Source organism: Sinohyriopsis cumingii, chromosome 19 (assembly GCF_028554795.1).
Source record: "Sinohyriopsis cumingii isolate HCF-2022 chromosome 19, ASM2855479v2, whole genome shotgun sequence".
Taxonomy (NCBI): Eukaryota; Metazoa; Mollusca; class Bivalvia; order Unionida; family Unionidae; genus Sinohyriopsis; species Sinohyriopsis cumingii.
In genome coordinates, this window is record NC_142979.1 from 35,052,827 (window position 1) to 35,311,398 (window position 258,572).

The following is a 258,572-nucleotide window of genomic DNA, read 5'->3' on the forward strand; positions in this document are numbered from 1 at the left end:
AAACTAAAAAGCAGCAATATCAAATGGAATGATATAATTCGACGAGTACTTGGTGCAGTTACGGATAATATACCCGTGTTTACTGACAGCGGCAGAATCAGGGATTCAAGTATATCGTTTACAACCATCAGAAATCAAATTACGGCAGCTGCTGCTAATCGCGTAAAAAATACCGGTGACACAATGACAGGTGAACTTAGCATAAACGGAAATAAAATAGTAGTTTTAGGAATTCCAACATCCGGCGAAGATGCTGCAACGAAAAATTATGTTGACACCGTAGATAATAAATTATCCACGTTGCGAGCCGAGTATGATGTTCACGTAGGTGCTTTTGGAAGATTTCGAAGAAATTTTCAAAAAACCGACGAATCCATAGATAAATTCTTCGGTACTCCGCACGCCGTTGACATGAAACTCGTTGATATCAAAACTAACCTAGACACGATCAAACAAACACAGCAAAACATCGTAGCGGGAATTCCTGAAATCGTTAATAAAACCAGTCTGATTAAAATTCCAGCCGGAATAACTTCCGGGCATATTACCAACATCGTATGCACGGTATCATCGGGATTTGCAACATGGTCGCAGCAAAATAATACTATCAAATATACTGCAACAGTCACTGGCTTGTACAGGCTGTCTGTGTTTAGTGCTGCAAAATTTGAAATATTTACAACGTTTCCATGGCGTCATTCAACTGATAGGTTTTCCGGGGTTGTATCTGTTATATTAAATAGCGGAACCGAAGAAATATTTATTCTGGAAGCAGCTGATAAGAAATTAACAGCAACATCCTTCTGGTGGTGTTTGGAATTTGTAGCTGAAACACCTCAATTGGTTACGGCATAAAATATAATGAGTGCTATCGACGTTCAAGGATTTAGGTACAATCAAGCGCGTGAATGGCAGGCAGCGTTGAAAGATCGAGTCGAACAATATACAGTAAAAATAAAAAAGTATCAACGACGATTAGTTATCATCGACGTTGTTGTTTATTCGGTATCCACTGTTGTTGCCGGAAGCGGAATAATATTATCCGCGGTAACAATGATGGCACCAGTAGCTGTGACTATTTGTGTTTGTGCAACTACGACAATTGCAGGTTTGCTTAATATCGTTGCAAAAAAAATATGTACTTGCACGAATGAAAAATTATCCGATTACAACATAAAATTACACATAGCAACTGTCGCATACACGAGGTTATCCTCGTTGTTATCAGCGAGTCTCAATGATGGAATTATATCCGATTTTGAGTTTTCAATGATGATCAGCGTATACAATTGCGCTGGTATTAAAGGTACGAGTATCAATAATGACGGAATTACTGCAGCAGATCGTGACGAACACAACCCCGCACAAGACCACGATGATCTCACTAAGCTCGATTAATCCTGAATTTAACATCAATTTTCCAACAGCAATTCGCGCGAATGAAATTGCACTAGCACAATTACGAGTATATTACAGCTGGCCAAACATCAGATCGAGATCATTTAATGGTACACCAGCAAATAATTCGCTTGTATTTGCTGATAAAAACAAACCCGATGGAACACCTGACTGGGTTGTTGTTGGAATACCAACTGGTAGTTATGAGGTCGAACAAATCATTGATGAATTTGCTCGTAGAATAAAATCAATAACAGGAAAAGAAGCAAAAATATCGATTAATGTTCATGAGCCGACCCTGTCCTCGACGATTGAAATAAACTCGCCTGATTACGTCGTTGATATTTATCAGTCCACGATAAGATCCGTACTAGGTTGGCCTGATATTGCGCCAGCGTATGAAGGACCACCAGAACCAAAATTAATTGATTTTATCACTGACGAAGCCGGGTTTATAACAATTCCAAAATACCGAGATTTGTATCCATGGACTGATAGGGATTTTCGTATTATTCGTGGTGATGGAAAATATTATCCTATGACACCGTTTTCTATCATTGATTTTGATGCAAAAACATCAACTAATATCGTTTTTGAAAGACATTTCAGATTATATGCTAACAGAATTAGAACTGAATACACAACTACATTAACGACACTAGCACAGTTGTTTAAAAACTATATCCTGGAATATCCTAATGACGATCTAAGACATCAGATCATTGCAACGATACAACATTTAAATCAAATTGTATTGGATCTTAAATATTTTAATCAGACCATTATTGAGATAATAAATGCTAATAATTATATAGATTCAGGAGGAAAAAGTATCAAACAAACATACATTGATCATTATAAAATAACTGAAGCAGATTTATTAAATTTTACACTACCAGGATTTGAAACTGACGAATTGATAGGATCACTCAATGATCTTGTCGTGAAAAACGTTTCTGAAATACTAGCTGTGTGGAGAAAAATAGCCCCACCAGCAACTGTTCTCAGACATAATAATGATCCACTCAGCGGAGGTAGACACATATCTCCGGGAATCGTTAATATAACGTCGACGATCGCGGTTAATCTAGTTTGTGACGTAATCGAAGGCAGTTATCAAATAGATCTTGGAAAATCAAATCAGGCTCAACAAGGATACATCCTATACACGTTCTCACCACAAGTTCCCCCTGGCGATTTGATCGTGCAAGTACCAACCAATCCTGTTTATCTACGCACACATAATCAGTATTTGTCACGAATAAATTTCAAACTCACAGACCACCTTAATCGCTTAATTGACCTACGTGGAGAAGTGCTTGTAATAAATCTGTATGTGAAATCGTAGAAAGATCCAGCACGTGAGGGTTTTTATACACTTGAAAACGCGCGTTTTCACAAAACATAGAACAATTTAGCCATTGATGAACACGGAAACGAGAATTTCTTATTAACACAAGAACAATTAGATGAACTCCGTCGAGAGAGATCATTTGTAGCAGAGATCAGGCACATTCCTGCATAAAAGTCGATCAACTTAAAAAAATAATATTCCAGAATGAATAAAATAAGGAACGGATTAAGAAATATTTTATTTTATTTTATTTCATCAGAAATATTTTATTTTATCATAAATATTTTTTTTCTGAATTTCAGTGAAAAATCAACAAATTTCGTGTTTTTGATGGGTATTTTAGTCGATTTGTCAGGGAAAATTTGTCAAATTACAGTTTTTCGTCAGGTCAAACCTCAAGCGGTTCTCTAATTGATTTATCGATAAATCGTCAAAAACCCTCATTTTTTCGAAAACTACCAGAAAAATTAACAAAAATCGCATGAAAAATCTCATTTTTTGAGCTAATTTTACTGATTTTTGACGATTTATCGATAAATCAATTAGAGAACCGCTTGAGGTTTGACCCGAATGATAATGGAAAATTCATCAATTTTCACTGACAAATGTTGAAATATTTTATTTTTTTTCTGAAAATTTGATCATTTTACATAAATCTGAGTACCAACTAACCCATCAATTTCAGAAATAAATAATAATTCAGAATAAATAATAATAATTCAGAAAAAATAAATAATAATTCAGAATAAATAAAATAATTCAGAAAAAATAAAATAAATAATAAATCTGACTACCAACTAACCCATCAAAATTACGAAATTGATCATTTTACATAAATCCAAGTACCAACTAACCCATCAAAATTACAAAATTGATTGGTTTGCATGATTCTGAGTACCAACCAACCCATCAATTTCAGAATAAACATAATAATTCAGAATAAATAAAATAATAATTGAGAAATAAAATAATAATTCAGAAATAAAATAATAATTCAGAAATAAATAATAAATCTGAGTACCAACTCACCCATCAGAGTCATAAATTGCATAAATCTAAGCACCAACTCACCCATCAAAATTGCATAAATCTAAGTACCAACTAACCCATCAAAGATCTCAGTCATCTTCATCGGAATTACTACTTTGGACTAGGTTACTCGCTAACATAATTTTTCTTAATAGTCTTATGCGAGTACTAATTGTTTTCTTTTCCTCGTACTCGTGGGATAACAGCGATCTAATTTTTTCCACTGCGGCAGAGAGAGGAACGAATTCCTTCACCTGATTATCTTCTACGGTAGCTAGCGACTGAAACATTGCCGCCTGAATCCGTTTTATGAGCTTATATTCAGATGATAGTGTGTGTATTCCTTGGTTTTTATGTTCTTGTAAAATCTCAAAATCGGAAACTATTTTTTCAGGATTTAGTTCATTAGATATATTAATTCCATCTTTGTCCAATTTTTTAATAGCAGAAATAATGTCTTCGATATTTTCATGGTTCATTATTTAGTATATAAATCTTTAAAATAAAAAAAAATTATCCCTACAGAACCCCTATCGAGTGTTTAGCGAGTTCGTCGGGATGTTTCAAGGACAGCACAAACATATATTATGAAATGTGAACCTCTATTCGAGTCTTTTAGCAGGTTTAAGTATGCAATGAATGAAAGACAGTACAGCCAAGAACTCGTAGATTGCCATCGCATTCTACCAAGTTCACCAGGCACACGAAATATTCCTTCTACGAGAGCTTCTAACCCGTCAAACAACGGTCTAGAGGCCCAAGAAGGGGGACGGCACAAACATATATTATGAATGAAGAGCCCCTATCGAGTCTTTAGCGAGCTCAGATCATGCAATGAATGACGACACAAACATATATTATGAATGAACCTCTATTCGAGTCTTTTAGCAGGTTCAGTAAATATGTAATGAGATGTAATGAATGAATGAATGTAATGAATGAAATGAGGCCATTTTCTCCGCTGTCAGAACACCCACCCACCAAATAATCAACTCGTGGGAAATACAAAAACATGTATCTACCACGTTTGACATGGTAGGATGGTGTTCTGACAGCGGAGAGAGGGCTGGCGGTGCCCCAATTAATTATAAAAATCGCTAATATGCGTAACCACCGACCAATTGTCAGTCATGGGATTCGATCCTGGACCGCGAGCGTCACAGTCCAATTCAATACGGATTGAGCTATCAAATCTTATTACAAACATATTTTTCGGAAGTTAATATATAGCTACAGCATTTCTGAATTAAAACAGCGGAATAGTTTCTACATTTAAATAACTGTTTCTACATTAAAATAACGGTTTCTGAATATATCTGTATTATAACAACGGTTTCTGAATATAACAGCGTTTTTCGTAACAGACTGTAGATACAAACCTGCGTGCGGTATGAATACACCTGCATATCGATTTGTGCATAACAACGGTTTCTAAGCAGATTGTAAATGCAGCATATACAGCTACTTGCGGATCAATAACAACGGTCAAGTTACCTCAGTTTCTCGCTATGTTGTATGATGGGAAATTTCTATTTTGTAAGTTAGAAACCATAAATATACTTCTACGAGTAATTAATTTCGACGTAAATGGTTAATCTGACCATAAAAATCGGAAATTTTACGAAGAAAACTATATATTACAAAGTAATCTCCCTTTTGCATAATTAAAAATTCAGTAGTATAAGGGGGACATACAGCGACTAATATAATTCAATGTGGTGATGATACTGAAAGGTGATTTTCTGCTTATATTTCTTTGAGAAAGTAGATTTGGTTATATTTTCTGCGACGTATTTTACCACACGCGAGTTAATATCAAAATATTTCGCAGCCGCGTTCATAGACTGAAATATAATTTCTTTGCCAGTTTCTGTGTTTGTAGCCTTGATCACCCTTCTAGAAACTGTCTTACATCTTCCAGTATTACCACGCGCAGAGTTCACGCTTTGCGTGACAACACGAAGGTTGGATAAGGAGTTGTTCTGAGGATTCCCGTCAATATGATCAATAACAAAACCATCTTCGATCAATCCGTTATGACACTCATACGTAAATCTATGACACAGATAATGTTTCTTTCCAGCAGTAAACATTAGATAACCAGTATTAATGACAAAACCAACCGGTCTTTTAAGCATACAATTTCTGATCTTACCATAAATATTTGATTCGTAGTTTGTCATGACAGGATGTGGGATAAATATATTTTGCTCCATATATGATAATATTATTTGTTTAAATCATTGTTTGTCTGAAAACTTAGTTAGATAATCCTCCACGGATTTTATAGCATTTTCATTATTATTATTTTTTTTGTCATAATATCTTTTAAGCTCTCTGAACCGTTTTCCCCCGCACTTTCCACATAATTTTGTTTTTCCTCGCACTCCAGTACCACATCGCAGACATGGTATTGGTCCTAAGCTTCCACGGTTAACGCACTGCATGTGTTTCCGCAGAACTCCTTTTTACAGGATTTATTACAACGAGTTAATGAACCCACCATGAGCCATCTGCATTGAGACATTGTATACATAATATTTTAATTTAAATACTTGTCTGAAATATAGTATGAACGAATTCGATAGATTATCCCGAATAAAGCCCTGGAGCGTGGATAAATTCAACCTCGACAGAATATCTCCAGACTTACCAGTACGAGATCTGGTTGATCCGAAAAATAAAAGTTTGATTAATAAAATTCACGATGCCAAGAAAGAATTTCACACAGATGGTGCATCTCATGTCTGGTCAACGTTCAAGATTATACGCAACGGCGCCATTAACGCTATGATGAACGACAAACGAGCAGCAATTATCATTAACTATCTTGATAATCGCAAGTATCTTTTCAGAATAAAATTCGTCGTGTTGACAGAAACAAATGATTGGATTATCCGTGACAAATATGATCCTGTCCACGGTAATAAAAAAAAACTGTCGTACTAAGTAAAGATTCCAAACCAGGTCTATTGACAGGTATTGATAAACCGTATTATGAACGAGCATATCCTGTGACCGTGGTTATTTATGGAATCTATGTGATGAATGAAAATCCTAGCGTTGATAAACTAGCGCCGATGAAATTTTCAAAAATAAATTGTGTAGCTGAACGAGTAACAGAACATTTTACCGTTTCGACTCGTGGAAACGGTCTAACGGATAAGAGACGTAAAATAATAAACACGTGGGGAGAAATGGTTAAAGATACTGGTGCGTCTATGAAAGATGTCGCTGAGTTAGGAAAAAGATTAAAATTTCCAATAACCGTAGCGACGATAACAGGAGAAATTTTGTATGAATCAAAATATAGATCAAAAGGAGCTTCGATCGAAATTATTGATCATAACGCACACGCGTGGACTAACGCAGTAACAATATTTCCACGAGATCGAACTATTAAATGTTATCCCGGAGGCATGTTTGATTTTATTAACGAAATAAGTAAAAACGATCCTGTGTCAGTATGGTTATTTCAGTCTTGTGTGGAAGAAAATAATCAATTTGATCAGTTTGTGAGACCAAATGGCGTTATTTATCGAACAAATCCTCTTCACGAGAAAATGAAAAATCTTCAACTGCAATATACTGATGACACTGACGAATTACTGACCAGCTGCTTTACTGTTCCGTCAGTTGCGGCTCATTTTGCTAGAAAGAAAAATTCGTGGAAACCAACTCGGTTTGATTTTCTCAATGACATAGTATCCAGTTGTGTCGAATATGGACACGGCGGACTATGGAATACTAAATACGATCACAGAGATGTTATTTCAGTTGATACGGTTGCGTGTTATCCGGGAAGTTTTCTTGGATACGGAGATTGTTCTGTGTATTTTGAGCGATTCGGTCATCCCACGCACGAAATGACGCGAGTATCGATAAATTGACCATTACCGGATTTTGACCTGACTGGATTTGCTCGTATCGAGTCATTCGAAATGTCTAAAGGACTCCATGCAATTTGTTATGTTTGGTTTGGAAAACATTTTTCAGAAAAAATGTGGACACCAATAGTACTATTACGGTATATGCTTGATTGCACGATGTTAATATCGCTGACGATCAGCGAAGCAATTATATCATATCGAAAACAAACCGAAGTTTGGTTACCACATTCGGATGAAACCGATTAGAAGGATCTTGGTAGAAAAATAATTGGCAAATTTACCCAAGGAGCAGCATATGATCACAGACAACATTGTACAAGATTGATCATGGACGACGCTGAGTTAGATTTTATAATCGCTGATACAACGAACAAGAACACGTTTGTAAGTCGAGAAACAGCTTTCTTGTCAAATGGAAATAAACTAGGTACCATTGTGAAGTACATGGACGGTGAGTCACCTCAGTATACTCATTTAAGATCATCGATGCTCGCGTATGTTTCAATAAATCTATTATCGATGATAAATAAGGTTTCTACGCATGCCGTCAGAGTTGCCACGGATTCGTTTTATATAAGTAAAAAACATTCAATACAGTTAGAAAAATTAAACATAGGCATTTATGCTTCGTGGGGTTCTTGGAGAATAAAAAAGGAATATATGCTCGATTATTCCGAATCCGCCGATGTTGCGGTTAAAGATATTTACTGTAAAAAAATATCAAACATTGACAACTTCGTTGTTACCATCGGTATACGATCCAATAACTAGACACAAAACGGTTTATCTAAAAGGACCTGGCGGCAGTGGTAAAACCACTCGAGCTATCAAACTATTGCAGAACTCGGATATGATCGTGCTAACACCCACACATAGACTCTCGCGAGAGATGAAACAACGCGGTGTTAATTCCTGTACTTATCACAGCTTTTTTCGATGGAAGGGTGATACATGGACATCTTTAAGGATGGGCGAGAAATACATTCCAAGGATTATAATATGGGATGAAATATGCACTGTACCGCTAGAAACATTAAAAACATTTCTTGATTGGTTGTTAACAAGAAATACTGCTGTGATAATGTGCGCCGATCACGGTCAACCACCACCTGTAGCTGGACCGTCTCCACATGATTGTCTGAAAAGTTTCGTTGATCACGCTGAAGAAATAACTGATGATCATAGAGCACTTGATGCAGCGTTGAAGGAATTTAAAAAATTAATCAGACTACAACCGAATAAAATACAGTGTGAAATAATGCGCGAGATAATTTCAGAAACACCCATAAAGACTTTCTGCAAACGTGGCGACCAAACGATGTGATAGTTGCAAGTAGAAAGATAGTTCGTGATACACTTCAGCGGGAGTTGTTTCAGTTACAACGAGAAAAGTTTCCAACGTTGTCAGTTCCACTATGTTATCGACCAGCAGATACGCGACGGCAAAATATCGCGTTGATATACCAGGAGAGTCAAAGAGGAAACAGAATCTTGTATTGAATGATATTGTTGCCGTCGACGTTGATGTTGTTGAAGATGCTCTACGTGCTGATAAATCCCCGTGGACGCTCGGATACGCGATGACGATTCATTCATCTCAGGGATTAACTATTACTGATACAGTTGTTTGGATCGTTGATGACCACATCGAATGGTCGAACTTGGTTTATCTTGCAGTGTCTCGAGTTAGAAAAATATCTCAATTGAGACGGATCGTCATGGACTCGTCAGTGATCAGTGATGATGATGTTGACGGTGATATAATAAGAAAAAAATTATCTGGTTATAAACAGTGTGATAAAAAAAATAAATGCAATTTTGATCTTGATGTTGATTTTATTAATGCGCTAAAACAACAACAGAATAATCATTGTGCAAGTTGTAATTGTATAATGTTATGGCGGTATCTGAAAAATGATACAAGACAATTTACCGTAGATAGAAAAAATAACAATCTTGGTCATACACGAGAAAATATCATGTTGACCTGTCTTGAATGTAATCGACGTAGAGGCGCCAGCGCCTTGGGTGCTAGTTAAGTGATTTGGGTGGTAATTGTGTATCCGTGGGGATTACTTGTAATTGTTCACGTACAAATCCGCGTTGAGGAGCAGCCGAATCTAGTCTGTAGATTGCGGGTCTACCTGGCGATCTTGTCACGGTGGATATCTTATGCGTGGTAACACTCCAAATAGGATCAGTCGCTCTTTTTTTACCGCCTTCAAGTTCGCCGGGCTCATATAAATACCTTACAGTAATATTACCTAATAATGGTTGTGCTAAATCACGTCGTTGTGTAGGTATGTGCGCGCTTGCAATTGCATTAATAGGTTTCATGTTGGTCGTTCGAGTTACTTCATTATTTAACGCTGCTATCACATTTGATAATCTTGCCACCCATTCACGAGATCTTTTATCCTGAATCAATTCCTTCGCGTATTGATATCCAAATAACCGCTCAGCGAGTGTTCGATTAAATCGCTCAACAATTGCCTGATCACGATGAATTGCAGTATGTCCTCGTCGTATTTTGGTATTATGTTGTTTCATCAACGATGATACTGGACCAAGAAATTCCTTGCCAGGATCAACCTGTAGCAGCTGTGGCCATCGTAATGGTCCTCGTTGATAAATTCGTTTAAATGCGTCGGCTACTTCAGCAGCTGTTTTAGTCGTCAACGGTTCTGCTTCTTTATATCTACTTGCAACATCAACAACAGTTAGCGCGTATTTGTACGTTTTTCTACGTACAGTATCATATGGTAAAAATAAAATATCAGCTTGATGAACTTCATTAGGAACACTGACACCGAAATACGCGTACTGAATTTGTTTAGGACGTGGTAGATAAATTTGCCATATTGCCTGCCTGGACAACCACGTTTTAGCGGCAGAATGTTTAACCGCTGCTGCATCAGCGAGTTTACTAATTGCTGCTTTACCCTTCCAGTATCCAATTGGTGAATAATAAATCGATTCCATTATATATTACCAGCCCCTAGCGCTAATTTACTTTTCATCGCGGATCTTACTAACCAATTAGCTAATGATTCTCTGATATTTTTATTTTTTATGGAATTTAATGCATGAATTAATTTCACATCTGCAATATGCCTATCTTGTAGATTTTTACTCTTATAAGCTACATCATGAACATGACAAGCTCGATCAATAGCGTTTACTGGTTCCTCGCCCGGTTTTGGTTGATCCTGATTATCAAGCCTGATATCGAGTCGAGTACCAGGACCGCAATAATTATATCCTGGTAGATGTTTTTCTCCGCTGTATTTAGCCCATGGAGCACCTGGAAACTTTGACATCAAATTAGCAATATCACCACCGCGCCTATTAGGTAAAAACGAAAATTTCTTTCTACCGCATACAGAACATTTTCCACCATACGCTATTTTTTTATTTTTTGTTATAACCGTAGCTAAATCAGTGGTTGGAGTTTTAACTTTACAGCGTAAACAATATAAATTCATGTTATAATATATATGGATATAATTAATTTCTCAGCAACTCGGCAGCGAGAGCCAGTTAAACACCATCCTGCACTAACGAATTCCATCAGAATGATTATCGTGGGACCATCTGGATCGGGTAAGACGCAATTATTACTTAATCTGATAATGAGATGGTTGAAATGGGATAAGTTGTATTTGGTAGCACCATCCGCCGATGATCAACGATGTTATGATGTACTTAAAGATTTTAACGAAAACGCGCGATTACTGGACGAAAATAATGATGTTATAGAGTTTATAACAGATATTGATGAAGCACCGTCCGTTGATGTTTTAAACGGATTTATTAATAATTTAGTTGTGTATGATGATGTGATGCTAGATAAACAGTCAAATCCAGCTAGGATTTTTTCCCGTGGTAGACATAAAAATACCGATGTTATTTATGTTACTCAACGATACACACAAATACCAAAAGTGATCAGAGATAACTGTAATATTTTAGTTGTGTTTAATGGCGTAGACACACACACGTTGCGAAATATTCATCAAACCTGGTGCAGCGGTGACATGGATATAATTAAATTCAAAAACTTCTTTTCACGAGCGCAAACTACTCCGCACGGGTTTATAACAATAAATTTGCACGATCCTAGAACAAGATATCGTATTGGACTTGATAAAATATTTGGATAACAGGGTGATGATAAAATTAAACTGATATCATTAATATAATGAACAATTGTGCGTGGCTGCGTCAAGGAACCACTAACAAATGTGATAAAAAATGTCGTGGAGAATATTGCAAAAAACATAATTATCTTATAAAGAAAAACCCTCATGCTGGTCCACGAAGATGTGTTGAATGTAACAACGGCGTTAGAGGATTATATCAGATTTGCAAAAATTGCAGTGGAGATCGATACAGAAGTTTAATGATATATTACAGAAAAAGAAAAAACATAAATCCAAAAATAGAAAAACCACCATCAGAACTTGAATATTACTTGAAACATAGAACAAATTCCCTGGATTCAGATGAAGATTTCCCAGATTATTCAGAATAACATAGCAGCAGAGGGACCTTGTCTACAATTATGTTGGGGACAAACAATAATCGTAGACGTGGTATTTGACCTCTATGAAGGGTCACTATTTTTTTTTGTATAACAAGGGTGACCCTTCCCTAAAGTGGTCTGTTCACCCCCTCTGCTGCTTAATGTGATCGCAAAGTATACATTGCTCGACAAGCTAGCTTTCTTCAGGTACAATACACACACGCACTTCTATTCAATTAGGCTTATTTTAACTGCTACAGCTGCAACTACAGGAAATATATCCTTCGGGAATATTTAAGCCTCCAGCGATTGTGCTTGCTGGGTGCCTGGCAAAACGTTCACTTATACCCATATCGATTGTGGCATTGAATGGTGTCGGAAACTATCGTTCGCGTTTTCTCTCAAGAATTGTTACAAGGACAATTGCGCCCTTTGTCGAATATTAGATTAGATTTTTCTTTTTAGTTGTATCACATGTTGGAGGGGAACGTAACCGTGGTGTCTTTGTCGTAGAAACAACGGATAAGTACTTTCACGCTTGGCGGTACACTATTTGCGTGCTACTGTAATGATTCTAAGTTGGCTTCTAGTTGATACTGACACACTAGGATGGTCATAACGGCCAATTTTTGACTGGTCCTTTGCAAGATTATATTTCAGTTTATACGATTTTTGAATTAAACCTCTCTGAAGCAGATATTTGTCAAACAAGAAGCACAAAATCATTAGAAGTGTTAGCATTCCCTGTCAACTGATCCAACACATCATCTGTAAATTCAACAAGATCATCATCGCGTGGCAGTGAATAATCCAGCACGAATATTCAGTGATAAAGGTAATCTTAAAAACAAACGCCATCAACGGTTACGCATCCACGTGGAACGACTTTGAGTCCATAGAACTGAATTTCATCTCCGAAGACTAATATAATTTTAACATTATTTCCTGAAATTGTGCTTAGTATAAATGGTCCATCGCGCTGGCAATTACAAGGTCTTTCTTTTCTTGGTCGAGTCAATGTTGGTTCAACATACTTAAAAGGGAATGCAACCGGGATGGATTTGTCGGTGAACTCCACTTCATCAGTGTAGAACAATCTCAGAGTGCTTTCACGCCTGACGGTGTAGTCTGCGATCGGGAGTTTTCGCGTGCTAGTACAATGATTCCAAGCTGGCTTCTGGTATGTATTGGTACATCATGATAGTGTAGTAGGGACTTTTTAATTGATTTAACTGTGTCCAATTTTCTAGTCTTGTACATAGTCATGCTGAACAGAATCCACATCTTCCAAAACAATACAAGCATAATTTTTACAGCACACTCACCCCATGGCCTTATGGACATTAATCATTTGGTTTAACAGGTCTAGCTCTATGGTCTATGTAAGTGAGAACAGGCATTTGTGTTTATGTAAATTAATTAAATAATTATTTACAGGACTCACAATTAGTTTAAGATTTTGAAAATGCTGATGATATTAGAGACAAGATAGCAGATTAAGTTTCTCTAATTAGCACGAGTATCTTCTATATATATATATATATATATATATATATATATATATATATATATATATATATATATATATATATATATATATATATAATAGAAATATATATTTTATACTTGAACTCTGACAATCTTTGCCAACCTTTACACTTAAACTACATTTATTTAACATTTATATTTTGAGGAAGATGTTGAAAGTGAGTGTGAGTCTGATCAGATATATTATAATCATTTATGTTTCCAAATCAACTTCTAGACGATTTATTCGTGAGATATCAAATGTTTAGTTTAATGTAGGAAACACAGGTCTGTGTACCGGAAACAATCAATCCAGTTATATAAATATGATATCAGGATGCCTCCCGTGAAGTCCACCAGGCTGATATATATACAGAGGCAGAAATGGTTAGAGAGAGCTTTTTGAATTTAAATTAAATAACTATGTAACCTAGACATTTGTTTGTTTGCTCTATCAGCAAATTCCCCAATGTAGCTGTCGCCCACCCCACACAGCTACAACAGTAGCCTCAGTTGCTGATGTCTATCTGACTAATTATTACGACTCTATGGCTATAAATTAAACAACAGAAAGAAGCAAATCCAGCACGTTTTGTAAAACTGAACAAATAATTTAATTATCAGATCTATCGAATAAAAATGTGAGGGGAACATACAGTATCATGAACTGATTCCAAAAATAATTATAAGAAAGTTCTATCGAAATCCCAAAAAATCGAATGTACCGAATTAATTTCAGATCTTTAATACAAAATGCATCTGTGATCAGGTTGACTCTTCTCCTGATGTGCCTAATGTCAATGTTGTATTCTTTCAACATCAAACTCGACCTCAGTAATTTCTGATATTTGCTTTTTTAATTTGCTGATTACTGTAAGTGGCTTGTGATCACTGAAATAAATAATCGTTGAAGGAGCTCAATTAATATACACTTCAAAGTGCTGAAAAGCCAAAATGTATGCCCAGCACTCATTCTCGATAGTGGAAAAAAATTATCTGGTACTCGTGTAATATTTTAGATAAATAGCAAACTGGGTGATTCACACCATTTGTGTCTTCTTGAAATAATTCGGCACCAACTTCTACATCACCTGCATCAACATACATCTTAAGCGATTGGTTGAAATCTGGAGCTGAAAGTACTGGTGCACTTTTAAGTATGACCATTAATTTACCGAACTTTTGTCAGACCAATACAAATCGGCTTCGCAGTTATGGAAACATTTGAACGAAATTTTCGATAATATCCAGCCATGCCCAAAACTCTATCAGTTTCTTATTACTGCCAGGTATAGTGAATTCCGAGATAGCTTTAACCTTAACTTCTAAAGACTTAAATTGACCATGTGCCCCAATATGCCCTAAAAATGTAACACAAGTTCGGAAAAACTAACTTTTACTTAAATTGTCAAATTTGCCTCACTCAACTGAACAAATAATTTTTTATACTATCCAGCTGATTTTGCAATGTGTTGTTGTATATAACGAAGTCTTCGATGTACGCATTACATCTATCCATACCAAACGTTACCAAGTTCATTAAACGCTGGAAAGTTGAGGGAGAATTTTTTATACTAAATATAGTTACTGGGTCCATCTGCAGTTGGAAACACTGAAATTTATTTTGAAATCGCCATAAGTGGAATCTGACAGAACTTGGTCACATATATTGCATTTCCAGTTTGGTTCATCAATTCTTGGTATTTGATATGAATCTGTTTTGATGACACTTTTCTGTAGTAAGAGCACATAGAGCATGTATTATTTGGTTTCGGTACAATAATACACGGTGAACTCCACATATGTTTGCTTGGTTCAATAAAATCATTCTCTAAGAAATATTCAATTTTCTTTTTCAAACATTCTTTCTTGAGATGATTCATCGTGTAAGTATACTGTTTTACATGTGTAGAATCTACAATTTCAACATCATGGTAGCTTTTGTTTGTTCCGGTTGGAACATCTCAAAGCAATTGCTCATATTTCATATTACTGCTTTAATTTATTCTTTTCTTGTAGCTGTAGATGTGAAAGTTTCTTGTCCAGATTCTTGAATATTTCTGAGTTTTGATGACTGGTCAAACCAGTCAATGCAATCTTATTTAAATCTGCATTGTGTGGTACAGGTACAACTAAATTAACTGAATGATTAAAAAGATGTCACTGTCAAGATGCTCCTTTAAAATATTTATTTGACATAGTTATTTCGTTCCGCCTCCCAGGAGTGCCGATATACTTTTAGTCACCTACTTTCTTCTTCACTGTATAAGAATCATAACACCTAGCCTGATGAGGACTTTGAAATATGTGTGGGAGAGCCAGAACTTTATTACCAGTCTTAAAAGTCCCTTCCTTTGTAGTTTTGTCATACATTAATTTAATTTTTGATTGAGTCGAAAGAAGACTGTTTTGGCTATTTCACGGGACTTTGACAATTTATTTTTAAAATCAGAGATATAACCAAGAGGATTAATTACTGGATCCTCTGCGGAAAGAAGTTTCTCTTTCAATAACCTCAGTGGTTATACAGTATATCCAAAAACAAGGTCAATAGGAAAAAAATCCTATGGAATTTTGAACTACCTCCCTTATAGCAAAAAACCAGTAAAGGAACACCATCATCACACTCATTTCTGTATTAAAGCCATATGGCAGAACCATCTTCTTTAAAGTCTGATGGAATCGTTCCAATTCCCACTGACTTTCAGCTGCTGGATATCTAATTCATACATAATTAGTTGGAAGATCCCTGACATGAAATTAGAACCGTAATCAGACTGGACGGATATCATTTCGCAAATTCAAAAAGTGTAAAGAATTTCCGTAAAACTTTAATATGGTTTTAGTTTTAATATTCCATAAAGGAATTGCCTCTGAAAATCTTGTCGAGGCACATATTCTGATCAACAAGTATTGCTTGCCTGACTTGGTCTTAGGTAAGGTACCTAAACAGTCTTTCATTAATTTGTTATATGGCTTGTCACATACAGTAATATGTTGCAAAAATGAGCCTTATGAATCTTCTGATTGGGTTTTATTACCATTTGGCAAGTGTGACAAGATACAGAGTATTCGCAAACACCACTTTCAATTTTCGGCCAATAAAAATGACTCAAGATCTTGTGATACGTCTTATGTTTCCTAAATAAACAGCCAAGGGAGTTTCATGGGCTAACCTAAGAATGTCATGTCTATACGACATAGGAACAACACTTTAAAAGCTCACTGACCACTCATCACCAACAGATACATCAGGCGGTCTCCATGTTGTCATAAGGTACCAATTTTTCACAAATTAGCAAGTTTTACCTCTGCTGCCTCAGTTTCGCTAATAGCTCTCTTAAACAGGAGGTCTCGTGATCTTTTTCTGTTCGACGAAAAATGATTGTCATTTCTCACCCTGATTAGAAATGAGAATGAGTGGTTAAAAGAGAATCGCAATGATCAATACGTTTCGGTTGATCAGTAACAGGAGCAAAAGTGACTTCATCAAAAGTCTTAACAATACATGTGTCACCCAAATGAATAACTTCCTGTTCAATTTCATCCTCAAGAGCTCTCTTGGCCATAGCACTTGTAGCTGCACAAACAGGGTATAAATCGGGGATTTCATTCTCAATGGGATCAATTTCTTGATCCAAACAAGGCTTGTCATTTACAAGTGCATTAACAACAATCTTATCTCCAGCTAAGTCATTTCCTAGCAATAAACAAAACCACTCAATGGGCAAGGAATTCCACAGCGCCAATAGTCATTGGTCCTGAAACAAAACTAATTCTTATGAAAAATTAACATTGTGGAGTGAAATTGGAATAAAGCAGCAACATAATGTTCATAATTCTCAATAATAAAATCAGACTGGGGCTTATTTGACCCAACAAATGTATTGTTTCCAATATATGACCATGATCTTGACCTCTGAAAAACAAGAGCATTTGGAACAGCTCTATATTTATAATGTTGCTTATTTTGTCTAACTTAAAAGCAATCAGAAATAATGTGCCCTATTTTCTTGCAATAAGTACATGTAGGATGAGGTAAGGATTTCTGATCAGTCTGTTAGAGGTTTGATTCTTATAAGTTGTACCACATTGAAATTTGTAAGTATTCATGCAACTTTGTGAGTCAAGAAATAGGCTTCAGCTGTACAGGCAGTGTTTTCTAAAGTGTCTACATGGTGTTCATCAAAATAAATCTTAATGTCAGTATGAACACAGTTCTTGAACTCTTGAGTGACAAGAGATGTCTAAGCTTGTCATACTCTTTATCAGTATTTTTAGATGTACACCACCTGTCAAATAGTTGTTCTTTATCCCTAGAAAGTTTGACATGGGTCTGGCTATTTTCTTTTTTACACTTCTGAAACCTGTCAATATGCCTCAGGTACCAACTCATAACCCTTCAAGATACATTCCTTGACCAAATCATAATCATCATTGCTTCTACTAATTGTGAAATACAAACTAAATGAGCTTTACCAGTACGTACACTCTGTAGTAACAAAGTAGTGTTCACCTGGCCTGTTTAAATTGTCATCTATTTTTTGCCACATTTGGAAAAAATACATCTTTTTTCTTTAAAAGGAACTTTTGTGAGGAATGCTTTCTGCTTGCCAGTTCTAATTATTTTAATTTCAGTTGCATTTCCATCCATAATTTCTCTTTTTTGTATTTGCAATTTCATTTGCATTTCTCTTTCTTCTTTCTGCATTTGTATCTTCATTTTCTGCTCTTCCCACTCCCTTCCTTCTTAATTTTAAATTCATTCCTGTTCTTCATTTGCATTTGAATTTCCATTTCTTTTTTTATTCTTCTTTTCCTAGCTGAAGTTTTCTTAATTCTATTTCTGTCTGCTTTTCTAATTTTAATTCTTTTAATTTCATTCCAGATCTAGGTAGAGACACACTAATTAACCTTAAAGCACTTGTATAAAAACGTCCTTTTCCTCCAAACACTTCGCCAAAATATTTCTAATTTGTTGCTTTAACAAAGACAGTTTTATGCCAGAGGGAGAACTGCATTTCATTCATTTATTTATAAATTTGAATCTGATTGTCGCATGAGGGTCCAAACTTCTTGAGGTTTTGAATCATAAGGGAGTTTCTTTAGCAACACGGTCACCATATATGCTTGGGCCAGTCTGTTTTCAAGCAACAGATGTGATGTAGATCAGTCTTTGAACATTTTAATAATTCTATAAAATTTGGATTTGCATCTCTTTGAACATAAGTATGCAAGGATTCCTCCTATTTATTTGTTTGATTTGTTTTAGAAATATTAAAAGCAGATCGTGTAAATATTGGACACAGTTTTTAGTGACATAGAATATTCTAGTAACCAGAAATGGACAGTGAGCAGTATACTTGTCTACATTGGGAGCTTCTGATTACATTAAAACTCCACAAATTGGTGACAATCAAGTTAGGAATTATGAATCATTGAATGAAATGACTAAGTTGTGTGCATTTTCCTTATATCCTTGATGCTTTTGGTTTATAAAATTGGTAGGGGGTACAAACAAATGGGAGGGTATGTGAATACCATCGATATGTGGCACAATAAACTTTTACTTTTCACATCTACCTCACTTTAGTTAAAAGCATTGAAAAAGTGTCAAAAAAGGGGAGTATTTTGAATTGGAATAAGTTCTGTAATCACTTCTCAACTGTTGATGAAGAAGTATTACAAAGAATCATTGTTTTCTAAATAAAAGTTTGATTCAGATGCACAAAAAGATCTCACTTGTTTTCCTATGCCTCAATTTTGGGTAATTTTCATGAAATAATTGTCTTAAAAACGGTATTTTTGTATGTCAGGTATTATGTATATTTGATTTAATTATATCTGATTTAATATTTCAGTTTTAAATTTTTAATATTTTTCATTACATGATATTGTAATGTAAATTTATTCATTAGAGATATTTTTTTAGAAAATAGTTTGACCTTGACTGTTAGTTTATAAACACCATGTGTTGATCTAAATCCTGACCTTATTTCAGAATTTATAGCAACCTTCATAAACAAGTTCTATTTTATTTTAAAACGATTGGTTGTTTCCAAGGTCATGATGGGATTTTGTCTTTAAGATGTAAACAATGTTTTTATTTTTTATTTCATAAGAGTAAAAACGATTGGTTTTCGGCACAGGCACACGGGGTAAACGTGATCTGTAACAAGTACTTGGTTCTATAACTTTCCAGTGACCCCTTGTTTACGTTTAGAAAGACCATATAACCCATGTTTTGGAGAATTAATCTCAGTAGAAGCTGGGCTGTTAAACTGTTAGTTTAATGTTGTGATGTTTGGAGTTATTTCAAATTACTTGGATTCAAAAGGATTAATTCTGTTATTTTTCTGGAAAATATGTGTGCTCACATAATATCATGGAACAAGGACAGTTTAAAAAAAAAAAAATATTCAGCTATCAGAAACCGGACAGATAATTCTTGTTTCTACAAGGAACTGTAAACTTCAACACTACAGATTACAGCATACGTCATCGTCTTCAATCTTGGATTCTTCGTTGGGATCCAAATATGAAATCAGTAGAACATTTTGTTATTAGGACTACTAAAGTTTTATTCTTAGATTATTCTTAGATTAGTTTCGGATTTGATTCTAATAAACCATAAGTTCATATTTTTTCATTTTTACAGAAATTTTGCTGGGAAATAAATTATTGTATTTTTTCAAAGTTTCTTGTTTTCACTCTTTCTTGTGTTACTGTTTATTTGAGTCTAAACAAGTCACATAAGAAATTGGGGAGCTCGTCCTAAGGATTAGTTTGGATTTTGGATAGAATATTTCAGAAAACTTAGTTTTTTTTAAAATTTGAATTCCCCCTAGTTTTTTTAAATTTTAGTGAAATCTGCAAGCTTTTTCTAAAATGTCACAAATCCTACCCAGGAACAATTAGATCTTTTCAAAAAAGATGATTTGATTCAACTTGCCAGAAAATACGATCTTTCTGAAATAAAGGCTTCCTTAACGAAACAGGAAATAAGAAATATTTTGGTTCAGTATTTGGTAGAAAAGAATGATTTGGATAAAAGTGCTTTGGTTTCAGTCAGCAAGTCTGTATCAGACTCTGACACAAAAATGAAGGAATTAGAATTAAAATGCAAATTGGAATTGGAGTTGAGGAAGCCGGAACTTCAGAAAGATAAACAAGAAAAACAAATGCAAATGCAGTTACAGTAGGAAAAACAAAAGAACAAATGAAATTACAATTTGAGAAAGAAGAGGGAGAGACAGGAAAGAGAGAGAAAAAACCCAAATGCATTTACAAGCAGAAGAAAAAGAGAAAGAAAGACAAGGTTACAAAAAGACCAAATGCAAATGGAAGAGAGAAAGAGAAGGAATACCAATGTAAAATGAAGGAAATAGAACTGGCGAATGAACAGCACATTCATACTTCAAATCCAAATTTAAGTTTTGACCTTCAAAATAATATTAGATTAGTGCCCCCTTTCAGAGAAAAAGAAGTAGACAAATATCTTACTCTTTTGAAAAAGTTGCTGAAAATTTGAAATGGCCAAGGGAGCATTGGAGGCAGTTCACCAAAGTGGTAGCTATGATGTAGTTAAAGAATGCATCTTAAGGGGTTATGAGTTAGTCCCTGAATCTTATCGGCAAAAATTCAGAAACTATAGAAAAGCTGGACAAACTCATTCAAATTTGCTAGAGAAAAAGAGCAGGTATTTTGATAGATGGTGCTTAGCCAAGAAAGTTGAACAATATTATGAAAGTCTCAAACAACTTTTGTTACTTGAAGTTTTTTAATAACTGTGTCCATAGTGAGATTAAATCTTATCTTGACGAGCATCAGACTGAAACCTTGGAAAATGCGGCTCATGCTGCTGATGAGTATTCTTTAGCTCATAATGTTCCTTTTGTAAATAAGACTTCTACTCAACAGTCTTTTGGCAGAAATGTATTTCAGCCTAATACAAGCCCTTCTAAAACTCAAACTGGCACAACTTCTAAAAATCAAACTTCAGAGACGCTTAATTCAAGATCCTTGTCTCTTCCTACATGTACCTATTGCAAGAAATAATGACACGTTATTTCTGATTGCTACAAATTGAAAAATAGGCATCAGAACAGACCTATTCCAAATGCTCTTCTTTCTAAGAGGTCAAGGTCATGTATTGAAAGCAATACATTTGTTGGGTCTAATAAACCCCAGTCTGATTTGATTATGGAGAATTATGAACCATTCATATTGAAGGGTTCTATATCACTCTTGGTTGATTCAGCCAATCCTATCCGTATTACAATTTTAAGGGACACAGGAGCTTCTCAGAGTCTTTCATTGTCAGGTACTTTGCCTTTTTCTGAGAAGTCTTTTTCTAATGAGAGTGTTGTTAATGTTCCTCTCCATTGTGTAAATTTGTCATCAGACTTAGTCTATGAACCCTTCACAGTCAGAACGGTATCTGTTTTACCCGTTGAGTCTCAGCATTCATTTATTATTAGGCAATGACCTAACTGGAGACAATTGTGGTTAATCCACTTGTAACTGACAAGCCTCGCTTGGATCAGAAAGTCAATCCAATTGAAAAAGAATTCCCTGATGTATTTCCAGCTTGTGCAGTTACCAGGGCTATGGCAAAGAAAGCTTGTGAGAATGATGTTGATAAGGAAAGTATTCCTTTAGCTGACACATGTATTGGTCAGGTTTTTAATGAGGTCACTTTCACTCCTTGTTTGGATCAGTCAGAAGGTATTAATCACAGTGATCCTTGTTTAATGACTCATTCTCTTTGTTCTAATCAAGGTGATAAACGACAATCATATGTCATTGAACAGGAAAAGATCCTGAGATCTCCTGTTTGTTTCAGAAGGCCATTAGTGAAACTGAAGCTACTGAAGTTCCTGTCTGTTATTTCATTACAAATAGAATTCTTATGAGAAAGTGGAGACCTCCCAAGGTACCTGCTGATAACGAATGGTCAGTGAACTATCAAACGTTAGTTCAGAAACCTTACAGACAGGAAATACTTAGTCTGGCCTGTGAAACTCCATTGGCTGGTCATTTAGGGATCAATAAAACTTATCACAAAATCTTAACTCATTTCTATTGGCCAAAAATCAAAAGTGATGCTGGTAAACACTGTAGATCTTGTCATACCTGTCCAATGGTAGGAAAACCAAATCAGAAAATTCCCAAGGCTCATCTACAACCTATTCCTGCCTTTGATGAACCATTCACTAGAATTATGGTAGATGGTGTTGGTCCATTACCTGTTGACCATTACGTGTGCGTCAACAAGGTTTCCAGAGGCAATTGCCTTGAGGAATATAAAATCTAAAACAATAGCAAAAGCTTTGATAAATTTTTCTTTTTATACTGAATTTGGCCTACCCAAGTCCCTACAGTCTGATCAAGGCTCACATTTCATGTCTGGAATTTTCCAGCAAGTTATGTATGAATTAGGCATTCAACAATTCAAATCTTCTGCCTATCACCTTGAGAGGCTTTAGAAAGATTCCATCAGACTCTGAAAAATGATTCAATCATATTGTTTTGATACAGGTAAAGATTGGGATGAAGGCATTCGTTTACTATTGTTTGCTGTTAGGGAATCAGTTCAAGAATCTTTAGGTTTCAGTTCCTTTGAACTGGTTTTTGGGCACACTGTGTGTGGACCGTTGAAGTTATTGAAAGAGAAACTTCTTTCTAATGAAGATTCTGAAATTAATCTTCTTGATTATGTTTCAAATTTTAAATAGAAGTTGTCAAAGGATTGTGAGGTCACAAGAGCAAATCTGCACTCAACTCAATCCAAAATGAAGTCAAGATATGATAAAAACTCGAAGGAAAGAAGCTTTCAGCCTGATGATAGAGTCCTGACTCTCTTGCCAATACAACAAAATCCTCTTCAGGCCAATTATTATGGTCACTACACTGTTGACAGGAACATAGATGCTGTAAATTACATCATAAATACTGCTGGTAGGTGTAAACAAAAACAACTCTGTCACATTAACATGCTAAAAGAGTATATTAAAAGAGATAGCCAAGTTAAACATGCAATTAATTTAGCTGTACCTGTCTCAGTGAAGATTTAAGTGAAGGAATATCATCGGATTCTACTGACATTGGAGTGAAAAATCTTTGGAAATCAGAAATTATGAAAGATCTGAACCAGAATCTTTCACATTTGCAAGAGCAAGAAAGAAATGAACTTAAACAGTTAATATTTGAATATGATCACTTATTTCCAGATGTTCCTACAACGACAAACAAAATATTCCATGACGTTGAAATTGTAAAGTCCAAACCTGTCAAACAACACCCGTACAGGTTGAACACTCTCAAACAGGAATTCTTGAAAAAAGAAATTCAATATTTGCTGGAGAATGATTTTATAGAGCCCAGTAAAAGTGTTTAAAGTTCACTATGCATACTTATTCCAAAACCAGATAAAACTTTCCATATGTGTACTGATTATAGAAAGGTGAGTAGTGTGACAAAAAAGATTCATTCCCATTACCAAGAATCGATGACTGTATTGATAAGATCAAGAATGCCAAGTATGTCACCAAATTTGATCTTCTGAAAGGATTTTGGCAGATTCCACTAACAGAAAGAGCAAATTAAAGTTTGGTATTCGTGACTCCAGATGGACTTTACCAACATAATGCCGTATGGGATGAAAGGGTCGTCAAGTACATTTCAACACCTTATGAATATGGTTACCTCTGGTCTAGACAATTGTGATGCTTACATCAATAATGTAATAATCTACAATGACACCTGGATAAAACATTTAGCAACAATTCGGAAATTCTTTGACAGACTCACAAATGCATGTTTTACAATTAATTTATCTAAGAAGTGAGTTATGCCGTGCTAGTGTTACATTTCTCGGACACATTGTGGGACATGGACAAGTTAAACCTATAGATGTGAGTATCCATGAAGTTGCCCACTATAATAAATACTTGAAAAAGGGTGCTTGTGGCCTGTACAGGTAGGAAATTAGAGCATCACAATTAATATTTAGAAAGTGAATGCTAAATAATCAATTATAGTCACAAATAACCTGCTAGAAGGTCAATCTGACTGCCTATACAGGTAGAATCACTGAAGCGTTGCTTATAGTAATTACATCTAAGAAGTGGATGGCAACTAAGCGATTCTAGTAACAGATGACCTCTAGAAAGTACCAATTTTTTGACTGCCTATACAGGTAAAATCACTGACACATTTATAGTATTTACATGTACGAAGTGGAAGACAATTAGCGTAACACACGAGCTGGACACTACTGAGTAAACATTGTATAAAAACTTACCTGTATTTATCTGACCACAGCAGAAGCTATACAGTATTATAAACGAGTTTTCTATATTACACAAAAAAAATCTGCACATGAAAGAAGGAACTGAAGCATCATTATTATGACTTACAAAGTAAGCACTACAATATCCATTATGAAACAATTTTACCAGTAGGAAAAGGCCCAAAGACCTACTATACAGGTAAAATCAGCAAAAGTGTCAGGTATATGAAATTATACAGCAATATTAAATGAGTTTTCTATATCAAACACAAGACATGCACTTATTAATACAGTTATAGCAATGTGAGGGGATATCATTGCAACCTGTGCAGGTATGCATGAAAGGTGCCTAACTGTGTTTAGGTGGCAAAGTGATAAGAAGTTAGGAGACTTTATTGTTAGCAGAAGGAAGAAAAGTTGGAAATTTATAGATAGAGTATACTTGCCTTTGACATAGAAACTACTTCTAACTTGTTTTTGAGGTAGAAAACTTCAACACTCCTTCATTGGATTTTGCAAGGCCTCTGCCTGTAGAAAGCATGCTACTCAGCACCAGCAGAAATATTAACTAGCGATTTCAGTGTATTTGGTACCAATACCAGTATCAAGGGGAGATCACTCTGCCACCTAAGTGGGCACATAACTTTTAGCCTCTTAGCCAAAAGTTTTTAGCCTGGGCAGGCTAGGTTTGCGAGGTAGTAGTTCTCCTAGGGTATGTATAGGGTAATGTACTTCGAAGGAGAAGCAACTGTGCCAGTGGTTGATGAGATGACTGTTGATGGTCAAGCTCTTCTTGCCTATGACCAGTAGAACCAAAAACTGGTGCTTGGTTAATGAAAAACATTGTGCATGGGTTAACATCTCTGCTCATATTAATTTATTCATGCTAGAAGTTATATTACTGGGTTAAACCAAATGTGAATGGCTGTATAACGTATCATTTATTTCAACACACATCTTTTTCAAATATCCTGTAATATATAAAGATAATGATGTGTTTATTCCAATCTATAAGTGAAAAAAAATGATAAAATGTAAATTTTTTTTATTTAAAGACAATATTTCACAGCAAATCTCTCCTTAAAGCAGTCAGTCTGGTATGGTGAAAGAAAGTCCAAAAGCCTTGTAACCAAAGTTTGTACACACATCAATTGTGGCACTGGATCCTGCCACACACAGTACCTGTAATAATAATAATAATAATAATAACAGAGGCTCATCTGGGTATAAAATAGCTCACATGGCAGATATTAGCCTAAAAAAACAAATGCAAGTGCAGATGACCAAGTAATGTTCAATTCTTCAGAGTGGTATATTGAGACAAAATAATATAAAGCTTGTATCGATTGTTCTAACAGTATAGTGGTATTTTTAAAGTTTTTGTCCTTTGGACTAATTCAGGCTGATTTTTAGGGAACGTGGGAGCAGCCATTTAAGTCAGATGTTGCTTAGATCTTGTAAAATTTCCACAAGTATAATATGTAAAGAAATTTCTGCCACAGTACATGAAAGTAACATAGAGGTATGCCAACATTCTCTCCATTGTGGATGTTGCAAATGCAAACAACTTCACCTTACATCTGTCACTCTCTCAGAAGTATGTAACATCTGTAGAGTGCAACTGAAAGCTTTAATCTAACAGCAGCTTTTTCTGAATATGTTTCCATGTCATTTGTAATCATTTAGAGGCACTGATGCCAAAAACAACTTTCTGTCAAGTGTGATGATTATCAGCAGAAGTTGTTTTAAAAAATTGTTAACGTGGAGCCCTTTTATTACTATTAATAGAACAACTAATAACACCAGCGATATTTACAACAACCGCAAAATTTAATAATTCTTCAATTACCAAAACACAATACATATGGACCCTAATATTGAAAAATCTGTTGAAAACCCAAGATTTCAGGTGAAGATCTCAAATATCTTATAATACCTTGCCAATAACCTTTAGCTATACCTTTTGAAAAAAAATCGCTGCAGATGACAGATGATTCTCTACCAGATCTTCCAACTCTGGAGAAGGTCTATTTTTTCTGTAACTTGTACCAGTTTTCAGTAAGGTGAAATTAAATATCATTCACTGCTATTGTCAAGGTGGAAAATATGCATTTTAAAGTCTAAAAACAAGTTGCAAGACTGAGGCAGTGATAGTAAACACTGTGTTGAACTCAAAAGTTTGTAAAGTTAACTTGAACCTTCATTACCTCCAGTAGTTTCACAAGCAGTAGTTCCAAACTCTATGGAGCTCAATGGCTTCTTGATATCTCTCAAATATCAATCATCTTTCCTGCCATGTGACATATCCACTAAACATCAATGTTGCCATGTTTGCTTTTTTCCCCCAAGTATCTAAATATTCCCTTTTATTCTTTGGCACTATTAACACTTTTATCAGGTCTATTGTCCCTTTTGTCCTGATATGTTGTTTTCTGGAAACCATTTCAAATAAATTAGCAACAGCTTGATCATGCTGACATTTTGCATCAGAAAATACACACAGCCTAAAGCATCTGAGATACTCCAGTAAATTCACCCTGGTTCCTGAACCAATTCCACTGAATCCAAACATGAACAAGCCAGTAATTGTATTTCCATAATTTGTGTTTTTATTTAATAAGTCTGTATTTATAAGGTCATTTTTTCTGTATGACTTATGGAAAAGTCATAAGAGTTGGCAGGTCTGTTCTACCAACATCAAGTTAGTTGCCTGAATACATTTTTGCATCTTTATACCAGTGTATTTTGAGTACATATACAAAGACATGCATATATGGCCTAAATTGAGATGGTATCCTGTATGCAGTTACAGCTGTAGTACATACGACTTTATAAGACATGAACCTTGCTTATTTGGAAGAATGGATAAGATACACTTGCATGTATATTTTGGATTTAAAACTATTCACAGAATGTTAACATTTAAGCATGTTATCATTGGAAATGCATAAACAGAATCTATTTTTAGTACCAGTGACCTTGACTTTGAAGTAAATGACCCTTAATATAAAAAAATAGAGTTATTTCTGGTGCTAAAGAAATAAATGCACTGTTTTGTTTGAGTTCTGTTATCTACAACTTAATTTATCATTCAGAAATGAAATTCAATGTTAAAATCTAGTTTTCACTACTGATGTCACGACCTTAAGATACTGACCCCTAAATCAAAAGGGTTCTTCCTTGGGATAAGAGGAAACATACAAAGTTGCATTGCACTGAAATCTGTTTACTAGAACTTAAGTTTCATCAAGCACTAAAATGAACTGATATCTGCCCATGCAGACAATGCTAAATTACAATACCCCACAACTTTCACTGGTTAAAAAACACATCTAGTAAAAATCATACCCTGTTATTTTCTGACTCTCTGTTGATGGCTACACTGAAAACACTTGTTGGAGTACAGGGTACCCTGGACTTGCAGTCACCATTCATGTACCAGTGATTTACAAAGGCCTCTGTGCCTGCTGATATCACCTGTAATCAAAAACAAAGCAAACAGATATACATTTAGTCATGGACATACATATTCCCACATTTAAGGATTGTTTCTTTGAACATGTTTTTATTATATAACAAACAACATACTTTCCATCTGTCTCAAAGAAAAATCAGAATGTTTCCTGTACATTTGTGAATGTCAGGCAGTAATACTACATACAGCTGAACAAATACTAAATGAACAAACAGAATTCTCAAAATTCCTCATTCCTTCAACAATTTTCAAGAAATGTTTCCCAAAATAAGCCTAAAGAAAAAAGTTAAACCTCACTGCACATAACCAACTATATACAGAGTGACCCTGCTATAGCACGCTTCATTATCACATGGATTCAGATAAAAGACGATTGTGGTAAGGCTCCTGAAATTTCATCATGTATTTTTTCATACAAAAAACAAACTTTTCTTTCTGAAAAGTACGAAGAATAATGAGCACAAAGGTTATTATCATTTTGGGGGAAATTATGGTGGCAGATTTGTGGTGCTTATTATGCAGAGAAAGTACAGAAAGTGTAGATAAAGTTCCAACACAGATAACAAATGGCCACTCGATGAGAATGTCAAAGTGTGCCCTTTGCAGCAGAAAGAAATCTATATTTGTTAAAATGGATGGAGGAAACTCGGGTTACAACAATGCAGAGTGTCCTCAACATACCAATATAGTCTTATACATGTAAACCAGAAATGGCAGGCTGTGCCAGTATTCTATTTTATATTTTACTGGTATATATGCATGCTAGTGCTGATGATGTTGATATTCAGGGCAATGAAACTGTTGGCACCATCTGTAAACATCACAAAATTTACATTGGCACCTTTGATCTTCATAAGCAGATTGGATGGCATCCTAAACTCAAATTCATCTGGACCTTGCCAAGACGTAAGTATATCGGTCCTTCTAATCATCTGCATGTGGAACTTGACACAAATAATCAAACATGGCCTTGTCAAGAACCCCATAATCAAGTAGATGCAACAGCTATCTGGCATAACATTCACTCCAGAGACTTTCCAGAGCAAAAAACCCACTGTGGCAAAATTATGTTGGATGAATTAGCCATGCTAAAACCAAAAGGACTTTGAGAATGCACTGACATAGCTTTTGTCAGAGGTGCCATGGAACCCCAACTGTAAACTTAGCATTGTCACAATGGATACTGCAGACAAAAATGCTGCTCAAGAATTACAAAGACATGCAAGAAAATGTTCTCCCAGATGCAGAGTTGTTGCCCATGGCATCGATGATGTTTGGTTCACCGATTTGACAGACCTAAAATAATATTCCCGAAGCAATAGTGGCATCATGTAGTTGTTGAATATCAATGAAATTTTTAGAAAGTATGCATGGAGTTTGCCATTGAAAAACAGAACTGAGGATGCTAACCCAGATGCTTTTGAAATGGCCACAAGATCGCATAAGTCCACAAAACTCTGAGTTGACCATTGCAGAAAGATTTTTTGAACACTGGCTTGAAAAATTCAAAAATATTATAAGTTTCAAACAGGAAAAGCAGTTATCATTCAAAGATTTAATCGTACATTTAAAAATGCAATGTGGTGGTAAGTATTTGCAGTGCAGTCACAGTCACTGGTGGGCAAGAACAACAATGCCAAAAATAAAGGCAATGGAATGACATCTGCACCAGTGAGTGACAAACAAAATCATGAGGATGTTGCCAGCAAATTATTTTTTTGACAGAAATTTAATGTGGGTGACAAAGTGAGATATTCTAGAATTTAAGAAGATTGAGAATGACTACACTGCAAAATGTGGACTAAAGAAATGTTCATGTTGATAAAACAGTACAAACAATTACTGTAATGTAGAGGATTGCTGAACATACTGTGGAACATATTTCTAGATCTTTTTATTAACAAGATTTCCAGAAGACAACATTGGACAGATGGAATGCACCTGCTGTTGGGTAAAGGTTGTACTACAAGCATAAAGAGAGACAGGACAATTTATAAACAATGCCTAGAGAAACACAGGCAGGAAAAACTTGGCATACAAGTCCAATAAACTGGAGGCAATTATGTAACTTTGCATATATCTTCTGTGTGGTGTGTCATATCTTTTATTCCAATTCATACATAATACCTATTTTTCCCATACAAAGTATGTACTTTCATACATGTAAAAGACTAGAAGGACTACTGTCAATTCAGATTTATTTTAGTTAAATTTTACATCATGCTAAATAATCATTTTGAAGAAATGTCATAGTACGTGCTAATAATAAAAGTTATTGTATGTTACTTCTCTTTCCCATTCACAGTTCAACATCCATTCAAGATATGATTGAAGATGCACGTGACTTCTTGTTCATGCAATCGTACACTTGATTCCACTAGCGATTGATAGTTTTTGTCTGGAACTTTTGTTATGACAATTATTGTATAGATCACTAAAAAATCACGACTGAATAAACTTTGTTATAACTATATTATGATTAAATTTTAAAATTATAATTATTTTTTAAACTTATATCAGTAAATGCACTTACATGACCCATGTGACTTGTACTATACAGTTTTGCAAAGGGCAAAGGTGGGTTGTTTGGAGGTTATATCAAAATATTCCCAGGCCAGTGGTTAGCAAGTTTTTACCACTGAAAGATAAGACTTCAAATACTTTACAAAAACATAATCATCCAAATTAAGTCTATAATTAAAAGGTCTCTAAATTGAGAGTTTGACTTACAGTGTCCTCATTGAACATAATAAACTGTTGGCATGCTCCTGGTGTGTCAAAGGTTGTTGACATGGTGAGTGACCTCAGGTACCAGGCAGACATTCTTGGGCCACCTCCACAAATCTAAGAATCAAAATAACAAGTTAAAAGCACATTATTTTTCAGACTTCTGTATTTAAGTATCATACTAGAAGGTATCTTTTCATACATCTTGTCACTCTATATAAAATAAACATAAACATTTATATGCATTTATTAATGAACCTTACCTGGTCACTTAAGTCATAAAGAAATGCATACTATTAGTAACATTAGGACCTTTACTCACTAAAATTTGTTTCAAAGGGCTTTAAAGAGAAGTTAGGAGAAAATGGGCATTATAAATGATGATCTGGCATGCTAAAAACTCAACTCATTTTATGATGTCATCAACACAAGCAACATCCCAATGAAAGGATGAAGCAGACCGACAAGGGTCATAACAAAATGATGTAGACAAGACAGACTGGCATAGAGAACAATGTTCACATCAAATTTCATTAGAAATATGTTGACAGTTTCTTGTGCCATGCTGACTACAAGCAATATTCCATCTGAAGATAAAAAGTTGATTGCCTGAATCACCTCCTAGCAATAAAGATTTACAAGCAACATTCCATATGAAGAGGTGAAGTTACCATATATACTCGTGTATAAGCCGAATAATTTAAGAAAAATTAAAAGCCTGGAAGAAGGGGTGTGTCGGCTTATCTGCGGGTTAATGTCTAAACTTGACAGTTTTTAGATATTTTTGTTGACTACTGTAATGGCTGTAAATCTTGGGACACGAAATGGTAATTTTTTCCATGTCCTATGACATAGTCATTAAAAAAATAACTTTCAGTAACCCAACATTTATTAAACTGTTATAAAGTACTATGACTGATTTTGCTATTATTTTGCAAGTGCATATTTTCTGATTTCTCCAAGATGAAATTAAAAAAAGGTAAATACAGACTTCATAATTCACGGACCAGTTCAGTTTATATGGGAGACCAAGCTGAACTATAATGTACAGTACTTACACACTGCAAAGCGTGCATAGCATCACTTAAATCCTTACTTATTCCTAATCATATTAGATGCAGATTTTGCTTTATTCATTGTTTCGACCAAATTGCATTCTTCCAGATAACATTTGGGCTAGTCCTTAATAGCTGTTTCATTTACACTGAATCATGCGCTCATGAGTTACTCATTTTCAAACATATAAGTGATCCTACAAACTGAGGTACTATTTTAAAAAAGGTATGCACATTTAATTGTACAAGGCAGATAACCAGCATAATGTACATGTTCAGGAGGAATGGTAATAATAATAATGGCTAAAATTCTCATATAGATCAAATAAGATCAACATCAATCAATTTTAGTTTTGTATTTTGACTGAACAGACATCATAACTTTACACACAATAGAAAGCTTGATATTTTGGCGTCTCCTATGTTGATAGTTGGCAAATTTGTCTTTCATTTTGCGACAGCAGTACAGGCCAGTAACTATACCAGTACATTGATGTGTAGTTGCCTTTCATTCCATAATATTAGCATGATTACCATAATTTTGTAAAACGGGGTGTAAGGCATACTTATGAACTTTTCAAAAGCCAAGTAGGGAGACAGAATTAAAAAAAAGAGATTGGGACCTAAAATCCGGAGGTTTTTCGTGGCATTTTTAATGTCTTGTTTTCACTAAATATTGATTGATCTTCCTGGTCCAATATGCGTGAAATTCGCAAAAAGACTCGCCATTTCTCCCTGTGATGTACCATATTTTACCCCAGGTCGTGCCCTAGTTTCATATTCTGGTCAGCTGTGGTCAAACTGCACAATAGCTAAAGATTAGTCTTAAACAAGCAAGAAAACAAGTGTGACTAATTACAAGTTAATCCTTATCGATGCAACTATGTTGTGAAAATGACTGGTCATCCGTTGTAATTCAAAGAAACCATGTTCTGCACTACTGTGTGTTATGCAATCACCAGCAAATGATTGGCAAATAAAGGATTCCCAATTTTGTTCAACTAAAGGTACCAAAATAGCCAGCTCATGGTGCCTTACATGTGGCAACTATTTTCCGCTCTTTGTATATCCGACCTTATTCCCTTATTATCAACTTGTAAAGCATTTAGTATTGTTTATTATAAAACATGTATTATGAATTAGTTTTTTGATGACACATTTGCTGGGTGGTATGTATTTTCATTCCTTCTTTTAATTTAACTATGGTAATTAACATTGGTATATACGGTATAAAAATGCTAGGTGTTCGCTTGTGTAAGTTTCTTTTGTGGGAATGGTGCTATAGCATATGGAGTTACAGCATTCATAGTGATCACTCTTGGGACTGAAATTAATTGTGGATGAAATTTTTTGTTCTAGTTTATTTCTTTTTTTGTATTGTTGTAGAATTTTAACAAAAATCATTAATTTACATGAATACTGTTTAAACTTAACATTCTATTTAGTGAAGAAGCGAATTCTTTCTAGTACAGTAATTATTTTGTCACAACAATAATTGTCAGGTGATACAACAGAACATGTAGGACTTTTCTTGTTTAGAAGAAATGAAAGTTGAAGACATAATGTAATAATCAGGAGTTCTTTGCAAAATTCAGAAAATATGAAATCGAGAGGTAGGCGTGGAGTGACCCCAGAAATCGGGAGTTTTTTTTCCTCCTGGTGTGAAAGTTGACAGGTACGGTGTAAGGTCGCTTACATCAAAGCAAACTACAACTCAACTTTTGCAGTAATTTTTGAAGCATTATTTCTGAAACTTTATTATTGTATTTTGGAAATATCATGAAAGTTTAGCGTAATGGTGCCCATGATTTGACTCCATGGGATGTGCTTAATTCAGCACGCAATAAAATCTACAATGTACATGTGGTGAAACCATTATATAAATACGTACAGTAGCCTAACTGCGAGCATTGAATCAAACTGTATTGTCATCCATTGTGTTGTCATACTGGGATTACATCTTAATGAGTTAGATATTTACAATTTCAAAGCAAAGTAAAAACGTAATTATCGGTACACTGATATAAAATGTCCAATGCAATAATGCATAAACAAAAAATAATCAAGTCAAAAGAGAGAGGTAGAGTTACAGCAAATTGCGATTGCCAAATTCTTGTCATCGTTGAATTAGATTATACACAAATATAAATTACGCAGAAACAATAAGAAAACAGAAAATTAAATAAATTACTTAAGTATACATGTAATTTTTATTAAATATAAATTTGCTAAATAAACGCATTTAGAACTTACCTCGTGCATCTTGAGATGTCTCGAATTTGTGGGTCAGCTTATATGCGGGTCTTGCACTTTTTAGTGTTTATACCTGTTCAGTTTGGGGGGTCGGCTTATATGTGAGCATATACAGTAACTCTAAAGGGGCAATAACTCTGTCTAAAATCATGCAGATGAGACAAAACCAATACAGTGCACATCCAGGTCTAACAGAAAATGTTCTTACATACTTCTACCTGAATATCTGAATGGTCCTTGAGCTATGCTGACTACAAGCTGGATTAAAATTGTATGTAGAGGTGACTTCTCTCTCTTGCCAGAACAGCAAGATGTGGCAAGAAAACAAGAAGTGCGAGTAGAGAGGTGAAATTTACAATGTTCAAAACATTCAATTAATACAGCTATTTTACAAGCCAAACCAAATAACACAAAAATAAAATAAATATTCATGAAAGTATTAAAAATATTCTGAGGATGATTCAGCAAAAATGGGCAACATATATTGAGGCTAAAACAACAATGTGGCCTCCTAATATATTCAGTGTAATAACACTACATGCTTAAACAATCTCACACTCCCTTTTTATTTTTAATTAAAATACATATGAATATTCCTTATAATGAGCATGTGTCTCTAACTCCGCATGCCTTGTTGGAACTTAATACCATGAATGTCTTGTGCCTCATTACTTTTGTCGGGTAAATCAGATACAAAAATGGATTTCACATACATTTTATTCAGTGAAACCATAACAGAAAAGAGACCTAACCTTCAAAACGGACAGCCCATGACATATGCAAGGGAGCTAACTCTTCAAGAAATTCACCACAAAAGGTTTAAAGTAAAGATTAGTCGAGTTCCCTGAGAATTCTGTTTCTACAGTCTTTTTATTATTTTAACAGCCAAGCACTGAAACCATCTCAGAGGTTCTTGAAAAAATCCAGAATATAAAATTGGTTGAAAAAAATATTATCTTATATGTCTGAGTTAAAATGATCACAAAATAAGTGTAGTAAATCGTGTATCTCATGGCCTATTGTTGTAAACCTGACATCATTATACTCATCTCAGATCCAGTGTCAAGAAATATATACATAACAAGTCTGGTTTAATCCATAATTAACATTTCAGTTTTCAAACAAGAGACCCCTTTTTGTGCTGACCATCTAATCAGTAGATGTAGATAGTGAAAATCCCATACTGACCATCTGACCAGCTAAAAATCATGTAACTAGCATGAACATCTAATAAGGTTATGATGTATGCATTACAAATCAGAATGTGAGTCCAATCTATAAGTCTTGGTGTAAGCATCTCATCTGGTAGGTTTCCTGATAACTTTGTGCCATTTTACACCTGGTCACTAACAAACCATGCAACAAATCTTGCACCTTTAATTAGCTTAACTACCTCTTTCTGAATGATCGTCATGCAAAGACAGACAGAGAAATGGAGACCAATATCATGATGGAACACATCATTTGTTATGGCACATTTTGACCAAGAAAATGCAAAACATCTGTTAGAAGTGGGGTGGTGTTTTAATTTCTAATTATTTTCTTCTGTCTAATTCCTATGTTTAGGTATCATTATATGCTTTGGATTCATACTTATTTTCATTGCATGTGCCATTTGGTACTACCTTGGTCTTTATCCTTCATCACTATAGTCAAGAAAGTGCAATTCTGAGGGAAGGGTAGGCAGGCAACCTTTTCATCTTGACAGAGAAATACTAAACTGCATATTCTTAAGTTCTGATGCGGCAACAGTAGTTATTTTTCCAATGTAATGGCCTTCAAAACATTTATGGCTAAATGATACGTCTTTCTTGAAGTAGTACTTTCTGAAATGTGACATTTGCATCCTACTTGAACTTGACTCTGGTCATTTCTTGGCAACTTAAATACAACTACTCATGTAATTAAATTGAAGGCACTACCCAGGTAATTAAATTGATAGCACTATCCAGGTAATTAAATTAATACCAATACCCAGGTAAATAAATTGATGGCACTACCCAGGTAATTAAATTGGTAGCACTACCCAGGTAATTAAATTAATACCAATACCCGGGTATATAAATTGATGGCACTACCAAGGTAATTAAATTGGTAGCACTACCCAGGTAATCAAATTAATACCAATACCCAGGTAATTAAACTGGTAACAATACCCAGGTAATTACATTAATATCAATACCCAGGTAATTAAATTCATAGTTTCAGAATACTAGAGAACCTTTTTAACCAGATTAGTAAAATAGGACTGGCCAATGAGGCAACATGAAATTTATATGTATAGGAAACATAAACTGTATTTTTTTTGTTTAATTTAAATTTTAAAAATGCATCATCAGATTTCACTCCTTGAAAGTTAATGAGTCTGATGGCAGAGACTGGGATTTTGGACAGAATGGACAAGATATGTAGGATGAAGATGTCCCCATTCCTCCTGCAAAAGTGGCATCATAGAAGAAGAATCAACTTACCAGCCAATCATTCCCAGCATCCACTCCCACACATCCAACCCACTTGCCAAACTCCGGCCTGGCACATGCCTGAAAAGCAATTCATAGAGAAATTACTAAGTGGATCAATGGTTGAGATGGGAATTATTCATGAAGAAAGAGGTTTAAAATAATTTTCAAAAATATTATTTACTGTACATATTTTGATGATAGTTATTAGTTCTTTTAAATTTGCAACATGTGGTCACAAAGCCTAACAAAAGCATTTAATTCTTATAAAAATTAATTTTACTGCGACTTAAATGAAATGTGATCCATGATTATACCAGCCTTATAAATAGGAACTCATGTTCTAATGAAATGTGATCCAGGACTATACTAGCCTTATAATGGGAACTCATGTTCTAATAAAATGTGATCCATGACTATACTAGTCTTATAATAGTAACTCATGATCTAATGAAATGTGATCAATGACTATACCAGCCTTATAAATAGGAACTAATGTTCTAATGAAATGTGATCAATGACTATACCAACCTTATAATAGGAACTCATGTTCTAATGAAATGTGATCCAGGACTATACCAGCCTTATAACAGGAACTCATGTTCTGATGAAACGTGATCCATGACTATACCAGCCTTATAATAGGAACTCATGTTCTACTGAAATGTGATCCATGACTATACCAGCCTTATAATAGGAACTCATGTTCTAATGAAATGTGATCCATGACTATACCAGCCTTATAATAGGAACTCATGTTCTGATGAAATGTGATCCATGACTATACCAGCCTTATAAATAGGAACTCATGTTCTAATGAAATGTGATCCATGACTATACCAGCCTTATAATGGGAACTCATGTTCTAATGAAATGTGATCAATGACTATACCAGCCATAGGAACTCATGTTCTGATGAAATGTGATCCATGACTATACTAGCCATATAATAGGAACTCATGTTCTGATGAAATGTGATCAATGACTATACCAGCCTTATAAATAGGAACTAATGTTCTACTGAAATGTGATCCAGGACTATACCAGCCTTATAACAGGAACTCAATGTGAACCATGACTATACCAGCCTTATAATAGGAACTCATGTTCTAATGAAATGTGATCAATGACTATACCAGCCTTATAATAGGAACTCATGTTCTGATGAAATGTGATCAATGACTATACCAGCCTTATAAATAGGAACTCATGTTCTACTGAAATGTGATCCAGGACTATACCAGCCTTATAACAGGAACTCAATGTGAACCATGACTATACCAGCCTTATAATAGGAACTCATGTTCTAATGAAATGTGATCAATGACTATACCAGCCTTATAATTGGAACTCATGTTCTGATGAAATGTGATCCAGGACTATACCAGCCTTATAATGGGAACTCATGTTCTAATGAAATGTGATCAATGACTATACCAGCCTTATAACAGGAACTCACGTTCTGATGAAATGTGATCAATGACTATACCAGCCTTATAATGGGAACTCATGTTCTAATGAAATGTGATCAATGACTATACCAGCCTTATAAATAGGAACTCATGTTCTAATGAAATGTGATCAATGACTATACCAACCTTATAATAGGAACTCATGTTCTAATGAAATGTGATCCAGGACTATACCAGCCTTATAAATAGGAACTCATGTTCTAATGAAATGTGATCCAGGACTATACTAGCCTTATAATGGGAACTCATGTTCTAATGAAATGTGATCCATGACTATACTAGTCTTATAATAGTAACTCATGATCTAATGAAATGTGATCCATGACTATACCAGCCTTATAAATAGGAACTCATGTTCTAATGAAATGTGATCCATGACTATACCAGCCTTATAAATAGGAACTCATGTTCTAATGAAATGTGATCCATGACTATACCAGCCTTATAATGGGAACTCATGTTCTAATGAAATGTGATCAATGACTATACCAGCCTTATAATAGGAACTCATGTTCTGATGAAATGTGATCCATGACTATACCAGCCTTATAATGGGAACTCATGTTCTAATGAAATGTAATCAATGACTATACCAGGCTTATAATAGGAACTCATGTTCTAATGAAATGTGATCAATGACTATACCAGCCTTATAATGGGAACTCATGTTCTAATGAAATGTGATCAATGACTATACCAGCCTTATAATAGGAACTCATGTTCTGATGAAATGTGATCCATGACTATACTAGCCATATAATAGGAACTCATGTTCTGATGAAATGTGATCAATGACTATACCAGCCTTATAAATAGGAACTAATGTTCTACTGAAATGTGATCCAGGACTATACCAGCTTTATAACAGGAACTCAGTGTGAACCATGACTATACCAGCCTTATAATAGGAACTCATGTTCTAATGAAATGTGATCAATGACTATACCAGCCTTATAATAGGAACTCATGTTCTGATGAAATGTGATCCATGACTATACTAGCCATATAATAGGAACTCATGTTCTAATGAAATGTGATCAATGACTATACCAGCCTTATAAATAGGAACTCATGTTCTAATGAAATGTGATCAATGACTATACCAGCCTTATAATAGGAACTCAAGTTCTGATGAAATGTGATCCATGACTATACCAGCCTTATAATAGGAACTCATGTTCTAATGCAATAGGATTCATGATCATGCTGGCATTATAATAGGAACTGGTGTTCTAATGAAGTATGAGCCAAGGCTATAGCAGCCTAAAAAAAAGAAATCATTCTGTAATGAAATCTGATCCACAACTATACATGCCTAATAATACAAATCATTCTGTAATGAAATCTGATCCACAACTTACCTGCCTAATAATAAAAATCATTCTGTAATGAAATGAGATTCATGGACATACTGGACTTAAAACAGAAATCATGTGATTCATGGACATACTAGCCTCACAATAGAAATTACATGATTCATGGCCTTACTGGACTTACAATAGAATTCATGTGATTCATGGACATACCAATCTTATAATAGAAATCATGTGATTCATGGACATACTGGCCTTATAATAGAAATCATGTGATTCATGGACAAATGGCTTTATAAAGGGAATGATTTTTAAGGAAAGGCATTATACTGAGGGATTGGTGTATTTAACATATAAACATAATCTTCACTATTTATTTTCTATATATTTCTGTAAGAAAATTCTACAATTCAGACCAAAAAGCAGACATAAGTTCCTAAAACTGTTTAGAGAACAAAAGCTACTCACTAAATGGTGGCATTTTTCAGAATAAATTTTATTGTGAGCCTGTAGACATGTTTTCTTACCTCATGCTTGTAGGGTTGCAAAACAAGAGTTGCCTCCCCTGCAGATCTACAGTCTAAAAAGTAAAATTATATCATATTTTTTATTTTAGAAGTCAAATAGCTATGGTCTTATACTATAAATTCATTATTACAGTTCACACAGAGTGTAATGATATTTTTTTATTTGTGTTTTTAAGGTATTCACTTAAGTACACCACACTACAGAGAAATACATGAGAAAATAATTAGGTCCTGAGTTAGTTTTCTACACTCAGAGCAAATAATCCATCATGAATAGGATGAAACAGCCCGAGTTGAGATACTGAACTTTCCTTCTTTCAACGGTAGAAACAGATCAGATCTCCCTCATGCTCGGTTCATTTCAAGTACCATTTCTGAGCCCTCACTGGGTCCTGGAGATGAACCTAAGACAAAAGGATCTAACATGGAAAGAGGCAAAGGGTTGATTGCCCATGCATGAAAACTTGTTTTATGCAATGAAAGCCACCACAGTACCATCATAACAGAATTGTAGATAGTTCAGATCACTTACAAGGCATGTATTTCAGTGATTCTGTCTGCTTTAGTGACATGGAAGCAGGGTTAAAAAGAGAGATGTGACGAAGATTAAGGCTGCAACATGTACATGGTTAACAATAATCAAAACAATACTGCCAAACTGAAATGATTAAAATACCAACCTTTCCCCTGTCTAATGGTTATTCTTACAGAATAGCTGATTGCTGTAAATAAGACGTGTATGCTGTACCTTGCTCAACATGATTTTTAAAAATTTGCTGCATGTTTTTGGCTCATTTTTTTGTAGAATTCAGTATCAAAGATATGACTTTGTTGAATGTATATAAAAACCCTTTTGATCATTGTGATATTGTTTCTCACTTTATGTACATAATGATGTTGTCGTTGTTCTAGGGTTTAACGCCATTTTTCAGCACAAAATAGGCTATACATGGCGGCCAGTATAACTGGCGGAGGAAGAGCCCTGGAAAATCCAAGGAAGAACCACTGACCCACGAGAAGCTACTGGCAGGCTTTCCCATGTACCCACACTAGCTGAGCCTTGGACTCGAACCCACGCAGACAGAGGTGAGATGGCAGTGATCCAGAATGGTGTCATGTTGTGTAATGTGTGCAATGCTCATAAACTCTAAACTTTTTCTTGAGATTTGATGTGAAAAGAATCACCATAAAAATCCTGTAAAACAGTCCCCTTAAGCAGAGATGCAGGAAAATATATTTAGAATGGGTAGTTCCTGCATCATTGACATATACATATATATTCATTGTCATTTTTACCTATGTTACCAATTTCTACCAGCAGTAAACTAATCTATTTACATATGTAGCTGCTGCGGAGTGACCACTGAAGCTTCAGGCTGTGGCTCATAAGGTACTGTATTCAGCCAGGTCAGAGACCAAAGTAGATTCCTCTTCAGGCAGTGCCCAAGCCTTCAGTCATTCAAGTTTGAAAGATGGTTGGAGAAATCTTTGTTTTGTCCTATATCCTTCCTCTCATGATGACAAAATGCATCAGAGATTGTGGAATGGTAGCATTTTATAGTGATGGGTCCTAAATTTTAAAGCTCAAAATAACTACATGCGAAAGTAAGTTATCTGGGGTATTGATGCTTTAAGTGGAGTGAGGTGTTCTTGCTTGCACCATCAGAAGAAAACTCTCCATTTCCTCTCTTAAACTTTCAGAGTGGTATGTTATCTTGTCCAGGTGATTTTGTCCACCACTTGTTCTAAAAACCGTTTGTCTCGGAGGGGTTGCTTGATATAATCCAGATAAAGAGGTTCATCAGATCTGGGTATGGGTGAAATACAAGAATCAAGGTTGTTTGAGCACATCAGGAAAAACATTTTCTGTGGAATTTTAACTGCTAAGTTTTAAAAAACTGCTTATCCATGATTTTTCACACTTGATGGGAGCAATCAGGATAAGACATCACTCTGATTCCCTCACTTTTGCAAGATGTTTGGGGTCAGAATGGATGGAGGGAAAGCAAATGCATCCAGACTGTTATAATCTATGTAAAGTGCACTGGCTGATGGCATCCATCATATCTGGGACTGGAAAGACCAAGGTAGGGGGCTTCACATTCCCCCTGGATGCAAACAGGTCTATAAGTGGTGGGCCCTAGTGGGCACACATTCAAATGAATACCAAGGGGTGAATCAACCATTCAGTTTGGACTGGCTGATTCAATCAGAATGTGTGTGCCGGTACAACAAGCTTACCCTACATGGAATGGACCTTAACAGGGATTTGTTGCTTTCATCACCTACAAAAAATTCCAAACCAGAAGGCAAAGATCTCAAAATGTACCTCCTCCTTTCTGAGATAATTTACCACAGTGGAGTTGTCGGATTAAAAAAATGTGATGCTCTTTCATGACGGTGTCTCCTGCCACTAATTAAATGCATTTAACATGGCCTTCATCTCTAAGACATTGATGTGCAATGGTTGGTCCTAAAGAGTCCACAATCCACAGATTTTCCAAATTGATGGCATCTGTACATTCAAATATTATTTATGGACACTGAAGCTAAAACACTGAATGTAAGCTCATTTTCTGAGATGCAACCTCTTGGATTCCAAAATTGGAACTATTTGTTTCAGTGGTCAATGCTTCATTCACAACAGGAAAAACTGGATAATATGCAATGATTTTATGAATTGATGATCCAGGACAGTGAGCTCCACTGCTGCACTGATGAGACCCAACATGCAGTGGATTCTGAGACATGATTCCTTGACAGGAATGAAGACACTGCAGAGATTGTTTGCAAGGCATGTTCCTGAAGGAGACTGACCCTGTTCACATGCATTTTAATCTATGTACTCATGTATGCTGAGATCGTATGAAATCAGATTTGCCCTTGCTGACAAGGAATACTAGGTGCAGCAGAAGTGAACTAAGGGAATTTATGTCATGACATGGAATAAAACTCACCTGGTGTTTTTGTTGTATGTTGTCCAAGCAGCTGGAGGTCACAGACATAGAGATGACCCGGAAGTGAGGTACTTTTATGTCAATAATTCTCATGAACATCCAAGGACTGACGATGAGATCAAATGAATCAAATGAATGTGTCCTGAACTGGTGCACTGCATCCTTTAAGGTGAAATCCTCCTCCTGAAAATGTCATTTTGAACCAGTCTTGATATCTCCATTCTGAAGCATGGTGTCTGTATTTAAAGGTTGACTGAGTTCAAGTCTATGCCTGGCTGAACTGTATTGGACTTTGGTACCAAGAACAGTCTTTACTGCCTTTTGTGAGAAGATTGTCTATTTCCTACCCAAGCCTTCTCCTCAGTTGGATGTATGACAAGGGTGGCATTAACTTGGCTACCTTTTGGATGGGTGGGTGGTGCTGCCCTTTTCAGAACACAAACCATATGTGAAAATTATTCCAAAGTGGGTGAAATTAACTTATTGTAAGCCTGCTGCAGTATTGCCATAAATTGCGGGTCCGGACCATGTCAAGAAAGTGCTTCTGTTCCATCCACACTGCTGAATGGTTTTACATCCACAGGTCCACTACACTTCTTTCAATGACTGGGACCTCTGAATGAAACACAGATATGTCTGTGTCTTAATAGTAAACTTTTTAAAATTTAAATGGCAGTTGATGCTGCTAAAAGAAATGCCTGTTGACACTTTGGTCATGTAGTTGCCTCCCTACACAATGCAATAACTTGAACAGACTGTGGTAACTGTTTGAACATCGGCTGGTCTTTCTTTGCTATGAGATCAACATATGCTGGGTGTTTGTGACTTGCTGCTGATGAAGTAGGAGGAAATGGTGATGTACACAGTTATCCTCAGCTAGCTTAAAGTGCTTGCACACAGAGCACTTCTACCAACCCACTGTGTTGACCTTAACAGATGAACTTACTGTGAAGTGGATGCAATTGAACAACCCATCTGTTCCCCCCAAAATTAATGCAACTTTAGACAATAAGTAAAAGAATTTATATAACAGGATAAGTACACAAGATTTTAATAATTATACTACTGATCTGGGCAGGTGTGTGATGAAATTATATTCTAATAAAATTAGAAACTTCATCTCAGATATAAATGAGCAAACAATTGATATAAATATAGATAATATTCTCCCCTTGTGTGAGAAAACTCCTCAGTCTGGCTTCCTATGTGAAAAAGGACCACTTGAAAAGTTTTCTAGCTCTATAAAAAATTCCAAGCACAAGCTGTAGCTGTAACTGGAGTGTTCGTGGATGTGTGGTAATCCTTTGGTCAAAGAAGAGAGCATTCTTGTCTGACTCCCACCTAAATGGGAACACAAGTTTAATATTTTTTCCCCTCTGTATTTATGAGGCAGTGGACATACTCATAAGATTTTATAATTAGCTGCTGTAATTGCTATGTCTCAACTGTTCTCCTATATCAGTGTCCAGAAATCTTGAAAAATTATTACAGCAAGAAAAATGTCACTCTGACCTACTTTTGTCCATGGTGAGTAGTACTATCCAATATAAATATAACCATAACATTTTGTGACTGTACAAAACGAACAATAGTTTCAGAGAAACTGAGCTAAATGCAGAAAACCTGTGTAATTACTGGAGCATAAGTAGGTCATTGTCACCTATTTTTGCCCCATGGTATGTAGTGTGTTCTTGGAAATGTGTCAGATACAGCTGCTATAAATGGAAAATAAGATAAGCACATGGTGGTCTAGGATGGACAAATGTACTCTTACATTATTCTTTATGCAGCAGTTCTTTTTTATATAGAATATTCTCAAATTTGTAATATGTGTAGGATTAAATAATGACAAAATACAAATAAAAACTAAGAACTGTTTATTGCTTTGTTTATTAATATTTTTAATGAACCAAAAGATCACATACCATAGACAGACTAGAGTAAGACTTACTTAGGTGAAGAGAGCATAGTGGTTGGCATGTATGTATAATGCACCCAATCTAAAGCAAACCTTGCCTTAATCACAGTACAGTTTTGACTCATCCGAACAGTGTTATACAGAGAAACAGCAGTATGTAGTAATTAAAGCATACATGTGACACTACCAACTGTAGACATAAAATACCGTTGAAAGTTGGTCTACCACACATACCATTTTATAGTTGAAATCTACTGCTTTTCAAAATAAAAGAATTTAAAAAAGAAAGATATAAAATACCCCAAATATGTTCTATTTACATGTTCTATCAACACAGTTGAGAAAATAGCCAGAACCAGTATATGGGGACTGGAAATGTTGTTGTTGTAGGGTTTAATGCCATTTTTCAGCATGAGATAGGCTATACATGTCGGCCAGTATTAATGGTGGAGGAAGAACCCGGTAAAACCCCGGAAAAAAAACACTGACCCACGAGAAGCTACTGGCAAGCTTTCTCACATACCCACACTGGCTGAATCCGAGACTCGAACCCATGCAGACAAGGTGAGATGGCAGTAATCGGTAACGGAGAGCGCTTTAGACCACTCAGCCACTCGGGGCCCCCGGACTGGAAATGATTCATCAGTACAATGACCAGTGCAATGATGTACGGCAGAGCAATAGGATTAAAATTGTTAAATAATGGTTGACAAATGTACACAACATGCTGTTAATTGATATTCTTATGATAATTTGGGGAGTTTAAGGCCAAATGTGGGATGTTTTTTGAGGAGATACAAGCAATAAAGAAGTAAAAGGTAATGATGTCTTGTGATCCTTTGATGAAAATCAGCAGACCTTTGGTGGAGGGGATTTAAGAGGGAGACCAATAAGAATAAAAGATTTTGGCAGACAATATAGTAAGCAATTTCTGTTGTCATGTATAATAATTATTGCATTGTTCAAGATGTTTTATGAGAAATATTTAAGGACAGCTCTTACATATTTTGTTCAGTTTATGGCAAAATGCCAAAACACGTGCTTTCAACCAATGCTAAGAAATATTATAAGTTTAAGAATTCTTGAATATCAGAATTTAAGCATGTGCAGGTGAGTATTAAAGACCCTGAGTTTCCATTATGTTTCAGAGGTCTTTTGTATTTCATAAATTTTCTGAATTCATCATGCACTTAAGTTCAAACACTAGATAAAATATATGAATTAACAGTGGATTACAAGACATTTGAGATGAAATTATTCCTAAAATCAGATACGTAATTTGTCACTGTTTATTTTAAGTCTAAATCAATCTTCTTTTCTTTATATATTTACAGCAGTGGAACAAGCGAGCAGAATTCTGGATCTGAGCCATGAAGTGAAAGAAGCCCTTGAGGATAAGACTCCAGAATACATCTCAAGTCCAAGTCAGGAAATTCCACTCTGGGGTGAACATAATGTGGACGAGCATTAGGGAGAAGTCAGCAACCTTATAAACCCAGTAACAGGAAAATTGAAGCTAGAACCTTTTTTCAGGACGAGCATAGTTGTCTGGCCATTAAATATTTTAATGCTGATAGAGAGGACATTCTCCATTTACACAAAATACAAAAAGATTCAGCAGGAAATATGGATAAAAACAATATTGAGAACCTGTTAAGTGTGAAATTTAATAACCACAGTAGATGTCATCAGTGGTCACCACACTGTGATCTTGTAAAGAAAACTAAAATTGCTAATGGATGTTACTGAAAAATCTTTACAATGAACTACATTATAAAGAAATCTTCCTTTTTCATCAATCAACTATATACTGATACCTATTAATCATTACTGTCACATTTTCCATCAGAATCTGTTTCATGTTTTGGGACCCAGAGTGGCAGAGTGGTCTAAAGTGCTCTCCGTTACGGAGCACTGCCATCTCACCTCTGTTCGCGTGGGTTCGAGTCTCAGATTCGACTAATATGGGAATGTGAGAAAGCTTGCCAGTAGCTTCTCGTGGGTTGGTGGTTCTTTCTGTAGGTTTTACGGGTTCTTCCTCCACCATTAATACTGGCCGCCATTTATAGCCTATTCATGTTCAAAATTGGCTTTTTCAAGTGAATACAAACGGCAAAAATATGCAGCTGTTTTGTGTGTAATTCTCATGATGAATATAAAATTTATGCCAATAAAAAAAATTGAATGGCTTAGAAGTAAATCTATTGATCAAATCTTGCAAATCTACTGGTTAGAAATACTGGTTCTGTCATATGGATGAAAAACTAACTAACATAATACCACCATTGTATCAGTGTCGCGAGTACTGAACACTGTCATAATACAACTGGCCACAGTTCCCCCCACCCCACATTTGCCACATGAGAAAAGTTGAAACTTACCCCATATCCTAACCGTGCCATCTTCTGAGGCAGAAGCACATTCATTGTCACTTTTCTTGGTAATTGCATGTACATAGTCTGTATGACCCTGCAGACAGTGCTGTAATAAAAAATGGAAATGTTAGTTTTACTGGAGGTCATACAGGTATATGAGAACTGTGGGTTGTTGTTCATCTTTTTTAAAGTATTTAACTAGTATGTTGATTGACTTCTGAGGAGAACCCATTAACCACTCAACTATAAGTGAATACAAAACAAAAATAAAACAAATTTGGTACTGTAAACGTGGCCAGAGCTGCAGCATGGCATGTGTGTATTTTAAACTTGTTACATCATGACTGTACAAATTGTTCTAACCACTTATATAAAAAAACAAGCAACATATTAACTTCAAGGTGAATGAGAATCCAGAGGAAAATACCAACCTTTAATGTTAAGCATTAACCTTTGTTTGTGTGAGTTTAAGGAATCAAACTCAGGTCTGCAGAGTTGCAATTCAAGTGTGCTACTATTGTGATATCTGATTCTAGCCTTGTAACTGATAAAAAAAGTAATATAGCAATGCTGAATTGTCTTTCAATAAATAATTCACTTTTCATTCCCAACTTTTTGTATCACTTTTCTTTTATATGGAATGGTTTGCCAACTTGTCAGTTAATCTGTTTTGCTTAACGGAGTTTGTTTTGCATAAATCACTTTAAAAGAAATTGCCAATTAATTAGTTTCTGTGCTTGATGTCAGTCAATATCAAGTTCAATGCTATTCCTGCCTTAACCTACATGAAAATCATCTGGACAAATTAATCCACCATTAATTAATTAAACAGTACACACAAAGACTATTGACCAATTTCCACTCATGCTGTATAGTATGCACTGAACAGCTCCAGGAGAAATTGCCATGTTAAGAGGTAGAGTTAGCCCTGTGTTACATTGAGCTGTAGTGTAAATGACATAGCTGATTTTCAACCCATTACATCACTACGTGCAGTAAGACCTAACGGTAGATAATGGTAATTTACAACATGACACATAGAATCCACTTACAAATTTTGATCAGAAGACTGACTTCTAAACCAGTAGATTTGTTATCAGCATAAATTTTATGTTCATTATGGGGACTGAAAACAAAACAAGTAAAAAATATATCTGGTGAATGAAGTACAGTTAGAGACAGGAGATTTTGCAGGCAAAGTTTACTGAACTACACTCAGTGGCACCCTCTACCAGCTTATATAGAAATATGGTCAATATATTATGTGCATACTGTACATTGGTAAACTGAAACTGAGGACTGATCATCAAATTTCAACAAATTTCAAACTTTAATTTTCAAACACTGCATCTTACAATCGATTTATCTAACATAAATTTTTTTCTTTCACTTGTTACATTTTTCCAAATTTCTGATTTGCAAACAATTTCTTTATGTACCTTTCAAGATTAAAAAGTTGTTATGTCCCTGCTGTATCAAAGGAGGGACCACATAATGAAACCCATGTCTACTTATTACATAACAGGGTTTACTGCCACATTGGTAAATCTGTATGTTTGTATGTATGTATGTATGTTAAAAAATTTCATTGCCTTGTAACATGTGACAATTTAAAATGAAATCAGGGCAACCATGCGACTTGATGACAAAGGAATTGCCACGATGTAAAGAAAAACATGGCTTGTCTACATGAAATGAATGATGTGAACATAAATTTTCACTCCTTTTCAGTTCTCATTGGTTAATTCACAGAACGATGTTCTTTACACTAAGAGTTCAATGTAACACAGAATACAATGCAGTAGGACTAATTTCACAAAATTTTTAAACAATTCTTTTCTTTTTTGCTATAACAGAACAGTTTCTAAAACAACTTGTAAGTTGATAATTGTAACTATGGACCGTTCCATTAAAACATACATGGTACCCAGGAAAGGCAGTTTTTTTAAACTATATGCCAGGGTACTTTGATTCACAGAGTTCATAGTAAATTAATAAGAAAATTCTAAATTGCATCTATGGGTGAGTATCCTACTTTAAAAGTGCCTTCCCATGTATGTTTTAATGGAACAGCCCAATGCCACATAGTAATTGTAATGTAAAAGTAGTTAGAACCCAGCAATACTTTACCAGAATTTGTAATCAATTATAATTACTAATGACCTTTTTGGCTAGGAACTGATTACAATTATAATTTTATTTCAAGTACTTAATTACTTTAATAATTCTTTACTGTACAACACTGGCTATAAGGACCCATCAACCTTTGTACATCAAGTGTCTGTCCCCAAGTTTTGTTAGTACATTCACACCTTGTACTGACTTCAAACATGTACAGCGCAAAACAATTGGTGTATTGTATTTACAGTACTACAAGCGTCACTAGCATGTACTTATTTATACTGACCACTTCCTGTCCTGTCTCTATGTCCCAGACATAAATGTTGTTGTCTCCACACCCTGCAAACAAATGGCTGGCCATATCTGCCTGCAAAACAGAAATTTTGATTTAACTACCACAAATCACCATTTCTGAACAATAAAGAAATTAGATTGAACTATCTACTGGTCAATCCGTTCATTCTTTAAGTGAATGAATTAAAACCTACAATAACAAATTTTTAAGATCAAAGTTCATAACCCCAAATATAATTAGAATAATAAAAAAAATGGAAAAATACATAGACACAAGTGTAACCTTGGTCTTACTGGTCAAAACAAAAACACTTAAGAACAATTATGCAACATTTGTATCTCTAATTAAGATCATTTTGCACAGCATGTAGTGCTTATTAAAGAAGCAGCCTTGATTCCAAATGGTTCCCTGGGGTCCTGATCCCAAACCATTCATGAAACTAATTTTTTCGAGAGAAATATGTTTCATCTAGCAAAACCAGCCCTCCCGGATAACTTTTATCTAAAAAGATCTGTAAGTTATCTGTCCTCCTAGGTGGCAGTTGGGCAGAGTGATCTCCCCATGATATCGGGATTAGCAGCACTACCCATAAATATCTCAACTACTACTAAAGCATAAGAGATGCTCTCTATATGGATGAAACTTGAAGGGGGGTGGGAAGATGGGAGGGTATATGTGTATTATGATTGGGTAAGTATTTGCGAAAAAACATATTTTACTAAACAGTTAGTGTCTTCTTTAAATATGCTACCTAATCAGAATACCTTAGGTAAGAGGTGGAGGCAGGTACGTTCCCTTACCCTGCAGATGTCATCTCCAGTCCCCATAACAGAGACAAGCTTGACTGTAAATATTTACCTGTGAGTTGATGTAGATGGAGTTCACCTCTGGAGTGAAGAAAGGCTGTCTAAATGAAAAAGAATAATTCAGGCAAATAATTTAAAAAAATACTACAATCATCTTGTACAGGCCTGCTACAAAACTAAAGGGTCTTCTTTTGTCAAGTTTTAGGTCTCAAAATTTTTCTCAAATCTGAACAGGGTTTCTGTTGTTCAAATTATAGGGTTGAAGACCAGTTCTGTGTCCTGTAATAGTGTGTGTATGTGTGTGTGTATGTGCTTGCAGGCCTGGTTGGTGTTCTGCAATTGGGTGTGTATGTAAGGACCTGTCATGTGTCCTGTAATTGGGTGTGTTTGTCCAGAAATGTAAATGCAACACTCAGTTAATGCATTCCATCAATGGTTATTAATGCATGATGTACACTCAAGTAGAATTGCATGGTCTGTATACATTGGCCATAAGTTGTCAGTTGACCTGTTGCAATCTTATAGCACTCTCATTCATGCATATGAGAATACTAACATATTTTAGCAAAGACACCTGGTGGTAATTTATCTAGTCAGAATGCAACAAAACTTTGAAGTCATATAATAATAATAATAATAATATGCAATTACCAGCTTTGACTTCAGTTCATAAATTGATTTATCAATCACAATTAAAATCAATATTCAAAGAGGGCCAAGGATGTGAAAGTCTTTTGCCTTAATGATAGTAAATCAGCACATGCTAAATCTAAAATAATTAGGAACATCCCCAACACAAAACTCATGAAAAAGTGCAACAAAAGATGTCCTTTTCTCTGCACTAGGTAAAATACTGATATAAATGGTATTTTTCCCTGCAACAGTATTCTTTATAATTTCATTTAAAGAGAAATTATGGACAGAAGAAAGGAGAGAATGTGGAAGGTAAATCTACAAACAGACTGATGGAAAATTCAACCATTAAAGATTAGTAATATATATATATATATATATATATATATATATATATATATATATATATATATATAAAAATCTGATTTACCTTTTAGGTATTGTTATTGTCCAGAGCACTTTACCAGCCTGAAATAGGGACCAAAATCAGCATGGCATGCAAGTGATGAATAGCATTTATTCTATGCCAGTCCATAAATTATTTAATTTTCAAATAGAAATATTTCTGATAATGAATTATCAATAATTTTCACTCCAGACAACAGGCATCAAAAACATTATGATGAAAGAATTTCATCCACATTGTTGTTGATTACTTGGTCTTGTGTGCATGTTTTGGAATTTTAACATAGCTTTAAAAAAAATTAAGTCATATCACTACAATGTCTGTAATGTGGCAGTTTATAGTGATGTCTAGCAATGTGGCATCATGCTGCAGACATGTAGCATCATGTCCCACCCAGATACATTATCCTGACGCCAGGCTGACCAGTTCTAACACTAACCTCCTAATGCTGAGTGCTTAGCGAGGCAACTGTTAGTAAAATGTTTGTAAGTCTATGGTATGACTCGACCAGGGTTCAAACCCATGACTTCCCATATCCGAGGCGGATGATCTAACCACGAGGCCACTAGCATAACAACCTGTCATGCAGAACCAGGTTTCAATCGCACAATATACTCATACTTTCTTTGTGAATATAATCAAAACACAGTGGAACATAAGCGATAAACAGCTGACATTACAATAGGAAATCTGCTGTGTGATTACTTTAAATAAAACAAGGTGTGATACTTGAATGTTTAAATTATTCTAAGTTTTATCAAGCTTGTCTGAACAGTAATGTCATAATATAGAAAAGAAAATTCAGATCTACCCGCATCTTACCTAACTGTCTATCTATCCTCCAATGCATCTTACCTACCTGTCTATCTATCCCTCAATGCATCTTACCTACCTGTCTATCTATCCACCAATGCATCTAACCCACCTGTCTATCTATCCACCAATGCATCTAACCTACCTGTCTATCTATCCACCAATGCATCTTACCTACCTGTTTATCCACCGATGCATCTTATCTACCATTATATCTATCCACCAATGGTATGCATGCCAATGTTTTATTACTTAGTGTACTAACAAATGGTGCTAAATGGAATTTTCTGCTCTTAATTTAGTGTTAGTTTTCACCCAATATCCTTTGGTTTTTTTCTGTAAAATAATCCCTTTTTCTCCCAAAATTAAATATAAATGAAACAAACAAAATAATTAACATTTTTATTTTATGCTAAACTGTACATTTAGCACTTGCTTTTATTAGAAATCAAGTCTCTTTTAACATCAGTGTAAGCTAATAAAAGCATTGCACAAGTGGTTGACAATAATTTTGCATGAACAGAAACCAACTTTTGGGGAATAAAATGTTTCTTTGACAATACTTACTGGATAATAATATGTTAGAAGTACATCAGCCACCAAATCAATCCAGCCCTTTCAGGCCTGTTTTGGAAAAATAAGTACTACAAGGTCATTTGAAGCATGTTGTCAGGATTAGAGGTCATTCCAGTTCCACTGCTTCTCGTAAGACTTTGGGTAACAGAAGGGTTATGTTAGTGTACTAACATAAAGATATTTTGGTACACTATTTATGAGAATGCCCAATGCTCTTTTCCGGACAGTTTCTACTGTGATGATTGAATGGTGTGTACCATGGCCCTGATCTCCAAGAGATTAATGTAATAAGCGATCCTGAATAGGCAAACCCCACTAAGATGGAAGGATTTGGGCACCTTAGCTGTCATGCTGGCATTTGTGCAGATCATGATTTCCAGCAGCTGCAATGAGATGGCTACTATAAACTATGTAAGGTCATCCCATTTGCTGTGATGGGACCTCATAAAGCTTGAAACTTGATCATTTGGTCAAAATCAGCCAATATCGGGATAGAATATATGCATAGGTCTCATGAACAAGACATCCAAGACATTAGGACATGTCACTTTCAGAAGACCAATACACTAATGAATGGTACATGACATCAAGATGATTTCAAGAGCTGTTTCTGACAAAAGTTGACATAGTCCAAAGGGTTCTGAACTCCATATCCAAATTAATAAAATGCTTGGATAGGATGAGGTCAAATTTGCCTTTGTTGACAAGGAATGCAAAACTAAGCAGCAGCGCCACCAATATTTCAATATTTTCATGTCTTGGTACAAAAGAGGATGATCTTGTTCTTTTGAGGAATGTCAATCAGGTAGACTGATCTCACAAAAGTTAAGATGGTTTAGTCTCTGCCCACAGTTCTCATGATGCCCCAGTAGTGCATGCATATGGGGTTGGACTATCCAGATTGCCATCTGTAACTTGCCCCAAAAAATCAACCCTGAATCATGTGAAAAAATTACACATATATCCATTTAGTGAATATTGCATATGTGAAGATAAATACACAAAATATATGCATTACAATGTTTCACAATGTATTTTCTAGTTTAACGACATTTTCTTGAAATAAAAATGTCAAGGTGCTAATTAGCTGACTCACAGTTGTAATAAAATGCTCTAAAAAAATCATTTAATAAAATAATGCAAAAGACATTTGAGAGACTATCTGTACATTGAATGGATTTCAAATGCAAGTTTGTTATTCATCCCAGGCCAACCCCTGACAAAGAATAATGAAAAATGGCCTTGAATTTTTTAAAAAATTAATGAAATAATTTTATGTCAGTCTTTACTTTGCTACTGTATATAACACAAACTTGAATTGCAAGTTAATATAACTTGTTAAATAACAATATTAGACAACATAGTGGTTTACCCTGCTCAGTACATCTGACCACTTCCAAGCACTTATGGTTCCATTTGAGGCACTGAAATTATATAAAAAAATAAAGAAAAAACAAGATTAAGTTAAGTAAATTTTGTTACAAGTGCTGTTGTACATTTTTAAGATCATGGAAGACAACAATGATCTAAGTGAATGCCGATCCAATACTGTCATACACTGACAATAAATTCAAGTACAATGGTTTAATTTTGGTCATACAATCCATAATGGTACTGAATTCTATCTGGAATAGTGTCACAATGTAGATGGTTTACAATGATGGTGAGCTGTACCAGTATGTATTCATATTATACTACAACATAAAAATAATGAAACTATAACTATTGAATGGTAACTTTACAATAATGCAACATTCTCTCAACAGCTCAGACTTTGCTATAATGTTGCCTGCAGTCTGTAATGTGGAGGGAATTTTAAAAATAAGTGAAAAAAATTAGTGACCTGGAATGGTTGCCTACATACCCTTGTGCATGTTGGAATTGAGAACTCAAACCCTGAACTGCCAAAATGTTTCAAGTGATTATTGCTGTGCTATGCCCTTTCATGAATATGGATGCTCCAGCTATCTATTTAATTCTACATAATACCCACTCATGCCTTAATAAGTGTACACCCAATCTCTGTGTCAATACTTGAAAAACATCCCTTCCTGGGAATGTTGCTTGACTGGGACATGCCCTAGGAGCTGCTAAAACCTATTTTGAACATAATGATTTTACTTATCATAACCCATTACTGAGGTCCTGTTAATATAGAATTTAAAATCAGTTTTGAAAGAGGATCTTACATATACTTTGCTCTACAGAACTTCTGCGAGGGTTACATGTGTAAGGTTGTTGCTGCTGTTGGTGTAGGGTTTAATGCCATTTTTCAGCACAAGATAAGCTATAGATGGCAGCCAGTATAAATGGTGGAGGAAGAACCCAAGAAAACCCTGGAAAGAACCACTAATCCATCAGAAGCTACTGGCAAGCTGTCTCACACACCCACATTGGCCAAACCTGAGACTCATGCAGGCAGAGGTGAGATTGCAGTGATCTATAATGGTAAGCACTTTAGATCACTCGGCCACTCAGGGCCCCCACATGTGTAAGGTAAGTTGTTTGCATTTGCACCATGCACAATGGACATAATGTTGCACTTTCAAAGAAGGTGCCCAAGTAGCCAAGTGGTCTCACCTCTGTCTGTGTGGGTTCGAGTCTTGGATTCAGCCAATGTGGGTATGTGAGAAAGCTTGCCAGTAGCTTCTCACAGGTCGGTGGTTCTTTCCGGGGTTTTCCCAGGTTCTTCCTCCACCATTAATACTGGCTGCCATGTATAAATGGTGGAGGAAGAACCCAAGAAAACCCTGGAAAGAACCATGTGGGTATGTGAGAAAGCTTGCCAGTAGCTTCTCACGGGTCGGTGGTTCTTTCCGGGGTTTTCCCAGGTTCTTCCTCCACCATTAATACTGGCTGCCATGTATAAATGGTGGAGGAAGAACCCAAGAAAACCCTGGAAAGAACCACTAACCCATCAGAAGCTACTGGCAAGCTGTCTCACACACCCACATTGGCCAAACCTGAGACTCAAACCCATGCAGGCAGAGATGAGATTGCAGTGATCTATAATGGTAAGCACTTTAGATCACTCGGCCACTCAGGGCCCCCACATGTGTAAGGTGAAGTTGTTTGCATTTGCACCATGCACAATGGACATAATGTTGCTACCTCTATTTTTCATGTACTGTGGCTGAAATGTCTTTGGATATTGCAATTATAGAAACTGTACCTGATCTAAGCACACAGCTAATTAAAATGACTGCTCCCATGTGCTAGAAAAATCAGTCTCAATTAGTCAAAAGTACACTATCTTTAGCAGGTATTAAAACAGGGAAAATGAATTTTATCAGACTAGACAATACCAGCTTCTGAAAGAGCAATGAATGTAATACCAAAAATATAAAATGTAAAAAAGTTATCAGCACCCTAGATACATCAATGCAGTACAACCAGTAAGGAAAACCTGGGAAATTCTGGCTTTTCTTTTCCAAATCTAACCCTGTGCCAAATACAAAACAAATACAACCATACAGAGACTATGCACTTTCAAAGAAGGTGCCCGAGTAGCCGAGTGGTCTCACCTCTGTCTGTGTGGGTTCGAGTCTTGGATTCAGCCAATGTGGGTATGTGAGAAAGCTTGCCAGTAGCTTCTGATGGGTCGGTGGTTCTTTCTGGGGTTTTCCCGGGTTCTTCCTCCACCATTAATACTGGCTGCCATGTATAACCTATCATGTGCTGAAAAATGGTGTTAAACCCTACAGCAGCAACAACAACAGCACTTCCAAAGAAAAGAACTCTCAATACAAAGGGAGATAACTCTTTTAGTCAATTGTCAGCTATAAAGATGAACCTAAAACTTCACAAAACCAATTCAGATAGCAGTTTCTAAAGTGCATAGTGCACCAATAAATTATTCAAGCATCAAATGACCTAGTGCTATATATATTGATGATACTACCAAACTAAATTAACTTTCTTGGGATGAATCCAGATTTAATCATGCAATATCTGCATCAAATTATTGAGACTTTATTGTATACATATAAAGTCCACCACAATAGCACTGCAGTTTTATGACAATCATGCTAAAGAAACTTTAAAAAATAGACTCTTTCCTTTAAACTAAACTTTACCTTATTACTATAACCACCTGGTAATAAGATGCCTTTTCTCAAATCCTTTGGGTGGTCTTATTAGTGGGATAGTATAGTATTGTTTAATCTGGCACGAATAAAATAATGACAATGAAACTGCATCTTCTAATGAAAACTAGTAAATACATTTTTGAAAGAGATAAATTAAATTTAATACATGGGGTCTTTACCTGATTATGAGAGTGTCTGTGGAAATGAGGCAATAAATGGAACCATTTTCAGAGGCTGAAAGTATGTGGGAGAATACATGCTATAGTGAATATCGATACATAATCAAAAGTAAAATGACTGCTGGATATATTAAACAGAAACTGGATTAGAGATTACACTAAATCAATTGGTTTAACATCTACTCTTATTTACCTAACCTCTCTTTATTTTCCCCGATTATCATCTCTAAGTAGGAATGTGCAAAAGGTCTTGAGTAAATCATGTGACAAACTAAAGTGAGGCAAACAAATTTGCTTTATCAGTCAAACAACAAACATTTCAACTATAGTCCACATATACAATTTATTATGACTACATTGTAAGAATTACAAGCACCCACAAAATGTGCTGGTTAGCTGTAAGCATCTGGATGAAGGCATGACACCTCAAATCATGTCATATCAGGGCACAAACTTTAGGCATATACAGTTGTTTTACAAATTTTCATGGGGTTCCAATCGACATTGATTTTGTTGTCGCCCTAAACCATGAATTTAAAGCACCACCCAAAAATTAGCCACATGATGAACACATCCTCCTTTTCTGATTGTGTTTCATTTTTATAGATCCACAAGACTACTTGACAAATCAACTTCATTTCTGTAATATGGTAATAAAATATTAGTTTTTGCATGTGTCTGTTTATTAAACCTTTAAAAAAAAGAATGATAAAGCATTTTATATTGCTTAAATGCACACATCTCTACATGGTACCAGGGAGCAAAAGATACTCAATCACTTGCAATAGAGAAAATGAAAGAAATAAATTAAAAAAATGATACTAGTATATGAAATTAGACGTAATACTTATTCAAACCGATTCTTCATTCAAGTGAAACTGTCGTCAAAATAATTTAAATGCATAATTTGGACAAAAAAGGTGTAATCTGTTACATGCCATAATGACAGCACAATGTATAAAACAGATATGTTTATGTTTGCTACTAACCTGGTTCTGCAGGGCAAAATCCATGCGGATTAGGAACAGATTACAAAAACAGAATAAACTGACAAATTATTTATGTTCATCACTCACTCTGATTAGTCGACATGCTGAATGATCATGAACTTAAGTTGTGAATTCTGCAATGAGCATGACGATGATGTGGTCAATCTGAGTGCTTTGTTATATTACTTTTATATTATCCTTTCAAAGTTTGTAAATTGGTATTGATTTGTCATTTTTTCTGATGTGACATGTTAAGCTTGAAAAGGTCCATCTGGTCTAACATTTTCAATCATATTATATCCACAAGTCACACCATACAGCTTGTTTCACTTAAAGTCTGGCACCATGTTCTTTAAAAGTATAGAAAGGTCCACCACTTAACTACCTTTTCAATATAAAGAATCTGTGAAGCAAATTTTTGAACGTTATTAATGTGGGAAACTTTGCCATCACTGTGGACTTAGACAGTGCATACCTTCATGTCTTTTATTAACAAGCTTCACAGGACATTCCTGCTATTCGCCTACAATGCTGGTCCCTGGGTCTTCACCTGTCTGATGAATCGAGTAATGTCTGGCAACATCAAGTCACCTGGGCGACACCCTGCAGCAATATTAGTGAGTAAGCTCTGACAAGATATGATAACCCATTTCCAATCTGGACTTCTTATCAACAAGGAAAAGTCTGACCTAGTACCATCTCAACAATTTGTAAAACATACAGGCAACATATTTGGTCACCGTCAGGATTGGGCATTGAAACAACCCATGGTAGCCCATTACTTTTGAGGAAATTCTATCTACACAGGAATCCCTTTGCCTACTAGGTTTGCTCAATGTGGCAGCGGACCTCATGGACCTAGGTCGCCTTCTACAGCATTGCTACTGTTTCCTCTGCATGAATGGAGTTCTCAAGTTTGCCCACTGGATCATCCTCCCACTGCTGACACCCAGCTGAGGCACCATCTGCAGAACTGGGAGCAACCTAACTTGGCTCATGGCTGGTAAACATCTACATGTCCACCCGCTCAAGATCAGTCCATACTGATGCAAGTATGGAAGGCTGGGGAGCCAGTCTACTACCATCCTTTTGGGAAACCAGTGGTGCATGCACTCCCCCAGGAATGACATCTTTATATCAATAATTCTTCAGAGGACAGCCACTGTGCAAGTCCTTTACCCATGGCAGGAATATTTGCTTGGCATGGGAGTTCTCCTGTCTGACATCTCTACAGTAGTGACTTATCTCAAACAAAATGAAGGAACTGAATCCTACAATGGCAATTAATCTCCAACAACAAGGAAGACCCCAGTCCCCAGACCTTTGTGTCATGGTATGAGACTTTCTGAAGTGGTTTGTCATCAACAAAGCTACATGCATGTTTGCCATATCCTGGGATGCTTCAATGTACTGGCCTGCTCTTTGTCATGGAACAATCAACTAGTACAGAAGAAATGGTTTCTTCATCCTTCGGTTCTCACTCAGATATGTACCCAATGGGATTCACCATTGGTGGCATGTCTGTGACAAGATGGAATGCCAAACTCCCAGCCTTTGTCTTTCCTGTCTCAGACCCAACAGCTTGGGCAGTCAACACCCTACCATGAGATTGGAACAACCTCAATGCATACACCTACCCTCCTACACATCTGATTCCGTAAGTGATCAAGAAAGAAAGCGAATCAGCGACTTCATCAATCTTACATCGGAAACCCAGCAGATAATTTGCGTTTTCCTTCATCTACTCAAATAACTATGATGACAGTTGTTTCATCATTGTTCAGAGCTCCTGAACCTGCATGTCCGGCCCTCAAAATTAAATGATGTTTGCAACCAGTCATGGAGAGAATCACTCAGGTGCGACAGCTCTCCACACTGAAGCATATGAAATCAAATGGCAGTTTCATCCAATGGTGTGCAAATGAACATATCTTGCCTCCCCAGGCAATACCTTAATTAATGCAAATAGCTAATTTCCTCCTCTGGCTCTTTGAAGAGAGTAAGTTAGCAACGAGTACGATCAAAGGTTAACGATCCATGATTGCCGACACCTTTCATCATCATGAAACAGAGGAAATACTTTGTGTAGACACAGCCAAAAAAGTTAACCCTATGCTCATTGAAATTATTATGCACTTTGGCTCAAGAGGTTCGAGCAGTTGCCACCAACCTGGCATCAGACCAGAACTGTTTGCTAACTGACATCATTCAGGCTGTAGGATAGAGATTGGAGTCCACATTCTCTAGCTTTTATGTCTGAAATCTGTCATCCAAGAGGTTTCCATTTGATCTGGTAGGACCTATATTAACGGCTCAATAGGTCACCCTTTCAGATCGATCAACAGCTTCAGAAGACAAGACTTCCGCTGGATTTGCAGTGGTACATTTTTCCATTTTGAAGCCGATTGATGGAATCCCCACCAGTCAGGTTACAAAATGCTGTCTCAGATACCTTAGGGAACCAGAGATGGTATCTCCAGGGTAAGGGGATGTACCTCCCTCCATCTCTTACATATTCTCCAAAGGAATGATGATTGGGTATAGTATCTGAAGAAGAAACCAATTTTTCCTAGTAAAATATTTCTTTGAGAATACTTACCCAATCATAATATACATACACTGTCCCAGCCTTGCCCAGGAGATCATGCCTTCCACTCCAGTAGTAAGTGATGTATTCTTAGACTTTGCCACTAAGTCTTATATATAAGGGGAGATCACTCTTCTCAACCACCACTTAGGTTGGCAGACAACTTTTAGCTCCTTTAGCCAAAGTAGTAGCTGGGAGGGCTTGATTTGCGAGGTAGTAGTTGTTCTCCTAAGGTATTATGATTGGGTAAGCATTCTTAGAGAAACATTTACAAGGAAAAATTGTATTGTTATCCAAACCATTGGAGATCTAAGTTGGATTTTAAAACTCACAAGTCACTGTATTAATGTTTTCGTCATCAGAACGTTTTTATGGTGCAGCTTCATGGACAGTGTTTTAAGGAAGAGATCATTAACATGTGTTTAAATAATAAATTAGCTTAGTGTTGCTGACTGTTGCTTCCCTCTGATGTTGACTGAAAGTGATTATCTTGACAGGTGTCTGATTTGTGCTGATACAGGTGGCAGTGTTGTAACCATTGAAGTGACTGCCATTGTTGTTGGCACAGTTTTGTTCTTTTGTATTCTTTATTTTGGGGATTTGTAGTGGTCAATCCATGAAATTATGCACCCACAAATGATGCAAAATTTGACAAGCAAAACTAAAAATTTAAGTAATATTCAAAATTTCTTATTTTTTAAAACAAAACCATGAAAACTGAGACCCACAGAAATAATTGATATCACTGTAGTTATATTTTTACTATTGTTTAAACTGAATAACTGAAGAATATAATTGACTTTCAAAAACCTTAATATTAAAACCTCAACACTTGATAATGCCACTGCCGCTGCCAGGAAAGTGGTGTGGTTTTCCATATTTCAGTCACATTTCTCTCACCTACAGAGCTCGATGAGACAAAGGTATCACTTTCCTAGTAGTGTTTGATTTTGGTTTATTGTCTTACTGCACTTAAACACAAGTAAGTTATTTAGCAATGAAGTAACTGGAGGAAATCACCTTGCCCAAGCATACACCATTGTAGCCAAGCTGTGCTGATCATATGGTAGGATTTGAATCTTCTAACCAACGAAACTAGAGCTACTCTGGAAAGAATACCTGAGACAAAATTAAAGATCTACAACTATCAATTTATATCATCCAGTAAAATATGGTATAATCTAATAATGCAACATGCCAACCTTTAAATGTGTAGATGGGATTCTTTGAAATATCTGTGGCCGCAGGAGCCAAAGCTGCTTCGAGGCTGTAAAGTATTAAAATGAATTTAGAAAGCAGACAGATAAGTTAATAAACAGATCAGCTGAAAGTTTTAGGGAGACTGGATATGTCTGTATACAAAAGAAGCTTATCATTTCCTATTGCTATAATAAAAAATATTAATCATTAAGCGTCAAAGATAAAAAATATAAGCAGATGACAGACACATCAAACATCATTTTGGTTTTCACAACAATAATTTTATAAAAACTATGTCACCATATCATGTTGCAAAAAAGACATTTTATTTCTTGTGGTACACTAGAGCATTATTATCACAATATGAACTTTCTCATAACAAGGTGTTCAAAAACATGCTGTATCTCACCAGAGAAGTGAGCTGTGATGTTATGTATGTTGGTGAGGCAGATATAACATTATCATCATGGTGGCTTCAAAACTACAGAATATTAAGCCCATCACAGGGATGGTCCTGGCTTTTAAAAAGCTGTCGCCAAAAAAATCGCCAACCTCAATATTTTGTCGCTAATTTTCAAAAAGTGTCGCCAGAACAAGTAGTGTACATTTTTTGAAGTGTTAATTTAGTCTATTAATGTAAAAGGCAATGAAAATTACAAAAGATGGGTTAGTTAATACTCTAATTACAATAAGCATTAACAAAATGTTACAAAGTGTTATATGAAGATCCGTCACAATTTTAGGGCTGCCAACTTGTTGAATGCAGTTTCAAAGTCTAATTTTTCACATCTGTACATGCTGATTCTCATTAAATTCTCGAGAGATGAGATGCAGAGTTTATTTCTGATGTCAGTTTTTATGAGGTTCATCTTACTGAATCCACATTCACAGTCTACAGTGCTGACAGGTGACACCAGTAGTCTCTCAGCAGCCCCCCCCCCCCTTATGGCTAGCTTCACAAAGCTTGTAGTGAATTGCTTCCTAAATCCCAAGAATGATCACTGAATGCTGTAAAAATTTTCTCGACAAGCAAACTAGGATCTCCATTCCCACGAATGAAACTTACACGAGTCAACACCTGGCAATATTGGACCGTATATATAAGCATAAATTCACACCCAATTTAGGGATTCTTCACTCCTGTATTTTGAGAAATAAATAATTATTGTTAATTATGCAAAACTGTTTTTTTTTTTTTTTTTGCTATTTCTTGTTGCAGAGTTTAAGTCTCTGCAGCCATAACACGGATTGATGGCAAAAGAAAAAGATCAATGAGTAAAATGCTGCACTGGCGACAGATATAATTGTGATTGAGATTTTTTCCATTTGCTTTGTATTTATACTCAATAGTCGGTACTTCAAAGGTTATCAGTTTTCTATGAAGGTTCAGCAAAACTATTGTATTGGTATATGTAAAAAAAAACAAAAAAAAAAAACAACAACAGAAGGATTAGCCATTCAATTAATTGTATCTGTTCTATTTGCGTCTTCAGAAGTCGGTCAGTTGTAGGTATAGTTCAGTAGCATGATTGACTGTATCACAGTATACAGTACTCAGCCCAGATGTCAGCATAAGCAGATTATGATGTAACAATGCACTTTAAAGATGGGGTTGTCAATACGAACTAAGGATCGTTTGTGTAACAGATTGCATTGCTTAGTCAAGTTTGTGGCTTCCTTTCATTCTCCCTTTTAATTTATCCAGTCAAAATCCATGATTGTATGTACAAATTAAATAACCAAAAAGTCTGTCGCCAAAAAAATCGCCAGATGGGATATTTTTGTCGCCAAAAAGGAAAAAAAATCGCAATTTGCGACATTGGCGAAGCCCAGGACGATCCCTGCCACCATGATACAGACTTCAAGACTGTATCAATCTTATGCCCATCATGATACAGACTTCAAGATGGAATCAATCTTATGCCAATCATGATACAGACTTCAAGACAGAATCGATCTTATGCCTATCATGGTACAGACTTCAAGACTACATCAATCTTATGCCAATCATGATACAGACTTCAAGATGGAATCAACTGTATGCATATCATGGTACAGACTTCAAGACTACATCAATCTTATGCCCATCACGATACAGACTTCAAGACTATATCAATCTTATGCCAATCATGATACAGACTTCCAGACAGAATCAATCTTATGTCAATCATGATACAGACTTCCAGACGGAATCAATCTTATGCCCATCATGATACAGACTTCAAGATGGAATCAATCTTATGCCTATCATGGTATAGACTTGAAGACTACATCAGTCTTATGCCAATCATGATACAGACTTCAAGACTACACCAATCTTATGCCAGTCATGATACAGACTTCAAGATGGAATCGATCTTATGAAAATCATGACACAGACTTCAAGACTACATCAATCTTATGCCCATCATGATACAGACTTCAAGACAGAATCGATCTTATGCCAATAATGATACAGACTTCAAGATGGAATCGATCTTATGAAAATCATGACACAGACTTCAAGACTACATCAATCTTATGCCAATCATGATACAGACTTCAAGACTACATCAATCTTATGTCCACCATGATACAGACTTCAAGACTGCATCAATCTTATGCCCATCATGATACAGACTTCAAGACTACATCAATCTTATGCCCACCATGATACAGACTTCAAGACTACATCAATCTTATGCCCACCATGATACAGACTTCAAGACTACATCAATCTTATGCCCACCATGATACAGACTTCAAGACTACATCAATCTTATGTCCACCATGATACAGACTTCAAGACTGCATCAATCTTATGCCCATCATGATACAGACTTCAAGATGGAATCAATCTTATGCCCATCAAGATACAGACTTCAAGACTACATCAATCTTATGCCCATCATGATACAGACTTCAAGACTACATCAATCTTATGCCCACCATGATACAGACTTCAAGACTACATCAATCTTATGTCCACCATGATACAGACTTCAAGACTGCATCAATCTTATGCCCATCATGATACAGACTTCAAGACTACATCAATCTTATGCCCATCATGATACAGACTTCAAGACTACATCAATCTTATGCCCATCATGATACAGACTTCAAGACTACATCAATCTTATGCCCACCATGATACAGACTTCAAGACTACATCAATCTTATGCCCACCATGATACAGACTTCAAGACTACATCAATCTTATGTCCACCATGATACAGACTTCAAGACTGCATCAATCTTATGCCCATCATGATACAGACTTCAAGATGGAATCAATCTTATGCCCATCAAGATACAGACTTCAAGACTACATCAATCTTATGCCCATCATGATACAGACTTCAAGACTACATCAATCTTATGCCCACCATGATACAGACTTCAAGACTACATCAATCTTATGTCCACCATGATACAGACTTCAAGACTGCATCAATCTTATGCCCATCATGATACAGACTTCAAGACTACATCAATCTTATGCCCATCATGATACAGACTTCAAGACTACATCAATCTTATGCCCATCATGATACAGACTTCAAGACTACATCAATCTTATGCCCACCATGATACAGACTTCAAGACTACATCAATCTTATGCCCACCATGATACAGACTTCAAGACTACATCAATCTTATGCCCATCATGATACAGACTTCCAGATGGAATCGTTCTTATGCAAATCATGACACAGACTTCAAGATGGAATCAATCTTATGTCCACCATGATACAGACTTCAAGACTACATCAATCAGCAGCAGGGGGGGCGAATCGGACATTTTGTCCAATCGTTATTTTGCTTAATTATTACTTTCTGCACTCAACGATCTAGTGTCGTCAGCGCCTGGTAAAAAAAAAACGACGAAGTCGTTGGGGGATCGTCGCGTCGTCATTTGGTTTAATTAACACCTTCTGCGCGCTGATCCCCAGCGTCGTCAGCGTCCGGTAAGCACATCGACGACCGCGTCGATGTCATTGCCCCCCCCTGCTGCTAAGTGGTTATTTACAATGAAAATTATTTACAACTAACCGAATATTTGGTCAAGTCCGATACGATATCGTGTCCGAGGATCATGTAAATTTATCGTTACGAATCCATGTGGGGTCGACTGAGCATGACTAAAAAAGTTTCGAAAAACATTAAAGTCCATGTCACCGCCGCACCATGTCTGCCAAATATTTCGTAGCGTGTGTGTATCAACGCCGTTGAACACAGCAAGAATATTACAGTTATCTCTGATTACTTTTGGAATCTGAGTGTATCGTTGAGTGACATATATCACGTCAGTGTTTTTATGCCTGCCTCTGGAAAATATCCTAGCTGGGTTTTTTTGATTGTCTAACATAACATCATCGTACACGACTAGATTGTTAACGTCGCCATCAATATCATCGATACCTGGTGCATCATTGATATCTGTAATAAACTCAATAACATTTTTTTCAGCGATCGCTGATGCATTCTCGTTGAAATCTTTCAACACCTCGTAGCATCGTTGATCATCTACGCTAGGGGCGATTAAATACAACTTATCCCACTTCATCCATCTCATTATTAAATTGAGTAACAATTGCGTCTTGCCGGATCCAGATGGTCCGATGATAATCATCCGGATCGAGTTTGGTAACGCTGCAACATGCTTAACTGGTTCTCTTGTTTTAGTCGCCGAAAAATCAATTATATTCATATCTCTATACATAAATTATGGATCTATATTGTGTGAAGTGTAGAGTGCGTACTGGCACAAATGATATGACAACCGTTACAACAAGAAATAATAGATCGGCACTTACTGGTAAGTGTGTACAATGCGGTATAAAGAAATTTAGATTTATTTCTATCAAACCCGGGGATGTTTTAAAAAAAAGCGAGGAGGTGATATTGCAGCCAAGTTATCAAAACTCCCCGGAACACCGTGGGCAAAGTATCCAGGAGAAAAGCACCTCCCAGGATATAGCTACTGTGGCCCCGGAACACGATTAGATATTAGACTCGATGATCAAAATCAGCCCAAACCCGGTGAGTATCCAATAAACGCTATCGATAAGGCGTGTCATGCTCATGATGTTGCTTACAAAAGTAGCGATCTGCAACAGCGTCATATCGCGGATGTAAAATTAATTCACGCATTAAATGCTATTCCCGATAAATCCGTCAAAGAAAAATTGGCCTCATGGTTGGTAAAATCGGCTATGAAAGGTAAATTAATGATTGGAAGCGGAGCTTCTGGCGCTGGTAATTGAAAACGATAGCGTTTATAATAACAACATGGAATCCATCTATTATTCTCCGAGAGGATACTGGAAGGGGAAGGCCGCAATTGGTAAGCTTGCAAGCGCTGCAAAGGTAACAAAGGCCACTGCGGCTAATTGGTTATCCAAACAGGCTATATGGCAAATCTATCTACCACCGCCTAAACAAATCAACTTCTCGCGCTTTGATGTCAGCGTACCTAATGAAGTTCATCAGGCTGATATACTATTTTTGCCGCATGACAACGGTTACAAATACGCGCTAACCGTAGTTGATGTTGCGAGTCGATACAAACAAGCGGAGCCGTTAAAAACAAAGTCGGCAACTGAAGTAGCCGCTGCGTTTGAAAGAATTTATCGAAGAGGCCCTCTGCGCTGGCCAAATCTATTACAAGTTGATCCCGGTAGTGAATTTCGCGGCGCTGTTTTATCAACGCTGAAACATCATAGCGTCGCGATACGACGAGGTCATACTGCGCTACATCGTGATCAGGCAATTGTTGAACGATTCAATCGGACTCTCGCTGAACGGTTATTTGGATATCAATACGCGAAGGAATTCATCCAAGAAAAACGATCTCGTGAATGGGTCAAAAGGTTGCCAGGCGTAATTGTAGCGTTAAATAACGAGATTACCCGAGTAATCAACATGAAGCCCAGCGACGCGATTAAATACGAGTATATACCCGGAAAATCACAAATAAATAGCGTTTCCAAGCCGATTCTTGGCGATGTCACTGTTAGATATCTATATGAACCAGGAGAGCTTGAAGGCGGTAAAAAAAGAGCTACTGATCCTATTTGGAGTGTTACCACACATAACATATCAACGATAACACGATCAACTGGTAGACCACCGATCTATAGACTGGATTCAACTGCTCCTCAGCGCGGATTTACACGCGAGCAACTACAAGTGATACCTAACGATACTCAATTGCCCCCACGTGGTCTTAACTAGCGCCGTTGCGTCTATTGCACTCAAGACAGGTCAACCTCACATTGTTTTTGACATGACCGAGACTGTTATCGATCCTATCCACGGTAAATTGGCGAGTGTCTTTATCCGAATAACGCCAACTCATTATACAATTGCAACTCGCGCAGTGATTATTCTGTTGTTGTCGTAGCGAGATTATTAATTCGGCATCAATATCAAAACGCCGCTGTTTTTTTTTATCCTGTTGGCGGTAACCCGAGAGTTTTCTATCAATGACGCTTGCATCGATGGTGACTTTGTCGTTGGTGACTCCGTCACTGACCTCGTCAACAACAATTCTTCGAAGCTGATTTATCCTTCGTACTCTGGACACTGCAAGATAGACTAGATTCGACCATTCGATGCGATTATCAACTATCCAAACAATTGTGTCCGTGATGGTTAGTCCCTGCGAGGAATGTATTGTTGTTGCGTATCCTAGCGTCCACGGGGATTTATCAGCACGTAGCGCGTCCTCGACGACGCTGATATCAACGAGCACGATATCATTCAGCACGAGAATTTGTTTTTTTGTCCCCGACGCTGTCGGGGCTGGAATTTCAACTTCAATGTTCTGCCGCCGTGTGTCCGCGGGTCTATAACATAACGGCACTGGACGCGTTGGAAACTTTTCCTTATGCAACGTAAACAACTTCCGCTGAAGTGTGTCTCTGACTATCTTTCTACTCGCTACAATCAAATCGTTTGGTCTCCATGTTTCCCAGAATTCATTCAACGGCGTTTCCGGAATCACCTCGCGGATTATTTCACACTGAACTCTATCCGGCTGTAATCTGATTAGTTTTTTAACCTCGCGCAGTTGTTCATCAAGTGCTCGGTAATCAGTATCGGTTTCTTCATAATAGTCCACAAAACCCCTTAACCAATCATGTGGACCCTCGCCGACAAATGGTGGTGGTTGGCCATGGTCCCCACACATGATTACCGCTGTATTCGCGCGCAGCAACCACTCAAGAAACATTTGTAAAGTATCTAACGAAACAGTACATATCTCATCCCAGATGATAACTTCAGGAATAAATTTTTCACCCATTCGATCAGGAGTCCACTCACCGCCGCTGTATCGAAAAAAGCTGTGATAAGTAACGGCGTCAACATTTCGTTGTTTTATCTCTCGCGCTAGTCTATGGGTCGGTGTAAGCACGATTATACTTGCCCGCGTTCGAAATAATTCAATTGCCCGAGTCGTCTTTCCTGACCCGCCACAGCCGCTTAAATAAACCGTCTTGTGTCTACAAATTGGATCAGAACACGATGGTGCATTAGACCATTCTGACAATTTATCACCGCGTAAGTAGTTGTTCTCAACGGTGACATCTGCTGACGGGGAATAATCGCGTCGTATTTCATTTTTAATTCTCCATGTACCCCAACTCTCGTCCGGACTAGTAAACTCGGCTACGTTTCCCTTATACGCTACGTCAATATAAAACGAATCAACTGCTACTCTAACCGCGGTATCGGGGAATCTATTTATCATCGAGAATAAATTGATAGCGGCATAACCCAGCATAGACGCCCTCAAATGCGGGTATGCTGGGCTGTCTCCATCGCTGTAGGTAACAACTGTACCCAACCTCGTTCCATTGGACAAGAAAGCTGTTTTGCAGTTCACGTATCTATTTTTTGCCACTGCGTCCTTGATTACGAAATCATATTCTGCGTCATCTATAATCAGCCGTGAGCAATATCGTTTGTAGTCGCAGTTTTTTCCACCTTGTGTGAACTTACCGATTATTCTTCTACCGAGATCTTTTGCCTCGCGGTTTCGTTGGTTAAATATCCTCCTGGACCATTCGATGATATATTCCTCGTCGGCATCAATGTTTTTTCTGGACTCGTCAATTATGCTATCTAGACGCTCCGGTTCTGGTAACCAGACTTCAGTCTGTGCCCGGTATGATATAATCGCGTCACTGACAATCAACGAAACTAGCATGCTACAATCAATCATATACCGTAGCAGCACTATTGGCAGCCACTTCTTTTCAGCCATGTGTCTACCGATCCAAATATAGCAACAGCGATGGAGTCCTGCCGCGAATTCAAATGATACTATGCGAGCGAATCCGGTTAAATCAAAATCAGGCAGTGGTCCATTAATAGCAACACGAGTCATTTCATGACTGGGGTGTCCAAATCGTCTAAAGTACTCGGCGGCGGATCCATACCCGAGAAAACTCGCTGGATAACAGGCAACCATATCAACCGAGATCATAGCGTCGCGGTTGTATTCAGTGTTCCATAATCCACCGTGATAATACTCCAAACAACTGGATTGTACATCCGGCAGAAATTCCTTGCACGTTGGTCTCCACGCATTTTTCCTTGCTGCAACATGAGCCGCAACCGATGGAATCGTAAAACAATTTGTTAGCAGTTGTTCATCATGCTCCTCAAATTCTATGGCGGTTTTTTTCATCCTGTTGTGAAATGCTTCAGTGCGGTATAATTCACCGTTTGGTCTTACAAACTGATCAAAGGTATCCGCATCGTTTTCAGCGCTGCGAAGTAACCACACTGATACGGGGTCGTTTTTACACAAACAAGCAATAGCATCAAATAGTTTCCTCTCCGCGAGAAAACCGTCCTTGGAGAATTGTTCTCCCAGGATTTCTTCGGGTATATACTTTACTGTTCTATTCCGTGGAAATATTGTGATCACGGGCGTCCATGCGTGTTCGTTATGATCGATAATTTTGATTGGGGCTCCCTTTGATTTGTACTTTGATTCGTGTAATACTTCACCGGTTATCGTTGTAACGGTTATTGGAAATCTCAGCGATGTTTCTAATCTCGCTATGTCGCTGATGGTCGCTCCACGCTCTTTTACGGTTAGTTCCCACTGGTTGATTTTGCTACGTCGTAAATCAGTCAATTTGTTTCCTCGACATGCATTTGTAAAATGCTCTATTATTCGTTCTGCTACACAATTTATCCCCGTTGACTGTTTCATTGGTTTCAGTTTTCCGATATCAGGTTTCTTATTTAACGGGTATATTCCATAAACAACTGCTGTTTCAGGATACGCTCGTTCATAGTATGGTCTGTCAATTCCGGTTAACAGCCCCGGCTTGGAGTCGCGGCTAACAATGACTGTTTTCATGTCGCTGAGAACTGGTTCAAATTTATCACGTATGATCCAATCGCCTGATTCCACCCGGACAATGAATTTTACTCTGAAGAAATACTTTTTACCGTCAAGTTGTGATATTATCGTTGCTGCGCGGTTGTCGTTCATGGTAGCATCAACAACACCATCAATTCGAAATGTTGACCAACTATGAGATGCACCATCACGTTTGAATTCATTGATACAATCGCGTATTTTATTCAACAGGGTTCTATCGTTTATTAACGCTTTTGGTGCGTCCTTGAGGACTCTATCGAGATTGAACTTAATATTTTTCCAGGGCTTAATTGCTGCTAATCTCTCGAACTCATCCATATAATTAAAACAAGTATTTAAATGAAAGAATATAGTATAATGAATCACTGCAAATGGTTGATGATTGGGTCGATAACCCCGTGCAATAAATCATGTAGAGGTGAATTCTGCGGGTATCATTTACAAAGCGTTCGTAATGGTTCTCTTGGCCCCCTCCCGTGCTTGGTTTGCCACGTTGGTGTAAGAGGAAAATCGCAGTTGTGTATCAATTGTGGCGGAAAGCGATACAGGGAACTAAAACGCTATTATGACAAGCGAATTAAAAACGCCGTCATTGACCCCACCGCCGACTTCGTCATCAAAACCCCCCAAGACTACGTTGAAAGATTTATAATTAAACCAAATACTAAATTAGACAAATAGTATTATTATACAAATGGACCAAGAATTTCAGCCGCATCCTGTGCTCGTCAATTACGAGGCATCTCGCGACGGTATTGTTAGAAACCGCAGACTGAAGAAGCCGGTTGGATGGAAAAATAATCACGGATACTTGATGTTTGGTGCCGGAAAGAAGAAGTATTATGTTCATAGGGTGGTATTTGAAGCATTTAACGGATTAATCGAGAATGGGCTTGTTATTGATCATATTAATAATAATAAGACTGATAATTCTCTTACAAACTTGCAAGCCATCTCTCAGAGTGAAAATAGTAAAAAAGGCCAAACTGGTAAATGCTCAAAAAAAGCAAAAAGCGTAAAATCATTTGATACAACAACTCACGAGGAAAAAATATTTCAGTCGATGAATGAGGCAGGAAAATATTTCGATATTTGTAGAGCCTCAATACAATTTGTTGCAGAACGAGTATATCAAACAGCGATCTCAAAAAAGACCGGGCATAGAATTCGATTTTCATATATAACAGAAATTAGCGAGTGACGAAGTCACCGTGACAAGGCCACCATGACAGTGTGAAACGTTATTGTCTGCTCCGGAAGAAAACAAAGTATGAACACCTCGGAATTGATACACGGGGTTTTCATTTTTTTTTATTTAAAAACAAGATGTTTTATAAGAATAATGAATATCAAAGACATCAATAATATATTAGCCGAGATTTCAAAATTAAAAAATCAAGGAATTGAATTATCTGATGGTCTCGACAGTGAAAAAATATTATCCGATTATGAGATTATTAACGAACAGTCGAAACGGGGACGTTTTACCCTGGCCCGCGAGTACTTTTTTATAAAACGATTACAACATACGATCAATGAAAACTTGTACCACAATGACGCAAATGCATTCATTGGACTATTCACTGCCGTTGAAATAATACGAAAAAAACTCGGACGTGTTTATGAACGACGCCGGGAGATTTCTAGTAAAATCAAAAACATTAGAAGGATTATAGACGGAGCCTCCGGCGAGAAATTAGAAATTGCTTCGCAATTGCAATAATGGTAGGCGAATCACTTACTACTCGGCTAGCCAGAGAGCGGCTAGCAGCGCTTAAAAAGTTCATACCGTTACGAGACAGGGTCCGAGAACAACTTCAAACGCGGCAGCAAATGCAAACTGATTTTGCTGTTGGAAGCGAACAACTCTTTGCCCCGGTAACTAAAGCGACCAAAGATGTTACGGCGGCAACTGTGCCCGTCCTCGATGCGCTTGAAAAGATAGCGGCAGAGACAAAACAAACAAAAAAGTCTTTAGAAACACTCCCTGCGAAAATAGCGGCTGCTACAACACGGAGGCCACCACCACTCGCTATAACCGAACCACAAGAACCTTATGTTACAATGGCCGATGAAGAAGAACTAGGCGCCACCGCAAGAGAACCAGAAGAAGAAATACCAGAAGAAGAAATACCGGAAGAAGAAATACCGGAAGAAGAAATACCGGAAGAAAAAAAGGGAAATATACCCCGTATTGTGCTCAAGAAGAGCACAATAGATCAAATTAGAGGCTTCAGCAACAGGGAAGAATTAATTAATTTTGCTGCCAACAATTTTGCTAAGAGCATACGAGATAAGAAGCATATCAATAGCGGTTATGAGAAAAATATAAAGTCGTTAAAGGACTGGGCAAGAATAGTGTATTTAGCAAGTAAACATAAAGATGCATTACCACATCGTAGTAAATCCGATTACGACGCATTCCACAAGGAAGTTAAGAGTATAACACCAAAAAAAGGAAAAGGATACTCTGTTGGTAAAGAATCCTACGGCGTTACCTGTCCTGGTAGTGTTCTCAGTGATATATCACGGCTAGAGGTACTAATCGGAGGAAAACGAGCCGGAAATAACTCTCCGGAAATAATCAATGAGGCCGCTGATATTTGCAAGCGGTTATTTGCAGGCGGTATTATGGACATTAATGCATATCGAACGCTCATAGACGAACTCGTGGATGATTAATTGGAAAACTGGTGTTTTTAATAAGGATGATCATACACTACAACCATGATAAACCAGTACTCGTCTACGTGGTAAACTCGCGATTGCCTATTTACCGCGCGTACTATGGAGATGGTCTCGGTAGCACCATTGCGGGGTTATTTACAAGAATGGCTCCAAAAGTAGCGCCGTTAGCCAAACAATTAGGAATGAAGGCTATTGATGTTATTCGTGATAAGGGTATTAGTGCTATTGGAGACGTTGCCGGAAAGGCGCTTTCAGCCGCGCGGGACAAACTAATGTCGTTGGTGAAATCTAGGGGATTTTCAAGAAAAAAACAAAAACCACCGGTGATGCCATCAACGACAGTGATGCCTGCAAATGTCAGTAAAGTAATAAATAACGCCGTGGAAGAAAAACTAGAGTCGTTGGCGACGACTCAGTCGTTGGCGACTTCGCCATCCGCCGATGCGGCAACCAACGCGCTCATGAACGCGATAGCGGGGAGTGGTTTAAATTCAAAGAATTTACGACGAAAACGACGTTGATGGATTTCAATTGAAAACATCAACATGATAAATAATAGAATGTTTGCGCGAACCGCTGATCCCGCGTTTGATATGGACGCCCCAGTGCGCAGGGATGATTCTGTCCGTGATTATCAATTTTATTCTTATTATGCAGCGCAACCCGACCTACGATCGCGAATTGAACTTCAAGTCCAAGATACCAGTAAATATTTTTTGCCGTGTGAAGCGTTTATCGAAATCGAGGGAGAACTCGTGACAAATGCCGCCGATAATGCACCATACGCAGATGACCATCGTGTTCGAGTTGGCTTCGTCAACAACGGTATCATGGCGTTATTTGAGAGCGCCAGATATCTTATTGACGGGCGAGAAATTGAATCAATAGAACGCGAGGTTGATGTTGCAACAACGATAATTGGGTTGGCGAGATACTCGGATGATTATACAAGATCGGCGGGCCCATCTATGATGTTTTCGAAGGACACCACCAATAACGCTGACCATCTTCAGTACGTTAACGTGCTGGCGGAAAGAGATACCGCAGTTGACCCACAGGCTGAAGCAGCCAATCCAGACCGCAGAGCAAGACCAGGCGCTAATTTCAATATTATAAAAAGCACCAACAATGATTACAATCTAGGATTCGCAGCACGAGTAGGAATGTTGCAAGGACCACGCCGACAGTTTTCATGCGCGATTCCACTCCATCACATATTTGGATTCTGCAGAAATGTCAGAAAAGTTGTCTATGGGGCTAAGCATACAATCGCGCTGACGCGAAGGGGCGATGATAACAATGCAATATGGCGTGCTGCTGGCGTCGCTGCCGGTAAAGTCGTTTTAACTAAAATGGCATTGTGGATGCCGGTGCTGACTCCATCAGTTACCACGGAAGCACGATTGTTAGCATTTATGGAACAGGGAGGGAAATCGTTGTTGAGTTGGCTAGCGGTAACAACTGATGCTAAAGAGGATAACGTCGCCGATACGTTTACATGGCACCTGGCGTCAAAACAGGGTGTTTCAGCCCCGCGTCATATATTCATAGCGCTGCAGAATAGGGAACGATTGGGTAGTCAAGAACGCAGCCATATGATATTTGATCAATTAGGAGTCAGGGATGTTTCGCTGAGAATAAACGGACAACAGGAACCATCCGAGGATATACAGCTTAATTACGGCGACAACCATATCGCACGTGTGTATCATCGATTGCTGTCGTATATGGGTCGTGATCAAAACGTCGACACTGGTTTGCAAATATCACAACTTGATTTTAAAAACCTGTATCCGATTTATTATTTTTCGCTGGAACATCTTGATTTAACGAGACAATCCGTCGTTGATATACACTTCCGAGCTCGTATAGCCCCGGGTGGTGTTAATTATAGAGCGGTTGCTGTCATTCTCAGCGATAAATCAATGCTGCTAGAAGGCGTTGGTGGACGAATGAGAATCGTTGATGCGCCAGTGGAAAACATGTAATTGAAAGCACAAAACGCATTTACAATAAATGTCGTATAGTGTCGTCAGTGTAGAGTTGACTGATGGTCAAGTCAAGAAATTACGATCAAAGTCGGCTAAACAATGCGGAACCACAATAACGCTGAAGCCGTCACAGATGGCAGGTGGTAATCATAAGATATCGTTGACGGTGCGTCAAATAAAACATTTCAATGATGCGATGAAGAATAAAAAGGGTGTTCAAATAGATTTTTCAGCCGCAGCAATTAAAAACATGGAAAGGACCGGTGGGATATTTCCACTGTTAGCTGCGATTCCAGCGTTGATTGCCGCGGCCGCACCAGCAGTGGCTAAGGCGGCGGCGTTAGGAGCCGTTGGTACCGCGGCGGGGATGGCATTGAAGAAGGCAACCGGGAAAGGCTACAAAAAAAAACGACCCGTAGCCGGAAAGGGTCTAAGACTACCGGGAACCCCGTATTCATGGTACTCGGGAAAGGGTCTAAGACTACCAGGAACCGTTTATTGACTCGGGAGTCAATGACTCCTGAGTCAATGACTCCCATGTCTAATTTTGATTTAATAGGCGCCGCAAACGCGCTAGCGATAAAAAACTTCAGAGGTGTTTTTATGAGGGATCAATTACCGGCGGCCCCAAGGAATACTGAAACAGGCATAATTAACCTCGATGGGTCCTCCGGAGCGGGAACTCATTGGGTTGCGTACGCGATTGATCCGCGTGCAATCGTCTATTTTGATTCATACGGGTTAGCCCCGCCGAAAGAGTTCATGCGGTATGTCCGGGCGTGTTCAGCCCGGGCGTGTTCAGCCCGGGCGTGTTCAGCCCGGGTTTTTTATTCCACGCTGCCAACACAGCGATTAAGTGACCCACCGATATGTGGCCGTGAGGTATTGAACGTACTCGCGGCGATTTCATCATCGCGGAAACCACCTCATGTGGTTGTAAACGAATACACTAGTGGGGTTGTAGAAGCTCAACGGATTTTAGAGAATAACATTTACAATAATAATGATTGATATCTGGGGGCGACCGGTTTCGGCGCTGAAACAATCCGCGGAAACGACCGCCGCCGACATAAAAAAACTAATTGAGGATGAAATCGCTGATATGTTGAATCTAACAAGTGTTGACCCGGGCGAAATAGTTGTATTTCAAGACCGCCAGGGTAAATTGAAATCCGGTAATATGTCACTGAATGACGTTTTAATACGACAGCGTGATGCCGCCGAGAACGCTATCGCGCTGTATACCAGCGACGGACGACTCAGACCAGGTAAACATATAGTGGAGATAGAGAGAATAATAGAATTAATCCGAGACGGTACTATAAGGTTGAATGAATCCGTGATCGAACTTGACGCGCATGTGAAAAAATCTGCCACCGAGGTGAAAAAATCTGTCACCGATATACAACTCACTACCGCTAGTTTTTTTGGAACCCCGACGGTAACCGAACCGAATCTTGCAACAATAAAAAATACTATTTTGGAGTTTACGACGCTGTCGGGCCAATTTACCTCGTTACGAAAAAATGTTAACAGGATCGATGACAACTTTGATAAATTCCTTGGTAAAAAAAATGCCAAACCGGATGAAATCACAATAACTATAAATGATATCACTGCGTATGGACAGGAAATAGAAACAATCAAAACTGATGTTACAACGATCATAAATAATATGGACACGCATGAACGGGAAATAGAAATAATCGGCGCTAATGTTGCAACGATCATAAATAATGTAGACTCGCATGGACGGAAAATAGAAACAATCAAAACTGATGTTACAACGATCATAAATAATATGGACACGCATACACAGGAAATAGGAACAATCAAAACTGATATTGAAGCGAACAAAAAAAATGTAGACGCATATTGGCGGGGAATAGGATTAATTAAAACTGATGTTGCAGCGAACAAAAAAGGCATAGACGTGCATACATATGAAATAGAAACAATCAAACTTGATGTTGCAGCGAACAAAAAAAGTATAACCGAGAATACACGGGAAATAGAAACAATCAAAACTAATGTTGCAGCGAACAAAAAAGATGTGGACACGCATATACAGGAAATAGGAACGATTAAAACTGATGTTGAAGCGATTAAAGACGGACTACCGAGAGTAGCAGAGCAATTCGAAAAAATAAAAATCCCTCATGAGAACATCATCAACACAGTATACACAATTCGGCATGGATCATTCGATTGGACTCCTACACAGAATACAGTAAATATCACCGCAACTGTTAAGGGCATTTATCGATTGACACTGGTTTCAATGATGCAGTTTAATATATTATCGTCGAGTTCATCCGGGTTTAACAATACAATATCAACAATTATAGACAAGAACGCAACTGAACAGTTTACAATTTATGCCGTTGATAGAAATCTAGCCCGGGCAAACATTACATGGTATGTGGAATTTGCAGCGAATCTAAGTAATTAAAAACACTAGCTCTTTTAAAATAAAAATGACCACCAAGGAAGTTGAATCAGAGGTATCACCGACGTCACATCAATATCGATTCGATACCGCAAAAGAATTTTCCGCGAACTTGAAAACGCTTTCCGAACAATACCGTGTAAAAATAAAAAAATACCGTCGTAAAATAACCGCCATCGACGCGGTCGTGTACTCGGTGTCGGGTATAGTAGCTGGCGCCGGTGTTATTTTATCCACGGTGACCACGATAACCCCGATCGCTGTTCCAATCGCTGTCTCCGCAATGACAACAGTTGCTGGAGTTGCCAACGCAATCACTAGGAAGATATCATCGTGTTTTCAGAAAAAACTCAACGAGTATACAGTAAAACATCAAATAGTATCCGACGCATACTCGAAATTATCCGGGTTGATCTCGTTATCGATTGATAATTTGTTCGTATCCGATGTTGAATTCTCCACGATGGTCCAGTTATATAGCTCCGCGATGTCAAAAATCGAGGATTTTCAACTGGAAGCCGAAACCACCTGGTTGTTAAAATTAGACACTAAAAACAACGAATAATAATAATGTCGCTGAACCCCGAAGGGTCTCAATTACTTCAGCGGATTGCGGAGAACACCACTCCGGTACAAACAAGTATGATATCGATAACATCAACGAAACCCGAATTCAGTGTGAACTTCCCATCACCGGTTCCAGTAAAGGAAATAGCGCTGGCAAAATTGCGAGTATATCACAGTTGGCCTAATATCCGAGCGGACGCATTTAACGGACAACAACCTAATAACTCGCTGGTTTTTGCACGGACAAATAAACCCGATGGGACCCCAAACTGGGAGGAGGTTACAATACCAACTGGGTCATACCAAATAGAGCAAATCAATAAAGAATTTCAACGCAGGATAAAATCGATCACAGGAAAGGAATCAAAAATCGCTATTACGGTTCATGAACCGACGTTATCGTCGACGATTGAAATAAGCACACCGGGGTATATGGTTGATATTTATAACAGTTCAATAAGAACCATACTAGGATGGCCTGAGAATCCACCCGCGGACACCCCCCCATCAACTATCCTCAGACACGATAACGGAGATGGTGGTAGGCATATTGCTCCATACAACGTAAATATCGCATCAGTGATAGCGATCAATCTAGTGTGTGATGTTATCGAAGGGAGTTATCAGGTGGATACCAAGCAATCAAATCAAGCTCAACAGGGGTATATCCTTTATTCGTTTTCACCAACAGCCCCTCCGGGATTTTTGATCATTGAGAGTCCGATTAATCCGGTCTATATGCGATGCCATGATCGGTTTTTAACGAGAATTAATTTCAGACTTACCGATCAGTCAAATAACCTAATTGATCTGCAAGAGGAGGAGTTAGTGATCACTCTGTTTGTAAGATCATAGCAGCAGAGGGGGCAATGACATCGACGCGGTCGTCGATGTGCTTACCGGACGCTGACGACGCTGGGGATCAGCGCGCAGAAGGTGTTAATTAAACCAAATGACGACGCGACGATCCCCCAACGACTTCGTCGTTTTTTTTTTACCAGGCGCTGACTACACCGGATCCGCTGAGTGCAGAAGTAATAATTAAGCAAAATAACGATTGGACAAAATGTCCGATTCGCCCCCCCTGCTGCTCAATCTTATTCCCATCATGATACAGACTTCAAGATGGAATCAATCTTATGCCTATCATGGTACAGACTTCCAGATGGAATCGTTCTTATGAAAATCATGACACAGACTTCAAGATGGAATCAATCTTATGTCCACCATGATACAGACTTCAAGACTGCATCAATCTTATTCCCATCATGATACAGACTTCAAGATGGAATCAATCTTATGCCCACTATGATACAGACTTCAAGACTACATCAATCTTATGCCCATCATGATACAGACTTCAAGACTATATCAATCTTATGCCCATCATGATACAGACTTCAAGACTATATCAATCTTATGCCCACCATGATACAGACTTCAAGACTACATCAATCTTATGCCCATCATGATACAGACTTCAAGATGGAATCAATCTTATGCCCACCATGATACAGACTTCAAGACTACATCAATCTTATGTCCACCATGATACAGACTTCAAGACTGCATCAATCTTATGCCCATCATGATACAGACTTCAAGATGGAATCAATCTTATGCCCATCATGATACAGACTTCAAGACTACATCAATCTTATGCCCATCATGAGACAGACTTCAAGACTACATCAATCTTATGCCCACCATGATACAGACTTCAAGACTACATCAATCTTATGTCCATCATGATACAGACTTCAAGACTGCATCAATCTTATGCCCATCATGATACAGACTTCAAGACTACATCAATCTTATGCCCATCATGATACAGACTTCAAGACTACATCAATCTTATGCCCATCATGATACAGACTTCAAGACTACATCAATCTTATGCCCACCATGATACAGACTTCAAGACTACATCAATCTTATGCCCATCATGATACAGACTTCCAGATGTAATCGTTCTTATGCAAATCATGACACAGACTTCAAGATGGAATCAATCTTATGTCCACCATGATACAGACTTCAAGACTGCATCAATCTTATTCCCATCATGATACAGACTTCAAGATGGAATCAATCTTATGCCTATCATGGTACAGACTTCCAGATGGAATCGTTCTTATGAAAATCATGACACAGACTTCAAGATGGAATCAATCTTATGTCCACCATGATACAGACTTCAAGACTGCATCAATCTTATTCCCATCATGATACAGACTTCAAGATGGAATCAATCTTATGCCCACTATGATACAGACTTCAAGACTACATCAATCTTATGCCCATCATGATACAGACTTCAAGACTATATCAATCTTATGCCCATCATGATACAGACTTCAAGACTACATCAATCTTATGCCCATCATGATACAGACTTCAAGACTGCATCAATCTTATGCCCATCATGATACAGACTTCAAGATGGAATCAATCTTATGCCCACTATGATACAGACTTCAAGACTACATCAATCTTATGCCCATCATGATACAGACTTCAAGATGGAATCAATCTTATGCCCATCATGATACAGACTTCAAGACTACATCAATCTTATGCCCATCATGATACAGACTTCAAGACTACATCAATCTGATGCCAATCATGATAAAGATGACAAGTAATTTTATGTCATTCATTATATAGACTTCAAGACTATAGCAACAATGTTTATCATGATAAAGACTTCAAGACTATAATAAAATTGTGCCCTTCATGATACAGACTTCAAGACTACAGTAACATGACTATACAAGCTAGATATTTTTGCTTTTAATTCTAAAAACTCAACCTGATCAATCAACTAAAAGCATGAAAACTGCACATAGTATTTTAAAACTTAAACAGAGCTAAACAACTAGGATAGCTTGATGCACCTCTAAATCAACATAGGACATCTCTTTTACTCTTAGTGAGTTGCTCTTTGGTTTGACAAAAGGAAGTCTTATTTAATTTGAAACCTTGAGCATGCTGACAAAATAAAACAATTCCATTTTTTAAGTTTACATACCGGTACATTTATTTATTAATATTCACTCCCCTGCTGGGGATCAATTTGTAAGTTCCCATCTTATTTATAGTGTCTGCTTAATTGCATCCACAATCATACAATATGTGTACAAAGCAAATCATGTAACTGATAAATGCGATATAGTACTGTATCTGTTATTTGTATATCATTGATTACACAGTGATCAAAGAAATTTTTTTAATCACTGGCCCTGGGATGGTGACTTAAATAAACTCACAAGCCCTGACTAAAATTCCACAAGCCTGGACTTCAATTTCCACATGCCCAAAATTTCCCCTTTTTTAATACTGTCACCATATATTGCAATAACTAGGGTTCAAAGAGGTTTGAAGGTAAAGCAAGTATCAATAGTGTTCATCGTTACACTGGCCTGCTTCACTAAGTAAAACTCCATCAACCAAATTTATTTTTGTTGGGCTTTGCTGATAAGTAATTGCTTACATCAGTTTAAAAAATGAATTACACCTGCACCCTATTCCAACAACTGAACTGATCATGATTTGAATTCTATATATGCAGTAAAATTGTATTTCAAAGAAACGTTGCTGTTCACAAACTTGTCAAAAATATAATACATATGGCTTAAGCATTCTCATTCAAGGCAATAATATGAAATAACTTTTGTTCTTGTATATGTATCTAGCAGCTCTTTTGATTTACCTATAATGGGTTGTTCCACTTCCTGATCCTACCTATGCAAATTAGCACAATGGGCTCACCCACTGCAACTATTTGAACTGCCCAAGTGATAGTTTTACATCAGCTTTAATCATGACTGTTTTCTGTTTATATGTGATACATGTAATAGGCATATACTGAAAGTGGTGTTTTTTTATACATATATATTGTTATTGTTGAAGATTACTGAACATTGTGCTTTCTGGAAACATGACCGTGTCAGGAGTACAAAAATGTATTTTTGGCATGACATGCCATTCTTCAAATTGATTAGAATCAGATCTAAATTTCATGTTGGGCATTGGTGATCTGATTTAGATTGTGTCGTGTTATGGCAGGTATGTCAACATTTTGCAAATACATTTACACATTTCATGAACGCAATCACAATTTCCTAAGGCAAATTAAAACTAAATTTTTTTTGACAAGCCCGATGGGTACCTCACTTAGAATACAGGACGGGCTTGATCTAAACTTCGAGGAGCCCCAGGCGTTGGGCTATCATATATTTTAAGCACGGTTACCTACAATTACCCATCACTTGTCATGTATGAATAAGAATTAGCTATTCCTTGCTCATGCTGACTTTTTCACCCTAAAATATCCAAGACAACGACAACGTAGTTTAATCTGTCTAGTTCAAAGATCTGGTAAGTGCTGGTTCTATGGAAACATGGCATATATTTTGACAGTTTAAAGCTTTTAATGTTTTTTTTTAATTTACAGTAAATCAGTTTTAGCACAGCATCAAAATATTAGTTAAAAAGTAATGACCCTACTGGGCAAGTGGATTTTGTGTCAGGATAAGTGATTTGTTTTAAAAAGCTACTTGGCCTATGTCTGAAAACATTCTTTTACCATTACCCTTTTTTCATTTTTCATGAAATCCCTTGTGTATAAAGAAATTTCACATGTTTTTCAAATGGAGGCAAGAATTCACCTTTCTTGTTGTCTGTTATAGATTAGACCATACACAAATTCATAACACACAATTGAGGATATTGGCATTTAGTTATTTAACTTCTGTTTCAAATATCTGCATTCCCCCCACCACCAATTGTACATTACTTAAATGTACTAAGCACTTTCTGGCAACATTGTCTGAATAAGGGACCTGCAGAAATGCATAATTTCTTAAAGCTATTTTTAGCTACCCAAGAATCCCCATCTCTAAATTCACAGATCAATTACTGAGATAAGCACAATGCCACTGTAAATGTACTATCTATGTGTCAACTCTCACTGCAGATTAAACTAATGAACTGTACTAATCAAAACCTGAACACAGCAATGTAACCAAAATTGTTGGCTGCAGCCAAAAATTTTCCACATGGTGAAAAGCACTGTGCAAACACTGTTGTGTGAAGTAATTTCCTTGCCGCAAGTCCTCTTTCCTGAAAAGCAGAAAACAAAGTACATTATTTACACTCACTGCCAGAATGTACACTAAAAATATGCAAATTAAGTTCAGAGCTCTCTGTAGCTCTTGAACTCCACAAGTGTACTATCACTTATTGTAGAAATTTGCCCATTCAGTGGTCCGTCAGTGAAAACCTGGAATCTGGGTGAGTAAAGACTCAGAAGTGGGTTAAAAATATTATATTCAAAACCGAGTTTACAAAAATAAACTTAACACCGCACAAATGAGAAAATACGGGTTGTAATAACCAAGGTATCTATATATAAAGAGTAGGTTCCCTTTACTTGAAGTGTAGTGACAGAAAATGTCAGCAACCTGATCAATTAAAATGTTTCATTCCATAATAGTTTGTTATAATAAGGAGATTGTACAGGACCACTGTTTAATTGTGTAAATATCAAATAAAATGACCACTGTGACTTAATACAGCATTTTGGGCCTTTAACATAATAATCACATTAAAACTAGAGAGGGGTTGTGGGTATTCAGACAGTTGTGTGGAACCAGACACTTTCTAACTTATTATCATACAAATATATCATGCCAAGATACCATAAAAGTAAAAGAGACTATGTCTTTTGACATCCGGTACTATTTCAATGATTTATCTCATTATATGGTTGAATGTAAAACATGTAATGCATATACTTTTGTAACATAATCCCTAGATGGAGAGTGGGAGTTATCAATAGTGTTCCTTTTTTAACTGATAGTAATTTATGTGATTGCAAAGTAAGTTTTAGATCTCTGAAAGTATAAATTAGCTAATCTTATTATCAAATGTTTAAATAATACTACATATGTCGCATGAGACCTGAAAACTTGTCCGAATTAATCTAAAATTGTCTGATCAGACACAATCAAGTATCAATCCAGCATGTGTGTGTGTGTGTGATTTGGATTTTTAATGTAGCTTTAATAATTTTTCAGTGATATCACTAAGATGTCTGCAGTGTGGCAGTTTATGGTGATAGCACTGGGGCATCATGCCAAGACATGTAGCATGATGTCCCACCCAGTCACATTATCCTGACACCAGGCCGGCCAGCCCTAACACTAACCTCTTAATGCTGAGCACCAAGTGAGGTAGCTGTTAGTACCATTTTTGTAAGTCTTTGGTATGACTTGGCCAGGTATCGAACTCACGACCTCCATCTGGGGCAGACGCTCTAGCCACATGACTACCAGAGCCGTTAGTATCAATCCAGTGGAATGAAATATCATGTGCTAAATGGTCTATATATATATCACAACAACTTCCAATTAGGAAAAAAAATGATGTGTGTTTCAGCAAACCATTCCTGTATTTTGTTGCCCACCCTAGCACTTTTCTTCCCCTTTGAAAAAAATACTAATTATTATAATATGCATAAATATTACAAAACAACAATACACCTCCCTACTGTAATTTTAAAATCAGTGCAATAGGAAACACAGTTTTGTTTCTCCATATGTAAATGAGATACTAACAAAACGCAAGAACACAACAATACAAAGAAATGAAAGGTACGTAAAGAAATACCATAACTTCATCTTTAATGATGGCAAAGAGCTCATTATTAGAGCTTATGCTGATTTGTTTTAAATTATGCTGACATTAAATATATCTTAAGTGTCAGAATATCCCCAACTTTGTCCTACAACCATGATATGTTCTTATTGCCTAAATAATGGCATTATGTAGCGTGTTCCAGGATCAACTGACAGGGGAACAAGAGGTCAAATTTAAAGGAATATTTCGCAAACTTGGCAGCCCGTATTAATGCTTTTCTACAAATTAAAGTCATATTACTATAGATGGATTTTACTTACTCTCTTTTTTCTAATCCATTAATCTTGAACGGACCCCCTGACCAGCGGCCAAACTGCTTCTTACGGCCAGAATCCCTTGGCACCAATGAGTTTGTGTTCAAAAGTACCCCTCAAGAACAGACACCCCTCTAACATGACCAGCAGCCAGCATATTAGTACAAAAATGTAAAATGTTCCCCTCACAAGTGGCCACTTTTTATTTCAAATGTATTTAGAACCAATAATAAGATATCATACCATGAAGTAAGGTAAGTAATCAGATTATCTCTATTGTCGATACATGTCTCCCAATGTCAATTCCGTGTTTCTGAGAGAAGCATTGACTAAAGTACATGTAACACTAAGATTAATATTAAAACATTGTCTATCAAAGCCACCGTTTACAGGAAATGGGCTCAACAATGTTAGGATCGAATTTTGGGCTTTACACATCTGTCGAGTTCTTCTCTTTGATGATTACAACCGGATGTAACTGTCAAGATCATAACAAGGTCAGCATAGGCTACAAATAGATTTGTGCAATAACTCACACACAAAGAAACTGAATAAACAGGGTACCAGACAAAGACCGAAAAATCATGTAACACATTTATTGCTTCCATTATGAAGGCATTTCGTCCACTCTACAAAAGTTTTGTCTACATAATTAAATCACATAAAGTTAGCAACATCTGAATAAATCATTGCCAAACATTAAAATGTCATCACGTAAATGGAGATGTATTAATATAGAAGAAAGTCAATTATTCTACTTGACATTGAGTGAGGTCATGAGGGGGGACTTGCCGAACAATTTTATGTAGAAAAGACTTGAATAAAGCAATTTTGTGTTGAAAAGACTCGAATAAACAACGTCATAACTGATAAGGAGGTTATTCAGCAGCAGTGGGAAAATGGAGCAAATGTTAAGAGAATTATGTAGGTACCAAGATTTGAATGATGTTTTTGAATGGATTTGCAATGTGCATGACAATAATACCTGCTCGCATATTACACTTACACCAAGAATAAGAATGAATAATGTATTTTCAGTTGAAATAAGTCTATTATTATAACAAAAAGAACCTTTTAATGTTACTTTTAAATGAAGACATTAAATGAAAATATTAAATGCTTTGAAGTATGTAGCGTTCTTACTATGTACATTACACATACTTCTCACCAAAAATTAAGTCCCCCTCTGGAAAGGCCACCCATCTTATAAGGCCAATTTACCGGTGCAGAAGGGGTGGCCGTACAAGAGGGGGGCCCACTGTAAATTAAAATTCTGACAGAAGCAAATGGACTTATTGTCAAGTTCCGTTGACTGACATTTTAGTTGGCTGGAATGCATTGGAAACTGGGAATGCCAAAATCAGGTTGTTGTTGTTGTTGTTGTTATAGAGTTCAATGCCATTTTTCAGCACTTGATAGGCTATACATTGTGGCCTGCAAAAATGGTGGAGGAAGAACTGGGAAAACCCCAGAAAGCCAAAATCAGGTAAAAGGATGAGAGGTACATGTATATTGAAGAAAGAAAAAAAAGCTGTCACAACATTTTCTTTGTATACCTATATTATTTTCATTAAAGAAAAATACTTCAACTTAGTCAATTTGGCTTCTAATTCCCGTCAGTTGACCAGGGAACATGCTATACAATGTTATTATTTAGTCAGTAAGACGGCGATTCCCAAACATAAATATCAGGGTTAATGGCTTAAACTGTAGGACTAACCCCCTCCCCATGCTGTTGTGGGAAACAAATCATTAACATATTATAAAGAGGCTCAAAACTTTGTATTACCCTTCCGTCTTTAAAAATTAAAATCGATTAAAAACGAAAGCGTTTCTGAAAACAACTCATTACTACCTTGAACATAAAATATGGTTTATATCAGTCCTACAATGTAATACCTCGACCCCCAAAACATAAATATCAAGGTCCAGACATCTCGGAAATGGTTACTCATGCGTATTTCAATGCCAATTTTTTATGTGAGACACAGAAAATCACTGAGACAGGAGTCCTCTGTATGCATGTAATTGGTGTGCGGCAAAATTCAAAGACTTGCCAGTCCTGCTTCAGCCACCTGCTTTGTGGGAAAATGTGTTGATCAATTAGCTGTGCTGATATTTGCAATGACAGAAATCAGTGGCTGAAAGACTCCTTGATGTACATGTTGCCATTATAAGAGTACATCAAAAGAGCATGATGCAATAGCTGGGTGGCAAGTTTACAGTGATTGAATTCAGAGGCAGAAAGACCCAGAGATGAACATGTGGTCATTTATAAGAGTACATCAAATAAACAACTTTAGCTTTCATTATTGTATTTATTGCCGAATATGGCGGAATAAGTAGTGCATGTGACCTAAGAATCAAGACATGTTGAGACTTAGACAAAATGCCATTAGCAAATTTGGATAAGTATTTTGGGGTTAAACGGCAAACTTATGAAGATTGTAACGAGATTCATAAGAGTTCTAAAGCTGTTAGAATTGATAGTTCGGATGGGACAGTAGCTAACTGTAAGAAATTGTGTGATGCCTGGCTTAGTGTTTGGAATAAGTTCTTACTTGGATTGACAAAATTCAGTCTCACTCTGATGGACAAACAAGGGCTATGTCTGCATTATAAAGACTGTAGAAATTAAACTCAATGGCAACCAATTGTTCTTCTAATTTTCATAGTTTATTTGAGGGCCAGGGGTCACACTACCAGGAGAAATGGGCGATTAAGTCGCCTAAAAAATGTAAACTTTACCTTCTTCTGTTAGGAAAGTGAAAACGACTTTGCCCTGTGATTTTTTTAAGAGGTACATTGACTGACCATACTTTTTGAGATGCCCCCTTGCCTTAGCCCGGTTAGTTCTATTGTTGTAGCGAAATGTATTCATCAAGACATCAGTAGCTAGGTCTAGTTTTGATATCAACTACGTTGGCAAACAAACTCTTGCCCATTCACAAGCATATATTTTAATAGCTGATTGACCATTAACCCTTTTCCGAGTAAGGTAGCAACTATCACTGCCCAATTTCCGTATGCTATCCTTTGATGATAAAAACATACAAACTTGTGTTTCGAAACTTTAACAATAGTGTGTAAATAGCAATTTGTGTTTTAAGATCAGAATCGGTGATCTGGATATATATTAACTGCATCTTGTACACTATTTCGTCATAAAATTAATTTGAAACTGTAAGTGAACAAGTAGGCCTAACAGGAAACAATGGCGGACATTGCTAAGCCTGGGATGCACCAGTTTTTTAGATTGTCTGTTTTTGTAAATCACTGGGCAAATATATTCAGAAAAATATACAATTCATTAGAAGCAAAGGCTAGGTATTATTTTATTAAAGACGTAACTTTAAAATGCAAATTATGTAGGTCAGAAACGTGTGGGACAATGCTATGTTGTGGAATTCACGAGATGCTTTGTAAGGTGTAAGTTGTTTTCTGACATGACACATATTTGTGAAAATATGGAAAAAAGCAGAAAAGCAGATACTATTTAACCATTGCCTAAAATTACTACAAGTATTTAGACAAATACAAAAACCATACATTTGCAATCCTGTCAATGAACTATTATAATAAAGCTATACTAAAGTGAGCGATTACATTATGAAAACATCTTCTAAAAATAGATGCACTCATGTCTGTGCACAGGGGCTCATATCATTGCTTATGACTGACCTGTCATACAATTAGAAATCTTTAAAAGTGCCATTATTGTGAACTTTTAGAAAGTATAAATAAATAAAAGATATTTAAAAAATTGATTAAGGTTAGTCCATTAAGCATTTTTACTAACTTGAAATTACAGTAATATAATCTGGTTACTCGGTTTAAATTTGTTACAATGTAGTTTCTGTTATTCTCTTTTAGAGTCACATGGCCAAAATAATGTCTACTTGAAAAAAAAAGTATTGCTTAAATCCAAAGTTAAATGCAAATATGAATACTGGAGAATAATTCAACTAAGAACATATACGCGAAACGTGTATATATATATATAATTTCTTGTTTCGCGTCCACTTCTCGCTGTTGAGGTCTTGTTTCTCCGTGTTCTGTCCAAAAGAAGTCACTTATCCCTAAAATTTAAGTCTAGCTTGACCCCTGGAGGGTTCTGTAACTTTTGCTGGTGGGACTCCTATTTTTACCAAAATAGGAGTCAGGGACTTCTAGTTTCAAAATCTTATCGAGACCACTGAAGGTCGATTTCTTACACTGTAGGAATAGGTTTATACATACAGATTTTTTCCCCAAATAATTTTTGTAGCATTACACCTAGTCCTACAATGTAAGACATATCACGTGTTGTTTTTGTTTTAGAGCTTAACGCCCACAACATAAATATCAGCGTCGAGGTCTTACATGTCGGACTAGCATTACGCCGAGATTCATATATACCACTGATTAGATTTATAAGACAAATCAACGACTCTAATTTCTATTACAGAAAAAAACCACAGAAATGGAATTTAAGTAACTGCATAACATCGTCTGAGAGGCCATATTTTTTTTTTTTGTTACAAGGTCTTAGCGTAGATCACTATGGATGATTGATTCTTCCCATCGAAATTAGGGTACTCGTTGGAGACGGCCCTACACAAGTACATGATATTTAATTAATAGATGCTGTTTTGATCATGCAAACAATACACGTATTACTATAAATGCTACAAAATATTCGAGTGCGAATGCGTACCCTAGATTCTTTCATATTTCGTTATCGATAATTTTGAACTCCCGCGATAGGCCAACTCGGTTCTTACTCAATTTTTGTACTCTTTAAAAACATCGCTAGATATGAATGCTATTTTGTCTACTTGCAGACGCATTATAAATGGAATGTCGTTAATCAGGCATTGAAATGTTTATTTAATTGAAATTGTTAAAAGAAAGTTTTCTAAAATTTCTCAAAGTGCGAAATTATAAATGAATATTGTTCATTTGTGATAACATTTTACTTTGTCACCGCATTATTGCAGAGTTATATCCCATTTGTTTTGTAGCTGAGTGTAAGAGTGCATAACCGTCCTTACATTGTCGGCAAAATATTCGTAATGACATAATGGATCCAGAACTCAGTGACAGTGACTCTGATGAAGACAGGAAGACATATATAAAGGACATATCAGAACTAAGCAAATGTGGATGGGGTGGTATGATTTTAGAAGAATATCTTATTTGTTAAAAATTGTCTCAACCTTAATTCTGCTCAGTAGTAGCCTACAGCTTAGAACCTGGTTCTACTATAATAAAATAATATAGGCTAAAGACCGCAAGACATCCGAAGACTACCCGAAATAACCGCAAGAATACCCCAAAATACCTGTAGCTACCTATGATACACGAATACAATAAAATAAAATACCCCCAACCCCATTAGTTTTTCGAGACAAAATTCGTAAAATTCTGCTCTGTAATTATCGAGTAAGTTCGGTAGTTTTATTTTCCCCGATTACTAGAAATTCCGAAATACGCTAAAAAACCGAAATACTCGGTTGAATTTGTTTTTATTCAATTGGACAAGTATGATAAATCGTGAATCGGTCAGAACTTAAAATATAAGAGTGATAATATGATTGTGAGAATACAGAATGTGTACTTACATACTTTGGTGGAAATATCATATACTTATGTGTTTTAAAGTAAGTAAAGGCATAACAGAAATTCAAAATGAGGTTAAAGCTGTCCAATCAAGTATGACCAAGTGATTTCATTACACGAATGGAGCAATACATAGAAAATTGTAAATAGTTCCTATAAAACTCACAAAAATCACATTTTATATTTCTTTTATATCATTATTCAAACAGATACAAATCATGCTACAGTTATCTTCATGAGAATTATGGTAAAAAATATGCTAATTTTAGTTTTTGAGTGTATTTCCCTGTTTCTAGTAACCCATTTTTCTCTTGTCGGTAATTGCCATTGGAAAGAAGTCTTCTTTTCTAAATACAGACCTAGCAAGAGACATGAAAAATGTAATGCTTTAAATTTTTTAAAATATAAATACAATTAATGTTCATGTCTCATGTCTGATAAATTTATGATAATGAAATGTTCAAGTTTTGCAGAGTTCTTTCTCTTTCTCTCTTGGATGGAAAATAATGACACTAGCATTCTAGAAAATTAAGACTAAACAAAGTGTCAACCATATAGTATGTATGTATGTATGTATGTATGTATGTATGTATGTATGTGTCTGTGTGTATGTATGTGTTTGTGTAATAAAAAAGGAAGAAAAATAGAGAAAAGAAGACACAAGAAAGAACGTAAATAAAAATGGTAATATAAAGACCACCTCCTCATGGATTCATATGGATAAATGAAAAAAGTATTTATTCTTTTAGTACTAATATTAGTACCCTTACTCGTACCTTGTGGACAGGGTACTAACATGAGCATATATGTGTTAATGGAGCAAGCCGGGTGTGATTCACACCCGGTGCTCTTTTAGCCTAAAAATAACACTTTAAACAAATTCCTTACATAGAATCCCATCAATTGAGTAGTCCTCTTATTTAATACTGGAAGTATCGAAAATCATTGTAGAAATAGTTGTAAAATCTCGTTTACCTTTTTTAGCCGATATTTTTGTTTAGTTTATCTGCCATATTATTTCAAATAATGATTACTTCCGTTCTCAGCCTTGTTTGTTTGTGTGACATATAAGGACATTGACGCTTTATTTGGAAATGTAAACAAATCGTAGTAAAAATTAGGCGCCGATTGCGTCATAAATTCTGAGCATTAAAAGTAAATATGGTTTATCGGCAACTTTGAAATTCCACCAAGAAGCGATTATTCGCACTTGATTGATAATAATATAGCGTAGAATATCCAAAATATGGTCTGGCAAACCTTACATAGAAAAGGGGGCACGGCGAGAGTCTCGTGTTATCTGTCATGGTGGACAGGATAAGGTTAGAGTAACCATGCCAATTTATTTTATCGTGTAAGGACTTAATAAATTCAAAATAAGCCAAACTTCTTTCACAACATGATTATACTTATGTAGTTGATTTCTACACGGTTTGTTTTCTGACTTTAGTGATGATTTTTTTTGCTCCATTACATGATATGGGATCAGTTCTTAGCCTCAACCACAACAAATCAAGTTGAGGCTACGAACTCGTAGCTATTTATTCTTTATACTTTGCAGCGCATTTAGTATTCATTTATCCATATGATACAGAACACTCTTTTATCCAGTACTTACTGTGAGATGCACAAACAATAACTCTTTCTTCACTGTGTGGGACTGTCACTATGTAGTCAGCTTAAAAATGCTTACTGGATTTTTAAGTTTCTATATTTGGGTATTTAAGATTAAATTAAATGATTTATGCTCAATTGAGAAAAAGAATTTCAATAGTATAACATAATTTGAGGTGTCTGGGTGTTTTAAAGAAACTTGAGGTGTCTTGGGGTAATTAGTCGCTCTAATATAGGCCCTGCAGTTTAGAAATAATGTTTTCTAATTAGAATTAAATGCCAATGCTATTCACTTGAAATATATATTATTAAGTACCATAAATTAAACCAAGAGATTAAGAAAGATGTAATTTGTAATTTGGGATGAATGACCTGATGTTGTTGTTGTTGTTGTTGTTGTTGTGGGGTTTAACGCCATTTTTCAGCACGATAGGCTATACATGGCGGCCAGTAATAATGGTGGAGGAAGAACCCGGAAAACCCGGAAAGAACCACCGACCCACGAGAAGCTACTGGCAAGCTTTCTCACATGCCCACATTGGCTGAATCTTAGACTCGAACCGCCGCAGACAGAGGTGAGATGGCAGTGATCCGTAACGAAGAGCGCTTTAGACCACTCGGCCACTCGGGGCCCCATGACCTGATGTTCCTGTCTGCAGAACTACTGAGGTTTAGTGAAGAACCCAGCTGTCATAGTAGAAGTACTCCATTAAAAAGGAAGAAAGAGATGAATATAAAGAAATGAAGATCAAAAATGCTTGTCAGATATATGTGTACTGATTGACATGGTATGTGAGGACTTATGCATCACCTTATAGCTTGTCGACATTTCTAACCTTTATGAAGTGGGATTTTTTAAAGTTTCTTTTTAAATTGAGGCAGACTATTGATAAAAATTTTGATGAGATTAGATAACATTTAAATATTTTTAGAATTGAGAAGTTTTAGTGAAAACAGTTAGTCTTTGGCTTGGTTTAATTTTATTGTTCTGCAGTTCAGCTGAAATACTTCTCTGCAGTTATAATAAATCATGAAAATCTGGTACGGGAAAGAAATACAGATATTTAAGTTGGTCTTTTGGAGATTTTACATGTTGTCATAAGAGCTAAAATTGTGCCAAAGCACCACTTTGTGTTGCACTCACTTTAAACTTAAAACCTCTTTTGAATATAAGAATGTAAAATCTTATCTTTTCTGTCTTTCTCTTTGTTTTCCCAATGTATGCAAGTTCTTGAACTGTACTTATTTGTTTTAAAAAGCAAAATGAAACCAATGATGTTGAGAGAAGTTCATATGTTGTCAATAACTTCAAAGCACATTATATTTTTGCTTAAGGTTTAAGCTTGCGGACATATCAGTTAGCTGGCACTAACTGGTTGATCAGCTGTTATTATCAAGAGCATGGTTGTATTCTGGGAGATGAGATGGGACTTGGGAAAACATGCCAGGTATGTATATCTTCAAAGCATATGAGAAAATATGATCAAAACATACATAATTTTCAACATTATTTAACTTTAGTTTTATGGTTCCATCTGCCCATGGTTGAAATTCAAACCTAAAATAGCTCCATCTCCTTAGACAGAAGTCTTTATATCACTCTCAAGGTCACATCATATTAACCCCATGTTCCCATTATATATACTGTCAAGTTACAGTTGTACAGATCACTTTGTTAATGGATCACCTTCTTGAAAGACCTGAATCTCAGTGTATTCATTAATTGATTACATGACAGCTGGTTGATTGATTAATAATGCCCCAGGAGGAGGATTGCAAAAAAATGGTCTCGAAATCAGTTGTTCTTTTTTCTATGTGAAAATTAGGTAACCTACATGAAAAATGTCATCAGAGCTATATGACATACAAAATTATTTGTCCCAAAAATGTAAGGTTTAAATAAATTTAACTGTACTAAAATTGCTAAAATTAAATGTATGGCAAGGACCGTGATCTGCCATTCATTTTACAATTATGGTATTTTATCTTTCAGACCATTGCTTTAATTGTTTACCTCCATCACCATGAGAAATCTAGCAAGCCCAGTCTGGTGGTGTGCCCTCGCTCAGTGTTGGAAAACTGGGAACAGGAGTTCAGAAGGTGTGTTGTCCACTTAAACCATTCTATAAATAACAATGAAGGGACCACAAAATTGTGTCCTTTATGGACAAGTGTCAGTGATAAAAAGTTAAACATGTAAATAAACTTTAGACATTTTGTTAATTTTTACTTGATAAGAACGCATCCTATAAATGGAAATGTTCACTCTGGAATGGTTTACTAAAATGTGATTATATTTTAGGTCTTTCTTTGTATGAAAGTCTTGGTACATTCTGTTGTTATTTGACTAATTATACTCTGCACTAATGCAGCAAGGAATTATTATTGTGTCATTGTATATTCATATAGAGTATTTACCATAGAGACAATGGTATCCCTAAAAAAATTGTAATGCTTTAACATAGTTCTTTTTTGTTAATTGAAAACTTAAAATGACATATTCAGTGTGTTATAACATTGTCAGTGTGACATCACTTTTAAACTAGTTGGCATAATAAAATAAAGTCTGGGAGAGATTAGATGCAAGTTACAACTTTTGTCTCTTATTCAATAAGAAAAAGATAAATTCTTTTACAGTCGTTGTATCTGTAATAGCAGTTTGGTGAACAAAATGTCATGGCCAATGAATAGTGTTTGAGACTGCTGGAAATCTTTAGTGATTTATCACTTGCTATAAATCAACCATGTGTTTTTTGTTGCAGAAAACTTGTGTGATGAGTAATTGTGTCATTCTGAATTTTAGGAAAAAAATCACTAATATTCCCTTTTCTTTATGTATTTGGTTATAGATATTCAACTTATAAAACATTTTTTACCGTGTAAAATACTCAATCTAGATACACCACTCCCTCGATAACTCGTGCCCTGATAAATTGTGCACCTGCGTATAATATGGGGTCCGGAATGGATCCCATTTTTTAAAACCCCAAAATACCCCAAAAGTGATCTCTCTTTGTTTGAACTTGAAGAAAATTGCGATCAAATATGGTAATGGAAACTTCATTGTATCGCTCGTTTTGACATTGAAAACGGTAGATAGTACCCAGAAATTGTAATCAACACTATGAAATATCAAATATAAAAATAGGTTTTACAATGTTTTACATTTTCTTTCCAAAAGACATTCCTAGTACACTGCAATTAGCGATATGTAAGGAAATTTCAATCAATGAAAATGTCACTTATGCAGAGTGGAGGCAGTACTTTAATAAATAAATACAAATTGATTATTTTTGTTATCAATTGAATCACGTGTACTGTTTCTATCATTTTGTTCCTTTTAAGTGCAATTGTCATAAATGCAATTTGTCTTCTTGTAATTAAACATAAAATGCGTCAATCTACTGTAACAGCTATGGCCGCAAGTGTTTCTCTGAGAGCCTAATTAAGTGCCAACTTCTGGAAGTATTTATTGTATTGTGTCTTTTGAATCAAATAAAGGAGGTGGAATATAAGGAAAGTTAAAGAGCATAAAACTACATCAAACTTAAAATCTAGCAGCCCTGGTCGTATGTCAGGTGAACTCACTTCATTTGATCAATCGAACGCTTATAAATGTTGTTGTGTATGTAACATAAACTATCTTAAATTAACCGACTGTTTCATAAATGATCAAAGATAAAAAGGCAGCCAAGCGAAATGAATACTTTGTAAAATAAAGAGCTTGATTTCACAGATATGGACCATTGTGGGCAAGCGAGTTTCAGAAAATTATTGAACCGGAACTTAGAGATATCATCAACGATGATAAGAAGTTTCATTATTACTTTCAATGAAATCATGACATCAGTATTGTACTAATTGAACAATACAAAAATTGAGTTTCGACATAGATGATTTTCTAACGAAATAAATGTCGCTTATTTTTTTAATTAAAAAAATGAATCTTGTTTGGTGCAGTATCAATAGTTAGTCTAGTTCCCTGCTCTGTGGACTCCCGATTTGGCAGGATGCTATTAAACACCACTACGGGAACCATACTCATCAAGAAAACAAAAAAAGCAGTGACGTAATACACAGATTTTGTTGTTTATAAGTGATAGTTGTTGAAACCAGTTTGAACAATATTTTCTTTGTTGGATCTTTTGAAAATATTGTTTAAAAAGAGTAACAAACAACTTCATTAGAAAAAGCACGTTATTAAAAATTATTATCGACATGATTGTAAAATGAGAATTCAGTCAATAAACAGCCCAGATCCCCCATGCTTTTCTTGATGTCAAAACACCTTTCTTTTCAATTTTTTGAGGTCCCTCAATAACTCGCACCTTGCTTATAGTGCAGTCTATGTTTGTGGACCCCTCTGCACGAGTTATCGAGGTGCATTTAGTAATGTCAGGCACTTTTCTCATATTTGTAATTGCTACATGTCTGCGGCATGATGCCCAGTGCTAGACGTCACTATAAACTGTCACATTGCAGACATCGTAGTGATATGACTAATTTTTTTTTTAAAGCTATGTTAAAAATACAACTCACAACCACAACAACTCATATTTGTAATAACCCTTTCTAAGAGTAGCACAAAAAAGAGCATGGTAGCCTACAGATTCTTTAGTGATTTTAGATTGCTTGATTCATTTTCTTAGTTAAATACTGTAGAGTTTCACAATTAATCATCCTCAAGTTTTCACTATTGTACAGGTTTTTCTAATTTGGCTTATTCATAATGTAATATCAGTCTGATTGATACTTATGTCAGCAATTTTCATGCAAGTATAACAACACCAGAGCTTCTGAGATCAAAGCCCAGTGCAGCCTTGTGCCATATTGGTCTGTGGATAACTCTGGATTGGCTAGTTGCATGCTTCGTTACTTTGATAGCCAGGCCTGACCTCAAACTAGTACAAGCCACAGTGACTGGTTTTAATAAACTATCTTTAATTTCTCGTTTCAGATTTGCTCCTGGTCTGAAGGTTAAGTGCTACATTGGAGATAAAGACAAAAGGACAGAAATTGCTATGGGCATCAAGGCAGACAGATCTAAAGGAATCAAACCATTTGAAGTTCTTCTCACAACATATGAGGTCTAAACTTATCACATTGTATCAAGCCTATAATTATGAAACTATTTTTCCCACCTTTGTAATGCAAGGTCTTAACTTATGTCAATGTATCCAGTCAGTAGTTATGAAACTATTTGTCCCCTGGGGCCTTGATTGGTCAAGTGGTCAAAAGCACTCACCGTTACAGATCACTGCCATCTCTCCTCTGTCAGCGTGGTTCAAGTCTTGGGTTCGGCCTATGTTGGTATGTGAGAAAACTTGCCAGTAGCTTTTCGTGGGTCGGTGGTTCTTTCCTGGGTTTTCCTGGGTTCTTCCTCCGCCATTAATACTGGCCGCCATGTATAGCCTATCTTGTGCTGAAAAATGGTGTTACCCCCCCCCCCCCAACAACAACAACTATTTGTCCCATCTGTGAAGGGCAAGTTATGAACTTATCCTGTTAATGAAGTTCATAATTATGAAACTGTTTATCTCACCTGTGAATGGCAAGTTCTGAACTTGTCCCAATGTATCACGCCCATAATTATGAAACTATCTGTCTCATGTGGATGGCTCAATGTCGGTATAATTTTTTATGGCATTAATAATGATGTGATTATTTCTGTATTTAAAATTTTGGGAATCATATATTTTCCACATCAGTTGCTGTATATAACTGAAACTTTTGTATAATATTACTATATTTCAGTGGTTCAAAACTGACAACCCTTGGGACTAAATTAAACTTTAGTTTTGAGAGGATTTAAGATTACCAAGTTAAAGGATAAGGGGACATAGGGATAAGGAAACTATTTCAGTTTAAAGGGGATTTTGGTTTCCTGACATTTCAGTCTTGAAGGGGCATCAGTGTATATAATGAACATTTGCACCCAGACAAAGTAGGTTTTCCTGATTAACCTGCAACAGCAGCTTTGATGGTGTCAACATTAAGATTCCTTGTTAAAGTTTTTGAAAGTCATATGGCCGCTACAACAGTTGCTGTATCTATTTATAGCATCTAATATTACTGCATGAGAACACTGCAATAACAGTTTATAAAAATTGATACGCTGCCTTTGATGATTATACCTTTTTAATATCATTTATATTTTGTGTGGATTAGAAATGCTATGAATGCCTTGAAATTGTATTGGCTACATTTAAGATTAAGTGAAGGTTTTAAAATAAAAATTATGAATTTGAGGATTAAGGTATACCCCTACAATCATTTTACTAGCAACCCCAGTCAAAATTAGAAAGTCTTCATATTTGCATTTTAATGATTGATTCTTATGGAGCTCATTCAGACCTTTTCAGAACAGTTTTAGCTTCTGAAATATTTTGATTAGTTCAGAAGTTATGACTATTTGAATCTTGGCAAAAATTGTCTTGTCAGTGAATTTTTGCCTTCTTTAAATGCATGTTTCATTCATTTAAGTCGCGGACCCAACACGTTTAATACGATAAGTATTTACATCATAACTTTTGATCTAAAAAAGATATCTCCATGAAACGTGTCAGACTTATTGCATTGTTCCTGTAGAATTCAAATATTTACAATAAATTATACCTATGTCCACTAGATTTCAATGTAGGGAAAAAAATAAGGGGTTAAAAAAATTTTTTTTTCTTCATCCAGACAATTCAGATACTATAAAACATATTTCTTAACAAGTCATTTAATTACGAAGAAAACATTGGCATACATTGTAAACAGTTCATCAATATTTCTATGATCTGAAAATGCCCACTGACGTCCAGAATTTAGACAAATCGCTATGACAAATTTAGGCTTAACTTCCTGAACATTGTCTCTGCTGGGCCATTTAAAAACTCCAGCTTTCCTACATGGTGCCATGAATTTAACTATTAAATTTTTATTATTGTTGCTTTTAATTTCATGAACACATCCAGGGTACCAAGCATCCTGGTATGCAACGATAACATAATCATTTTCCTTAAGCTGGTCTAGAACAGGCAGCTGTTGACATACTGTATTGAGTTCATCTATTTCACTTTCATAAAGTTCATCATTGCCATTCAGATTTCGTTTTCCCTTCTTTGGTGGCGGTTCATTCATTTGGTCCAATATTTCACTGTACACACGTTTCTGGTGTTCTTTATGTTTAAGATGCAAGTCTTTTCCACCATGGCGTGCACTCTTCCACAATGACTCTTTTTCTGTGGGAGTCGTACTCTCATTCCACTCTTTCATTCTGATACGGTTTCTCTTGAGTAGTTGAATGGAGGAGTGGTGGTGCAAGGAGGCATTTGGTCTATGCTTCTGACTGTTATCAAGGTCTCCAAAGTGGTGTTCACAGCCAAGATTGGTCACTTGCGTGAACTGTGTCCTCATCATTGTCTTTGGATCTGCTGCTTCACTGAACTGCCCACCAGGCAAGAAATCAGAGAGTTGTTTTTCAATAGTTACTACCACTGACTTACACATAGAAGTAATAACTTGATTCAGTAATTTTCTGTCAATCTTTATAGATTTTATGACTTCATAGAAGCGTTGCTCAATTGCAATGTCATAAACCTCGCCCAACCAATGTTCATCACTTTCAGTCAGTTTGGGTTTCTCCACACAATCTTTTAAATACTTCTGCAAGTTTTGAATGTATACATACAATTCTAAGTATAGCACTTTCCCCGATGTAATGAGTTCCCAGTATGGGCCAGTCACTTTAACATACACAAACCCTAGAGCTAGCAACATAGTCACAATATGGTCAGAGTTTAAATCTGCATCGACAGGTAGAATTTTTTTGTTTGGTACATGTACAATTCTGATGAATGTCCGGAAATCCAGGTGATGTACTAGAATCTCAGCTGCTGTTTGGAATAAACCATTAAACCTATTGTCGCGATAGTTCCCAACTGTCGACTTGATTTCTGGAATAAAATATTTGTATCTTTAAATAAAACATGAACTGAAGTAAAAAAATAAAAGATTTAAAAGCAGTTATACCGATTATTCCCAGCATGTCAATTTTCGATGTTGCATTTCCACAAAAGTTGCAAAATATATAATAATCACCATTCAAATGACTGAATTAAAAGAAAAAAGTTAAAATGCACTGCAACTCCAAGGTTTTGGTACGTTTAAGCATAATATGGTCACAGTGGTCTGTGGATTATAGCTTAAAATGAAAAATTCTCTCCAACTCCGATCAGTAAACAATATACCTTTTTCAGTACAGTAGGCTTCCCATCGATCGCGCAGTCCAAGGTGGTCGCCGGCCGGCCCAAAAGTGTCTGATGTCGTATGGACAACTTGCTCAATGATGATACCTGCCTTGGACCAGAATTTAAAGATTGGCGGGCTGTCTCATCCTATTGGGCCATACTGGTCTACCAAAGATTTTTCCAGTACTTTAATGTCATTACATATATATCCATGAAAACCCAACAAGACATGGGCCGTACAATGAAAGTTTTTTAACAGACTGTTTGTCAAAGTCATTCTCACAACTTTTTAACATTTCATCCCTCCACTCATTTATAAGTTTGTCAGCCAGCTTCTCATTACTAGCACGATCACTCATTGTGAATGCAAGCTTAGCAACGGAATTAACAATAAAATCCTCATTAGGTTGTTTTCTGAATGATTTGCTTCTTATGTCGGCTATTTCAGTGAGGTGATTTTTTGTAACATCTGTAATGATTTTGGCGGTTTCTCTTGAAACGTGGGTAAATCCCAGACTGGCAATCTCACCATTGTCTAGTGTTACCACTGTGTCAATTATTTTCTGTTTACGCCTGGTAGTCCCATCCCGATTAAGACCCCAATTTTTACAATTGTCTATTTTTTTAGCAATTTATGCCTTCGCAATGAAATGTCCTTCGTCTATAACTGTTTGTACTGTTGTGCTATTTAGTAACTCATTTTTGTCAAGCTTTTTTTCAAAAGTATTTCTGATACAACTTCAGTGACAGGTGTCACTTTCTCCGTGGCAACTTCCAGACCTGCCAGCTGGATTACACACAACCTTAGTTTATGACTGTAAGTTCCATCTGTTTGGTTTGTTTTGATTTGATTTTCTTTCATTTCCTGTAAGTCTTCAATTTTATCCTGTAACTCGCACACCATTAGGTCTTTTTCTGATAACTTATGAGTCAATGTAGCTAGTTTCAAATTGGTGTCTCTTTTTGTTGATGTCATAGTTTTCATTGTGTTGTCATATTTCATTTTAGATATAGACTATTTCAGTAGAGACACTTTGCTTCTGAGCTTACTGTTTGATTTTTGAGCAGTTACTTTTCTTGACTTTTCAGTGACGATTTTTTGGGTGAGCAGTTGATGCTGCTCTTGAAGTTCCTCATGGTCTCTTCTTAACAATTCCAATTCCTCAATGTGTTTGCGACAGGCACCTTCTGCTTTGTGAAGCTTTGATGTTGTTTTTTTGTTAAGCTGCTGAAGTTCATGAAAACAATGATTATTGATTTTTTATGTGCAATCTCTTTTGTTGACATTTTTTACAGAATAGTGACCGATTCGAATATTAATTGAGTCTAATTTTTGTCTGTATTGAGCTTCCTGGTTTTTTAATACATGCAGTTTTTTTGATTGTTTGCTGCACAAATACTTTTTCATGTTTCACTGTTTTGTGAAGTTGTTTTCTGTTTCATTTTCAGTTTGCATGCCAATATTTTTAGAGCTGTAAGTAATATCTGGCAACTGAACTTCATTGCTTTGACACGCTGTGTCTGACTCTTTTTCATTGCAGCAACTGTTTTCTGTCACATGATATGAATTTTTTATTGGCACTGATGTCAGTAGCAACAATTTTGCCATTGGTTATTTTGCATTAAAATCAAAAAAAAATCTCCAAAATTTGTTTAAACAGGAATAACATCATTTTTGTATCCTGTATAAGTATTGTGGTTGTAAATGAGGCACCTGGATATTATTTCAGTAAATTTCTCCTGAAACTGAGATTTTAAATTTATATATCTTGTTTGCTAGACTTAAGACAGTGTGATTATTTCTTTACAAAGGCAGAGATCATAGTGGAAAAGGTGAAAAACTATGAGATTTTAGATTGGCACAGCTAGAAGTTCTTTTATTGTTTAGAACATATTTGATGAATTCCTCAAGTTTGAAGAAATCCTTAGGTGCTCCTGAGAAATATAATAAAACTATTGTAAAAGAAAGATAAATTTATTAACTAAAAACTGTTTTAAAAATCAATTTAATTCTTGATGACTGCTGAATCATCAGTCAATAAAACTATAAACTACTATTGCCTACCAAGTAGTAAGTAAGAGAGGGCAGAAACTCAACTGAAGTTTTTTAGCTGTGAATTGAAACTGACACTCTGAAAGGAATGACTTCTAATATTTCAGTTTGTGTGATACACTTTGAAAAAGATAAATCATGCAGAAAATTATGAGAAAAATAAAATGTCTTGCATTCAGAAATTAAACTTTTAAGTGGTTTTAATCTTAAATTGACATAAAATGGATATAATAAAGCCAATCACATGCTTACTTAAACAATCTGACTAAAATCAGATCTCCATGTGGAGATCAGACAGACACTGATAATATTTAAAGTTTTGGTGTCCTTTGGAATTGCCAGTGTTTCTTTGTGCAAATTGCATACACCAGTTACACCACATAATGTTTCTTTCCTCATCATAATTCAGCCCTTCCCCATCTTTTGTCCATTTCTTCTGAAACTTTCCATTATACTTTTCCCTATCATAAGAATTATTCTTCATCATTTTCATTCAACTTTTGCTTTTTTTCCGGTGGCTGAACACCTTCTATCAAATGCCACATGTCTTACAAGGAGGGAATTGTGCCTTGTTTTGAAATATGAGATGTTATAGTATAGCTGATGTGAATTATTTAAAGCAAGAAAAGGAATGGCACAGTGTCCTTGATATAAGAAAGTCAGAGCAAGAAACACTTTTCAAAACAAGTGTCTTTGCCCCAGCCCACAGTTAAATGGCCTCTCCCTAACAAAGACTTAACTTCAGCTATGTTCTCCTTGATCAAAGCAGTGGCTATTGTAAACACTGTTATAAAAATTAGTATCAGAAGATAGTGTTAGTTTCAGCTTGGAAAAGGTGTGTTCCCATCAAATGAAGCCATCTGACACTCGGCACATTGTATTTAAAAGCTCCAATTAAGTTTGGTAATTGTTCCTAATTAATCGAACCTCAGTGTATTGTTGAAATTAATAATAAGGCAGAAAATTTTTAAATCTTAGATGTCCATGCTCAGAAATTTTAATTCCCAACAAATGTACGGCATTTTAATTCCCAACAAATGTACGGCATTCTGCTTGGATATCTCCATGTTTATTCAATTATTTGTTCATTTTTGTAAGGGAAAAATATATAAAATATTCTAATCATCATAGAAAAAGTAATTGTATGGAAAGGATGTGTCAGTAATGTAATCATAATAAATTGATCTAATTCTTATAATTATTTCGATGGAAATGTAAAATATGGTTTCCTGTTTGTGACTGTTGGAGCGTTTGGGTAGCGAGCAAAAAAGAACAACCTTAAATAAAAAAAAGTGTGAAAGTGGGAACTAATTTCTTTGAATAGTTTTTGTCGTGTTCTTTTGTGTTGTATACCGCTTAATAGTTTGTTACTGTGGTCGAGTGAATAAAGTGTGATACCACATCATTTTTTCATTTAATTCGTTATCAGATTAAATAGGATCAATTACCAAACTTCTGTTGTTAATGACGGGACCATAATTTGCGCTGTTAAGTGAAATGCACAAAATCAGATGGATTCTTGTTACAGAAGCGCACCTTCCCGAGGCAGAAATTGACTTCATCTTCTCATGCTAATATTTTATGACTGTGTTTACAATGGCCACTGCTTTGATTCTACAGAACATCTGCTAAGTCAAGTCATTATTAGGGAATGGCGTAAACAAACACTGACTATTGATAACCGAAACTTACTAGACCATCGGACTATTAACATTATGAAAGTTACTAGTCTGACAGGAAATCTGCTAGCCTTGGGCTAGCGGACTACCGCTAATTTCGAGCCTTGTAATGAACTAATGTGTAAATGTGTTAAAAGTTGTAATAATACACAGTCTCTCTAATAATGTGTTTGCAGTCTTGTTTTATAGGGTGTATCCATCTGGCCACATCAGTATGTCAGTATTAGGTTTCATGATATATTTATGCAGCAGTGTGTTATACTTTTCCATGCCGTTCCCATGACAAATGACTCTACATTCCTCATTTTGTGTTGGCTGAAAACACGCAGTTCAGTTACATTGTCCAGTCATACAGTAGCAAAAGATCTTCTGAGTAGAGAAATAAGATGTGTTGTCTTGCCCTGATGCAGCTTGCTCCCTCTGAGCAGTATAAATAATAATATACAGTAAGGGGATTTTCATTTCATCTGCTCAACAGTAAGTGGTATATATTCATACTTGCATATTAAATATGGTAAATATTCTGTGTAATTGCCTGTATTTACCTACCAAATATCTGGTAGTTGCTTTATGCCTCAGAAATGACAGAATATTATACTGAACAATGCACCAAAGTGGTTATTTCTCAGTAGATCTTTGAAATTGGCTTTCTTGCAAAATACTCATGTACATGTACCTTTTTATCAGTCAGTCAGAAGCACTTGCCACCCCAAAGAAGGATAAAGAGAAAAATGATTAAGTAAAACCAATGTACCTGATAGTGCCATCACTAGTGGAACTTAAATTTCTTTTATGTAAAATAGTAATCATACATATTGTATCTGGTATTAACATTTACCAATTTTTGAGTGGTTGTTGTCTGGTTCAGCACACTCTTATTTGGTGAGCATTGATACCAGTAAAAGAGTATAGTTCCTATATTGATAGTTAAATTTTTTTCCATTAGAAGTTGTACTTTTGCTGCTGAGAATTACTACATAATTTTTTTTTCTTCATTTTTTCCCCTCTCTTTTGTAGATTTGTCTCAAAGATTACCTGTTCCTGGGCAAAATTCCATGGCATGTTTTGGCAGTAGATGAAGCTCACAGACTTAAAAACCAGGATTCTCAGCTATTCCAGGCCCTGAGTTTGGTAATTATTGTACAGATTAATATGAGAGGGTTCACACATAGTTTATGCAGCGAAATGTTTGCTGGAACTTGAGGCAAGAGTTTTTAAATACAAAATCAGAGCCTTCTGGTTCTGAGTCTTTCCTAAGTGCTCTAAAGTTGAATCATATGTTTTCAAATTTTCTGATATGTTTGATCACTTTTGATTTGCATATACCATAACCATTAATCTCAAAATAGCATAGTCTATACTTTGCCCGATTTGATTAATGGAAGTAAAAAAAGCACAGACACCACCGAAACTTGCATTTCTTGCTTTAATGACAATGTTGTTTTTAACTCATTGTTAGTAAGGTCACCTGAGCTTATAGTATTGTAATTCATCTATCATTTGTTATCTGTCCTATGTTCACAGTTGTGATTGACAAATATCTGGTGAAATACTACTTGACCAATTTACGCATGATTTGACAAAGCATTCTGGCAGCATTTGAAAAATGTTTTGGAACTTCTTTTCAGGTAGCACTGGACAGAATTTGTCCACTTTGACAGAAAGCATCCTGTCTTAAAGTCCTTTTAGATTTGTGCAAATGATGCTGATGAGCCACTAAATATGGCAACTGTTACTAACAATGGCCTATGTGGGATTGTGAGAAAGCTTGCTAGTAGCTTCTCGTGGGTCGGTGGTTCTTTCCGAGGTTCTTCCTCCACCATTAATACTGGTCACCATGCATAGCCTATCGTGTGCTGAAAAATGGTGTTAAACCCCACAACAACAACAACTAACAATGGAAAAACCTATAAACAATTTTTGTCTTAAAAATAGCTGAACAGAATTTGACAGAAAGCATTCAGGATGAAGGGGTTTCAGTTTTATTAAAATGATGCCAATTGGCAATTAAATATGGCCACAATTACAAAAAATAAAAAAAAAACTATTAAATGACTTCTCAGAAACTGTTAAGTAGAATTTGACCAAATTTATCAATAAAAAGCTTTCTGGAACAAATGACTTTAAAAGTTTTGGAATCCATACTGATCTGCACCATTACCAAAAGCAGAACATCTTCAAATGACCCAATAGTATTCTAAAAACCACTCAACATAATTTGAACTAACTTGATAGTAGGCATTCTGGTTTGGAGAGCTTTTAATTTTATAGAAATGCAATCTATCATCAAATATTATAAACATTATTAATAATAGAAAACCTGGCATCAAGGTCTTTCAAATTTAATAATAAAAAACTTGAAATGACTTCTTCAAAACTGCTGAACAGAATTAGATTACACTTAAAAGAAACCAGGTATGCAAGTCTTTCAGATTTGTGTAAATTAGTAAGATTCACCATAAAATATGATTATCATTACTAAGGAGAGAATTTTTTTTTGAAAGACTTATGAGAAAATGAACATTAACACTTTACCAGATTTAAGAAAAACAGAAAAAAATTGACATGATTTTTTTTTCTTTCAAAAACTGTTTAGCAGATTGTGAAACAAATTTGACAGAAAGTATTCTGGTTTTGAAATTTTTACAGATGATTCCAATTCATCAGACATGGCTGTCATTGCTAAAAATAGAGAATCCTTTTAAACTTCTCATAAAGCACTTAACATATTTGTCCAAGTCTGAAAGCATTCTAGAACTTTTAAGTTTGTACAAATGAAACCAATTGGTGGCCAAATATGGTTGCTGTTAGTAAAACAGAAAACTTCTTATAGTCTCTTTAAAAAGACAGTTAACAGAATTTTGACCATATTTGAAAAGAAAAGACTTAGCTTGAAGGTCTTTAAAATTTATACACATGATGCTTTTCTACCTTGATATGCCATTAAAAAGGAATGTAGATATGAAAACAAGAGTAACACTGAAATAAATGTTGTCATAATGTATGCAATCAACAGTGTTGAACACAATTTCCATATAAGATTCATACTGACCCTCATTTCTTGGCCAACTGCTCTTACATTGGCTGTTGGGCATAAGTCTACATTGTGAGTGATATCAGGTCCACCTTGGCCTTTTGTTTATCTTATTTACACTTGAATTAATTTCAGAAAAGTTGATTGAACACATTTTGTTTGGACAGATCACGTAGTTATGGGGGACAAATTTTGTTTGGAAAGATCACGTATTTATGGGGGACAAATTTTGTTTGGACAGATCATGTAGTTATGGGGGACACATTTTGTTTGGACAGATCACGTAGTTGTGGGGGACAAATTTTGTTTGGACAGATCATGTAGTTATGGGGGACACATTTTGTTTCAAGAGTATGGACTAAGTAAAGCATTTGTTTGTCTTTTTCAGGCATCATTTACATATGAGTCATGAAACTTAGTAAAGGCATTTACCTCTATCCATTTCAGACGATAACTTTGGAGTGTGACCTACATTTCAAGTTCTGTACTTGATATCTCAGTCATTATACACTGTTCACGGTGGGGTATAGAACTTGATGAAGTTTCATCAAATTAGGTCATCACGTTAATACCTGATTGACTAACCTGTTTAGTGAATCTTTTAAGTTAGTTTCTGAGTCACCCTGATAATGATGTTGGCCCTAGCATTGGCATCCCACGTAGTTCAAGTTTTGGGGCAAGTTTTGATGCTTGCTGTATCTCAATCATTTCATGACCGATTGCTTATCTATCATATTTACCTTATTATTGTCATTTGAAGGCACAAGAACAGCAGTTGCATCAGGTGCTTGTTTTGCAAATGTTTTTCATTTATGTAATTTTCTTAAACCCTCCATAGATGTTCATCATACTTGGCATGAATCATTCTGTAGCTATGCCATGTGCATTTACCCCTTTTACCTTGTGGTCAAGTTCTTAGAAAATTTGCATTATGGTTTTGGTTAAAGTATTTTCATTTGCTAATATTTCTTAAAATCCCTCATAGATTCTCATCACACTTGGCATTAATCATTATGAAGTGAGGACAATTCATACAGTCATACTCTTGCTTGCTTCTGTGGCCCTTGGATTGAGGTCACAGTAAAATAAAATTACATTAAGGTTTCGATCAAACTTATTTCTTTTGCTTATATTTCATAAATCCTTGATGAATTTTATTATACTTGTGCTTAATCATCAAAAAGTAGAGATAAAGTTGTATGATGAGAAGCATGCTTGGCCCATTGTCTTTGAGACAAGGTTATGGTTTAGAAATTTACTTTTTAAGGTTTGGGTTCAAGTTATTCAGTTTTTTTATATTTGCTTAACCCCATGATGAATGTTGTTCATTCATCAGATGAATCATTATGTAGGTAATAAATTTACTACATGACATGCTGGTTCTGCTTTTTGACAGTAAAGGTCAATGTTTCATATTTTGCAGCAATGTTTAGATAATGGGCTCAGCATGCAGGCCGGGCCATTTTGTTATCCTAAAGAGCTGAGATCCATGAGTAGTGTATTCATTTAAGGAATATGAAGAAATATTTTCTGACAAACCACTCAGATAATGATCTGGGAAGTTTTCTGTCAAAAGCTTAAACTAAGTTAGCTGTTTAGCTGTCTTAGAGTTTCTCTGGCATTGTTTTTGGTAGAGTCAAGAAACTTGGTTAAGGTATTAATTTTATATATTGCATATAAAAAATTTTGAACGTATACCTGACTAAATTTGATAAATCACTGACTATTGTTCATTTTTGCATGTATGTTTAATTTCTCAGATACTACACATGGTAGGGTCATAAACTTAACGAAGGGATGCATGTGTAGGATTACAGCACAGATGTATGAAAAAAGTTAACTGTTTTCTACATCAAGAATCTTGGGGTGACTGGTTCATTATTTTCTTTCATTAATTTCTCATCAATTATGTTGGTTTTGTCATTAGTTCGAGTGTCCCATTTTTATTCTATTTGTCCTCTACTGGAACAGTGCAAACCATTTTATACAGATATTGTACAAGGCAGACTGGTTGGCTCCATGATAGCATGTATTTTTCTTTTTAAATTTCCAGTGGAAGTTCAGAGAACCAGTTTTGCTGACTGGTACTCCAGTCCAGAACAATTTAGATGAACTTTATTCCCTTTTGAGTTTTGTCCATTCTGAAAAATTTCCTGCCTGGAAGAGGGAGAAGTTCTTAAATAAATACAGCAATGTTGATGAAGAGGAAGGTAAATTACTAAATTTGTGCCCCTTTGTAGTTTTCCCATCTGTATCTTAAAATTAATAACATTACTTAAAATGTTATAAATGAGTCACTTGCTTTAAATAATGATTTTAAGTTGACATTATTATGTTATTTCAATAAGATTTTTATTATACATGTAAATATGTGTTTAATTAGAAGTAGTTTTTTTCCAAATAGACTGTTTTTGTGACATTTTTATGGGTTATAGCTTCTACATTTAAAAATGATAACAAGGTTTCATTTGATATAGCAAGAGGAGTATACTGGTGAAACTGTTTGTGTTGGAACTATTTATGGTGTCTATTGATGACGACATTTAGCAGGTGATGATCATATGCAAGATATTTATGTAGCAAAATATTATGGGGATTTAGTAAATGCTGCCATGCCGACCTTTATACCTAGGTGAGAGCTTACATAAATGTAACGATAACTACAAGAGTTGTACCATCTTTTGTTCACTAAGGCTGTAGTAATAGATATATGGATATCATGTACAATGAAACCTGACTATAAAGGACACCCACGGTATCACATCTTTCTGTGTAAGTAAACTTAACAGTTTCATAATTGTGTTGTTCTTAATGAGCATTTATCCTTTAAATGGATGTGTCCATTAGGACGGGTTTTATTTGTTTCTTTGTAATATTAGTATGCTATTCTTACTATGTGTTGGGAGCAAAACATGCTGGGGTTTTTTCTCACAATAAATCCTAAAAGCTAGAGACATTATAATGACAGCTTTGATTTTGAATTGTTCTATAATCCTAGTTACTAATGCTAACTACCATAATTTCAGCCTACATTTCCAGCAGCTTGTACCCCCCCCATGCCATTTTTAAAAATAAAAAGAATCAAGGATAAAACAGATTGCTCAGAAATTACTGATTTATTTCACTGATTTTTAATTTATAACTTGATTGGCACCAAGTGGCCCCTTACACTGTCACCTCTTTTGCTTTTCTGACCTAAAAAAACTTCAACACCAACACCGCTTCCATATTTACATATTCCTGTTCACACAACAGGAGTGATGTAGTTTATAAGGTTCTGTCAGCTCGAGATAATTCCATTAATTTATGTGATGTTGAGATTTATGGATGCAGATGACAAACGTTTTGCCTACTATATGTGTAGGCCTTGTATCTGCCCCATTACTGAAAATGGTCTCTTTCAGAAATCAGAAAATGAGTGGGCAGGTTCCTTGTTAACATTGAAAACTTTTGTTGGGTTTGAAACACAAAGATGCCGGCAGTGTTTGGGACCACTTATTGATATTCAAGTTCAAAATTATAATTCAGTGAAATAAATGATGTAAGTTTTGAAAATATATATCCTTAAGGCATTTCATTTTCAAAAATTGGCAGGATGGTAGGCTGCACCTAAATCTTTTTCTGTGATGTTAAGCCCATACTTGATGGTAAGCTTATCACAAACCATTGTAAAATTACCTTGTTGTTTTTATTAGAAAGCTTTGTCCAATGATAATTCCATTGCCAAGTTTTACCACATTTTTAACGCGTGGACCCTGGGACTATCATGAGAGAAATATTATTACCCTATGACAAACTGTCCATTGTTCCCTTGGAGGAATTTAAATTCTTTCTTTTTTATGGCATAATATTCATTTTCTTTTATTTTACAAAATATATGTTTGTGTTACTAATAACAGTTACAAACTGTAGGGTTTTACTAAAGTGTAGGGGGCCCCGAGTGGCCAAGTGGTCTAAAGCGCTCTCCACCATGGATCACTGCCATCTCACCTGTCTGCGTGGGTTTGAGTCTCAGGCTTGGCCAGTGTGGTTATTTGAGAAAGCTTGCTGGTGGCTTCTTGTGGGATGGTGGTTCTTTCCAGGGTTTTCCCGGGTTCTTCCTCCACCATTAATACTGGCCGCCATGTATAGCCTATCTTGTGCTGGAAAATGTTGTTAAACCTATAATAATAATAACAACAACAACAACTAAAGTGTAGATCCACTGTCATTTATATGTCAAGGAAGGCAACTCATATTTGAGTAAATGATTAGACCTAGTAATTTTCCCCCTTTGATATTGTCCACTGCTGAAAATTGAAACCGTAGTAGAAAATGCTTTTAAAGGTAAATTACCACAATAATTGCTTGAATGACTTTTATAATGTTGATATAGACTCTTTAATCACATATTAGGAAAATAAAATTTTGAAGATTATTATAACATTATTTAGAGAGTCTGTTTATAGGGGTAAAAAAGACCATCACTAGAAATATCTCAGGTGTTGTGTTGTTCCATCTGATCTTATATAAATAAATATCACTTCAACCCTTCAAGTGAGTATTTTCAGTACTTTGATTTTTGTGTTACATTTGTTCAGTTTCAGCTGAAGAGGTTACATGTTAATTATTCTGACATGATTTAAATGATGCAAGAACTAATTACATATTTAACCTTTATTGACAGATGTGTCAAAATTACATAAGCTGCTAAAGCCATACTTACTAAGAAGGACCAAGTCAGCTGTACTGAAGGATTTGCCAAAGAAATCAGAAATTGTGATATATCATGGAATAACAAAGCTACAAAGAGACCTCTACAAAGCTATCCTCACAAAAGACATTGGTAGGCAAAATCTTCCTTTCTTTTTATTTTCTTGTTTATATTTGATTTTGGATATAGTTTGTTATGTCAAGAATACTAATGACCATTTTTAGCCCACATAATAACTGATTTTCTTTCAACAGTCAAATGACTTCATTTTGTACAAGTTTTAACCTCTCTCCTGACATTTAAAATGGGTGCTAAAAATGCATGTTTGGTCAGACCTGTGATGCTCTGAATATTTGTAACAGGTATTTTAATTAAGAACTAACTTGATTTTTCAATCTGATTTGTATCATGTCTGTATGTTCAATATGATTTGTATCATGTCTGTATGTTCAATATGATTTGTATCATGTCTGGATGTTCAATATGATTTGTATCATGTCTGTATATTCAATATGATTTGTATCATATCTGTATATTCAATATGATTTGTATCATGTCTGTATATTCAATATGATTTGTATCATGTCTGTATATTCAATATGATTTGTATCATGTCTGTATATTCAATATGGTTTGTATCATGTCTGTATATTCAATATGATTTGTATCATGTCTATATGTTCAGTATGATTTATATCATGTCTATGTGTTCAGTATGATTTGTATCATGTCTATATTCAGTATGATTTGTATCATGTCTGTATGTTCAGTATGATTTGTGTCATGTCTGTATGTTCAGTATGATTTGTATCATGTCTTTATATTCAGTATGATTTGTATCATGTCTTTATATTCAGTATGATTTGTATCATGTCTATATGTTCAATATATATCCAATAATCTTTATGTTCTAGATTATGTTCTATGTGTATCCAATAATCGTTATGTTCTAGATGGAATGATTTATCAAAATAGAACAAGTTGTATTTTTTGAATATAGATAATATAGATAAGCAGCATAATGTTTATATGTTGGCTTGAAAATTCCTTGTGTTCTGGTTCATTTACATAACTTTCAGTCTTCCCTTGTTGATTTACATCACATTCATTCTTCTCTTTTTTTTATTCACATCAGTTTCATTCTTACCTTGGTTATTTACATTGCTTTCAATTTTCCTTTGTTGATTTACATCAATTTCATTCTTCCCATTTTGATTTACATCACTTTCTTTACTTCTTCTTCAAATATGTTACTCAATCATAATACCTTTGGAAAACTACCATTATCTTGCAAGTCCAGCCCTCCTAGATACTACTTTTAGCTAAAGGAAGTTAAAAGTTGTCTGCCAACCTATTTAGTGGTTTAGTAGAATGATCTCCCCTTACATATAAGTCTTGGTGGCACAGTGTAAGAATATCCCAGATATTACTTCCGCTTGTGCCAAGAAGCACATTCTATTCACCACAAGACCTTGCAAAAGCCAGAAGCTACGTGGAAGGTGTGCAATTACAAGTTGGAGGAGTTTTTCACTTCTAAGAAAAGTATACTCCATCTACATTTCCAACTTTTTTCTCTCTATCACAACAAAGTTTTGCCTTTACAAGTTGGCACACTTTGTCGTCGTCACAAACTTGCACATCTGGGTCATCTCAAACAAGCCCTCAAAATTCAACAATTTAGCAACCAGGCATGGAAAGAATCGCTCAGGTGCAACAGACCTCCACTACATGAGCATATGTTGTTGTTGTTGTTGTAGGGTTTAACGCCATTTTTCAGCACACGATAGGCTATACATGGCGGCCAGTATTAATTGTGGAGGAAGAACCTGGGAAATCCCCGGAAAGAACCACTGACCCTCGAGAAGCTACTGGCAAGCTTTCTCACATAACCACATTGGTCGAATCCGAGACTCGAACCCACGCAGACAGAGGTGAGATGGCAGTGATCCGTAACGGAGAGCGCTTTAGACCACTCGGCCACTCCGGGCCCCCATGAGCATATGAAGTCAATGGCACAGTTTCAGATGGACAGATAGAGTCAGTTCCAGTTTCGTTACATAGAAGCTGTCTCAATACCTTAGCAGACTGGATGTGGTATCTCTGGAGTAAGGGGATATGCCTCCCTCCACCTCTTACCTATTCTCCTAAGGTATTATGATTGGGTAACATATTCAAAGAAGAAACCAATTTTTTCTAGTAAAAAAAGTTTCTTCAAAAATTCTTACCCAATCATAATAGACATACACTCTCCTAGCCTCCCTGCAGTTATGTCCATAGAGAGCATGCTCTCTGCTCCAGTAATAATTGGGATATTCTCAGCCCAACCGCAAAATAGGTAGGCAGACAACTTTTAGCTCCCTTTAGCTAAAATAGTATCTGGGAATGCTAGATTTGTGAGGCAGTGGTAGTTCTCCAAAGATATTATGACTGGGTAATTGGGTAAGTATTTTTAAAGAAACATATTTTACTAGGAAAAATTGGTTTAAATTCCTTGTTGATTTACATTACTTACATTCTTCTTTTGTTCATTAACATCACTTTCATTCTTTCCTTCTTCATTTGCATCATTCTTCCCTTTTCTTCTTTATACTGTATGAGATTGCATTTATTTGTGGATGATGATTATTATCTGGTGAATAAAACTTGAACTGACTTTTTAAAGACCTTTTAGTGTCCTCAGTTACAGAGTATTGAATAGAATTTGTACAGTCAGTGAAAGGTCACTGTACATCAGAAATTATTAGTAAGAATACAGTTTTATCCAATTAGTGAGTGAACTAATTTTTCTCAAAAATTTCAAGGGATGATAATGTATTTGTTGTAAATGCCAAATAGAGGCCAGATAGACAAACAGTACCAGAACAAAGGAAACATTTTAATAACCACTATCTTGTAAGTCCTTTATGATACAAAGGAACAATATCAGACTGTGTCAATGGATGGGTGGATTGTAGTTTTAAAAAATGTTTGATATATTATTTTAGAACTTTCCTTACTGTCAGCAACACTTCATGTTACTTGCAGTTTTATAATCCTGTGGTGTTGGAATAAGCAATCACATTTTGTGTGAGTTTACATATCATAACATGCAAGTAGACATCGTATCTCTTTTCATAATATTAAACCATTGCCACTAGAAATTTACATTTTTGCACATTGGTAATTAGCTAAAATTTACTGTCAAGTAATATGTTGAAATCAAAGATTTGCTAAAGTTATATGTCACTGATTTTACAATGTTTTTATGCAAAGTGACTGTAATTGACTCCTTTAACCATTACAAGAAGCCTTTCTCCATAAACAAATCATTTAACTTCTGAATGATCATGATATTTGTATAAACAATTTTGTAAGCCATATTTTACTCTGATTATTAAATATGTATGGGTTTAAATCTTCATTGTAGATGCGTTTGATAGCGGCAGCAGTAGCTATTCAGGTGGTACCAGAAGTCTGATGAACATTTTGATGCAGCTGCGGAAATGTGTCAACCATCCTTACCTCTTTGATGGTGTGTAAAATATACTGCAGTTGAAATTTATGTCAGCTGTTTGATAAATCATGTTTTTTTCTTCAGTGACTATTAGAGTCTTTTACTAAGCAATGAACCTTTTTCAAATAATTAAGGTTTGACTTGATGGGCACAGATCAGAATACTTCTCAATTTGAAACCGGAAAGAAGATTGATGCTGCACACATATTGAATCCATCTTCCCAATGGTAGTGGTTATGTATGTGTTCAGTAGGCAACACAATCTTTTAGTATAGATATGGTCACAGATTGTTGTCTCCTTCACTTTTTTTCTGCACAATAGCTCTGTGGGGATGCAGCTTTGTGATCATGGCATCTTAGGTTAACATGATTTTTCACAAGTGTCACCTTGCAATGTATTTGACAACTCTACACACCACATCTTCCAGAGAAAAGTGGGGAGTATCAGTTCCTGGAATCTGTCTGCTTTATGTCTGAATGAAGGACTTTTCCAATAATAATTATGAAATGTGTGGAAATATTTGATTCTCGTTACTGTGATTGTAATAAAAAGTGGTATTTAATGTTTGTTCATGGTAACACTTATCTGTCAGCTGCTATTCATAATCTGTTGGTAATGACTTTTCTGACTTAATTCAGTTCTGTTTATTTTTTGGGCCTATGTTGGTTTCAATCTAATGTCATAAACACCACACAAATAATGTCATTGGGTTTTAGTTCAATTTGGAGTTACTTTTTATCTCATGTGATTGATGCAGTTTTTGTTCCATGATTAGCCCAAGGAATCTGCTTCATACTTTTTTGAGAATTTGGTAAATAGTATTATAAAAAAATCCCCCTCCATCTGCCTCTCCCCTCCCCAAAAACAAATTGTAAATTCTTTTTAAGTGGGGGTAGGCTTATCATTCTGTGGGGATTTGTAATGGGAAAGGTTTTGATATCAAACAATTCTGTATCATTATCAGAATATTTTAGAGTTATCATAGCCCTGCTTGTTTGAGTTAAGTTTTGACAGAAAATGATCTTCACTTATGTTCATTTTTTGTGGTTTATTTGTGCTGAGATGTTAATGCATCAATAAGGAGTTAGTCTGATAAATCAGCCCCCCAACGTGTTTGCATGTTGGTGATTTGGGATCTGATTTCACACATTAATAAAACGTGCAAATTATTTCAGACAGATTTTCCTTCTGAACAAATGGTTTTTATCTCGTATAGATTAATTTTATAATGTAACCCAAATTTCTTAGGGTACTGTCATTTAATCCATTCATTTTCTAATCTGGCATGTTGTTGAACCATGATAATGGTCACATGACAAATCAGCAGACACTTTTAGTAACCTGACAAAAATGACCATTTTGAATAAGAAAAGTTGCTTTGGATTAGTTGTTTGATATATAAACAGGAGGTAAGGTATTGTGATTCATTGAGTATTTACAAGTTGTCATGGAAATATTCTGTTCAGATCACTGACCATAACTCAAGACCTTCATGAATTACTAATACCAAAAACAATGTGTGAACTTATCAGTTGTGGAAAATTCTGTCAGCAATAATTGCAGTGTTTTTTGAATAGGTGAGATCAGATCCCAACCACCACAATAAAATACAAGTTTGGATGCTCATTAATTGGACTAATATAGATTATAAACATTTGTACTCAATCTGAGAATTAACTCAACTGGAGTAAAACATAGTACAAACAGATATCATTAGTTATTGGCTAGTTCATAATGGATCTAGATAATTGATGAATTATAATACGTACATTTTGGTAGGAATATAGCAAATTGCCGTAACAACAAAGTCGTTTTCCAGAAGGGTTCATTAAAAATACGTTTTAGTGTACTCCATGCCCATGGTGTAATGGAAAATCCCATGTGATCTTTGTGTATTATAGTTTATGGTCTGAGGAATGACAGTTAATACTAATATACAGTGCATGATTAAGGCCTTCCAGTGCCCTAAGCACTGAAAATATTATGCCCCCCCTCCCCCCGCTACAAAATGTGAAACTGAAAAAGATAATATTAATTGCTAAAATGGTTGGGAAAATACCAGTGTTGCCTTCATTCCAAACCAAAATACTTGTACATGCAGATTGAAATGGTCATATGTAATTCATTCAATTTTATCAACAAGTAATTTGAATTTTTTCTGGTGTCCTAAGCATGTGCTTAATGTGTTTAATCTGACACTGCTGATACAGTTAATTTCTCTGTTTATATGTTTAATCAAATCTCTTATAACCAATTTAGGTGTTGAGCCTGAGCCATTTGAACTTGGAGAACATCTGGTGGAAAGTAGTGGGAAACTGATACTCATTGACTGTCTCCTGAAATACCTAAAGTCCACTGGCCACAAGGTCCTGATGTTCTCACAGATGACACACATGCTTGATGTTCTTCAAGATTATATGGGATACAGAGGTAATGCCTTGGGTATTTATTTGAGTTGTCTTCCTTTTTTAGCATTTAAGATGCCTACACTCTGTTGAAACCTTTTTCTCTTTCTATCAGTGTATCCTCACTGCCATGACTATATGGAATATAAAGACAGAGTAGCAAGCGACTGGAGTTACTTTGCTGCATCCGTTCATGTATGAGTTGCCCATTTTTGAATCAGCTATATTTTGGCTGTGACTAAGTGCAGTTGTGTTTAGCTTTTTACAGGGTATAAGGTCTTCAGATTCTGTTTAAAAATCTGTTCTTTTTGAATGTTTAAGAAATTGCAGACAAAAGTATATGTTTTGGCAAAATTGTGGTAAATGTTCGCACCTTTCGAATTTATGAGTACACAATTAAAAAAGGTTTTGTTTAATTTCTTTTTGGAAAATCTATGTATTTTTCAGTCCTTCGATTGGTCATTTCTGAATAAAAATCATTATATTACAGAATGACCACATTATAAATCCTAAGCTATATTATTATTTTGATCCTCCAGAAATTATTTTCTTGACTTTAATGGTAAATTTTTTAAGTGAAACCATTGCTATAAGATTTATTGCAGAAAGCTACCTCTTATGTCGAGTAGCTTTTGTTACCTTAAAGTACCCCACCCTCTGCCTAGTTGAGCCAGTAACTTATTGTTTCAAATTCCCCATGAAAGTTTTCATTTTTGTAATGTAACCCTGGTTCTGTTGCTATACCCTCACTTCATTTTCAAGACAGAATTTCATGCTTTCATTTATCTATCTGTGATAGAAGAATGTATGAATATCCAAACATGATCACTGTATTTAAGATTTTAACTTCAGTGTTACATTCCTTAGGAGACACTGCCATATAGGAGATGCCTGTTCATAATGGACACTTTAGGGGCTCCTATGAAAATCCTTCAGTATTTGTCCTTAATACAACAGACACTGTTTGTTGTCAGCAAAGTTTCCCATAACTAACAGTGTGAACTAATATATGCATGGACTTGCCTTCCTAGCAGCTCACAACATGTGATATCAAATGTACACATATTTGGGAAGTCCAGCTTATTTTGACAGTTAAATACTCAGTGGACAAAGGCTCATTCAGGCCGAAGAGGGTAGATCATGGTGATGGGTACCCTACTTATGAACAAAATGGCAGAAGGATAGAAACTAGGTCTTGATAAAGTATAATAATGACAGTGCTCTCAGTTAAAATTCTTACATGTCAATGTATGACATGTTCTCAATTAAATCTTATATGTCAAGGTATGAAATATGATGCTAACTGAAGTATTAATGATAATGTTGATGGTGTTCTCAGTTAAAATACTTACATGTCAGTGATATATAATACTGACTTTAGTGTTCATTATAATGTTGATAGTGTTTTCAGTTAAAATACTTACATGTCAGTGATATATAATACTGACTTTAGTGTTCATTATAATGTTGATAGTGTTTTCAGTTAAAATACTTACATGTCAGTGATATATAATACTGACTTTAGTGTTCATTATAATGTTGATTGTTCTCTCAGTTAAACTACTTACATGTCAGTGATATATGATACTGACTTTAGTGTTCATTATAATATTGATTGTGCTTTCAGTTAAAATAGTTACATGTCAGTGATATATAATACTGACTTTAGTGTTCATAATAATGTTGATTGTTCTCTCAGTTAAAATACTTACATGTCATTGATATATAATACTGACTTTAGTGTTCATAATAATGTTGATTGTGCTCTAAGTTAAAATACTTACATGTCAGTGATATATAATACTGACTTTAGTGTTCATTATAATGTTGATTGTTCTCTCAGTTAAACTACTTACATGTCAGTGATATATGATACTGACTTTAGTGTTCATTATAATGTTGATAGTTTCTCAGTTACAATACTTACATGTCAAGGTATAATATATATAATGCTGATTTTTGTGGAGAAAATTGATTTAATGGTCAGTAACACACTTATCTACTCATAATGATTGACATTACAAGGTTCATATTTTTCTTGTGATCATGAAGCTGTTGCTTTAAAAATAATGTGGGTTACAAAAAAAGAACAGACAATATAATTTATGACAATTTTCTAAAATCACTGTTTGTGATACTTCCATGTGTTAGAATCAAGTAATATCATGTGGTTCTTTAAAAAAAAATCCTAATTTTAATTAAAAAATTATTTTTTGATGATCAGGATTAAAAGTCAGAGTTAATCCAGTAACATTTTGTTGCATTGCATTTTTTGGTTTTGCTTCTTCTGGATTTTGACATTTTCAGTGCTTGATTTCATTATTGAATGCTATGGTGCATTACACTGTTTAGGAGAAGTTTGTTAATCCACAAGAATTTCTATTTTGTTCACATTTTATTCAGCACTTAGTCATAACTGTAAAACACATGGAGAGTACTGCCCCTGTACATAAAAGACACCTGTGTATAAGAACAATTTTGTCATGTCATGGACTGTCCATAATATACAGGTTTTTGCAGTATTATGATACTTGTGATACAACTGTAACACATTACCTCATGAAGAAATCAGTCCTGTTATAATAATCCATATTACTGTATATACTTGCATGTAAGTTTAGTCAACTACAGACAACTTTGATCCTGACCTGCATTTGCATAATGTGCTGGCAGATCAGGGTTTGTCTTGCTTGTTCTGCTGTTTACTCCTAAAGAATGCTCACCCACCAGACCTCATAGCACATTATGATCTGGGTCTTGGCAGGTTGCAGTTGGATTCAACTTAGATGCAAGTCATTTCTGATAAAACTCATTGTAGGCTACACCTATGAGAGACTGGACGGTTCAGTCAGAGGAGAGGAGAGATTTCTGGCTGTTCAGAATTTTAACCAGAATGAGGAAACTTTTGTTTTCCTACTGAGCACAAAAGCAGGTAGGGTGTTTAAAAATATTATGCAGAATAAGACATTCTTAATAGTATTATTGGTCATGTAAAAGCTATTGAGAGGATTGAGTCATTTAATTAATATAATCATTCATTGGAATTGCAGTGCTTTAAGATTCATTTAAACACTATTTTGATATAGAATAGCTGTTCAGAATTACTGTCAATTCATTCAAAGACATTTGGATTAATAGCTGAATTGGAATTACTATGTATTCATTTAAAGACATTTTGGGATTATATCAGTGATTTCTTCTGTACTGTTGACAATTCAGAACCTTAGTGATATCATTTGAAATGCCATTGGAACTTTTTATTTGGATTACTCAGAACTATTGGAATTGATAGAAATTTTATGATTTTAGGAATTCATACACAATAAGTTATTTTTAATTCTTTCACTTTGTATTTTAGTGAAATAAATTAATAGTTTTCAGTTTTATTAAACATGTTGGTTTTACTTTTTCTTGTTATCTAGTTTAAGACCCTAGAATAATAACATAGGACATCTGCTATCTCCTAAAATGTAGATTTTCTGAAACATTTTTTTGTGCTGTCACCCTTAGCAAATTTAAAACTGTTCATAGTAGCCCATTTTTTTTTTTGTTATTGACAGACACTCATTTAAATTCTAATTTTAGGAGGACAGGGTCTTAACTTGACAGGAGCTGACACTGTAATATTTGTAGACAGTGATTTCAACCCACAGAATGATCTACAGGCTGCAGCTAGAGCCCATAGGATAGGTCAGACAAGGTCAGGGGAGTCTTCTTTATTCTTATCTGCTTGAGTTTACACATACAGAATTTTTTTAATTGACTCAAAATGATTAATTTGTTTCAGAATTTAAAACTCCAGACCATTGTTTCAGCATAAGTCATAATACTATTATCTCAAAACCATTCTCCAAGTGAATACTAAAGTGTAATGCTAAATCTGAGCTGAAACTTTTTGACAATTTAACAGATCTTTTCTGATTGATCTGGTTTATTGAATACCATAGCATACATCTGTTAAACACTTTCAGATGATCTGTTCTAAGACCACCTTTCTATTTATTAATCTCTTCATAAAATAGACCCCATTATCTTTCAGGAGAGATTACTCTTATAACATTATGATCAGGGCAGACAGTGATTGGTGCTAAGCGATTGGAAGCCAGGATAGAATTACAAGTGTACATAATATTATCATGTTTAATCTACTGCCATTTTACTTCTGAAGTAACAAGACCGATTGTTTACTCTTGTTTAGGTACTTTGCTTTTGTAAAATCAGCACACATGACAGAAAGTTTACTCCTGTTTAGGTATTCTGATTTCATAAAATCAGCACAGGTTGAAATGAAATGATTATTACGTTATGGACATCATCAGTACAATGTCATACCTTACCTAGAAGTATCGCAGCACTTGGAACCTAAGGATAGATTGGGCCTAAATTAGCTTCACTGAAACTTCTGTTTCTTTTTTAAGAATGCAGAAGACAAATTTGTATACAATTATAATTTTTTCCAAAACATTCCTGTGGAAGAAATGATAAAATGGAGGCCTTTGAAAATTGTTAGCAAGATATGACTTGTCATAAATCAGCCATACCGGCTTTCTGTTGTAGAAAATCTGATGTGATGTAATTAATTGTGTCATACTGAAAATATTAAATCCCAATCATCTCCTTTTTCCTGCATTTAATAATAGGAATCTATGATCTTAACCTGTGTAAATTTTATGAAGTTTTAAATGTTTATTTAGCTATTATTTTACAGACAGTTGGTCACAGTGTACTTAATACTGATACTATTATTGTACAGACACTTGTTCACAGCAGTGTATTTGTTCTCATACTATTATTGTAAAGACAACTGGCCACAGCTTACATTTTCTCATACTATTATTGTAAAGACACTTCATCAAAGTTTACTTTTTTCTCATACTATTATCATAAGGACATTTGGTCACAGTGTACTTTTTCTCATACTATTATCATGCGGACATCTGGTCACAGTATACTTTTTCTCACACTATTATCATACGCACATCTGGTCACAGTATAACCTTTCTCATACTATTATCATACAGATATTTGGTCACAGTGTACTTTTCCTCATTCTGTTATCGTAAGGACATGTGATCACAGTGTACTTTTTCATATACTATTATCCTAAGGACATTTGGTCACAGTGTAATTTTTTCATACTGTTGTTGTATGGACAGTTGGTCACAGTGTATTGTTTCTCATACTATTACTGCACAGACAGTTATACTGTTATTGTGTGGACACTTGGTCACAGTGTACTTTTTCTCCTACCATTCAATGTAGTGACCCTTATTTGGGGATAGATTATCAGCTTAGAATTGCCAAGGAAAATGCACACAACCTATAAATGTTTAAGTGATTTTGAAATGCTTCAATCTGTAGCTATGTAAATATTTAAAGTATTGAACCAGTAAAGTGCTTAAACGTTCCACAAGCAGTGATCCTTAACGGTGTTATCACCATAATTTTTGTCTTGCCTCATAAGTAAATGGTAAGACAGAAGTCTTATTTTTCTGTTGATGATGGTGTTACTGTCAGTAATGTTGGTAATGGGCACAACGTAATGAAATTTTAGTACTGATGGTGGCATTGTCAGTACTGTTAGCAAATAACATGACATAGGTATCTTTTTTGGTAGTGATGGTGGCAGTGGCAGAAATGTTAGTGGAAAGACAGTAACTTTTTTGGTGGTGATGGTGTCAGTGTCAGTAATGTTAGTGGCAGAATATAGGCAACACTTTTTTCATGGTGATGGTATCAGTGCCAATAATGTTAGGAAGTGGCAAATCATAGGTAACACTTTTCTGATAGTGTTGGTGGCAATGTCAGTAACATTAGTACATGGGAATACATAGGTAACACTTTTCAGGTGGTGATGGTAGCAGTGCCAGTAATGATAGTAAATGGTGATACATTGGCATTACTTTTCTAAACTGAAGCAGCTGTAAGGAAGAATCTTTTGTGTGATTCTTACACTTTCACCCTTTACTTCTTTCTGAATTGATGATAGTGCAAGTTGACAACCAAAATTTCCGTAATCATTGCATCTCAGTAAAATCTTGAAGTCATATTTGGACCAAAAGGCTGTCTGTGTGGTCATTTCTACTCATTCATTTAAGTTTCTGATTGATGGTCAATCATTTGAAAATCCAAGTGAAAGTTTGGTCAGAATTGTCCTGTTTTATCATCATAGGTCCCAAACTCTTATTGTATAAGGACTGAACCAAAAAGAAACACTGAATTTTAAAATGCATTCACTCCTGTTGTGCATCTGCTCTTTTTGTCAAATATGGCCACAATTCTTCTGTTTGGTTGTCCTTCGAATCCGATGATGATGCTAGTTGTGCAGCCCATGGTGACTATGCATGTGGCTCCTGAGTCCACAGTTGGATCTGAGTCCACAGTTGGATGCACACAGGATATTACGGGTTAGGCATGGGAAGTCTGCAAAGTTGATGGTCTGGGATGCTGTGATGTGCCATTTTTTTTTTGCTCATGTCTGTGAGACATTTTCAGTGATCATCCTCCACTCGTTCAACAGCCTTTGTGATGAGCACATGCCAGGTAGACTGATCCATGGCCGAGGACTCATTGGGTTGGATTCCATACCATTTCAGGTTACACTTACTTTTGTTTTTGTACCTTTTCCTGGGTAGCTCTCGTTTCTGCTTTCCCTGCTTGAGCTCACCATAGAAGAGCTGTCTTGGTATTCTGATCTCCTCCATCTGAACAACATGGCCAGACCATCTGAGCTGGGCTTTCAGCAGTAGTGCCTCAATGCCCTGTTGAGGACTTATAAGTTGGACACCCTGTTTTGCCATGAGATTTGTATGATTCGTTGTAGTAAGCACACATGGAATTGCTTGAGCTGTTTACATGCCTGTGGTATACAGTCCAGGTTTCACAGCCATAGATCACAGAGGTACTGATGACAGCTTTATAGACCTTGATGATGGTGGTCATCCAGATGTCTTTTTGCTGCAGCCCTTTAACAGATAGTCTTCCTTGGACTTGGCTTGCTTTCCAGATTCTGGCTGTAATTTCATTTGTCTAGTGACCCATCTGAAGACATTGGGCTTCCCAGGTATGTAAAGCTCACCACATTCTTCAACTCGACCTTGATGGTGGGTTGTGGTGGGTTTTGTGTAAGGAGCTGGCTGAAGGAGTACCTCAGTTTTATCTGGGTTTATTATCAAACCAAACAGCTTGGATGCCTCAGAGAACTTATTCACAATGGCCTGTAGGGGTTTTCCTTGTGTACCTTAAGTGCACAGTCATCTGCAAACAGAGCTTCAAGAAGTAGTCTGTCCAGTATCTTTGTTCTTGCGGAGAGCTGATGCAAGTCTAACAGTTAAAAATAAAAAAACCTGTAAATGACGTTTTCTCAAAGACTACTCAAACAAATGCATAGAATGCATAGCTATAGCAAGGGCTTTTAGGTTTTGTACACAATGATGCCTATGTGTAATCAAATATGGCTGCAATTAAAATCATGTGCCTTATTGGGCCTCTTGCTTGTTTGAGAAACTTTTTACTGGTGCTTGAAAAATGTTAGTCAAAACATGTGTTCATTTTATAGTATGTTTATTGGAACCAAAATTGCTAATTTTATGATGCAGATAACTAGGGAAGAAATGTTCATCCCATGCATTACATCCATATGGTTTGGGCTTCTGTGGTTTTGAATCAAGATACTGTACAGTTTTTGATGCAGATTGCAAGGATATGTGAAATTCATGAAAACAATACTATTTTGCTCATTATTAAAGCTGAACTGTTCTAATTTCATGCTTTGTAGACATCTCATATGTTGATATTTTAAAAACTTGTTTTCTTTGAAAAATTTATTTACAATGAAAATTATTTGTGTAACAATGGTTACATCTTTACTTTAAAGGCCTGTGAAGATCATCCGTCTAATTGGCCAGAATACTGTTGAAGAGATCATATTGAAGAGGGCAGAGATGAAGCTCAAACTGTCAGAGAAGGTGATTGAAGAAGGGGAGTTCTCACTGGGCATGTCCAAACAGGGCAGGCAGGAGCTGATAACTGATGATAAAGTTAAGGTTAGTTGCAAAGTTCAGTCATGATAAGTAACCAGTTGTATTGAATGTCAAGGTCACTGTAGGCAGGGTATTTCTTACAGCACTAAACCAAATATTAATAATAATACTAATAATGATAATAGTGATAATAATAATAATAAATAATAACAATGATAATAATAATAATAATGACATCAATTCATATTTGCAGCTGCAAGATATTCTGAAGTTTGGAGTGAATGAGTTGCTGAATGAAGAGAGTTCATGCAGTGCAGACGTAGACTTTGTGAAGATTTTAGGTCCATCTGTTGATGGAGAGTGGCAGCTCAGTGAGGCAACAGTTGCAGAGCCAAGCACATCAGAGGTATTGTTTATTAAGAATTACAGTGGTAATTTTCCGTAATGAATGATTAAATATCTCTACAAGGTGTTTGTAATGGTAAGGCATTCATAATTTTTATATACTGTTGAATGGTACCATTCATTATTTTTACATACTGTTGAATCTAACCAGTTTTCTTGTCATGATGAAGTGTTTGTTATTTTGACCTACTGTTGAAAGGTACCATTCATTATTTTGACATACTTTTGAATGGTATCATTCATTATTTTGATATACTGTTGAATGGTATTATTCGCTCTTTTGACCTACTGTTGAATCATACCAGTTTTCTTGTAGTGATGAAGTGTTCATTATTTTGAATGACTTCATTTTTCATGGATATAGTGATTGCTACATGCCACAAATTAGACTCAACAAAGAAATGATCTGGCTGTATAGACAGTTATCTCCCTTTCCATACATGAATTTATGTACCTATAAAAACTGAATTTTTTAGATGCTGACAAAAAAGAATGTGTACAAATGTAGATTAATTCATGTTATTCTGTCATTAGATTCTTTTAGAATCTTGAGTGGGTGTTTGCTACATTGACAGTGTCAAAGATTTGTGTAATGGCTGTTACAGTAAAACATATCCCCCCAGGGATGGCACTTCAGAAAAACTTCTGTAAGAGGTTGTGTTTCAAACTATTTTGATTCTGTAAGTGGAAGGAGGGTTAGGAAAATCACTTCTGTTGTGGGTTGTGTTAACAAAATGAGAAATTACAGGTGGGGTTGTCAGAAAATAAAACGAATATATATTTAAAATTGCATCTAACCCCCTCCTAGTGGTCTAACGTGAATAAAACATTGGGTCAGAAAATGATGCCAGTATGCGTAATTTGTATGAATTCACTTACTTTTAAAGCAGTGATACGTGTTCCAGAAAAATACATCAATGGCTCAGATATAAAACATGCTTTGCACCGTATGCGATTTTTATTAAACTTTTAACTTTAAAAGTACATTTCGCGACATAATTCGTGCTGCCAGTAGTGGTCTCGCAGTGCTTGATGTGACATACAGATAGCTATATACTTCAGTTTGACATGAATGGCTCTTAAACTATATTTGATTGGTTCATTGGGCCCTGGAACAAGCATTTTATGGTAGTTTTAACCTTATTTTCGTCATGGAAGTTTTACAAATATGTGTTTCGAATAAGGGCCACACAGAAAACCAATATGGCTGAATCACAACAGGATTTGTCTTCAGATGAACTTTTCAGTCAGCAAATACTGGCTGGTGATAGCTATGATGAAAATGAATTTCATGTATATTGGTCTGTTGGATACTGGGAAAATGTCACTGAAAATACCATTTTGTGATTTTGAGCCCACAATTGAAGTATGTGTTGGATGGACAAAATGCCAATTATATTTATTCAAGATACCCATGTCTGAACAAGCAGACTATGGGAATGTTGGACTTTAAACCCTAATGCAGCGTTATGGAAGAGAGAAAATCTGGCATAAGAGGCAGCAAAGGGCAGATTCAAGGAAGTGAATCTTTGGCAGAGTTCATGTTAGTGAAAACTCAGAAGTCTCAGAAATGCTTAATCACACGTATTTGGATGCCAATTTTTTATTGGGGACGCAGAAAATCACTTAGGCAAGAGTCCTTCATACACATGTAATATGTGGGTGGCAAAATTCAAAGACTTGCAGGTCATGCTTCAGCCACCTGCTTAGTGGGAAAATGTGTTGATCAGTTAGTTGTGCTGATATTTACAATTACAGAATTTAGTGGCTGAAAGCCTCCCCCCATACAGTTCACCATTATAAGAGTACATCAAAAGAACATGCTGCAATAACTGGGCAGCAAGATCAAAGGCTTTGACTGGCAGCTGGGTGGGAAAATCGACTGATATTTACAGTGTTTGAATTCAGAGGCAGAAAGACCCAGAGATGTACATGTGGTCATTTATAACAGTACAGTAGTCCCCCTCTTATAAGACCACCCCTATTGCAGCAGGAAAGTGGCCTTATAATGAGGGTGGCCTTTCTAGAGGGGGATGACAATGCGAATAGTAAATACATATGAAGAAAGTCACAAGTACATTTAATTCTAAAACATTTAATATTTTCATTAAAAAATCACATGCATGTTGTGAAATAAATGTAAAACAAACTGTTTCATCATTTTCAAAAGAATGTTATGAATAATCATTGATATAGTTTTAAAACTGTCTTTATAATTATGTTAAAGATCACATCATCTGTCACTTTGTTGGTAACAGTCTAAAAAACAAACCAGTCTCATCACAATTAAAAATATCCTTGCTGTCATATCTTTTGCATATATTGTTTAGTCTTTTGTTCCAATCTTCAACAATTACATTATTAACATCAGCTGATTCTCCACTAAGGACAGAATACTTAATATTGTGTCGCACTTGAAATCTGTGCAACCATCCGTTACTTGCGGTAAAGTCGTCATATCCCAATTCAACTGACAAAATTGTTGCTTTTTCTTGTCATTTAGATCAGAATACAAACATCTCCTGGCTCAAACAATCTTCCTTTCTCCATCCATTTCGCCTTCCCACTTCTGCAGAATTGTTTTTCTCTTTCATGATATTGTTTATATGCATCTTTCCGACATTAGTTTTCTGCAAGGATCCTTGACCCCCCCCCCCACCTCTCGGTTAGTTTAATTACTTTCACTTTCTCTTCTACACTGAGAATTTTTCTTTTCCTCGATGACATGTTGATCTTTTTGCAGTAAGTTATTCATGTTGCCAATTACAATACTGATAAAACAATTTTTTATGCATGTAAACAAATTGCCGTGTTTTTAAAGGAAGTGATCTTGTCATGTGATTCGTTAGTCGCAGTCTGGTACCCTATTGTTTTTATACATTTCTTTACAGTAAGTGGGAGAAGCCAAAACGCATTCGATATGTACCATTAAAATCATGCAGATTTGACCTCGCGGCCGTTAGGATTTGTAATTTTGACAATTATTGTCAGTAGTAATAGCCACTAATTATCAAAGTGAACAAGCTCAACATCTTACTAAGGGAAGCCATAAAGGCTATCAATCCATTTTCCTGCTGACTTGTGTATTGTACATCGATGCTGCCACTTCTAAGCTGTTTCACATTGATATGCATATTCACAGTTAATTAGTATAGTAGTAGGAAAAGTAAGTGACAAATTTAGATACATATTATGACAAGACAGACAGTATGTAGAGGGACAAGATCATAAGAACAGACTGGAATGGAGAAGTATAATAAAAACAATAATAGTAGAAGTGTGCCTCTTTTTTATGTGTGCAACATTATTTTCTCAGCTTCAGTAAGAAATTACTTCATAAGGAAGACAAAGGGTGTACAGTTAACTAAATCAATGTGAATTTAGCTACTTAAAAGATGTGTCAAATTGATTTTAACCTTCTGGTTATATCTGTTCTGGTCTGTTTCTATCCATTCTGGTGATTATGTCCACTGAATCAGTATGGTTGGAAAAAGGTTTGGCAAATTTGGTAGATTATGATTGCCAGTATACACTGTACTTCTGCCTGAGAGATGCGAATAATTTTATTTCTTGGTTTGTTGATTCTGGTTGTTGCTCAATTCAAATGCATCATTGAAAAACATTGATGCATTCTCATACTTTGTTACAAATATTTATTACAGATGCATATTTCCAGATATCGGTGAATATAGCTTGAATAAGTTATAACAGTTCTAGTTGGAACAATGGACATTGTTAGAGAAACTTTAAGTGAGCTAAAATGTAAACTTTTTGGCAGCATGTGATGCAGGATTACTTAAGACTTCTTCATCTCATATGCTCACCATTAGAAATCCATTTGTACCAACTGATGATGACTTTTTGGTAGCTGTCAGAAAGGCATAATTGACGATATTCAAAGGTCTACAAAAATTACTAGAGTCAAAATGTATAAACTCAGACAGCTGTGGCAAAAATGATGGACTAGTACCTCTGCTGTTGTTGCCACAGTTGATTAGTTGGTTGATTTAGTTTGTTTTGGTTTTTTGGTTGTTTTTTTTAACAATATACAGTGGAACCCCGCTATAACGCGATGGTCGGGGTCCATAAAATCGGATCGCGTTAAAAGCGGGGTCGCGTTAATGCGGGGTTTTACAATATTTAACTTTTTTTCTGAGAACATATACGTGTATACATGTACAATGATCAAAAGTCGGCTTATCATCAGATGAATATTAACTGGAATGCATTAATTAAGATATATTCAAAATAATCGAAGGCTAATATATTTATAGGTTATTACTGTGCATTAAAAACATTTACTAATTTTTATTTGTTTGAACGATAATACAGATTGACCGATAATACCAGACTATCGCTATATCATGAAAAGTGTATCAACACCGTATGCTACCGTGCCGTCGTGGCATGCAGTTCATCCATAATGGATGTAATTTCATTGAAAATCGTACAGATTTAAAATATTCAATAATTTTGTAATAGTCTGAATTCGTCGTGTAAAATATAGGATGAACAAAATATTGAAACCATTTACTTGCCGTCTGATATCGTACGGTCATTGCATGCAGCTATTCCCGGGTCTACATACGGTGTCTGTACAAATTTCATACCGCTAAAATTTTATCATATGCGAAAACTGCAAGAATAATTAACAATCAACGCATGATTTCAGCGTGCAAATAACTTTTATTTCAGATTTTGTGAACATCAAAAGAAACATGTGAAAACTGCTAAATTAATACTTCTTTTAAGTTGAGTAATGCCAATGATGTGTCGACGGATGCGTTATTATCTGCTACCATTCCCTTTATCATTTCACGGCGATAATTTTGTTTAAATACGGAAATTATGCCTTGGTCAAGTGGCTGGATTTCTGACGTAGTGTTTTTCGGGAGGTACGAAACTTTGATCTTGCCATCACTGCTGACAAGATTTACCGCTGGGGGGTGGGCAGGGCAATTATCCAGCAGGAGGAGAGCTTTTTCCTCCAGCTTGAGTTTTCGTAAATGAGCCCGAACATCTGGAACGAATGTTTTGTGAAACCAGTCGTCAAATATGGAGCTATTCATCCAAGCATTCTTGCTGTTAGTGTACTGAAATGGAAGTGCCTTCATATTTACATGATGAAAACATCTGGGAGCTTTCGATTTTCCAATCATCAGAGGTCTGACTTTGTGGCTGCCAGACTTGTTAACACAAAATAAGAGAGTCACTCTGTCCTTCCTCTTCTTGAAACCTTCTCGTTTGTGACTGTCAGTCTTGGTTGCAAGGGTGCGATCGGGTAACATTTTATAACATAAACCAGTCTCATCGCAGTTGTAAACTTGGTCGGCTGTGTAGCAACTGTCCTCCAGCAACTTTTTAAGCCCAATCGGGTAGGAATTGGCAGCCTCTTTGTCAGCGGAGCGGATTTCCCCAGACACAAGAACTTGGCTGATAGCGTGCCTTTTCTTGAATCTGTCTAGCCAGCCATTATTCGCCTTAAATTTGGAATCATCTCCATTGATACGGCGATCAAATTTCTCTGCTTGGGCTTTCAGAATTGGGCCAGAAATTGGAACACCTTCTGAGCGAGCTTGTACAAACCATTGGTACAAAGCTGAATCTAGGACATTGTCATTAGCTAACTTAACCCTTTTACGCTGTAAACCAGTTTCCTCTTCAAGAATGTTGGGTAGACTACGGAGCTTTCCTTCATCTGTTTTCCACCCTCGCAAAGTGGACTTGCTGATTCCTAGATCTCTGGCAAGCTGAGTTTGTTGTTTGCCCTTCTTTAGTTGATCTAGGGCATACAGTTTCTCTTTAGCAGAAAACGACTTGCGTTTTTGAACTTGCTTTTCCATAACAGTAAAATATTTTTTTATATAAGCAAACAACGTACACAGATAAAGCTCAATAACTAAGTAATGAAGGCCTGCAATGGTTACGAATCACTTTTTATATAAAACAAAATTAAGCTGAACGGATGTACAATTTCATACCCTTTTAATTTACAGATAATAAAGTGGATATTATTTACTTTCAACTGTTTGTTGTTTGATCACACCGCCAAGCACAGCATACATGTTGGCGGCTTTCGTCCTTTGATGTTTATTAAATTGTGCGACTCTTGTATCAACCACAACTTTGTCTGCTGCTTGGCTGTGATTGCAGTTAAATAAGAAGCCCATGTCGGCTATTGTTTGAGCAACGACTGTATACAGAATTCATGGAAGACAATCACAAAGACGATTTACTGGCTTTACTCATGGATCCGTAATAAGTAACACTTCCGATAATGTTTACTTCAGCTTAACAATTCAAAAACCTAATGAAACCAGTTTTCTCTTCTAGAGTAGAATACGGAACTTCACCACAACCTGTTCAAATTGATAAATTTCAGAAGCCAAGCGTTGTACACACTATTTCTCGTACGTTATATATATCGTATTATTTTAGAATTCATACACGATCACTTCTCCAAAGTCACTTAAAGAACCAGGATAAATTGTTAAGTTCCGATCGTTTATTATTAAAAGTCGTACGCGAATTCTTCCACCAAATTATAATAAACGTTTTACACACTATTTATCGTACGTTAAACAAATATTTTCACGGTCCGATAAAAGTACACGTAAATGAATTTCAAATTTCAGGAACCATGCCACGATCATATTATTTTAAAAGTCACAACTAATCTCATGCCCAAAATGAAGTTAATTTCTTGTTTTTTTTTTTTTTTTTTTGCTTTTCTCCAAATTTTTTTTCTCCATGTGTGAATGAATATACGAAATTTCGGGAGCCATGCTACGACCGCGTTATATCCGAATTCGCGTTATGGCAGGGCGCGTTATAGCGGGGTTCCACTGTATTAGGTGCATGAAGAACCACGAAAGTCCACTAACCCAAATTGGTTGATCTGTGACAAAAACTCACACTGTGAGATATTTAAGTGATGTAAAAGCAAGCACCTTAGTACACTTAGGAACATGAAGCCTCTGTTGATTTGATGTTTATCTCCAACAGCTGAAGTCATTTAGACATAAGATCTCGGGTTTTGGTAGATCATTATGGCCTTTACACCATTTTCAGATGAAGAGAATCTATATCTGGCAACCAGTTTTACTGCTGAAGAAAATCCAAGTACTTTTGAGACACCAAACACCACTTATATAGAACCACTGATCTTCCAAAAGTAACTGACAACATTGTCATTTACACATTGGAGGCAAGTAATCACATGACAAGCATCTTGTACCACTGCCATGGAAGCCCCTCAGATCTGTATCACAAGACAAGCATCTTATACCACTCTGCCATGAAAGCTCCTCAGGCCATAGGTATAAGTCTCATATGAAAGACTAGAAGTGGGAGATAGAACCTGTGACAACTGGATTGAAAGTGCAGAATGTTACTGCTAGGTCATCAGTGATGATGATGATGCTGTTGACAATACAGTTAACTGCAATGACATTGATTTTATGAGAGCTCTGGGGAAAATGATTCCTTGACATTCATCCATTTTTTAAAATCTAACTTATGATATAAAAATGTTTGACTTGCTATATTTCTTTTGTTTTTTTAAACTTTATATTAGTCTTGCAACAAGCATAAAAATAAGACATCGGTAACTGAAATATGTTGTTACAAGAAATGATATAGTGTAAAAATAGGCAGAAGTAATGCAACATCACTTCCACAGGCATTATTGGTTTTTTCTTCTTCTGACAAATCATGTATTGTAAGTTTACCAAAACATTTATTGAAAAATCATGTATTCTAAGTTTACCAAAACATTTATTGAAAAAAATAATAACAAGGAATTATAGTGACTGACCACACATTTAAAGTAATACAAGATTTTACTATTGTTCTAATCAAAATCAGCATGCCTGAGAACATAGAAAAATAGCAAGACATAGTGATCCCTTTTTATAAACACAGTTTAATAAGGATACAAATTCATTTCTGTATTTGAATAGAAATCCCTATTATAAAATCTGTATACATGGACGTTAAATTAGTAGGTATTAAGGGACTGATCAATAACATATACTTTAAATTAGTAGGTATTAAGGGACTGATCAATGACATCTACAATAAATTTGTAGGTATTTAAGGGTCTCATCAATATCTGCTATAAATTAATAGGTATTAAGGGACTGATCAATGATGTATACCAATAATAAGCCACCATGAAAATTTGTGATTTCACAATATCAGAGACTTACATGGCTGACAGACAAACAACCAAAAGGACAAAAGATTGATTATAATGAATAAATACAAATAAAAATATGCAGTAGATTATGTGTTCTATAAGAATTCAGTAGATTACCTCCAGCCAGCTGTCATTTAAATCGCTTCTGCACCCAACCCAATATTAAAATAGCTTCTGCTGCCCAAAACCCATAGCCAGAAATTATGTTTAAAAAAATATGCTTCTGTAGTGGGCAGTGTTTATTTGATTAAAACATATCTGACAGTGGATCATAATATTTTTTTAATTGCTTCTGTTGTGGGTTGGGTGAATTTGAAAGTGCCTTCCCCCGGGGGGTATATGTTTTACTGGAACAGCCCTAACAAGACACCACTGCAATCCTCTCACTTGTAAAACTGATCAGTTAACATTTTTCACTAGCTGCGTGTGGACTCTGTACATACGGTCCTTAATTAAAAATGTTTTAAAGAGACTAATTCAAATAATTGACTGATACAAAAAGACACACACTGTGTGTTACCTTGGTTATGCTGTGGAAATAGGCAGGGGTAAGGGCAATGTAGAGATCATGAGGATTCATCAGAGGCAGGGGTAAGGGCAATTTAGAGGTTGTCAGGAGGATTCATCAGGAGCAGGGGTAAGGGCAATGTAGAGGTTGTCATGAGGATTCATCAGAGGCATGGGTAAGGGCAATGTAGAGGTTGTCAGGGGGATTCATCAGAGGCAGGGGTAAGGGCAATGTAGAGGTTGTCAGGAGGATCCATCAGAGGCAGAGGGTATTAGCAGCAATGATATATGTAGAATCTAGATGACCTCTCTTTAGTGGAGTGTTCTAAAGCAGTACTCTAATACTCTAATTTCAGCTGATGGATAAGGAGGAAAAGGATGAAGATGAGGAGGAGGGGGAAATTGAACCACCTCATAGTATGTATGTGTTTGAAGGCACAGATTACTCTAAGGAGCCCACAGCTGCAGATATCAGGGCATTTGAGGAGCTTGTAGCAGGTTAGTGGTACATATTTGTATAGGAATATAGTTGTGTAAAATAAATGAGGCGTTTAGTTGTGTAAAATAAATGAGGCGTATTTTGGAACCAGAAAATAAGATTTACCCTTAATCTTGCTCTATGTCTTTTTGACCACAAGTCCATTTTTTCTCATCATAGCCAAGGTCTCTAATACATCAGAACAATATTAGAGGTGAAACAACACTTTTCTGGCTACAACAACCATAGCTTAAAAGATGGGAGAATATAATGTTCTGAATAAATTCCAAGTCTTCGGTGTGCTGATGTACCAATATCCTTGAATGTGCTGATATATCAATGGCCTACAGTGTGATTGAATGCCAAGAGTCTTGTTGTATAACAGTGGCATTGGAACATATTTTAAATGAATTCTTTATAATTCCAAAATAATGTTTAGTCCAAGCAGTCTTATGTGCACTTGTAATTCCAATAAATAATTTAAATAAATTATTCATCTCAAACTTAAGCACAACAGTATATACTTCTGCAGACTGAAAATAAAATAGAACAGGAATAGGAATAACAATGAATAATTGTTCATATCTTCCTCTTTATATAAATCGCCACAACTCTATTGCGACTCTATATCGTATTACATTCATCTTGCTCTATATCACAGTACTCATGTATTACATTCATCTTGCTCTATATCACAGTACTCATGTATTACATTCATCTTGCTCTATATCACAGTACTCATGTCATACCTCATATTACAAACAGATCCATTATCAAGGCTGTATTTAGAACTAAAATCCACCCTAAGTTCTTGCTGAAATATTTCTACAGATCAACAAAGCTGTTTGATAAATCCACTTCAGTAGTCTGGTATTAAAATATAAGCTAATGTGTATATATATATATATATATATATATATATATATATATAGAATGTGTTAATTGCTTTGATTATAGATTGTAAGAAGCATTTAGTAAAAAGCATATTAAATAGCTAAATTTGTCCATTATTGGTTTGTACCTCAGGATGAGGCAATATCATTTGGTAAACATGTTTACTTGGGAATTCTATTGTTGCCTTGAATTCTGATTGATTGGATGCTGGAATTTCAGTGAATGACTTGACCTTGTTTATGAATTAGAATGACCTGCAACTGAACGTTTGATATTCTTTCTGTTTTTGAAATTGTGTCTTAGATTTTCTTATAAGGGATGTTTTCATGGGAATTGATTATACCTTTATTAAACATCAGTCTTAGTAGAATCAACTTTAATTTTGTTCAGTTATGATTGAGAGGATCTATTTATTGGAATTTCAAGGTGCTCATAAACTTTAGGACTTAGTAATTATTTTGGAATTACTGTAATGTCATTTAAAGACATTTTGGATTAAATCATTGTGATACATCAAGACTGTTAGGACATTAGAATATTCCAGACTTGGCATATCAGCACAATAGGTTGAACTTCATTTGGAACACCACTGGAACTCATTTGGAATACGTGATACTTTTGGACTTGTGATATTTAGGTTTTCATTTGCTGTACTGTGTTAAGAGTCATAATATGTATGCATGTGTTTGTTTTATTTTAACCCTTCAACAAATGATTATAAAACATTTTCTATTGTTTGATTGCATATGAATGTTTTATGATATCTGCTAGCTGTAGCTTCTGGTTACTACCTGTAGTCAATTTTTTGTGTGGTAAGTAAAAAGCATATTAAATAGCCAAATTTGTCAGAAGAAATAAAGAAATAAAAAACAGAAAGTATTCATGCAATTGAGAATGAAAGAAAGAATAATGATACTAGTATACGGAATTTAGATTTAATACTTATTCAGATCTTGGGTTTTGACCTCGAGTTTGAGCTTGAGCTTTAAGAATAACGGTTGCAAACAGCTTAACTTTTGTATCATTTTTTTTATATTGGCAGATGGTAAAATTCAAATTCAGACTTCAGACTAGAATGAGATCATTGAGACCTACTTATAATGGGCTTATTTCACATAGCTTGAGAATCATGTCTGTGGTATAATGCAGCACACTGTCACTATAAGGCCCTTCTTATAAAACATAAAGCAGGGACAGTCATGATCTCATTTCATTAGGTAAAATTATATATATCATGTACTTCATTATAGGTATTAGACAGTGGACTCAGTGATTCCCATGGATTGCATTATAATGAGGAAATACTGTACAAATGTATCTTTCACCTTTTAAAACCAAACTTGCGGCATGGCTTCTCCTTGAAATGAAGGCATGTTTGCACTTGAATTGAGACACAACTCTTTACTCTTTAACCTTGATTTAAAAAAAATCCTATTACAGGAGTTGTGTCAGTGTTATTTACTTTATTGCTAAAAAATAATGTCACAGGCTCCAGTTACAATATCAGTCAAATTTAACCCATTTAGGCAAACTGCCTTTTTGTGCTTATTTTCAGCTGAGTTGGAATGTTGTTGCATCTTCTATTAAATATATGTCAAGCATCAAAATTAGCTCATTGTAATCTGTTTCTAGGATCTATTCACTGTTGCTTTGAAAAATCATTGACATATTCCACAGAAGTGAGTGTATCTTTTTCACTGACAAGTCTGGTTTTGCAGCTGAAAGGGCAGCCTTAGAATTAAAAGCCACTGCAGAAAAAGGCCTTAGGAAAAGGCAGACTACAGTGTTGATGGGACCACTTCCAGAAATTATTAGAAAACCCAGGAAAAAGTTGACAGCAGAAGAACTTGAGGAAAGAAGAAAGAAGGTTAGTTGATTTATTTTTTCAGATCAGATACAGTGCATCATAATTATCTTGTCAATTGTTAATATTCCTCATATATTTATCATCATGAAGTAATTTGCTCTGAAGATATTTAAGGTTAATTTAAATTAGAATTTGTATCTTCTGACAAGAATGTATTTTCTTTGTGTTGTTTATAATAATTAACAATAATAATAATAATAATAATAATAATAGAAATAATAGTAGTAATAATAATAATAAATTAATAATAATAATAATAATATTAGTACAGAAAATAATATTTCTGGTGACTCAGATATTTTACTTATGTACCAAGTTTACAGTAATTTAAAATGCTGCAAGGAAAGAAAAAAAAAAGAATTTATACTAAAAAGAAATATTGTTGATGCATGAAAATTGACTCAGATAGAATAATAGATAAAACATAATTCCAATGAATGATTGAATTAAATAAATGAATCCCCCAAGCAAACACAACTCATTATTCAAAGATTGATAATAACACTACAAATGAATATTTCTCCAGTGAACATCTCATACGTATACAAAACTAAGACATATTCTTTCTAGAATGATCAGAAATAGGAAACAAATATCAGATGTTAACCAATCAGAAATTAGGTCAGCCTGACCTTTCAGAACTCATGTCCTGATATCAGATCACATGAAGTTTACCTGGATTAATAGTACAACTAAACCATGGAACTTTAAGAATGACTTATCTTTTCAGTGTAACTTTACAACCAATAAGAAAATTAGTATTTAAAATTTTATTAACTAAATGATCCTTACAACCTATGATTATTAAAAAATATACATAACACAGATGTGCATAACAGTTTGGCCTTGAAGTTCATATATATATAAGGATCGGCGTTGGTATTGTTACGCCGGTACATCTGGCTCAGGTCACAACGTCATCTTTAGTATGTTTACAGCATAGCACTTCCTGTTCATGGCACCATTGTAACTTGTATTCTGTTCATGAAGTGAGCTGTTTCATACAGCTATGAATGACCCTATTAGTTATATGTAATTGTTACTATTAAAATGTCCCAGATTTAATTCACAGATATGTAGACTTATTTTGGCAGATGTGATTTGAGCAGAGCACATGTTGTTTTATTACTGTTACACTGTGTTGTTGATAGATGCTGTAAGAGACATATTTGTAACTGATCTGATCTGCTTGATTTTGATTGGTCTGTAATTCTTTCTTGCCCGATGATCGCAAGTGCTAACTTCTGATTGGTCAATAATAATAGTATAAAAAGAGGTCAGCGTTCATGACCTTTGTCACTTTCCAGCCTTTGTCGAATGTGCGAAGTCCAAAATCTTGCACTAATGTCTCTATACATTACTGTCTCTATACACTACTGTCTCTATACACTACTGTCTCGATATGCTATGGCTCAACCAACCTTAAAGTCAGATGTGGCTATGGTAAAAACGCTAAAGTTATCTAACTATTTCCATTGCATAAAATAACACTAGAAGAGTGTTATTTTGTGACCATAGTAAAATTATATACTTTTGGACTTCTTTCTTTTGGGAATCTAAATATAATGGGAATAGCCTACATCTGCATCTAACAACTCTATTTATATTCAGTGCACCTATAATTTGTTATTCTAAATTCACTATAGTTTTATTGATACTTTATTCCTTTATTGGAATCCACACTTTTTGTTGAAATTCATATAAAACAACTTTGTCTTGTGTTTGTGACCAAACCATTGCACCAAGATGGGTAAATCATAGAGGCAGTGAACCAGACATGTATGGTGCACTCTTGCACCCAAATCTTAAACTGAACCAGAATCATAGGCATTATAAGAACCTTAAGCACCAAAGACTATGGTGCACCAGCAATAGTTAGCCTTGAACCCAGACTAGGTTCTTTAATTTTTTTTATCTGCCTCCCCTTTTATGAATGAATATAGAGTAAATGAAAACATGCTGAAGATTAATAGCTTATATGACGCAGTACTAACCTTATCAACCCTGTATATAAGAAATAACAGGATATACATGAGTATTTTAGTCTTTATTGTGTGTTAGTTGCTTGACACACTGCATTCTCATGAAATTGAATGCTTCAGCTTTGTACATCTGTATTTAAAAGTACTTTTCATTTATAAAGCATATGTAATTCCTTGCTGTTTTTCAGTTGGTCATAACTTTTGTTAACAAGCTTTATAAATGAATTTTTGTGCTACTAACTGATTCAGCTTAAACTATCAATGCTTTGGATGATAATGTACAGTATTGCATTTCATAATGCGAACTACACATTAGTCATGCTGTCATTTCATGAACATTTCATGTAAGTCACTTGATTTGTTTGGCTCACCTTTTCTGTTATTGAATACTGTTACCTTTATCGGACACTTCATATATAAGGATCAGTGTTGGTATGGCCTTGAAATTCATATATACGGATCAGGTTGGTACAGCCTTGAAATAAATGTATAAGGATCAGTGTTGGTACGGCCTTGAAATTCATATATAAGGATCAGCGTTGGTACGGCCTTGAAATTCATATATAGGGAGCATTGCTGGAATGGCCATGAAATAAATATCAGGATCAGTATTGGTATGGCCTTGAAATAAATGTATAAGGATCAGTGTTGGTATGACCTTGAAATTAATATATAAGGATCAATGTTGGTACGGCCTTGAAATTCATATATAGGGAGCATTGCTGGAATGGCCATGAAATAAATATCAGGATCAGTATTGGTATGGTCTTGAAATAAATGTATAAGGATCAGTGTTGGTATGACCTTGAAATTGATATATAAGGATCAGTGTTGGTATGACCTTGAAATTCATATATAAGGATCAGTGTTGGTATGGCCTTGAAATTCATCATTTGTTGCAAGTACTAAATCTATGACAATGGATACCATTCCATATGGAGAATTTACAGTTGACATATTGGACAAGCTCAATCCAACCTCATTTCACATACCTGTTGTATCTCCAGTATTTTCAAGGGTCCCCTGCATTTTCAACCTATATCCAGCACTCCTGTATAAAAAAAGCCATTATTGTTATATTTGTAAAGAGATTACTTTGGATTACATTTGTTTTCACTTCATTGGATCAGCATGGAGATTTTATCTAATGTCAGAAATGCCATATGCCAGACCTATCTAGAAGCAAGTACGTGGATTTTTAGGCTTGTACTTTATTGTTGTGCTATAACTTTTCATTTATTTTTTCTCATTGTTTACAGTCTTTGAAGATATTATATAAATAAAGGTAATACTAATCCATGTCCCTTTTCTGAGGGCAAAAGTGTTCAACATTTTCAGTCATGTATCGATATCATTGATTGTATTGACCTATGAGATTTTGATTCCTAGGTCCTAACAGCAATGTTCTTGTATCTTAACAGAGACAAGAAAATGCAGAAAGGAGAGCTAAAGAGGAAGAAGATATAGAAAGGAAGAGAAAGTAAGATTTTTTGACAGTTTGTGATGAAGCCTGTGGTAGAAGGTTGTGAGGCATATTGGTATCAGTTTTCTGTTGTGATGATGATGATGATGATGATGATGATGATGAATACAATGATGATGATGATGGCAAAGGCATCAGTATTATTATGTTCGTCCTATGTTAAGTTTTGCATTAAATGAAAATGAACTGCTTGTGGTAAACTAGTTTATTAAATGTAAAATAGTAGAAAAACTGCTATTTACCAAGTTTAATATCATTATAAGAGATAATTTCTAGTTCATATTTCTATAATCAGTGTTGCATAGACTGTTGCCATATTTGTAAACACTTCTTCTGTTAAAGTAGTAATAGTCTGTACTGAGACATTACTTGATCCATTCCAGTTATGCAGTAACTTAAAACTTGATAGCTGTTAGTAAGTTTGAATTTAATTTTGTTGTAATTTGGTTTATTATTTTTCTTAAAGTGTACAGCTTAGTGGCATCTTGGGTTATTTTGATAAAATTTGGAGTTTATATAAAGAGTCAGTAAGTTATCTTGCCATATTGTAGGTTCTTTAGTATGTTGCACAGATGATGTCCTTATATATTGGCATATCTCCTTAACCTGAATTCATCTTTATTTTTTGCTATGTTGTTTAGCATCATTGTTCTTTGTGATATTTGTTGTCAAAAGTTACACAATTTCCTTCTTTTCAATGACCGATCAATCCACCAATATACGGGCAATAGGCCAGATGTTATCATGACTATATCCTTCATGGCAGTTCAAAGCCTGGACTATCATTGTGAAATTAATTGGCCCTATCTTTTGAACTGCAGAGTTGATTTCAGTCTGTTTTCCTTTAGAGTGTTTGTATGTCATTTAGAGTGTTTGCTTGTCATTTGGAGTGGTCCCAGCTTAGATATTGGATTCTTGTTCCTGTCAGAGTGTTTTGAATATTCTATTATATTTAATGAGCTATTTCTATGATGGCAGTATGGCAGTTCACTTTGGAAACCACTGGTGATTCTAGTATTCTTTTTTAAATATGCCTCTTTTGTTTGGTCTCTTTAGTTTTCTTACATGGGAACTATATAACAGCTATATTTTGTCTATTTCATAAGAATTCACACTTTATTTGCGTGACTTTATCTTATGTTATACATGTCACTATCACAGTATCATTTTAATTTACTGTCCAAGAGTCTATAGTACTTCAGCATATCTCAGTACTTGATCTGGTGTATGAAAATTTTGTCTGGTATTTATCTTGTATTAGGTTAAATGTATTTATATATATATGTATATATATATATACACACACACACACACACACACACACACACACACACACATAGGGCTGTAAGCTTTGTTAGGGGAGGTCTCAATGCTTTAATTGATTGCCAGTGATTAGTATGGATTCCTTATTTTTGAGGTATTATTGTTTTTGTAGCTAGAAGAGAAAAAAGCATACACAAGAGTCATGAAAATAGGAATCACATGAATATATGTGAATTCACTGGATAATTTGACTGATATTCACAAATATTAGTGGGTTTTTAGGTACTTGGACAAAAACTTTTCAAGACATGCAATCACGTGATAGGAAGGTTTCTTTAAAAAAATTATCACTTTTGGATTGCTTTTTTACTCATTATTTTGAATTTTTATATGCTCACCATATGACATATCCATCCATTCATCTGTTACCAATTTTTTTCGGCAAAATAATTTATGTTGTGTTGTCCACCATCTACAGTAACCAAATTTTATGGATGGCTTACAATTGGGGTACGGAAGAACTTTGCGATTTCAGCTCACACAGGTCAAGGTCAATATGACTGAAAGAAGGAAATGGTTCCAGCACAATAACTCATTGCATTGGATAGTGGAAAGATTACAGTCCTCACCCTCCTTGATTTGTCTGCAGCATTTGACACAATAGACCATGATATATTACTTCTCCGTCTCCAGCATGTATTTGGCATTCATGATACAGCCTTACTGTGGTTCAAGTCCTACTTGGTCAACAGGACACAAATTCTATCTGCAAATGAAATACACTCCAGCCCAGTTGATCTATGTTGTGGTGTTCCACAGGGGTCTGTTCTTGGACCTGTTCTCTTCATTCTGTACACTCAGTCGCTCTCAAGTGTCATAGATCATCATCCAGTGTCTCACCAGTTGTGAGGCCCCGAGTGGCCGAGTGGTCTAAAGCGCTCTCCGTTACGGATCACTGCCATCTCATCTCTGTCTGCGTGGGTTCAAGTCTAGGATTTGGCCAATGTGGGTATGTGAGAAAGCTTGCCAGTAGCTTCTTGTGGGTCGGTGGTTTTTCTTGGGGTTTTCCTGGGTTCTTCCTCCACCATTAATACTGGCTGCCATGCATAGCATATCGTGTGCTGAAAAATGGCGTTAAACCCCACAACAACAACAACAACAACTCACCAATTGTACACTGATGACACCAAATATACACATCTAGCCACCCAGCTGAAGATGATGCTACCATCCAAGGTGTAGAGAGGTGCATTTCTGATGTGAAATCATGCATGACATGTAACAAGCTGCAGATGAATGATGATAAAACTGAGGCCATTCTGATCACAACACAAAGACTTTCTCATTCACATCCTTTACCTCAAACAATAAATATCAGCAGCACCAACATTAAATCACACAATCAGTACGAAACCTAGGTGTTACTCTGGACAGTACTCTCACATTGCACCAACATGTCATGAACATATGCAAGGCTGCATATCTTGAGCTGAGACACATCAGCTCAATTTGCAAATATCTTTCAGTTGATGCCACTAAAACTCTTGTGTGTTCATTAGTACTTTCAAGACTGGGCTATTGTAACTCAATTCAGTCTGGTTCATCTCAATATCTACTCCAGAAACTTCAAAAGGTTCAAAACACAGCTGCTCGGATCATACTTAGAGTACCACGATCAGAGCACACCTCCCCGTTGCTCTGTACCCTACACTGGCTATCCATTTGATCCAGAATCAAACACAGAATTTGTTCTCTGTTCTACGTTTCACTGTCGGACTCTAGTCCAACATACCTATCCGACCTCACACATGTGTACACACCAGCAAGATACTTACGCTCCTCTTCTGACAATCGTATACTCATTATTCCAACTATGAAAACAAAGTCATATGGACAGCGTTCTTTTGCATGCTAGGGCCCAGCAACGTGGAATGAATTGCCCACTGAACTTAGACACAAAGACACAGTGATCACATTCAAGAGGGCTCTCAAAACTCACGTATTTCGACTGCAAGAACAAACTTAAAGACCTAATAATGTTTCCTACCTTAAATATTCTCAGCATGTTTTTTAATGTTTTCTAATTTCATGGTGTTGGTTTTTGTAATTATATCATTAATTGTTTTTTTATCTTATAGGTGTTGTCTAATGTTGTAAAGCACTTAGAGCTTGTAAAGATTAGGCGCTATACAAAGTCCTCATTATTATTATTATTGTTATTATTTTATCCACCATATACATTTACTAAACTTTGTAGATGGATTGCACATGTAATATGGAAGAACCCATTCAGTTTTGGTTGTGAAAAGGTCAAAAGTCAAGGTCACTCTCATGGAAAGAATAAGAGAAATGTTTTCTTGACAGTTACATTAGTTTGACATGATATACCTTGACCAGACTTTGTGGATGGCTTGAGCTTGGGATAAGGAGGGGGATGATTTTAAGATCAAAGATCAGAGGTCAGAGTCAGTGACTTAAAGAAGTAAAATGGTTTCCACACAATAACATTAGTTCTAAATCACAGGCCTGGCCCAAACCTTGTAGATGGCTTGAACTTAAGGCAAGGGAGGAATCTATTTATTTCAGATCCAAAATGTCACACTGACTGAAGTAAGAGAAATGTCCTCTGTACAAAAGGTTTAGTTAATTATAATAGATGACTATTACATAGAGTGTACAAATAACGTGTCATTCACATTATGTTTCATGTTGTTTATGAAAAGAATGGAGCACATTCTTGATGTTTGACCTTTCCAGAGAGGAACTGTGGCGTGCTAATAGCTACACTTCTTGCAATATAAGCATTGAGAGTGATGGAGATGAGGAGGAAGAGGAAGAGGAGGAGGTGAAGGAGAAGGAAAGAAATGAGGAGGAGGAGGAGGCATCTATTCAACCAAGGAAGAGAGATATTCATTATGTCATTGGGGATGTTACCCATCCTCAGGATACTGGGTCTGACATCAATATCATTGTTCATTGTGCAGGTGGGTATCATGGATTGATGGATAGGTGAATGGATGGGTGGATGGATGGATGGATGGGTGGGTGGGAGAGCAGATGGATGGATGGATGGATCTTTTGAGGTATTTATATTCCTGGCTTTGATCTGAGGTTTTATGATTAGGCACCACTATCAATAGTCTTCTCTGCTGAGTACATACTCAACTCCAAATTTTTCTCCCTCAGTCTATAAAATTTATATGGTCTAATATTTAAGGACAGTAATCTAAATGTTAAGCCCAGAGATAACAACTTCTTTCAAAAGATAGGTTTAATGATTTTTTTACAGCTTTGTTCACAGATAAATAGCTGAGTTTTTATGCAATGTTGAGATATTTTATGAAAGCATAATCAAACCACTAAATTAGGTATGAAATACTTTTGTTGGATATGTTTAAGTTTTATGATGCTTCTGAATGTGGTAAGTTGTGTCTTTATTATTAACTGGAATATCAGAGAGAGAGAGAAAGAGAGAGAGAGAGAGACAGACAGACAGAGACAGAGAGAGAGAGAACTTATAGCGGGGATGGAAAAATCCATTCTCCAAATGCCCAAGGTAGGTTGCAAAGCAAGGTAGTTAAAAAGTTTTTGTCGCTTGCCAAGAATTTTACACAGGCAGGAATTTAAAAAATCATGATTTTTTTTTGTGCTTTATGAAAATCTGATTCCAGTCATGTTGACCACTGTAGATTGTGTTTACAAATGCATTGAGACAGATGCAGATTGATCTTTATATGTTTATTAATGGGTGTAAAGGGATGAATGTATTTCACATAAACATTTGTTTTTCTAAATTACAGGAACAAACTAGATTCATATTTTGATGTGTATTTTCTCATTTTCCGAATCAGATGATTCAGGAAGATGGGGTAGAGGTGGCCTTTTTACAGCAATAAGTGCCAGATCAGATTTACCTCAGCAAAAATATGATCTTGCTGGATGGATGAAAGGTAACCATAAATTAAAATACTGGTTGAAAATATTGTCAAATCTTTCCTGGAAAGTTTCCAACAATAATATTTTCTCTGGAAACAGGTGTTTGACCCATTGTTCTGTCATTTTCCCACTTGTTCGTTTAGCTTATGGTATGGCCCTGTGTTCATTTATTGTTTGTCATGCATCACACATCATTTATCATTTGTCAAGATGCAATCTTTTACTTCTTCTCAAAAGTCCCAATTTGTTTTGAGCTTGGTGGGAATTTGTCAAAATTTGATCAAGGTTAGCTTGCCTAGCTCTGGTGTGGCTTCCTTGGCAAGCATATGACAAACCTCTTCTCCATAATAGAGCTGATCCAATGCTTTATAAAACTTTTGCATTGTGTGGCTTTCATGTCAATGGAAGCAGAAGAGGGTTAGGTAGACCCAGTGTTTATGTGATAGTTAATTGGATCCGAGTACCAGGCTTACAAACAAGGTGTTTCAGTCTGTATTTAAAATGTTATGAATACCCCAATTATTCATGCAATAAAAGATGAAATTAACTAATTGGGGTTGTAAGTATTAAGTTATGCATATCAAAAAAGTTAAAAGATCAAATGGCTGTTTTAAGAAGTTAAAGTAATGTTTTAGGGAAGGTATAGTCAACTCCAAAAATAGATTTTGCCAATGTTGTCTTGATAATATGTAATAGGTTATATTTTCAGCTTAGAATGCTTCTGAGGACGAAGTAAAAATGGATGACTTAGCTCTTTTGATTTTTTTAATGGTTTACTGGATCAGTACATGATCATCCATCTAAAAATTTGCATACTTTTTTATATCAAAAGAAGGGACACTTAGAAGATAGTAAAATGTTAATGCACATAAAATATACCTATTGTAGGTTGTTTCTCAATTAAACCATAATGTATTAAGAGGTCTGTATTTCTGTATTTTAATGTATTCCAGATTTGGAACTTGGTGATTGTCACTTATTCCCTATGGATGACAAAGAAGTAGATATGGTAAGTACTACAGCACTGTGACAGTATGCTTATGCCAGCATATTGTTTTTTTTCTTCTCATCTCTTTGAAATATATGTCCACTTCCCCAAAGGAAGGAGACATATTGTTTTGTGCTGTCCATTGGTATACATATAGATCTTACCATGTAAATAAGATATTTCAGACCATACCAGACCAATGTTTGTATTTAGAAACCTTGAGACCATATCAGGACGTAATTATGTTCTGATTATTGTGACCTTCAATTTCCAGTTTTCATTCATTTCTATAATTTTCTGGGCTTGGACTTTTTTCTTTAAAGACTGTTTACAATCTACCCTGAAAGCATAATATCCAAAAGCTATTGAGCCAGAGCATTTTAATTCAGTTTATATATCTTGATTGGGTAGGTTCTGATTGTCATGTTGTCTTTCAATTGTGTGTATATGTGTGTGTTTGTGTGTGTGATTTGGATTTTAATGTAGCTTTAAAACTTTTCAGTCACATCACTACGATATCTGCATTGTGACAGTTTATTGTGCTGTCTAGCACTGTGGCATCATGCCGCAGACATTTAGCATCATATCCCACCCAGACACATTAACCTGAAACCAAGCTGACCAGTCCTACCATTAACCTCTTATTGCTGAGTGCCTAGTGAGGCAGCTGTTAGTACCATTTTTATAAATCTTTGGTATACTCAGCTGAGGTTCGAACCTACAACCTCCCGCATCCTCGGTGGATGCTCTAACCACTTGACCACCGGAGTGGTCTTTCATTGAATTGTACACCTTTTAGACTTTAATCGACAAAATACTCATAATAATTATCAATAAAAAAATCACTTGAGGTATCAAGTTTTCAGGCATGTTTATATTATATCCTTCCATCATGAAGCTCAATGGAATAAGCGGATACATATTCGTGGGAAGGTCCACTTCATAACATTGAGGTACAACATAGTATAACCATAATAGTAACTATGAACTTAACAACAGGTGGAAGATAATCAATGCTCTCTACTGGTCATTAGTGACAAGGTGGAATGCCAGTAGCTCCAATCTTTGTCACACCAATCCTGGGCCCAAAAGGCCTGCCTAATTGCTGCTTACTATACAATGGAATGGCCAAATGTAGACACATCTAAACAACTTTTATTCTAAATGTGATACAGGAACCAAAAATATCTAAGTGTCTCTTCAACTAAAATAGGGAAAACAGGGCCAACTGGGTCAAGATAGGAAGGCAATGGAATATATTCTCATTGGTTCACACAAGAGTACTTTATTTCAATGGAGACATTCATAACAAAGTAGCTAACTTTCTAGGCTCTTCAATGAAAAAACAGCACCCATCACAGTTAAACTTATCATTCCGAGATCTCTAGCTGTCACAAGATGATGCCAGGTTGGGACTGGATTAGGGAAGACACTCAAAGCAACTGTGTTAATAAGATATTTATTTATAAATGCAAATTAAATATTAACAAAATCTGACACCATTATAAAAAAATAGAGAAGGAAAATTATAAGGTTCCTAACATGAAACTATCAACAGCAAGTAACTCAACGAAAAAAAACTCGAACATGAATTTAACAAATGGAATTTCAAACAAACCTGAATTAAATCCTATCACCGATCAACAAAATAAAAGTATATGATCTACACCCCAATATAAACAAAGTCTTCATATAACGATATTGAAATGCATGTAAATTTGAATGTATCATTCATATAATGATATTGAAATGCATGTAAATTTGCTCAGCTAGCAATGGCAATAGTGAAAATAACAACATGGAACACATAATATATATAACTATCATGGTGCCCATTTGACGTCCAAGATGTAACTCCAGTTCCACTCAGTCTAGTCAATGGTCAGAGAAGCACCCGCACACGGTCCGCTCCTCTCAGTCTGTTGAAGGATCCCTCAAGAACCCTCACATTTAACACAGACCCAATGGTCGTGAAGCCTTGGTCCCTCGCATCGAGAGCATCAGTACACTCTTCTGAACCAATGTCACCATACACAGCGTATACCTCAAAAAAATCCACACAGAGTTCTGTGACTCCACATCAAACCATGTATAAGGCAGCTAAAATCATAACAGCTAAACCATGTAGTACATATGACACAGTTAAGTACTTCTGCACTGATATATATTGCACATATACACACTTGAATTCGTTACCCATTACATTAATTGTTTAATGTATGCAGCGTATAATTAAATTCAATTTGTCTGTTCAGTTGCAACAAATAGCTAACTCGAGCCAGACTATAGTATTTCTAATATGGCGTTGTATAACCTAGGTATTGACTTTCTGTAGAATTTAGAATAAATTCTAAAACATCTAAAGTATGAAACAATTCTGTCCTATAAAACGAATAGTAATAAAGAATACTTAAATTTCATTACCTCTATGGCTGGAGATTTGCTCCCGTAAAGGGGTAAGCTTCCTGACAAGATTCGTCATAATGTAATTCGATTATAGAGAATTTGCTCTATATGTATACTAGCTGTGACATATGCACAGCTAGGTACTTAGGTTTCTCTGCTGCAGGCAATTTGCACATGTAGCATGGTTTGAGTTTCACTCAGTATTTTGAAATAACTAGAGCCGAAAAAATATACCACCCTCGGGTGACGCTGTATGCGGCAACGAAACCCAAGTACATTTTTGACAACGTATACATATTGATATAACTCATACACAGTTCTGTGACACTAGCACACTGTACTATCATATAAATAAAGTTATCTTATGAATGAAAGACCTCTATGATCTTTTTATTCATTTAGATTTCATCTGGCCCAAGACACTGGACCCTTGCCCAAGTTGGCTTTTCATGGTAGCTTAATTAGTTCATCAATCATACAAGTCCTGATTGAACATTTTGAATAAGTGATGAGTACGTCGGAAGATTCTGACCTCGAATTTTAAAGCTTTACCTTTCTATGTTGCCTTGATCCATGTTTTCTATGCCTATTTTCAGAGATTTGCCTTTTTCCTTGTTTTCTATGCCTAGTTTCAGAGCTTTGCCTTTATCCTTGTATTTTATGCCTAGTTCTGGAGTTTTGCCTTTATCCTTGTTTTCTATGCCTAGTTTTGGAGTTTTGCCTTTATCCTTGTATTTTGTGCCTAGTTTTTCAGTTTTGCCTTTATCCTTGTTTTCCATGCCTATTGGTAGTTCTGCCTTTATCCTTGTATTTTATGCCGAGTTTTGGTGTTTTCCCCTGATCCTTGTTTTCTATGCCTATTTTCAGAGTTTTGCCTTTTTCCTTGTTTTCTATGCCTAGTTTCAGAGCTTTGCCTTTATCATTGTTTTCTATGCCTATTTTGGAAGTTCTGCCTTTATCTTTGTATTTTATGCCTAGTTTTTGAGTTTTGCCTTTATCCTTGTTTTCTATACCTACTTTGGGAGTTCTGCCTTTAACTTATGCCTATTTTCAGAGTTTTGCCATTATCCTTTTATTTTTCCTATTTTCAGCATTTTGACTTTATCCTTGTTTTCTATGCCTATTTTTGGAGTTTGGATGTTTGCTTTCATCCTTGTATTTTATGCCTATTTTTGGAGTTTTTCCTTCACCATTGTATTTTATGCCTATTTTTGGAGTTTGGAGGTTTGCCTTCATCCTTGTATTTTATGCCTATTTTTGGAGTTTTTCCTTCACCATTTTATTTTATGCCTATTTTTGGAGTTTTGCAACATTTTTACCTTTAATCTTAAGTGTCATGATGCAAATGTTCTTTCAGTTGGAAGGGCTTTGTCTTCTGTGAGATTTTGGCATGGTTAGCATATTTTGCTACATATATTTTACTCAGGACTACATATATAACCAGGATTGAGCTGGTGTGCTGTCAAACCTTATACTTATAAACATATATACTCATTTATAAGCCATCCCTCCCTCCCCCAAGCATTTTAGGAGTACATAAAGTCAATTTCTCTTTGATCTTCCTCAATACTTTGGCAGTCAGCAGGCAAAATCAGCAATACCTTTCTTGGTGTATCCATCTACTTACAGTTCCATCATGATTGATCATTGATGCTCATGAAGCCACACACTTGCAAAGGCATCATTGACTCACTTTCTTATGAGACCTGCTTTCTCATTTGCATTAGTGATGGCAGGTAGAATCAGCAAAATACATTCCTTAACAGTAGTCACAAATATCGTACAGTTCCAACAAGATAGATCAGTTTCAATCATAACAATACCCTCATTCATTGCCAGGAACAGGGTCCTGTCCAAGGGTAACCAGACTTTTGTAATGAAATCACTGTCTACTCTGGAGGGAGCTTCGAACGACCGAGTGGTCTAAAGTGCACACTGTTATGGATCATTGCCATCTCACCTCTGTCTGCGTGGGTTCAAGTCTCAGATTCAGCCAGCGTGGGTATGTGAGAAAGCTTGCCGGTAGCTTCTTGTGGGTCGGTGGTACTTTCCTGTGTTCTTCCTCCACCATTTATACTGGCCACAATGTATAGCTTATCTTGTGCTAAAAAATGGCATTAGACCCTACAGTAGCTGTCTACTCTGGACGCTTCCGCTCAAGACCACCTACAAGACCCATCAAAATTTTTGAAGTGCTTTCTAAAACTTACAGAGCTGTTATTTCAAGAGAGATCATGCTTATTTTTACATCTCAAAACAGGAACTGGATGATATCTCAGCACATATACTTTTGTCCTGGATTAAAGGGGTATTTCACTCTGGATATTAAGAAATAACCCCGGCTCCAATGAATTTGTTAAACATTCTGGCACACAAGGTTTGAGCAGTTGCCACAAGCATATCATTTGACTGGAACTTTTCTCGGACATTATCCAGGCTGTGGGATGAAGATCTGAATAGACAATTTCCAGTGTTTAAGTAAGAGATCTATTATCCGAAAGGCTCAACTCAGTTTGGTGGGACTAATAACTATGGTGCAAGAAGTCACATTTTCCAGGTCATTAAATAGCTTCATAAGATACAGCTTCATGACTTTTGCTGGATTTGCAGGAGGGAAAATTTTTCCCTTTCTGAAGCTGCTACCTGACAGATGGAGTCTTCTCCTGTCACATTATCTAGAAGCTGTCTTACATACCTTAGGGGACCAGAGTTGGTTTCACTGGGGTAATGGGATGTATCTCTCTCCACCTCTCACCTATTTTCCTAAGGTATTATCAGGGTCCATAGGGGACCTTGACAAGCCTTGAAAAGTGAATTGTTCCTTCAAGGCCATGAAAACACCTTGAAAATTCAAAATATTGTCTGGGTACCTTGAAAAGCCTTGATTTTCATGAAACCAAAAGGAATTAATACATAGTTTCATTTTACAGACTTAAAAGAAAAGGGGAAAAGAAAAAAACAAAAAACAATCTTTGTGCCAGAACGGAAGAAAAATATAAATTTTGGATTTTGAGATCTTTCTCAGACAGCTTTGCAAAATGCAAATTATGCCAGAAGGATATTGATTTGCATGCAATGGGAGATAGTGCTCCATGGTCACATGCAGCTGGAAGAAAACCCACTGAGCTCTTGTAATGGCTCTTACACAGGCAAAACAAGAAGCCTTAAGCATGAAATCATTTTTGATGAAAGAAGTATGTCTGTGAACACAGAAATTCAAGTTTTAAAATAGAAACTGTATGTAGTCTTAATTATGTAATTAGTTCAATCCGGTTCTGTTTTGGGATTGAATGGCAATAGTACAGACGATAATTGCAATGTACATGATAATCTAAAAATATAGAAAACAGCTAAGCTGAGAGAAATATTAATATATCTAATATGAAATAATTTAAAATATCCATACACTGTTTTTAAATAAGCAATAATATAAAAAGATATCTTTACTTTTTTTTGTTTATGGGGATGAAGAAGAAAGGAAGTACTGAACAAGACATCGAAACAATGACAGCTGCTGCTGATTACTGTGCATTGAAAGCAAAGATCCATAGGACAATTTCATTTATCATTACATCAAAATAATTTGAGGAAAAGTGAAAAGGACAAAATCACTGAATTTGGAGCTCTTGAAAAACAGCTTGTTGACAAGCTACAAGAACTGATAAATTCTCTCTAAAATATTTTGGACTTTTTAAATAGTGTAGTGTAGACATTGTAAAATGAACATTGTTCAATGACTGTACATTATTCTAATGCCCTCATAGGATATTTAGTATTTAATGGGAATGATATCAGTGATCATACTCTTGACTTTGTGTTTTATTTTGTTTTTATAAAAAATTGCAAGAAATGTTCCTCACATGGAGTAATAGTAAGTATTAACTTGTGTCTACATACAGTTTCATTTATGTATCCTTTAAAATTAATACAATACTGCACCTTGAAAAACACGATTTTGAACTTTGAAAAACTTTGAAAAAAACCTTGAAAATTTTGAATGAAATATGCTACTAACCCTGTATTATGATTTGGTAATGCATTCAAAGAAGAAACTAATTTTTTCAAGTAAAATATGTTTCATCGTGAATACTTACCCAGTCATAATACACATACACCCTCCCAGTCTCCTAGCAGTTACATCCATGTAGAGAGTGTGCCTTACATTCCACTAGTAACAGAGATATTCATGTGATTTGGTGCAAATTCCTGTACCAAGGGGAGACCACTCTGCTCAACTGGCACCTAGGTGGGCAGATAGCTTTTAGCTTTTTAGCTAAAAGTCCTGGGAGGGCTGGATTTGTAGGTAGTAATAGTTCTCCTAAGGTATAATGATTGGGTAAGTATTATCAAAGAAACATATTTTACTATAAAAAATTAGCTTCATTCACCTTGCTTGATTTTTCTTTCAAGTACCATTGTCACAGAATGACATTCAGTATCACATTGGGAAGGTTGATATATATTTTCTTTAAAAAATAATTCCCTTCTCATGGCTTATTGGTAAAGGGACATAGACATATGGATCACATTGTTTTCGCCATGGTAAAGTTGGATCACATTGTTTTCACCATGGTAAAGTTGTGTTTTAGATAGGCATCACTTTGTCTGCATCATTACATTTACATCAGGTTAAACTTAGCCTTTTATGTAGTGACTATTTAATAAAGTCTTGGATATTTTGGCCTGAATTTGAATGAGAATATAAAGAAGAAAGTCAGATTTTTGTTGTGCCATTGGATGTGGACAAGTACAGACCCTGAAATCTATCATTTTAAAAGTGAAACAAAATCAGAATTCAAAATGAAGCAAGTGAAATGCAGAATAAATTAATTGATGGATGCATTTTGAAGAAAACATAAATACAAAATGTAGAATGATGAATAATATGCACATTATAAAATGAAATATGAAAAATGCATGGATTTGAAAGCTATTATTTTTAAAGCTGCAAAATTTCCATACTCAAAAGCCTTCTCATAATAATCTAGGGTCAAATTCCGTATTATTTGTATGTGTCATAAATTGAACTGTATTTTATGCTTTTACTATTTCATTTAAACACAGTTGTGATAAGACAAGAGACAATAACTATAGTTCCCTCCTTTTAACACTGACTTCAGTAAATGCATTTTGATTTCATTCCAAACAAGTTAACATGAAAACAGATTTTGGATGGAAGAGATAAATGCATAATATGAATGCATTTTTGAGACCATACATAATACAATGATAGGATGATAGATGAAATGCCAACATGAATGGAATGCAAACTGAATGCAAATGAAAAGCAGATTTGGTAAGATTATCAGAGCCTGTTGAGCACTTAAAGATTTTTCCAGCCCTTCTTACCTGCCAGAGCAACTTACAGTCATGCTGTTTCAATTTTCACATATCATAACCTATATGTCTTATATATATATATATATATATATATATATATGTATGTATGTATGTATGTATGTATGTATGTATGTGTATATATATATATATATATATATATATATATATATATATATATATATATATATATATATATATATATGTATATTTTGTCATTTTTCTTTTGCCAAACAGCTTGGGCTTATCATTGCCCAACACAGGGACAGAAAGAATAATCTCTCAGGAATCCATTTATCTGCCCTTAGCCAAGGTCTCAAGAGGATTTATCATGTTGCCAAATCCAGAAAAGGTATCATTATTGTACCTTTGATTAACTTCACAAGATGTTGAATTTGCTAGTCTTTATGCAAACCTGTAGTCTACTTAAGAAATTAGCACTTAAAATACAAGCAATAGAAATTACCACACAAAACTTTCGAGTTTGATTTTTAATGGGAGTGTAGTGCTTGCTTTCTGATTTATCTTTCAAATTGCCATCAATAAATATATGAAGATGCATAATAACTGCAAAACTAAATAGCTGAAGATAAAACATCAAGCACCTTTTACAATGGATATATAGAGCATTCCAGCACTGAAGAATTTTTAGGATGGGATTTTTAGTTCTACTTCTCATAAGCCATAATAGTTTATGGGATGGCCTGTTGTCCATTGTCCATTCATCCATTAGTGCAAGTTTGTTAACAACAAAAAATGGTGCCAATCTGACGTAAAATCAGGTGGCCATCTTGTGATTTTGATTATCATTACTTCCATTTAATTTACATGGTATTTTCACAAAGATACTTCTTATTTCTTCTTCTTAATGAAATGAAAGTGGTGCAGGTTTGACATACAATATGTATAACTTATTAGCCATCATGAAAATCTTATTGTTTATACTCTTCCTGTGCAGAGATCGACATAGGTAATAGATTTATAGTGGGTCCTAAAATAAATGGTTCAGATAATTGTTGGCTGTTTTGAAAATCATACCACTTCTCTTAATGGGATGGTTATATCAACATAGGGTTTTCACTGAAACACTTCTCACTATATGTAGTGTGTCCTAATTGAAATTGATGCCAGTGTGACCTCCTAAAATTTTAAAAATCTCGTAACAGCTACCTCTCAATCAGATAGCTGTACTAACATCTAAAATATGCAATTCTTGCATGATTGATGACATTGACATGGGGTTTTCATTAAATCACCTACTGTAATTTATTTAATTGGTTCTGAATGAAAATGGTGCAGATCTGACAACTATCATATCCACACTTTTGTCACAGTGATGGAGTTTTAATTAACCAAATCTATTTGACCTTGGAATCAAATCAAAGGTCATTACTTGTATCTTTCGGTACTTTACACAGTTTATGAACATAGTGACTACATATACAAGTGAATTTGGACTTCACTTTTATTTAGTCGCATTCTGATGAAATGAACAAGATGATATTGATCGTCCTGTCATTGATTTTAAGGTTAATGACCTAGACCAGTGCTGTCCAACCCATGGCCCATGGGCCGCATGTGGTCCGCAGGCTGGTTTTAAATGGCCCGCCAGAGCTCAAGCAGCTGTATAGTCATTGCTTTTCAGTTTTCTGCTGTAGCCTTCGGCTTCAAGAAAAACATTTTTAAGTGGCCCATGGTGTCAAAAAGGTTGAAAGCACTGACCTAGACAAACACGTATGAAAGGATTTTATCAGATCCAGATTGTAAATATGTCTGATGAATACACAGCATGATGTTACTTAAATAACTGGAGGTTTTCATATAAATTAAACACTAATTATAGATTTAACTAGACTTAGCAAATGGCTCCCCTAAATAACTGGTTAAAATTTTTATAAAAAGTTTTTCTTTCTGCCAAAGTTCAGATAATTCCACGAATAAGACTGATTGCTCAGAATTTCAGTGAAGAAAAGGAATGATGAAGATGAGGACCTTTAGATGTTCAGATTTGTTTGGTAAAATTCAATATATAAACACAATGGTTTTAGAAATCTTAACATATTGTCAGACTTTGTCTGATTTGTTTAAATGAGATGCTTTCTTTGAAATATATCCACTGATATTGATGAGATATTCTTGCATCTGATTGGCTGACCTTGTTTCCATCCTGGAGGCTAGATTTCTAATTTGATTTTGATTGAATTTAGAATATATGTTTATATTATCAAGGTCTCTGATGGTTTATAATAATAAGTGAGATTTTCACATACTAATCAAGTGATCTTGTATCTCATTGGCTGAGCTTTTTCCCAATCAAGAGGTCATATATCTAATCAGCTTTTGATCAAACATGGAACACATCCTTATATCATCAAGATCTTGTACAACTTTAATAATGAATGAGATGCATGCATATTAATAAGTTGATCTTGTATCTGATTGGTTGAGCTTGTTACTTCTCTGGAAGCCACATTTCTGACCCAGTTTTATTCATACTTAAAATACTATTTTCACCATCGATGGTTTTGAAAATGAGCAAGATTTAAGATATTAATGATGTAATCTTCGATCTGGCTTGTGAGCTTGTTACCGTTCTGGAAGCCATATTAGTTATCTGATTTGGATCAAATGTGGAATATATGCTGCTGTCATCATAATCTAGGACTGTTTTAGTAATGAGTGAGATATGTGATAAAGGTAACCTTGCACCAAATGGGCTTGTTACAATATCTTTAAACCAGATGGATTAAACACATAGATATACAGATGGCCAGATAAATGGTTATACATCATTAAAGCAATTGGATAATGAAAGACACATTGAGAGTTTACAGGCAAATATTTGAACATGACTGTATGATACCTTGACTTGGAATTTATGATTTCATGTTTTCACTTACAAAAATATGTGGAAAATATTTGAATTCTCTAAGTTTATTTGCTTTCATTTCAGGCAGTGTACATTTGCCACGAATTGGTCATGATACCCCAGGATTTAACTGGTATGGTACAGAGAGACTGATCAAGAAACATCTAGCTTCAAGAGGAATACCAACATATATGTATCATTTGCTCAGAGAGAAATAATAATACTTTTTATTTCATGAAATAAGAATAGATACCTTTCTGTAGCAAACAAATTCATGACTTTTTAGCTTTTGACCCTATCACAAGGTCTTTATCAGAGGTATGAAGTATAGATTGGAGTCACATGATGACCAATATGTTGATCACATGATACAATTTTTCTGTAGACTGGCAGAAGTTCCAATCCAGAATCATGGTTTAAAACTGGCTAAAGCTCCATGATTTCAATAACTTCCTTTATTTTCCTTCTCAGGTTATTGTTCTCTTTACCAGGTACTCTGATGTTTTCCCAAGAAATAGTCTGCTAGATTCTTTGCAGTGTTTACCAGTTGCTGTCAAGGATTCTCTGTGTTGATGTATAAATGTTCTTTAACTCTTGTTTCACGGCTTCTGTTAGCTTCCCTACTGTAGTCTTTTTCACAATTATCACACTGTAATTTATAGATGACCACGCACTTCTTACTCAAAGGTGTTTGATCTTTGGTATGTACCAGAATTGAACAGATGGTGTTAAAGGTATTTTGGATCACATTAGCTCCATGTTATCAAAAGATTTTTTTGTGATCACTCAGAGAGTCCACCAATATATGCTAAAGGAATAGTTACGTTTTTTTCTCCTTTTTTTCTTCAGATGTTCATCCCATCCTCATTCATTTTCAGGAAACACAAACATCCAGTCTTTATAACCACTGGCCTTTAAAGATTTCTTAAAATGGTTAAGTACTGTCACATGGTGTCCATCAACACTGCTGTTTACCTGATGTAATAGACTTCTAACCACTGACCTCATACATTCAAGATGGTGGTTGGAATTAAAGTTCTGATATTGGTCCACATGGGTCGGCTTGAAATAAATCAATGTTTGTACACCAATCAATTAGATAGTGAACACAAGTGTATTAAAATGGCAACTCATCCACGTCGAATGTGAACTGGATATTTTCATGAAAAGAATTAAGATCCTCTGTGAATTTTTCAATATTATATTTATGCATTGTGAATTTATAGAGTATCCCAATTCCATTGTTGAAAATATTTTACGTTTTATGATGAAGATAAGCCTTGTAGGAGTTTACGATAATGTTACAATTGTATAACCTGGATAACACCAGTATCAGCTGACAATCATATTACAGTTATACGATAGGTACAAGACCTGTAGACATTGACAATAATATTACAGTTTTGTGACAAGATAATATCAGTAGCAGTTGAATTCCATAACAGTTTCCAGTTACTATTTTCCACGTAAAAAGCAACAGCAGTTGAAGAGGAAATCGGAGGATAATGAAGAAACTCACAAAGGTACACAAACTATACTTTTATTCATTTATGTTGTTTTCATCTTGTTTGTCACTGATGGAATTTCAGTATAATATCTTGACATTTACAATAAATTTGGCAAATTAGTTACCACTCCGGTGGCCTAGTGGTTAGAGCGTCTGCTTCGGATGCGAGAGGTCGCAGGTTCGATCCCTGGCCGAGTCATACCAAAGACTTATAACAATGGTACTTACAGCTGCCTCGTTTGGTGCTCAGCATTAAGAAGTTAGTGTTAGAACTGGTCAGCCTGGTATCAGGATAATGTGACTGGGTGGGACATCATGCTACATTTCTGCGGCATGGTGCCCCAGTGATAGACATCACTATTAACTGCCACGTGACAGACATCATAGTGATATGACTGAAAAATTGTTAAAGCTATGTTAAAAATCCATATCACACACACACACACAAACACATACAAATTAGTTTTAAAAGTGATTGTATATCTAAAGTTTGTCATGCATGAGAACATATGTCTTCTGACTTGTATGTGAAACTTTTTGTTCTTGTTTCTTTGTATTAACCCATGTAAGAGTTGCCAGTCCTGTATGAGAGCAACTGGTGACAGTTTATGAGCCGAAATTCTTGTAACTTGATGTTAGAATGATACAGTTTTCTGTTAGAACAGTACAGACTTGTGTTAGAAAGATACAATTTTGTGGCATGTAAAGAAAAAAGTCATATTTACAGTGATGCAGTGAAACACTGTGACAGAGAATTTTGTATGTTCTTCAAAAACCTGAAAATTTTCTGTGTTTCTGCATCTAAAAAGTCCTCCAAAATTACTAACACAGTGAACAGAAGAATATTTGTTTTGAGAGTGAACAAAATCTTTTTAAAACATTTAACACTTATGCAGTTTTCATGTGTGTTTTCATTTTTGTTTATCCCTTACAAAAAACAAAATGAAGGCAAACTTTTCTTTGCTCACATCCATCAACATATGTACCTAGAAAGCCTACTTCATAGTGTCAGAAAAATAAAATATACTGTTTTTTCCTTTTCTTTCAACAAAACTGACATACAGATAGGGACAGCCAGTTGTTATGAAGGATTATATTTTTGTCTGATCACTGCAAATCATAATTAATCTGAAAATTGGGATGATAAGGCTAAAAATTGAAGAGGTACATGAAGGAAATCAAGCCACAAGAACAAGCAGCCTGTGTTGTAACTTTATTAATGATAACCTTGTTTTCAAGCTCTTTGCACTAAACACAAATGAGGGAACATTATTTCCTAAATAAAAATGAGAGAAAATAAAAATGAGAGAAAAAGAATGAACAATATGAATCAGAAATCTAACCTTAAGGTTGGAATTTTTGGTCATGAACTTATCAAAGCATTGTTTCTGAGTATAATTTCTGATTGCTCGATAGAGATCTTCAGTATCACATTCTTCTGTATATGATTGATATCTGTTACTTTTTCACAGGTAAAGGAAAACAATACAAGATGAGTCTCTCCAATGAAGGTGAATCCAAAAGTTGTGTAAATGATGGAGATAAAGATTCAAGCAGACAGATATCCAACTCTCATTCTGCCACTTCCTTGCCCTCTATATTCCAGGGTGTATCGGCCTATCTCCATGGTGACAGCATTCCAGCCAATGAAATCAAGAATCTCAAAAGATACATTGTCACATATCCTTTATAAGGCTGATCATATTGGCCTATTTTGTTTCTGAGTAAAGTTTATACTCAGATTGGTGCATATGATGCTAATATGCAGTCTTTGTACATGTATGATGTAGGGCTCTGTAATAAGACTGACTAGTGCATATCATTGTAATATGCAGCCTTTGTACATGTATACTGTTGGGCTCTGTAATGATACTGATTAGTACATATTGTAATATGCAGCCTTTGTACATGTATACTGTGGGACTGTGTAATAAGACTGATTAGTACATATTGTAATATGCAGTCTTTGTACATGTATACTGTGGTGCTGTGTAATAAGACTTATTAGTCATTGTAATGTGCAGCTTCCAAATTGGTGTGCTTTGGAGCAGTGGAATGAATGTAATTATTGTATATGACGTTAATATACAGCCTCTATACATATATGTTGTATGGTTGTGGAATAAGCCTGATTAGTGCATATTATTCTGATATGCAACCTTTGTACATGTATACTGTGGGCCTGATGCATCCTCCAGCATGTCGTAAAAGGCAACTAATCAAGGCAGGAATCCTAGTGGTTCAGTGGTTAGTTTGCCCAGCTCACACTCTAAAGGATGCATGCTAGAATCCTACCATGAGAATATATTGGACCATTTTACTTTTGTCAGGACACTTCAATCCAGTTACCTTGACTTGAAAGGGTGAGTGCAGGTTTAGACTAGTTTTTGTAACTTGAATCAAACAGTCCTCCCTCTGGGCAGGTTTGAACATGGGTAAGGTCAGAAGGTGAGAATTGTGATAATCATTATAGTAAAGAGACCTGTTTGGTTCAATGTAACTTACAGTTTAATACCAGTAATACAATACCTATCACTAATGCATTGCTTCCTTTTCCTGGATGGAAATTACCCTCATCTATATAAGCATATTCCATCCTTCCCTGAGGTGGAAAGTTCTATATGTCGAGAACTAGAATAGAACGGGTCCAGTCTGTCCCCATGTCATAGGCCCATCACCATTTGGTCCTGTTTCTTTTGAATGCCATTTGTATTTGGTTGAATTAAGTCATACTGTCAGAAAAATGTGTCTTTTCTCATGTCTAAGACATGTTCTGGCATTAAAATCTCTTTTTCTATATCTGCATGCACAGTCATTTGTTATTGCCATCAGATATGCTCTCTTGTGAGCTTTGAGGCATTTTTATACCATTCTTTTTCAGAGTGCCCCATTATGTATATATCCTTATCCTTTGGCAAGTGGGTTGGATATAACTGTTTCTATTTTTAATCATTAATCTAATTATTTTGGATGCTTGCAGTGTAGGTTTCATCTTGCCAGTGTGAACTTCAGATTTTGTCTATATTTTTTTAATAAACCTGATGTGCTGGTACATTAAATAATGCTGCATAATCAATCTTATGTACTCTTAGGGGATCTCACACCATCTTCAAACAGTGTGTGTAGGAGGTCTCACACCAGTCATTATCATCAATAATGAGTTTGACACCACTTATTATTGTCCATTATTATAAATAGCGTGTTTTGGTGGTCTCATATGACTCGTTATCGTTAATACCATATTGACAGGTAATGTATTACTGGTGTTTTCTTGTGTTCAGTGGAGGTCTCATGCCATTATCATTATGAATATTTCTGATTCATTGTTTCAGAAACTTTTGATTTTGCAGGAATGTGCACCAGTTGTGAACATAAGGAAGGTTGTCTGTTCTTATGTTTATGGTCAGATGCAGTATAAGACCACACTAAAGTAGCTACATATAAGTGGAGGAAGAAAGGGCCTTCTTCCTCTTGGTCTCAGAGAATATGGGATCCTTCTCTCTTCTCTAAGTTCCATGAAATTCAGAAGGAGAAACTAGTTCCTTGATCATTCTCAGGGCTCTTATGAGCTCTTAAGAAGAATAGCTCTTTGTTGTTAGGAGCACTTCAAGATCCCAGGAGGACATGGGTTTTCTTCCCTTAGGAGTCCAGAATATTAACTCTTTGGTGGAGAAAACATCTCAATCCTAGGAGGATGTGGGATAATATTTTTGCAATTTGGGCTGGTTTACAGCTGCCCCTCCAAAGGGAGACAATACAAGCTGGAAAGGTGGAGAGTGAGCTACACCTTCCCCACATGAGGGTGGAGTAGTATCCTCTCCATTGTCAATGCCTGATGGTGGCAATGAGCAGATTGAGTCACCCACTAAAGGGAGAGCAATGATTTCACTATATAGGCTTGGAGGAGGGCTTCTCCTGTTCAGAGATGCCTGACTGGTTATTGGATTGACACCAGGCATGAGTCATCAGGTACTGGGCACTGGGCAGCAAGTAAAATTCATCACTCATTAGGACCCTTTTGATTTACAGACATTAATCAGGTAGACCATCCCTCTCTTTTGTCATGCTACTGACCATCCCTGTTGGAGATGGGGAATATGAGAACTACTGATAGACTAGGAAAGGCATTTGGATCGGCATCCCCCTTCCCTGTTTCATCTTAATTCCAACAGACTCTGGGGACATCCATTTTAGGGAATTGAATTGACCTGATAGTGATGCTGGAGTTGTGAGTAACAAACCCATATCACTTGCTTGTTTGGAGTCAAGATGATGGAGGAGTTGGGGCTGATCAAGGATGGTCAAAAGCATTATTGTCCTCTTACCAAGTCTGCTACTTGGACAGTCTCATCGATCTGCATGCAGAGCTATGATACATATATACCCCTATCCCCAGAAGGACATGGGGTTGTGAAGTCCTAGCTCACAGGGGCTGGAGCAGGATGAAGATAACTTGTCAGTCTTAGTGGACTCTAGCAATTTTGATGAAGAATAAGCTGAGATGGTGCCTTCTTTCTTTGGTTCACCTGCCTTCTTCCACCCATCACCTCAGCCAGCAGGGGATGATGAGGTCTGGTCTATTGATAAAGCATAAATCAAAATTTACCATCTTCTTCCCCTGGATATGTGTCCAAAGCACACTCGCACAGAGGACTAAAGTCGTATTGCTCATCACCATATCCTCACATGTCAGCAATTTTTGGCAGTCTCCATCAGATTTCTGTAGGAGGAATCACTGTCTCCTGCTGAACTACAGCACATGCTGGAAGCAGTTTCCGAAACCTCAAATCATTATCTTGTCAGTTTCTATGGTGCTTTCAATGAAGCTACTCCATCTTTGCAGGGTAATTGCCCTGGGCACTTCTAAAGTCTTACTGAATCATGGTAAGATACATCTTAACTTTGGAGGATGAGACCCTCAGCATTAATAGGTTGGTGTTAGGACTGGTTGGCCTGGTGTCAGGATAGTGTGACTGGATGGGACATCATGCTACATGTCTCTGGCATGATGCCCCAGTGCTAGACATTACTATAAACTGCCACATTGCAGACTCGTAGAGATATGACTGAAAAATTGTTAAAGCTACGTTAAAAATTAAAAACACACACTCATCTTAGAATTAGTTAAATTAGTCAGGGAACCAGACTAACTTTACAACAGCACCCCAGACGCTTTAAACTGCACCTATTTGTTCATGCCAAGTGTCTGCATCATCAAACTGTTGATTATAGAATTTTTAAAAATGGCGTCCAGAAAGCGATGCAAGTTTAAGACAATAAATAAATAATAAGACGGAAAATAAGCTTCTAGAAAAGTTCTATGTCTTGTGAATTGGAAACTGCACAGGTATTTCATGACATCTGAGATCAGAATTTCATCACCACTTGAGCGAGTGGACTGACTGGGACTGGTTTCTCACGAGAGTCTTCATGCAGATCCCAGAAACCCCCACTTCTTTCTATCTGTGGTCATGTTTGATTCTAAGTGGGGCACTCGCTCATTTGGAAGGACTAGTTCTTCTTGGTTCATGGTCTCCAGAAGAAACTGTCCTGTGCATAAACTACTTGCAGAGGAGGGTTTTATTTTTGGCCCTTCATGGGCATGTCAACCGTGTAAGGAGTTGTGTGATGTTCTCTCCACTAACACGATAGTGGTGGCATAGATCAGACAAGAAGGGAGCACATACGCTCATTCTCTTTGCATGGACGTTTGGAACTTACTTTGCTGGGCAAACTAAGAAGGGATTACCCTCTGAGTAATATTCAAGGCATGAAGAATATTGTGGCAGACAGTCTGTCCAGGAGAAGCAAGCTAGTATTCCTCTTGCGATGGTCAGACTGTAAGAAGGATGGTTTACAGCTTCTTTTGGATGTTCCACTCCCATTTGAGTTCCCCGGTCATAGTCATACCTGCACTTATGATGATCAAGATAGAATCTTATGCCTAGTTTTGACTTTGCATCTGTCCACTTCAATAAGGTGAATAATGGGTAGGAAGCATATTTTCCTTCATCTTAAGAACTGTGCTGAGGTTTTGGCATCCACCATTTTGGAATGGATTGTCATCACAATCAAGAAGATCTTTTCCTCCCTTACTGAGAGAGACCTTTGCCTTCAATAGGTTTTAAGCCTATGAAGTTTCGGCTTTTGCAACCTTATGGGTCTGTCTAACTTGTTTTTTCATTGGAGGATGTTATGTGAGTCACATTTTGGTGGTCACGCACTACCTTATCCTTTGACCTCCAGGCTTTGATGCACCAGAGTGAAGGCATATTTTCTTGGTGCCAATAGTTGTTGCACAAAAATATGGACCAGGCTGATGCCAGCTACAGCAGCAGACGCAGACACTCATACAGCTAGGGTGAGTATATATATTTTAATTCAGATTTGGGATCATTAGCCTATCACTGCAAAGGCAAACTGAGCAGTGCTGTAGTAACAGATAATGTATTTCTAATATTGAAATGTGCTTTTTACGGGGGTAGGTAACTAATTTTAATGACGTAATACCTGCCATCAGTAAGAATGACATCATTAAAATTAGTTTTGAGCTGCGCTTTGGAGCACAAAAATTAAATAATCATCTGAATCTGGCATATTTCAATTATGGACTGTCATCTTCACCATGCATATCATCAAAATTCCTTTGTAAGAGGATCAGTGACTTCCAAATCAACATCAGCCGAGGGACAATCTGCCCATGGACCTCTTGTAATTTCATGACCTTAACTCTGGATAGATATGATGGTGATGTGGAAGCAACCGTGAGCAATTCCACCACACATGTAGTGGCAGCAGCTGACTGTGCCGAGAAGGTGAGACCTAATGTGATATTGGTTCTTTACACTTCAGCCAAACAGTAACTATATCATGTATGTGTGTTTGTGTGTGTGTGTGTGTGTGTGTGTGTGTGTTTGGGTTGAAAAATCACGTTCAGGTCAGAATGCTTCTTTTTGATCAGATCAGTGTGCCAATCAGACAAGAAACTCACATGAAGTAGGGGTCATGGTAATATACAGTGTATTGTAACATTTTTAATAAATGTTACACTGTAAGAAAAGAAATAAACATCATCAGCCTTTTATGAATAATTTATTCTCTATGTTTACTTGTATTGATCGTTTAGACTTTCTTTGCAAGCATTACTTTGTAAAACAACTGCAGTATTTTTAAGCCCTGAAATGAAAGAAACATAGACTGGTATACTGTATTTATTAATTTTTAACAGCTTTTTAAAATTAACAAGTGACCAGTCTAAATTTCCAATTTTACTTCTATGCACATCCAGCAATTACATTTCTGACATTAGCATCAGTCATTCTGCAGAAATAAATGATCTTACTTGATGTTATGTGATTCTAGAAAGCACAAATGCCTGTCAAAGGTTTGTCATGTTTATTTTTTTATTATTTCATCCAATGTGTGTTTCAGTTCTAAACATGCTCTAGGTCTACAACAGCCGTTTATGTAACACAATAAATAAAATAATGCACAGTAATATAAACAATATACAGTAAATATAATTCGTTTGTCCAACATGAAGGGGCTAGAAACTACTTTAGTACAAAGAAGCAAATATAATACCATGTGTACCAATTCATAATACACATTCAACTGCAAGCAACATGGACCCACACCTGCCAGTGTTGCTTTGTCAGAATCATTGTTAGATCAAGAGAATGGACATGACTCTGCCACTGTTGTTTTCTCGACCAGTTCTACCATTGTTGTCTACTCAGAATGATAGATCTAGCGAGATGCATTGGTAAGACATATGTTTCTTTAAGAATACAACTTATCTTGCAAAATTATTAAAACAACCTTTTATTTCTTCTCTTAAGCTTCGCAGTACTGCAAGAAATTGTGAAATTATTGAAAAATTTCAAGGTCCATGCCACAACCATGCTATATTTGAATTTGTGTTATGACTTATGTTGGGGTTTCACTGTAGCAGCTAGAAGTCCATTCAGTATGTAGAGCATGTTAGAGCATTACAAAAGCATGAATGTACAGAAATTGTTCATTTGTGAAATGTAGTCTAGATCATGCTTACATTTTCAGTATTCAGAATTATACATAAATGTCAGAGAAATAAAATTTCAGCAGGATATTTGACAGCATAGTACAGGTGAATAATTTGATTTTATTTTAGCTAATTAAATCGATATGTTCTTATAGGAATTGAATCCTTTAATAAACTCATTACTTAAAAGTCCTTCTTAGTAGATATATCCTAAAACAAGTAAAAGTGTTAAAAAAGTTATGTTTTCAAATTTCTTCTTGGAAAGAGATTTTTTTCTGTATAACAGTCATCATTATCATCATCACCATCATCTTTTCCTGCCTTCTCCTCCTTTGTCTCCTCTTTTGTTATATCTTCCATGTTATTGTAATTTTTAATATTGAACTATTTTAATATTAAAGTTACCCATATTTGATGTTTTACAAAATTTATAATTTCATTTACTATAAATCTCTGTCATCATTCTACCAATAACTTTGCATCTCATTTATTTTTGTGTTGTTGATTTAATGCTGTTTTTCAGCACATGATAGGTTATAAATGTCATTTGTAAAGGCAAGTGCCTTAGACCACTCAGACACCCAGGGCCTCATTTCATTTATATCAGAAATAATTCCTTATCAAAAGTCAGGAAAATGTTTTTCTGTATTTTTTAATGATATATGCTTGCGACTGCTGAATCACATAGCAAAAACTTTATGAAAAGTGTACTGTAAGGTGTCTGATTCTGCATCTGAAAGTATATACATCAGTTAAACATTTAACTCTTATGATTACTCTTATTCATCGTTCTTCTTTTAATTTTGCTAAAAAATGTTTGAATATCATTTTCAGAGTCTTCATTAAGCATATAAATACTTGTGTAGGTAAAAGTAGTTCTCTGCACAATTTATATATATATTAATGCAGCTCATCCTGATTACTAGGTTACATTCTGACCAATAGAAATCCTTGTTACATTTACTAACTAATGGAGTTGCAGTTGGCATATATTATTGGGTTAATGATGACAGACTTGCACTAAATTTCATATTTCCACCTTCAGGACCTTTCTATGTACAAGGAGACGTATCCAGACATAAAGATGGTCACTTCCAGCTGGATTCTTGACAGTCTAAAGAAGAAAAAGTGTCTGCCAGAAAAACATTATAACATTCTTCAATAAGGATACTTACTTTTTCCCAATGTGTTATGTGTATCCAATAGACAGTTTCAGAAATACCAACAGTTGTATCCCCTATTTGACTTTTATGTTTACTTTGGTTACAAAAAAGTAGACAGCAAAGTACAATGAGTGCTATTCACTTGAAAAGTTATTTGGAATACAAACTGTTGTTAGCTAGTTTTAAGGAATGCATTCATTTGAAAAGTGAATACAGATGTTGATACCTAAATTGAAGGAATGCATTCACTTGAAAACTCATTTGGAATACAAACTGTTAATAGCTAGATTTAAGGAATTCATTCACTTGAAAAGTCATTTGGAATACAAACTGTTGTGACTAGTTTTAAGGAATGTGTTCACTTAAAAAGTCAGTAGGAGTACGGACTGTTGTTGGCGGGGTTTCAGAAATGCAATCACTTGAAAAGTGATTAGGAGTACAGACTCTTGTTGGCAAGGTTTGAGACTTATGTTTGAAGTAGAAAATACATCATTTTTTAATTAATTTTTTAATGCCAGCATGAGGCATATAAATCCTGATTAATATTGTAATAAAGATTTTATTTTTAAATATTACATTTAATGCTGTTTGTAGTGTAAATTAGCTATGCTTAGTGCCCATCTGAGTTGATAATCACATGACCAGAATATTAAGTTGTTTACCCAGTACATTTTAAGAAGTCACTCAGTGTATATTTTTCGCTATAGGATGGGGACAGAACACCTCCAGATTCACTTCACCTCTCACAGTTTTCTCAGTCTTATAGCCAAACCCATGTTATTTGTAAGGACGACTGTTAAATAAGATATTACTTCTAATCATACAATAAATATGATATTGGAATTCTTTTCAGTGAAAATGTGAACATTTATAATAAAACTCAATGATGATATTTTTAAAATCTAAACCTTCTTATATGCATTTCTGCCATTTAAATGCATTCATGATAACCCAAACCTCCATCTTAATTACTCTCTTGTTTTTGTTGTGGAGGAGATTAAAAGTTTCAAAACTTACTTATTATCATAAACTAACTTTTCTTCTAAATATTAGATTTCTCAGGGTCAGATGTTATAAAAGCCCTTGACTTAATATGTTTGCAAACACAAGGGACAGACAACAAGATCTTGCATAACAGAGCCTTTGTAAAGAATGTCTTACAGTATATTAGAGAGCTATACATTTGACTGTGGCTTGAGTTTTTATCGATCATCTTGCAAATTTTACCTCTATATTTTTGGTCCAATGCACAAACAGGGACCTAGACTTTATCTGGGCAAATCTTACCTGTAGATTGTTGGTACAATATACATTAAGGGACCTAGACTTTATCTGGGCAAATCTTACCTGTAGATTGTTGGTACAATATACATTAAGGGACCTAGACTTCATCTGGGCAAATCTTACCTGTAGATTGTTGGTACAATATACATTAAGGGACCTAGACTTCATCTGGGCAAATCTTACCTGTAGATTGTTGGTACAATATACATTAAGGGACCTAGACTTCATCTGGGCAAATCTTACCTGTAGATTGTTGGTACAATATACATTAAGGGACCTAGACTTCATCTGGGCAAATCTTACCTGTAGATTGTTGGTACAATATACAGTAAGGGACATAGACTTCATCTGGGCAAATCTTACCTGTAGATTGTTGGTACAATATACATTAAGGGACCTAGACTTCATCTGGGCAAATCTTACCTGTAGATTGTTGGTACAATATACATTAAGGAACCTAGACTTCATCAGGGCAAATCTTACCTGTAGATTGTTGGTACAATATACATTAAGGGACCTAGACTTCATCTGGGCAAATCTTACCTGTAGATTGTTGGTACAATATACATTAAGGGACCTAGACTTCATCAGGGCAAATCTTACCTGTAGATTGTTGGTACAATATACATTCAGGGACCTAGACTTCATCTTGCAAATTTTACCTGTAGATTGTTGGTACAATATACATTAAGGGACCTAGACTTCATCTGGGGAAATCTTACCTGTAGATTGTTGGTACAATATACATTAAGGGACCTAGACTTCATCTGGGCAAATCTTACCTGTAGATTGTTGGTACAATATACATTAAGGGACCTAGACTTCATCAGGGCAAATCTTACCTGTAGATTGTTGGTACAATATACAGTAAGGGACCTAGACTTCATCTGGGCAAATCTTACCTGTAGATTGTTGGTACAATATACAGTAAGGGACCTAGACTTCATCTGGGCAAATCTTACCTGTAGATTGTTGGTACAATATACAGTAAGGGACCTAGACTTCATCTGGGCAAATCTTACCTGTAGATTGTTGGTACAATATACAGTAAGGGACCTAGACTTCATCTGGGCAAATCTTACCTGTAGATTGTTGGTACAATATACAGTAAGGGACCTAGACTTCATCTGGGCAAATCTTACCTGTAGATTGTTGGTACAATATACACTAAGGGACCTAGACTTCATCTGGGCAAATCTTACCTGTAGATTGTTGGTACAATATACAGTAAGGGACCTAGACTTCATCTGGGCAAATCTTACCTGTAGATTGTTGGTACAATATACAGTAAGGGACCTAAACTTCATCTGGGCAAATCTTACCTGTAGATTGTTGGTACAATATACAGTAAGGGACCTAGACTTCATCTGGGCAAATCTTACCTGTAGATTGTTGGTACAATATACACTAAGGGACCTAGACTTCATCTGGGCAAATCTTACCTGTAGATTGTTGGTACAATATACATTCAGGGACCTAGACTTCATCTGGGCAAATCTTACCTGTAGATTGTTGGTACAATATACATTAAGGGACCTAGACTTCATCTGGGCAAATCTTACCTGTAGATTGTTGGTACAATATACATTAAGGGACCTAGACTTCATCTGGGCAAATCTTACCTGTAGATTGTTGGTACAATATACATTAAGGGACCTAGACTTCATCTGGGCAAATCTTACCTGTAGATTGTTGGTACAATATACACTAAGGGACCTAGACTTCATCTGGGCAAATCTTACCTGTAGATTGTTGGTACAATATACACTAAGGGACCTAGACTTCATCTGGGCAAATTTTACCTGTATATTGTTGGTACAATATACACTAAGGGACCTAGACTTCATCTGGGCAAATCTTACCTGTAGATTGTTGGTACAATATACAGTAAGGGACCTAGACTTCATCTGGGCAAATCTTACCTGTAGATTGTTGGTACAATATACAGTAAGGGACCTAGACTTCATCTGGGCAAATTTTACCTGTAGATTGTTGGTACAATATACACTAAGGGACCTAGACTTCATCTGGGCAAATCTTACCTGTAGATTGTAGGTACAATATACACTAAGGGACCTAGACTTCATCTGGGCAAATCTTACCTGTAGATTGTTGGTACAATATACAGTAAGGGACCTAGACTTCATCTGGATACATGTAGAACTTGTGTTTTAGAAAGACTGTATGTTGAGGCAAGTGACTCGTGACCCAAGACAAATTGAATTGGCTGTTCAATATACTACCATATTATCCTCAAAGTCATCTAATTCCACATATGATTGTTTAATTACCAAACCTTGCATGCCCAGAAACCAAATTTCATTCCACCTTTATTATGAATGCATTCTCATATATATGAAACAAAATCAATCTATCCAGTACTGCAAAATTCTGTGCTAACAAATGACTTCCTTGGGTATGAAAACTCAACTGAGTAATATTTGGTCTAAGACAATTCAAAAGTTCCACAACCAATCCTCTATTTATCGGAATAATTTCAGTGAAATCAGAGCTTCCTATTGTGGCCATATGTACCTGTATACAGGCAGTTTGAACCATGGGGACAAGTTTGTATCTGCCTTTCCAGCAGATTACAGCATTATCTTGACCCAGTTCTGGATAATGCCCCAATTTTTTACTGTAGTTTTGATCAAATGTTTGAACTTCATTGAAACCTCTCAAATATGAATGTCATCATTATTTTGGATTTCCATTAATCATACAACGTGAGTCGTCCTTAAATTAGAGGGGTCTACTCGAATTTGAAAAGTAGTTATTTTCATTGAAAGGTCATAGAATTTTTTAGGACTTTGTTTAGTGGAAAGAGAATGTTTAAATAATATTTGACTTTGTACGTTCAGAACTTAGACTGTCTTTCAGAAAATAAAAAAGAAATAAAATAGGATAAAAATTGGTGAATTAAGTGATATTGACATAGGTAATTTTCATTTGCAATGGCATCACTTGCTCCCGTGGCACACTAATTAGTTAAGCATTTTTGTTCCTTTCTTTTGTTTTAGTTTCTATCAATTCATCCTATGATCAGTCAAGTAACTGAGACTGTTCAGTTTCCATAAGAAAAAAAATACACTTTTGAAAACATTGGAAATCCTGACAAACTCCTTGAAAAACAATTCACTATTTCTGTACTAACCAGGGTTATTTTTCCACACTATAAACCATACAAAACACAAATATAATAACCCATTAATATCCCAGGTCATACAGAAGAAACATGATTTGCTCGTGCAGTCATGTAAAAGTATTCTGTTGACTGTTAAGTCATACTGGTAAAATAAAACCTTCTTGAGGGACCTGTGCTATGAGTGACCACTCATCATTTGCAACCAAAATCATTATGCAGGGGTCAATTTTATTTTGCATGTGATGCAGGAAGCCGTCATTTGCTACAACCCAATAATCAAACTAAAGTACATGTCTCTACCACCATTGTAGTGCCAAAATCCTGTAAATCTCCAACATGATTCACCATTGTTTATTTAAAAGGAGCTTTCATATACCGTTATTATTCATTGTATCTCTTCATGTCATAAGTGAATTAGGTGTTTTGGTTTTTTCTTTAAATAAGTTTATTTATATCTAGATGGGTTAATTATGTCTTTTGATTTCATTCATTGGTATATATGCATTGCATAGTATATAAAGTCTGATGAAAGCTGTTAATTCATATACAGGATGAATAAATTTATAGGTGTTATCATAGCTAGGTCTTATGGTACCATTGAAATTAATAGGTGTTATCATAGCTAGGTTTTATGGTACCATTGAAATTAATAAATGTTATCATAGCTAGGTCTTATGGTACCATTGAAATTAATAGGTGTTATCATAGCTAGGTCTTATGGTACCATTGAAATTAATAAGTTATCATAGCTAGGTCTTATGGTACCATTGAAATTGATAAGTGTTATCATAGCTAGGTCTTATGGTACCATTGAAATTAATAAGTGTTATCATAGCTAGGTCTTATGGTACCATTGAAATTAATAAGTGTTATCATAGCAAGGTCTTATGGTACCATTGAAATTAATAGGTGTTATCATAGCTAGGCCTTACGGTACCATTGAAATTAATTGGTGTTATCATAGCTGGGTCTTATGGTACAATTGAAATTAATAGGTGTTATCATAGCTAGGTCTTATGGTACCATTGAAATTAATTGGTGTTATCATAGCTAGGTCTTATGGTACCATTGAAATTAATAAGTGTTATCATAGCTAGGTCTTATGGTACCATTGAAGTGAGCCTGAAATGTATGGACATGTCAAGTTAATTTCAGGACAGGATAAATAAATACTACTTTATTCATTTTGAAAGGCACATGCTAACATTATATACATATGATATTTAAATATCATCATAATGTTTTGTGATAGATGTGTAACGATATTGCTTTTAAAATTACTTTGAACAGGTTTGATTGCAATATTTTGACAAAAACTTTGAAAAATGATTAAAATGCATGTTCAGCAATTTTGGATATTTTCCCTTCTTAAACATGCTGCATTTTTACCTTGACAAATGATAATCTTACACAAACCTGTTATGAGATACCACTTGTCTTGAGAGACCACTCTTTATTGGCAGAATCCATTGGGTGGTCTCACAAGATAGGTTTTACTGTATGAAGAGTACTGAAATGCAGGTAAAGCAGCCAAAGCTTCCCAGTAGTTTTCTGAATGGAAGATTCCACATTTAAATATTATGAATGGCATGTTCTAATTGCTTGGCAAAATGTGTAGAATGAAAACAACACAGTTAGCTTCAAAACATCAAACCCATTGTTGGAGAGTGACATCCCTTCTGTTGAACAAATGATGAGATGGTATTATGTTGTTCAAACAGAGGACATATACGTGAATTGTGCATACCATGCCAGTAACCTCTGACAGTGGAACACTTTTGTGATAAATATTGACTTCCACTCAGTGAGACAGTGGAAAACATTGCTGGTCAGACAGATTTTCTTTATATGAATTCAGTTAAGAAGCTTTATGTTGTTTTCCTACTAGAGAAAATCTTGTTTTCCTACCAGAGAAAATCATGGACTTTTAAAAGAATCCAGTTTATGCAACAAATTTTGACACTATATTGTAAGGATTTTATTTTTCTACTTTTGTTTTTATTTTATAAGACTTTTAAAGAATTTAAACATCTTTACCTCTCTTTTATATTATAGAACTACACATTTAGGTTTATTTTGAAGGGTTTTTATTCCTAATTTTTTTCTCCCTTCAGATTGTTTATATTTATATCACAGAACTTAACTTTTAATTGGTACTTTATATCCTGTATTGTGATGACATGCCATTAAACCCTAGACATTCAGACACACACACACACACACACATGCATTCATACATACATACATACATACATACATACATACATACATACCCACTGCAATGGCCTAGTGATTAGAGCATCAGCCTTGGATGCAGATGGCCACGGGTTCAAACCCTGGCCGAGTCATACCAAATATGTACAAAAATGGTACTAATAGCTGCTTCTCTAGGCACTCATCATTAAGAGGTTAGTGTTAGGACTGCTCAGCCTGGTGTCAGAATAATGTGACTGGGTGGGACATGATGCTACATGTCTGCAGCATTATACCCCAGTGCTAGACATCACTATAAACTGTCACACTTCAGACATCATAGTGATATGACTAAAAAAATTGTTGAAGCTATGTTAAAAATCCAAATCACACACACACACACACAGTTACACACATATATACCAGCATACATTCACACCTGCATACATGCGTACATACATACATACATGCATGCATACATATTAATCTATTGATTTCATTGAAATGATGAGAAACTGGCATGTGTGATTACCCTATTGTAATGCTGGCAAAGGTATGTAGAATTATTGTAACTGTGATACTAAAGTCTTAGAGGTTATTCCCCTCCATCCTTATTCCTTTTTTGGGGTGACTGATCCATCCATAAACAACTACAAGCACTTTAGCACCATGCATTATTCATTACCTGAATTTGTATCTTTATATGCTAGAATTGTTCTTTTTTGCCTGATTAAACAGAATGCTCAGACATCATTATGCCATTCACAGACAAACACTGCATCCTACCAAGCCTTTGTTAAACACTAAATGTAAAATATATACACAATGTTTAAAATGTACAAGACAAGTTTGTGTCATCTTCATCATGAAAGTAAAAATCCTGCAAGGAAGCAAGTATCCATTCATCCGGCAGTTTATAGTTCCTGTTTGTAATGTAACTGTGGCTAGATCATAGTGTTTCAATCATTCTGGAATATTAGTTAAAGGAGACTAGAAATCAAAATTTTCCTTCTACGTATGTAATTCTCTACAGATTTTAATTCGACTGGCATGTTTATAAATTAAATATCGTAAGCGGGTAGTGATTTTATTGCATGGAAGATACCACGATTCCGTAAATTGCCGAGTTTTTCCGAGTTTTAATGAGACGACAGATCACGTGGTACCGTGACGCAATACTAGCCAGTCCTCGAATACAAACATAAACATTGGCGAGCGAGGCAGACGGAAGGAGACCACATTTGGGTTGCACATTCAAAACTTGAATCTGCAGTCTGATATAATAGTTTATGTACTGTACTGGTCAGTGTTAAAAGAATTTGTTTAGGCACAGACCCCGGGCAGGTGACTTAAATAAACTCAAGCCCTGACTGAAATTCCACAAGCCCGGACAGTTCATACCTGTCAACCCTCAAGCCGGGAGAAAAACCTCCTGATTTTGGGGGTATTTCCTCATCTACATCTCGATCTCGTAATATCTCTAAATTTTTCGCAGCGAAGTCCCGATAATTACATTATGTCTGTCAATTTTCATTTGTCAGAAGAAGAAAAAACCAACCCCAAACCGTTTATAAATAGATATAACGTATGCAATCCACAGTCTAAGCTGCCACACTGCAGACATCGTTGTGATATGACTGAAAAATTGTTAAAGCTACGTTAAAAATTCAAATCACACGCACACACGTCTAAATCCGGCACTGGACGAAATAATTAATATCACACAACATTTTTTTTCTTTTTTTTCTTCTTCAGTAAATAGAACGTGAAAATTAAACATTATTCAAGTAAATTTCAGATGTTTTTAAACAGCTACAACAGTACTATAGTATAACAAAATTAAAAGAATACAATTGTCACCAATTAGCTTAAATGAATGATCACTGTGAAATTTTCTCTGCAAACAAAAATCGCATCTCCATTTCCGCCAAAGAAACTCGGCCAGTTAACACATGACATTCCTCGACCGTATATGTAAAGTTTAATTACCATAATTAAATTAAAATGAATAAAACAAAATATACCATGCAGTATATGTGGCCCTAAAGAACTAATTCTGAATAAATATTTTGTTCAGCAAACAGTGTTACATGCATTAAGACTTAAACCTGAAGTCCATGGCATCGTAAGTAACAACAAAATAGGCATCGTTTATTTTGGCAATCAATTGCTGGTGCTTACACACACACACACACTGTCGAACAGGGTTTCTTTGAAGTATGTCCGAAGGGCAGTCCTTTTCACAAGATCAATGCAAGGATGGAATATGTTCATCAGTCACATCGGCTTTATTGTGATGTGATGTGATTTTGATTTTTAACGTAGCTTTAACAATTTTTCAGTCATATCGCTATGATGTCTGCAATGTGGCAGTTTATAGTGATGTCTAGCACTGGGGCATCATGCCGCAGACATGTAGCATGATGTCCCACCCAGTCACATTATCCTGACACCAGGCCGACCAGTCCTAACACTAACCTCTTAATGCTGAACGCCAAGCGAGGCAGCTGTTAGTACCATTTTAAAAGTCTTTCGTATGACTCGGCCGGGGATCGAACCCACGACCTCCCGCATCCGAGGCGGACGCTCTAACCACTAGGCCACCGGAACAGTCACATCGGCTTTATTGTTTGCGTACTTAAATCAAAACTTTAGCTATTTTGCAATTTAGCCAGAGCTGACCAGAATATGCAAAATGGGCTTGTCCTGGGGGAATAATAAGGCGTATCACATGGAGAAAAGGTACGTCCCATGGGCGCTCGCACATTGGGGCAAGGGGTTGGGTCAATAGCCCGCCCCCCCCCCCCCCCCGTTTCTATTGTCAGCCATTTAATGTGAAACTTTGACCTCTTTTCTTTTAATCGCTGTTATTTAAACTGCCCAAGGAATAATTTTATATCAGTTCCAATCATTACAGATTACCGTTTATGCATACTACATGTATACAATGATTTTTGTTAAAATTTGTAATTTTTATAAGATTACTGAAAATTGTGTTTTCTCGAAACACGACAGGTTTAGAATATTATTTTTGGCAAAGCCTCCATTTGATTAAAATCAAATCTAAATTTCACCTTGGACAGTATTGATTTGATTTAGATTGTGCCATGTTAAGGCATGCATGTCAACATCTTGAAAATACATTTACTAATTTCACCAGCGCGATCAAAGTTTCCTCAGGCAAACAATTTTTGTTTCGACAAGCCTGACGGGCACCTCATTTTGAATACAGGATGGGCCGGAACTAAAACCAGAGGGACCCAGGGTGTCGGGCTATCCGATTTATTTTTAGCACTGCTGGTGTAGATAAAAGATCTGTGAATTGATTGTTGCATTTTGTGGTCACTTACTCGGCCTTCTGCCTATTTTCGTAACTCGCACTTTCAACACTTTTCCCAGGATTTAAAATATTCAACGTTATGTCTGGAACAGAGCCAACTTTTTGTCTAAGCCTAGCATTTGCGTATCCTTGAGCTGCCATTTTTTCAGAATCCCTGTCGTAACAGTTCTTTGAGAAATGTAACGAGCACATAGGGCTGTATGGTGTTGCTTTGAAATCGACTCGTCTGTAATAATGTATCCATTCTTTCAGTATGCCTTTATCTTTCGGAAAAGAAAAAAAATGTTGTCCACTGGCTTTTCTTAATGTTTTATTACACCCGTAAGCAACGCAAAACGGTATTGTCTTTTACTCTGGCAACTCCCACTTGGGCTGCTGGAGTCGCTACTATGACGTCACATCCCGAAAGTAACCGAATAGGCGCGGAAATTTTGCATACGAGGTCACGGAAATTCAGCTCCTAGAAGATAGGCCAATATTTTAATATTGGCATTTCGGTCGCAGATGATACTTCAGAATAAGGTTTACTGCTATAGTACCTTTATTATTATCCAATATTTCCATTGGTTTCTGGTCTCCTTTAACCTGTAAATTACACAATTTTTCACTTTCTTTGATCAATGTTTAGTGGTTTCAATCAACCCTAAATTTTTAATTTTTTCGCTGTGACTGTAATAGAGAGTAGTCATAATCTCAAGGTACGAGTAAAGTTGAGAGAATGTGTTCCCTTGAAATGTGATTTCTTATACATCTGTCATCTCTATGTGTATAATTTGTGTTTATGTTAATGTTTGTGTAATTAACCTTGTGTTGCATCTGTGCATTGTGTAAATAGACATTAAAGACTTTCATTCAACTATGTTAGTAACACCCCAAGAAATTTTTCTTTTACTGTCATATTAGTACTAATATTAATCAGTGTTATGTATATCTCTTATTACTTTTCAGCTTTGTTTTCGTCTTAATTTTTGTTATAGTTTCCTAGACATGTAACCTTGTAAGCAATATTCTTTCTCCCTCAGACCACATCCTCTTTGCATTAATGTGGAGGTGTACAGTCCCTATGCCTGTGACTACAATCTCACAGAATTTTGGAACAATCTTATAGTTTCAGGTCTTTAGTTCACTTTCTTTCTGAATAATACATTAATTACACTTAGATTTTCCTGTTAAATTTTGGGGGGAAATTATTTTTATTTATGGCATTGTTTTGTGAAAATATTTAAGTACCAGAATAGCATACCATGCAAGTGTTTTCATAATTAAAATCAGTTTGAGTAAACCTGAAGTTGGACTGTGATAGCATTAATAATGTCATTACTGCATTCCATCTTTATAATGCCGTCCAGTTAGAGGCATGGAGTGTACAACCTTATGTATTTTTGTACTATTACATAATGAGATGAGATTTATTACCATGGATACCATATAAAATGGTCTATTTTCAGTGAAGGGTACAGTAAGGTGGGAATAATGTACTGTATATTTCATGCAATCTACTTGGTTTCAACCATGACAACTCTTTGTAATTTTACATTAGTAACATGTTAACCTCAGGAAATATTCAGATCTCAGAGAATTTACTTTACTGAATATTTTGTTAAATCTCACATTTTGGCACTATCATCCTCCTATATCTACAGTTTGAATATGTTTGTTGATTTATCCTCATGAAAATATATTGGTTTTTTTAAACAAAAGCTTCTTTTTATTTTAATGACATAATGTTCATTTATTTTAACAATAGTATATTGGTTTATTTTAATGACAGCATCTTGGTTTATCTTCATGAATGTATGTTGTTTATAATAATGATAATTATGTTTATCTTAATGATAGGGTAAATTATAATGATGGTATGTTGGTTGATCTTAGTGATATTATGTTGGATGGTCTTAATGATAGTATGTTGGTTGATCTTAATGATGGTATGTTGGTTGATCTTAATGATAGTATGTTGGTTGATCTTAATGATGGTATGTTGGTTGATCTTAATGATATCATGTTGGATGGTCTTAATGATAGTATGTTGGTTGATCTTAATGATGGTATGTTGGTTGATCTTAATGATGGCATGTTGGATAGTCTTATTGATAGTATGTTGGTTGATCTTAATGATATCATGTTGGATGGTCTTAATGATAGTATGTTGGTTGATCTTAATGATAGCATGTTGGATGGTCTTAATGATGGAATGTTGGATAGTCTTATTGATAGTATGTTGGTTGATCTTAATGATATCATGTTGGATGGTCTTAATGATAGTATGTTGGTTGATCTTAGTGATGGCATGTTGGTCGATCTTATTAATAGTATGTTGGTTGATCTTAGTGATATTATGTTGGATGGTCTTAATGATAGTATGTTGGTTGATCTTAATGATGGTATGTTGGTTGATCTTAATGATGGCATGTTGGATGGTCTTATTGATAGTATGTTGGTTGATCTTAATGATATCATGTTGGATGGTCTTAATGATAGTATGTTGGTTGATCTTAATGATAGCATGTTGGATGGTCTTAATGATGGAATGTTGGATAGTCTTAATGATGGCATGTTGGTTGATCTTAGTGATATTATGTTGGATGGTCTTAATGATAGTATGTTGGTTGATCTTAATGATGGTATGTTGGTTGATCTTAATGATGGCAGGTTGGATGGTCTTAATGATGGAATGTTGGATGGTCTTGTTGATAGTATGTTGGTTGATCTTAATGATATCATGTTGGGTGGTCTTAATGATAGTATGTTGGTTGATCTTAGTGATGGCATGTTGGATGGTCTTAATGATGGCATGTTGGATGGTCTTATTGATAGTATGTTGGTTGATCTTAATGATATCATGTTGGATGGTCTTAATGATAGTATGTTGGTTGATCTTAGTGATGGCATGTTGGTCGATCTTATTAATAGTATGTTGGTTGATCTTAGTGATATTATGTTGGATGGTCTTAATGATAGTATGTTGGTTGATCCTAATGATGGTATGTTGGTTGATCTTAATGATATTATGTTGGTTGATCTGAGTAATAGTATTTTGGTTGATCTTAGTGATATTATGTTGGATGATCTTAATGATAGTATGTTGGTTGATCCTAATGATGGTATGTTGGTTGATCTTAATGATATGTTGATCTTAGTGACATTATGTTGGATGGTCTTAATGATAGTATGTTGGTTGATCTTAATGATATTATGTTGGTTGATCTTAATGATAGTTTGTTGGTTGATCTTAATGATAGTATGTTGGTTGATCTTAATGATATTATATTGGTTGATCTTAATGATAGTACGTTGGTTGATCATAATGATGGTATGATGGTTGATCTTAATGATAGTTTGTTGGTTGATATTAATGATATTATATTGGTTGATCTTAATGATAGTATGTTGGTTGATCTTAGTGATGGCATGTTGGTTGGTCTCAATGATAGTATGTTGGTTGATCTCAATGATATTAGAGATGAAGTACAAGACAGTAATGGAAACATATGGTGGACAAAAGTTGAAAGCTTTGATAGCAAAAGAATGTTGTGTAGCAGAGTATGATATCTGCCTGGCCAATAAAACAAAACAGATAAAAAAATGGTGTTTGAAATTTAGACAGAAAGAACATGTGCTTATATGTTGTCCTGTCATATTAATTGATCTGTATCTTTTGTAACTGTATCTTTTACATCCCAGCTTCCTTTCCCTGTGCTTTTCCATTTCATTCTTTTTTTTTTTAGTTTGTACACCCCTCAAGACAGAAAACCCATGAAACCCATCAAAATTTTAGTTTTTGCTTCAGTTTAGTGAAATTTTTACAAATTTGAATTTTTTTGTTGTTTTCTAAGTGCTTATGTGATGAGAGAGAGAGCAAGAGAGAATATTATTATCAGAGAACATCATTGTCAGTGTGTGTAAGACTACATACAAAAATATATCTTATTTTGTTTGTTTTTTAAGTACATGTATGTAATAATGAATTAATGGAACAATCTGACACATGAATAAATAGTTGTTTCTAGTCCTAGTTACAAGAAATGTTTGTTGAATCAGATGTTTTTGTAACTGTACATTAAGTTCATTAGAATTATAATCAATAATGTTTAAACACTGCATTTAATTCATAATGTTCAGTGTAAAGAGCCATTTGAGTGAATATGACTTTTAGAACACTGATTTCTCTGTCTCCATTGGCAATGCATCAAAAATGAGACCGCATACCTGATTAATAAAGCCCTGATATTTAATTAATAAAACAAACAAAAATGTTCTGATAATGTATACCAATCAAAGAGTCAGTCACAATTAGATAATAGCATATAAAAATAATCTTTTTTATATAGCTTACCGCCAAAAATTTAGTTATTAATTATTTGGCTTATTAGATGGTTCTTTTTAATGGTGTAAAGACTTCATATTTAGCCTTTTAGCCAGCCCTTATCAGTGTCAGTGCATGTCAAATATTGTTTAAACCTTGCTTGCCCATGAGGCATTTTCCAGGTCTTTGTCTTACTATGAAGCATACTAAAGTACTTGCTTACTGTAATCAACCTGTTGCAGTATGTGTCCAGAATTTTGCAGCTAAGAGAATCAATTGAATTTCAGCTGTATGATTTTTTTTCATGGGGACTTCCAGAAATTTTGCTCTTGAGGGAATTCCTGTATATTGAGGGGTTGACATTCATGAGTTTCAGTGTGTATATATATATATATATATATATATATATATATATATATATACCACAATGCAAGAAAACACCTCTTTGGACAATATAATATCATCGTGGAAGACATAAATATAAATTAAATATTACAGATATAATTGTAACATAACATTTTATTACACATTCAAACTATTATTATTAATATGCCAAAAATTTGCATGAAATAGCATAAATTATACATTGAAAAGATTCCATTCTTCTAAAAACACTAAGTCTCAAAATGTGAGTTTTAAGCCTAAAAGGATTTTTATCATCTTATGGCTTATACATCTATATACATAAATTATATGCTTTGAAAGATTTTATTTAAAACTTTGTACAGAATTTGTGTGTTTATATATATATATATATATATATATATATATATATATATATATATATATATATATATATATATATATGCACCTGGTATTGTAATGAAATTGGCAGTTTTGAAATCATCTAGCTAGAGAATGGTAGCTAAAACGATATAAAATCAGTGTGAAGAAACACAAATTAGACAGTAAGGTAACTTGAGATTGTAATGTTTCAAAGGAGACCTAGACTTTTATAGCATGAATAGGAGAAACATTCTGTCTAAATTGATCTTTTTGTTTTCTCCCAAATATTTGTGTACCAGTCCATGTTGAAGAGATTGGACATGCAGTTAGTCAGCAAATTATACAGGTATGGTAACTGTTCATTGAACATCCATTTATATCAGTCCGTGTTATCATGAATAAAATGATAAATCAGGAAGTTTTACCATTAGTTCAGAAGTGTCATTATGCAGGTACATGTACCAGTCAGTAAACCTTTGTGAAATCTTCCTTGCTCAATAACCGTTGCTTCCAGGTGATCACTAATTTTACTAACAGCATCATACAAATGGTCGGAATTTGTTTTCTTGTCGGGAAATGTGTTTATATTATTCGGCCCGAACTATAGCAGTAACGACAGTAATTTGCAACTTTGATTGTTAAGACTTGAATATAATAATAACATGAATTGCACTCAAAACTTGTTCGTACTAACTTTATTTAATCTTCTTTAGTAGTCATCTTTCAGCGTGATTACAACACTCGTGTTGTGTGAAAACTGCAAAGGTGAAACTTTGTTGGGTGTTGGGGATGCAAAGAGATATCTTTCAAATCGTTTGGTAAGGTTTTGGAAATATTTTCACCAACATACCTTTAATTCTCAAAAATATATCGTTGACACAAAATGCCTTTCCGGCTCAACTCTGCAATAGGAAAGAAAAAGACCACCCCCACCCCCCGCAAGAATTTCGCACTTGGTAAAAAAAATACCGCCGTGCAGTCAGCTTTTTGTCATGCCTTTCTATGTAATGAATGTGTCATATCATCAGAGATGAAGCTTGGTATGCGATAGGAAGGTCGTTAGCGTTGTCAGTCGTCAACAAGAAATTACAACCAAGATCATTAATTGGCAATACTTTTGATGTACGCGTGTAGTACAACATTTGGAATCACTGACACCTTTAAAATCTGAGCTATGTAAGCTAACCATTATTCTACCAGGTAAAACCTTTTGAATTTCTATTGTAACATATTGTTATTACCTAACCTTAATATCCTTTTCGACTTTATAAACACGTCGTTATTACATTCGCTACATCTTCCACAGACATTTGTTAGGTTAGTATACTGAATATTGTTACTTTTAATTCTTATACTCGTAAATTTGGTCAGGAATTTTAGCCTTTTAGTATTCATCGGATTCACACGTTTTTGTTGTCTCTGTTTTTGTTGAAAAACAGAATAACATGCCCCCCCCCCCCTAACTAAAATCTATCTATAATGTCCATGAACATCCCTTTTCTGGCCTCTTCGGAAATAGTAGGTCCTTAAAAGACAATCTTTGATCCGGAGGCAAACCTTCCATTTGGCTATGTTGTTCCCAAAGTTTAGGAAGTATGAAGAAATGCATTAAATCACAGTTCTCTTTGGTCACGTTGAACTCCGCATTAAACTTTGACTCAGGAATTATAATTACATCTGTTGACAATTTTATACGCTTTTCACCGAAACAGAAGCTCTCAACTGTTGCTTCGATAGCTTTGAAATGTTTAACTTCTTCGATAAAGTCTGGACCCTGCGCAGCCACTTTTCTCCAAAACGTTTTGTTGAAATATTCATATAACATGTAATCTGCGCGTGACCAGTTTCTGTGTATTTCTTGCTGTTGTTTAGTTGGTTGATAGGATCTGTATGAATAGTTCCCAGTATTTGTTTTCTGATACAAAATATCCTTTAGGGACCAACACGTGAGCCTTTTTAATAGGACCAACGATTCATCAAAATACTCTACTAACAACACTAACTTGAAGTTTTTGTCTATAAATTGGATATATTCCATAATGGCCGTTTCGTTGTTCATAATGTCATCCCGTCCGTTTGGAAAACCGAGCGGCATTCCAAGACAATGAGACATCATACTTCGTGTCGGAGAAAAATAATCTGGTGTACACCAACGTAGAAAGTTCTTCTTTGGACTTGAGTAGATTTTTTCATATTTCTCAATATTTGAAAGGAACTCGGACAGTTGGTCAGACACTTTTGGCAATTCGCCGATTGATGCCATCCTGAAATAGCTAAAAGTCGACTTAAAATGGTTCCACGGTTCCCGTATGATGGAAATGTAAACGGTGTCATTTGGCATGAGCGCATCCATAAATGTTTTGTTATAGATCGCATGTTCTGTTAGAATCTCAAAAGGTCTCTTAGAGGGTCTGTAGTCCACTTTTTCCATCGGTCCCGGCCAACCAAGATAAAGATTTCTTTTTCTTGGGAGAACAAAATTCAATTTTCGAATATATCCAAAGCGCCGAAGTATTGTTTCCATAGTTTCCGTAGCACATTTCATACACTTGATGAAAACGATATGTCGTATTTCTTCCGTGCATACAAGTGTCTTGTTTATGTTAGTCCCACTGTCGCCTAAAGACAAAATTCGTAAAGAAATGAAATAAACGGTAAACAGGCACATACAAAGTAATGAATATTTGAATAGTCTCATTATTTTTCTAGGGAACATGCCTTTCTCTCACTAAATAAAGATCTTATCTTCGTTTCGCTATGTTTTATTATTCAGTTGTGGAAAATTTCATTAGAGATATGAAAACCTAGGCGGAAGTAAAGGAATAAATTAAATTAATGTTCGTACTGTAAAATTCGCAAAGTCAATCACAGGACATTTGCCTAGGGGTATATATATATATATATATATATATATATATATATATATATATATACATATATATATATATATATATATCGAACTGTCCATCTGTCCACCCTTTCCTCTATCTATATATCGAACCGTCTATCAAACCGTCCTTCTCTCCATCCATACATCTATCTATATATCGAACCGTCCGTTTCTCCATCCAAATGTATATATGTTTATTAAACCGTCTGTCTCTCCATTCATATATACATCTGTATATCAACCCGTCCGTCTCTCCATTCATACATATATCTAAATATCAAACCGTCCGTCTCTCCAGTCATACATCTATCATATATCGAACAGTCTGTGACACCAAGTTGATTTCGTGGTTATTGCTACACTAAAATTTAAAGATTGAACAAAATGTTATTGACCCTTCGCATCACTAGTTTTATTAACAAATCTAGTCACCGTCACTGAGAAAAATTATTTTGTTTTGATTAACTTGTGTTTGTACAGCTACTTTACATTTTTGTATATTCATATAAAGCAGATTTGAACTTTCTTTCTGATATCGGGCTGTTAAACAGTACATCATAAAGCACACGAAGCTTGTCTGCTTTAATTCTTTTCAAAGAGCGTGTCATTGTTCTGTTGCTTCGTACACATCAGTTTGCAAAATGATATGACCCGTTCTGACATGACCTTGTCTATCATACTATAGACAAGGTAAGTATCTTCCATTAACTTTTGTACCACGCTTGACCCTCGATTTCCTAATTCTGTTTCCGTCTTCAATAATCTGCAGCTTGTTTTGCTCCCGAGATATTTTTCTATTCATCAAACCGTCAAGAGTTTTCTGAGTTGCCCCAAACTGTAGTTACGGCCTCCGAAACGTACTAATTGAGCGAATGTTGCCGGCCCGGACAAAGTTTCGCTCCTGTGCAACGTAATATGATTGGCTCCAAAGGTAACACCATGAACCAGATTCATGGGTGTTATTTAAATATTACCCTTCGATCCAATTATATTTTGCCGTTAACGTGTGCAACAAAGTTTAGATATTTTGAAAATGAGTGTAACGTGTATTCGATTTGTCTGAGCTTAAGATAATTCTTCTATAGAACAGGTTTCCTAAAGTTGAATCGAGTTAATGGTAAGTAGGAACTGCCGTTCGCATCTGCCACTATTATCAGATGTATCTCGGGAAGGAATGTATCGTAGATTTGCAAACACCGTAAAAAGCCCGTTGCACAGGAGCACAACATTGAATATGGTCGTGTGCCTTCAAAGACGGAAATAGCAGAAGGAAATCGCTTTTCAAGCGTGGAACAAAGTTTATGGAAGTTATTTATCTTGTATCTTTTATCGTATCATAGACAGGGTCATATATCAGAACAGGTCAGCAATACGAGATAATTTTGTTACTTGGTATGATTTTGTTCCTTCAAATTATTGCTTTCCTTCAATATCAAGTTCGCGTGGAACACCTGTGGGTTTTCCCTGCGATTTATATTTCCTTAATTACACCCATGTTCATTTATGCAGACGAATTACTCTTGTTTGGTCTTGGTTCAGTTGTAATTCCACACTTACTCAGACCGACATGTATTTTTGTATAACTATCGTAGCTACCTATCCAAAACGGCAAATTCACTGTGTTTTCTTATATCATAATCAATATGAAAATGGAACGCTAGGAAAATATATAGGATGATAGATCGGTCGAACCTGCTGGCACTGTCTGATATTGTAAAACGGCATCGTAGGCTGGATATGCTCCGGGAATAGGCCTCGCGAAGTCGGCAAGCTGTCTTTCAGACCAATGGTACTGTCCTTTCCTCTAACAATACAGTTTATGGCGAAGTTTTAGGTAATTTGTATTGCAAGATTTTCTTTCGAGCAACGGTTTTTGTACTATCTACTAGTTCAGTTGTGGGTTGTTTTTGGGTTTTTTTGCCACTTCTTCAGTTGCAACGGATGTGTGTATGTTTTGTATAAAGCGGTCTGTTTTCCATTTTTCATGGTTGTATATTTATCGTCTTCATACACGATGAGCTTTAGCTATTTCTTGGAGATGGCATAGTCGAGTAGCGCCTTGGAAATGTGGTCTGGGATTCTATTGGGCTTTGTTCCGGCCAAGAAGCGGATTTCATTGTGGTTCGTGGCTTTTAGGCATATACACCGGCTGAGACAATTTCCAACTTGACAAATCAGACCAAACATTTAAGTTGTGATCTTATGGGCAATTTAATTGAAGAAAAAAAAAACAGTTATTGTTAATAATATTCCAGTCTAAGCCAAGTGTGGTTTCAAAACCATTCACTGCCTTTACTACTTACTTGTAATTTTTGGACCCGTAATAATGTTTCAGCTTATTATACCATTTGTTTATGAGCATCTATTAAATCCTAGATTTTTGGGCATAGCAACATTATAATTCCTGTATAAGCCGCGCGATATGCAAGTTTTATTGATATGGAAGTGAGAGGGAAAATTGTGTTTGCACCCCTGCGGACACGCACCTTTAATTTGTCGCTGTGGCTTACTGGCAAGACGGGGTGATATAGAAGAAGCCAGTGTGCTCGATATTACTAGATCTGAAAATAACAAGGTCTTCAACACGCCCTCAAAAACACTCAGGGTGAGTCACAAATATCATTCCCTTTGATACAAGTGATAGAGGGACCTACATACCATGATGGAAAGGTTATCTCGGATGAGGTTTTGCTAAGTTGCACCTTGTCATTGTAGTACCAGTTGTGCCATAAAGTTCTCGGGCATAGTACTGATGTCTCTTGTTTCGACAAAGAAATCTTAGTTAACTCGGGCTGCTCACGGGTTTGGCGTATAATTTACTGCATAACCGCAGTGTTCGATGTCCCTTGCTTTGCATCCTCATTCCACCTGTTATGTATATTTAATTTTGTATTATGTGCATGACCTTATGTGCGATTGAAAGGTAGATGTTTGGTCTACCTGGCTTTTGTTATTTTGTAAGGATATTTACTTCAAATTTAGTTCAAGGCCTAAACATGTTTACGAGTTTGGTATGTTCGAGAAAGCGAACTTGTTGACAATATTATGGAAATTTCTATTGGAAATCCACATCCATCGCATTTTGTTGTGTTAAATGCCAGGTGACAGTTTGCCCTAAAGGACTAAGTAAACAAGTGTTTTCACTTTTAGCTGTGTTCAGACATAATTTAAGAGGAATCGTTTATTTAAAGTATTCGTTGGGAGTACTAAGAGCTCGTTGACACTTTTGGACTAAAACACTGCTTTGGGATTATTGTGGACTCATTCAAACACATTCTGTATTATATTATTGTGGTACATCAGTACTATTTTTTGAAATTAATTTTGTAACCCCGTAATAGGTTGACCACTGGGTCGGGGAACCATCCCAAGATGACCTTGCAATCAAACAATTCTGGTTATCAGATAATCTAGGGAAAAATAAATATAATCTACAGAGAAAGAAAAAACACACACACGCATACACACATGCATATGGCACACACTCTAGGTGACATGGACTTTGTGATATTACAGTATTTTGTTCATGTTTACCATCAAGTCAGATACAAGTTACATGTTCCTTATTGATGTCCATTTTTGAAGTAATTGGTCCTTTTTTGTATTTACCTTAGAAGTGTATTTTTTCAATGTTCTTATGCATTGCACTATTTGCTTAAAAGCAAAAAAAGAAGAATTGTTCATATTGAATCTGCAAGTATAAATATGATATTTTGCCAAAATAAGCAGGAAATTACACAAATTGCCCAGTTGTTCACTTTCTAAGCATGTTTCTTTTTTGGACAAATGTACAATATTTCAGCAAAGAGGTGCAAAAATTTCAATAACACGGTACCAAAACTGTGATGTAATACTGTAGTCATAAAAGAGATGCTCAATACTTTCAATTTCACTCTTACAAAAAATACATCTGTTGTCATCTAATATGTTAATTCTTTTCAGAACATCATTAGTACCGATTATTCTATGGAGTAATTTAAAGTTAAAAGAGATCAACTATGTATCATTGGTTCAGCATTTCGCCCGGCTATAAATCTCAGACCACCCCTCACTATTTATATTTTTTTATTAAATACTTGCATCCAACTTTCTTGATTCGCAGTGTGTTACCGTTTAGCTTTTTTTAAAAGATCTTTGTAAACAAACTTGAGTGAATTTTGTTTTTGCAAGTTCATTATTTTATCCTTCTGCTTATCAAAATTATTGTGTTAAATTTTTTTTTTTATGGCGTCTTTCCATGCTATTGGAATTTTGGATATTAATGAGAAGTATTTCAAGAAATCTTCGCTTCTATGTTCTTGTTTTATTATTTTAGAAGGTATTACATTACCGTGATCATCTACTAGATCATTCACTATTTCAGAACCAGCTTCTGTCCAGGATTTGTATTGATAGAACATTTTAAGGAGGACAAAATTTAAAATACTCATGGATAGATACTCGTTAGGACTTTGAGGTTCCTCTTTCAAATTAGATACTGCCAAAACTACATCTCTCCAAAAACTTTTTAATGAACTTACTAAATTCTTCTAATTTCCTTCTCCCTAAATTCCAAATATACTTTTTATTTCTGAGTATAGTTTTATTGACTAAGTTCTGCCACGTTCCATTTTCATTTTCCATCAATCTTTTAACCCATCTTATCCTAATATACCTACATAATAGTTATTTACAGTGTCAGTTATACACTTTTTGACCAAATCCGTATACTCAATGTTCCTTAACAATTGAGCATTAAATTTCCAATATCTGATTCCCCTTGGACACGTTGAAAAAGCCACACTCAGAACAATAGCTGACTGATCAGCCTTATACCCTGGTAAGATATAACCAGCAGCTGTATTCATATCATTGTCATCCGATACTAGAAAAAAATCTAATCAACTTGTTTCAAGGGAGATTTTTGCCTCCAGGATTACATCTTTAAGTCTTGATTGGAATTTCGCCAGGGATCAATTAATTCCCATTCGTTTTTCAGGCCTTGAATCGCTGCCCTAGAATGTTCATATTTGTCATGTAAAATATTATAGATATCCAAATATGTCTTGTACAATGTTCCAGTCTTCGCACATTATTAATTAGTGAGTTCTCAAAAAATAAGATCGCCTCCTTTAACTTTCTAAAAAAAAAAAGACAATCGTTGACAATAAAGATGGCAGAAAAGGGATATGCCTACTTTGTCATGCAATGAGAGCGGTATCTTTTTGAAGCGGAACGACCATAGAAGGATTTGAAATATGAACCTCTTCAAAACTAGTTTCTTATGAAATCGCACTGGAAGTCAGACGCCAGTTTAAATAATTAAGTAAAGTTGGTTTTGGGGCAAAAGGGAATTCAACTACATGATTTCAAATAATTGTAAGAGCAAGGCATTTTTCGTCGTCTTCGAATTTTGTTTACAAACCTGTGGAAATCTGGACAATGCCAGGGTAGTTCTGCCAGGTTGACCCATTATTTCAGATTGTATATGTGAAGCTTCTACGTATTGCCAAATGAACAGAGTTTAATTTAAATTCTTTGGCTACGAAACCATTTTCATATGTTAAGGATTCAAAGTTTTCTGGGGGAAAAAAATACCAATTAACATCCTAATAATGTTCATGCTTTGACTTCTCGTAAAAAAGGTGATGCTGGATAATTCGGATCCAACTCGACCAGATGGTGAAATTTTTAATCTAATGAAAACGTTAGTTTTATTGAACAAATGTATCTCCAGGAAAACGTTGCAGCTTTGCGGAAGAAGTTTATATATATATATATATATATATATATATATATATATATATATATATATATATATATATATATATATCTTATGCCAAGATCTATGTAACCGAAAGGGGAAAAATAAATATATGCCAAAGTCCAAAAACTTTCCATTTATTCATGTCTATTGATGTTTTCTTCATTTGGACCCATTAAGAAGAACTAAACAAATGTATTAAACGGATGAATAACCAACATTCAGCAGTTACACTAAAGCTAAAATAAGTACATAAATACAATTGGAATACCATGTAAAGGGAGATAATCTGAATGCTAAGGAATATTCTAAAGAAAATGACACTCATCAATTGCTGCATCAAAATAGTTTTTATCCAAGGCATAAGTAAAGGGGCATTGTTACACTACAAATAATGAGGTTGCGCCGGCTTTGCAACAATGAGCAAACCTTTCTTGATGTTTGTTCATTGCTCTTCTTATCAAAGGACTACGAGAGCGAGGTTTTACATTCGGAGGCTTAGGAAAATGAAAGGCATTACGAATAATACATATTTGCAGCAAGGGACAAGAAATAATCCCAGTCATTGCTCATTTCAATAGAAGTTAAGGCCCTGATTGCATGCTAGACAATAGTTTAGTGATTTGCAACAAATGTTGCCTTAAACATTTGGTGCATGCACTTTGGTTACAGGTTAGAAACGAAATAAGGACACGGGAATTTTTTTGTGAGATACAATCTACGGAATATCTAAAAGTCTGGTTTTGAGTGTTTATTGAATAATTGTAAGCAGTGATTTTCAGAATAAACTCGGATATAGTTCAAATCTTACACCGGTAAGCATTTTAAAATTAAACAACAGATTTCATGTGATACAAAAATATAAGTTTTGGTGTATTGTTTAAGCTACATAAAAGCAGTATGTAGTGAAACAAAAAGAAAAGAAATCTACGTTTGTATTTAGTGCCATATTTGGACAAAATTTACATCTTAAAATCCGATATAAGAAAAAGAAAACTAGTCTGGAGTAATCGTTTAGCAGCTGAAATTGATGTTGAAATGTAATGGTCGGTCTAACCTCGATTACAGTCTTGTGCACTGTAATTTTATTGTTTTCATTTCTTTTTTAAAACCTTTATTTGTTTATGTTTTCTTCCTTTCTTATACTCAATATTCTGCGAGATCGTTTAGAAACAAATTCTATATATTTTGTGCATTCAGTTGTACATATGGCTGTAGAGACAATCTTTTCAGATTATTTCAAATATATCAAATCAACACGCGTTTGTCTTGAAATAAAAAAAAATTGAAATAGAGTAAAGATTTAGATTAATCAGGTTGTGCCGTCTTTGTTATCTCTACGGCAAATTGGTGTGCTTTTGTATGTTTATTTTCAAATGTGATTTGTCTTTGAGGATTCTGAACGATCCATGGAAACAAAATACAATTTCTTGTAAATAAATAAGAAGTAAACACTTTAAAATTTGTTTAGCACACAGGATAAATACCAGTTTCTTCAACAATGGGGCGATTAAATACAGTGGACTATATACCATTCTCCAGGCAAATTTCGAAAGAAAAGTTTTCAGAAAGGATACAAATCTGGTATATGACATTGAGATAACAATCTTCATAGACAGTTATATCAGTTCTCTTCCGCTATTTGAATTAAAACGTACTTGGGGTTATATCAATAGTGGGAAGTAGCCGCTGGCAATTAATTTAAGCCATTAATCATCTTGTCAGCATTAGATGTGTTAGATGCATCAAGTTTGAATTTAATGTGGTGCTAAGAAGAAAAACTAAAGCTTTAAAAGTCATTAAAAGTGGTATCGAATGCTTAAACTATAGGATTCTAAATGATTGCGATATATATAACCCGGTCAGAATCATTCTTAAATATGAAATATAGTGGGAATATAAGATACAACACATTTGTGCTACCGACGGCGGTCTGGGTAAAACACATGAAACAATAGCTTCAGAGGAGCTATTTTACCAACATGAATGTACACCCTTGAATAATAAAACGGCGACTGGTGCACGGGAGCTTTGTTTGTTATAGCCATATATAAGACAATGTCAGCACGTCACAAACTTTCTGGAAATTTAAAAAAGAAGAAAAAGGAAAGCAAATCGCACGTTGTACTCCTCAAGGCAAAATTATTTCATTGCGACTATCAGAATATTTTAGGAAGACGGCATTAATACATCTTAACGTGGCGATATTGACCTCACGTTTTCATTATAAGCTGTGTTTTACACCATAAACAATATATATAGATTATGCATCACTTAGTTAAATTGGTATTATGATCATTTGACAGGTAAATTATATAGATTATACATCACTTTGTTAAATTTGTATTAGGTTAATTTGACAGGTAAATTATATAGATTACACATTTTATTAGGGTAATTTGACAGGTAAATTATAAAGATTATACATCACTTAGTTACATTTGTTTTATGGTCATTTGATGGGTAAATTATATAGATTATACATCACTTTGTTAAATTTGTATTACGGTCATTTGACAGGTAAATTATATAGACAACACATCACTTGGTTAAATTTGTTTTACGGTTATTTGACGAGTAAATTATATAGATTATACATCACTTAGTTAAATTTTATTAGGGTAAATTGATATGTAAATTATAAAGATTATACATCACTTAGTTAAATTTTATTAGGGTAAATTGATATGTAAATTATAAAGATTATACATCACTTAGTTAAATTTTAATAGGGTAAATTGACAGGTAAATTATAAAGATTATACATCACTTAGTTAAATTTTTATTAGGGTAAATTGATATGTAAATTATATAGATTGCACATCACTTAGCTAAATTTATATTAGGGTATTTAACGTATTATCACACCATTTCCGGTCACTAATACCAAGTCATTTCTTTGACCAAGAGCAGTACACTTTATCACAATGGGAAAAGCGATTAATATGGTAAAGGAAAAACTACACACTTATTAGTGTATATGCTACATAAAGCCGGACCAGACGCAGTTAACGTATGACTGGTTTTGTTTATTAAAAAGACCTAGCTGTCCTATTGAAACATATCTTAAATTTAGTACATTTTCTATTACTAATCTGTAACCATTACTTTGATTAAAGAACACAAAACAACGAACTTCGTCAAGATTACCTCTGATAATTAAAAAATTTATTAAATTCTGTTTTCACGTGAGACATAATACACGTAAGCTGGATTGAGGAATGTCAGACGTATATGGCTTCCTTATGTATTTAATCATTCCTGTTCATCAAATCGCAGTACGTGGTTGTCTAAGAACTTATACCGTAACGAAACTAATAAATTATTCAGCCGAAAAAAAACTAATCTGTATGCGTCTGTAATGCTTTCGAAGTGTTTCATCTATATATTCCTACATTTCTTCTCATCGGGAAAAAGTCCAGTGTGTTTCCAGATATCACCCATTCCCATTGATAGGCAGATACTGTACACAGTCACCGTTTGAGCTCTAAGGTAAACCTAAAGCTGGGCTGAATTTTCCCTTGGGGTAAACCTAAAACTGGGCTGAATTTTCCCTTGGGTTTTAACTTAGCTGAGCATACCTAGGTAACGGCAAAGTCAGCCAGTACACAAATGTATTTTGTTTGAAAGAAAACATTTATTGGACATGTCCTATTAAGATTTGATGTGTTGCTAATAGCCGTCCCAAAACCTTGTCCTCACATTCGCATATTTTTGATAGTGACAAAGATAAAACCAATAAAAATATATCATTCGGCTGTTATTTATGTAACATTGATTTTCAATTTTAAAAAAATAACAGAGGTCAAATGAAATAAATTACTGAGTTAATATTAGTAGCAATGCATTTATTCTATGTACTGAGGTATATACATGTAAAATATATCCAAACATCATGGACAACAATAATTGTAATGCGTGATTCATGCCGACTCTTTTCACAAGGCCAGAAAACATCACATTTTCGTTTTTCATTTATCAACATCCTACCCAAAACAAAATTTGTTTTTCTACGTATAGTCCAGGCGAAGCCACGAACCATCTTATGTTACTTTTTCAAAAACTATCTCTAACCACCCCAACTCTCACGAGACAAACTTCAATTAATAGAAGTATGAATACAGTCTATTACCAAATCATTTTTATTTGTAAAAGCCACGGATCAAACGGGAAAATTGTGTCTATGCATCATAACTCATCCCGCAATATTCCACAACACTTTTAACATTAGCAATAAACCTTACATCTACAATTACTACTATTACTACTACCTAGAATAAATCCTCGGACATCGCCATTAGCTCTTCACTTTAGATATTCTTCAGGTTTTAACAATGCTGCTTGACGGAAATTGCAAAAGCGTCATCAAAAATTTACTTTTTTATTTTTGTCAGAATTGCTATTTGTTACGTATTGAGTTGATAATATAATTTTGCACTAAAAGGTTATTAGTTCATTATAAGGTTCACGAAGACTGTCATTTCACGTCCAGGAATTTTTAGACGAAAAAGTTACTTTTGTCATGGAAAAATTGGAATTCTTCTTTAAGAAAGTCAGCTTCTTCTTCTTTTATTTCTTAAAAAAATACAAACGAGTGATATTTGTCCTTAAAAAGAAGCCAAACTCGCCAATGAGAAAGTGTAATTTTTTATGAAGACTGTCACGTTTTAAACACGAAAAACCAGCCTTTCTTCATCGAGTCAAGTCTTTACGAAGTGTCATGAAAATTTTTAATTTTACACGAGGAGAGTAACCATACTCGTCATATTTTGTGATTACATGTTTCCTGAAGAAAAACCGTTTTATTTTTTACATGTTCGGCCACAATACAGGCTGTGGACGTGAAACATTATCACTTTTTATGAAGATGATTATACAATATTGGTTAGATAAATCTTTCAGTGAAACGATACACGTAATTAAGAATTCGAATAAATGTTTGGCATTTGCTTTGTGCAACTGTTTTCCAGGCTATGGTTTACAGTAATACAAAGATTGCCACAGTTTGTGATTCTTACTGTAGTACAACAGAGATGGTCTGGTCAACGTGGAGACTTGGTTGTTTTGTTTCCTTATTCTTAAGAATAAATAATTATTACATATAGAATGCCAAGTTTTATTCCTAAGCATCTCCCAGAAATATTAGGAGAAACTGTACTATTGCCGCATTTGAAAATTGTAGGAACAAGTCAATAAGTCATAGTAAGCCGTATATTTTTACATACCTGAAACACGATTGCTAAAATATATTGAACGAGAAGATGAAATGTTATTCTATTCAGGTTATGAAATATTTCAAAATTTAATATTTTGTTTAATAATTCCCATCCAGCGTTAATTTTACATAATTGTCATAATTTGCCACAGCAATTTTCTTGTATATATATATATATATATATATATATATATATATATATATATATATATATATATATATATATATATATATTATTTATTGATTTATATGGATGGGTGGGTGAAAGAGAGAGTTGCACTCACAACTGCTTCAAATGAGCTATAATGAGTCTTTTAATTTGCGATATATATCTGCCTTTGGGGAAAACCAGGCAGTTGAATCCTCGTTGGGGGGGGGGGGAAGTGGGGCAAAGATATATCATTCAATGTGGTTTAGAAACATTTTCGATTGATTTTCTGTATGTTTTCATGAACATAACTTGAGATCTCGAACTATATCATTTACTGTGCACGAAAACAAAACGTTTACTAATTAAAAAACTTGCCGATGAAAAAAGACAATGTTTCTTTGAGAGCTGTGAAACTCAAAATCTTGTCACGTCATTGCTTCCTGTTGAAAAATCACAGCAATGCATTAACCGTCTCATGTCTCAAGAACACACACACACACACACACACACAAAAACCACCCTAAAAATTTGTACTTGGTTGAAAAAAAATTCCAGATGTAGTTAGCTTATTTCACCAACCGTTAAAAAATGTTTTACTCACTACAGCTACAATTAATTGATAAGAATTTCCGAAAGTACATTTGTAATGATTTTCCACATTCATAGTCCAAGCTAATTATCATCCCACCAAGGACAAACTTTAGAATTTCCATTGTAATGCATTGGATTCATTAACATACTTCAAAATCCTTTAAGATTTGTTAAGCACTTCATTACAAGATTCTTTACATCTTCCATAGATAAGTGTGGGGTAAATATATTTGTTTTAAATTTATGCTAGTGAATTTATTCAGTAATTTTAGTCTCTAGAATTCAAACGTTTCCTTGTATTTTTGTCGAGAAAGAAATGAAAATGTACCTAGTATAACAGTGAGCATCCCTTTTCTGGCCTCTTTTGAAATATCAGATCCATAAAAGAAGATTTAGGTTCCGGAAGCAAACCTTCCATCTGGCTATATTGCTCCCAAAGTTTAGGAAGAATGAAGAAATGCATCAAAACACAGTTCTCCTTTGTCACGTTGAACTCGGTATTAAACTTAGACTCAGGAATTATTATTATATCAGTTGACAATTTTAGGCGCTTTTCACCGACACAGAAGTTCTGAACTGTGGTTTCGATAGCTTTGAAATGTTTAACTTCTTCGATAAAGTCTGGACCCTGCGCAGCCACTTTTCTCCAAAACGTTTTGTTGAAATATTCATATAACATGTAATCTGCGCGTGACCAGTTTCTGTGTATTTCTTGCTGTTGTTTAGTTGGTTGATAGGATCTGTATGAATAGTTTCCTGCATTTGTTTTCTGATACAAAATGTCTTTTAGGGACCAACACATGAGCCTTTTTAATAAGACAATCGATTCATCAAAATACTCTACTAACATAACTAACTTGAAATTTTCGTCAATAAATTGGATATATTCCATAATGGCTATTTCATTGTTCATAATGTCTTCCCGTCCTTTTGGAAAGCCGAGCGGCATTCCAAAACAATGAGACATCATACTTCGTGTCGGAGAAAAATAATCCGGTATACACCAACGTTGAACGTTCTTCTTTGGACTTGAGTAGATTTTTTCATATTTCTCAATGTTTGAAAGAAATTCAGACAGTTGGTCGGACACTTTTGGCAGTTCTCCAATTGAGGCCATCCTGAAATAGCTAAAGGTCGACTTAAAATGGTTCCACGGTTCCCGTATGATGGAAATGTAAACGGTGTCATTTGGCATGAGCGCATCCATAAATGTTTTGTTATAGATCGCATGTTCTGTTAGAATCTCAAAAGGTCTCTTAGAGGGTCTATAGTCCACTTTTTCCATCGGTCCCGGCCATCCAAGATATGGATTCCTTTTTCTTGGGAGAACAAAATTCAATTTTCGAATATATCCAAAGCGCCGAAGTATTGTTTCCATAGTTTCCGTAGCACATTTCATACACTTTATAAAAACGATATGTCGCTTTTCTTCAGTGCATACAAGCTTCTTGTTCATGTTAGTCCCACTGTCTCCTGCATACAAAATTCGTAAAGAAATGAAATAAACGGTAAATAGGCAGATACAAAGGAATACATATTTCGAAACTCTTCTCATTTTCCTAGGGAACATGCTATAAGTATCACCAGCGATGATCTTATATATCTTGATTCGCAGTACATTATATTTAGTCATTGGAACTTTCACTGGCTATGTGACAACCTACGCGGAAGTGAATGACCACATGTGCTAATCCGTAATCGGAAGAATTCGCCTCGGGTACATTGGCTTTTGACATACTGTCGATGGTTTGTAAATTATATAACTCATATTAATTTATGTCTCCCAAATCAGAACTTACTTTTAACTACCGGGAGAATATTATGCAAGAACTAATGCGCATATGTGAATTGAAAATAAATTACATACTGCAATTATTATAGCAAACGATGCACGTTTCTGTCTTATGTAATACTACGCTAAGATTCGCAAAATATAAACTAACTAATACTTGCTCTTGTAGAACATAACTTTATTAATGACAGAATATAATGCCGTTCTCATAACATCTTTCTTTCTCTCTATAGGTCCGTCCGTTCGTCCTTCCATCCATCTATGTATAATTTAGCTTTGTTAATAGGGCACCAAGATCCATTCGTTTCTTGGTTGCTACAAGACCGAAGTTTAAAGCTTGAGTAAACGTTGCTGACCATTCCTCTCACTAGAATGATGTCCACTATGTATGCAACGTCAATGATGAAAATGTTTTTATTCCAAACCGAGAAATGTATGTATGTATGTATGTATGTATGTATGTATGTATGTATGTATGTAATAATCTTGAATGACATGAAGTGCCACAATGATATAATGAGGACTGTTTTTGATAAAGTTCTCAATAATCTCAAAGAAGTGTTTTAGTCCAAATAGTCCATGAGCAGTTTGTAATTCCAATGAATAATTAAAGTAAATATTTATATATTATATCAGAACACACCTAGAAAGATTGATTATATATTCTCAAAGACTTATATGAAACTGGGATGAATGATTGTTTACCAAGGCCTATATACATTAATTTGACTTGACCTAAGACAAATGCAATGCATTGGTATTCCCTAGATATGTATCATTTCTAATGGAACATTCTACCAAAGTGTAGTACACGTTCGCTTACAGAACATGACAGATTCGTAAATAAGGTTTGGAAGAAATCTCCCTGCTTGTCGGCTTGATAAAACGAATCATGATAAAATATTCCCTCAATAATTTCTTCCCGTATATCATCTAATTGATGCACTATAAGATCTCCTAAAACTACTTATGTGATTATAAAAGTCTCTTTCATGAAATCAGAAAGAACGCTTTTAACAAAATATACTAAATATCCTGGCTTTAGTTTATAGTTGAGCTTTCCATAGACATCTTTTGTAAGACAGCTAAGTAAGTTAATCCGTATATTTGCTCTGTTGTCGAGCTTGCTGATATTAATGGATGACATTTCGACCGGTGACCCATTACACACAAATAATAAGTGTTTCAAATGCATCTACCCGTTTGTTTAATTTTAAGTAAAATGATTCAACACCTTAGTCTTAAGAGACTGATTAAGCGTTTGTACTACAGAATTTTTAACCAAGTAAAATTCATTGATTTTTTTCTTTCTACAACAATTCATTGAACTTTACGTAAATACCTTTCCATTATTGAACTGTGTTTTTCTTCTAGCTACCTTTCATTAAATGCTGTCTCCAATAGCGGTATGCATATCTTATCTCGATTTTGTTTTTACTTTGTTAGGCACGTCATACTTTGAATAGATTTATATCACTGTCAAAATATATTTTTATTTATCATTTAATTTTTCATAAGTACTCATTTCAAGGACATCAGCTTTTAACAGATCATTTATGTCACTAGCTGAAACTTTTTATTAGTTAAAGTGTGAGATAAATTGTCCATGTTCACTATTATGTATAAGTCATGATCTATTAAAAAAGTATGTGGTCTACTCGTTCTCCCTTTTGCAGATTTTCTTGATAGGTCTGTTCTTTGATTTTAACTGTGCGTGAACAATACCACATTGCCGAACGTGTATAACGCTATATAGTTCGCCAATCAAGTCGATGACGACCATTTTAGTCGTACAGTGTTTTAGCAGGAAGAAATGGTCTGTGGGTGCGTAGGTGGCCGATGAGGCCGATGTGCGCTCTGAATGTTCTGTGGCATCGTGGACATGGGATGGTAACAAGGTTGATCGTGTGGTTACTTATTCAGCATTCCCTAGCCCTACACTCGTCATATTTCCAGTATTCGTTTCGCCTAACGAAGCGAGAGCGATCTTTTGTTAGAGCTGTTTTATGAAAAAATTAGTATGTGAATATTCATTGTATTATTTATCTATGAATGTGTCCACTTATACAATACTCCTTGAGTTACTCATATTTTGAGATGGCACCTCATAATATGTAGTTCCAGTGAGACCATGCTGCTTACATATGCACTAAGTGAATTCCCATGAAGCTGGCGAACCAACAATAGCCAGTGTTCATAAAGCCTTGAAAAATCCTTGAAGATGTTGCCTTGAAAAGTCCTTCAATTAACAAAATGAGATTTATCTTTGAAGAGTGCTTCAATTTCAAAAACAAACTACATGTACCTGAATTTCTTTAAAACATTCTTGAATTTTTTCAGTACTGTCAAAACTGTCTTCCAAAAATGAAATTAAAAAAGACAAAGTTTTACAACAATGTTTAAAAGACAGTAATATTATAAAATTGAGTTAATACGTGACACTTGTAGGTATTGTTATTAGTTGTATCCATTTGTGTCGTTGGCATTATAACTGAATAGCAAAGATGTTGACATAGCTTACATTTGATATACCATGTGCTGTATATACAGTTAATAAATTCAACTAGACTTACCAAGTCGATGTTTCATTTTAATTTCATGAAGTGTTTATGTTCCTTAGTGATCACGTGAGATGACACTTGTCACATGACTGATCAGCCCTGAGAGGATAAGAAATGGAAGCCTCAATGTCTTGTCAGGTGGGTTTTATCAAGGGTGGGTTTGTGATATGAAAGGCAATTACGGGGTTCATTAAACTACAATCAAACATCGATTTGCTAAGTCAAACTTAACTTATTAATTTCACCTCCTATATATGTGCTTCATGATCCAATTGTTATGACTCTATGATCTTAAACTAAGAAACAGAACAGAAAAATTTGAAACATCTTTTACAAATCAACAAATAATGCAATTCCCTACGTTAAAACAGTGAAAACTCAAGAGTAACTTAGAATATTGTGAAATAAGTCACAAATAATCGTAACAGTTCTATCACATGTCCAAAATAATAGTATTTCCAGAATAAATTCTGGGTCTTGAATGTGTTGATGTACCAATAGTCTTGACTGCACCGATGTGCCAACATTTTTTACATATCCAAATGATGTAATCCAGAATATCTTTGAATGAATTCACAAGAATTTTTAAATAGTGTTTTAGTGGTAACAGTCATATAAGCACCTTTTAATTCCAATAAATCATTAAATAAATGATTCCTCTAATCAAATCTAAGCATAACAGGAAATGCTTCTGCAGACTGTAATTAAAACAGGAATAGGAATAATTGTTCACTTTTTCCTCCTTATATACATCCCCATTACTCTATGTCGCAATACATCTCTACTTGATTTTTGTTGCAATACTTATGTCACAAAACAAACCCCACCTGACTTCTGTTGCAATGCTCAATCAATTGAGCATTGCAACAGAACATTACCACAAACTGTGAACAAATGAATATTATATTAAAATACAGTCTACAGTCATGGACAAAATTAGATCAGTAGAATTTTAAATACAAATTATCATCACTAACCATAATCAAGGACAACAGTTAAACACATAAAAGAGATATACATAAGACCATGAGATTTAAGAGAGACTTCCATGTACGAATATATTACCAAAACAGAATACAAAAACTCATATGTGCTGTTAATAAAATGTGCATACACTTTACTGTGTACACTTCAGCCATTTGAAATTATGAAAACTGACAAAACCTTTCTGCTAAAATGACTCCTGTCTTATTTTAAACATTTCCAAAAGCACAGGCCGTAGCCCAACCAGCTGCCTCTACGATTGTTCATAATTGTACGCTTTTAATTCTAGTAGCGGTAACGGTTGCGGCCCTCTTGCCATGAGCTTGAAACACTGATGTATCAACATCATACTTTTTCACAACAGTCTTTACGCCAATTGATGTAGCTGCTTTGTTAACCTTTTATATTGGGATTGTGTGCTGATGAATAAGTGTTTCACACTTTCGTAACACTTTAGTCCATTGCAAGTTTCATTGTAAGCAAGTATCATCATACAATTTCTTCCCGTACTGATATAATTTTAATTGAATAGGTTATACCTGCTTTTAACTGTTTCAGCAGTGAAGGACTGTGTATTTATACACTATTAACACCAACAATTTGACTTTTTTCTGCATAAGGTGAAAGGTCTGACACCTCTGTCCTGTTAATAAAGTAACTACTAGCATGACTAACTTCAAAATTGAATTCCTTCAAAGAGAACTGATCGTTGTATTGTTAAGATAAAAAGATAATGAAGCACACACACACACACACACACACACACACACACACTTTTTCATTGGCCATTTGTTTGAGATACAGCTCTCAACAGTTTGAATGGTGGAGAACCGTTGCCAACTGTAATTCGACTTGTTGAAGAAACATCGTTTGTTATTCTTTCGGGATCAGGATTATACAAAGCATAAAGCTGCAGCTGGAGACAGTCTTGAAGCAAAAAAAAAAATGCACATTAAATATATCATTAAAAACTTTTGAACTTAATTTCCTCTCAGTATCCTCATTTACATATATGTTTCTGTGGAATATCTGTATATAATAGTACACTACAGCCAGATATAATGGGATAATATTTCTAACATCGGAATCTGGTCATCCATTTTCTTCACATATAAACTGTTACGGTATTATCCATCTAGATGTGTATATGAGAGCATTAGTAGCAAAGTCCCAAAAAATCCTGCCCACACTCTCCACAAGATGAAAAGTGAGCTATTTTAAAAATGCACATTACATTTTCTCTAGATAGCTTCCAGTGTTATGCTAAAAGAAAGGTGTGTGTGCGTGTGTGTGTGTGTGTGATTTGGATATTTAACGTAGCTTTAACAATTTTTCAGTCATATCGCTACGATGTCTGCAATGTGGCAGTTTTTAGTGATGTCTAGCACTGGGGCATCATGCCGCAGACATGTAGCATGATGTCCCACCCAGTCACATTATCCTGACACAAGGCCAACCAGAAACACTAACCTCTTAATGCTGAGCGCCAAGCGAAGCAGCTGTTAGTACCATTTTTGTAAGTCTTTAGTATGACTCGGCCGGGAACATGAAACTCAGCACAATTAGTTTTCAAATTAAAATTTATATTTTGAACAGTGAGCTGAAAGGTGAAACAGCCAAACGATTACTCTTTCTTCAAACACTAGTCTATAAAAGAATGCAAATCTGCTTTGTCGTCTTCCCCCCTCCCCCAGTTTTATTACAAATGAATGTAAATATACCTTTTTGCTATATTTTTCTTTCACTAACTCCAAAAGTTTTACATTTAAATGGACTCTTTTTCAGTGACCCAAGACTTTAATTTCCCCATACTTAAGGTTATTGCACTCACAATACTGCCACAAGGCATATCAAAATTTACAGCAAGCGCAAACAAGGCATAACTAGCTGATCCTCATACATAACATTAATTCAATGGAAAATCATAAATGATATGAAAAAGGAAGAAAAAACAGTTGCACAAATGTGCATTTTTAAAGGTTCCACTCTATAGTTTCGCACCTTGCATATGGTTTGAATTTTAAAGAAAAAGAATTCCCCATGTTTTCCTGGTTATTTAAAACAGACATTGTAATCTAAGGTAATATTAAAATGACCTGTAATTCATTTTCACCATAAAAATTGTTGTGGGGGGACATGCAGAGATCATCTTGGATGTTCTCCTTTTCTTAATGAGAGTTTTTACATATTTCACAGATTGAGCCAGTCCCTTCTGAGATCTAGCTTGAGCGGTCAGAGACTTACAGTGAATTGAAATTTTGCAAGCTTGTGGTGTGACATGCAACACTCTGCATCTGCAAATGTGCACCAAAATCAGAGAACAAATTTGTTCACGAACGAAAAATGAACGATATTTGTAACCATTGTGTGCACACTTGTAAATTCTATCGTAAAAATCCCTTCCAAATATACCACACCAATGTTTCTGATCAATCACGCGACAAATGTTGCATGGGATCGCGAGAAACTTATGGGGGCAAGCGAAATAGCAAATTGGAGTGTGACCCACCTTATTGCAGTTGGGTGAATACTTTGAAGCATTAAGACAGGGCAATTTGTAATGCTTGTGGTAAAATATTGGACATTTTGAGAAAAACGAGAAATGCAAATTCGTTTATGGTCAGTTGTATTCATTGTTTTGGACTGTGAAGAAAAGCCAGACTTCTTGAATTTTACTCACTGTCTTGAGGGTTATATTTTTAAAAGCATAAGGATTGTGGATTTTCATAATGACATTCATGTCATAATAGAGGCAAAAGAGAAAAGCTATTTCAAGCAATGTTGTCAGATAAAATAGCTCAGAATCATTCATGTGGAGGTAGAAATAATGTTGTTTTTTGTTTTAGCTGTGAATTTCACACAGTTGCTGAAAAATGATATTAAAACACTATGGGTGGATATATTTAAAAAAATAAAAGTATGAACACCGTTTCTCAAAAAGGACACTTAAGTTTCTTTTATTTTAAATTTCGTGTGAAAGGTACAGAGCAAGTAACTTTTACCTGTGCCTTCCCCACTTTCAGTGATGTTCCTCTCCCCCCCCAAAAAATACAAGAAAAAAAAATCTGGGGATATGCTAGAGTGTGTAGTGGTAAATAATTCAATATTTAAGTGACCGTTTAGCCCGAACATTAATAGTAATGTTCATTTTCTTTGCATAGAATAAATCTATCTCTGTAAATCGATGCAAATTATTTTTAACATATGGCTGTCTTCTAATATATCTATTGTTGATTGTACATTGTGGTTCATACAACCGGCTTTAACAGCAAAAGAAATATCACTCTGGAGAAATTTTGACATAATGCTTTCAAAGTAAAGCAGTGTGTCTCAGATACAAAGAAAATTAAGGATCAAAAATAGAACACGGAGTCGCCTACAATTTTTTCACACAGTTCGTGTTGAGAGTTAAAGTGCACTAATAATAGTATGTATAAATCCAAGTAGTGAATGAGCACTTCAGCAATTCCAATGAATAATTTAAATAATTCCTGTCAAACTAAATTTGAACAGAGCTACAAATGATTCCAGAAACTGATTAAAAAAAAAAAACAGGAATGAAACAATGAGACAAGATGCTTAGAAAGTCTATATTTATAAAGACAATGTTCTGGAATTACTGAGTCTATTCCAATCAGATTGTTTCTAGAATATTCTGAACTCATAAAGATATAAACAACTTATTTACAACTTGCCATCATGGATAAATGTTAGCTGTGTAAACACTTGATCCACAAAAGAAAATAAGCTGTACAGTCTCCAATCAAATATATAAATCATTACGACTAATATTTCAAACGCATTACCCCTTCTCATGCATCTGCATGTGTGTAAGGTATATGAATGTGTCGATAAAGACTTTATACCCTTATTGCAATAGTATAGTATGCTTGTGTAAGAGTATGAATATTTCATCCTTCTTCTTTTATATCGACCCCCTCTTGTTTGATAGTATGTGTGTTTGTAAAAATACTGGGTATAAACAATCATAATCTTTTCATGATAGTGTACAGAAGGGGTGGGGTGTATGGATAGTAATTAAGATAAGGACCAGAAGCCCAGTCAGATCCATTTCACCTAGGCTAGTCAGATAGATGTTCATGTCCATCGGAAACAGATGTGTGTGTGATTTCGATTTTTTAATTAGCTTTAACAATTTTTCAGTCATATCGCTACGATGTCTGCAGTGTGATAGTTTATAGTGATGTCTAGCACTGGGGCATCATGCCGCAGGCATGTAGCATGATGTTCCACCCAGTCACATTATCCTGACACCAGGCCGACCAGTCCTAACACTAACATCTTAATGCTGAGCGCCAAGCGAGGCAGCTGTTAGTACCATTGCTGTAAGTCTTTGGTATGACTCGACCGGGGATCGAACCCACGACCTTCCGTATCTGAGGCGGACACTCTAACCACTAGGCCGTCGGAATGGTCGGAAACAGATAATTAAAGGACTTTGGATAACTGACAAAATATTTAGCCTCATTGTCAGATCTGTAAGTAATTTCACACTTAAATGTGATACCATCGTGATCATCTGATAACTCGCTCCATTCCTCCATACTCCTTCTGATCTCTGCCTCCCCCCCCCCCCCCCCACTGCCCATCAATAAAACTTAACTGCGTTCATTGTCTGATGGTATCTCAAAAGACACATTTCGACACCTACCCTTTTTGGCTGCTATTTTTCTCCCAACCATCCCCTAACATCTACCAACCAAAAGTTGACTGAGTCGAAGAAAAACGCTGCAGCTGCGTAAAGGTAGAGCGCACTGCCACGACACAACTACTGATATAATTAAATACAGGTGTAAAACCTCAAACACTTTGCCAACAGTAGTGAGAAGAGATGTTGGTTAGTAATTTGATATGATGGAAGGGTCACCCTTCTTTAAAACAGAACGAAGTGTGCTTCTTTCCAAAAGTCTGAAAGGATGGCTTCTCTAAAACATTGTTTAAAAAGTGAACAAAGTGGAAATCTAAGTTCAGTAGCCAGCTCACTTTGAATACAGTTATTTAGACAATCGTCACCAGTATCATTACCATCATGAAAGGAAATTTTATACCGTTGTCATTTTTTTCTTTTTTTTACTATAGAACTGAATCGTATGTGCATCTATAATTTATTAAAGGCATATTTCAGTGGTTAACATGTTTTATTTAGTACATTTAATGAGACAAAGATAAAAAGAAATTGTGAAAGCTTTGTCGGCTTCTTTGACGATTACTAAATAGCTGTTTTTATGCTGTATGTTGGTATGTGTACTGTGAGAAATGATATGTACATCAAAATGGGCTGACCAATCTTTGTAAGATAAGCTTGATTTCAGTTTTTGTGCTAATTTGGCAGTATATATTGCTGTTTGGCTCCGCGCATTATACAGATTAATTTGTTGCACAGGGAACGAATTTTAGTCCATTGATAGGGTATGATTCCATTGCTTGGAGTTCCTACTGGCTCTCCTACATTCTGAACTTGGTGATGCATGGAGGTTATGATGGTTTAACTTCGGAAACAATTGTTCAGCCAGCAAGACTATGTAGTCTGATATTTTGACACATTTGTCTATCACGTGACATTTCAAACCAATCAGCTTCCATTTATTGAAAGGATTTAAGAAAAGAAAAAGATATGTTCCCTTTTTTAAAGTCATGAGAATTCATACATGGATGAAATCATCCATAATTTATAACCGTACATCTCGTTTTAGCATAAAGTCGTTTCAAGGGCTAGCTAAGTTGAAACGCACTGGTCTACAGTTTCGCGCAACCTCCAAAATTGGCATTTTAGCACTTTTGGTGATTGATTTTTAAACATAATATAATTGGTATTTTCATATATCAGAATATGCCCTAATTTCTTAAATGTTAAGAAATCACTTTTTTATACGACTAGTTTCCCTGCACAGGCAGCAATCGTTTGATTAGGGCAGAAAGCTGTATATTTCATTGTGTCACCAGCTTAGAGCAATTGAGACACATAACAGCTGCCTTTCCGGTAGACTGGTACTTCAGGATCATTTATATTTCCTTTATATTTTGTGTACTTATTATGTATAGTGCACAATATTGGTGAAGACCAGGCTACCTTTCCCGGAAAAAAGCGTCATCCCATAATTCCCGTTGCCAGCGTCGCCATTACACAAAGCGAAGACACAAGAAGTGTTTGAAGATTAATGAGACAAAGAACAAAAGCTATACCAATATTGAGATGTAGAAATGTACTCTCAATGACAAAATAAGATATTAGGCTATTCATGATACAATAATAATTAAATTCAGCCACTGTTTACGAGTCATGAGTGCCAGCACGGGAAAGAAGAAAGGCGGGGGCTTTTTATCTCGTCAGGCAAAATCGAAAACTGTTACAGAGGAAGAACTTTTGAAGAAGGATATTATAACGCCCGACGATGTTCTTATGCTCAATAAAATTACTGAGAGTAAGTATAAATTCTGAAATATATTAAAATTGAAATATTACAATAAGTTTGGGCGAATGCGTGCTAGGCAGGTGACGACTGTTCACCTGTCACCAAATCTACCATTCAGTAATGTCATGCTCGAACAGGTTTTACTTTGTGAGACTTTTGAGGATAGTTTTGCAGATGATAGTTTTCTAAAGATAACCAAAGTTATACTGTTGTTTTTCTCTACCGTGCTAAAATGAGAATCCGAAATGGCGTGCTCTGTTATTTAGTTCTGTCACGTTAAACTTCACATACCAGGCTTTCAGTGTTTATTTCTTAATGCTTATACTTCCATTTCTATTTCAGGGGGAATGTGAAGTCTGATGTTTTGTCACCACTATTTTCTTTGTTTTGGAGTCCTGCTCATGGAAGTGCAAACAGACATTAATCATATATTTGACATAAAATAAGCATACACACTTTCAATTTTGTGAATGAATATCATCATCATAAAGCACTTTCACATTAAGTATAAAATAAAATCCAGATTGTATGCATTCTGACAGAGCTGTTCATTTTTTTTTAAATTGTCAGACCAGTCTTAACAGGGTTCATTCAGTTTTTGAAGGTCTTTGACAGTATTCAAGGACTTGAATGTTAGGGAAATCAAGCAGATTACCTTGAGGTCTTTAGAAGTCTTTGAAAATTGAAATATACTGAAACATTTCAGTTTCTTTCCATAATCACAAATAAAATTGTCCAAGGTTGTTAGACTTGAATGTAGACAAGTTTTCCTGGTTTCTTTCTTTTGATGACCCATTCAGTTTCATTTCATCATTAACATTAAACAGTATTGTAGTATTTTGCATTTGTTGTTTTCTCATATAACATGTATACAAAATGTTAGTGAAAATAGGTCTTGGAAACCTATGTTTGTGGTCTTTGAAAGTTTACTGAAAAGTCTTTGAATTTATCATTCAAAATTCTGTGTGAACCCTACTTAATGGCGAGTAATTAGTAATCTGATATTCTCCTTGTGACGGAACATTTACCCACATGGCCAGAAGAAAAATAACCATTTCATGGCTGTTATGTTTTGGTTAAAAAAAGTGTTGTTTGACTGTGCAAACAGCTCTCCACATCATCGTGATATATTTATACAGAAGCTTGCAGATTAAGCCTGCTAAAATGGCAGATGATTTTTGACAAGTAAGAAAGTTAAGTTTTATTTGTGATTGATACATCTCGGTTCAGATGGTTTTAAGTTGCATCAATATCACATCATGAACTCTGAAAATACATGGGCCTTTCCCACATCCCTTTATAGGATTACACCCCTAGTAAACAGTGAAAGTATATGTGAGGCGATCTTACATTTTGATACAGTTGTGTAGTATCCTATACAGCTGTCAATAGGATTTTTATGCTGGGAGTTCAAGACTCCCATGCTGCTGAAACAGGGGTTATAGCATAGAAAATGTGTGGTTTGAAACATTTACAAAATGTGAAAAAAATTAATTAAATTTAAGACAAGTTAAAATATTTGTCATGTATACTTTCAGCCATGTTTATGTGTGCTTGTGTGAGAGAGAGAGAGAATTGAGAAGTTTTCTATGTATATTTTTTAATGAGGCTCTAGTATGTGTGTGACAGAAGCATAGGAGTATAAATAGAGAATGACAAATTCAGTAATACATTTACTAATTTAATGTCTCTGCATCTCATTGTTGCAAAGTTGGTTTAATGCATTATCTATATAGGTTCTTTAATGTTTGCTGTTACTCTCAAATGTTGTAGCATTGGTACATGCTTATATGTAAGCAATACAATGTACATATACTCTCTCAAAGACTTAAATTCATTACTGAAAATTGAGTTTCCAGGACATTTTGCTCCCATGTTATTGTGAGCTCTGATTCTCGGTCATAGCTGTGTCTGTTACCAATACTTGAGAGCTCAAATTCTATGCTAATCCACTAATCCAAGAAACAATAACTTTGCAAATTTGCACCCAGATCACTACAACGCTAGCCCTCACAAATCAGTTGCAACTGTAAAAGGACTTGTCAGGTATTAGTTGGTACATGGATTTGTATTAGATATCTCTAATAAAGGAGGCAATGGCATGCCCATTCATGTCTAATTGATATTTATTTTATTAACTAAATACCTGCCAAGACTGTGCAGGTGGAAAAGGCCATGTGTTCTTCCAAGCATAAAGTAAATAAGGGTGCTGATTTTAAAAATAGGACAGATTAAACTAACCTTGTACACTGGATCACTGCACTAATTTCAATACTGGTGATATAAAATTATTTAGGTCATCCGGCTTGCATACTTAAAATTACAATTATTTTTTCACTGACCATCAGGACCAAGAATATAAATGTTTACCATCTTATCTACATTTGACTGATCTGCTTAAGAAAAAAAGGAACTTTTCAGTTTCTAATTAAACTTTTATTATTTATTAATCAGGTCAAGACAATAACAACTATATTTCACCAGGAAGTCTCACAAAAGATGTACCTTTTGTATATCACTGAATACTCAGTGCAGAAAGTGCACAACAACAAAGCCTTTTCTGGGTAATACATGACCAGTATGTGTTAATTTTTATAGCATTTTTTGGGGTGCAGCAGTCCATTCTCCTGATCATATTTGCAGTTGTCACTGTACAATGCATACAGTGTTTATCAAGAGTGATATAAATATTAAAACATTGTTTGGTATAATTTGGATTATTCATTCAGTCAGTAAATGTGACCATTTCTGATAGGTCATTAATAGTCTCAGTACATTTGTTATCATGTGTAATGAAGTCAGTGCTTTTGGGCAGTACACCAGACTAGTTCCACATGCTTGATGACTGTTTTGACAGTAAGGACACTAATTTACTTGAAGATTGATTTAACACCTGTCCATTTGTATCATGAACATTTATTGACCCCATGAAGTGAATGATGTTAGTCAGTACTCTATAGACTCAGTAATCAGATCAATTAACCATAATGGGAATTCAGATTTATGACTACTTCTTTAGTGTTATGTTAGTGACCAATGACAAGTTATACTGTTCCAGTGGACTAGTGGATGGCTGGGTTTACTGATCCTTCAACAAAATCACTGTAGGATAGTGGATTAGCATTAATTTTAAGCCCAGGATTAGTGCTAATGCATTGTTCCATTCAGAACAGTTTGTATTGATCACTTAGCAAATAAAACAAAATTATAAACAAAAACAGGTTTTATTTATCGTTGTTGATATCGAACACTGAATTGTAAGGTGACAAGTGGAAAGATTTAGAAGTCTTGCAAGGTGTACATCTGCCGTCAAAGCATCATAAATCAGATGATAGAAATGAACACTATTAATAAGTATAATATAAAGGAGAGGGAAAGTAGAAATCCTCAGAAAATGATGCTTAAAGTATGACCCAGGAAAAGATGTGATGTTGTGTACTTTCTCAGCTAAATACATATATTATGAGAAATACAAAAGTGAAATTTAGGCAGAATCATTGCAGATTTTGTTATGCTTATGTTATAAACTGTACAAAATCATGATTTCAAGTGCCCAGTATTTACTACACAGTGGTGTCAATTCTAAGTTTGTTTTCAAGGTGTAATATCCAGTTGATATTTCTTTTTCAAGGACTGTCTCATTTAATGCAGTAAATTACGTTTTCTCCACTAGGTGCCCCCCAAGTTTCAAATAAAACTCGTTTGAGTAAACCTAAATAATTTCAAAATTCAAGCATGATACCAGGTAAATAACCAATTCTAACACCTTAGTGAATGTTTTTTTTTAATGAATGTAATATATTTCGGATTGTTAAAAATTTGCAGTGTTAAATCCATGTTACACTATGAATTTCTTCTTGAAATATGTTACCTGGTCATAATAGCTTGGGACAAACACTACCTCTCAATTCCATTCTAAACTTTATAGTTGGATACATACATGTATGTTTTTTTGACCATAGTATAGTCATAGCATCCACTTTGTAGTTACTATAAGCGACTTGTGGTATGTGAATATTTTGATGCTGTCAGTCCAAGACTCAGTTTGCAATATTTACACATGTAAGTGACTTAGTTTACTGCCTGTAAATATTTGCAAAAGTGGTCACCTTGTAAACAAAGATATATATGACTTTTAGTGATGCAGGAACTACCCATTCCAATTAAATATTATGTTACCTTATCTCTGCTTAAAGAGATTTGTTTTGATGTGTGCAGTTAGTTAAGAGTAATCAGTAGAACAATCACTAAAGACCCTAATCTTCAGGTGAATTATGCTACAGTGGATTAGGATATATGTTTTTGTAAGCGAGTGTATATGGTACATTTTGAAATGGTGGCCCATGACCATCTCCACTTTATAAGAGGAATGTTGCTGTTAATGAAGGGCATTATAGCGAGGGAGTTGCTAGAGATTGCCATAGTTAAAGTGTATTTAGTATATTTTTTACAGAAATTTTGTGTGCTTCTGATGGTATGCTTATTAAGTAAAACATTTTTATTTTTTCACAGACTACTTGTGTCCAACTGAGGCCAATATTTATGGAATTGACTTTACAAGGTTTAAACTCAGAGACATAGATTCTGGAACAGTTTTGTTTGAGGTGGCAAAACCCCCTCCATCAGGTAACTGAATGTTTTGTTTTATTACATGCATGTTGACTTCATTAAAATCCTGACCCTGTGTATGGACTCAGATCCGCATGCAGTTAGATCAACATTTGGATGTTTTGGTTGTTTTATGCAGAAGATTCAGAGTAGACCCTCATCATCCAATACATGATACAGCATCAGATTTGGGTCTCTGCAATCTCTTAATGTTTTAGTTAAATCCTGGTTAGCCAGTAAACACATTATTTGGGTTAGATCAAGGTCTGTGTTGTTTGCACTTGGATACATGTTTTATTTAAGCCATACAGCAGATAATATTTTTTTTCTCCATTTTTGTCTCTCCTTTGAAGCATAGCCAAGATGTGGGGATGTATTTTTTAATGTTGTTATGGGCATCTATATTAAGTGTTTGCATTTCACTTAGTTGTTCATACAGTTGTGTATGTGTGTGATTTAGATTTTTAATGTAGCTTTAACAATTTTCCAGTCATATAGTGACAATGTCTGCAGTGTGGCAGTTTAAAGTGATGTCTAGCAGTAGGGTATCATGCTGCAGACACGCCGCATGATGTCCCACTCAGTCACATTATCCTGACACCAGGCTGACCATTCCTAACATTAACCTCTTGATGCTGAGCTTAGCAAGGCAGCTGTTAGTACCATTTTTATAAGTCTTTGGTATGCCTTGACTGGAGTTCAAACCCAAGACCTCCTGCATCTGGGAGTGGTCAAAATCTTGGATATAAACAGCAAACATTATTGGTGTTTATTAAACTTTAATGTTATATGGACACATTTTTATAAAAGTGAATTTGCCCAAGAATATGGTAATATAATATCGGAATGAAAATTTAAAAAATAACGTAAAATATGGGATATTTTATGAAATGTAAAAAAATTATTTTATAACTATCTGATTTGGTTTTCTTTTTGCCCTTTATCACACATTAAAAACAATTAAAGTTATGAAGGAATATATGTAAATTTGTGCAAAATATTCTGAATCATACTCTGACATGGAATATCCATGAATCTATGAAAGCTGGAAGTTTGTTGCTTGTTTCATAGCATCTTACAGTTTTTCTTTCAAAGACTCATTTGATTTGTTAGTAGAAATGGTGAAGTTTCCTTTTTTGCCTGGATATACTAGCAGACATTTCTTTGACTTTGTACCAAAACAACGAAAGTGTGATTTGGAAATGAGGTCATAGGATAATGTTTTTCAAATGTTATTTTATTCACATTAATGAAGTAATGTATGCTATTTAAACCAAGAAGTTTTCCTCTGCCATTTTTCTGACACTGCAGAAACCATTCAGCTACATGTAGTGATCAGACTGTCTGATATGAGAAATACAGGATTTTGTGAGGGTCATAGTTACTAAATTCAGTCTTATGGACCACTGTGTCTTGAGGACAAATCAAATCCCTTTTTAAAAATGCAATATTGATATCTGGTTAAACAGCAATACTCTAAGTTGAACACCTATCAATGTAGCAGCTGTTAAACATTTTATCTTTTCCATTTTTACAGCTGTAAATTGTTTCTCAATCATAGACATTGAGACAGTGGTACAATGTGATCCTGCTATAGTGCGCTCCATTGTAACAAAAATTTGGATATAACACGGTCGTGGTGTGGCTCCCAAAATTTCATATACTTATATTTTTCTTGTACACAAAAAAAGAAAAATTCTTAAAAGTATGTAAAATAACGTAAAATGTTTATTATCATTTTGGTGAAGAGATCGCATATGAATAATACATGATGATCTTTGCGTGGCTCCTGAAATTTTATATGTATTTTTCTCGTATATGAAAAAGTAGTTTTTTCTTCTAAAAAGTATGAAAAATAACCCTCAAAAAGTTTTTTTTGGGATCATGTAGATGTTTGTCAGTGTCGCAAAATATACCATGTTGCGATTTTTTTTATTGGCGAGGCGACATTGTTGGCTGTTTGAACTTTTATATTCAACGATTAGATTGGAGTGCAGAAATTCAGAGGCCTCATGAAAGGAAGCCGCAAACTGGATATAAAATGCACTGAAATTTATGTACTTTGACAAACAAATTCTTTGTCCATATTGACAAACCATCTAAATAGTGCATTGTTATATCATAATCCGCTTATCATTACGTATAGCATGAGTACTGTAGTTGTGAAATATCCACTTTTTTGTTGTTGATATTTTAGGTAATGGAGATCAACCGGACTGGGCATTATCTCATAATCTATCTTTCATCTGATTTTCGGCCACTAGCTAGTAATTAATATATTTGCAAATACTGACATTTATATGTGGATGGTAAGTAAAATTACTCTTTTTTTCAATTAAATCCTTCAGAACACTCACATTTTCTGTAATCAGACCAGAACACCTGCATCTCCATCGTCCGTTGACCCAATTTTAATTTTCAGACGCAGGCGTGGAAGGCAACATCATGCTGCTACCACAAATGTAAAAAAAAATAAAAACTACATCTTACTTGTTGGTTTATTCAGTAGACATGGAGGGACAATACCTCGAATAGTCCAAATGACGGCAAATTTATTTTTTATAATGTATCCAGATAAAATTGTTGCTGAAATTTCAAAGGAAACAGAATACCTTTGAAGCACCGTTTGTTATGAAAACATACTCAGCAACTGGAAAAAAATCAGTCTCAATCATACAATACAATTATTTGATGTTGCCGCCACAATAAGAAATAGGCATTTGTTTGGTTCTCCAAAGCTGTCCTTTAGTGGTGACTTCAATAATGCATGCACCCTTTATCAAAGAAAGCCAACTACAGTCTTTCAATAAAAACAAAAACTTTTCTTCAAAGGAAGTCAGTACCAAACTTAAATAAAAGTGATGTAATCTGATGCATTTTTGCATTTTCCAACGTGACTGGAACACATTAATTGTGCTGTAAAAGTTTCCTTTTTGTAGGAAAAAAGTTAATGCTTATGAATGCTACCAACAGCAGCTTAAAACACAAACCAACTTTTACCGACTTGGGACGTACTGAAAAGTAAATGTGCTTCATCATTCCTTATGTGATTGTGCTATTTTTCCATTGAATTCAGGCCAATATGACCTGTGACAAAATTATTGAATATTTTAAAGCTGTGTATGTGCATATTTTCTATGGAATCACTTGCATTGTGGATTTAATGTATATGATGAGGTTCGCGGGTGAGTACATGGTGTTGATACTCTATTCATGCTATACATTAGACATGTATATATAAACAGCGTTCACATATATGTACCAATTCATAGTTCTCTAAATAAAGTAAACTATTATATATGTCTTTGATTTCACTAAAGGTGTATTTCTCATTTAATATGCATCAATTTAAGATGGTAACTGTGCTGATGAAGCACATATTTTACCACCCGCATTTATTACTTACACACCCCATCACAATTTTTATTGGGTACATGCATCATTTTCTTCAGCTAACTGAATTGGTTGCTTATAACACAGTTCGGTCTATAACGTGATTGGGTTCTATGGCTCCCAACTACCGTGTTATGGCGGGGTCACACTATCTGGAAAAAACGTTACAAATATAACTGTGTGAATAAAGCTTCCGATTTTTTCAGTGAACTAAAACCATAGCCTGTTGAGAGTTTCTGAAAATGGATATACCATATTATTATCCATATTACTTACCAAATTCCATATTACCCATTAGTGAGGATATATGAAATGATCTGTCAGGGTGAACCACTCATTAGATTTATAGAATGAGTTAATAATGGGGATAAATTCAGTTTACATTTGAGTTATATGTCTGTTATGGCTACTTTCTCATAAATTTGGCAAGAATAACAAGTGACATCTGCTGTATTAACAGGATTTTCTATAGGGTTTTTAGTCCAGGAAAGTGAAGTATACCTCATTGATATGATCTATTATAGGGTTTGCAGTACAGGCAGAGTTTGTAATGTAAGCATGTAATTTCATGAAATTTGCATCGACCATCAGTTTACATGGTTCAGGTTTGTCATAGTGGTTGGTGTTGCTACTTGGATTTCTTTTTGTACTGGTGATTTTAGCTGCAGGATCAGTGTAGTATGACTTAAATTTTGAGATCTGGATCTGGTCCTGCATCTTTCAAATTGAGGTACAGGACCCTCTAAAAAAGCAAGCTAGGTTCCAGGAGTATTTTTATTCATGAAAGTCCCAGGATTCATTCTCAGCTGTTAAAAAAATATTATTTGCAGTCATTACAATAATTGAGAAATAATTACAGTATTCAGGCCATTTGCACAAAAACTGAAAGCTGGTATGATCAAACGTGCCCTAGTATGTATCAGATTTGAATTTCATACCTAAATATATCCATTTGGTAGAAATCTATTGTCACCACAAAGATCATATCTTCATTGAACTACTTTTGGCCTTAAAAAAATTTTGTTTTTCAGGCAATCTCAATGGACTATAAATAGCTGTCTTTGTTGATCATTGTTAACCATGATGGCCTTGTGTGTTATTTTTTAAAAGCAAGTAAAGTATTTCTTTGAATATGTTTAGTGTATATTTGTTCATCTTTTCATCCAAATAATACTATTTTCCTGAAGCGCCCCTTTTATCATTTGCTTCTGTAAGCAAGCACTAAATGATGCAAGAATGAATTTTCTTTTCCACATTTCAAAAGTGAAAAATATGTGAAACTGTTTAAATGAGCAAGAAGACCTGATGTGCACATCTGTTCTCCATGAGAAGCCATGGCAACATTGTAAGGACTCGTGGGGAGATGGTGGAGGTATTTTGTTTGTGTAATCTTCTTCATGCTCTCTCCACCCTGACTGCTACGAGAAACAAGAAAGCATTTTAGATGTACTATAAATAAAAATTATTTTATTTATATTTTATTTCAAGAGCATTTGGTAAATTTGTATGATTTGTGAAGAAGGCCAATCTTGGCAGGTTGTTTAAGGTATTTGTTTTATGAAACACATACTTTACTTGAACACATTTGTAAAAAATGAATTTTAACAGTGATTTAGTAAATGATCTGTGTAAAATAAACTAAAATAATTGTAATTATAAGAACTGATTATAAATTTCATTGTGTTTATCAGCGTATGAACCTGATGGTAGAGATAGATTTGTATTGTGTCATCAGGTCCATGCATTGAAAACAAAATTGACAAAGGTTGATATAAAAAAATTCAGGTTTATTTTAGGTGCTTTGAATTTAAGCAAATGTTTCACTCTCGGTGGTAAAAGTATTTGTTGTTGTTGTTGGGTTTAATGCCATTTTTTCAGCACATGGTAGGCTATACATGGCGGCCAGTATTAATGGTGGAGGAAGAACCAGAAAACCCCCCAGAAAGAACCTCCGACCCACGAGAAGAAAACCCCCAGAAAGAACCACCGACCCACTAAAAGCTACTGGCAAGCTTTCTCACATAACCACATTGGCTGAATCTGAGACTCGAACCAGTAAAAGTATTTGTAGACCATGTATTTTGTTTTCCCACTTAGGAGCTGAGAAATTCCTTCTTTTGGCTAATGTCTAAGATGTCTTGTCTTATAGCAGGTCTGATGCACATATTATTGCTCCAGACAGTTTAAACTATAATCTGTAATTCACAGTGTAATTTTTATATAACCAGTATTACAGTTTAATGAGGTTAATGCATTTCATCATTTCATTTCAGATAATGGTGACGATGACAACTATGATACAGAAGACCTGGATCCCAATGCTGGCAGATTTGTTCGTTATCAGTTTACACCACAGTTTTTGAAGCTAAAGACAGTTGGAGCAACGTATGTACTTTAAAATTGGTGCATAACATTTTTGTGGGCAGGACACTGTGCCTAATAACCAGTTTGTTTACAACTTTTCACTGACACTTTATTGGTTTCACTTGTCAGAGAAACCATTCTTGTCCCTTTAATCTTATAGGAAGGTTTTGGAGCAGTCATTGAAATGTCTTATCATCAATGTTTCATACAGCTGTATGTCACTTTATTAAGAATGATTAGTGAGTGTATGAATAGCTCAAATTGGGATCAGACATTTGGACAGTAATAAAGTTGTCTACAGCTTGTCAGTACATTGCAAATTTTGTTTAGTTAAGCACACTTTGGCAGGTGTTTGTTGAAATATCCATCCATTCCATTTTTGTATAGACACTTTGGCAGGTGTCTGTTGATATGTCCATCCATTCCATCAGTCAGTTCTTCTTGTAACTTATGATTTTACACTAATTAAGAGAGAGTAATCATATTAGGTATCATGTTTCACCAGGATAAGTAGATGACAACAAAGGTTCAAATTCTGGATGCAGCATCAAGAGGAGGAGGTGTCAAAGGTCAATTATTGATAGGTAATATATAGACTCTTCATTGTAACCTGAATTCCATCAACAGTAATTGAGGGAGGGCAGTCATATTTGCTGTGATGTTGCATGAGGTTGAATATTTGATAAAAAAGGGTTTCATTTATGAATACAGATCCGGGACTGGGTGAATTATGGTGGATGTAAGATAGAAAAATCAGTTATTTATATGTGACATTTCATTTTCTGTCTGTAGTTTACTTTGATTTTTGTGTGCCTTACCCTATCATGAATATAACTTTGTGAACATGGTGCACAACTGTTATTTCCATCTGTTCATCTCTCAATGTGTTGACATTCATTTTCGCAAAACGTGTGTGCAACTGTGTTTTCAGTTTTTGGTGAATATTTTGTTTCTTTTATAAGATGCTAGTTAAATAGTGTAGAGTTATTAATAGTATTTTTATTAAAATTTAAAGACAACTTTTGAGATTTCAAAATTTGTGGTAGCCTTCAATATAGAAAGGGTACTTGCTTGAAAAGAGTGAATAGCATATATATTTCATCAAGTGGATGAAAATATTCAAGCTTTTGAAACAGCAGATTTATTACTGTTTCCAGAAAGATAATAACAGCAGTTTACAATTTGTGTTTATATAATTCTCCTTCCCAATTCTAAGTAAAAATTCCCCTTCAGAGTAACACAGTACACAGGAAAACAAAATGAGGGAAGTAGAATATCTTTGTTGTATGCAAACGACCATATTTACAATTAGACTATGCAAGGATGTAAAATTAGCTCACATATCTTGAACGTTTTTGTTAAGCAATGTCTATTAAAAGGGAATTAAAAAAATATTTCTGGTATTCCACTCCAATGAATTTATAAAAATTAATTCTCTTGGAAAATCCAGTAATTAACAGTCTAGCATGAATAAGATTCAGTTACCTCCTTTTCAGAATGCTATGTAGACTATGTCTGCATGAAGAAATGGACTGGTCTCTTGTTCCTTCTCTTTTATTACCTACATAAGCTGCTGGAGAGGGATCCAGTCAAAGAGCAGATCTATGACATGTTTTGAAGACCAAAACTGAACTTTTTTAGTCCTAGCATCTTAGGACTGTCTTGGCTTTTGGTATAGACGTATTGCAAGTCCCAAACATTAAAACCAAATGCAATAAAGACAAAGAATCTGCACATCTTCCATAAAATATATGAGAACTAAGCCTCACTTTATGCATTTATTGTTTAAAGTTTTTGCTGAAGAATACTTTCAGACTCCATGTAATAAGGAGGAGCCATGCAATAAAAAGCCTGGGGATTTACTATGGCAAACAGTGGAAATAGCTCTAGTGATTAGTTGTATAATAATGGATTGATCTATTAATTGATAACTATTGTCACTGCCACTATTTTATTTATGGCAAGTTGTACTGTTGTATTTTGCCAATGATAGTACGCATCTTTCTCCATAATTCATGCACAACAGGGTCCAAAAACATAGGTCACTACATAAGTGAGGGTATGAATTATTGATGTTTGTTTGAAAAATTCAGAGACAGATGGACAGGGACAGTGTTTTTTTTTTTTTCAAATTGGTTGAATGCTCATTTAATAAATGTATTGGGGATAATTGTCAAGAAATAGCTTTTCCTGATGAAGTTCTTTACTTTTCTGTATAAACTGTCTTTATTTTCAATATATCTAATCTCTGAAAGGTCATTTAAAACATTACTCAATTGATTTCAACGCACTTACCACATGTATCAGCGAAAAATATTGTGTATTTCATCACTGCTTTTTTGTGTGTAAATGTGAATACATTCTAGTGTTACTGTGGTTCAGGATAAAACAAGATCCTTTGTTTAAAAAAAGAGTGACTTTTATTTACAGAAACAAAATTGTTGAAACTGGATTTTTAAAACTTGATATTCTAGTAAAATACTAATGCTGTTATTTCATTGCAAGTTATAGCAAATTTTCTGATAATCCTTGGGTAAACCTGTGAGTGCCAATTCAAGGCTTTTACATTCACTATAAACTTTGAAGCTCACTTCATAATAAACTCTATCTGTGAAACTAAACTTTTTATGCACATAGTATGCCATTTGCTTGATTCCTTTGTTACATTAACATTGGTCACATTTGCTAAGACGTATGATAAACCAGAAATTTAATGTAGATACTTTATTTGTTTCATGTGCTTAGTGTTCAAATCATCTCTTGAAATGAGCTTACTTAACACATGTCCATTATGACAAGTTGTTCTGACTGTTCAGATTACAGTTTTTAAATGTTGCCAAGAACTCTGTTAGGTGCTTTAATGTATACAAACTTAGATAAAAATGAAGCCAATGTGTCGTATGTTGCCATGATGCTGGAATTACCCAAGCTAAAAATATATTCTGCAAAAAGGATATCTAAATTCTTTATTTATTACAGGATAGGTTTTTACTGAAGTAGAGAAGTAAAAGTACTTGTCAGCTGAAAATGAATCAATTTGCACTTAGTGAAATTATTATAGTAACTATTGATATAGTTTTACAACTATTGCATTACTATCTTAGTCAGAATCCTTACAATAGTAACCTCTCCTGATATTTCTTGTATGTGATATTGTGACATCTGTCTCAATATTTTATGATTATCTTAACAAAACTCATGCCACTGGGTGTAAATTTACCAAACTTGATACCTTGATTGCCTATGAGCTGGTCCTTCCATTAGATTTATAGATTTAAGAGTGAGTTGCTAATGTAGGCAGAGGGTTTGAGGGACCTTTTCCAACTGGGCTATAGGTTTTTTCCATAAAAATAGCTAGGTGTTAAATAAAAGTATCCAGATAAATCCCCTGGTTCCTGGCTGAAAAGCCTTGATGTGGTGACCATATGTGAGAAATGATATAGCTTTTGGGGCAGTTGAGCTTATGGTATAGCTCTATCAACAGTTGAGTTGTAATTCCAGGGTCACATTGCTGAATGGTGGAGGCGAGGGAAATATATAATAATTTTTTTTTTGCATTTTCCATGTTATGTTATGGAATAGCTGTTTTTGATGCATTTACCAGCGTGTTTATTTTCTCAATAATTAATTAACATAAATTGTGTTTTATTTTAGAGTTGAATTTGTTGTGGGTGACAAGCCAATCAACAAGTTTAGAATGATTGAGAAGCACTATTTCCAAGAAAAGTTGTTGAAGAGCTTTGATTTTGAGTTTGGATTCTGTATACCCAACAGCAAGAATACAGTAGAGCATATCTACGAATTCCCAAATCTAACCCCAGCAGAAAGTAAGTATCAGTAATCCCTCACTAGTTTTATATCTTATTCATCCCTTATTGGTTTCTTGTCACAATTATGACTATTTAAGCTCTGTCAGTTTGCTAAGACCTAAGCATTTGATGTTTCTTTGCAAATTGTGACATCAGATCAGACTTAAAAATTACCATTTCTGTGTATAATTACAAGATGGCAGTATAGAACCCATGTCCACTTTTGTACTCAGAAAGTTTTTTAAGAACTTTGGAATGTGATATTTTGGTACAAGTGACAGTAAATCTTGTTCTATGCTGTTCACACTTCTGTGTGATATTCCTGGATTAGCAGCAGTAGAGGAAACCTTTTGGATTTTGTTGCCATCGGAATGCCTTCCTTCACCTTCAGTCACATCTACTGACAAGGTCTTTACAAAGGTCAAAGCCTTAATAGATGTAGATGATGATGATGACATCAGTTCATCATTGAGAATCTTGCAACAACTGTTTGAGATCATAAAAATTGAAGTGCATCTCTTGGAAATTCACGAACCTGGTAATGCAAGAGCTTGCATGCAGCTTTCTGACCACATTAATAAAAGCATGTGCAGAAATATTTTCTCTGCATATGCTTTGAAAGATCTTGATAAAGTACATAAGCAAGTCTTTAATGCCATGTCGTAGTTGGGAATGTTTTGTCGACTTGCTCCCTACTTGACTTTATGCATCTGATGATTTTTTCATTTAGTCAAAAGAGCAACTAATGATCATTGCTGTTTTCCATAATACATCCAGACCAATCAATTTTGCAAAATGTCAAGTGTTCCAAACCATGTAAGAGGGTCTCTGATTTTATCATCCAAACCTTCTCCACTTCTGTCACCCTCCCTTCATGAAGAAACTCCCATGTAGTCCCATGAAGGGGGATGATTTACACTAGAAAATGTAGCTGTTTTGCTTAGGGTTGTGTAGATAGTGCCAAAACTTCACAAACAGGGCTTCTACTCCAGAAAATTTCTGTTTACGTAGTCAGTGGCATTTGAGACTTGCAAATGATGTACAAGTATGTGATCAGTCTTGACATGTCTGACACATATTTCCACACCGATTCGTATAGCCCCATTATATGCCTATAGGCCTTTACTAAGAATTCATGATATCTTTAGCAGAGATGGTGATGTTCCTACATGACACATAGATAAAACATTCAGTAATTTTGGTTGACATGTACAGTCTTATTTTCCTCATTACCAGGGTATGTAGTGGATAATTAAGATAGAGAAGTTTGACCTTTTCCCTTCCCAACATTTTGGTGCATCGATGTATGGAACCTTTAACATATAATTATCAACTTTGCATCTTCCACCCAGATGCATAAAAAATCATTCATATATCAGAGAAGGCATTAGTCAAGACTTTGATGTTTTGACTTTTAATAAGATGTTGGACCAAAATTTATCCTAGTTCAGGATGCCCTGTGCTATGTATATTTTAATTTGTATTGTGTGCTTGACCTTTTTCAGTATTTGAGGGTAGATGTTCATTAAGCATACCTGACTGTTCGAGAAGTTGGACCTTTTCTCTTCTAAACATTTGCCCATTTAGATATGGAACTCTTAATACATATTAACTCAGCATCTTTCTCCCATTTGCATCAAAAGAATAGCTTATGCATTGGAGAAAGCATTAAAGAAGACATTGTTGAGGCGAGGAAGTTCCTTACAGCTCCTTTACCCACTCAGTTCATGGGTGGACCTGTTACAATGCCAGTTTACTTATTGTATTGGATGTGATGGCCAGTGGCATGTGGATTCTTCCAGAGAAGGCTTTTCATATCAGCCTCTTCAAAATGAAAGCCATTCTCAATGCTTTCCAGGCATAGGTGAAACATACATTATTGCCCTTTTTCAAATGATAAAATCTTACATGACCCAAAATTAAAAAAGTTAGAATGAACATTTCATTTTTATACTAACATTACATTATTATGTTCTAAAAGTGTCATTTACATTTCTTTGAAAACCAATTTTCCATTATGTAAAACTTGCTACTGCAGATTGTATTTATTTTGGCACTTTTTTTTTTCTTCTTCAGTCCAGGAAATGGTTGACAGTCCTTATGACACAAGGTCAGACAGTTTCTACTTTGTGGAAGACAAGCTCATCATGCATAACAAAGCTGACTATGCCTACAATGGAGGATGTTAAGCCGTCACAGTTTTACGTTCCACGGATCAACTTGTGTATTTTGGCATAAACTTGATTTACTCCTTTGATTAGTGTGAGCTTGTCCAAAATATTTTTTTCTTTCTCATGTAGATATGTTGAAAGGATCATCATACTTCATGCCTTGTTATAATGGTGCAAAATAACTGTTCTCTGAAAAAGAGAATACTCAGTGTGCCCCAGATGTTCTCCAATCTGTCTTTTGACACTATCCTATACCCATGGATGGCATTGTTTTAAAATTAAAAATATCTCTGAATGTTTTCAATCCACATAAATACATGCAATTCTTTATTTTCATTTCACTTGAGCATTTTTGGGGTGTGTCTTTGGAATGCAAAAAAGATTGGAAGTATTTTGTTCATGTCCAAATCAAAATCCCTCTTTGAGATAGAATATATTCCTACCGAGTAAAACATTCCATGCCCATCCCCGCTTTCATAAAAATTGTTCCAGTGGCATGCAGCTGTGATAGAAACATTACATAAACCATGACACATAGATCTTCTCGCATTATTTAAATGAAATTCTCGCTGTTTTTAGATGCAGCTTTTATCAAAAAATGCAAAATACACAGAAATCAATTCAGCCCTAGCATACAATAAAAAATTAGAGTATAATTTTGAAACAGCTAGGAACAATATATACATTTTCGAAGTAACTTTTTTAAGTTTCAGGTACCTCTAACTGTATTGTGACAACTGCATAGATGACTAAGCATGGAATTTCTTGGTACCTGAGTGCTTCTTGAATTCCAAAACATAAATATTGGTAATTTTTTTAATGTATTTCGAAAACTTTTATGCCCATACTAATCCTTGATGAGTATAGATTTAAGATATTGCCTTTTTTAATTAGCCAAAACTGCACTTTTTCATTCTATTGTCGCTTAGATATGTTTGCCGTAGTTGCACAAAATTGTTTTTAAAATGCACAAAACATGGGAAATGAGGTTTTATTAAAGTAGAAACTTTAACAGTAGGTCTTTTTAACAAGAAACTAAATTCTTTTGTATTTTCTTGCATAATTTTTTTTTATGATACTGAATTTCATTTGGTGTAGTCATGAGTTTTATGAAAGATGTTGATGTTGCCTTACATTAAGATTATTTTTGATGTGTGTATGTAAAGGTTGTCATTATGTATGTGGAAGGGTAACTTTAAACTTGATTTATTATACCATTTATTGTAGATTCATTTCCCCATGAAATGGACATTTGAGATCACACTATTCAGAAGTTAACTTTAGTCTTCATAGTGGCATATTTCCTCCATGATAGAAATCATGCAAATTGTTGAGAATGCTCGTTTGATCTAGATACGGCTTTCTTTAATTCAAATATTGCTTTTAGATTAAAAATATCGTTATGGTTTCATATACAGTCTCATTTAGAGTGCATTTGTGAAATTTGTTAATTTTTGATACAGAGAAATCAACTGAATGCATGTAAATTTCACTTAATTTCAAGCTTTACCTTAAATCTTTATAAAATCCCTTTCATATTCAGAAAAGTACTTCTTTTTTAAGTTTTTTTTGGGGGAAGGGGGCATTCCTGTCTAAATTTTACATTTTAGAATAAACTCAGTTTATCATCAGATAAATATGAAGTATTTTATTTGCAGGGAATAAAAATATAAATTTGAAAGAAATGCAGAAAAGAGAGATATCATTGTGACCTCGTGTCTTTTTTCTGAGTAATTGTTTGCTTTGTGCAATTTTGTTTAATGCGGTAACAGAGAATATGATATAGATGAAGTGTGTCTGGCAGAACAAAGGCATGTCTAATCCAAGCTGTGTGTGTGAAATGTAACAATTATATCCATCCATTGTCTATACTTTGATATTTATTTGATTGCCGTCCATCCTAACAGTTTCAGCATGGTCTTGATTCACAGTTTTATTGAGTTTTTTGAGTATTATTTTAAACATTTTTTTCCAAGAAGAAAATATATACATCTTTCAAATCAAAAGTTGGTAAACTTTCAGATATGTATTCCAGGAATGTGGCAGTGGTTTTTGTGAGCTTGGCAATTTTTGAGGATATGTACATTAAACATTGTTTGCTAATCATAATATTTGCATTTGTATTTTTCGATAATTTTTTCCCCCCTATATTTTAGTTGTCAAACTTGGGTTAGAATGTTTTATCACTATACTATTTTTTTTATGTTGGAACTCTTTAAAATTGGTTTTTGTGTCTATGGTGTAAATGTTTCTGATTTGACTTAGGCCCTGAATTAGGCTTTGGCAGCATAGTATAGTATTTTATCATCAGCTCATTTAATGAATAAATTACAAACTTACTTAATTAAAAACATTGTATGTAGACTTTTAGACATGATTGCATTTGGTGATTTTATTTACCACAGAGTAAGAGGAATAATGTTTATGGTGAGAGGACCTAGCCCTATGCTGCAGTAAGACCTAAGGTTCAAAAATACTTCTGTTCAAAGTATTGACATAGATTGTACTGTGAATCTATTTGAAATAAAATGAATCTTGATTATTTTCATGTGGTCTAGGATAGGGATGATCTCTCCAAGGTTATGACATGCTGTTCTATTTGGAAGTCAGTTCATACTGGACAAAAGTGTATTTCTTGTTCAGAGTACTAAAATAAAGGATATGAATATCAGATGATACATTTATTTCTTTATATACATAACACAGAAATTTGTAATGGAATTGAATCCAAAAAGCCTTCCATGAAAAGGTTAGTACAGTAAAACATTCAAATATGATAAGCCATTAAGAGACCTGGATTTCATCCTGACATTTTGTTGTCTTGATTTCATCCTGATAACTGGTTATCTGGATTTCATTCCAGGTAATTGGCTGTCCGGATTTCGTTATGGAGAATGGATTGTCTAGATTTTATAATGGATAATTGGTTTTCTGGATTTCATATTGATAATGGTTGTCTGGATTTCATCACAGAAAATTGGTAATCTGGATTTCATCATGGATAATTGGTTTTCTGGATTTCATCATGGATAATTGTTTGTGAGGGTTTTATGATAGATAATTGGGTGTCAGGAAAAATAAATAATATATTTGGAATAAATTGTTTATATATTTGGTGAACACTTATTGGTTCATACAATTAAAAAGAGAGGAGAAATGGCGTTCATATGAGTAATATTTTACTGTAATGATTCAGAGTACAGTGTTGTCTTACAGATATTTTTTCTAGCTAAGTAACCTTTTTTTAACTAACAAAACCCTCGATGAAAAGATTAGAAATGATTATAAGTAGAGAAATCTCTAATTAACTCTTCTTGCATATAATTTTTTTTCACCTTATGCTCTGATCCTTGTTAACTCATTTCTCCTTAGCAGAAAGAAAATCATTTTTTAAAAAGAAAACTCTGTGATTTCTGAGTTCACTATTTTAATTGTGATATCCATTGCTACATGTTTTATACTAGGTCATAATATTGAGGTAACTTTTATGTGGTGAAATAAGCTCCTTTATTTCTTAATAATATTAAAGAAAATGAACTTGACATCGATGGTCACAAACATTGACACTAAAATATAAAAGTGGGTCAATAGTTGATAGGTTTTACCCATTGCAGTTTTGGTAATGAATGGAAAGTAGGATTAATGTGTAGATGTTTAACTCCAGTAGTTGGTGCGTGTTTTGCATATAAACAACGTTGTTTTGTACATGTGTGATTTATTTTAGCTATTTATTTACTAATGTACTAGTTTTGTGTGCACTGGTATTAGTTTCCTTGGGTTTGCTGCAGCATCTTTTCCAGTATACAATCATATTCATGTTCTGTTCCATCCTTTGTGAAGGTCTGATCAAGACAAAGATGAAACAGGCTTATTTAACTCATTAAAATTTAAACTCTTTTCTTTTTGGGAGTGCAGTGTTTCAGTAACAGCCAACAGCTTATAACGACAATTTTCTTTAAGGTTAACATAGCTAGTAATTTCTCCAGCTTTTGCTGAAGTGTATCTCTTTCTGTCTCCTAGAATGTTGAATGGCAGAGCTCTCCGATGTTTTGAGTGTTGTTTTTCTTTTCAGTTTCTTGAGATGATAAATATGATTAAATGAGAAAGTTCTGGATATGATTTGATGCAGGAGAACATCATTATTTTGTCCTTAGCAGCTTGCTAATGTAGTTATGTTACACGGAAAGTGTTTCGACTCTGTTTAACTTTGAGCTTTTGGACCATGCTGTTGAGTGTAGTTCAGTGAATACTGCCTTTTCCATCTCTTATCTCTAGCTGTAATTCTCTTCCCTTTGCTTCAACTCCACTTCAGCAGTGTTTTCTTCATGTCCAGTTTGTGGATTACCTCTACAGCTTCAAAGGCCTTCATACAGGTGTTGACATCTTGGGACATGAATTGGTTAAGTCTATTAACCAACAGCACAGTGTTCTTCAGCCCACACCCAGCCTGTAAATCCTAGAGATTTCACTAATTATAGGAGGTGTACTTAAGTGGTTATTACACAGTTATGAATGGAAGATTGTCGATACACGTTTGTGTGTACTTCAAGATTAGTATGGGATGTGAGTGGCATCATTCACTTATTGTGCTGCATGTATCACTAACTTTTATTTTCTTCTAAGTTCTGTTGCAACAGTCCATCTTTGATGAACAGGATCTAAAATAATTAAGTGATTTCGTTCAAAACAAATAAGAGTTTAATACTTTAATAGGTTAGAACAATTGATTAATGATGCTAGAATGCATGCAAATGGTAGCTAAGCTTAATACAGTCTAATCTAAACATCAACTGTCAGTCAGTTATTGTTCAGGGATTCAGGTGGACCTTTCACTAATATTACAATTCATGTATGAACAAGTATGTAATCACTACTGAAATGATTGCTTGAGATTTGTGGGCTATAGGGATTTGGACACCATTTAGTTTTTTTTAAATTTGTAATAGATAGTCTCATTATTGTAACTTTGATTTTTGAACCAAATTTGGTGAAATTTTCATTTTATACTTAACTGAGTTTTAAAGACATGTTTTCCAAACCTTAAAATAAGATTTGTTAAATGTTGATATGATATTAGCAAAGAGGGGGATATGGATGATAGGTCGCTTAAGAAGAACACAATTTTGCATAGCATCCTGTAAAAGACCAGGTGTACGTGTCTGTTATGATAGTTATTACAGTGATCAACATATCATAGTGGATTCTCTGCCAGAAAGTCTGTGATTTTTTTACAAATTACAAATTTTGGTGGGCTGTAATTTTATACATTCCGCTAAATTAAATCTGATCTTATCGTATTTTCAGACTGTATATGATGTGTATATATCCAAATGGTGGAATTGGGTGTACATAATTTAAAATGAAAATAATTTCATTTGTAAAGGAGGGACTTTTGTTCTTCATTGGTGTTGAACTAGATTATATGCTTTAGTTTTATATTCCTGGAAATAAGAAAAGTTTATCAAATATTAACATCAGCTAAATCAATGCTTTTTTGTCCCAGGTGATGGTGTTGCCTTAGAGTTTTCTTCTCTTTAGGATTTTACTTTGTTACTGTTAGTTCAGGTATGTAAAATATGCTTACAAACTTTTAAATGCCTTCAATTTGATTTTATAAAGTGGAAGACAATCTTTTCCCCCAAGCTTTTCATTTTGTATATTGCCTAAAGCAGGAACCCTGAATGACATTGAGGCATTTTCTTTTGAAAACTTAGATTAATTTTCTTTTTATTCTTGCAACTTGTGTCTTAAAATACACCATAAGAAATAAGTTTGTTTTGTTAGGATTTGAACCCACATCCCTGGCTTCAGAGGTAGACAACTTGATTAAGGGCTGTCACACTCAATATCTTAATTATTTGGTTTTTTTTTTGTATGTGGCCACAGCTGATGTACAAAGTGTACCAATTGTCAATCCCGCCTTGGTGGAAGCTCAATATTGTGATTATGTTTGTGCCCTTGTACATATCCATATATCTGTCCACTTGTCCACACTTTGATTAAGGTCAGTGTTAAAAGGTTTTGCATCTGGTTTTTTTTAATATAAGGAGGGCCTGACAAAAAATGAGTCTTGTTTTATATGCATTTAATTAAATGTGATTTGATGGGGAAAAAATCTGTACTCAGTTAAGTGTGATTTGATGGACAGAGTCTGTTCTATGGGCTTTATATTAAATGTGATTTAACAGAAGGAGAGTCTATCCTATCCACATTAAAATAAATGTGATTTGATAGAAAGAGAGTCTATCCTAAATCAGATGTGATTCAGTTAGAATATAGTTTATCCTATATGCATTAAATTAAATGTGAGTCGATGGGAATAGTGTCTATTCTATATTGAATCTTATCTCAGTTTTAGGGAAATTAAAAAATGATGGAAACATATGTGAAGAAGGAAACAAAATAAACAGGTTTCATGCTTTTTATTAGAGTTTAGTGAATAAAAGGGGTACTTTCTTTTCAAAAAGGAGATTGTTCTGTAATACTATAAAGCTTATGTGCCTTTGATTACATGGGAAGGTTGAGTTTAGATTTTCCAAAGTTGTCTGGAGTGTTGTAGAAATAATTATTATGAAGTAACTATAATTATATTGTTGATTCAGGCTGAATTGCACATACAGAAAAAATTGTTACAATTCTTATTTTTAAAAGAAATTATATTTAATTGTAGAAATGTTATGTTTTATTGAAGTTTGGTGTAGACAGTACTACTCAGGAGCATAAAAGATAGTGGCAGGATGAATTGTACAGTTTTATCAAACATAGTTATACCTATGACAGGGACCCACCTTTTGTAATCTCTATAAGTTCTTCAGAAATGTAAAGTCTATTTGTAAAAAGGTTTTGGTGACAATCTGAATTAACTTCTGAATGGATTACTTCTATGTTTTTTTTCGGTGACTCTGTAAGTTTAGTCATAAAAGCTATATCAACCACCTGTTTAAAGGCTAGTTGTCACCTTATTCTCTATGTGGTTTTTATGTTTGTATTTGTTCATATTTGCCATGACCATCTAATGTATAATTATTTTCATATTTCAAACCATATTATAAAAAAATCATTATGCATATTTAGGAAAATCTTGTGGTAGGGAATTTTTAACTAAAATGACTTTTTAAAAATGCCAAGTTTAATGCCTTTAGGGGATTCGTTACTTGTCATAATGACATAAGTTTCGTCTGATACTAGTAACCTGTTAGCAGAACATTCAGGAATAAAGAGAAATAAAGAATTTAAATTAGCCCTTTCCTGGCATAATTTTCTGATGAAAACAATGTTTATTGTTTTTTTCGTCATGTCGGTACTCACAATAGTAGAAAAATCTCCAGAGAAATGATTATCACTATAAAAGTTAAATAAAATAGAAAGGCACCCCTCAAGCATAATTTAGTAGACAAAAGTTCTTTCATTAATAACAAAAATTTTAGTATTTAATAGTGATAACAATATTCAATTTTAAATTAAAATTTTTCAGCTGAAACCTTTCTTGCAGTGTGAGCAATAAAGTGTTATAAATTTAGTTTCTAGACAGTATTCCTAGTACTAGACTGGTTGAATTCAGTGGTTACCCCACACAGCTACCACATCATGCAGTTAGGCCCTGTATTTTATCTTCTATGTTGTGACCATTTCAGCTTTCATGTGCAAAGACTTGTGATATCAAGTTGTACTGAGCTGTGAAATGCTACATGGACTTAATGTATAGCAGTCAGCATGGTTGTGGATTGTGCTAAAACATACTTTGGGGTTGTTGTTGAACATCACACACTCTCAGTATTTAATATTCTGAATAATTTAGCTATCCCTACAAGCTTTCCTTGATACCTAGAATCGTTCTGTGTGGTTGAGCATTATTTTGCATTGCCTAATATTCATTTTGAAGCATTTACCTAATGCCAGAAAGGTGCAAATTTTCTATGACAGCTATCTCTCTTCATATATGATAGGCTAACAAAGCAGTTGATTTGGTCTTGGCAACTAGTAAGTAACTGTAATGCTTAAAGGTTTAAAAGCAATGAGTCATTTGTAGAAAATACAATTTCTTCACATTTCAAATTCATTAGACGATGTTTAACTTGGTTTTAGCAGCACTTTTAACACATTATTGACAATATCATGCTGAGGATATGGGAGCTAAGTGCCTTTCCCAAGGACACAGGAAAGCAGCCAACCTAAGCTGGCTTGGGCTGGTATCAAACTCAGAACTCATGGATTATGATGCTCTTTCTACCAGCTGAACTACCATGACTCCCACATGTCAGGTGAAGATAAAGACTTAAAATTACTTGCTTATTTTGATGACTCAGAGTGAAGTAGTGGATTTCAATTGCTGCAAGGGAAATGACTCTTAGACAGAGTTCATAAGGACTGTAACTCATGTAATTGGCAGTGTTATAGATTCTTTGAGATAATATCATGTAGAATAGAATATGGGGTACCATTAAGAAGTATCTTCTTTTTTCTCACAGGAATATTTTCATATATATTACATCTACAGGTTTAGTTCAAGTTAATGTAGAACACAATTCAACATCAGGTATGTTTTTTTCTGTTTTTATATCTCACACTGCTGCCACTAAGCACTAAAAAGAGATGTAGGGTTAGATAAAATGAATAAAAGGCCATTAATCATATGATAATATATTTTAATACATTTGCAAGAAATTTATGTGAAATGTAAGTATCAATTTTTCACATTTCTTTTAATCAAGCAGAATGTCTTTTTTGGGAAATATTGTGCATATATTTATGTTATGTATTTTAATTTGTCAAAATCTCATGTATTTTATAGTACTTATTTCATGTGTCTTTAAATAAAGTGAGGTATGAAACCCTAATGAGGTTCTTCTCCATTTCTAAATGAAATGAAATCTTAAAAGTACAAAACAAAATAATGTTTTCATTGACTTTATTATCACATCTCTCAGGACAGCAGCATTTAGGGTTTGTCTTTTATGATTAAAAGGTTTTATAATTAACATTTTGGTAACAAGAGGTGGCATATTGGTTTTCTTTTGTCCGTCAGTCCATCCACGTGTCTGTCTGTCTGGTAATATTTGCATTTGGATGGCCTATAACTTACCAGCCTTGGATAAATTTTGGTGAATGTATACCCATGTATTATCATGACTAGATTTTTTGCAGAGGATAAGCACGGCAAGGGATAATGTAATTTGATCTGTTTCTTTGTCTTGGCAGTAACTTTAAACCAGTAAAAATATTTCCATGATACTGCAGATATGTCATGCTTAGAAAGTACCGCAATCACCCACAGCCTAATTTTAGGTGTTATGGCCCAAGCAAGTGAATACGTAACACTGAAATATTTCTGTGTTACCTTATTTCTGTGACTGGCTAGTAACTTTGAAGTATTGCGGATATTATGATGTAACTTGACACATCCACATAAGCAAGTAATATATTTTTAACACTTTAATATTTTGTTTAAACAAAAGAAGAAAAAATTTCTTCTACAAAACAAAATATAACCCTGAAAGAATAAAATTAAGTGTTATTTCAATGAAATATTATTTTGATTAATCTGAAAATTTAAAATGACATAATTTTGTCCAAACAAAATGTAAATAATAATGAATTATTATTTCAAAATGACATTTTGTTTCATGAAAATATAATGAAATGAAAACAATTTAGGGTGTGCATCACTTTAGGGCCTTCAGAGTTTCGTGCATTTTCTCAGCTATGAATACTAGAAAAATGGTAGATTGCTTCATGTGATAAAAATATGAAAAATTGACAAATGTTTCAATAAATAAAAGTTTTAAGTTTGCTCTGAATATTTTATGAGAATTAAACAAAAATTTTAAGTTTATGAAGTCTGAATTAATACCATTCACATAACAGAAAAGTAACATTATTTTCAGCACCAAACTAAAAGCCATGCAAGCCATTGTTTAAAGTTTTGTATCATCCACCATGTGTCCTATCATCACTTAGTCGAAACTGCTGGGCCAGTTTTAATCAAACTTTATAGAGATGTTTCTTAAGGCGTACCCTTTCAAAGATGTTATGCTTGCTTCCCTAAATACAGTATGGTTTCTGTATCAGCCATGTGGATAGTATATTGCTGTTGTTGTTGTTGTAGGGTTTGGGGGGAACCCTGGAAAGAACCACCGACCCACGAGAAGCTACTGGCAAGCTCTCTCACATTAGCCGAATCCGAGACTTGAACTTACGCAGACAGGTGAGATGGCAGTGATCCGTAACGAAGAGCGCTTTAGACCACTCGGCCACTTGGGGCCCCCGATAATATATTGCCGACACTTCTAAAACTATTAGGCCAGTTTCTGTTAAACATGGTTGTAATGCTGTCTTTTTTTATGCATTCTACCAAGTTTTTTGTCTCGTGCATCCTGGAAATCAAGTGGCTTCAAACTAGGTGGGAATGCTTTTTTAATTTTTTTATCGAATTTAAGAAAATGTTATTTACTGATCGAATTTGTCGATCATAAATTAAATAAAAGTATATAAGAATGGAAGAGAGAAATGGAATTTTCCTGTGGCATACATGTTGCTCACATTTAAGATATTAATTTAGGATTGAAGTTGTGGAATATATAGCTTTCATTCATTAGAATAACATTACAGCCAATTACAACTGCTAACATAAGTACACACTGCATTTATAGCCCAAGGATATGGTAACCTTTTCTATTCCTTTGATCTTGTTAAAGAGATTAGATAATGTGCTCTCACAAGTGTTCTAGGACCTAATACCCTCCTTAGGTGCATGTGATTATAAGAACATTGTTGGACCACTTTCTATACTACTGCTTGAAAATAAAAAAGCTTATGGCTGGCATATTTTCCTCACAACTGGAGTTTCAGATATGTGCACCAGAAACTTGGGATACGTTACTGCTGATATTGTACCATGTTAATGTGATATTTTAGACCTGATGTGTTGCCAAAAAAGGACATGATAAAAATGCTGCAATAATGGTAAATGCACTTTAAAATCACAACACAAACTGAACTACATGGTATAAGATCAGTGATGCAGTAAGCTTTGTGATCAGCTCAGCAGTTTTATGGGAGTTGATAAAGGTATTTATTAAGTTTAATATAAAAACTATGTGTCAAAAGATATTTATTTGTTTGCAAGTTTTGATGCGGTTAAAGTCCAATCAAAGTTGGTTGTGTTTCAAAACAAGATTCAAATGACCTGAAATGTTGATTAACCCACTTAAAGCATGGAAAAGATGTACTGTAATGTTTCAGGAAAGATGCCAAATTGCAGGTTGCACAAAGTGATGAAACCATTGAAATAACCCGTATCAGCTAAGATAGCAAGGTGATCCAAACCATGTTCAAAGTGGAATTAAGTTCTGCATTTGATGTAAAGAAATACACCAATATGCATCTGGCTAAATTTATGGTCGAGTTTGAATATCTCTGTAACATTATCAGGTAAATGTACATTCTCAAAAATAGAATTTGTGGGGGCAATTTTGGGTTTAAAATAGCATATAGTTTATTCACTACACGAGTTAGCTTTTTTGAATCAACCATTGGAATGTCAAAATTTGTCATGGATCCAAATCCTAGTTTTCAAAGAGTTGAATTGTTTTTGTGAATTGATGAAAATAAAAGTTTCGATTGTAGATGGATGTTATGTTGGGATGTTGATCACACGAAAGACAATTTGTCAAGCTTAAGCTAATCTGGGTGTATTTGTCCCATGTTAAGTGGCTCATGTTGGTGACTTTCCAGAGCAAGACAATGAACAATATTTTAGAACATATGCTTCAATTCAAAAAGGACAAATGCAAACATTGTTAAATATCAATCAATTGTGGGAACCAATTAAAATGGACATAGAATATACTAAATTGAAAAAATGGTTAAGTAATTAATCCACCTGCATGTTAAATAAAAACAAAAAAAAGTGAGAAAATAATCCTTCAAAGAAGGGCCTTGGTTGCCCACGTGATGATCAGTGGAAAACGTTGTTTATGTGCATTCATATCAAACATTCACATTCTGACAGTGAGATGTTTAAAAACTATGCATGGCCTAATTAAGCAAATGAGGAAGATGATATACGCAATGCTTTCAGTCATCTTGAAACGACAAAAACCTAGAAAAAAACTGTTTGATGAGGGGAAAATAGAATAGACAATTATTTGTTAGAAAAGAAAAACCTCGAATACTTTACTTGGACAGAAAAAAACCCCCAAAACATCTCTAGAGGAAGATTTAACAGAACTCGGAAGACTCCAAAATAGAAGTATTTCATTCAAAACAAAACCAGAACATGATTTGACACTTTAAAAAACGATAATTCAATGATAGATAACGATCATCATCCATCCGTGGATGCGACGATAGTTAAGAGAGCAAAAAAAAAAAAAAAAGCCCAGATGAATCTATCCAATTATTTGACAATTGATACATACGCAGCTTTAAAATTCAAATTGATGAAAGGATTAAAATTTCAATATACATAACAAAATTTTCGAAGGGTTAATTTCTTAACTTCAGAACAGAAATATTCAGAATCAGTCAGTACTAGGTGATCCAGTACTTTTCAAACTTGAAGACTGGAATGGAGAAGATAAAGAGGGCGTGCTTCACAAACGTATAAAACAGTACGATAGCTGTAAGTTGTGTTTCTCGAGCGCGACATATGTGGAAGGTACAGTGCATTAAAAACGAAGTAGTTAAAATTTGCAATCATGAATTTGTATTGATAAGACAAGAAGTGAGAATGAGACAACGTCCAAAACAGTGCAGCCAGCAACAAGATGGCTTATGGTGGCGCTCTACAGTTTCGTATTTTGCATAGGGTTAGGATTTTAAAGAAAAAGAATTTCCCCAGCTTTCCTCACTGGTTATACTGGCTATTTAAAAAACACATTGTATATCTTAGGTATAATGCAAAGAACCTTTAATTCCCTTTATTTTGGTGTATGATTGATGGGTGTACTATGGGTTATAGAGTATACAGCTTGGTCTTACTTCAAATGTGCACCTTTCAAAAAAGTGCTAGCTCTACTTGGTCATTTCCACTTCCTGAACTTCAGAGGTAAATTGTATAAAAAAGAGCCGATAACTTTTTTTTACATTTTATATATTGGTAATTCATTCATTGCACTTTCAGAAGCTGGTATTGTCTAGACTGGCAAAATTCATTTTCCCTATTTTAATAGCTGCTGTGTATAGTGTACTTGAGACTAATTCAGACTGATTTTTTAACACAAGGGAGCAGTCATTTTAGTTAGCAGTGTGCTTAAATCGTGTAAAATTTCCAAAAGTACAATATCCAAAAGAAATATCATCCACATTACATTAATGTAGCATGGAGGTATGCAAACATTCTCTCCACTGTGCATGTTTTAAATGCGAACTACTTCACCTTACATACGTCACTCTCTCAAAAGTACATATTATCTGGTGAGCGCCACCTATATTTGAAATGTGATAAGATGACTGCAATGTAAGCAATGTGTTTTCAAGATTATTTAAGACATCACAGAAGAAATGAAAAGAAACAACGTTCCAGAATATGCAGATTGAATTCCTCTGTATTTCATAAAAGCTAACAAAGAAATAAAGTAATAGATAACAAGTTAGTGTACGAAGTTTGGGGCAAAGCAAAATGGAATGCAAATGGAGTAGACTTTGATACAGTGAAAAGGTTATTTAAACTTCTCAAGCTTCATTCAGTCAATAAAGCGACAAAACAGATGGCTCAATGAAGTATGCAGTTTTCTTGGACAAACGTTTTCTATTTTGGAACGTCAATTCAAGGTTTGATCACTCAAGATTACCACCAAATCAACCAAAGTCAGTTGAATTCGGAACAGTTGTCAAACCATGTAGTCAGAACCAGTTTTCTTATATATTGTGTAAATATGCACATTTTGACGATGTAATTTGCACCGGCATGAAATAAATTGAAACTTTAGCTGTAACAAAAGTTACAAAATGCTATTAATCTCATAAAGCAAATCTTGCAAGGAAACGGAAAAAATATAATGATATTGCCAGAGATGCTGAAATCGAAAACAAACTAGATTTATATAGTAGTATGGTGGAAGATAGAAATCAGCAGAGATTTATACGCGAAGACAGTAAATGAAGTAATGGCACAAATATGTCAATTCCACACTCAATTTTCATGTTAAATAATTGACTTCCGCTGGGATAATTGTCTGAAAGAATTTAATTCTATCTTTAAAGTATCGGCGTTAAACCACCGCATAGCTGGAAGTACATTAAGGTGAAAAACATGTACTTGGTCGTTAACAGTCCAGAAGAACATAACAAAGCACGCCACGGGTTTTAGATAACCTACATCAGCTGTTGTATTTAACGCTTTCAAACATTGTGAAGTATGGGACATACAGTGTTGATGATTCGAGAACAATGCCAGCTGAAAATGAATTCCGTTGTAGAGAAGAACCAAGATGAACGTACTTCATTCAGCCTGAGTGTAATGGCCATACTGGTAGATGTCCTTACTACAAAGTTAAATAAAAGCAAAATTTTATTTACAATCTGCATATTGGATGCAAAAGTTCAAAACAGAACATCTATTACTCATTCCGTTGCGACAGTAACATTACTTGTTAAGTAGTAGATAGAGCTATTAATTCTAGGACATAGAGTACATCACATATAATACCAACAAAGTAAATTTCCTACAGTAAATAACATATTCAAAGGTAGAATTGGATATTTCTGTTGGGAGTGATGGTGTCTTTTTTGTTATCTTATGACCTGGTTATAAAGATGGTTAGTATCATTGGATACAAAAAAAACAATTTATAAATATCCAGTGTATCGTTTGAACTGATTTGTAAACCTATCATCAATACAGCGTGAGAGATTCCAAAGGTGGATGAGCAACCATCATGCATAGGACAAACACTGTGGAGGACTAATTTGAAGGCTAAGTGGTACAAATTAGGCAGAGAAGGACAATGGTGATGCCAGTCCTACTGTCATAACGTCAGTGCGGCACGGTAAACACTTGGAAGAGGCACTAGTTTCATAAAACTACAAGTAATCGTGTCGCTGTTAAAGTTTTTTGTCTCGATTTGAATGCACAATGAATTTGTACCAGTCAAGAGTAGTTTCACCATATCACTGCATTTTACTTTTCAACTTTGATGTAGCAAAACTCATACGCCAACAATTGGGCTTGATCTAATACAGCGAAAACAACAAAATAACTATTTATAGGCCTTACTACCTTAATTGTTTAGTAATAGTGCGCTGGTTAAACTTTGCAGTTCGTCTACATGAACTTTTTAATCATTAAGAATTGTCAGATAGTATTTGTATGTCCTTGATGTCCTTATTATACTAGCATGTCCTTCTTGATGTATTCGTGAAAGCCACCAAATGTGTTTAATTTGATGTTTGATTTTATATGTAGCGTGGACACGAGGACTGAGGCGACATGTCTGAGATAACCCGACTGAGACAGAAAAAGGAAGGTTAGCAAAACTGCTAGATTTCTCTGTCGCATGTGTGAAAATATTGCCTTAAAGTCAACAGGTCGTATACTCTTACAAGAAAATATAAAGACTTATCTGAGTCATATATGCCGCTCTTAGAAAAGAAAAAGAAAATCAAGAAAAAGGTTATAATTGTTATGTGCTGGAAATATCTCACAATGAGCAGCTTGCAGTATGGTGATATTGCTTACATAAATACCGCTATTGAATACGAAATGTGTAGTGACAGGAAATATCTAATTCAAGACTTAAAAAATTTATGTTTTCTGTCCTGGAAATATGACAAGTGTTGTTATCACATGTGCAATGAAATGCTAATCTTCTAGTGGAATATCATGCGAAATGGTGAATGAACCACTCTGGTTGTGCAGGAGTTTTCATTTGCGATCGTATTTTTATGTTGAACTGGGGCTGATTTTGGATGTTTGACAAAGTTAAAAGAAACCAGCATGGCATGACACATTTCTAGCGTTTGCCGTCTTTACACTTGCTCTTGAGTGAGTGGATTTGTGTAGCTAGTGATGTGTATTGCCTGTGTGTATAGAGCTCTATCAAATAGCTCAACGTGTGTGTGTGTCTCAAAATGTTTTGCATGATGTGTTATAAAATTTGGAGAGACCTTAAGTTGCTTTATGAGTAAATTTTATTTTGTTATCCATCTGTTGTTGTTGGATTTGATAACAACTCTGTCAGGCACAGCAATAGACACCAAGTAGTTCTTTTTTTAAATTAATTCCTAGAGCGTGGACACTATGACAGAGACGACCTTACTGAGATAGGTAAAGTAAGGTTAATAAAACGGGCGCATTTCGCTGTTGCATAGGTGAGAAATAATGAACATTGTACAGCTATTTTATGTCCCGACAAGTATTTTGATTAATATTTTAATTATCGAATTAGTTACAACTAAAATGACTGTAATAGCTGATATCATAATGGAGTTAATGATAAGTTTAAGGTATGCTTTTCTTTTAATGAACTTCGAATCAGCTAATGTAGCGATAGAACAAACAATATGTTATGTCATGGAACATGCATCCCATCTCCACCCCATATCTCTTTCTCTCCACTTTTTCCCGAAATAATATGTTAAAAATGTCTCAATTGAAATTCTGTTTGGTTTTATAATCGCGTGTATCCTATCCAGATAGGCATTCATCTATTAACCAGCCTTGTGTGGTCGCTATCTTGTGTCATGTGCTATCCTTCACTTCCTTGTCTTTCAGTCACACTCATATTTGAGAGTCATTATGTTTTGATGCACAAAAGGTAAGTAAACGTTTTCAAAAGTTTATTTGAGCATATTTGCTCTCATTTATCGAGATCAAATCCCGTATTTCAACTACTATTTCAAGCTTCAGTACATATAGCTTATCCGTCGGCGAGTGTCTTCTAGCAAATCACTTGTGTGTGTTTGTTAAAGATAATGAGAGAGGTGGTATTATTTCATTTGTTTGAACAGACAACTCTCTGATCACATACATCTAATGTTGTTGTTGTTGTAGGGTTTAACGCCATTTTACATACATCTAATAACAAGGACGAATTATGACTATGCGTCCAAAAACTGTGATAGCCACCCCCCCCCCCACTCCTGTTCCACTGTTCCATTAAAGCCACCCCACAGCCAGGGCTTTTACAAAAGATCAAATTTGAGGTCGATATGTATGTAGGTTAAGGCGCCTAAACCGCAAACACGCCGCATAACATACACCATTATTCTCATTTTACGTTTTCAAAAGCTCATATAAGAAGGGTAATGCAGATTAACAACAAGAGATCATACATTAACTCAATGGTTACTTCATAATTTCGTACAGATCCAAATGACTTGCAATTGAAGGTATATGATTTAAGATGCAGCCAACATTGAATAATAGTGTTTGTCTACATTATGAAGTACCAAACAGGCTACGTATGGTCAGAGCAAACGTAACCCCGTCTTTTTATTCATTCAGTATTTTCTTCATAAGGAAATCTGCAAATGCATACATGACAAACAAAATAAAATACCAAATCAGTCACACGAAAATGATGTCCAAGTTTAGCTGGACTGAATTTAGAGAAAGTCACTGTTTAAGGGTAATCAATAATCACATATAAGCGACAGTTATAGACTGACGAAGTAAATATGAAGTAGATATAGGCAAAAACACAAATAAATAAAATACATTAGTTCGTAAATGGATGTACGAGCACGGCTTATATACATGCACGCCATTGCAATCAAATGTAGTATGGGTATTTCCCTGTAAGTTACAAGTCTGACGTATTGTTTCATACCGTTAAAGGGACACCTAATTCCTTTCGCCATGTGTTGCATGCTCTCATCACCAGAAATGACCTTTACTACAAAATGTCGTTTTTGATAAAGTTTTGAGACTATTAATTGTATTATTAAGGTAAGGGAAGTGTGCTTTCGATACCAGAACAGTGAACTGAACTGAACTAATGCACTGTCGGTGAAGCTGAGTTTCATCCTGGGGAGTGTAAGAGATAAACCCTACCACTTTCAGCTGCTGAATCTCGTAACCGCTTTGGCCGAGTTCTATGAAGAGGGCTAGTCCAAAATGGATCTAAGATAATCCAGTGAAAGCATTGGCAATTTGTTTCTCATCAAAACAAGGTGTTACAAAACGTTGAAGTGGGCTGGCATTCTGGTGGTCACACAGATTATTGGTGTGTGTCAGTAACAAACAATACCTAGTTTGGTTGGGCAGAGCCGCTTGAAGCTATTTTGCCTACAAATCAAGACAAAGAGACGTGCTTTTAGGGCTAAATGAAAGACGGCCACAAACTTCGATGCGTTCGTAATTGTTCATTTTTAATATTGATGATTAGTTTCTGTATGATGAAGCTGATATTAAGAAAAATCAATATCGTTATTTATTCTTTCTCTCCAAGCAACTTCTTCACGTTCGTGAATAACTATGTAAAGTATTCTCTTCTAGTGAAATTTGTTTAGGAAGTATGTTTGCTTCACGAAATGTGTGAGACAGTCAGCTAGGTCATACTTTTGAAGTGCGCACCAAAATGGTGGGAATATAGCCATATTGTAAAGATGTATGCCATCAAAAATAGTAAACAGACATATACTAAACATGTGTTCTGGAATAGCTTGATTTGGGAGGCTACAAAGTTGTCCGAGAAAGAAGTTTTTACACCGATCAATCTTGGTCGTCTTTCTTATCAACCCAGCATAGAACTGCACATATCTCAGAATGTCTGTGTTTGAATCCCTGGATTTTCTTCGCAAAGACATTGTGAAGTATGTTGAGTTCAGAGAATCTCTCTTTGGCAGCTCGTTTCAAATTTTGCAGTCATAAAACAGTGCTACGTTCAGAATTTATTTTCATTGAGTAGCATCTGCTTTTATTTTTAGACTCTGAGTGCCGACTAGAAGATTACTCAGCCCCCCCCCCCCGCGCAAAAAAGCTTGCCTTGCTTTTACTGAAGCTAGTAGCTGAAACGTTTTCCAGCATGATTGTCACATCATTTTTCAAGGAGAGCCAGTAATATGAACCTCCTTGATTTTCAAACGCAACATTACATGACATTTTAGCATTTATTTCGTGACTCTATTTTCGTTCGTATTTGGCTCTGACCAGAGATCAAATAGAGCTTGCTAAAGTAATCAGGAGAGTTGGCAAGACACATAACGTTATTTACAAGTATAAGACTGCAGCATTGTAAACAACATTTTTACAGTATAAACTTCTTTTTTGCAACATGTTTTTCTCTTGACCAGCCTAATTAGCAACTCATCTTTTAATAAGGAAATAAGACAAGAACACCACTCTGTCGTGCATCTTATCCGATATCAAACAGTTGGTTTGGTATTTGTTAAGTACAAATCCACTTTGTACATTATTGGATGCATCTCACATTATTCTCCAGATTTTGGAAATGGTTACAATATTGAAGAATTTTAAGAGTAGCTTAACATGCATAACAGTGTCAAACGCCATTTCTGTTAACAAGGTAGGCAGCAAATGTAGATTACAAAAGATTTTGATGAAACTTTGAATATGGGCTTATCTTGCACATTTTTAGCTGACCTTGTCAGGACTCTCTATGATATATTTCACATCCAAGGTTGATAAAACAGGGAAAATGTGCTTCAAAATATCAAGCTCTCGCATTTGACTGACTGCGCATGTAACCACCCTAGGTTTCGTATTTCAGATGGTTTCATTAAATTGAATATTTAGTTTTATCCTTAAATGTATAAACAGTTCAATAATAGATGAGATAAAGGCCAATTAATGATGAAATCTTGCATCAGATTGCCAGATGTTGATACCTTAGTAGTTAATGGGGGCTGTATACGGACAATGGAAATCCCAATCAAAATGGTCGTGGGCACGATACGGACAAGATTTATATGGACAATGGAAAATCCGGTCGAAAAGGTAGTGGGGCTGTTTACGGAGATGACATCTTGCATTAGATTCCCAGACTGTGATACCTTAGTGGGTAATGGGGCTGTTTATTGTTATGTATATTTGATTTAATTATATCTGATTTAATATATATTTATTTCAATGTAATTGTTTGTCAGTTTTATTTTTATTTTTATTACATGATGTTGTAATGTAAATTTATTCTCTAAAGATGATACTTTTTTGAAAATAGGTTGACCTTGACTGTTTATAAACACCAGGTGTTAATCTAAATCCTGACCTTGTTTCAGAATTTGTTTCAACCTTCGTAAACAAGTTCTATTTTATTTTAAAATGATTGGTTGTTTCCAAGGTCATGATGGGACTTTGTCTCTAAGACATAAACATTTTTTAAAATTTTTTTTATTTCTTAGAGTAAAAATGATTGGTTTTCGTCAGGGTCACACTGGGTAAACGGGAGCTGTATCAAGTACCTGCTTCTATAAACTTCCAGAAGATGATCACGTGACCATTGTTTACTTTTTAGAAAGCCCGTAGCCCATATTTTGGAGAATTAATCTCAGTAAAAGATGGGCTGTTAAACTGTTAGTAGTATGCTGTACTGTTTAGAGTTATTTAAAATTACTTGGTTTGGAGTTATTTAAAACTTCTTGGATTCAAAAGGATTATTTCCATTATTTTTCTAGAAAATACGTGTGCTTATACAATATTGTGGAACAAGGACAGTTTTTTTTACATAAAAATGTATTCAGCTATCAGAAACCGGAGTGATAATTTTTATTTCTACAAGGAACTGTAGACTTCACCAGCAGCATACGTCATCGTCTTCCATCTTGGATTCTTCGTCGGGATTCGAACGTGAAATCAGTAGAACATTTTGTTATTAGGACTACTAAGATTTTATTCTCGGATTATTTTTGGATAATTTTTGGATTTGTTTCCATAAAACCGTAAGTTCATATTTTTGTCATTTTTATAGAATTTTTCCAGAGATATAAATTATTGTATTTTTTAAAAGCTTGTCTTTTTCACTCTTTCTTGTGTTACTGTTTATTCGAGCCTAAACAAGTGACATAAGATTACGGACAATGGAAATCGCAGTCAAAAAGGTCGTGGACATGATTACGGACAAGATTTTTATGGACAATGGAAAATCTAGTCAAAAAGGTGGGGTGGGGTGGGGTGGGCTGTTTACGGACAAGGGGTATTGAACATGGGGAATATTGGGTCTGTATACGGACAAGGGAAAGTGGGATTGTTGTATAAAGACAATAAGAAAGCAACTGATGCGGTGACGTCACGGTATTGAAGATTGGTAACAATGTGGCAAAGGGCTGACCTCAATCGGACCGAAGAGCGGCAAAAAATATTGAATGCTTGGCGGGAACTGGACTGGCGGGACAGAGACATGTAACACATACAACATACGGACATAGATGAATGAACATCAATCTATCACACAAATAACTATACAACTGATTAAAAATATTTTTAGGCAAGAAAGCAAATATTTTCGAGACATGTGAGTGGCCCTGAAAAGAGACTTTGGGTTCTTCTTCTTCGTCTTCTTCTTCTTCTGCTATGTTCTCCACTTCTTCCACCATCTTCTCACTTTCTCTACTATTTCCTTCTTCTTTTCCTTCTCTGACATCGAGTCAGGATGTCCCATTAATCTAAACTTCTCACGCACCTTCATCCAGTTTTGATTCAGTCTTCCAAAGTAATCTTTTTTCTTTCTGTTGTTTCTGTCCTTTCTCTTCTTTTCACAGTTATTTTTTATCTTCTTCACCTCCTCTCTCAGTACCTTTCTCATCATTTCTTCAGTTTTCTGTAATCAGTCTAATCCCCACTTCACAAATGACCACTGTCAAATTCAAATATTTCTTCTAAAAAGCACCTAACTTTGATGACACCATCAAGTGCCCCTTCAATGTTCCAGCTCTAACATATTTTGGTTTAATAGAGCCTCTTAATTTCTCCACTTCCTCCTCTATCATGCCTTTTACCAGATCTCTCGCTACTTTCAGACTGGTCTTAAAGTCTATGTGGTATTGAACATGTGGAATATTGGGTCTGTATACGGACAAGGGAAAGTGGGATTGTTGTATAAGTACAATAGGAATGCAGCAGATGAGGTGAAGTCACATAACTGAAGATTGGTAACAATGTGGCAAAGGGCTGACCTCAATCGGACCAAAGAGTGGGAAAAAACATTGAATGCTTGGTGGGAACGGGACTGGCGGGACAGAGACCTATATACATACAACATACAGATATAGATGGAGGAACATCAATCTGTCACACAAATAACTATACAACTGATTAAAATAGTTTTAGGCAAGAAAGCAAATCTTTTCGAGGCATATGAGTGGCCCTGAAAAGAGACTTTCGGTTCTTCTTCTTCTTCTTCTATGTTGTCCACTTCTTCCACCATCTTCTCACTTTCTCTATTATTTCCTTCTTTTCCTTCTCTGACATCGAGTCAGGATGTCCCACTGAGTCGCGCCGGGTGGGTGAGGGAGAGACGGCTGTCCGTAACCGTCAGGGCAACGGGAAGGTCGGAGGGGGATCCGCAGGCAAGGATGCTACCCATAGAAAAGGACAGGCCTCACCCACGAGAACGGGCCTTGTAGGTCGGCGAGGGCCGTCGACGTGTTACAACTGCAAACGCCCGGGGCATTTTGCCAAGGACTGTCCCAAGGGCAGGCAGACCCAGGTGAATGCCGTAGCTAGAAAGGAGTGCGAGCCGGAGGCAAGCTGTAAACCAGCAAACCTTGCGTCTGCTACTGTCAACGGAGAAGATGCTACCATCTTGTATGACACTGTGTGTAGCGTTCCAGCCCTTGTCGACAAGAAATACGTGAAGCCTGAGGATTACGTAGGGAAGGTAATTGAAGTAAAGTACGCTAACAGCGCGCGTGACTCACTGCCAGTGGCTGTCATCGACCTCGATTCACCGTACGTGAAGGGGAAAATTGAAGCTGCGTGCTTGGCTGGATGTCGTTATGTGTTGCCACAACCGAACACCGAAACAACCTGCACACCGATGCCGGTGAGTGTTGTGGAAACCAGGTCCAAGAGTCGACAGACGAAAGCGATGCCGATAGAAGTTACATCGACACCGGTCAGTAACTTTCTTCCGGCCGAATTGAGGAAGCTGGGACAGGAGGACGCAACTCTGGTGCAGTTGCACAAATACGCTGCAGAAGGAACGGAGAAAGAAACTCCGAATGGCGCGGTGAAGTTTGCGTACAAGAATGGGATCTTGTATCGCCACGCCAGGAAAGGCAGCGAACACTTTAAGCAAGTGGTCGTGCCGGAAGAGAAGTGAGGCGAAGTGTTAAAACTCATGCGCGAAAGTCTCATGGGAGGACACATGGGAATTGCCAAGACGCGTGACCGTCTTATCAAAGAATTCTACTGGCCAGAGGTCCCAGGAGATGTCAAGCGGTTCTGTCTCTCCTGTGACAAGTGTCAGAGAATGACACCGAAAATGGATCATCGACCCGTCCCCTTGGAGAGTATACCCCTTATCGATGAACCGTTTAGACGCGTCGCGATGGACTTGATCGGACCGATAAAACCCGCGCCGTCGCACGGAAATCGGTATATTCTAGATTACGCTACACACTGTCAGGAGGTCGTCGCGTTGCGTAATATTGATTCGGAAACCGTCGCTGAAGCGCTGTTTGGGATTTGGTCAAGAGTGGGAGTGCCTGACGAGATCCTGACCGATCAAGGGACACAATTCATGAGTCGCGTGATGGCAGAAGTAAACCGACTGATGTCGATTAAACACCTTACGCTACTCCGTATCACCCTCAATGTAATGGACTGGTCGAACGGTTTAACGGGACATTGAAGCACACGCTCAAGAAGCTGTGCGAAGGCCGCCCCAAAGATTGGGATAGATACATTCCTGTAATGCTTTTCGCATGTCGGGAAGTACCCCAAGCGAGTTTAGGGTTTTCTCCCTTTGAACTCTTGTACGGGAGGACCGTACGTGGCCCAATCGCTCTACTGAGACAGCTGTGAACGGACGATCACGCTGTCGAAGAGGTACGTACTACCTATTAGTACGTCGCGGATATGCGGAACAAATTGGAGGAAGTTTGTTCACTCACACAGGAGAACCTCAAGCGAGCGAAGGCGCGTCAAGCGAAGTATTACAACAAGCGCGCGAAACTACGCCAGTATGACGTAGGCGACAAGGTGTTGTTGCTGTTACCCCAGGAACACAACAATTGGAAATACCCGGGAGAACGTCACTTGTCGAGTTCGGGTTAAAGCTGGTGGACGAACGGCCAGTCCAGCGAAAGCCCTACCCCTTACCCCACGCGAAACGACAGGTCGTAAGGGAAGAGATCGAGCAGATGATTTCTCTGGGAGTAATCGAGCCCGCCGACTCTCCGTACAGCTCTCCGGTAGTCCTAGTGCAGAGGAAGGATGGCACACATCGGTTTTGTGTCGACTACCGGAAGCTGAATCAGGTGACGAAATTTCAAGTCGAAATGCTACCTGACCCAGAACATATTTTCGCTTCTGTCTCGAAAGAGAAATATTTCTCGAAGTTGGATTGTCCAAGGGCTATTGGCAAATTCCGGTAGGGGAGGAGGATAGGGCAAAGCATGCTTTTGCTACTCCCGATAGGACCTACCAATGGTTGGTCATGCCATTCGGAGTCCAGAATGCGCCCAGCATCTTCACTAGAATGATGCGGAAGTTGTTGGAGCCCTTGCGCGATAGAGGTGTCCACAACTTCATGGATGATCTCTTGCTAGCCACAGAGACGTGGGGTGAACACCTCACTCTGCTAGCTGCTGTTTTGGAGCGGCTACGTCAGGCGGGATTGACAACTTGCCCTTCGAAATTTCACCTTGGGTCCGAACCTTGGACTATTTGGGACACACCTTTAGTCAAGGCACGCTGTCCTCCGAGAAGTCAAAGGTGGAGCAGCTGTGAAACGCCGCACGGCCCACCACAAAAACTGAGGTGAGATCATTCCTGGGATTGGTCGGGTATTACCGGAGGTATGTGGCCAATTTCAGTGCGATTGCGGAGCCGTTGTCTGACTAACCAAGAAACGGGCCCCGAGGAAAGTTATTTGGACTGATTCGTGTGAGCACACATTCCAAACTCTAAAGGACAGGCTTACATCCGACTCGGTTGTCCGTCTACCAGACCTGTCCAAAGACTTCGTGCTTCGCACTGACGCACGTGACACGGGACTAGGAGCAGTACTACTGCAAGAGCACGAGGGTACGCTTTTTCCTGTTGCGTACGGCAGTCGGAAACTGTCTGCTGCCGAGAAGAACTACTCCGTATCGGAGAAGGAATGCCTCGGAATCGTGTTCGGAATATCACGGTTCGAGCGGTACTTGTACGGGCACAAGTTCATATTGGAAACTAACCACCAACCTCTCGCCTATCTTGCGCAGGCGAAATTGTCGAATGGACGCTTGATGCGATGGTCGCTGTTCTTACAGCAGTACCAGATGCAGATTAGATACGAGAAAGGAACCGAGAACGTAGGCGCTGATTTCATGAGTAGGAGCGCTGAAATGTCATAGATCGCTCTGTAGCTAACCGTATGTTGTGTGTATATTCGTGTCCGTAGTGAGCGTAGTCTCGCTATAATTTTGCTATTTTATTACGTGTAGTAACGCGCATTTGCATTTTAAGTAATTTTGGGGGAATAAAATCTCAAGCGTGGGGGGATTATCACGTTTGCCTGCCCGCGATTACGTAACTCAGGAACAAAGGAATGGGTTAGCGCCATGAGTATGTCGACCCCGCACTGTCGTGGCGATTCGTGTTTGTACAAGAGTTCTCTTCTTTAGGTGTCAAAACTCGCATGTAGACGTCGGAAGCTTTGTGCTAGAACAAAGGACCCTTGTTGCTGTTGTAAATCTCCCCGCGTTGACAGATGACCTGAGGCTCGTCTGTTAAGTTGGAACGACTGGGGTAGAATTGATATCCAATCAGAACTGAGATAGGGTTGGGGCCATCAATTCGAACCAGAATTTAACAGTCATTTGGGCTGGAAACGAATTAGTGATTGTAAGCCATCGTACTGGTCAGGCATAAATATACTCACTCCACGATACACTCGTGATTTTGCGGGAAAAACCTTGGTACATTCAAGGACAGAAAGCTTCGTAAAGGAAGCTTTTGGGGACAGAACTACCGGGTAGTCAAGTCCTGAGTCTCAGAGAGACAGGATAGAACCACGCAATAGGCAGAGAACAAGCCTAATTGCTAGAGAAAGAGAGAGAGAGAAGGGGGAAGAGAAAAGGAGACAAAAGGTGAAGAGGATAGGAAGAATCGCAGTACGGAGAACGCCGGAAGGAAAAAATGAATTGGCCGAGTAGAGCACAGATGAGTAGAAACCACGTGCAGGGGGAAAGCCATCTCACACTATAATCACGTGATGAAATAGGTTGTTACATGGTCGAGAGGAAGAAGATTGGTTGAGAAATTAATATCGTTTTAATTGTATTAAATTGTTATTCTTTTGAATTTCACCTTTGTGTTCTTAATAATTTAATTATCGGTATTGCTGACTGGGGGCTCGGAGCTGTATCTCTCTCTATCACTAATTTCACTTCCTACAAAAACGAGCCAGGGTGGGAATTCCATAGTAATTCAAATAAATATTGGGAGCACCCCACCCCCCAACTCATAACAGAGCATTCGTAGAACGCCACATCCTTCTTCTTTTCCTTCTCTACTATTTCCTTCTTCTTTTCCTTCTCTGACATCGAGTCAGGATGTCACTTTAATCTAAACTTCTCACGCACCTTCATCCAGTTTTGATTAAGTCTTTCAAAGTAATCTTTCTTTCTTTGTGTTGTCTCTGTCGTTTCTCTTCTTTTCACAGTTATCTTTTATCTTCTTCACCTCCTCTCTCAGTACCTTTCTCATGATTTCTTCAGCTTTCTTTAATTAGTCCACTCCCCACTTTACAAATGACCACTGTCGAATTCAACAGTTCTTCTTAAAAGCACCTGACTTTGATGACACCATCAAGTGCCTCCTTCAATGTTCCAGCTCTAACTTACTTTGGTTTAATAGAGCCTCTTAATTTCTCCACTTCCTCCTCTATCATGCCTTTTACCAGATCTCTCGCTACTTTCAGACCGGTCACAAAGTCTAGGCTACCTGGAAACTTCTATTTCATCTGCAAGCCTTTCCACCATAATAGGCTCCATCCACCATCCAATACCAACTGTTTTCAAGTTGTTAAACAAATCAATTTATTTTCCTAAGGTGTTGACTAGTCAAGGCTGAGGTAGCCAAACTGTCAGTCAGTCAGTTTTATTTAGAGTCGTTTGCGCCCATATGGGCAATTACGACTAGTTAATTTCCCGTTTGGGAATAATCGATTTTTTTGAGGGGGAAGGACTGGTGCCACTTCCCCGAACGCATTAATGCAATCATTTGAGTGTAAATTGATTAGCCGACAGGTCGTGGGACATTAAGTCCCTTTCGACCTGTATGTAAGGCTATCTCGTTTGGGATGGGACCCAACATGTACTCAAATTAAGTAAACGTCTGTGTTGTAAGGTATAACTACAGGATAAGACGTCTCACAGGATGGGGCACTGGTCTTATGACGTTACCATGGTTCCGTGCGTACACGCTCGTCGGGGCACCTGATTATAGAGGAGTGGGAATGGCCCATACACTCGTCGTTTAATGTCCGAGCAGGCAGGGAGGTGAGGCGACTCGAAGAAGTCCAAACGTTGCCAGAACGTACCTGAAACGCCAAAATTAATGTTACCAAATTCAACCCAGTTACTTAAATAATGGGTATTCCCTATTACCAATTTTGCCTTAGCCACAATCGCAACTAGATAGATTCTCGGATTTAAGTATTGAATTTTCCTATCTTAATTAATTCCAAATGCATAAAATGTGCATTAATAACTAAAATAAAAAAAAAAATTAGGTCTAAGAGACCAATGTGATTTTTGAATGTCAAGTTAGTTATTATGGTTTTGATTTAGAACGGTAGTCAAAGGATCATATTATGTATCATAGTATTCTGAAGTCGAGATTTCAAGCCAAATTGAAATCTCTTAGTAAGAGGCAATGATTAGATATCCCTGAGAAGGGCTGAGGTTAATCCTCCTCCGGAAATAGTAGACCCTTCAGATGTTTTGGTGTTGTAAACTCCCATCTGTCATCTTCTTCTGTCGCTATGATTTGCAGGCAGATGATATCTCCAATGGCCAAGTGTTCAAATTCAGGTGTTATCTTGAATTTTAGTGTCGCCATGCTGTGGACCTTAACCAATTCATTGGCTATCAATATCACTAGTGGCATCGGAGTCAGGTGGAATTCATCACTTAGTTTGTGGAGGATACATGCTGATTTCAAGAAGGAATTATTATGTGGTGTAATGAACGTTCCCTGACGTTTTGTCTTTTAATATTTATCTACAACCCGTCTTAGGTGTTCAATGAAGTTTAGTGCACTAATTTGGTCAGCCATCATGTAACCTATTCCAATTTGTTCTGCCTGATCAAATATGTAGTTTAATACCTCTGCAATTTGTTTGGCTGTAGGTCGGAATTTTTGTCGTTGTTGTCGTTGTTGTTGGTGCTGCTCCTGCTGTTGCATTTGTCTTATTTTTTTCTGTTCTGGAAAGTCTAGAGAGGTAGGTAGTTTTTCTTGAATTTTCTTTTTCTTTTGCTGCCCTCTTGTTGTAATTGTAGTTTCAGTGGTTCCAGTGGCTACATCAGCTTCAGTAGTTGTTTTGGGTGTTTGTGGTTTACATGGTATAGGTGCCTTGATAATCTGTGGTGCCACATTTACCACTGTTGTTGTTGTTGTAAAGTTCGTATGTGACCGCATCATTAATATCCTCGAGTCTACAATAGGATTTTCATGTAAATTTTGCCTTGCCATGGCGATGATTTGGTTCACCTCAGATGATGTTGATGATGGTGTTGTTATTGGAATAAGTAGGTTTAAAGCTGGAATTACTGAAGGTAATGTCCTTGATTCTTTGTGAATGTCTATCGGTTTCCGTTCTTGTTGTCTTTGGTGTTTCCTTTGATCCGGTTGCTCTCCATTGCCACTGCCCCCTTAGTTGTTTCTGTTGTTTTATTTTTAACCTCCTTGTCACTTTGTGGTGCCTCTGCTTGTTGAGTATTAATCACAGTTTGTTGATGTTGTTGTTATTACTCGCAATTTGAGGCAGGCCCCCATAATTGTTTTCGCATTGGAATATTGCATTTCTGTCGCTGCAACTTTAGTAGGGATATTAGTGGTGCTGACGTTACTAGTACATTTGTCCTGCGAATCCCTCGTTCGCTCCAATTGATGAGTATTTGGTGGTCTTCGGTACGTCGGTCGTCTCTGTAGGCCACGTCTCCAGTTATTGTTGTCTGAACATTTGTCCCAGATTTAACAGGAGTGTCGTCCTTATTGCTTGGATTCGAAGGTTCCATCCTGATGCTATATTCAGTCCTAGACCTCGTATCGCATTCAAAGCTTGTTCTGGGATGAGTATTTCCATATCTAACGTCACGTAATAATTGATATGATGATCACTCCTCTCTTGGTCGATTCTATAACCAAACTGATGATTATGACACCAAGTCGCAAAGTAATCCTTGAACTAAGAGAAAAGATACCTCTACTAAAAAACAGGTAACAAACAATACAGACCAGAACAAATCACCATGGTTACAAAAACCACCAAGGATTAACATTGAAGCTACCAAATTAGGCAATAAAGAAGGGCAAGAAAACTTACTAAAACCTGTACTGGTAAACGAAATCAACCAAAAATACCCGGACTGTGTTAAAATATATACCGATGGATCAAAAACAAACAACCCACCAAGAACAGCAGCAGCAATAGTCATCCCTGAATTCAATATACAAACGGGATCCAGATTACCTGACTATTGCTCCATTTACACCACTGAATTCTGGGCTATACTTGAATCACTACAATGGATCAAAGACAACCAAATACCTGAAGCAGTCATTATAAGCGATTCCCTAAGCGTTATCAAATCGATCCAAAATCGCAATACACACTCTAGTGAACAATTCCTCGACAGAGCATGCCAATTAATTGACGATATCACCACAGCACATCAATTAGTCGAGCTCATGTGGATACCGTCACACATTGGAATCTCTGGCAACGAAACAGCAGACAAAGTTGCAAAAACCAAAATAGGAGATCAAAACTCTATCAAGCTTAACTATAGCTCTACAGAAGCAATAAGCTTCGCACAAACATATATAGACCAAACATGGCAAGATTTTTGGAACTCCTCCACAAAAGGGAAAAATCACCATGAAACCCCCCAAAAACGTAGATAGGAATATACAGCTACCTAAGGGTACCTATTTAGAACAGAAAACCATAAACAGGATAATAACTGGAAAAACTAAACTAGTAAGCAGTTTTGGAAGGTTTATAGGACCCAAACCAGCAACCATTAACTGCTTTAACTGCCACACCACCGAAGATCTACAGCACGTATTCAACATATGCCCAAAATATCAACCCGCTCTGAAAATATTTATCAAAAACCAAAAAGAGATTGGATCACCACACACATACCCAGAGTTACT

General features: G+C 35.5%; 5 protein-coding genes across 5 annotated transcripts; 2 read left to right on the forward strand and 3 right to left on the reverse strand.

Annotated features, from left to right (window-relative positions):
- Window positions 1-26,044: 26,044 nt before the first annotated feature.
- Window positions 26,045-91,061, reverse strand: LOC149775431 (THO complex subunit 6 homolog). The gene is made up of 14 exons (XM_089942957.1): window positions 90,979-91,061; window positions 84,335-84,450; window positions 62,243-62,307; window positions 57,465-57,519; window positions 54,570-54,621; window positions 51,833-51,870; window positions 50,822-50,870; window positions 49,955-50,035; window positions 47,554-47,653; window positions 40,298-40,350; window positions 36,998-37,066; window positions 31,222-31,335; window positions 28,365-28,493; window positions 26,045-26,198 (listed from the first exon to the last, which is right to left on the reverse strand). Exons 1-14 carry the CDS (start codon window positions 90,991-90,993, stop codon window positions 26,106-26,108), a joined length of 1,029 nt encoding a protein of 342 aa, XP_089799083.1. The 5' UTR covers window positions 90,994-91,061; the 3' UTR covers window positions 26,045-26,105.
- Window positions 91,062-91,287: 226 nt separating this feature from the next.
- On the forward strand, window positions 91,288-170,954 carry LOC149775432 (ATP-dependent chromatin remodeler CHD1L-like). The gene is made up of 25 exons (XM_089943026.1): window positions 91,288-91,435; window positions 94,833-94,945; window positions 95,491-95,597; window positions 98,455-98,584; window positions 106,481-106,594; window positions 110,551-110,707; window positions 113,164-113,322; window positions 116,597-116,701; window positions 118,944-119,114; window positions 121,908-122,021; window positions 122,675-122,789; window positions 126,966-127,134; window positions 127,325-127,477; window positions 136,540-136,681; window positions 139,274-139,422; window positions 142,826-142,884; window positions 146,908-147,134; window positions 148,002-148,100; window positions 149,040-149,095; window positions 157,055-157,169; window positions 159,771-159,879; window positions 161,139-161,209; window positions 162,666-162,873; window positions 167,933-168,008; window positions 170,262-170,954. The coding sequence occupies exons 1-25, from the start codon at window positions 91,345-91,347 to the stop codon at window positions 170,379-170,381; spliced, it is 3,129 nt and encodes a 1,042-aa protein (XP_089799152.1). The 5' UTR covers window positions 91,288-91,344; the 3' UTR covers window positions 170,382-170,954.
- A 15,893-nt stretch (window positions 170,955-186,847) lies between these two features.
- Window positions 186,848-188,041, reverse strand: LOC149775433 (galactose-3-O-sulfotransferase 3-like). Its single transcript, XM_089943480.1, has one exon. It carries the CDS (start codon window positions 188,039-188,041, stop codon window positions 186,848-186,850), a length of 1,194 nt encoding a protein of 397 aa, XP_089799606.1.
- Window positions 188,042-200,291: 12,250 nt separating this feature from the next.
- Window positions 200,292-201,419, reverse strand: LOC149775434 (galactosylceramide sulfotransferase-like). Its single transcript, XM_089943481.1, has one exon. It carries the CDS (start codon window positions 201,417-201,419, stop codon window positions 200,292-200,294), a length of 1,128 nt encoding a protein of 375 aa, XP_089799607.1.
- A 10,001-nt stretch (window positions 201,420-211,420) lies between these two features.
- On the forward strand, window positions 211,421-236,916 carry LOC149775435 (protein unc-119 homolog B-like). Its single transcript, XM_089943959.1, has 5 exons — window positions 211,421-211,743; window positions 216,247-216,360; window positions 222,009-222,120; window positions 225,754-225,926; window positions 227,985-236,916. The coding sequence occupies exons 1-5, from the start codon at window positions 211,602-211,604 to the stop codon at window positions 228,095-228,097; spliced, it is 654 nt and encodes a 217-aa protein (XP_089800085.1). The 5' UTR covers window positions 211,421-211,601; the 3' UTR covers window positions 228,098-236,916.
- The last annotated feature ends 21,656 nt before the right edge of the window (window positions 236,917-258,572 follow it).

Coding starts and splice junctions, on each gene's coding strand:
- LOC149775435 (XM_089943959.1), top strand. CDS start 211,602: ATGAGTGCCAGCACGGGAAAGAAGAAAGGCGGGGGCTTTTTATCTCGT. Junction 216,361..222,008: donor GGCAAAACCCCCTCCATCAG/GTAACTGAATGT, acceptor ATTTCATTTCAG/ATAATGGTGACGATGACAAC. Junction 222,121..225,753: donor CTAAAGACAGTTGGAGCAAC/GTATGTACTTTA, acceptor GTTTTATTTTAG/AGTTGAATTTGTTGTGGGTG.
- LOC149775434 (XM_089943481.1), bottom strand. CDS start 201,419: ATGAACAAGAAGCTTGTATGCACTGAAGAAAAGCGACATATCGTTTTT.
- LOC149775432 (XM_089943026.1), top strand. CDS start 91,345: ATGGATCCAGAACTCAGTGACAGTGACTCTGATGAAGACAGGAAGACA. Junction 110,708..113,163: donor CAATGTTGATGAAGAGGAAG/GTAAATTACTAA, acceptor CTTTATTGACAG/ATGTGTCAAAATTACATAAG. Junction 122,022..122,674: donor CCTACTGAGCACAAAAGCAG/GTAGGGTGTTTA, acceptor TTCTAATTTTAG/GAGGACAGGGTCTTAACTTG.
- LOC149775433 (XM_089943480.1), bottom strand. CDS start 188,041: ATGTGCCTGTTTACCGTTTATTTCATTTCTTTACGAATTTTGTCTTTA.
- LOC149775431 (XM_089942957.1), bottom strand. Junction 51,871..54,569: donor GGTCAGATGTACTGAGCAGG/GTAAACCACTAT, acceptor TCCCTATTTCAG/GCTGGTAAAGTGCTCTGGAC. Junction 47,654..49,954: donor TAGAGACAGGACAGGAAGTG/GTCAGTATAAAT, acceptor TTTTTATTACAG/CACTGTCTGCAGGGTCATAC.